Source organism: Cololabis saira, chromosome 16 (genome assembly GCF_033807715.1).
Source record: "Cololabis saira isolate AMF1-May2022 chromosome 16, fColSai1.1, whole genome shotgun sequence".
Classification (NCBI taxonomy): domain Eukaryota; kingdom Metazoa; phylum Chordata; class Actinopteri; order Beloniformes; family Belonidae; genus Cololabis; species Cololabis saira.
In genome coordinates this window covers 17,942,391-18,230,748 of record NC_084602.1, presented here as the reverse complement: position 1 = coordinate 18,230,748, position 288,358 = coordinate 17,942,391, and the positions used below count along the sequence as shown (strand labels likewise).

The 288,358-nt window shown below is 43.0% G+C and overlaps 12 protein-coding genes and 3 non-coding genes across 19 annotated transcripts; 6 read left to right on the top strand and 9 right to left on the bottom strand.

The window, feature by feature from the left end:
• Nucleotides 1–11,995: 11,995 nt before the first annotated feature.
• Nucleotides 11,996–26,780, bottom strand: atg14 (autophagy related 14). Its single transcript, XM_061742958.1, has 11 exons — nt 26,287–26,780; nt 23,813–23,875; nt 23,579–23,621; nt 20,664–20,745; nt 20,341–20,578; nt 17,997–18,226; nt 17,478–17,595; nt 17,304–17,394; nt 15,065–15,150; nt 13,531–13,705; nt 11,996–12,369 (listed from the first exon to the last, which is right to left on the bottom strand). Exons 1-11 carry the CDS (start codon nt 26,562–26,564, stop codon nt 12,247–12,249), a joined length of 1,527 nt encoding a protein of 508 aa, XP_061598942.1. The 5' UTR covers nt 26,565–26,780; the 3' UTR covers nt 11,996–12,246.
• Nucleotides 26,781–28,839: 2,059 nt separating this feature from the next.
• On the bottom strand, nt 28,840–39,253 carry tbpl2 (TATA box binding protein like 2). The gene is made up of 8 exons (XM_061743279.1): nt 39,191–39,253; nt 36,994–37,144; nt 36,565–36,769; nt 35,516–35,603; nt 35,345–35,436; nt 33,585–33,752; nt 32,378–32,472; nt 28,840–28,916 (listed from the first exon to the last, which is right to left on the bottom strand). Exons 1-8 carry the CDS (start codon nt 39,251–39,253, stop codon nt 28,840–28,842), a joined length of 939 nt encoding a protein of 312 aa, XP_061599263.1.
• An 8,393-nt stretch (nt 39,254–47,646) lies between these two features.
• On the top strand, nt 47,647–61,087 carry fbxo34 (F-box protein 34). The gene is made up of 3 exons (XM_061743690.1): nt 47,647–47,836; nt 56,592–56,733; nt 57,763–61,087. The coding sequence occupies exon 3, from the start codon at nt 57,770–57,772 to the stop codon at nt 59,753–59,755; it is 1,986 nt and encodes a 661-aa protein (XP_061599674.1). The 5' UTR covers nt 47,647–47,836; nt 56,592–56,733; nt 57,763–57,769; the 3' UTR covers nt 59,756–61,087.
• A 1,504-nt stretch (nt 61,088–62,591) lies between these two features.
• On the bottom strand, nt 62,592–74,016 carry jmjd7 (jumonji domain containing 7). The gene is made up of 9 exons (XM_061743239.1): nt 73,916–74,016; nt 67,863–68,016; nt 67,517–67,655; nt 67,280–67,394; nt 66,737–66,793; nt 65,684–65,779; nt 63,687–63,763; nt 63,447–63,606; nt 62,592–63,278 (listed from the first exon to the last, which is right to left on the bottom strand). Exons 1-9 carry the CDS (start codon nt 73,962–73,964, stop codon nt 63,190–63,192), a joined length of 936 nt encoding a protein of 311 aa, XP_061599223.1. The 5' UTR covers nt 73,965–74,016; the 3' UTR covers nt 62,592–63,189.
• Nucleotides 74,017–85,181: 11,165 nt separating this feature from the next.
• lgals3b (lectin, galactoside binding soluble 3b) lies at nt 85,182–115,997 on the bottom strand. Its single transcript, XM_061743277.1, has 10 exons — nt 115,895–115,997; nt 103,721–103,779; nt 98,496–98,596; nt 90,413–90,437; nt 89,178–89,268; nt 86,426–86,590; nt 86,088–86,374; nt 85,917–86,005; nt 85,525–85,693; nt 85,182–85,370 (listed from the first exon to the last, which is right to left on the bottom strand). Exons 1-10 carry the CDS (start codon nt 115,995–115,997, stop codon nt 85,212–85,214), a joined length of 1,248 nt encoding a protein of 415 aa, XP_061599261.1. The 3' UTR covers nt 85,182–85,211.
• A 3,751-nt stretch (nt 115,998–119,748) lies between these two features.
• dact1 (dishevelled-binding antagonist of beta-catenin 1) lies at nt 119,749–144,228 on the bottom strand. Of its 3 annotated transcripts, none has more exons than XM_061742960.1 (4): nt 143,805–144,228; nt 131,185–131,314; nt 128,723–128,836; nt 119,749–124,983 (listed from the first exon to the last, which is right to left on the bottom strand). In XM_061742960.1, exons 1-4 carry the CDS (start codon nt 144,069–144,071, stop codon nt 122,960–122,962), a joined length of 2,535 nt encoding a protein of 844 aa, XP_061598944.1. In that variant the 5' UTR covers nt 144,072–144,228; the 3' UTR covers nt 119,749–122,959. The 3 variants fall into 3 exon arrangements, with proteins under 3 accessions (XP_061598944.1, XP_061598945.1, XP_061598946.1); XM_061742961.1 differs by having other exon boundaries at nt 143,826–144,228; XM_061742962.1 differs by lacking the exon at nt 128,723–128,836.
• A 5,179-nt stretch (nt 144,229–149,407) lies between these two features.
• Nucleotides 149,408–195,805, bottom strand: kiaa0586 (KIAA0586 ortholog). The gene is given in 27 exon segments (XM_061743276.1): nt 149,408–149,849; nt 154,315–154,399; nt 154,578–154,685; nt 155,403–155,455; nt 155,658–155,893; nt 156,051–156,186; nt 156,839–156,992; nt 157,072–157,268; nt 158,922–159,046; nt 159,134–159,156; nt 159,158–159,319; nt 160,389–160,464; nt 160,540–160,586; nt 161,971–162,089; nt 163,393–163,560; nt 163,633–163,849; nt 163,930–164,118; nt 165,170–165,242; nt 166,207–166,703; nt 166,915–167,035; nt 186,472–186,601; nt 188,590–188,683; nt 188,769–188,853; nt 189,304–189,374; nt 190,574–190,802; nt 190,927–190,996; nt 195,387–195,805. Coding segments are annotated over 27 exon segments (3,807 nt in total). The 5' UTR covers nt 195,580–195,805; the 3' UTR covers nt 149,408–149,700.
• Nucleotides 172,974–179,285, bottom strand: irf2bpl (interferon regulatory factor 2 binding protein-like). Its single transcript, XM_061742963.1, has 2 exons — nt 178,388–179,285; nt 172,974–176,891 (listed from the first exon to the last, which is right to left on the bottom strand). Exons 1-2 carry the CDS (start codon nt 179,072–179,074, stop codon nt 175,830–175,832), a joined length of 1,749 nt encoding a protein of 582 aa, XP_061598947.1. The 5' UTR covers nt 179,075–179,285; the 3' UTR covers nt 172,974–175,829.
• A 13,400-nt stretch (nt 195,806–209,205) lies between the features above and the next one.
• timm9 (translocase of inner mitochondrial membrane 9 homolog) lies at nt 209,206–212,201 on the top strand. The gene is made up of 4 exons (XM_061742964.1): nt 209,206–209,508; nt 209,584–209,629; nt 211,311–211,406; nt 211,662–212,201. Exons 2-4 carry the CDS (start codon nt 209,591–209,593, stop codon nt 211,794–211,796), a joined length of 270 nt encoding a protein of 89 aa, XP_061598948.1. The 5' UTR covers nt 209,206–209,508; nt 209,584–209,590; the 3' UTR covers nt 211,797–212,201.
• A 4,005-nt stretch (nt 212,202–216,206) lies between these two features.
• On the top strand, nt 216,207–255,792 carry arid4a (AT-rich interactive domain 4A). Of its 2 annotated transcripts, none has more exons than XM_061743177.1 (25): nt 216,207–216,294; nt 219,146–219,195; nt 223,768–223,878; nt 224,912–224,977; nt 229,152–229,242; nt 231,400–231,479; nt 231,585–231,682; nt 233,057–233,189; nt 237,424–237,503; nt 237,758–237,834; nt 237,992–238,164; nt 238,323–238,395; nt 238,519–238,613; nt 238,775–238,872; nt 242,183–242,405; nt 242,559–242,824; nt 243,362–243,523; nt 244,389–244,470; nt 246,002–246,218; nt 246,364–246,426; nt 246,504–248,036; nt 249,412–249,516; nt 249,604–249,756; nt 253,591–253,737; nt 254,819–255,792. In XM_061743177.1, the coding sequence occupies exons 2-25, from the start codon at nt 219,190–219,192 to the stop codon at nt 254,920–254,922; spliced, it is 4,236 nt and encodes a 1,411-aa protein (XP_061599161.1). In that variant the 5' UTR covers nt 216,207–216,294; nt 219,146–219,189; the 3' UTR covers nt 254,923–255,792. The 2 variants fall into 2 exon arrangements, with proteins under 2 accessions (XP_061599161.1, XP_061599160.1); XM_061743176.1 differs by lacking the exon at nt 216,207–216,294 and adding an exon at nt 218,831–218,848.
• Nucleotides 229,585–229,667, top strand: LOC133463004 (small nucleolar RNA SNORD53/SNORD92). The gene has a single exon (XR_009784327.1). It is a non-coding gene; the product is annotated as a small nucleolar RNA SNORD53/SNORD92 (small nucleolar RNA).
• On the top strand, nt 236,071–236,153 carry LOC133463006 (small nucleolar RNA SNORD53/SNORD92). Its single transcript, XR_009784329.1, has one exon. It is a non-coding gene; the product is annotated as a small nucleolar RNA SNORD53/SNORD92 (small nucleolar RNA).
• LOC133463005 (small nucleolar RNA SNORD53/SNORD92) lies at nt 239,054–239,136 on the top strand. Its single transcript, XR_009784328.1, has one exon. It is a non-coding gene; the product is annotated as a small nucleolar RNA SNORD53/SNORD92 (small nucleolar RNA).
• A 2,019-nt stretch (nt 255,793–257,811) lies between the features above and the next one.
• psma3 (proteasome 20S subunit alpha 3) lies at nt 257,812–264,786 on the bottom strand. The gene is made up of 11 exons (XM_061743140.1): nt 264,688–264,786; nt 262,629–262,711; nt 262,393–262,516; nt 261,910–262,011; nt 261,722–261,795; nt 261,510–261,582; nt 261,362–261,427; nt 259,844–259,890; nt 259,695–259,762; nt 259,486–259,550; nt 257,812–257,964 (listed from the first exon to the last, which is right to left on the bottom strand). Exons 1-11 carry the CDS (start codon nt 264,706–264,708, stop codon nt 257,920–257,922), a joined length of 768 nt encoding a protein of 255 aa, XP_061599124.1. The 5' UTR covers nt 264,709–264,786; the 3' UTR covers nt 257,812–257,919.
• Nucleotides 264,787–271,748: 6,962 nt separating this feature from the next.
• Nucleotides 271,749–287,296, bottom strand: snx6 (sorting nexin 6). 2 transcript variants are annotated; one of them, XM_061743652.1, is made up of 14 exons: nt 287,251–287,296; nt 287,060–287,110; nt 282,967–283,071; nt 282,775–282,885; nt 281,936–282,057; nt 281,727–281,850; nt 279,126–279,221; nt 278,939–279,044; nt 276,399–276,474; nt 275,838–275,877; nt 275,665–275,751; nt 275,422–275,581; nt 274,790–274,875; nt 271,749–273,246 (listed from the first exon to the last, which is right to left on the bottom strand). In XM_061743652.1, the coding sequence occupies exons 1-14, from the start codon at nt 287,254–287,256 to the stop codon at nt 273,193–273,195; spliced, it is 1,224 nt and encodes a 407-aa protein (XP_061599636.1). In that variant the 5' UTR covers nt 287,257–287,296; the 3' UTR covers nt 271,749–273,192. The 2 variants fall into 2 exon arrangements, with proteins under 2 accessions (XP_061599636.1, XP_061599637.1); XM_061743653.1 differs by having other exon boundaries at nt 287,060–287,107; nt 287,251–287,264.
• Nucleotides 287,297–288,358: the final 1,062 nt, after the last annotated feature.

Below are 288,358 nucleotides of genomic sequence, written 5' to 3'. Positions count from 1 at the left end.
AGTGAAGGTGAAATACTCTTTTACCAATAATTTCTTACTCATCTGTTGCTGCGCCGCTGCCATGTGATGCTACTCTCTCTGACTTCTCTCCTTATCACAGTTATTGTTTTTAAAAGTTTGATTTTTTTGTTTCTTTTTGTTTTCTGGCAGCAGGAAAATAAATAATTGCAACCTTTAATTTAATTTAGATTATATGACGATACTACTTTTTTCTCCTGCATTCAGGATCTGCTCCTGTAAAGATACAGTTTAAGTCATGTGTTGGATACATTTCAATAGGAAAACTTAATGAAGGCTTTGGATTAAAAAGGTTAAAGGGATTGTGACATGAAAAATAATAATGGTGAAATTCATCAAGATCCTGTTTGTGTGAGGACAGGAGACCTGAACGCTGCAGAAATACTGACATGACTGAAACACCAGCTCTAAGTCCAGCTGTCACACGCTGACAGTCTGATTATGTGAGTAAGATGATGACCTGCATTCTTCCTCCTCAGCAGCTCCACTGTCCTCTCACTTGCTCTCAGTCTGGTCCGCAGGAATGGCAGCTCCTCCGACAGCACTGAGCAAACACACACACATAAAACACACCAACAGGTTAACCACACACACATACATGGGCTACTTTTTTTTAAACTGAATAAATTGTGAAATAAATATGAAAAATACCCTAACTTTATAGCTGAAATAATCATATTTACAGTCTAGTATTTGTTTTTGTTTTTTTAAAGTTGTGATCTTCATAGCTAGGTTTTATATCCATTACAACCTTACTGGAGAATTTGAATCGACATCATCAGATCAAATTGTATCATATCACATATCTGTGTGATTGAGGGTTAGGCAGGTGCAGATATGAAAAAAAAGCACCTTACCCCAAAAAAATTGCAACAAAAGGTTTTTCAACAGTTTTCTGTAGCATTAGGTGTCCTTAATAACATACTAAAAGTCTGCCAAAGTCTGACCACTAGAAAGGTGTCATTTTCAAGATGGCGTCCCAGATGGTCAAAATCACCCTAAAATGTGTATAGCTCCTTTATTATATACCCTAGACAAGTAATTTTGGTGTCTAATCCTATGTTTATGAGGCCTGGGAATCCACTGGTCTTGTCCAAACTGCAGAGATACACTTACATAATTATGAAATCCAATATTTTGTATTTGCCCTATTAAAACCATCTGAAAAGGTCACCCATTTCAGGTGAGGAGTATCTGATAGTTTATACTATATTATACTATACTATACTATATTATATTATACTATACTAAAACTATATACTTATAGTTTTCTGATTATGTCAAAAACAGGACAACTTTCACTTATAGATGTCATGGGCTATGAGCTCAGTCCATTCCCTGCAGCACTGTTCGAAGCCAAAGAAATCTTCCGTAAAGCCGACAAGCCCCAACTGGCACAGGCTGTCGCTGAATTTACAGGCAAGAAGTCAAAGAAAAGTGTCCTGGATTCTATCCCACCAACTGAACAGTATGTCCTTGATGGTGGCTCCCTGATTCATCGCTTGCCATGGAAGAGGGGTGACAGTTATGGTGCCATTGCACAGTCATATGCAGACTTTACGATAAAGCATTATGGTAAAGCAACTGTTGTCTTTGATGGTTATAGTGAAGGTCCTTCTATCAAAGACAATACACATCAGCGGCGCGGGCAACATGCACACCCGGTTATTAGCTTGGATGCAAATACTGAGTTTGTGGGAAGAAAGGATGACTTCCTAACCAGATCCAGTAACAAACAAGGGCTTATTCTTTTTGTCACTGAGGAACTGCAGAAGAAGGGCTGTACTGTCATCAATGCACCAGGGGATGCAGATGTGGACATTGTCAAGGCGATGGCAGTCATGTTTGGTGGCAAGAATACCGATGCACTTGCATCTTTGCGCTACAATCTTCTCAGCAAGAAAATTGTGTCTGCGAAGGCATTTGTTACCCCAGAACATCTCCCTCCTACAGAGTCCTCAACGAAATATCATTGCCAAAGAGTTTATTACCAGATCATGGTGTGGACTGAAATGGATAGTGATATGAATCCTGTTGATTGGGGATGGAAATTGGAGGACAATCGTTTTCTGCCAGTTATGACAAAAAAAAGCTGCTGCCCCAGAGAGCCTCTTGCAGATGGTCCACTGTAATTGCACAACTGCTTGCCGTACACAACGTTGTAGTTGTAGCAGATATGGACTGCCCTGCATGCCTGCCTGTGGATCATGCCAAGTGGAAAATTCTGAGAATCCACATAATCAAGCATTATGGGAGGAAGAGTGTGATGATGACTAATTGTTACTCCGGAGTGGAAAAAAGGAAATGAAAAAATATAAGTAAGACGGTAAAAAAAAATTACAAAAAACACAAAAAAAAACAAAAAAGAAAAAGAAAAACACAAAAAAACTAAAAAAGAAAAAAAAACACAAAAAAACTAAAAAAACTAAATAAAAAAGGGGCTAGCGGTACTGAGCCTTCACGTGGCAGCCCTGTTTAGACTAATTTCACAATACCACGTAGTAATAATTGATTTATTCCTCATTAGTATAAAAATGAATCTCCAGAAATCACCAGAATGTGAATTGAGAGAAACCTCATTTCCCCATGCATTGTGACATCTTTTTTTATGGCATGTGGAAAAAGGAGATTATGTTTGAAATGTTTTTCTTTGTTTTTTTTCATGTCTATGTACTGCATATTTCATTACATATTCGCTTATAGTCAATTGTTTTTATACATAATTGTACTTCGATCACTTCACTATGATTTGTATATGCTTATTTTAATTCTAGATAATCAAATCATGGGGTTAGACACCAAGATTGCTTGTCTAGGATGAATAATGAGGGAATAATGGTATTTTTAGAGACTGGCGGCGGCCATTTTGAAAATCGGACCTTTCTAGTGGTCAGACTTTGGCAGACTTTTGATATGTTATTAAGTACACCTGATACTACAATAAACCATTGAGAAACCTTTTGTTGCAATTTTTTTGGGGTCAAACCATAACTGCACCCGCCTAGGTGTGTTTTTTGAGTGACAGCTTGATGGTAGTTTAATGTGTCAAACATCTCACTGTCATTACTTTGGCTTATTCACACTGTAAGTGAACTTTTGAGCTGTGAAGACCTAACAGACAATAATCATTACCATTTTAAAAATGTAATTAATTGTTTATATTTATCCAGTGATTTGCACTATAAAAAAGGTATTTTCACCAGTTTTGGATTATGTTTTTATTCGAAATTGCTGAATTTTCACGTTTACTGTTCAAATAATGAGAAGAGACATGCAGTGAGGCAGATGCCAGATGAGCCTCACCATGGATTCATTGCGCAATGATTCGGCTAACGTTGCTGACACACTATGCAGTGAAACCATATTCATGTCTCTCTGTATGTCGCTTTTGCTATATGAACTAAATGTTCATACATTAGTTTAATTTACATAGTCTACATTTTTTGTCAACTGTGTGTGTGCAACGTGTTTCTTGTGCTGAGCAATCATAAAACGGCTGCAGAGAGGCGCTAAGTGAGGCACGTAGTTCTCCTACTTCACGGTAGGGGGCAGTCGTAAACCCAGTGATTCTTCTTGCGACTCCTCGGTTGCAGAATAAGCAAGTTACAACCTAGGGTTAATAAATCAGGTGCAGCCATCCGTTTATTTTTTCCTCTTGTCAGACCTCACTTTCAAAATTCACGTTTATAAATCTTATTGCTGCCAATTAAATAGTGAATACGCTTCTCTGTAGGGTTCCTGTTTGTAAATCTGATTGTGATGAAGTCAGGGCCTCACCAGCCAAGAACCTCACTGCACGTCACTGAAAGAAGGTGTCACTTCTGTGGGGATGCTTGTGACTCTGAGACTCACCTGAGTTCTTCTTCTTTAGATCATCCACTGAGCTCTCAGAGTTGTTCATCCTGAACTGAAGCTCCAACATGGCAACCACTCGTTCTGACGGACATAAGAAATCATTTAAACATTACAAACCAGCTCCATGTATCAGTGTCTAGCAGGTAAACCTCAAATCCAACATGCCTTCAAGAAAAGGTGAGGATGTAACATGAACCAGCTACTGCTGAGTCCTTTTCCAGCTCACAGCTGATAATTGTCACGTCTGGGGGAAGGTGTGGACCCAAACGCAGAGAGAGCAGGAGGCGGCAAAAAAAAAGGATTTATTTTAACAAAGGCAAAAAGGGATCAAAAAACTTGAGGAGCAAAACGTGGCAGGAAAACATGGGGAGCAAACAGCACGGTCCGACAGGGAACAAAGGAATGACAAGACCTGATATACACAGGGGATAACAAGACATGACGAGACACAGGTGCAGACACAATCAGGGCAGATGGGACACAGGCGGGGCAAAACAGAAACTGAAAGCTGAGGGGGAATGTCAACCTTGACAATAATCAAGACAAGGTTTATTAACTACAGATTGGCAATTACAGGTCTTCCTCAGCACATGCATTAATGACGAGAGGAACTAATTAGAGATCTGCTGCAGCTATGTTAATGTGGTTCCCTGAACCACTGCTCCAGAAACCACACTACCAGCAGGGTCTGAGTCTGCTTCCACCAAAATGATTTCAACCACAGATCAGATACATGGGCTTCAAAGATGTAGAGTGAATGAGGTCATCTGTCCTGGTGTTTTACCTGACATCAACACCAGAGCAGTGACTCTGGAAATGTTCTGCTGTTCATCACACACGCATCTTTCTATCACCAATTGGACCTGAACCAGACTAACATCTCCAGCATCATCTCCTTAGCCAACACAGGCTCATGGTTCATCTCTTAATATAATCATCTAACCATCCACAGTCCACAACTGCTTCACCAACAAGCTCAAACTTTACCACTCCCGGACATCACTGGACAATGGTTGGGCCTTGTAGAGTGCAGAGGCGTGATCTCCTGTGGAAGTGTCACATTTCCCAACTGATGAAGATTCTATGGAGACTTCGGTTCTTTTATGGCACCGACCGAAATCCGTCTGTACCACCAGGTTTTGAAAGATGTCTGGTCTTTCGGTCCCTATTTTCGGTACCTTAGATGTACAAAGTTCTACCTGTGATTGGCTGTAATGTTACACGTGCATTAGTTGTGTTTATGCCCACAGACAGGATTCATGTGTGTTGTCAGAAAAATTACACATGCCGCCTAGGCGCAAAAGTGTGTCTGCGACCAAGTAGACAGTAGTGGTAAGTAGAAAATCAAAATAGACTCAAATTAAAGTATAATTCCTCTAATAAAGCCTGAATGAGTTATTGTGCCATTTGTACAATTACACAACCACACACACTGCCGGTCTTTCTCCCTCCAGGTCTTCCAGAACATGCTGTCATTTTGGATGTGAAAAACCGGTGCAATAGCCTGTTCCTGATGGTGGAGCGCTACCTGGAACAGTTTCCTGCCATCCAGGAAGCTTCCATGGATGCACGATTGAAAAAGTCAATAGAGAAGGACAGGTATTGTAAATGACAATGGACATTGATATTACCTCTTTGATTTCATTGTCGGTAGGAACTAATATGCTACGAAGGCTGTCTAGCTAATACAAAAATGTGTATCATGTTTAAGACTCGAGAGGCTTTCTGATGAGGATTACAGAAAAGCAGAACAGTTTGTAAAACTATGAGGATCTTCTTTACCTCAACCATCTGCATCTCTTCTGAAAGGAGTCCAACTCTGCTGGAGTTTCCCCATCTTGGGGAAACTCCAGCACCACGTTACAGTAACTAATGAGGATTCCTCCTTTACACAAACCATAAAAGAAAAGATCTGGGATGACTGGACAAACTGATATCAAGTGTGTAGCATAATCCTAACTTCTCAGGTCATTAAGTATACTCAGACATTACTATCATACTGTGCTTTTGTCTTGCAGGATGATTGCCTCAGACAGTTCTTGGAGGAGAGCACAGCATTGGACCCAAGATTTAAGAACAAACCTCTGTCAGTCCAGTAACCTGGTGGTGGAATCTGAGGGACGCTCTGGCAATGTTATCAAACTTGGCAACCAGGTACAGTATCTGTGTGTCCACTGCAGGATCGAGACGCACATTTTGATGTATAACACACCTGGGTGCACGTTACGGTTCGGGCAAAGAAACGGCCGAAGGAATGGCATAAATTTCACCAAAATTACACGATTAATTGAAAATGGCTGACTTCCTGTTCGGTTTCGGCCATGGCGCCAAGAGACTTTTCTTTAAGTTGTGACATGATACAGGTGTGTACCGATCTTCGTGCATGTACGTCAAACCGTATTGTGGGGCTTGAGGCACAAAGTTTTCTAGGGGGGCGCTGTTGAGCCATTAGGCCACGCCCATTAATGCAAACCATTAAATATCACATTTTTCGCCAGGCCTGGCTTGCGTGCAAAATCTGGTGACTTTTGGGGCATGTTTAGGGGGGCAAAAAGGCCCTCATTTCGTCGGAAGAAAAACGAGGATAAAAACAAAAACGAGAAACGAGAAAAAACAATTCCTACAGATACAATAGGGCCTTCGCACTGTCAGTGCTCTGGCCCTAAAAAAGGTACGAGGGGGAGAAATCTGTATGTGCCATGCAAAAACCCTGCTGTTTAAAAGGAATAAAAAAAGGAATAAAATGCCGTGCTTCCCGATTCCCGATTCTGTTTGTGGTTACCATAGCAAGCTAAGTGTAGCTGAGAGTGCATCGCACCGGCGGATGTTCCTTTACACGGTTAGGGGTTCCCAGCTCATACAGTAGTTTGGTGACACAGTTGATTTTATGTAGCTGTAAAGCACTTTGAATTGCCTTGTGCATGAATTGTGCTATACAAATAAACTTGCCTTGCCTTGCCTTGCCTTGCCTTGCCTTGCCTTGCCTTGCCTTGCCTTGCCTTGCCTTGCCTTGCCTTGCCTTGCCTCAGACAGCACCTCCTCTCCTCACACCTTTAACAATGCATAATTTCAGTTCTTCACAGTCATGTATCTAAACGTTCTTACTTAGGTGGCTAAAATGAAGACAGCTCATTTTAGTTCTTCACTAACTGGATTTGGAGGCTGACCTCTCCACTTGGTCGCCCCCTAGTGGCTGCAGGGGTCTATGTCTGTATATAGACAGAAATGTCTGCAGATGTTTCCTGAAACATTCATTTGCATGTGAAAGTGTTAAGAACAGACTGCTGCTTTAGACACAGGATGGTGAAGGTGAAGAATCGTGTTTCTCCTGCAGCCATAGTTCCAACTCAACACTGATAAAACATCCATCCTGACCTTTGTTCTGCTCCCCCAGCTCCTCCAACCGCTTCCTCATCTCCTCCACCTGCCTCTCCAGCGCCTCCTGCCGGCGGTCCAGGCTTTGTCTTTGCTGTTCGGCCTCCCCCTCGCTGTCCCTCAGCCGGCTCTCCACTCTCCGCAGCGCCTGGCGCTGGCCCACCTCCTCAATCTTCAGACTCAGGACCAGCTCTTTCAACCCTTGCAGGTCGTCCCAGAGGACGGGGAGTTCTGGGTATACGTCCTCCCCAGTTCCGGTGCCATCATGGACGGGAACAGAAGCCTGGAACTGGGCCTGGCCAACGGAGCACCAGAATATTAGCAGAAACAAAGCAGCAGACCTCATCCTGAAACCAAACCCTCCAGCTGAGCTTTCCAGGAGTTTCAACCCCCTAATCCTGGAGAAAAACTGTTGTCGGTGGGGGTGGGAGGCTGACCACACATTTCTTCTGTTCAGATCTAAAATGCACAACCAAGAAGAGCAGCTACTGAAAAGTAAAGGTTGTAAAATCGTAACAGGACAGCAGCAAGCAGTCTCAAGCAAAATGTAGTGCGCCTCTTTTTTTGTTTTGATGTATAAAAGCTTAATGAAAATCCTTTGATGGTTGTGCAGTTGCTGTAATACAGACTGGAGCCTGTGAGGGCGCTGTAATCAGGCACTTCCATTCTGGCTTCTTGTTTGCAGCCAACATGGAAGTAACAAAAAACTGCAGTTTCTTTATTAACCACCAGGGTCTGGATCCAGACCTGCAGTTTCCTCTACTGACCACCAGGGTGACCACTAGGGTCCGGATCCAACAGTGCGCTAATCTCTATTGACCTCCATGTTAAAACGTCCAGCAGAATTAAACATGATCACAGTTTGGAACATAAACAAAGTTTTGTTCTCTATAGTTAGTTGTCACATCCATGCCAACTGTGTGTGGGAAATTGTAAAGGAATACTTGTGCAATATTTTGATGTCTTGTTTGTAGTTTACATATCCATTTCTTTAATGGTCCACCCTTTTTAATTTTATTTTTTATTGAACCTTAAGAGTCTGCCAGAATCAAATTCCATGTTTGTTTGTTCAAACCTGGTCAATAAAGTTGATTCTGATTTTGGTTTCGTAATCTCATTAAATAAAATCCGGACTTTGATCTTTGGTCAGAGCGATCAGTTTCTGCAGCGCTGCATACCAAACATATCTGACACGCTAATCCACAGATCACACGCTGAACACAAAGCTGCTCTGGGTGATCAAAGGTCACGCGCACACACAAAAACAAGCATTTTAATATAGAATAAAAAACATATCAAACAAACATGATATATATATATATATATATATATATATATATATATATATATATATATATATATATATATATATATATATATATATATATATCTTGAAATTTCCAGTGGCCCGAACAATTTTCTTGTCAAGTGACCCATGGAGACTGCTCATGCCAATTTTCATGGCTATATCACCAACCAAACAATTACATCACTTAATTGATTGACCAAGGTGGCGGCCATCTTGAAAAATGGCCGCCAACTTGAAATTTCAAGTGGCCCGAACAATTTTCAAGACAGCCCAAGACAGAGAGCACAGCAGGGCAGATAGGGAGGGGGCGGAAAAGATAAGCGTCCACCTTCACTGAGAGCAGGAAGACCTTCATCACCATCAGAACCTCCACCTGGTAACATCTGCTACTAAAGACCTTCATCACCACCATAACTTCCACCCCATAAGATATGGTACCAAAGACCTTCATCACCACAACAGTGTTTTTGTCGTCTGTGTGTCGGTTGCTGAGTTTTGTCATATTTATCATCATTGTGTCAGCTGGCGACTTTGTTGTCTTTGTGTCGGCTGGTGACTATGTACTTTTTGTGTTGGCTATTGTTTTTTTGGTCTTTGCTATCTTCGTTTTGGCTGCTTACTTTGTCGTTGGCTGCCAGCTTTTTTTATCTTTGTCATCTTTCTATTGATTGATGACTTTGTTATAGTATCACCTGCTGACTTTGTTTTCCGTGTGTCAGCTGCTGACTCTGTCATATTTGCAATTTTCATGTTGGCTACATGAACAAATAAGAAACCAGACTGCAGTGTGCTGTTATAAGGTTGTCATCCCATCCTCTTTATTACTGTAGTTTAGGCTCACCCTACAACACTATACACAGACTATTTTGTTCGCCTGCATGAACACATGGGGAAACAGGCAACTTTAATGAGAAAAACCACAAAGGTTAATGAGAGAGCCCTTAAACGCGCTACCATGTTGCTAAACTTGTAACTAAATCGGAAAAGTCCCACACTAATACAGACATTAATACTTCCCGCCTGCAAAGCTACTGTAAATGAGATGCTAGGACGTAAAGCGGTTGAAAAAAAGGCCCTCTCTCAGACGTATTGATGACATGTTTGCAAGGCATTGCCAGAAAAAACAACAGGAGAGGACATTTTGGATGAATGTCTGCACTGATGGAGCTGAAGCCAAGGTCGTGCGCAGCAAAGGCTTTGTAAGCAGAGTGAAGGAAAGAAACCCAGAGGTGATTGCTGTGCACCGCTTTTTACACCGTGAGGCCCTCATTGCCAAGACTTTGCCAGCAGGTTGGATGATGTTGTGCGCATGGTAAACTTTCTAAAGTCACGACCTGTGAAAAGTTGTATATTTGCATCTTTGTGTGAGGAAATTGGAGCGGAGCATAAATCCTTGCCGTTTCATACGGAGGTCCGATGGTTACTACTACTACTACTACTACTACTACTGTCATTTAGCAGACGCTTTTATCCAAAGCGACTCACATCTGAGAGAACACAAGCACAAAATCACATAGGACGGTACATCTGGGTAAGTGCTGGTCAGACTGCTGTGGTTGTTGCGTGGCAAGGTGCTGGCTTGTGTGTATGAGCTGCAAAAGGAACTTTGGTGTGTTTCTGACAAATGAGAGGTCCGATAATGGCAAGCTGCTTGCAAGTGATGAGGGGTGTGCAAGGCTGGCATACCTGGCCGATATGTTCCATCATCTGAATGAACTGAACACAAGGCCGAAATGAAAACCTGCTTACAAGTACAGATAAGATGAATGGATTCCTTCCAAGTGTGCACCGCTGGCAACATGTGGAAAGTGGCATTAAAATGTTCCTAATCACCGCAAAATTGCAAGATGTTAACACTGCTGCTTTGTGTGAGATAATAGTTAAACATTTGAAAATTCAAGATGTCATTTTATTTCTCTTCAACCTTCACTGAATGCCTTACGGGGCCCATTTAGCTCAGCATCCGTTGTTGGAAAGGACATGACTTGCCAGGAGCAGGAGGAACTACCAGAACTGGGAGAAAACCGTGGTGTAAAGCTAAGCTTTGCTGGTCTATCTTAGGACAGTTTTTGGTTGGCCACGGCCAAGGAGTTCCCCATCCTGGCCAACAAAGCTATTTTGACGTTGCTCACATTTTCCATGACCTACTGTATCTGTGTGAGGGGAGCTTCTCATGCCTGACTGCTATAAAACTAAAAGCACAGAGACTGAAAGCTGATGAGGAAGAGCTCTGTGTCTTTCCTCAATTCCCGCCAGGATATCAGCTCTGGCACAGGTACAGGTTTCACTGAGTGAGTGGAAATATGAAAGATTATAAAATACTTTTTTCTTTGTGTTTATTTGATTCCTATTCAAAACACTTGGAAGGGAATGACTTTATATTAATATAAGGTCAGTTTCATTTTTTGAAATTTTTGGTTGATAGTGTGCCTCGTGATTTTTTTTAAAGGAAAAAAAAGATCCTTGGCTCAAGGAAGGAGAAACAGCTCTAGGCTGCCGACGCTGTCACCTTGGGCGGCAGGCAACTTCATTGTCTTCTTGTCGACTGCTGACTGTCAGCGGTTTCAGTTGTTTTCAGACTGTTTTTACCCATTTGAGCATGCCCCGAAACGGAGCTGGAGCTTTAACATGGATAAGGTTTGTTTATAATCAAATATGATCTAATGTGGACGTAATCCTTCACACTCAACTCTCAAATGAGTTTACTGTAAAAAGAAAATCTGACCCTTAATTCACTTGATTGTTATTCACTAAAGAAATTAATCTAAATGGTTTAACAGTAACCAACTGATCATTAGTAGAGTTGCATTGTAACGCTGGATCATGTTTATTCTGCAAACCGCAGGTTTATTGGAGCAAATGACTTCTGAGCAAAGAATAAACTTGTGTTTGTTCAAAGTGACATATTCTTCACTTAAAAAAGGAAATCAAGACATAATGTTTGTGGTTTTTTGTGGTTTTCTTGTGCTGAGGATCTCTGGACAGAGCTCCTGGTGTCCAGATAAAGCCTGTTGTGTTGAGACCAAACAGCCAGGAACCTTCTGATCCTGCTGTGGCCACATGTGCAGCTGATCCTCGTTTCAGAAGAAAACTAATGTTCAGACTGAAAACCATCAGCGTGATCTCCGCTGGTTTCCTGCCATCTTCACGCCTCTTTCTTAAAAACAAACACAAAAGTAAAACTAAAGATTGAAGATGCGGTGTTCTTAACTGATTTAACCCTTTTAACGCTGCTCAGCTCCTACAGGTCTGTTTAAACTGAGGATTTAATGAGTAAAAGCCCAGTTTATCCTCATGGGTTTAGATTGATGATGTGGTCCAGATGCAGCCGTGAGGACACGAAGAGCTGGAGCTTCCCTTCAAACCCTCCAGACGGAGGTCTGAGGAGTCACATGACTGGACTGCTTTCAGCACAGAGTCAGGCCATTCACACCCATCGAACACAGAGACAGTGGTTTTATTCAGAAGGACAGGTCAGCTGGAACATTTACTAGAGTCTGTGAGCTCAGGAACCTTCAGAGGGCCACCATCCTCAACAGGTGATCCTCACACCTGATTTTTAAAACAACATCAGCTGCTCTGGAAACAAAAAACAGTTCAGACAAGCCTGGAGAGTCAGATTCTGATCCGACCAGAGACAACAGCCATGCGGACGTCTGCTGGTGCTGAACCGACGCGTCAGATCCACGTCAGCGCTGACCCGTGTACGCTCTGAACCAGGAGGTGACGGACGCGGCTGCAGACGAGATCATCCCTCCGGTGTTCGCAGAGGGCTGGGACACCTGCAGTGCACTCTGGGAAAGATCCATGGACTGCAGGAGAAAGGAGACAGGAGGAGAGGAAGGAGGATAGGTCATTTCTGTTTCCTGAGTGTTGAAGCTGAAATTTTACAGACAATAAACTCTGTCTGAGATTTTTCATATGAAAATAAAATCATCACCTGATCCTCACCAGCACCTAACGTGACGTGCAGTCATATGACAGGTTATGTGAGATGTTTTCATGTGAAAAACCATCTGATCGTAGTGGGTTTTGGTTATACAACCTCAGATGAACAGTACAGAACTTTTATCTACTCGGCTGGAATTTATTTTAACCAATATAATTCGGACAAAAAATGAAACAAATATAACAAAGTAGCAGTTAGGGGGTTACTGCTTCCATAGTATTTACTAGTAACAGCCAAGTGCTGCTAATCATCAGTACTGATGAACTGATGACCAACACCAATGAACTGGAAAAAGCGTAGCTTTTTCTTGACTTTTATCGAAATTTAAATCACTTTTTTTAAAACTTTGTATTAGTAAAAGGAATAATTAGTGATTAGTAATAAGTAATTGGGAATATACTGCACACAGTGCAGTGAGGGTGCAGTGTATTTTTATCCCCAAACTGGCAGAAATCCAATCCGTACTTCCAAAACAAAGTTGGCTCGGCAGCAGACTACAACCTATAGCTGCGACCGCGAAAGCATTTATTTATCTTAATATGGTTAAGCGGTGTGCTCAGGGCACTGGTAAAAGTGACACCCGCTACCCAGAGAGAATTACAGGAAAACATTTCATCCCAAAACCATCGGTAAATTACGAAAAATGTCTGCTTTGGATAAAGCTATGTGGACTGCCAGACTTGCAGTTCAACCCTTCCACCGTGCTATCAGCTAAACTAATCAAAAGATCTCGTTTTCGCCAAAAACCTCAGTTTTTTAAACTCTTTTTTATTTATATATAGTTGCTGTTGATTGTCTTTGGTACAATAATTAGAAGTAAAGGGATGTAAAACCCTGTTTTTACAATGGAAGTGGAGGGGAGAGATGACAGTTTTGTCCGACCTAGCAACAGGGGCAGGGCTTGACAAAGGGTCAATTCTGCACCTCATAAGATAACAGCCAGATGCCTGAAAGATGGGTGTAAGACTTTAGTTTTAAAGTCAGAGAAAGCAGAATATAGGACGTTTGATAAACACATCAGTACCTGAGAGGGGATGTCGCAGAACCGTGGACTGGGAACTGTCTCCCAGTCTGTGCCCAGGTCCGTCTCCTCGTCTGTTACCACCTCATCTCCGCTCTCCTCTGCTGGTCCTGCCGCCTCAGGCTCCACAAACTCCATGGACTCCTCCAGGTCACCACTCACCTCAAACGGGCCAGTCCTGAGCTCAACAGAGAGAAGCAGTCAGCAGGTGAATGTACAGCTCCTGGTTCAGGATCGTCCTCTAGAGCTCTCTCTGTCCAACGCTATGTTAGCCACTGAGATAGAAGATACCAGCAGCTGTGTCTCCATGAACGTAACCTGGACCCTGTTTGGATCTGATATTAACATCAGCATGATCTGATCACTAGGGGACAGCTCTAAGCGTGTCTGGTCACACCCTGCTCTATGAACAAATAAATAACAAATAAACCATTTATAACAAATAAACCGGTACATGATTTCCACCTGCAAAGACTAAATCCACGGTTGTTTTTACCTGTAGGAGGCAGTGATGCAACTTCAGCTAGTCGATGGGAAAACACATAAGAAAAAGAACACCCCTCTGGTTTGTCAGACCCCCCCTCATTAAAGTTGTTAAATTGTCTGTCAAACCTACAGAACAGCTCACCACTGTCTTACAGCTCTTGTACATATCCTGCAAAACTCTGAAATATCTCATTCAATACCATAGCTCCTCTCTCAGCACTCTACCATATGCTTCTCAAAGTCGAGAAAGACCCAATCCAGCTCCCTCTGACCTTCTCTGCACCGCTTCTGAACATATTAACAACTGAACGCAACTAGTGTAAAACTGAGCGTACCAACAGCCAGCAGTGAACATGAGTGTTGAGTTAAACTGGCAGAATTATGATCAACTCCAACATGTCCACCAGGATCAACAAGTGCAAGAGCACTGATGGACTGTGACAGATGGGCGAGGAGAAGCCCCCACTGCCGGCTTGTGTAAGAACTAAACCAAACTGAAGCTGCTGGGAAAAGGTGCAATAATACCGGTAGTTTAGAGCCTGAAAACACAGATTATCTGATAATTTAATAAATCTTATGAACCAGTTTAGGAATAGACTGTCTAACCATGTAGCTCTTCTCACATCCATCTCCTGACACGTCAAGATAAACCAGAGATGTCTGTACTGACATCCTCTCTGCCTTTAAGATTAAGCTTCAAAAACATATTATTTTAAAAGGAAAATGGTCATCAGAAACTTTCCTTTTTGATAAAGCCGGTAGTTAGTGTCGTCTCAGGTGTCCTGAATCATCTTTTAGTTATGCTGCTGTAGGTCCAGACGGCTGGGGATGTCCCATGATGCAACGGGTCTTTACAAGTGTGTAAATGTCATTATCTTTGTGTCTTTTCTCTGTCTCATAGCAGCTATCCTCTCGTCTGTCTGCTCTGAAGAACGGACAGAACTCAGCCGATGGCATTTAAACACACTTTGGTGTCCAGCCTGAACAAATCAAGGACTCGGACAAACTTCACAAAAAAAAAACATTCCTGTCCAACAAAAACAGATCTCACCTGCCCAGGTTGTCGTTGTCAGGGGCAACCAGAAACATGATGTTCCTGAGGGTGTGGTGAGGGTGGAGTTTATCGCTGTCGACGTGCTGAACGGACAGAAACAGAGTTATAACAATGAGTTCATCATAAACAGCTGTGATGCTCCTCCACTAAAACTCAGTTTGAAGGAAACAACATCAGCAATTCATTATGTATCACGGATCTTTGAGATTCATAACTGGTTGTAAACCCCTTCCACATCACATTGTACTCTCTCTCTGACCTGTCTTCACTTTCCATGCGCAGAACCACCCACTGGTATCCATTTGTCTATACATTCAACATTGGACCACTCCCCTCCTATTTGTCTACATACTTGACACGGAAACAGTCTGATCAACCTCCGGTCCCTGGATTACATCACGTACATCCCCTCAGTCCGTACTGAACTTGGCAAAAAAGCGTTCACCTGTGCTGCGCCTGGAACCTGGATCAGGCTCCAGTCGGGTCTGCACATGTACTGTCTCAACTAGTTCCCTTTTTCCTTAATTCTAATTTTATTATTATTATTAAGATGTTCCTGTTTTGTTTTTGTCTCTTGCACATTCAGTTAAGCTGTAACTTTGTGTTTTGCTGCTGCACCTAAAACAGCTCTCTCTTTTTAATGAGATCCTCGGTCTCAATAAGATTTTACCTGTATAAATAAAGGTTAATAAATAATAAAAAAAAATGTATATTGGTAGCATTATACTATATAAGCATCATTGTTGTTGTCAAACACATACTTTTCTTTCTCAACCAGCCTGTGACGTGTTTTCTGACAGGCTGACTTGGTTCTGGTCACATCCCAGAGATACATAAGCCATGTGTCTACTCTCAGATGGTCAGCAGATAAACTGTCATTAAGCACCAAAACAGCATTAATCAAGGCAGTTTTGAGTAAGAATGAAATGTGTCTGCAGCAAAGTGACAGTTAACGTTAACCCATCGTCTTCCCTCTTCAGACGTTTGTCTCATTTTTGTTCCAAACCCGTCCTCGACCACACAACTGTTGTAAGACATGACTTAATTAGAGATTATTTTCAATCTTTCTTATCCTCATTCAGATGCCCATATCCAGCTGGTAGATGGGTTCAGGGCGTCCTGGTAACAAATCCTGATGCATTATGGGATGTGTATTTATGAACTGCAGTATGTACCTCTGCACGCTCTCTGGACCACATAGTGAGGGGCTCCGGTTTGACACGTGAACTTCATGAGAATTCTTTTATTATAATGTGTATCAGTGAAAAATTCTGGCCTCATAAACTCTCCAATTTGTGAGAATATCTGAAAGGTATTGTATTTTGAGAACCAGGAAGTCACTTCCATCCCTTCCTACTCACTGAAGCATCAGAATCCATCACAGTGCACAAGTCTTTATGTGCACACAAACAAAGAGCTGACATGGTCTAAAACCGGAATGTCAGTTTCTAAAAATCAGAATTGTATCAACCAGTCCCATATTTTCATTTCTAAAAGGCCCAAAACAATGTGATGGAAAGTTTTTATTTCAGTTGCTCTGTTATTCTTTTCCTCCCCGAGTTCACTCAGTTTCTGTTACGAGACAAAGCTGATCATGAGAACTAATTATATATAGTTATCTTGTCTGAAAGCCCCTGGTAAAACTGTACTGTTGCTTTTTCTGTCATTTCGTCATCAACCATCAGAGAAGCATGTTTCACCCTTAGGATTCAAAGATAAGTTAGATTCACTAAAGTCTACCCATTTGTCAAGTCATCAGTATTTTAAAGTTATTATTTCCAGTCTTACTTGGATACTCACCTAGTGGTTCAAATACTTATACAGAGGTATTCGATATTTTCTCCACAACATTGTTTCAATCGACTTAACAAGCAAAAAGAGCGAAATGTTTCTAGCTGTGACTTATTTTCAAACTTTTTTATCCTCATTCAGTGATAAAAGATAAAAAACATGAATAACTGAAGCTCTGATAAGAAAAGTTAAATCAGAAATGGAGTCAAACCACATACGTGTCACATTTAGCGTTAAACTGTAGGCCGAGTCGATCGTGTCAGTTTCAGGATTTATTTTTAGTCCTTGACCGCAGACGGAGTCGATCACGTCAGTTTTATTTTTAGGCTAAAAATAAAACTGACACGATCGACTCCGTCTGCGGTCAAGGGCTAAAAAGTTTATCCCGTGACCGCAAACGGAGTTGATCACGTCAGGTTCAGGGTTTCAGATGTGTGTAACTGACCTGTGAGAAGCAGAGGTGGAGGGTGTTGGTGTTGAGTTTGCTCAGAGATCTGGTGAAGCGATACCGACTGAGGTTCTCTCCACAGAACTCACTGAGGATGACACAGATGAGCGAGCATCAGTCACGTGACTCACATCCCACCTGTCAGAGCGCAGCAGCGGCGCCCCGTCCTACCTGTTGCAGAGCTTCTTGGGCAGGTTGACGTCCAGGATGTGAGACAGGATGGTGGCGAGCTGGGTGGCGTAACAGAGGGCGGCGCTGATGGTGTGAGCCGGGTTGATGTGGTCCAGCTCTGCAGCAACAGACAGCAGGACAACAGTCATCGCTCAGTCATGTGACGCTAGGGGATGCTATGTCCTGAAGCTTCACCTGAACTCAGAGGAGGGCTGTACAACAATTCAATAACGATATGGCTTTTAATGACATTTTCTAGAGAAGGGGCCAGTCCAGAGTCTGGGTTCTCTAATGCTTTTCAAGCCATTTCTTGTCCATGTCCCAACTTCTCTGAGACATATTGCTGCCATTAAATGCACATATTCATGTTCTATTGTGACTAAAATGTTTATGGGTTCTGCAATTATAAAAATAAAGAAAACTTATATTTACACAAGTTTTGCGTATATTTACATTTTGCACAGCATGACAAACTTTTATGATTTGGATTTGTATAAATGAGCCTGACTGACTCCTGACCTGGGCCCTGATTGGTGCTCTTCTCCTCCACCCAGCTGTAGTAGGCGGAGCAGTCTCCGTTGCTGGGCAACGCCACGGCGGATCCCGTGATGCTGATGCTGGTCTCTCCGTTCTGGTCGTCCCAGATCCAGCGGCCCGAGAGGTACGTGGTCCTCCGGGCCTCGGCCAGCTCAGTCACCGTGCTGGAGGTGAGTGCGGGGTCACAGTCCGTCATCACATCCGCGGGGTCTCTGATGGACAAACGCAGGGGCAGAGGAAACACTGAGCTTCTGTAGTACTAGCCTGTAAACTTCATTACGACCTTCCTAATGAGGTCCCTGCTCTGAAATAACACATCTGAAATACAGGTACAAGCCGTATTTGAAGAAGTCTGGTATCAAATAAAATAACATAAGTGAGAATCCAGCAGAAGTGTAACATTAAGCATACACAATGCAGAAATATGATAAAATCTTCCACTTCTAGAACTCATATCAGTTTGGATTCATATAGTTTGACGCTAAACCCTCTAGAAAGCCATTTTAGAACATCTCACAACTTATTGGACGAGGATTGACGTTCCTGTTATGAAACAGAGCTTTCAAAGGTTGCTATATTTAGTCCTAACCGTGTCAGTAAGGTTGTTCTGGTACCAAACTATAAAACAGCTTTTATTTGATATAAATGTCATTAATGTATTGATTATTCAACTTCACTTCCAGTGATGTAAAAATACTTTTTTGTTTGTTTGTTTTAAGGCAGCAGCCAGCTGTCAAATCCACTTTATGCGTACCGCCACACAAACTCGGCCATCGATGGTTCCAACTAGAAAAGTAGTGAAATTCTGTTTTATTCACCAAAATCTTGTAAAATTTCCCGAAGTCAAGGGATTTGAAAGAAAGATTTCTTTTTACATTTTAGCACTTATGATTTACACCTGAACGGTGAAACAAAACCACATGTAACCTAATCATCCCACATATATTATGAATAAAATGATTGTTGCAACCTAAATCCAGAGTGAACTGATTTGGTGTGTTTATGTTACGTGAAGATGTGAACACATATCAGTGATGGTTGTGGGGAACACTGACGTCGATCACGTTTAATGAGATGAACTTTCATTCTCACTGAGAAGAGAACGGTGTTGATGATCATATTGATTAAGATTAAGGCAAAGATTAAGGTTTACACATAGCCGGTTATTTACAAAAACGGATATTTCCCCCTCTACAATTTGAAAAATATCCTCATTTACACGAACCCGGATAAATACGCTGTTAAGGGTGCTATGAGCAGCAAAACCTTTCGTTTGGAGTCCTTCGTTTGGAGTGACAGAGAAGTGGAGTTACTTTTAAGTGTGGCTTTAGAATATAAAACAGGTAAAATACAAGAAAATATTGACGGTGGCCAAACAAATTGTAAACACAGGTCGCACAAATGATGCTGGTGACGCTTCTGTTGCATAATGTGACGTTCTGAAGCCTAAATCTCCGTTTCCCCCTGTTTACAAGCAAACGTGAAAACGGAGTTTTTGAAAATCTCCACTTTGAAATGATCGTTTTTGGTGACTTTGAGCTTTGTTTTCGTGTAAACGAACGGCCAAAACGCATGAAAACGCCACCGTTTTTGCTCCGTGTAAATGGGGCCCAAGTCACGTGAGATTAGTTCTAGAATCAACAAGGTTACATAATTACATGTGTGTTCAATAAATGACTGCATGAAGTCCAGTAATTACACAACAGTGGCAGCTTTGATCCAACTCGAGGACATTGAAGAGTTTGGAGGGAGCGAGTCTTCAGGGACCACGCTGGTCTGCTGGTCCAGGATGACGACTGGATCAACAGCTGATTTAAGTCACCAAGAGGATCCTTCTAGATCTCTGCTGAACTGGACCTAGTTACAGAGGGAGACTGGGAGGAGTGGCTCCATCCCAGTACAAGTCCTCACCATGTTGGTTCCTATAGCAACAGGAATCTTTCGGAGAGAGCTGCTGCTAACAAGTCGGACATCCCTGAACCGACTATGACGGCTGTGTGAGATGACTTGTCCTCATGTGGGGTTAACTCCAGCATCTTGGACCTCCTCATGTGAGGTTAACTCCAGCATGGTGGTCCTCTTTACGTGACTGGAACCACGCTGATGTGCATCAACATTTCCCATAATACTAGTCTGGGTCTGTCTTTTGTCCCCAGTGGAGACCTCTGCTATCAGACATACTTCGTGCGTAGAACTGAAGTGGGTTAATGTTCACATCAGCCAGTTGTGTATGAGAACAGACGTGAGCACTAGGTCAAACTGCAAGCATATGTTTAAACCGCTTGCGTCACATCAGGTTTCCTGTGGTTCTGGTGCCAGTTCTGACCTGCTGCCCTGCTTCTCCTCCTTCATGGGGAAGATGTGGGTGGTCAGCTCCAGAATGTGTTCCCGCCTCAGACCCGCCAGCTGACCCAGTCTGCTCTGGTGATCCCGGGTGCGTCTCTCCAACAGCTCCCCCAGACGCCGATTGTGTCGCTCGATTTTGTCCCTTTTCTCCTGGTGGCGTCCCGCCCGGCGCTGCAGCCGCTGAGCATCCTCCTGCGAGCGCTGGAGCAGCTCCTTATCTGGAGGAGGAGGAAGCACAGCTGAAACTCATGTGACCGAAGCAAAACCCACAGATGACGAATCAAATCCCAGAGACAGACTCACCGCTCTTCACCTCCTCATCGCCCCAGGCAACCGCCTCCTTCAGCTGCTCAATCTTTATCTTACACAACATGATCTTCCATTTCTGAAAGGGAACATCAGCTCATCAGTCTCTAATCTTTACACATGAAAAACACAGCTGTATCTGGCCAAACAGATGTTTAAATTTACTCATGTCATTAAACCTGTTTTTTTGTATAAAAATTATAAAAATCATTGATCATAGTGGGTCTCAGTAAGACAATAATGACAATGGCCGGGTTTCCCAGATCAGTTAAGTAGTTCTTAACAGCGAAAGACTTCTTTCAAACCTTCTTAAGGAGCCTGTGAAAGAAAATCGCGTTTCCCAGAGTCACTCTTACCTTAAGTATCTCTTTCATTAAGAAGGAAATGAAAGATGCTGCTGACCCAGTCTTTACAACCATCTTAGCGAACAAAGACTCACAGATCCAGCCGCGTCAGGCAAATCAATATCACAGCAAGCAATGAGATATTAAAACAATTCACCCCGCACAAATTTTGATCTATTTTATACTTTAGATTTATATTGTTTAGCATTTATTGGTGACAGCAAAGGGAAAAAAAAAAGAAGAAAAATAAGGAATAACAAGTGTGTTCCTGTATATGCTTTATGCGCACAAATAAAACGATCATCATGAATATCATTTATTTGATAATTTGGCTGCTATACAGCATGTTCTCGCTGCAAATCAACCGCGTCACCGTGCGCGAAGCAGAACTGTTTTTATGAACGCATTCGTGCGTCAGCACTTCAGTCCCCTGGACGTTCTGTCGGACCGGCTGTCCAGGCAGCCGAGACACCGATCCTCCTGCCCGAGCCCGAGCCCGAGCGCACCTATGTGATGACAGGGAATCAGCAGCTGAAGAACAGGAGCCTTTGATGAATCGTTCATTACAGTCTCAAATATAATCAATGGTGTCGGTTTATATTAAAGAATCTTTTTGCCCAGAAGAAAAAAGAGCGAAGACAACGACCCATAACTATTTTCTTCTCTTGAAAAAAACCCACCGCGGGGTTTAGGATAAAAAGACACGAGTCGGGATGCAGCGTCTCAGAAGAGGAGGAATACGTGCGAGGCGGTTCTGATCTCCGCAATTACAAAGCCCTCTATAATTGTAAAAAGAATTTCACTTATCACGGGTTCTTTTTGCAACATAACCCCTGCGAAAAACCAGGGATTGCTGTAATTCCACGTTGCGATTTGCGAAACTCGCATTCTCTTGGCTCTTGACCGTCATGTTTTTGAACGCACACACACGCCCACCACGTTTACTCCCGGTCTCCGTGTGTGGGGAAAAAAAGCCTCACTGTAGCCAGAAATAACGGAGTAACGCACCGTTTGGATGAAAAAGGGTAATTGAATTATATTTATCATCTTAATTTTTTATTATAACGCACAGGCAGCAGTGAATTAGTGCGTTAGGTAGCAGTGCTGCGTGTGAAAATGCGCTGATAGTGATCGGTGATCGATTTGCCTGGCATCGATTGATTTGGTTTCAGAACCGGACAGCTGCTCCAAAGAGCTTCTGAAAGAGCGAAACTAAAGAACGGTGTTAAGAAGTCATCTGGGAAACACCCGTATCTTAGGGTTCTCTCTTAAGTGAAACCTTCTTTGAACCTCTCTTAAATCCTTAAGAGAGGTCGGATCTGGGAAACCCGGCCAATGGATGGACAACACAGAACTTTTTTCTACTGTAGCATTATAAATAAATCAAAATTAAGCCCGACAGTAAAAAAAAAAAAGACACAAACTCAGGTGGGCAAAATGAAGTACTCCCAGGTACTTGATTGTTATTTGTTGTTTCCCATCTGACAGACATTCTTCTTTTCAGAGTAGCTTCAGTCCACTGAGATTTCACGTCTACACAGGTCTCTGCAGGACCCACCACAGCATCTCAACCAGTTCAGGTCCGGACTTTGACCAGGTCCTTCCATAACCTGGATTCTTTTATTTTTCATCATTCTGATGTAGATTTGTTGCTGTGTTTGGGACCATTTCCTGTCACATGACCCAGTTACAGTCCATTTTTATCTGTCAGTCAGATGTCCTCACATTTGTCCCCAGAAGACTCTGGTCTACAGAGGAGTTAATGGTCCACTCAATGACTGACAGGTGTCCAGGTCCAGACCATCATCCCTCCACCACCGTGCTTGACAGTGGGTCTGAGGTGTTTCTGCTGGTTTTATCCAAACATGGTTCTGGACATTAACACCAAACATCTCCACATTGGTCTCATCTGTCCTGAGGACATCGTTCCAGAAGACTGCTGATCTGTTCAGATGCAGTTAATATTTAAGATGTTCAGTGAGGCCTGTAAACTCTGAGATGGAGCTGTTGAATGTTTTGGGTAGTAAATGTCCTAGGACGCCACTGGAAGATGGGCAACTGTCTTGATGGTGCTCCTCTTTCCTTTTCACTGTACAACATTGAACTTGAGATAGTTTGGAAATGCTTTTATAATTTTTCCTACACTGATGTGCAGCAGCAGTTGCTTTTTTAAGATCATTGGCAATGTCTTTCCCACTTGGCATTTCTGTTAGAAACCAACTGAATGTTCCAGACCATTAACTGGTAAAACATCTGTTTTTATGGAGATCTGCACACCTGCTGATGGTTCATCAAGGATGATGATTAGCAGCGCCTAGATCCCATTTTTAATTCCTGAGGAAGCATTTTGTTTTTTTGTTGTTTTGCTTAGTTTTGTTAAATAAATAAAGCACTGTGATAAAAAGTCAGACTGTATGTTTCTGTTCATCTGAAGTTGTGTTTGACTAACACCCACTTTCATCAGAGGATTATATTGAATGTTCTAACACAAAAGAAATCCCCATCAGATTAATAGAGGCAGTTCCTCTGCAGCTCCAGGAGATATCACAGTAACAGATAAGGACTCACCATCTCATCAGCCTGCAGTCTCTGACCCATGGCCTGGAGAACACTAAGAACAGAACAATCCACATTTTATCATTCTGTAGTCAGTTTCAGACTCATTAATGTGGTTCATCCAAAGAGGTTCGGGCTTATTTCATCAATAAAATCGTAAAAAAAAAATATGTTTCAAGGTTCAGATTCATGATTTTAAAAATCACACTTTAAAAGTCACATTAATCATCAATTGTATTTTTTTACCTCTCTTGTAACTTCTCCTTCTCTTCCTTAAGCTTCTTCAGCCGTTCCAACTTCTCAGAGTATCTACAGATGAAATCAGCAGTAACAAAAACAGTTAATGGGATAAAAGCTATGCAACCTATGGAATCTCATGGAGGACACACTGGGAAACTACTGCCTGACAAGGAGGTCATGTTTGCAGCAGGACAGCTGTCCACAACAAAACTCTATGAGATCTGCAAACTGACGGATGCAAACTCAGACCATAAAACCACAGAGCAAAGCAAGTGCAGCCGCTTTCAGCTGGAAGCAGTTAAAGGGGACATATTATAAAAAAATATTTTTTTTTTTCAGAGCACATGTTTGAATGTTTGACTGGGTTCACCTCACTATCAAAAATCTCTCATTCAGTGAGTCATTTCGCTCTGCGGGGTCCCATGACATCACAGCCCCAGATCAGAGTGGCGGTCCAGCCTCTACTAGGCAGGGCCTCTACATTGCGGTATTTGACCCCTCTTTCCTGCCCTCCCCCCGAATTAGTATTTTCCCGTAAATTTCCAGTTTTATATAATAATAATAATAATAATAATAATAATAAAAATAATAATAATAATTAAAAAAAACTGCAAACTGAATTGTCACTAGCCTCGCAAGAACTGCGACCTGCTGTAGCCTGGGTGGCAGTTCTCGCGAGGTTAGTGGCAACAACGGGAACAAACTCGGAACAACAAATCAGAGATGGATGGATGTAACGAGAGAGAAGATATTTATGACAAAAAAAGAAGAAGAATTGGTGTTAATATCCCTAAAAACGGTCAAAACCAAATTTACTTTCCTAAAGAGGAGTTACAGAAACATGCGTCTGTGTCATCAGTCAGTGAATGCCAGAGAGCCACATGAGTGAAAATGACAACTTAAAAGAAAATGTAAATGTTTCACTTGAAGACAATTAATGTGTATATTAACTGAAAATATATAAAATAAATAAATGCACTTTAATCCACTTTTATTTTTTTAATTTAGGTTCTATTATAGGAATTGCATACATAGATTTCAGTGTCAACAAAGATAGGCGTATCAGATTCTGAGCACATTACACAGTAGTTTGTAAGTGGTTGACAGTAGTTATTTTAGATTTTCTCCTAAATCTGTCTTAAAATTTAAGATATTGGACCTCGGTTGGTCTGGTGGGACAGCGGCGGGGAAATTTCCCGTATTTTTAAATCCAAAACTTGACAGATACTTTCAATACTTTCAATCTGTGAGCGTTGCATTGTCAACAACAAAAAACGTAGTAAAAACCATTAATGACACTGTGACATGTTCACTTTTTCTGACCAATTTAAACCCATTGCTGCCATCTACATGAGAGGAGCTGGAAATGTGGACATTTTTAAACGTAGACTAAAAACTCATCTCTTTGGTCTGGCTTTTATGTAGCATCAAATTTTATAGTTTTATTCTGTTTAACATTTTTTAAAGGTATTTGTTTTATTTATTTATCTATTTCTTGTAATGTTTTTATTATTATATTTTATTGCTGTGGACAGATTATTTTTTAGCCTTAATCCTTGAACTTTTATCATTTTTTCATTTTAATTAACTATATTGTATGTCAGTGTGCATTGGTCTCCCAGTTTTTATTTTTTTGTTTATTACGCTTATTTTTCAGTCAAAATGTCAAAGCACTTTGTATTTCATGTACCTGGATGAAAGGTGCTATACAGGGGTGCAGATCCGATGTCAGGATTGGGGGGGACACCAACATGATTTTAATTTTTAATTTTTTGCCAATATGCAACTCATACCATGCCATGAATTGGTAAAGGCTCGCCAAAAAATACTGCACAGGGAATCATTTATTGTGCTTACCTTTCTTGTTTATTTGTCCTAAACAGCCAACAGTGTGTGTCACTGTTTACTTAATTGTTATATTCGTAAATCATAATTTTAAGGGTTTTGGGCATGTAGTGTCTACTCATCTCAAATTCTTCTCACCATCTTCCTTTTATCCTATGGGACTACTTTATGCACGATCAATTGATATATGGATGAAATATGGAGCCCTAAACAAGTTGTTTAAACTAACTGATCATGTTTTAACACAGTTATGGTGGTAAACAGTTTTTTTTTTTTTTTTTTAAAAAGACCCATTGCTTTCATTCTGTACACCTCAAAACGCACCGTGGATGTATTATTTTTTTAGAAATATATTTTTAATAAATATTCTACATATTCAACCTTTAAGTCTGAAAATACATTTGTTCAATTTTGAATAGTTTAGTGTATTTTTATTGGGGGGGACAATTCATGTTTTTCAGAAATGATCTGCACCCATGGTGCTATATAAATAAAATGTGATTGATTGACAGCCGCACACCTGTCACCCCTGCACCTGCCGCCTACAGGCTGATTTATGGTTCCGCGTCACACTGACGCAGAGCCCTCGGCGTAGGGTCTGCGTCGCTTCAACGCAGGACCATAATTCCTCTCACCTCTCGGAGTTCCTCCCGTCGAAGTAGACGAAGTCCCCGGCCTGCACGCAGCGGCAGCAGGTCAGCCTGCGGCGGGACGTGGCGCACAGCGGGCACCGCTCCACGGCCACGTACAGCCCCTCCGCGTCGTCCACAGACTCCGCCATGGCGCAGCCCGGGCCGGGCGGGCCCGCGGGGGCCGCCTGGCGGGGCAGCGGCGGCTTGGCGGCCGAGCGGCCCCCGGAGGAGAGGGCTTGGCGGTCGGAGCCGGGCGGAGGTTGTCCCGGGGAGGACGCCATGGAGCTGGGGCTAAGCTGCGGAGAGAACCGCCTCGCAGCTCTGCATGCTGCTCACACCCGGCCCGCGGAGTCTGCCCGGGCTCAGGGGGACCGGGACGCTCGTCTGGGCCGGTCCAGGTGTACGTGGGGCCCGCAGGTGTTTCACACAATTACAGATGTTCCACAGGAGCGCTGTTGTTTTTGTTTTGATCCGAGATCACTTCCTAGCTTCCGGTTTCCTGTCGAGACCGGGGCGGGGCTTGTGACGTGACTGTGACTTAAAAAAAATAGTAAAAATTACATTAAATATATAATAAATATTCTTTCTTTTGTTAATTCTTTCACATCCTTGGAAGACTAATTTAATTTGATTTAATTTAATTATAGGGATGTATGATATTGCTAACCATGTCTATTTTGTTTTATAAGTTTCCTCTTATGTCTGTTTATTTTAATTTTTATTTATTATCTTATTTCATTTTATTTTTTTATTTATCTATTTATTTATTTGTTTTGTTTTTGTTGTTTTTTGTGTCCTGTATTTTATTTTATTACTTTATTTTTCCTATTATTATTGTCTTCAGTCAGAGTTTGATTGGTAATTGGTACTTACTTTGGCACCTGTTTATAATTACGTATTTTGCAGTGTGTGTGTTTTGGGGTGTTTGTTTTGTGTCCTTATTTTTTTGTGTATGTGGTAAAATATAAAACGGGGTATTCTGTCGAATCCTTTAAAAAATGTTTATTGTGTAATATGCATTACATGGACTACCCAATAAAGAATCCTGTTAAAAAAAAAAATTACATTAAATAATCTGCGTTTATTTTGTCTAACTAAATAGTCGTTCACCATTTAGGCTACCTATAACTTTTACCACAGAAGCCAGTGTAAGGAAAGCCAAAAGTACTAAAATCTGTCTCATTTCAAAGAAATGGGGACACAAAAACAGGACATAGATTGCCAAGAGGAATTAGTGAAAGAAGAGGATAAAAAAAGAAGGAAAACAGCAGCAAAGAGAAAACGCTGAAGATGCGTGAATGTCAATATCTGTGAATATCACGACATAAATATAAAAATTATATCAACATTTTGAACAAAGTTTGGAGCTTTTACTGTGATTAATGGAGCTCTCCATTAAAGTGTTAAAGATCTTCCACACCATTTTTGTTAAAGGGGACCTATTATGGCATATATGCGGCTCTTCTCATCTCCGAAAACATCGGGTCAAATTTCTTAACAGGCGTTATTTGGATAAACTGAGCCCAGGTTGGGGATCTTAACGGTTACTTTTACGCCTGAAAAAATATTAAAACTTAATAAAGTGGCATATTAACAGCGCTACAGCTGAAATCAAAACAGCTTTTGGCTCTCAGCTTCCTGACTTTAGGGATGGTGCTGAAAGTAGGGGTAGTGGGAGTATTGGGACAGGGCCCTGGGAAGATTTCAAGTGCCCTAAAATCTGTCCCTTCTTTTTTAGGGGCTAGTGATAGAAAGTAGGGCTAGTGAAAGAAAGTAGGGGGAGTATTGGGATTGGGCCAGTGTGGATCGGAAAACACTCGATCCGTAGGGAAAGATTCATAGCCACTACACTAGTTTTCTTCACTACCCCTAGGTGGAAAGAGGAATTGGGACACCACTACCCTCACAGGGACGCGCAAAATTTAGGGGTAGGGATGAAAACTAGGGGTAGGGGGAGTATTGGGACAGGGCTCTGACAGAGTCTAATGTCTGAAGCAAGTGAGGTTTCTTCAGCTTTCCCAGCTGACATTCCAGCCTCATGGGCATTTCCAGTTAAAACATTCAACTAAGAAACTTCCAAGTACAAGTACAACACGAGTCTGGCTCATTTGACTGACACTGACTTTTATTGGACAGGCATCATACTTTTTTTGAAAAAAAATAGATTACATATATTTTCATAATTGAGTGCGAGTGTACCTGAAATTCAACGGAACTGGAGGAAAGGAAATTTAAACAGTTTTGTTAACCTAATTCTTCTTTAACCATGAAAAAAACAATGTATTGGCTTTATTTGAACTTGAAAATGACAACTCCAGCAATCAAGAAAGATCCAAGGTCGTCAGCTTTGAAGTTATTAGAAAAGTCATTTATCTTCTTCCAGGATGGAGAGGCGGGGCTTAGAAGTCATTTATATTCTTCCAGGATGGAGAAACAGATACAAACTCTCAAACAAATGTTTAATTCTCTTCCCACCCAGAAACATGTCGTCCTGGAAAACTAAAATAGAAGACGTTTATAACCGCATTCACGCATAAACAGGAAGTGCCAGAGTTGTCACTGCTTCCTGAAGCCTTTCAGGATCGGATAAATGTTCTCAAAGGCTTCATAGATCTCACCTCGCTCTTTAGCTCCTGGAATTCAACACATGATTCAGTTATTAACACTTTAGTACAAAAAGTTAATTGCTGCCATGTGACACTTGCAGTATATATTAAAAAAAATTAAGTGTGTTAAAATATTGTGACTTGATCCCAGTTGATAAAGTTACATTAATATTGATCAAAGAAATTGACTAAAAACAACCTATGCCCCAGTGTTGTGTAAAAATAAAGAACAAATATAAGAAATAAAATGTCAGTTTCAATTGTAAGAGACAAAATTATTAGCCCCCCAAAGAATTCTGGAACATTTCCTTAAAATACTTGATTACTTTTGAGGATTTTAATTTTCTTGTACTGAAAATAGAGGACCACATTTATTAAAGCCCTTAGTAGTGCCAATCAATGTCAAAAATGATCACCACAATAAACATATACAATAAAGATCACAAATAATTAAAAACAAAATCACATAAAACCAGAAGAAAGCTTACTGCCTGAATGGTCATTTTGATTCTTATTAACATATAATTGTGTAGGTTTAATTTTAATATCTATTCATAATAAAACCATGTTTCTGAAACAGAATTAAAACATTTGAATTCTTTTTGTGTCTGTCAGGCTGCAGTTGGAGCTGCAACGCAAAAATACTTTTACATCATATGCTCAAGCTTGTTGTGGGGTTATTGGATATTGTGGTTGGGTTTGGAGTTTATAACTTATTATACGAGTTATATACTTTTTGCATGCTTGGTTCTTTAGCTTTGGTGTTCTGTTAGAATGTGGATTCAGTTTAATGTTGGTGTTCTTGGGTCTGGTCTTGTGTCTTGCCGTCTTCTGTTTCTGTGAACTCCAGTTCCTGTTTTACTACCGATGTATTCACTCAGTCTGTCTTGTCTTGTTTTCTTGTCGTTTCCTTGGCCTCATCTCTCTTATTATTTGCATCTGTGTTTCGTCAGCCTCAGTGAGTATACCATGTCCTGTCTTTCCTCTCCTCCCTGCTGGTCCGTACTGTTTGTCTCCCTGGCTGGGAGTTTTCCTGGATGTCTGGTTTTTCCTCTTTCTGAACTTACTTTTGTGGCTTTTCTTTGGCATTTATGATTTATTTTTTGGACTTCTGCTTAGCAGTGTTTTTGGTTTAAATAAAATACTCTTGTTTTGGAACGCCTGTCGCCACATCTCCTGCACTTGGGTTCTGCTCCTATCAACATACAATAGAAGTGTTAAGTTAGGACATGTTACATTTTCCGAAAAGCTCCACCTCCAAGTGGTTTTAGTCTTCAAACCTCATCTGATGAATCAGCTTCTGAACTTTACTGAAACGAAGGATCTGTAGTTTCCAAAAGTTTCGAGTCCAGAACAGCTGGACGATGGATCATTGTACGCAGAGGCAGGGTTTTGTGTAACCTTACTAGTTGAAGCAGGGCATCGAGTGAGCATTGTCAGACATAAAAGCCACCTGAACTCAAAAATCCTTTGAAAAAGTTACATTTTGTTAAAAACAAACCTGAACACAGTTGAAACTGTACATGTTCCCCAAAAAAAAAAAAAAGACGTCTCCAGAGATGATTGTTGCTGAACTGGACACGCCCCTCTGTGATGTCATCCACAGATTAATGAAGAAATATTTTGTACCGCACCATGTTGGCATGAACGGACTCTGCCCATCCTGAGTTAATCCAAAAACAGCTTTAAAGCCAGGTGGAGCATGCCCATCTTGGTTCAGTTAGGCCAAGCTATTTTAGCATGCCAACTAATGTTACTTTACATTCATCCAATCAAAGATGCAACTACAAAAACGACACCCCAAAACAAGTACCGTATTGGCCCGAATATAAGACGACCCTGATTATAAGACAACCCCCTCTTTTTTAAGACTCAAGTTTGAAAAAAATACTTTTTGAACACCAAATTCAATTTTTACACAGAAAATAATTACAGTACATCTGAAACAAATGATTAAAACAATATATTCGAGAGAGAAAAAGCATGTTATTTTGCCTCATTTAAATCATCATCTTGAAGTTTTCATCATAACTTCTCAGCTGCCAGTTTACCTGGCCGATATTCGACCCACTTTTTTCCAGATTGTCGCTACATTTATCCATTTTCTGTTTTCTTTTCTCTTATTTTCTTCTCTTTTCTTTCTTACCGCTGTTTTTTATTTTTGTCCTTCGTGCTACAGCTCTTTTTATTTTTCTTCTTCATGACGGGTTCGCTTTGGCCTGGGGAGTTAAGTTCATTATTGGCTTTATAGATATTTGGCGCCATCTAGCGTTGTGAATGGGTATAATGTCTAGACCCTGAATGTAAGACGACACCCACTTTTTCAGTCTTATTTCAATGCAAAAAACACCGTCTTATATTCGGGACAATACGGTACTACAAGAACTGAAACCAGAACTAGAGGAGCCGAACCCAGGACCAGCAGTGCAGAAACCAGAACTAGAACCTGACACCAGGACTAGCAGAGCTGACACCAGGACTAGCAGCGCTCCACAAAAAGCCACAGCTCCAGTGGACTCCAGTACCTGTGTAGATGACTGAGCGATTGCAGCTCCACCCACTGAGGCAGCGTCGGCGACAGAGCAAAGGGTAGCTAAGCACAGCAGAGTGTGATCAACTAGCACTTGGCTAGTTGGCCAGCTAGGCAACCTGGACGGATCCTGAACTTAGTTCCTGTTCCATTGCCCTGAATGTTTTAGATGTTTCCCTGGTCCAGCAAACACAGCTCAGATTAAGGAGTCACTAACAGACTTGTGCAGACCTTGATGCCAAGTGAAAAGAGGTAATCCATTCATCAGGTGTGTCGGCACAGGGAAACAACTAAAACATGCAGGGCAGTGATACTGGAGGTTCAGACCCGATCCAGAGGCAGTCCAACTAGTGTCTTCTGGTCAGCCCTGGGTATCAGCCTTCAACCAGGGAGAAGATAACAATTTAGATTACATTGCTATTTGCAATGATTGCTATCTTTAAAGACTGATACTCAAAAAATAAATAATCAATTTGTGGTTTTATATCATACAGATCACACAGAATCCCTTTTAGCTGATTATGGGATCATGATTTTTTTTTGATTGTTGAAGTACTTAATAAAAATAAATCAAATCTTCTGCTAGTCCACAAGAGTCACTGCGGAGGAAGCTCCTGGTTGATGTCCATGCCAAGAAACCTTATCTTATTTGGATGAGTTGGAACATTTTTCACTGAAAAATAGACCAAGATTGCTAGACATGAACCAACGCCAGGAACAACCAGAACACACTGATGTCAAATAAAAGTCATGCAGATGGCACTATGGGTTATTTATGGTCAGAGGGCTAAGGATTTTAACCTTTTTTTGGTTTTGTGGAACCAAATAAAAGATGGACACCTTTGATTGTGGTCATTTAACAAGGGGCTGATAATTTTGATCTTAGATGTAGTTTTGTGGAGTTTTCTGCAGCAGTGATGATGAATCGCTGTAGAAGTGGAAATTTGGGTTTCTTTACCGGTCAGAACCACCTTCCCAGAAACGAAGACGAGCAGGACAATTCGAGGTTTCACCATCCGGTAGATGAGGCCTGGAAACAGCTCTGGTTCGTAACTGTGGAGGAAAACAGTTTTACACACAAACGTCAATGAATCAGAAGTCTCTAAACATCCAAACCAGGAAACAGGGGGACTAAATGGAAAACGCAAACTAAAGCTTTGACATTTATTTCGTTGAAGATGGCATGGAAACCAAGATACTCCTTTTTTTCCTCCTCAACAACTTCATTTCATGTGTTAGTACTGATCCATTTGTGTTTTTTTTTTCAGACCAGCATGATGGTCAAAAAAAAAAGCTAAATGTTAGCACTTGTATAGCGCTTTCCAACTGTACTCTTCCAGCCCCAAAGTGCTTCACACTGCAGACACCGGTGTTCTGCGGAGCTACAATAGAACTGGCCTGACAACCGAGAGCAACTGGGGGATCAGAGTCTTGCCCAAGGACACCTTGGTGAACACAGTTGAGTGGCCGTGCCTAAAGCCAGACTGATGTGGATCGTACAGGGAGTTGTCGTGAAGGAACTGCGAGACCTGACTGAAGGCCTGTTTGAAGGCAGAGGGAAAGACACCAGATTTAAGAGAGGACTTGATAATGTGGGTTATTGCAGGTTTGACAGTAAGTAAAATGCTCTGCAGGATGTCGTTAGGAACAGGATTAAGAGGGTGGGTCGTTGGTTTTGAGTCAAATAGAAGTTTAGAGACTTCATCCTCATTTAGAGACCGGAAGGAGCAGAGAGAGGAACCAGTAGCAAGTTGGAGTGGGCATGGTCATGCTCAGAGAATTAGTTACTGATAGTAGCAACCTTTTCAGTAAAGTAGGAGGAAAACTTTTCTGCAGTCAACCCAGTGGGTGGTTGAGCAGGTGGTGGAGAGAGAAGAGAGTTAAATGCCATGAACAGTTGTCAGGAGTTTGGAGCATTTTGGATTTTGTTCTGGTAAAAGGATACCTTGGCAGCCTTCAAGCTGGATGTGAAAAATGCAAGTTTCTGTCTGTACTCAGACAAAATCAGTGTGCATTTTGGATTTGCACCGCTTCCTTTCTGCTGCCCTAAGTTCACTCAGAACCTCCGTCTGAAAGGGCTTACGGTCTGTATAAGACAAACTCTGGCAACTTCTTAGCAGGTCCTCAAAGATTCTGAACTACAGGTGTTTGGTTCGTGTTTGTACCTGCTGAACTGTTGATGGGTCAGGACCAGTCCCTCCAGGCGGATGGGGAAACAGACGTCGCAGCTGGCCACCATGTTCTGGATCTTAAAGTCCATGAAGCGAGCCGGAAAGCCGAGCTTTTGTACCACTCGAGCGTATTTCCTCGCAGCCAGCCTGGACTGCTCCTCGCTGCATATACCCAAACACACAGGAAGGAGATGAAGGGTCAGTGATGACCACTGTGACCATGGATAGGATTAGTGGGCTCTGAGGGATGGATGGATGGATGGATGGATGGATGGATGGATGGATAAAAGAACTGATAACTTACTACCTTGGCAGTCCTCCTGATGGCTTATACGCAGAATGACACTTGAATAAAAGTCATTAAAACTAACTCATGGGAGGCTATTGAACTTTATTTTTTAAACTTTCTGACTCTAGTGGCATTTATTGAAAGTGCTTATTTCCGCTGCTTCCTTCAGGGGTTGCCAAGCAAATCATTCATCTATTCTCTGCGTCATCATTTCTCACACCAACTAACTTCATATCCTCTTTGGTATTCTTCTAGATCAGGGGTAGGCAACCCTGGTCCTAAGGAGTTGCAGTCCTGCATGTTATGACATTTCCCTGCTTTCAGGACACCATGACAGAAGTAGCTGTGTCACTAACAGACTTGTGCAGACCTGCATGACAAGCTGACAATGACCTTTTATTAGAACCAGGTGTGTTGATGCAGGGAAACATCTAAAACATGCAGTGGCTCTTTAGAACCAGGGTTAGACCTCTAGACCTCCTGGCAGTTCTAACTTCATCATCCTCCTAACAATATATTCACTATCTCTGCTCTCTACGTGTCCAAACCATCTCAGTCTGGCCTTTCTGACTCTCTCCAAAACATCAAATGTGTTGTCCTTCTGATGTTCTGATTCCTGATCCCATCCTCATCATCCCCTAAGAGTCTTTATTGAAAATACCTTGACAGGAAATGGGGACAAGCAGCAAAGAGATCCTCTGTCACTCCGCCTGCTGTTAGGGGGTTTGGACCCATCGGCAGGCCACCCTGCAAGCATTGTGGCCTGAATATTTGACGGTCCTGCAGACCTCCTCTTGGAAGGATATGGCAATGATCCACTGTAGGTCCTGGTTCCTTCAGCTAAGCCCCACTAGAGGAGTTGTGGAGCTGCCAGGGAACATTTCCAACAGGACCTCCTGTTTCAAATGTAATTTCGGTGTAGACATCAGAAGTAGCCGATAGTTAACGCCAGCTGTTTGCGCTTAGCTAAGATTTGTCCTTCCTACCTTCCAGACCAACTCACAATCAGTAACATGGTCTGTTGATACATTTTGAGAGCATAACAAAATGTATTCTATTTCAAAATTACTATTCTCTGTTTGGTCTTTTTATATTCACAGCTACAGTGCTAAGCGCCAAGCACCCACAGTGATCAGCTAGTTCATAACTGTGACGACCACCAATCAAAAGACCATACTCTTATTTAGCTAAATGCTCAATCAGCATTCAAACTATTCTGATCCTTTTTCTCTTTATTGGTTGAAGGCTTAGTCAGCATTGTGAGGTTCTATGGAGTCCCCAATGGTCTGCTTTGGATAATAAACTACTCTGTTGATATAAGGATTTGTTTTTCTAGCACCTGAAATATAAAAGCCAAAAAGTAGTTTGGTAGATCATGACTTTTCTGACCCTGACTGAACAGTGGGATCCGTTTTCTGCCCTGATCAGAAACTTACGACCCCAACCTATCAGAACAACGACTGACCTCTTAGCTCCTGTGCAGACCATCTTCCCTGAGCTGAAAATCAGCGCCGTTGTTCGCGGCTCGCGGATTCTCATGATGACCGCTGCAAAGCGCTGAAAGAACATGAGGAGGAGCTGCCAACAAACTGAAGAAAACAAGCCGGACCAATGCAGAACCGTAGGAACTCAGTACCTTTGGGTTGTACTCCGCATTTCTGGCTTGCAGGGCAATGAACTTCAGATCCAGGGGACATCCCAGGTTCACAGTGGAGACGATGTTCCTGCAGACGGGAAAAAGCCTTTTTAATCAAAGCTGAGAATATCGTTGCCTTCTCTGGATATAGTCTGTATGTTTCCAACTTAATACAAATTTTATATTTGAAATGTGTTTTAAAAAATAATCAAAACTCTGTCTTCAGTTTGTAGAGGAGAAAGTTCATGGCCAGAGAGCACATGTCTCACAGAACACCTGATGGCATCTGGACACTTAAAATAGCCAATTTGTTCATTTCCAAGATATTTGTAATGTATCTGGCAGCACAGTGGCTTGAATGTGGTCCAACAGCACCCACGTCTTCATGTACACACCTCCTCCAGACGGATGAAGCACTTTTGCAACTGTAATAGCTGCTGCTGTTGTCAATTTGGTTCTTCACATCCACCCATCCATCCATCCAACAGTCCAAGCAGACATCTCCAGACATCGCTCCCTCCAGCCACCCCCTCCAACTCTGTTGGGGGTACACTGAGGTGTTCCCAGACCAATCTGCATGGTCTCATTTTGGTTAGTGCTGATAAAGAAACTCCAGAATCTCTTTTGTTTCCATGCAAACCTCCATCTTCATGTGAAGAGCATGCAGCCTGCAGGCGATATCATCACTTCTGCATGTGATCTCATTATCCCTCGTAATGGATAAAATCATCTGCTAAATACAATGTCATCACTGCAGTTGTTGCCAGGCAACAAACACTTCAGTGAATTCATGATGATTTTAATCATATCCACTATCCAAAAGTTTCTAACCTCATCTTTATTATAATTCACACTGCAACAGTATATATATAATTTATCTTTGGGGATTAATACAATTTTATTAAATTCAGAAGTGATTTTCTGGGCTTTTCTTCTTCTAGAACATCCAGATTTCCCTCTGAAGGATGAACAAAGCCTGGAGTCCAAACCTAAACTTTAAACATTGGTTTGAGAATATCAAGACTGTTTTTGGAACAAATTATACTTACTGTAATTGGGGGATGATTCCTGATCTCTCTGTCACAGGTGTCATTGGCGTCATGGGGGTCATTGGGGTCATAGGACAGAAGGGTGAGGCCCCGGTCCCCATCCCAGACTTGGATCCAGCCTGTTGGGGATCATCTGTAGTAGTTAAGGAGTCCTGAGTGTTGTAGTCTGAACAGAGGCCGCTGTCCTGGGAAACATCCAGAGCTGCTGCTGCTGGAGTAAAACACAAGGATGGACCAAGAACTTCAAACAGAGGGGTCATGAGGAGAAAGTACAACCGTTTGCAATTCTGAACTTTATATATCAGGACGTACTTACCAGTTACCAGTTCCTTACCAGGTCTTAAAGAGGTCTGTTCAACATGTTTTGTTTAAATATGGTTGCATTGGAAGTAATAAAATAGTTGTCATATTAAGCTAATGTCTCTGAACTGACAGTACCTGTCTCGGATTGGACACCATCGTAACTTGGTTCGTCCTGAGTGCCCAGCTCATCGGGCAGGAAGCTGAGGTCCAGCTCGTCACCCGGCTTTTCGGGGCCAGGTTCATGCTGGGGAGGGTTTTGGATCTCAAAGCTGGAACCCTGCAGAGAACAGACAGACAAACTTTATCAGACAAAATGGTTTAAAATTAAATAAATAGAATCTCACACACACACGCGCACGCGCACACGCGCGCAAACACACACACACACACACACACACAGTATATTAGTATAATGTAAAGCTTTACATTTATTTAAAATATTTTACAAGGTCACCCAATTGTGAACCAAACCCTCATCTGCAATAATGACCTGGCCCAGAGGATACATGAAATAAAAAAGAGATGACATTAAAGATGCACAACTTGACAACACATCTTAAGAAAATATTGTATACAATAAAATAGAATAGCAATATTAAAAGTAAATGACTAAAAGTAAGTGCAAAATCAAAATATTTTGCCATAGATTAGAACCATTTTTTCTGTATTTGACATAAAACCATCAGTAGTTATCTGATGATTTAGCCTTCGAGGTGTTTGGAGAATTTGAGTAAGAGGCTACAGCCGTCTTAGTGGTTTGACAAACCTGGTGGTGAAACCTGCATTCCCTTGACTGACCACTAGGGTCTGGAGGCAGATCCTGCAGTTCCTCTAGTAGTGACCATAAGGGTCTGGATCCGAATCTGTAGTTCCTCTACTGACCACTAGGGTTGACCTGACCACTAGGGTCTTGATCCAGACCTGCAGTTCCTCTACTGACCACTAGGATCCGGATCAAACATTGAATTAATCTCCATTAACCTACAAAATACATGATCAAATGTCCAGCATTACAACAAAAATTAACATATTTACAGTCTGGTACAAGAACTATTTCAGTCTCCATAATTCGATTTTACATCCATGACAACTTGTATGTACCTCATTAGATACAATTATGTGAAGTCCCAAATGTATGTATAATTAGGGATGTGGACTTTCTGATTGGTGGGTGGCACACTCAATGGTTAGCTGTCATTGGTTTAGAAACGTAGCACTGTATTGACTTCTGTAAATAAATACCTAATGATCATAGTCATTCAAATTTTGAAGAGTTCCAACACATTCAGCTATGTTTTTAATTTGACTAACAGACCACTGTGACTGGTTGTGAGTTGGTCTGAAAAGGTCCAAGGATGAAGCTTAGCTAAGAGCTGGACAGCTGGTGCTAACTGAGCGTCAGCTGTCTAGCTCTTAGCTTGATCACAGCTTGGTTTGGGCTCCACAGCTCCTCTGCCTCCTGTGACAAAGCCCCAGGGGACTGTAAGGCTGCCGTGATTTAGCATCAACTTGGGGTTGGTGTTGGTGACACGGGAGGTTTGTCCAGGTTTTTTATACTGTCTGTGGGTTCTACTCAAATCTGAGAAAGGTCATGGCATCCATTATGCCAGTGTTTCCCAACCCTGGCACACTGTCCTGCATGTCTCAGATGTTTCCCTGCTTCAGCGCACCGTGATACAAGTAGCTGTGTCATCAACAGAGATGTACAGACCTTGGTGACCAGCTGGAGACGACCATTTGATTCAGGTGTGTTGATGTAAGGACACATCTAAAACATGCAGGACAGTGTGCCCTGAGGACCAGGGTTGGGAAACATTGCATTATGCAATGGAGATGCTCACTGTGGCTGGGCTTTATACAGCTTTAATAAATAAATAGAAATCTGGGAGGGAAAGAAGAAGAACCAGCGAGCTCTGCTTCATCTATTCTACACCAAGTTCACCTTTGAGCTGCAGTTTCACCTTTTTACAATCAGTTTTCAGAATGTCATCAATATCTAAGCTAAATGCTCACAGGTCAGAGATACAGGTTTAAAACATACCCCTGGTGGGAGTTCAGACCAGATTTGTGACTGGAAGCAGCAAACAGACTGACATCATAAAAGAAGTTTCAAAGAAAACTTGAGATTTTCACACAGAAAGTATGTTTTAATGTCCTAAAATTTACAGAACACTGAGGTCTTTTAAACATGGGAACAGAAGATTTATGAGCGGAAAAATGACACTTGTCCTTTGGGTGTCTGAAGAGAAAATGCTCTTCAAACTTCTGATCTGATCTCCAGACTTTGACTTTGACTTTTTTCTGGAACTGTTCTTCAACAAACATCACATTTCTTACTCACGTTTTCAAAAGAGTCAAAGTAATGATCCAACACTGACTCATCCATGAATCCTTTTTCATCTGACCTGATCTAGCACCTTCCAGACCTGGTTCTGCACACAGAGATGTGAACACCTGCAGCCAATCAGACACTCAGATCTTTTCATGAAAAGGCTGCTGTCACCTGCCTTCACCTATCTTCACCTAGAAGCTTCACCTACCATCTGACCCTAGAGCAGTGGTCTTCAACCCTGGTCCTCAGGACCCCCTGTCCTACATGTTTTAGATGTTTCCCTGCTTAATTCCACCCTGATACAAGTGACTGTGTCATTAACAGATTGTCCAGACCTGGATGACAAGCTGATGACGACCATTAATTAGAGTCAGGTGTGATGATGCAATGCAACATCATAAACAAGCAGGACAGGGGGTCCTGAGGACCAGGGTTGAAGACCACTGCTCCAGAGGTTTAAAAGTATTTGATGTTATTGTTCCGTGCGTTACCAAGCTGATTAATCTCTTGCTTTTGACTGGTGTTTTTCCCAGTTCATTTAACCATGCTCTTTTGGACCCAGAAGATCCCAAGATTTCAGGCCTATTTCAAAACTTCCATTTCTCCAAAATCTTAGAGAAAGGTGGTCTATGAACAACTGGTTACCACCGTACAGGCTCATCCTCTCTCAGTGGATCTTTTTCTTTTTAACTAATCTTCTCTTTAGCTGATTAGTGATTTTTTTTTCTTTTCAGCTGATCTTCCCCTCTTGAGGTCATCTTCTGCTCTACTTCATCCCATCTTCTCTTCAGCCGATATTTGTCTTTTCAATGCATCCTATCATCAACCCATTTTTCTCTTCTTCCATGATTCAAATGTATGACCTATGTTTTACCATTACTTCACATTTTCACCTGGTTTCAGCAACTTTTCAGTCTGTCTACCTTCATATATGTCAATCTGTTCATATCCAGTGACCTGTTTATTCTCATTGAGCTTATCATTTTGTTCAACCAGTCTTCTTCTCTTCACCTTATCTTCACTTCATCTCATCTCCTCCTTCAACTGTTCTTTTCATCTTGGGGTTGTTCTTCAGTTTATTGTCCTATATTTAGCTCTTATTTTACTCTTCAACTAATATTTTACTTTTATTTTCATCTTTTGAGGCCCCTCTTTTTCTATTCAGCTTACCTCCCTCCCTTGGGGTCTATATCTCCTCTTCATTTCAGATGATATTCCTCATTTCAGTGCCTCCTCTGATCTTCAACTTTTTATATACATATACATATATATATATATATATATATATATATATATATATATATATATATATATATTTTTTTTTTTATCCCGGTTTTTCCCCCATTCTATCACCCAGTGCTCCTGCCTAAGTAACAGTCCTGGGCATTGCCATCCTCTACCAACCCTGGGAGGGCCCTGCACTGAGCTCAGGTCTCCTCCTTAACCTGAGGAGTGAGCAGGCCGCATCTTTTCACCAGAGTGATCTTCAACTCTTAACATATTTTGAACGTTTCAAATGTCAGAGCCACATTTTACCATTTTCTTCACATTGTCACCTGACTTTAGTCATTTCTTTGATTTTCAGCAGTCCAGCTTTTTTGTTTAGGACTCAATCAGCACCTTAGTGTTCATCCCTGCATTTTCAAAGGAAATGCAAGCTTTTCTAGTTATTGTACATGTTTCTAGTTTTCTATTGTGATGCTGTTTCTCTTTGGTATTTTTTTTCTTCTTATTGGTTGAATGCTGTGGTTGATCCTTTTTTACCGCAAATCCTGACACTTTCAAGGTCATTAAAGCTTTTCAAGACTTTCCCTAAAAATTGGGGGTGTGCACTGCATACTCTTTGATCATGAGCAGGAGTACTTCATACTGAAGTTGGACTAATAGTTTGGTTGCATTCCCTATCAAACATTTGAATATTAAGATGGTACATGTATTTGATGTGTGTTTTCCTGGAAAACATTTTTATACAGTTTTGGTGTTCCCTTTGGGTCTTTGTGTTTCTAAATTACACTAATTGTGCAGTTGCATAGTGTTGCATTCTGTTCCTTATTGAATATATTTCCCTACAGAGCTATACAGGTCATACAGGTCAATGGGTTAAATATGCATTTCTGGTACCAGTGGTTCCTGTTTTGATTCCAGCCAGTTACTGAGACTTACAAGTGCTCACTGTATGTTTGTACCCATCAGATTAGGCCGTCCTTTTTATAAGTTCAGGACTTGTAAAATGTAGACATTGAGACTTTGTTCCACCATCACCATTGCAATATAATACATTTTATTTATAGAGCCATTTTAAAAGATCTCAAAGACGCTTAAATTACCATTGTGCTGCCTCCTTTGCCTTTTTTGGGGACTTATGTGTCCTGTTGGAGGGCTCTGATAGCTCAATGGTTTAACCACATGTTGTTTAAAGCTGACTTGGGGTCTCGGGTTTAAAATCCAGCCAACAATAGGCTCAGCATACTGTATTGGCCCAAATAAGACGACCCTGATTATAAGACAACCCCTTCTTTTTCAAGACTCAAGTCTGAAAAAAGACTTTTTGAACACCAAATTCAATTTTTAGACAGAAAATAATTACAGTACATCTGAAACAAATGATTATAACAATATATTTGAGATCAAAATCATGTTATTTTACCAAATTACTGCCTGACTTGTTTGTGTTGGATCTAAAACTGTCTTGCTAGTATTTACATGTATGCATTTCTGGAAAATGTATGCATTTCAGGAAATCTTAATTCAAACACTGTACTCAGATTAAAAAGCAAGTCTTGTTTATTCAACACCAGGTCAACTGAGGATTCGTCTAATATAAAATGAAAACAAATGAAATTGAACCTCAAATTATGAATGAAAAAATGAAGAAGAAAACTACATTTTGTCCTCCATCTTCCCAAAAATGTCAATTAACTTAGATAACTGGTCATCCCTCTTCCTCTTCCTGGGTAATTCCCTTTCCCAAAGTGTGCGGGGATGCTGACTTACAGGAAGGGGGCAGTAAGGGCTCAAAATGTCTGCCGGGAGCCCTCGCGCACTTAACGACTTTAGGAATGGGACAGACCTAAACCCTTACGCAAGGTGTGTGAGCGTGCACGTAAATCTGCGAGTCTGTGAGGGTGCGGATTGGGATTGGGGGACAGTCACTTGTATCATGGTGCAATGAAGCAGGGAAACATTTAAAACCTGCAGGGACACCGGCCTTCGAGGACTGGAGTCTGACACCCAGTGTCGGCGCCATGGGCGGGCACCAGGGGGCAGTGCCCGCTTACTTCAGTCACTGTGCCCCCTCACTTTTCTTCTTTGGCGTTAAACAAATTTCCCGAAAGCGAACTATTGCGAAGGAGAGATTGCGAACGATGGCTTGGTGATGGTGTGTATAGGCTACAGTTCCCCCTCGTGCTTTCAAGTGCCTTGCCAAACTCGCACGGCAGAGTGCAAGGACCTTGTGCTGCACAAATTCAGCACCTCGAGCCGCAGACTGCAGCTTTTCTAAGCGCACTTTCAGTGCGACTCAAAATGTAAATATAAATCAATGCATAGTTGTTCTTGTTCTATATGCTATATTGAAAACATGTATGTGACCTCATTGTGTGTTACGAGTAAAACGTTTTCAGTCAAACACAAATGTGCACTTCCTTGCATTATTTACACCTAAGTGATCTGATTTCTCCACGTTTTAGACCAGCCTTTCTCAAAAACCGGGGTGTCGCGGCACCCTGGGGTGTCGTCTGACTGCTTCAGGGGTGTCGTCAAAAAATTACCTATTCTGACATTTCATATATAGCCTAAATACCGTATTTTCGCGACCATACGGGCGCCGTGTGGAAAGGCACCCTCTGTTTTGTGTAATTTCTGTATTTAAAACACACACACACACACACGGCGCACCGACCGTAAAGGCGCCGTCTATACACACACACGCGCGCGCGCCTGCCGCAGAACACACACACAAGCACACAAGTGTGCGTATTTAAAAATAGGGCGGGAGTGAAACTTTGTTTGATTGTACTTTATTTCAGTTTTTACATTAATCAAACCCATCGAAGTCTCATCCTCTGTTTCTGCATTAAAGAGCTCCGCTAAATCAGCTGTGCCAGTCCGAAATTCCTTGCACGTACGGTGCGCTTAGCCGCGTACCTTACGGCGTAGGCTCTGCGTCGATTTAACGCAGAACCATAAATCAGGCTTCACTTTGAACGGCCGGCGTGAAGCCGGCTGGAAAAGTCTCTTTAGGCAGTCTTTCTTTTAAAAATCACCATAGTTTCTGTCCATCAGCGTGGCAACCAAGCACAGACAGCAGTGAACGATGACTTCTACTCTGGTGCAGTTATCGTGTTGAAGTTATTGATACAAAATAAACGGGACTTATGCATTTATAGTCAGAGCGATGCAGTGCGGTTTTTAATTATATTTTACTCTGGGGTGTCGTGAGATTTTATTCACTTTTGAAAGGTGTCATAACTGAAAAAAGGTTGAGAAAGGCTGTTTTAGACAGATTATTAATAGGAAAGCAGTGAGAATGCACTTTTTTCCTTAAAATGCTCTCCTAGACGACTGATTTGGTACCCGCCCTAATAAGCCTCGTGCCCCCTATGAATATTTGCTCTGGCGCCGACCCTGCTGACACCCCTGCAATAGAAGAAGGCAAACTGGTTTAAACTTGAGAGTAGCTGAGATCTGTCATGTCAGAACATTACTCCTCACAAACATCCTCTGCCTCGCTGTGCTCAGTGTCACTGTCCTCACTCCCAACCTCTGGCTCCTCCCATAGCACGTCATCCTCACTGCCGTCCAGGGCATTTGATATGAGACATTTTTTAAACCCCTGGATGATGCTCTTTGAGGAAACTGCATCCCATGCGTGGAGGATCCACTCACAGAGCAAATGCACCGAAGGCTTCTGAAACGTTCCTGTCGGTGTGAGTGCGTTGAGCCACTCTGTGTATTTCTTTTGCAGATTGTCTTTGAATGGTTTGTGGACCACAGCATCCAACACCTGCAGCTGACTTGTCATTCCCCCCGGAATGATCACTAAGTCACCGTACATCGACTTCACTTGTTTTTTGACCGGATCAGATAAGTGTCCACAAAATGCATCCAAAATCAGCATGTTCCTCGTTTTTCCGAGTCCCCCAAGCCGTCTGCCCCACACAACCTTGAGCCAGTCCACTACAAGCTGGGTGTCCATCCAGCCCTGTTCCTGGGCACGTACAATAATGCCAGCTGGCATCGCCTCCTTAGGTTCTGTCTTACGTTTTAAAACCACATACGGAGGGAGTTTGGTTCCGTCTGCAAGGCAGGCTAACATGACGGTAACACGGCTCTTCTCATTTCCAGTGGATTTTAGAATAACAGATTCCTCACCTTTCTCGTGTACAGTAACAGGTGTTGGCATGTCAAAAAACACAGCTGTCTGTTCAGCATTACCAATCTGATCCAGTGGGTAAGAGTGCTTTTCCCTTAAGCTGATCACATGGTGCTGAAAAGACAACAGTGTCTCTCCAAAATCAGAGGGCAGGCGCTGGGCTAGAAGTGTTCTTCCGCGACGCTTCATCATCCTCACACACCAGCCGAGGCTTGCTTTGAAGTCTGATATGTTTAGCTCTTTGGCTATTTCCACGGCCTTGAGCTGAATGTCTGCTTTGCTCATGGGGTTCCCCTCCATTCGTTTCTCCTCCGCGTACGCGTACACCCTCCTGTCGAGCTCTTGGAATCGGCCGCTCTTAGGACCACGGAAAGCTTTTCTCTCACTATGAGCATTTTTTAGGAGATCTTTTTGAGCTCTCCATCTCCGTACATTACACTCTTTAATGCTATATTTATCAGCCGCTGTGTTATTGTTTGAAGACTCTGCCTCTTTTATCACCATCAACTTGAAGGTTGCATCGTAACTTCTCCTCAGCAGCCCGTTAACCTGGCCGATCTTCGGCTTTCTTTTCTCCAGTTTGTCGCTACATTTCTCCATTTTCTGTTATCTCTTCTGTCTCTGCACGCTCTCTGTAACAACAGGAAAATCACAAAATGTCTCCTGTTAGCAACCAGACTCAACAGTACCGTCCAGCATGGCTAGCTACATAGCAGCCTAGCTGCACTCTCAGGCTGCAACAACTTCTCCTCTACTTACAAATGTATGCATGACACGTAATATTTTAGCAGTTCTGCGATATAACAAAATGACTACACCAACATTACAATTATTTTTAAGTAACATCAATTCACTCTTACCACTAAAACAATTAAATTACTGAGAGCAGCAAAAATACGTACCTTACCGGTTAAAGTCGCGGAGCAAAGAGGAAGTGAAACTCTCCGCCACGCGGTAAGTGCAGTTTAGAAAATAAAAGACTTCCGGTTATACTCAGAGACCTATTTCCTGACATAGCCTATATATGTGTTTACCATTATGAACATTAACAAAAACGTGTACACTAATACCCTTTTCTCCCTGCATATTAACAGCTCTCAAAGAAATAAAAGAAAACATGACACCAAAAACATTGCCCTTCAAAATAAAAGCCTGCACTTCGCTGCCTTGTTAATTATATGGTGCAACAAAATCACACCACTACATTTAGACCCCGAATGCAAGACGATCCCCACTTTTTCAGTCTTATTTCAATGCAAAAAACATTATATTCGGGCCAATACAGTACAGACGACCCAGTTTGAATAATCAGATTGGGACGTAACTTTGCAGCAGCAGCTGAGCAGAATCATACTCTCAGCACAGTTATATTACAAACTTGAATAAATGTGAATAAAGTGCATTATGATGCTCCAAGCAGACTGTAACTATTATTTTTTAAAGATAGTTTATGGACATGTACACCACTTCATGTGTATGGTGTTTGTACACGTTCAGTAACACACACAGCCTTCTTTGAAGAAGCTGCTGCAAGTTGAACGTTGCTCATAGATTTCATTTTATGAGCTCTTTGAGATCTGAGATCTCTCTGAGCTCTCCATCTCCGTACATTACACTCTGTGACGCCATATTTCAGTGTTCAGCAGGTGTTCGGCAAGCGTTTCACAGCAGTCAACCCTGTATTGTCTAAGGAAATGCAACAATTTCTAATCATTGTTGTTTGACTCCTGAGTCAGCATTTAACCTATTGTGAAAACCACAACCACTCCATGCATAACCAGAACCACCCTGAACACAGTTCTACATCTCCTCTGTTCATCCCATCTTCTTCATTTCAGATGATATTCCTCATCTCAAGGCCTCCCCCAATCTTCAACTCTTACTCTTTTAACATATTTTGAAGTTTTCAAATGTCTGAGCCTCGTTTTACCATGTCCTTCACATTGTCATTTTACATTAGCCATGTCTTTTTTTCAGCAGTTCAGCAGTTTTTTCAGCAATGTTTAGTATTCAATCAGCTTTCTATCAGCACCTCAGCTTTCAACCCAGCCTTTTCAAAGGAAATGCAGCCTTTTCTAGTTGTAGTAGTAGTAGTAGAACTAGTTTTCAGAACTGCAGTTTATCTTTTTTCCATGCTGGCTTCAGTCCAGAAGTTAGTACAGGGGTGCTTGGTTGAAACAGAATGATCGTGGTAACCTTTTGTTGCTGAAACTGTTTTTATGCAGTGTTTTTACATTTTTCTCCTCTTTGTGCAGTCTCATCTTTCGAGAAACGTGAGACAGTAATTGTTGTTGCTGTTTGAATTTCTGTTGTTTGTGTTTCAGTTTTCCTTCATGCCACAAACATGTCAACATACAGCCAGATTCAACATATAAAGAAATAATGTTCGAAATGTCACTGTTAAACCATGTGAGAAAAACAATACTTTATTTTTCACAGAAATTCTTGATTGTTACATGTAAGCATTCTGTGAGCCACTGCTGGTGCAATTTAATTAGTATAACGTTAGGTAATGAGGTTTTTTCATTTCAATTTCAATTTTTTAAATATTATTTTCGTCTAATAAAGAAAAAGAATAGTAAACAAGGGTCTTAATCTGATTTAGACCTTATTTAAGGCTGCGTCATGACGTAGAGACGCAGGGTGACGTGTTTTATCCCGTTGTGTTCAATTTTAAAATAAAATCTGAATATTCAGGCACCCAGAAGGAAAGTTTTGATGGCTCATTCCTTAACGCGGAGACTCTTGCCATCCCAGCATCAGAACCCTGCACAGCTATGTCGTTCATAAAACGTTGTGACAGATGCGGAAATATTAAGTTTAGTGGGATTTCTGCTAGCATGTTTTAATTATTAGTACAGTCGTGTTAAACGTCTGTCAGAAAATATGTTCCTACGGTATTTGTTTGTATAAAATACACGTTAATGCCTTGTTATCAACTTGTATGGTTAAAAATAACCCATCTGGTCAGTTTTTTAACTTATAACTTGGGTGTGACCCAATATCTCATAGGAGTTTAAGATTTCCGAGGCGTGTGAACGCCTCGCCAGTGTCTTCCAGCGGAGTGTTTTCAGGCTCGACCAGCAGCTGCTTCTCTGACAGCAGCAGGCCCGCGGACCGCAGCACCGCCCGGGACGCGGATCCAGCCTCCGCGGGAGTGTTTATGGTCAGTCTCGGCGGCCGCTCCTCCAGGTCGGTGGAGTCTTGGCCTCTTCTCTCGGCCCTGCTTCAGTTTGAGGAAACTGGTCCTGCCCGGAGCCCAGGTTAGAGCAGACTACTGTGTGTTGATCAGGGGCCTGCAGTAACTCTCCTCAGCTAGCTGTGCTACTCACTCATATGTGTTTAACTTTGCTACCCGTAAACCCACTAGCTGTACGAGATATGTTTTAGCATGTTTAGGTTCTGCTTTGGTTTAATAGGCCCCTGATGGGCGCTGTTGCGGCTGGGAACACAGTTTTAGGGCTTTAATGTCTCTTCAGGGTGATTCTTGTATCCTGATTCTCGCTGCTGCCACCAGGGGGCGGTGCAGACACCCAAACATCCGGGTACTTTGGCCTTGCATAATGGCCCGCCCCTTTTGGGAGGAAACGACCAAAACAATGACTACGTTTACATGCAGTCAAAATTCGGGTCATTGCTAATATTCCGGTAACTGAAACATTCGGAATATTCCGTTTACATGCGTGAGCAAACAGGGTTATCCCTGTTTACATGGTAATTAATCATTAAATATCTGGATCAAACCAGCGACGTGCGGAGAACGTCATGACGCAATTCCCGTCATTTCCGCTTCTTCTTCCTGTATCCAAATTCAAAACAAATGCTGCTTCGCGCAACTTGCCAAAATGTTCATATTCTTCATTACATTTATAAAATGATTAGTCTCCTACTCACTCCAAAAGTGTGGCGTGGTCTTGCGTTTTTCCGTGTTTATAAGAACTTCCTGGACTCAAAAGACAAGGATTCCTTGCGAACAGAGCATGCGCAGAAAACAGATTCATGTTCCGTTTGATGGGGATATTCCGTATGGCGTTTACATGACCGAATATTCGTGTTTTAAAAGGAGTAACCCAGGGGTCATATTCGGGTTTTTAAAAACCCGAATATGAGCAAATTCGGGTTATTCAAAAGGGTCATTGGTGTTTACATGGCCGTGCAAATTCGGGTTATTGCTAATATTCGGGTTTTAAAAGGGTTATTGACTGCATGTAAACGCAGTCAATGACTGCGTTTACATGCAGTCAAAATTCGGGTTATTGCTAATATTCCGGTTACTGAAACATTCGGAATATTCCGTTTACATGCGTGAGCAAACAGGGTTATCCCTGTATACATGGTAATTAATCATTCGGGATATCCCGATCAAACCAGCGACGCACGGAGAACGTGATGACGCAATTACCGTCATTTCTGCTTCTTCTTCCTGTATCTAAATTCAAAACAAATGCTGCTTCGCGCAACTTTTCTCTCAACTTCATGTAAATCTCGCTATCCTGGTACTTTCTACCGTCTACAAATGCAGAAATGTTCAAAAAGGGCTGGATGGATGAAGGGATGATGAGTGGCTGAGGCAGGTGTATGTTTGCGGGGACCCGGTGGTATTTTCCACACATCACCCTCGCTGCTGATCTGTGACTCTATGCGCACCCATCTCACACAGACAGTGTAAAAAAAGAAGTGAAAAATATGAACCCTGTGCTTGCTGTTATATTGGGAGGTCTGACAAAGTAACTCCAACCGCTGGACGTCGGTGTGAACCGGCCGTTCAAAGTGAAGCCTTATGGTTCCGCGTTAAATCGACGCAGATTTACGTAACCTACGGCGTAGGCTCTGCGTCGGTTTAACGCGGGACCATAAATCAGCCTTAAGGCTGCACCGGCGTGGAAGCGATGGATGACTGAGGGGGAACACAGTTTCTCCAGGGGTGGAAGGCAGCGCCAGGCAAGTTATGCCACAGTTTGCAGATAGATTGTTGATCCGTGGGCTAAGGTGTCTGCTGGGACTATTTTGCGAGCTTTTGCAAAAGCATTTCGAGGCGCCGCGCGGCACGGAAAGAGACTCTGACAGCGAGGAATCCGGACTGGCACAGCTGATTTAGCGCAGCTCTTTAATGCAGACACTGAGGATGAGACTTCGATGGGGTTGATTAATGTAAAAACTGAAATAAAGTAAATCAAAATAAGTTTTGCTCCGGCTCTATTTTTAAAAACGCACACTTGCGTGCTTGTGTGTGTGTGTTCCGCGACGCGTGTGTAGACGGCGCGCCGTGTGTGTGTGTGTTTTAAATACACAAATGACACAAAAATGAGGGTATGCCTTTCCACACAGCACACCGAATGGTCGTGAAAATACGGTATTTATATATGAAATGTCAGAATAGGTCATTTTTTGACGACACACCAGGGTGCCGCGACACCCCGGTCGAGAAAGGCTGGTTAGAAGAACTTCCTGGACTCAAAAGACCAGGATTCCTTGCGAACAGAGCATGCGCAGAAAACAAATTCCTGTTCCGTTTGGTCGGGATATTCCGTTTGGCGTTTATATGACTGAATATTCGGGTTTTAAAAGGAGTAACCCAGGGGTAATATTCGGGTTTTTAAAAACCGGAATATGAGCAAATTCGGGTTATTTAAAGTGTTTACATGGCCGTACAAATTCGGGTTATTGCCAATATTCGGGTTTTAAAAGGGTTATTGAGTGCATGTAAACATAGTCATTGTGACTAGCCTTATTACAACCCTAGATGTGTTTTATTATAAGGTGTTTCATAAGACTTTGGTTTGTAGGTAGTTTAATTTCCAAATCAGGAGGTGACACAAGCAAGCAATTATATAATATTGCTTAGCAACGATCGCAGCATTACACAGAAAAACCTACAGATATGAGAAGAACATCTGTTCCCCTTGACTACGTCCAAGTGGATTAAACAGTGGAAATATCTGGTTTTGAAAATTGAATCCAGTGTTGAAGTGAGAAACGTTCAGTTCCCCTACCGACCACTAGGGTATAGATTCAACAGTGAGTTCATCTTCATTGACCTCCATGTTAAATGTCCAACTTTACAGCAGAAATAAACACATTTAAAGTCTGAGAGAATATGTATGACCCTCATCAGGTAAAATAATATTTAAAAAAAATCATGTGCATTCACCCTCTGAGATCATAGTAAATAAAGGCCACAGTAATGTCCTTGAGTGACGGCTACATTACAGTCTCTGGTGTTCAAAAGTTAGCTGTCAACACGTCTGAGCTGTGAATAAAGACCTAACAGACCATAATCAGTCTTATTTTAAAGTGTTGTTTTGGTTTTCAGCTTTTTTCACTCAGTGAAATGTTAGTCATTTCATTTTGGTGAATTGATTGACCAGAAATAATCACAACTTTTTATTTTTTTCACAGCTAAAACAGCATTCTAGCTGCAGCTGTGATGTTAGCTTGACAGTGGTTCCCAAACTCTTTTCTGCTTGGCCACCTTTGTTTATAGAAACCACATTTTTTTCTTCACTACTCTAAAAACCAGGACAGGAAGTTGCGCAGCCTTACCACTTCCTGTTTTGATTGGTTAGCTGGAGAAGCGGTAGGATATGAACTATCTAGCATTTATGTGGCAATATGGCGTTATCTTACTCTGAAAGGTTGCTATTTACATACGCAGGACAAATGTTCCTGAAGCTGTCTGACATAAGGTGTCATCAGGTTGAAGAGCAGGAGGAGTTGATTAAATCAAAGAGGAGGATGGAAGAACAACAGTAGCAAACTTTGGAGTTGGCTTCTTAGAAATGAAACAAATAACAAGCAGAGTTGAAGACTTACTTGTCCTGGATGAACAGCGCCTGGCAGATTTTACCACTGAACTGAACATTTGGAGTCACGATCCAGTTGGCTGGCTTAGAAATGCATCCGAAACTCTTCCTAAACTGTGCGAGGCAGTGATGAACATGTGTTTATCAAGCACTTTATTAGGTCCATCTGGTTTAACTAATAACACAGCTGGTGAGGGTTTGTCATGTTGGTTAAAGAAGTGGAGACAGATTTACAATGACCATGTGGACCTCCGACGTGATGTGTCACTGGTATCGGACGTCACAAACAGCCTGGGTAACGATCAGTATTGGACAGGAGCAAATGGTTTGGGAACATCTGTAAGTGTGATCGTTTCATATCCTTTAAGACTGAAACTGCTCAGATAAATCTCTGGGGTCCACGATGGCTCCGTCTGCTCTATAAGTATGTTTTGTAAATGACAAAAACCTTTTAACTAGAAAAAAATAACACAACCGACCGACCACAATGCATTTTTTGCTGTTCGCAAATGGCCAGCAGCATAAGACGAGACAAGAAAGCCGAATGCAGCAGAAGAACAAAGAAAAGAAACACGAAAACAATAGATACTAGTTGTTTTTTTTTGTTTTTGTTTTTTTACGTACGCCGTGGTCATAGCGATTGAGATGATAAGAAAACCCCCTGTTGGACCTTTTATTTTGGTGTAATATGCCAGCAAGACCTTGTAGCTCCAACTATCGTTCTTTCTTGTAATCTCCAACTTCATCAAATGTACTTGTAGCAAAATGTCTCTGGTCCAAATGCTTAAATGACTTGTGGTCACATGATTTATGTTCATGTCAGAGCGCTGAATGTAATTTACAAATCCCCATTAGCAGAGACCGCCGCCAGAATGTCCCTGTTGGCCAACCTGAGTAACTCTCCCACTACACAGCTGTTTGTTTGTTTGTCTGTTTGTTTTTAAACTATATTAAAGTTCACTGTTGTTGGTTAAGCTGCAGTTTTTATGGTCGTGAAGATGGGAATTTATTCCAGACTGCTGCTGGAGCTATTATTGATCTCAGCTGTTTGATAAACCTCTGTTTACTGTTTGAACTTTGATGTGACGGATCAGCTGGTTATCAGCTCTTTGTTCATCTGCTATCGTCACTATACATGTCGCAGCTCGAGAAACTCAGAAGGGAAGGGGGGGGGGGTGCTCTTGGTTCACATGAACAAATTGATTAGAGGTGAAGATATACCCATTGATCAGCTGGTGATTGAAAACAGATTATTTTTTGCCCGATCAGCCAATTCTGGTATCAGCCAGTCTTGGTTGTTGTGGCGCAGCTGGTAGTGCAGCCGTCTCAAAGCAAGAAGGTCCTGGGTTCAATTCCCGCCGGGGACGCTGTGGGCGCTGAAGTGCGTGTTCCCCCCCAGACTGAGTTCCCCCATGACTTCAGCGCCCACACCCTGGGTGGGGTTGGAGAAAGGGCCTTTCAGTCCTGGGCAGAGGTGGAAAAAGTACTGAAAAATTGTAATTGAGTAAAAGTATCTTTACTTTGCTTAAATCCTACTCAAAGTAAAAGTAAAAGTACTCATCTAAAAATGTACTTGAGTAAAAGTACAAAAGTACTTCATTTAAAATGTAATTTGAGTAAAAGTTACTTTCAGTTATTTAATGCAAAAAAAAGGATGAGTCACGAATCAAATTAATCAACTTCGAGGCATATTAAAGTACAGATCCACACTTGTTTGAGTACATTTTTTTAGATGTTGATGTCTTGAATGCTGAAAGCTCCGTTCTGCCGGGCAGGCACATTTTACACCACATTATAATGTTGTTTCTTTTTGTGCGTTTGAATGCGAATAAGTCTTCCAAGTTTGGCCAAGGGTTTTTGTTGTTGTTGTGGCTGGTTTCTGCCCGCATTTAATTTTTTCACCATAAATTTTGTACTCAGTAACGTGAGGGGGTTCAAATGTAGCGAAGTAAAATACTTCGGTCAAAATGTACTCGAGTAAAAGTAAAAATTACATATTTCAAAAACTACTTAGAAAATTACAAATTACTCATAGAAAGTACTCAATTACAGTAACGTGAGTAAATGTAATTTGTTACTTTCCACCCCTGGTCCTGGGCTACACATGCCCCCTCTGGCCAGCCGGGGCACCAGATGGGGTGCGGAGGATCTGGCCGGAATAACGTGATCCTTCCACGCGCTACGTCCGGCCAGAGAAGCCCCACCCTGTCTGGTGAAAAGATGCGGCCTGCTCACTCAAGTATGGAGGCGATTTAAGCTCAGTGCGGGGCCTCCCGGGGTTGGTAGAGGATCACAATGCCCAGGACTGACTTAGGTAGGAGCACTGGGTGATAAAATGGGTAAAAAATCGGGGATAAAAACATAAAAAAAAAAAAAAAAAAGAACTATGCGGGTTGGCAACATCAACCAGTGTATATCTGTTGTATGTTTACCAGTGCTGGGACTAACGCGTTATTTAGTAACTCGTTACAGTAACGCCGTTAGTTTTGTGGTAACTAACACTCTAACGCATTACTTTTTAAATTCAGTAACGCAGTAACCGTTACCAAACGGTGCGTTACTCCGTTATTTCTGGCTACAGTGAAGCTTTTTTTCCCCGCACGCGGAGACCGGAGGAAACGTAGTGTGTGTGCGTTCACAAACATGACAGTCATAAGACAAGAGAAGGCGAATTTCGCAACGTGGAGATATTGTCATTACAGTAATCCCTCGTTTTTCGCAGGGGTTACGTTCCAAAAAGAACCCGTGATAAGTGAAATTATTTTTACAATTATTATAGAAGGCTTCAAATTGCGGAGATCAGCATCGCCTCATACGTATTCCACTGCTCTTCTGAGCCGCTGCATCCCGACTCTGTAGCATCTTTTTCTCCTAAAGCCGCGGTGCAGGTGTGTTTTTTCGAGAGAAGAAAATAGTTATGGGTCGTTTTGTCGCTCTTTTTTCATTCTGGGCAAAAAGATTCTTATAAACCGACATGCCACCATGGATTATATCTGAGACTGTAATGAACGATTCATCAAAGGGTCCCGTTCCTGAGCTGCTGCTGAAGCTCATTGGCCGTTCTCAGCTTGTTGCTAAGCAACCAACATTATTGACACAGGAAGGCTTGAAATTAACTTTTTGACCTACTAGCCAAGTGGCTAGTAGGTCAAAAAAGTTACTCGCCAAACAGATTTTTTACTCGCCAAAACCAAAAAGTTGCTTCACTAGAGTATTTCGTCATCACTACTTATATAGCAGTCATAGTAGTACCATATAACAGTCATCCCGTTCTTCTCAATCAAATGTGCTGTGTAAAAGGACCTTTCAACTATTCTGGAAGAACAGTATAAATCCCTATGCAGCAGTAAGAAGACGCATGAAGTACATTAGATTCAAATATACAAACTATTTGCCCCCTCCTCCTCCTCCTCCTCCTCCCTCCTCACCTCACACACATTTGTGATAGGCTATATGAATTTATTGAGGTTAAAAATAAATCATATGCAGTAGTACGATATCAATGCAAGTCATGTAATAGTATTTTTATTGAAAAACAGGGTTTTTAAAATAAAATAAGTCCCGTCAATTGACTCGCGAGCGTAACTTCAAAAAATAAATAAATAAATATTGCAGAAGCTTGCGCGTAACCTACGGCGTAAGATACGCGGCGACGCGTACTCTACGCCGTAGGCTCTGCGTCGGTGCGACGCGGAACCATAAATCAACGCACACGTGGATTTCGGCGCCGCAGCTCCGCTTCCTCCCGGCTCCCGGCACCGAGTACTACACTGCGGTAACAGTCCTGGGGCCTCATCTATAAAGCTTGCTTGCGCAGAAAAAGCGCCTGAAAGTTGCGGAAGCCACCATCTACGCAAAGCCTCGGATCTAAAAAGAAAAAACTAACCGATGGCTGCCGCTCCGAACCCACTATTCCACGCCGAAGAGGAAAAAAGAAAGTGTTCTGATTAAAATAAGGAAAGTTGGACTACCAACAAGTATATAACAATTGCGTTCATAAGGATAAAGTTTTTAAAAAAAAAATAAAAATTAAAGAAATTGTCTCTTCTCCCTGTGTGTGTCCGCCTGTCATGCACGGGTACTTGGGCGCATGTTGTTTACTTTTAAGCCGGAATTATGGTTCTGCGTCACACCAACGCAGAGCCTACGCCGTAGGGTTTGGCGTAGGGTGCGCGTCGCCGCGAACCCTACGCCGTAGGCTCTGCGTCGGTGCGACGCGGAACCATCAACGCACACGTGGATGTCGGCGCCGCAGCTCCGGGCTCGGCGTGTCCCTCCGCGGTACTCCCGCGGAGTCCCGCAGGTCCAGTGAGTATTTTCACCGGACATTTTGACCGGAGAGATTATAAAATACCGGACTTCGGCATATTTTACCGGTTATGTTATGTTCCCTCGTTTACTTTTCTTCTTCTGACCCGTTAGCGGCGCTTGGCAACCAACGAAAATGAGCATTACCGCCACCCTCTGGATTGGAGTGGTATAATTTTTCTAGGTCGCCAAGTGGCGAGACAGCCAAAAATATGTCTCGCCACAGCAAAATCTAGGTCGCAAATGGCGAGTGGCGACTGCTAATTTCAAGCCTGACTGTTTAGAATGCAGAACACGATGCACAATGCAAATCCATACAGTACCTGCTGAAATGAAGGTAGAGGGGCATTAATGGGAGCATTTAAAATAATGTTTTTATTTAAAGTAACTCAATAGTTACTTTTCATAGTAACGCATTACTTTTTGGTCTAAGTAACTGAGTTACTAACTGAGTTACTTTTTTAATGAAGTAACTAGTAATGGTAACTAGTTACTATTTTTCAGTAACTAGCACAACACTGATGTTTACAAGGCATCTGTGGAACAAAAAGAAGAAGAAACCGGCATTCATGAGCCGAGCAAGCAAATGCTATGAAGCAACGGGAGCAGTTTAAACACCAGATAACTGTTTGTTATTATTAATCACTGCACTTTTATTTAGGTTATTTTAAATAAAACCATCTTGCAGTATGACTGATTCATTCTGATAAACGTTACAAAAATACCCACTTAAACTAGACTTGTGATCTTGTGTACAGGCCGCGTGTCACTGGATATGAACTGTTTTCAGGTGGATCTGTCAGAATCGAAAGCATGATTCAAGCATGTGTCACACGTTCATCTGTTGTTCATGGAGCTGAAACTGTCATATACGTGGCATTCATGTGTTTAACGGGTTTACCTGCAGGTTTGTTTGTCTTACGCCCGTAAAGACGTTTGTGGAGCTGGAGGAAGGGCCGAAGATTGAACATGTGAAGCTGAGGGATCAGAGGAGCTGTAACTCCAAGCTGGATCACGCCCCCAGCAGCACCACCTGCCAGGTAGCACAGGTAGGTGTGGTTACTATAATCTAGGGGTGTAACGATACACTAATCTCCCGATACGGTACGATACACGATATTGAGGTCACGATAACGATTACGATATTATAGCAGTATTGTTTTAACAACCTTTGAATGAGGAACATATGACTGGAAAAATTGTCTTTTATTTGAAAGACACAAAATACAAAACAATGCTGTGCATTTGCCCTATTGTTAGTTTGTTAGTTTGCTTTATAACTGTTTAAGTTTTAAAGAGAAAGCCAGGCCAACCATTTTCCACAAACTGAACTAAAAGTACAAGTAAAATTAAATAAATAAATAAATACATACAATTTTACATTGTAAGTGTAAAAGGAGATTTCTTTTTGTTAAGAAGTTTATTTTGGTAATTCAGGGTTCATTATTTTATAAATATATTCTTTATATTCTGTTGTAAATCAGGGACTATAATGACACTAGTCAGTTTATCTGTAGTGATTAGTCTGTTTTAGATTGGGCGGAGTGATACGCCACAGTACGGCATTAGGTGCTGTGTTGATGTTCTAAAATCCTACACCGTTGAGTGGACTTTAAGTACACTCGAACTCGGGAGAAGTTGTCCCCGTGTTTATCCTACTAAAAAGGTTTAATTTAATAAGGTAAGGCTTAACTCTACACCAGCCTTACACAAGTAAAAGTTCAGAGCTCAAAACCCCCCCAAGAGTCCCGTGATCGGGACCGCAAAACGGTACTAGTTTCTCCTGAGCGGAGTCAGATTTTGGTCCGCGGGTCGGCACACGCAGTCGGCACGCGTGGTCGGATGCGCGTTACTAGTCAACACAAAAGATTAATATTAATAACCCAATATCGCGATACAGTTTGTAACCTCATCGACACGTATTGTGACGTTTTTGTATTACAAAATTTTGTGGCACGATGTATTGTTACACCCCTACTATAATCTAACACGTTACTGTCCCCACAGCCATTTGTGGGAGCAGGAAGTGTTTGTTCCGTCACCTCAGTTCTAACGGGGCGTCTTTGTCGCCCTCTCAGGTCCATCATGCATCTAAAGTCTCATCCAAAGCTGGTCCGCTCAGAGTTGTGTTTGGATGCAGCTGGAGTTCAGACGTCGCAGCGCAGCAGTCTGTTTGTGAGCCAGCAGGGGACGCTGCTGAAGACATTCAGCAGTAACCATAGCAACGGGAACAGCAGACGTCTCCCCTTCAGTGTCATCTCCACCAAAACGCTCCGTTGCGGCAACCCGGCTGACGGCAGCGGCAACAGAACCACGTTGACATCTGTCCAGCTGAAGGCGCGGGCCCGGTCCACCTTGATGCTCCGCTCCTCACAACCCGGCTGTGAGGACGGTGGCCGTGGACCGCACCTGACCACGATGGAGGACGACGTGATGGATGCCGCTCTCATGTGGACCGTCATCAAACCGGGACATGTGCGCGAGAAGATCGCCCTGTTCGCGTCTGAGCAGAGGCAGGCAGACGGCGGTGAGGGCGGGGAAAGCGGGGAAAGCACCGTGACCAGCAGCTGCAGCGCCGTCATGATGTCACGTGCCACAAAGACGAAAGGCAGCTGGGACGAAAACAGCGCGGCCAAACGGCTGTGCAAGTCTGTAAACCACCAGGACCTCCGGCAGGACCCGGGGATCCCAGATGTGAACGAGTGGCAGAACTCCGCCGTCACTCTAGAGGCGGAGCAGGAGGAGGCGGAGCCAAAGATGTCCGTTGTGGAAATGGTAGCTTTCCTGGAGCAGAGGGCGAACGAGCAGCAGCCGGACTGTAAACCTGTCCTTGCTCTCCAGAGGAGCTCCACCTCCATCATGCTGTCCAGGACCACCGCCCCAGAGGTCGGGGAGGGGCCGGACACCAGGGGGGAGGAGTCTGAGAAGGTCCGGGTGTCGGAGATGGTGGCCAAGCTGGAGCTGGAGTGTGGGAGGAGGAAAGAGGGGTCTCTGTCCAGGACCAACAGCCTGAGGAGGACGGTGGGGCGGGTCCTGCTGGCCACGTCTGACCACTGCTTCACCCCGGCAGCAACGTCAGCAGTGACATCAGCAGTGATGTCGTCCACAGCAACAGTGGAATCAGTGGAATCAATAATGTCATCGGTGACTTCATCAGGTGCAGAGTTATCTTCATCATCACTGGTTGAAGCACCGAGTTGGAGCAGCCAATCGGAGAGAGAGCGAGCAGAGACACTGTCCCTGACTCCGCCCTCCTCTCCAGTGCCCCACGTCAGTGGGTCTCGGGGTGGGAGTGGGGATGCAGCCCCGCCCCCTCGGTCTGAGGAGGCGGAGCCTCCACCGGGCCTGCTGTTTTTAACTCTGCCCCCTGTTGAAACGGCCACACACTCCGATCGCCCTCCCCCCCACTTCAAAACCAGCGTCTACCTGGAGCCCAACCGATCTCCTGCATCAAGTTTAAGCGCTGCTCCCTGTGACTTTGTAAGCCCCGCCCCCTGTGGCTCTGTCGGACATTCAGAGAAGAAAAGCATTGAGGACATCGAGCCCCAGGAGGTTTCTGGTGCATCAACAAACTCTGTGGCGGTGCCTTTGGGCCGGAGCCCGTCGGCATCACGGGACTTCCTGGAGCTGCGTGAGCGGCTGCGCCGGCTGCTGGCCCCGCCCTCGTACCTGCTGGTGCTGCCGCATCACCTGCTGGTGAAGATCCTGGCGCTGCTGCCCACGCGCAGCCTCGCCGCGCTCAAGTGCTCCTGCAGCTACTTCCGTTTAATCATCGACACTTACGCCGTACGGCCCGCGGACTCCCTCTGGGTCTGTGACCCGCGTTACCGCGACGACCCCTGCAAGCAGTGCAAGAAGCGCTACGAGCCGGGCGACGTGTCGTTGTGCCGCTGGCACCACAAGCCGTACTGCCAGGCGCTGCCCTATGGACCCGGGTACTGGATGTGTTGCCACGGCGCCCGCAGGGATGCGCCGGGCTGCAATGTGGGTCTCCATGACAACCGCTGGGTGCCAGCATTCCACAGCATCAACGTGCCAATCTACAGGAGGAGCTGTAACCATGACAACTAAGTGTGTGTGTGTTTGTGTGTGTGCGGGGTGGGGGGGTTAGAGAGAGAGAGAAAGAGAGAGCTGTTGTATTTTGTCTTCAGCAGCATCCAATCAGCTTTGACCAACAAGTGCAGTTTGAGTGACATCCCATCAGGTTGTCGTTGCTGCTCCTGCTTCAGTTCTGTCCTGAATCTGTTCCGACATCATCACCTGCAGCCTTCAGCAACATGACGCAACAGCAGCTCAGATTTTCCTTCAAACCTCTAAAATAAATGGAAAAACGTATCCAATTTATTTGTCAGAATCTGCTGATAGAAAAGACGGACGACTGAAATTGTCATAAATCTTAATCTTTTAAAAAAAAAAGCTGCTCAGAATCTTTAAGCTCGACTCACTGAAAATAAATGAGTTTATTTAAACTAGTGACCTTTAGTTTAATGTGGAACGTCTGAGGGGGTTTGAGCAGCTGCAGTTGTTTTGAGGAAAATCTGGAGTTGTTTCCTGGACATTGGCGCCTCCTGCTGATCAGACTGGCTCCTCACCGTCTGCAGCTTTGATTAATCTCTGATCAGTTCTGACTCGTCTGGTCTGGGGGGGAGGAGAGTCCCAGTCAGGACTCTGCTCCGCCGGCATGTCCAGGACTGAACGTCATCCTCTGCACGGACGCTCAGATCAGCTGACTCGGGTTTTGACTTCAGCTGGTTTTAAACTACTGAAACATCTGTTAATGTCGTCAGAAGAAACGTAAAATATTGAAATATTAACCCTTACATGGCCTTAAAGCAGCTGCTGGCTCGGATAGCAGAACCACTATCTCTTTAAATATCAGCCGTTATGAGTTAAACTTGAAGTTCTGATCTCCAGAAGTCTTGTTTATCCTCCAAGTACATGTCCTCTTAAAATGATCTCACGTGTGAAGAGGGACTTTGATCAATAACAACGTCCCTAAAGATCTGAGAAGATGATAAAAAGCTGCTTTTGACCATTGTTTAAGCTGAAGATGGCAGAACTTCAGAACTCGGTCACATCTGCAGGTAAGGACCCAGAACTCCACCCAGTGTCTTTAAAAGCTGTCCGGTGAAAGGGGGGAGCTGAGCTTCAGAGCCGTCTACGTCTACGTGCACTTATTCATGTGAGACCTTCGGTCTTGTGACTGATAATCATCTTGTTGCACAACGACAAACGTGGCCTTGAGACGATGCAATAAGAGGAAGGAGACTGTAAATGACTAAAGAATTTAAAGGATATATTAAGGATAAAGGATACTTGAATATAAATGAGACTTGTTTGTTTCTGTTTGCTGCATTCTTCTATGAAAGAGATGTTTCCCTTTAATAAAGCGCTTTCTCATGACTGAGAATGTCCGTGTTTCTGTGCCGTGATGACATCTAAATCCTGATTGATTGATTGAATCATTTATGTTTCTACCAAGATCATTTAGTTGATCTGCAACAACTTTCAAGTATTTTGGGAATAAAACGAGGGATGGAAATAATCATCAATTACTGCCATCTTAAAAGCTCCTAGTACGTGACCTGTCATGGGGATGTTTAGGACAAAAACTGAATGATAAACCAGAATCATAACTTGTAGGTCCTCCCCCCCTCCACCTCTACCTGTAAGGATGAGTAGGTGGAGCCAGTTCATTCAGATCCAAATAGTCTTGCTGCAACCTACTTTCTGCAAGAAAAGGTCAAAGTGGTGCTCAACTCTTAAGTCCTTTACAAACACTCTGGAGGACAGAGATCTTTGTACATTGTAGTCAACATTTGTTTCAGATACTTCCAGTCTGCAAAATGTTCTTATATTTCATCTGGACCTGTTGCCAAGTCCTCTTTGGTCAAGTCATGGGGTAATGAGTACAGGACTGTCTCAGAAAATTAGAATATTGTGATAAAGTCCTATTTTCTGTAATGCAAAAATGTCATACATTTTGGATTCATTACAAATCAACTGAAATATTGCAAGCCTTTTATTATTTTAATATTGCTGATCATGGCTTACAGCGTAAGAAAACTCAAATATCCTATCTCAAAAAATTTGAATATTCTGGGAATCTTAATCTTAAAATGTAAGCCATAATCAACAATATTAAAATAATAAAAGGCTTGCAATATTTCAGTTGATTTGCAATGAATCCAGTATGTATGACATTTTTGTTTTTTTTTTAATTGCATAACAGAAAATAAAGAACTTTATCACAATATTCTAATTTTCTGAGACAGTCCTGTATATACAGGAGGGGGGGACTGCCTGAATGTAATACCTGTGTAATTGGTGCCCTCTCAACCCAGAGCTCTCCAGGGTCCAGAATTAATCCTCTATCAGTTACATTACATTATAGACTTCTACCGTTCATTTATAAATTTAAAGTTGTTAATCTCAGAAAACGTCAGGTAAATCCTTGAATGATGATTATAAGGTTTTCCGTTAACAGTCGTTAGAAAATGTGTATTTCAGGTTATTTACACATTCAGGTGATCCTCTATTGTTTCCATGTCCATTGTGGCATTGTTTCTTTTCTTTAGTTTGTGCTTCATTTCTTCATAATTCTCCATCAAAAGATGTTATCTGTTGTAGAATCAGTGAATCTGTGATCGATCTCATGGTCTTCTGAAGAAATCTGTGGACGCTTCACCTGGCTTGACAAAGCCACACCGCCTGAGCCTGGTTTGGTGTTTGTGAGACGGATGAAGCCAGGATGAACTGGAACCCAAGTCTGGATTTATCTCTTATCCTGGATTTCTGAATCCTACTTTTGTGATCGTGGTCGGTCTGTTTGCTTTGGTGCATGTGGACCACTACTGATGGGATGTTTTTAAGGAAAAATGTCATGAAGTCAGTCTGTGAAAGATGCTTTGACCAATGATAAAAAAGTTAAAAGAAGGAAGTGAATATTCTGAAGATTCAAAGCCTTTTATGTTTCTGTGCTTCTGGATCTCAGAGACGCGAAGGACTGGAAACATGCAGTCTGACTGTAACCGACCTTGGAAAGGACCTTATTCCATTTTTGAACGACACCCTCAGACATTCATTTAAAACGTTTACTGTACTCAAACTTTTTTTAAACCTTTTTAAAAACTCCAGGTCCACTCCAGGAAGCGGACCTGCTCTCACCCCTCAAACACACTCACAGACGGCTGCCGTTCCTCTGACAAGGTTTGGTCTGAGGTACAAAATCCTGGAGTTACTTTGCTCTCCATGTTTTCTTATAGAAACAAGCTCATGAAACCAGCTTCAGGACACAATGATGTCAATGTCATGCTCCAGTATCCTTAGTTACAAACATTTAAGTTGTCAGTCACGTCATCACAGCTCAATTATTCAGGTCATAGGATGAGTGAGTCTGTAGACGCTGTGTCCATGCAGCAGGGGGCGCCGAGTGTAGATGCTTTAATGGCTGAACCAAGTTCCTTCAGTCAACAAATCTGCATGCATTTCCAAGTTGATGGCACTCAAACTGTCGCTGTGACATCACACAGCGACTCCAGCAGCTTGAAGTAGTTGTACTTGATGTCATACTCCATGTCGTACCAGAAATTCACTGAAACAGAAACAACAAGAACATAGATTTTCCTCTGAAACAGAGAATCGCAAGTTTATGTAACTGAGGAAGAAAGAGGTTTAATGTCAGCTTAACGTGGTGCGTTTGGGTTCCTGTGCGGCCCTGATGGCTAACGTGGTGTTCAGGTGTGTTCCCTTCAGGGCAGACCTGCGATGCAGCCGTGCGACTGTTGGACATGGTGGAACCACAGGGACGGCAGGTACAGCATCTCCCCGGCCTTCACGCTGCAGCAGAGTGGGTGAGCCTGTCGGTAGTCGGGGTACCGCTCCAGGTCCGGGTCCAGAGGGTCCAGAGGGATCCAGGGGACCTAAGTGGCCGGAGAGGTTAGAGCGCTCTACGATGCTGCAGAGAGAGTGCTGAGATCCGCTCGCCTGCACCTGAACGCACCTTATCTGAGTCCGTCTGATCGACAATCTCAAACTCACCACCGTCCTGCCTTCGGTACACAGCTGGCTGGTAAACACCTGACAAAGATGGTTACCATGGTTACTGCAAGAGACAGGCACTATGGTTACACCACATGAAAGAAACCATTGCTCTGAGAAGGAACCAGAGACCAGCGTTTCCTAGTCCTGGTGCTGCAGATGTTTCCCTGATCCAACACACCTGGCTCAAAGGAAGGGGCTAGAAAAAGGGCATTTGACCATGTCCCTCAGGGTGTCCAGGGAATTCAACAAATGGACCTGCATGAGTTTCCTCTGCAGGGTGGCTGGAGGCAGAGCCAGGACATGCTGGAGGGTTGAACAGGTCCATCAAGGTCCGGACTAGTCTGTCAATGACCCATCAACGTGAGCCAGGTGTGTTGGAGCAGAGAAACACTGAGATGAAGTCATTAAACAGACGAGGAAGGTGGAGGGCGTGGTTTCCGTAGTAGAAGGAGCTCAACTGCTATGGCTACTGAGATGAAAGAAGACCGTTGCTATGGTTATCAAAGAGGATGGAGCCAGTTGCTGTTGCACTTGCATGATGACCCGTGGGTAGGGCTGGGCGATATATCGAGATTTTAATATATATCGATATATTTTCAAACGCGATATGGTACGAGACAATATCGTTTATATCGATTTAAAAAATAAATAAATAAATTTTTTTTCTATGATTTTGATATAGCTTATTTTGTGACAAATTGACTTGAATGTTTTATTTGCGATTTGCACAAATGTTTTGTTATTTGCACAACTGTCAACCTTAGTGGAAAAGTCTGCCTGTTACTGTCTACATTGTATAAATTGCACAGTGCATTTTAATTTAATTGTTATGCAGGAAAGGGATATTTGTTTTATTTTATTCAAGAAGCATTTTATTCTATATATGCAGGCAGTTTATTTTATTTCATTTGTTTTATACATTTTGTTATTGTGCAGACCTCTGTTAATAAAGGAACCTGTGTGACATTTGGCACGAGGCTTTGTATTAAAACTGAAAACTTTTTTAAGGGTTTGCCTCAGAAAAAAATGAAGCTAACAGAGATGCTATGCTATAATGCTTTGGGGGAAACCCCAATTATGGCACAGAAAAAATATCGATATATATCGAGTATCGCCATTCAGCTAGAAAATATCGAGATATGACTTTTTGTCCATATAAAAAACTGTCAGTTTTAATACAAAGCCTCGTGCCAAATGTCACACAGGTACCTTTATTAACAGAGGTCTGCACAATATCAAAATGTATAAAACATTAGACAGTAACAGCGGACTTTTCCACTGAGGTTGACAGTTGTGCAAATAAAACATTTGTGCAAATCTCAAATAAAACATTCAAGTCAATTTGTCACAAAATAAGCTATATCAAAATCATTAAAAAAAAAAAAAAGTTTTTTTAATAATCGATATAAACGATATTGTCTCGTATCATATCGCGTTTGAAAATATATCGATATATATTAAAATCTCGATATATCGCCCAGCCCTACACAGCAGGCACCAATTCATACAAAGACGTTACTGTGGGTAAACAATTCAGAGTGCTTTATACGAGATATAAACCCCGTAGGAGGCCAGGTTCAGTTTAGAAGTAGCAACAAGAGATTAAACATGGTTGCTATGGTTTGAAGGAAGTTGGTTGCTATCGTCACCAAAAAGATTGGCAGGTTGAGGTTAGTAATCGTAATCAATTACGTAGATTCTGAAAATGTTTTCTTTCAGCGCATTAATGTTCTAATCAGTCTCGGGTCTTTCCGGCTCTGTGGTGAATCTGTCATCCAACCACAGGAAGTGCAGGGTGGGGGAGCAGTAACCTCCACTGTCAGGCACAGCGACTGGCGGCACCAGTAGGGCATGATAGAAATGATACCCAGTTATTCAACGGCCAAAATAATGGTTACCTGCTGCCATTGTCGAGGACAGAGAGTGGCTGCTAATGTGATTGGTTGTCGTGGTTACCGTAGGGGATGAAGGGCCGGTCAGTCGGCGGCAGCAGGATGAAGCGTTTCTCTCCAGAAACGACACAATACAGATTCTCGTAGTGATCTTTGTGCACTGAAAGAAAACAGCACAGGTGATCACTTGAAACTGTTTATGTTTGAGCTTTTTTACACTTGAAATGTTTCTCTAGTTTTACAGTCAGATACGAGAAGAGGCCCAGATGTCTGCTTGATGTCTGAGGCATGCTTTTCAACTGATAACACACAAACTCTTGCTCTGCAGGTGTTTCAGACCCCTTCAGCTGTTTAGAAAACTGTCATGATCCTGCCCTCTGCCTCCAAATACCAGTTATCTGCTCATATTTGGATCTCCTGTCTGCCCCGCCACCCTCATCAGTCTCCCCTGTTCTGGTCCCTTGTTATACAAGTCTGCAGTGCTCACTCTGTCCCAGACTGGGTTATTTCTTCCTGCAGTTGCCACACTCCAGCCGTGGACCTGTTGCTACTGTTCTGAAACTGACCTGTGCCTTTTGCCCAGACCTGACTTGTACTTCTGCCTGAGTTTATCTGCCTGCCTCAGTTTTAACCCTGACCCGCTTCTCCTAGGTCTGTCTCATGCCTCACCTGGTCGCTAATGTTTTGACCTTCCTTGGACCTGTTTCTTCCCCTCGCCTGTATGATTTGGATTTTGACCTGGACTGTGTTCTTCTCTCCTCTCTTATCTGGACTACAACTCCCAACCCTGCACTGTCAACATTTTGCCTCTTTGGAAAACATATTCGACTTTGTGTTAGTAAATGTTTCAATGGTCAGCTGCTATTCTGAGCCCAGTCGGTCCAAATCCTTAAACAAAAACAAGTTGAATTTATGGAGTCACATAATGTTTCTTGCCACATGACATCAGTGGATTCCAAAACAATTAAGGAAAATGTTCACGTTAAAAAAAAACAAAGAAAAACTGTAATTGTGTCAACTTTTGGAAAAGTTGTTGTGAAGTGGATGAAGACATTTACTACGATTAAAAGAAAAGCATGCACCATGACTGAGAGTGACGGAGCGGCGGAGGTCTTACTGGACGTGACGGCGCTTTCTTCTCCAAGCCAAAAGTTTACTGCATCTGGTAACTTTCCTAACAGAAGACGAAGATGAATGAAAGCAGATAATCCAAGAACAGAGATGCAGTTGGGTCTTAGCTAACCAAAGTAAACAATATCATGAATCGTACAAAGAAAGGAAGAAAAACTAAGAGTTCTGATTAAACATCACATCATTGTTAATGTGCAGCAACAACCGATGATCATTTCATCAAGGCGGAAATGATTAGTGGCACTTGGCTGAAGACGACCCTCTTAAATCTCTGTAAGGAGATAGTTACTATCAAATCAATCTTTATTTGTATAGCGCTTTTCATACAAATAAAAAAATGCAACACAAAGCGCTTTATATAAAACATAATAATCCCCCCAAACAGACAGATGCAAGCACAGTACAGTTCACACAAGTAAATGGCTGAGCACTGAGGATCCAGGTGAGGAAACAGTATCAAACGGTGGAAACTGAGAACATGGTGGATACATGGGTGTCAGTCTGGGAGCGCTGAGGCCTGTGAACTTACCTAGTGCTGAGCTCATCCAGGGAATGTGAGGCTCCATGTCATCCATGAGCTCCGGCAGCTCCAGCAGCAGGTTGGAACACTGTTTCTGGACGTAGAAGACCCCGGAGTCCTGGACCTGAGACATTCAGACTCACGTCTTCAGAACAGTAGCCGAGGGAAGAGTCACGTGGTGGTAACCTCCTCCTACCACCACCTACCACCTCCAACAGCCTCCTAAAACCTCCTGCAGCATCTCACCTTCCCTTCAATGATGTCGAGGACAGAGGAAAAGCTCATCTGATGTTCGTCGGGCATCACAAAACGATCTCCTGCGACAGCATCGGCGTAGCCATTGGGAGTCACTGCCACGCTAATGACCTTTGAGCCGATCTTCTCCCTGCAGACGGAAACCGATGACGTCTCTGAGCAGAAGAAAGTCCTCCACAGGTTCAGAACTTTCCTATGTCTCTTAAATAGGTGTTGGCAGACTCGTGTCAAGAGTTTCTTGCTCATAATTCAGCTTTAAGTTGTTAAAGTCAGTGGTTTGACATGTTTTCAGTTTAATTGACATGTCAGGTGTCATGAGGATGGGGGACGTCCTCACCTCAGGTAGTCTGGCGTCCACCTGGACAGAGCTGGCCAGTGGCTGAAGGATTTGCGGATGATGCAGGGCTGGTTCGGCCCAACCCAGTCCCTGTAGAACTGCAGTGGCTCGGGGGGTCCATCCAGGTACGGGATTGATCGGTTCAGGTAAAGATCTGAAAGGTCATGCACAATTAATCTCAGAGACACAGCTGATGGTAGCAGCAGAACAGTGACGTTAGTTTCAGGTCGGAAATCTTCCAGATTAGACAGAGACTCCAGGAACTGAGCTGTAGTTCTACACAAAGCACTCTTATTGTTTTATTGCATGTGAAAGATAATGTAGTCTAAATAATTTTCCTTCTGTTAGTGGCGGGCTGAATACCTTCACTGAGGAAGCAGGACCACCTCTGAGGTGATGGAGCTACTTCAGACAACTGGAACAGAATTTTAAGAAAGGTAGTTACAGGGGGCACGGTGGCACAGCTGGTAGTGCAGCCGTCTCACAGCAAGTTAAGTTCCCCCATGACTTCAGCGCCCACACCCTGGGTGGGGTTGGAGAAAGGGCCTTTCTGTGTGGAGTTTGCATGTTCTCCCCGTGTTCCCTTGGGTAGCTAATTTGAGCTACCCTCACAAAAACATGCACAGGTCCTGGGCTACACATGCCCCCTCTGGCCAGCCGGGGCGCCAGATGGGGTCGGGAAGGATCCGGCCGGAATAACGTGATCCTTCCACGCGCTACGTCCGGCCAGAGAAGCCCCACCCTGTCTGGTAAAAAGAAGCTGCTCACTCCTCAGGTTAAGGAGGAGACCTGAGCTCAGTGCAGGGCCCTCCCGGGGTTGGTAGAGGGAGCAATGCCCAGGACTGTCACTTGGGTAGGAGCACTGGGTGATAAAATGGGGAAAAAAATTGGGATAAAAAAAAAAAGAAAGAAAGATAGTTACGATATGACGCCACTGATTTTATTTAGGAAACATTCAAAGTGAAAAGTTAGCTGCTTTGTCCTGATGAACCCTGTGGTTACGTCTTTTAAAGGCAATAAAGTATTTTAAAAAGAAGTCCAGCACCTGATAATACTTGCGTCAGTCTGCTCTGCTCTTGTGCTGAGAGGGGGAGGCAAGTTTATGTGTAGCACATTTCATGTACAAGACAAATGTAAATCAAATTGATTTACATTTTTAAAAAAAAAGAAAAAAACAAGTGCATTAAAACGTTTTAAAGTTTAAAAGCACAACTAAAAATTAAAGAGATGCAAGAAATAAAGGTTGTAGTGCATTGTGGGGGATTACTGGAATGCAGGAGTGCATAAAAAGATTTAAAGCAGCGTAAAGTTTCAGCAGCCCTGATGCATCTAAATGTCAGGTCTGAGTCCAGAACCACTCCCAGACTTCTGGCTTGGTTCTTGGTTTCTGGCATCACTGCTTGAAGCGCCAACTGAGATCTCGGCTCTTCCTCGGCTCCAAGTGTGATTATTTCAGTTCCACCTTCATTTAACTGAAGACATTTCTGTAACATCCACTTCATCCATTTAATCAATGCATTTGATCAGTGTTTGAATTGGATTATAGTCTCATGGTGAGATAGTTATATAGATTTGTGTGTCATCTACGTAGTCATGCTAACACATGTTACTTTTTTAGAATTTGAGCAAGTGGGAGCATGTCGATGTTTTGATGATGAATTGGGGAGATACAGAAATGAGAAAACGTATTTGTTTTTAAGGAGATGATGAAATCAGGCGCTGCATTATGGTCCAGAACGACTAAAGAATTCAGCCAGATCCTAAATATGTTTAAACGTTCCTACTTACTGCTTACCCACCATCCCATTTTCCTGCTCTGCCCAGCTAACCTCCGGCAGAGGAGGGTCCCCCCTTATGATCCAGGTCCTGGTCCAGGTTTCTTCCCTCCTAGAGTTTTTCTTGCCACTGTTTGGCTTGTGGTTTTTCTCACACTAGGGGAGTTTTTACCTGTCATTGTTTATGTAATAATTTCTCGGGGGTCGTGTTCTCGGTCTCTGGAAAGATCCTACAGACAACTTCTGTTGTAATAGACGCTATATAAATAAAATTGAATTGGGTGGTTGTGCCACAGTGGTTAAAGCAGGCGGCCCCTGCAGCGGTCGCAGGTTCGAGTCCCAGCCTGCAGCCCTTTGCTGCACGTCGTCCCCATTCTCTCTCTCTACCTGTCCTGTCTAAACTTTGAATACAGCCCACTAGAGACACAAAATCTTTAAAAAATTTAATTGAAAACCAGAGGTGTCAAGTAACGAAGTACAAATACTTTGTTACCTTACTTAAGTAGAATTTCGGTTATCTATACTTCACTGGAGTAATTCTTTTTCAGACGACTTTTTACTTTTACTCCTTACATTTTCACGCAATTATCTGTACTTTTTACTCCTTACATTTTAAAAACAGCCTCGTTACTCTATTTCATTTCGGCCTTTAAAAAAAACTATCCAGTTAAATTGCTCCATCCGGATAGAGTGAATTTGGTTGTGGTTGTTTCAGATGTTCTTGTCCAGTTTTGTTCTTACATCCGTTCCCTCAGATTCCTGCAACTAAACTTGGATGTACATTCCAATAAAGGTTAGGATAAATGATAACATGCCTCTGAAGTTTGACTTTTTGCACCATTACAATACTTATAGGCAACTAGTCATCATATCTCCTGCTCTCTGAAACACATGTTATTGCTCAATAGTACACATATATGGTTCTTTAATATATTTGCATTATACTAAGATGCATTCATTTTCAATGGCTTTTGTCCTGAATGGCCTTTTCCCCCTTACATTACTTTTACTTTTATACTTTAAGTAGTTTTGAAACCAGTATTTTTATACTTTTACTTGAGTAAAAAACTTGAGTTGATACTTCAACAGGAGCAGAGGTGGACAGAGTACTCGACCCCAGTACTTGAGTAAGAGTACAAATACTACTGGTCAAAATTTACTCCGTTACAAGTAAAAGTAGCTCAGTCAAAATATTACTCGAGTAAGAGTAGAAAAGTACTTGCTTTTAAAGGTACTTAAGTATCCAAAAGTAAATGCTTTTAAATTTACTTTAAGTAAAAGTAAGAGTAAGAGTAAATTTCTTATTTTCCAAATCAGTAAATTACTATATTTTTTCTAAATTAATTGTTGCGGCTCTGTCTTGACTTGTTGCGGCTCTGTCTTGACAAACGCAGGCTACTTTGGCCAATAGTATACGGCTGCAGACCCGGAGGCAGCAGATCTGAGCGCAGCAGATCTGAACCGCAGTTCTAGACGTCACAGAGCCCCCTACTGGATGACTGTAGAACTGCAACTAGTAGAACTGCACTGCAACTAAATCAGCGTTCCACCTTAATAAATATATGAAGATTTAATTGATAATGAGGCATGGAGCTTAAATATGAAGATTTAATTGATAATGAATCTCAATATATGAAGATTTAATTGATAATGAGGATGGAGCTTATAATTAAAGAACTTACTTCCAGGGTAAACGGCAGGGATTCGTAGCTCATTCAGCACTATTTCAGATGTCATTTGTAGAGCATAGGTCTTTGCTGGTAGGCTCTTTTTTTTGTGGCAAGAGATTTAGATCATAGGCAGCACCAGTAGGTGCAGTTAAGACTGTTATCAAATTAAGGTGAAATTTTTAATGATTTCTTTAAATCATGAATGAGGCAATATAAAAAAATTAGTCTTTACTTGTTTTTAGCCTAATGACAATAAATATATATTTAAACACTGAGCAACCATAAACATCATAGATAATGTCGTGATTGAGGCTTGGTATTTTACCATGTCTCTGCAGGACTGTTATATGCACAGAATTATAAAGGTGACAACTTTTACCATATAAACCATTCAGAAAAAGATCGCTAACTAGTGGCCGCGGGGGGTACTGCACCACTGCACCGCGACCAAACGGAGAGACGGAGAACTCTGAACGATTCGTGACGGCACCACGGGTGCGCCGTGTGCTCTGCGTGTGTGTGACGCAGAAGTATACTCAGCCCTTAAAGGTGCGGGTATACTTCTGCGTCACACACACGCAGAGCACACGGCGCACCCGTGACCCCGTCACGAATCGTTCTGACTTCTCCGTCTCTCCATTTGGTCGCGGTGCAGTACCCCCCGCGGCCACTAGTTAGCGATCTTTTTCTGAATGGTTTATCCGACTTTTTCCGGTCACAGTAAATCAAAGAAATAAGGACAACTATTGTGCAAAAAACAAAAACAAAAAAAATCACATATAAACGAAGAAAAAAGCCCTGGAAGTTCACTACTGATTCAAACCGGAAACCGGAAATGCTTCGCTTTCAAACGAACCAATCACAGCCCTCTCGGTCTGCGTGTGGACGGCGTCTCCTCGACGCGTAGTTACAATTTTCGGGAGGTGCACGTCACTGACGGCGCATGTGACGGCGTGTCCTCTGCGTGTCCAAAAACCACACGCCGTAGACACGGCGTCGTTTTGACGCAGAAGTATAATTCAGCCTTCAGATGTGGCGTTTAGTGGGATATATTACCCCCAAAACTTGAACAGCATTGATCAAACCCACTACAACATAGTGTATTTGGGTGTCAAGTCCTCACTTTTGTTGTAGTAATTGTTAAAAAAAGAAATAAAGAAATAAAAACACTTTGATATACTGAAATGGTAAGTATGGTAGTATTAAGTCCAAAATTCCCAAACAGAACAATATAACATTTATTTAACAATATAACTTGGGGTAAACAATTGTCTCATCTTGATGAAATGTACAGTATATAATATATATTCAGTGCAGGTGCAGTCACATCCCACATTAAGGAGATCTGCAGAGAAAAAAAACAGCTGAAAAAACACTCAATACAAATCACAATCAACACTGAAATACTTAAGATTCTGGAGCATAGCAAATTCATTATATTGACATTAACAGCATTACAAGGCCCATACAAACAGCATACAAGGCCCTTCCTTTCTGGATTGTTATGTGTACCTAAAAAAGAGTGTTCAATTAGTCCAAGTTAATATTTTTACACTGTTTTACAGACAAAACTGGGCCAAAACCTAATAACGGACAAATATACATTTTCATCTTATGCACTGGATTAGCTAAATTTCTGTCCACAAAATATCTAAATATAGGCTATATAGTGATATAAATGTGAATAGTTATATAAACACACATAATGTATAATATGAATAAAAAGATAAGTTAAGATATTCCTTCAATTATCCCACAATGGGGAAATCCACAGTCAAATGTCAAATTGAACTTAACAATATAGTTTGTGGATCATGTTAGGCATTTCACTGATTGATTGTATCACTTTTGCAGATCAATTAAGTGCCAATATATCTTGAAAAGAATACACAAAAAATGTGATTCACGGTAATACTCACACTCCGGTCGTCATCCATCTTGAGAAAAGGAGAAAAGAGCACGCTGCCGGAAAAAAACGAGAAGTCTCGATCTGAACTGTTGATTTAGTTGCAGTTATAAAGTAATCCAGTAGGGGGCTCTGTGACGTCTAGAACTGCGGTTCAGATCTGCTGCTCAGATCTGCTGCCTCCGGGTCTGCAGCATGGATGTATTATAGAAACGGTCTGCAGCCATACCCTTCTCACTTTGGCGGTATCGTTTTGAGGAGGCTTGACGTATTTCCGCTTTACGTACATCCCAGTGGAGAGCGTGCACTGTGATAGGTCTCCTCCTTTGACAAAAACAGCTTGTGTCCAATAGGATTTTAGGGAAGAAGAAAAAAGAGCAGACCTGAAAGTAACGAGTACTTTTCAGCCTTCCTAGAAATTTACTCGAGTAAAAGTAAAAATATTTGTCTTGGAAATGTATTCAAGTAAGAGTAATAAGTACCAAAGAAATCTAATACTCAAGTAAAGTACAAATCCTCTGGATATGTACTTAAGTACAGTACTCAAGTAAATTTACTCCGTTACTGTCCACCACTGAACAGGAGTATTTTTAAACTCTAGTATCTATACTTCTACCTGAGTAATGGATGTGAATACTTTTGACACCTCTGTTGAAACCCCTGTACCTGAAATACTTCAGTACTACAGCCAGTAATACTCACCATGAGCCTCCAGGGAAAACGCCTCCAGCTTTTTCTTCACTGGTTCCATCGCAGGAAGCTGATCTTCTGATCATCGAACTGATACAGAACTGCTTGTTTCCTTCTTGTTATCACTGATCAGATTTAAAAGTGATTTGACGTTTGATCCGCTGCCTCCACGTGCCTCCATCACACTTTGTTTACAATATGAGCGCATGCGCAGAGTTGACTTCCTGTGAAAGATGCTGCGTCTATCGCCCTCCGGCTGTTCGGAGGAGGAACTGCAGCCAATAGCTGTCATTGATCTCTTTCTTTCTTGAAGCCAGGAACATGAGCTACAGAAAAAAAGTTGATCTCAAAAGTGGACGATCAGCTAAAGAGGAAAATAAGAGTTGAAGACAGAAAGATAGACTGAAGTGAAAAAGAATAACGTCAAGTCAGGAATATGAGTTGAAGAGAAAATAATCTGAAGAGAGGAAGATCAGTTGAAAAATTCAGCCAAAACTCCGGCAGAATGATCACATTTAGCAGAATTAACAAGTGGCTGGAAGTGATGGCCGAAGTAAGGTTGATCTTTAATAACATTGTTGGAATGGATGAATAAGGTGAAAAACCTTTTCAATTGCTAAAGAAATTGAAGTTTATCCAAATAAAAATTAAGAGAAAGAAGAGGGGGAATAAAGTTAAGGAGGTGATGAAGTAGAATGGAGCAAAGTGGGAGCAAAAAGAGGAAGGGATGGTAGTGTTGGTTCAAATTTTCAAACCAGTAGAGGGCAGTCATCATCAATCATCATCAAATACTATGTCACATGAAAACAAATTAAATTAAAAATAAAAATAAAAACTACTAAATTTAGCAGCTTAATAGCCTAGCTATAAACACAACTCATCATTGTTGTCATTATGTCATGTGAAATAGACATAACATGACATGTTTATACATGTGTTTATACATGAAAATACAAAATCTGAAATGTGTATTATTTTTTTTACTAGTTTCTTGAATTATGGAGACAGTCTTATGGACTTTGGATCCAAAAAATTGTATCATCAGTGGTAAACATTTGGAAAAAGGCAAGAAAAAGGAATTGTGCTGTCTAACAAGCATCTCTTAGCATCACTTATTTGTCTTGTAACATGTCTCTGGTGGCTACTAACTGGCTGGTGTATTCCAGGACCAGAACTCTGCACTGCTCTTCCTACTGATGGCTGTACTGTATCATGTTTTTCCTCCTCCTTCACCCTTTGACTAAAGGATCTTTTAGAAACATAGCTGTTCATGCCATCTTCTTCATACGACCCTAAAACCCTCAGTTTCACTGTAAATTTTGCAAGTGGTGCATCTAATTTTTCTCTTTTAGCCTTTAGCTTAGTTTCCTCAAGATCAAGAGCTTGCCTTAGTTCTAATGCTGATGCTTGTGCTAGGAGAGCTGAATGTTCTGCTGCCTCCTTGATGCACACTGAGCTCCCTTACCCCCTTACCCCTTTTCCACCAAACCGGTTCAGGGCTGGTTCTGGTTCTGGGTCAGAAAGCCCAGTTTGGAACTGGGCTTTCTGTTCCCACTGACAAAAAACTGACTCCGTGCCAGAAAAACCGTTTCCAAGGTAGCACCAACTCTTTTCTGGGCTGGAGGGTACTATTGTTCTGCAAAGTTTGGAGGGGATCGGACAGCTTTTGGAACTTGAATCATAATTCCACCAAACTGACATGTCACCCCATCTTTGTCCGTGCCCCCCCCCGAAGGTAAAAGAGGGCCTAAGTGTGACGATGGCAATACCTTCGACCAAACCCCCCCCACCCCCAATCAGTCAAATGAAGGTCTCGACTTGACAATGGCAATACCTTTGACCGGCGCCTTCCGAAATGTTCTAAATGAGTAGAGGTGCATCATGGGAGGTCTCCCAGCAGTCTAGTCCTATATTAGTATAACTAATGGCACTTTTACACTACAACCTACTCAGCCCGACTCGACTCACCTTGTTTCGGTTTTGTGCTTCTCCACTAGGGCTGGAGGCGGGTGGAGGCGTGTCGAGTTGATACTTTTTCTGTAACTACACTGCCGAGGTTCTAAGCGGCTGAGTCGGCTGCATCTGACGGCATCACAATACAGGCCACCGATTGGTCGGGGGGGCGAGGCCGTCAGACGTTTGAGTCAGGAGGCGGAAATCAGCGAAAGAGCTACAGCAATGACAGCGCAAAAGTCTGTTTGGTGATCCAACTCTGAGGTGCAGATGTTCATAAACCTGGTGGCTGAGGAGAGAATTAAAAAGGGATCTAGACGGGCGATAAGGAACGACCAGATCTACCAGGAGCTCTGTCACTTCTAGCTGCTCACGGCTCCAGCTGACTTTTCAGCAGCGCCGAGACAAACAAACAAAAAAAATAAGCGTTGCCGCTTGAAGCTTCTTTCACTCTCATTTTTTAACTTGATATCGAAAACAAGTCACAGACCCAGCAGCACATCTATCATCTCCTCCAGGTTCTACATCTTTAGTGTTGTTGTCTTCTCCGTTTAGATCACACAATCAAATACGTCACAGCAGCTTCACTCCAACCCGCCTACTTCTGATCTGGGTGTCTAAAATAAACGAGGGCAAGGCGAGTCGAGCTGAGTAGGTACTAGTGTAAAAGTGCTATAAGGGATGTTTCAGGACACCTGAGCCATCCCTAACTATAAACTTGATCAAAAATGAAGATTTTAAGCTTAATAATAAAGGTAAAGAGGGTGTCTGTTTCCTGATTGACTGAAACAACACTTAATAAAGTTAAGCGGGATAAAGTTCTGATACCTAAACTACACATGTCTGTCTGTCTGTCTGTCTGTCTGTCTGTGTGTGTGTGTGTGTGTGTGTGTGTGTGTGTGTGTGTGTGTGTGTGTGTGTGTGTGTGTGTGTGTGTGTGTGTGTGTGTGTGTGTGTGTGTGTGTGTGTGTGTGTGTGTGTGTGTGTGTGTGTGTGTGTGTGTGTCAGTCCGTATGCCAGTCCGTATGCATGTGTGTGTGTGTGTGTGTGTGTGTGTGTGTGTGTGTGTGTGTGTGTGTGTGTGTGTGTGTGTGTGTGTGTGTGTGTGTGTGTGTGTGTGTGTGTGTGTGTGTGTGTGTGTGTGTGTGTGTGTGTGTGTGTGTGTGTCAGTCCGTATGCATGTGTGTGTGTGTTATATGATAGCTGTTCATACACGTGAAAAGAAAGAAAGATGATGGACAGAGTCACGTGGTGACTGAGTCTCGCGTGATTCAAAATGGCAGACGAGATTTCGTCTCATCCAGTGAAAAACAATCTCGGAGGCTTTATGACCAAGATAAGCGTGTGTGTGTGTGCAGGGGTTAGTAGGAGAGAATGAGAGGAATAGAGAAGAAAGTAAAACCCAAGACACTAGAATAATTTCTTACCACCAGAAAAACCAAGCTCTTGTCATCAAGATCCAGCAAAGTGGATGCAGCAATAGACAAACATTCATCATTGTATTGAGTCATTGTAACACTAAGAAATCAAGGCTGGCCTCAGAGTAAGGCCTCAGAGCTAGGCCTCAGAATTGGAATTAAGCCTTCCCATGTTCAACACAGGGCTGTGGCCCAACAATAGCTATACAGTATGTCCCTGAAGTGGTCAGGTTCAAATACAACAACTTCAGTTTTATCTGTATTTAGCTGGAGAAAGTTTTGAGCCATCCAGGTTTTTATGTCTTCAAGACATGCTTGTAGTCTGACCAACTGGTTAGCAGTGTTGTGCATGAACACGTTCATTGAACACGTTCATAACTGTGAGAACATTGAACTGAACGCAACATATTTGCAAATAAAGAACTTGAACTTGTTCATTCTGCAGATCACAAACTGGAATTTGAACTGTTCATATTATGTGAGTTTCAGCTTCCCTGTTTAGGTCCAATTATTACGGAATAATCCTCCTTCTCATTTCACAAGCGGGCGGCGCGCACATTTAAAATACTCGACGAGACTTCACACTACAATACCCACAATGCAGTGCACACACTAGCATAATAACGGGCACCAGCTCCTTGGCAACGGTGGCCCGAGCCCGTTGCAGTCTTTACGATGACCAGTGAAGAAAGAGACGTTGCAGACGCAGATGATGCCTCTGCTTCTCATCATCTGCGGGAATTTTACACATTGTCTCCCAAAGAGTCAGACGGTAAAAATCTAACCTTTCTGTGCAAATGATGTCCATGAAGAAACCAGAGATATACACTACGGTAGATGGCAAAACTATAGTGGAAGATGAATTGCTAAACTTCCTAAGTGTTAAAATGAAGACTGTGAACCAGGATGACATCGTTATTTTGGCTGTGAATCACTTTGGGTCCGAATGGATTGAGGGCTCAAAGAGAGCTCTGTTTGATCTGTGCCCCGGTACACAGCGGAATGTAGACCACAGAGGGCCAAGCAAAGACACAAACAACGTCAAGAGTTGTTTGAAACTACTCAACGAGGTTGGAGAACATGTTCCTCGCTTTGTGTCTCATCATTTGGATGAGTTACCACCGCTGACGTTTAACAGCCTAGATGTATCCTGTCTGGTGAGCAAAATTGAGCGCCTAAGTGCAGACGTATCCGCTATGAAGCAGGCTGTGGGTGTACAGTCGAATACCTGCGAGGATCTCCGTCTAATAACTTTGGACATTAACAAACGCTTGTGTGTGATTGAGCAAACTGTTGCCAACAATGAGAGGAGCGCCGCGCCAGAGGGGGATCCCCTATGGGTCCCGGTGGATAACACCACCTTACCTGCGCGTGCTTCCTCGTCGGAGTTGGCCCTGCATGCCGCCACCGCTAAGGAGGTGAGAGCCCCGAGCACCGCCGGGAAGAGCGGTGCCACCGCCGTGGAGGAGATAGCCTCGAGCACCGTGGAGAGGAGCGCCGCGCCAGAGGGGGACTCACTATGGGTCCCGGTGGATAACACCACCGTACCTGCGCATGCTTCCCTGCGCGCAGCCACCGCTGAGGAGGAGATAGCCTCGAACACCGTGGAGAGGAGCGCCGTACCGTCCGCGGAGTTTGCCCAGCATGCCGCCGCCGCTGTGGAGGAGATAGCCTCGAGCACCGCAGGGAGGAGCGGTGTGGCGGGCTCGCCTGCATGGAGCCGGGTGGTCAAGAACGGGTCCCGCAAACAAGCCAATGGAGGAGCTACAGCACAAGCCAAGCCTCGTCTCATTCTCCCCAGAGAAAGGAAGACATACGGCATCGTTGGAACAAGTGCGGGGGGGAGCATTCACGCTGTCATGACTAAGATGGTGAGTGTGTTCGCTACTAAATTCTCACCTGATTTGGACACAGAGACGCTGTCTAGCTATTTGAAAGACAAGCTGTCAAGAGACGTGACGTGTGTAAAAATAGACACCGAACAAACCCGGTACAGCTCTTTTAAAATAACAGCCGAATGTAAGGATGTAAGCGAGATGTATGAGCCACAGTTATGGCCAGAGGGGACTTATGTACGGCGGTTTTATGAGCCACGGAAGCCAAGGGCTGCTGCTACTGGGGTCGGTGTTAAGGTGCCGCCTGTCACAAGGATGCATGAGCCCGAGGCTACGTCGCGATAAACTTGTGCATGAACTATGAGAGTGGTGTCATATAACTCTCGTGGACTGCGCCTCGGACAGGGTGCAGTGGTCAGAGCACAGCGTGTTGTTATTGACAAGCTCCTAGAGAGTGCAGATATCTTGTGTATACAAGAGACTTTTATATCTATGCAAGACCTTGATAAACTTAATGCTGTTCATAATGATTTCCACGGGGCAGGGGAATCAACAACAGATTTAAGTACTCGGATTGTGCGTGGCAGGATCCCGGGTGGAGTGGCCATTTTATGGCATAAAAAGCTGGACTCACTCGTCAGTGTGGTCAGGCTGGAAGTGGACTGGTGTATTGGCATCAAAGTTGAGCACAATAATAAGGTTTTTATTATTTTAAATGTGTACACACCGTACGAATGCCACAGTAATGAGGACGAATATCTGAATAGGCTAGCATTTATCAGTGCCTATATTAAAGAAAATGAGTATACATGTATATTTGTCATGGGTGACTATAATGCTGACATCTCAGATAGTAGTTCTATGTTTGGTAAACATCTATTGCAATTCTGTAAAGATAACAAGGTTACTCTGTCTAGCAAGGTGCTGCTGCCAGTAGGCAGTTATACATATGTCAGTGATGCGTGGCACACAACATCCTGGCTGGATCACTGTGTATCCACAGCTGATGCTCATGACAGCATTGATAAGTGTGAGATCCTGTATGATTTGGCCACAGCCGATCACATGCCTATAGTCATGACTATTAATGTTAAGGGCCTACCAGAGCTGGACAACCCTGGTGGTCCGATAGACAGTGATAAGATTAACTGGGCATCTCTAACTGTAGAGGAATTAGCACAGTATAGATCACTGACAGATGTTTTCTTAAGTGTAATGGATTTGCCAGTCATTGCAATTGCCTGTGGAAATATTAACTGTAAAGATGTTCGCCACCACAGTGACCTGTGTGAAATGTATGACCACATAGTAAAATGTTTAATTAATGGTTGCAAACCTTTTAAAAGAAAAAAGATAAAGCGTCATAACCTCCGACCGGGTTGGAATGGTCATGTTCACAAGCTTTATGTAGAGGCTAAAGATGCTTTTAAATGTTGGACCCTAGCAGGGAAGCCTAGAAATGGCCCTGAGTGTGACCTGAAGAAACATGCAAATGCCAGGTTTAAATATGCTTTGCGTTATATAAAACGAAATGAGCAGGCCATGAGGGCTAATTCCATGGCAAAAAAGCTACAGAAAAATAATGTGTTTGATTTCTGGAAAGAAGTAAAGGTGGTTAATAACAGTAAAATGCCAATGCCCTCCAGTATAGATGGTACAACTGGGTCTGAAAATATTGCTGAGCTCTGGAGGAGCCACTATGCAAATATTTTTAATTGTGTCACAAGTGATGTTTTTAATATAGGTGAGGTTACTCATAGTGATGGTATGACTATCAGACCTGATGAAGTGAGCAATCTCATAGAGAAACTGTCTGTGAACAAAGCCTGTGGACAGGATCAGATATCATCAGAACATTTGAGGCATGCCAGCCACAGACTCTCAGTGTTACTTGCTATGTGTTTCTCTGGTTTATTGATGCATGGCATACTGCCTGAATCTATGCTTGCTGTTTTGTTAGTACCAGTAGTTAAAAACAAAACTGGTAAACTAACAAGCATTAACAACTATAGACCCATTGCACTAGCAAGTATTATGTCCAAGGTACTGGAAGGTATTCTGATGGAAAGATTGAATGAATATATAACAACTACTGACAACCAATTTGGTTTCAAGAAAAAGCATGGCACTGACCTATGTATATATTCGCTTAAGGAAATTGTCAGTCAGTACAGAAGCCGTAACAGTACCATATTTATGTGTTTCTTGGATGCCTCTCAGGCGTTCGATCGCATTAATCACGGTAAATTGTTTTTAAAGCTACAGGAGCGTGGTGTCCCTTTATATCTTATCAGAATCCTAAAGTTTTGGTATTCACACCAGAATATGCAGGCAAAGTGGGGAACGAGTACGTCCACTCCTTTTTCGGTGACAAATGGCGTGCGCCAGGGAGGAATTTTGTCGCCCCTACTGTTCAATGTATATATGGATGAACTTTCTATACGGTTAAAAGAGTGTAAAACTGGATGTATGGTGGGGGACAACCTTATTAACCATATGATGTATGCAGATGATTTAGTTGTACTGTCTCCTTGTAGTGCTGGCTTACAGCAGCTACTTAGGATCTGTTCAGCATATGGCTTGGAATTTGATATAAAGTTTAACTCTAAAAAGAGTGTAGTAATGATCACAAGAACTAAGGATGATCAGAAGCTCACCTTTCCCTCCTTCTTTTTGGCTGGTGAAGTGTTGCAGGTGGTTAAAAAGTTTAAATATCTGGGTCACATCATCAGTGATGATTTATGTGATGATGATGATGTGCAGCGCCAGTGTGGCAAGTTATACGGACAAGCCAATATGTTATCTAGAAAGTTTCATATGTGTACAAATGATGTAAAGATTGCACTTTTTAAAACATATTGTACTCCATTATATACAGCCCATTTGTGGTGCCGCTATAGCTGTGCTAAAATGAAGAAACTTCAGGTGGCATATAATGATGCCTTCAGAATGTTTATGGGGCTCCCAAGATGGACTAGTGCAAGTGAGGTATTTGTGACTAGTAATGTGCCAACCTTTCATGCTGTTCTGAGGAATTTTATGTATAAATTCATGTGTAGACTCGTGGAGTCTCATAATGAATTAATCAGGGCCTTGACAGACATCACACTAAGCGATACAAGGCTTACATCATGTTTTTGGAAACACTGGAGACAATGCTTATATGTTTTTTATTAATGAAAACAGTCTGGAACTGTACACCTCTGTAATGTCTGTAATGTAATGTGTGTTTTTGTATGTATTTTATGGACCCTTGTGTCTGGAATAAAGTTTATCATCATCATGTCCACCTGCGCTGAGAAAACAAGTCCGAGCGTCTGCCTCGTCAACTTCAAATTTGAAACGTCATGTGGAGGTAAAGCATCCGTCCAGTGTGAGAAAATATCTACAAGTCCATGACAATCAAAAAAAGTCATCAGGAAAGACCAAGAAGACACAACAGCCCCAAATGACCCCAGTCACACTGCCGGCAGCCTTCAGGGGTTTGATTTCCCAGCAACAGGTAGACACATTAATAATGGACTACATTGTTGGAGAATTACAGCCTCTGGGTAAAGTTGAAAAGCCACTAGGACAATACATGATTGTATACAGCAGGGGTCTTCAACCCTGGTCCTCGGGATGGGACCCCCCTGTCCTGTATGTTTTATATTTGCCCTGCATCATCACACCCGATTCTAATTAATGGTCGTCACCAGCTTGTCATCCAGGTCTGCACAAGTCTGTTAATGAAACCGCCATTTTTATCAGGGTGTGCTGAAGCAGGGAAACATCTAAAACATGCAGGACACCAGGGTCCTGAGGACCAGGGTTGAAGACCACTGGTATACAGTGAACCGTGTAGGATAGGGTGGCGTTTCATTCATACCTCTCACCTAAAAATATTGAAATGAACTGAATTTGAACTAGTTCAAAATGAAAATGATGAACGTGAACTGTTCATTTTTAAACTATGTGAACTGAACTTTGAACTAGTTCATGAGAAGTATGAACTTGCACAGCACTGCTGGTTAGTTTCCCCTGGTTGCATGTGCAGATATAGCTGAGTGTCATCAGCATAGCAATGGAAATTCATGACATGCTGTCTAATAATATTACCCAATGGGAGAGAATATAAGTTGAAAAGAATTGGTCCAGGCACTGAACCCTGTGGAACCCCGTGGCTAAGTTTGGTATGTGAGGAAAACCCTTATTTACGTTAACAAATTAAAATCTATCAGATAAATATGACTTAAACGGGTTTGATGCTGTACCTTTACCCCGATAAAACATTCATGTCTCTATAATAAAATGTTGTAATCAGTTGTATCAAATGCAGCACTGGGATCCAATAGGACGATACATATCGGAGGCCAAGATGAGATCACTGGTGACTTTCACCAAAGCAGAACAACAAAAACACTTGTTAAGGGGTGTACGTGAGCAGTTTTATTTATTTATTTTTTATTTAAAGTAAAGCCAATAGCATCTGATGTCATCATCAGCAGATAGAAGTCAGAGTGTCACACTACACTGATGTAAATACACAGACGAAACTTCTAATAAACAGATGATTAATTCTATATTTATTAGATCAAACACAAATATGGGAGAGGAAAAAAAACAGACAATCTGATCTATGGAGCATTACCTATAATAATGTATTAATAATATTCTGTAGAGCAATGACCAATCAAAGGGGGTCAAACTGTTGTGGATCTATCAAAGATGTACCATAAATATGTTGCTTTACAGTGCTATGGAGGATCGCCTAAGAATCCAGTGGAGGACAATGATGATGACCATACCTTCCCACCCTCCAGATCTCTGGTGGATCTCCTCAAGATCACTAATAATCACAAGTAGCTCTTCAGTAAATTATTGATAGATCTCCTGTAAATCTGATGGATTTCCAGAAATGCTACCAAGAAAAGCTACTGTATATCTCCCAAACATCCCTATCAGATTCCAGATAGATCTCCAGTAGATTTAAACTGGATTTGAAGTAGAAGAACTTTTTGGCATCTCTGAAAGATTTCAAATATATCCCTGATCATTCCCTTGGACATTTACAACTTTGTTTACACATTTTCTCTTTGATTAATCTTCATTAGATCTCCAGGTATAATCTGTGGATCCCTTATAGATATCCAGTGGATCTTTAGTGAAATTTCCAGAAGAGCTCTTTTGCATCTTCCAAAGATTCCCAGTAGATCTCCTCATGGATCCTCCGTATAGCTATATTGGATTTCCAGTAGATCTATGATAGATCTTCATTGGGTATATTCTAGCATACCCCCAGTAGATCCCTGATGGATACCCAGTTCATTTTTAGTGAATGTCCTGTCCAGAGGACCTGTTGTGCATCCCTCATAGATTCCCACTAGATATCTGATAAATCCATTGTACATTTAGAATGGATTTCCTGTAGCTCTGTGATAGCTCTTCATTAGCTCTCCTGGTATACTCTCAGTAGATCCCTGATAGAGCTCCAGTGGATCTTTGGTGAATTTCCAGTAGACCTATCAGATGTCTTCATTAGATACATACTGGCACACGCCCAATAGATTCCCAGTGGATCTGTATTGGCTTTCCAGAAGGTTATATGTTAGGACTTCGTTAGAGATATACTTCCATACCCCCAGTAGATCCCTGGAGAATCCCCTTGCTGATCTTTGGTGATTATACAGAATATAGTATCTTGGTCTCCACTATGTCTTTAGCAGATTGTTGATGTAATATCTATGGTGGATCTTAATTAGATCTACTTTTATAATCCCTGGCAGATTCCCAACAGATCTTAAGTGTGGGTTTTGTGGATTTCCAGAAGCGCCATTATGGATCTCTCAAATATCCCCAGTAGATGATTGATGTATTTCTGGTAGATCTCCACTGAATTGCCTGTAGAGTTTTGGTGGATCTTTATTAGATCTACTGTTGTACCCCCTGAAGATGCCTGATGAATCAGCAGGGGGTGGATATCAGACATCTGGTGATGCCCTGTAGGCTCTCTGGTAGGTTCTTAGTAGTTCTTTGTTGGATGTTGCATAAACATAACATTTAATTACAGTGAATGTATTGTTAAGTGATCCCTGTAGATCCCTGGCTGATCAGGCATCAGTATTAGTGGAGGTTCTCCACGTGGACACTGGAAAGGCTGAGGTCTCCGAAGACACTGACTCTGTTGATAGATTTCAGGTTGGTGATCCGGTGTTTGTACTCAAGCAGATGAGACTGATTAACCGCCACCTTAAACTCTGTGTTGGTACACAGGAATGTTATCTGCAGGAGCAAAAACATAAACCATTACTCACTTGTTCACATTTTCATTGATCAGTTCTTCAACACCACTGTACATTCAAAGACCCCTTTACTCTTGAGCACTGTCATTAGAAATCAAATGGCACAATTTTGCTGAATATGAACTGAGTCTGACCTTGAACGGTTGACCCTGGACTAATGGGAAGTGCGTCAGTTCTCTCTCCTCTCTTCCCCACTTCTTTCCGATGCAGCTGTTCCGGACGACCACCTTCTTGCCACTCTCATTGAAGCGAGGGTTGAAGTGAAAGGCCAAATCGTTGGGTGTGGATAAGTTTACAGTGATCCTGATCAACAACATAAACCACCAACAGTCAGTCAATTATTGACTGATTCTGTATTTTAATGCACATTGTACATGTTTTTCACATATGGTGTAGCTGCCAAGACATTTACATACTCTATCAGCATGCATGCCCCATTTAATTGGTCAAATTGTTATCATATATTTAATCACATTTCCTCTCATCTTATTTTGATCTCATGTCTTGTTGTAGTGTTCATACTGACTTGTCAGCATTAGGTTTAATGGTTCCAACGATGTTGATGAGCACCTTGTCATACACTCCGTTTGGTAGTTTTTGGTCATAGGGAACTGCCTGTCAACAAGACAAGAAGAAAACATCTGTTTTTTGTTCCATAATTTTTAATGTGTAACTGTCTCTGTTTCATTTTTCTCACCAGATTCTGTTGGGGGGCAGTGGGGATGATTGGTCCAGGTCCAGGTCCAGGTCCAGGTCCAGGTCCAGGTCCAGGTGAAGGACTTGGCCATCCTCCAGGCCCAGGGGGTTGACTTGGGTTCCCTCCAGGCCAGGTGGGGTTGGCACCCGGTTGACCTCCGGGCCAGGTGGGGTTGGCACCCGGTTGACCTCCGGGCCAGGTGGGGTTGGCACCCGGTTGACCTCCGGGCCAGGTGGGGTTGGCACCTGGTTGACCTCCAGGCCAGGTGGGGTTGGCACCTGGTTGGCCTGGTTGGCCGCCAGGCCAGGTGGGGTTGGCACCTGGTTGGCCTGGTTGACCTCCGGGCCAGGTGGGGTTGGCACCTGGTTGACCTCCGGGCCAGGTGGGGTTGGCACCTGGTTGACCTCCGGGCCAGGTGGGGTTGGCACCCGGTTGACCTCCGGGCCAGGTGGGGTTGGCACCTGGTTGACCTCCGGGCCAGGTGGGGTTAGCACCTGGTTGACCTGAAATTGAATTAAATAAAAAAATTGCTTCACACCATCTTTACAACGAGTTATCCCCAGGTTTGAATTCATGTTGTTTTTAAACATTTTGACAAATTAAGACATCTCAGTCAAACTGTTAAATGTGATAATCAGGTTTATTTGTTGTTTTGACTATATGAAAAAATGTATGTCCCCAAATAAGAAAAGTTTGGAACAATATGAAAAAGAAATCCCATTCAGATGCATCGTAAATTAAGTCAATGGATGTGTATTAAGAATACAGACAACCAACGAACCGCAAGCAACATTAAGAGGAATTTCTGTGTCTCACCTCAAAAATTGAAGAGAATTGTTTTTAGAAAATCAAGGAAAGAGTTAGAGGAGAATTTACTGCAAAAGGGATTATATACTTGTTTGAAGAAAAAACAATTTTTGGTGGATTTTGTTGTGGTTGCAAAGTGGAGGTATGAAGACATGGAAGATTGCAATGAAGCCGAATCTGACCACAAGAAAGGGAGGGTCATGAATGAAGTCAGCAGGAAGATGATACACCTTGATGCAATGGAATGCGCGTTTCACAAAAAGTCTCCTTAAAGGGGACATATTATGGCATTTAATGTATATTTTAAACAGGCTTTGAATGTCTTAAAAACAATCTAAAGCTTGTTTTTTCTACATAAATCAGAAATCCAGCCTGTGGGCCCTGTCACTAGTTTTACTGCTTCTAACCCCTTTTTCTGTGCCTCATTCTAAGGGAAGGGGGGGTATGATAATGAGGCTCTGTGCTGATTGGCTCCCTGAATGACGTGTAGCAGGGGAGGAGAATAAACCTCGCTCCGCCAGAGCAGCCCGAGCCTGTAAATAAATCACAACACTGAATTTTCACAAATGGCAACTTTATTGTTAAAAAAATAAAATATGAGTTGTATATAAATAACATTTATGCACTATTTCAGCCGGATCTGCCCGGCGCATGCTGAACGCTGGCCCGCAACCCCACGCCGGGCGCCCAGCATGGCTCTGCGGCGCATCGCCCGTTACCGGTGATCAAACCGACAGATTTCGCTGAAAATCTCGGAGGGTGAAGCTGATCCAGCCTGGGACGTACCCCAGAAATCCCTGCTCCCAAAGCGGCTGGGAACCTGGACAATTTAGTCGGACAGACCCCGCTTTGGGAACCAGGAAGTAGGCTGGAGCAGCGCGCATCACCGCGGCTTTAACCGGGGAATCTGACCGGTTCCGACCGGCCGGGACCGCAGGAACCCGCCTGGACTGGTAGCAGGGACTCCCGGGGACCGACCAGCGGGATTTCAGCCGGATCTGCCCGGCGGATGCTGTGCGACGGGCGCCCGGCGCACAGATCGGCTCCGGGGCGCATCCTATGCGCATCGCCCGTTACCGGTGATCAAACCGACAGATTTCGCTGAAAATCTCGGAGGGTGAAGCTGATCCGACCTGGGACGGACCCCCGAGGACCCAGCTCCCAAACCACCCGGGAACCTGGATGATTTAACCCGGATCCGCGGCGCCGCGTCCGACTAGCTGAAGGAAGGACCGCTCCAGCCTGCGTAGAGAGCTGGTTGTGGGCGTGGTTTCAGCAGCGGAGGCAGAACCTCTGCGCCTAGGGTGACGTCACCCTAGGTGCAGATTTTAATCGGCTCAAAAAAAATCACGTGACACTGGGGGACTCTGTAAGGCGGGGGTCAAAGACCTTGCAGAAATTCATGTTATTTTGTCTCCCCTGTGCTGGCAGGGTGAGGGGAGACCACTTTATATATGTTAAAACAAGAAAAAACGTGTTTTTCATAATAGGTCACCTTTAAATTCCCCAGATTGACATTCCTGACGTATACGTGTTTCACCATAAAATGTCCTCTAACTCACTCCTTGATTTTCTGAAAGCCATGTTGGTTGGAGAACTTATCTTTAACTCTTTTTATTCTCTTTCATTTTTGAGGTGAGTTGTGGAAACACCCAGGTCTTCTAACCCCATGTGATGCTAAGGAATAATGACGATGATGAGAAAAATTATCATGTCTTGGGTTTATATTTTCTGTAAAGAAATAAAAGTCACTCCCAGCTAGCATTTATATGTAGACCCCATATGAGCTAAAATGGGTTCCATGTGGGTTTGTCTGCAGGATCAATGGTAGTGTGTGGTTGCCCATATGCGCTACGAGGGGGATCTACCTGGGTTTAGGTGGGCCCGAGAAATTAATTTTCTAATGTGAGGCGTGTGTTAGAGAAACTAAATGGGACCCACACAGTTTACCCTTTTTTTGTCAAATATCACTTTTCAAAGCCAATTTTAGCCCATTTAGTTTACATATACTTTAGGGTCCCATGTATTTGCCCCACATAGGCTTCCCATTTGGGCTTTGTAATCCTGAAACAATAAGGTACCCATGCCATTTGACCATTTCAAATCGAATCTCCTCCATACCCACGTAACTCACTTTGAACCCAGATGAACCCTACATAGACATGGATTTACATTTGCCCTATCAATTAAGCTGTGTCTGATATGTTTTCTTTTTATATAAACCACTTTAGATACATGGCATTGATAATACTATAGATAAATACAGATGGCTGACAGTTGTACCTGGCCAAGTAGGATTGGAGGGATTTGTGGGCCAAACACCTCCCGATTGGTTGTTGCCTCCAGGGCGCCCCTCGTCTAGAGCATCTGAGAGCTAGAGGGAGGCAGTGAGGGGGACATACAGAAACTTTAGGACCCACATGAGACCACCATCCTATGGACCCACCATCTGTAGGAGACACTGTAATGCCTCAGTCAGACAGCGAGTGGAATCACCATGATCCATTTGGCAGTGGTTTTGTTCCATCCTCAACACTTCCATTAATTTCATCTGCAGATTGGTCCTCTAAACTAAAGCCTAGGTCAATTCCACCCACACATCTATTCCCACATTGGCATCGTCTGTGCTAATCCGGACCCTGTTTCGATCTTTCTTGGTGAAAAGAGAGAAAAAAGTAAAACTCTCAATTTACCCACCAACCTATGTTCAGCTGCGCCTCACCTGAGGTGGAGAACGGCGGATATTCATAAATCCTTCAGGATTGACTGAGGAGTTCAGAGTGGATCCACTATTCCTCAACATCAAAATGAGCCAGTTGAGGTAGCTTAGATGGATGGATCGATTAACAAAAGGGGTAGAGATCAATTCTTAACAAGACAATACATTGTGAGTTTTAAGCTGCAGCCATCTTGAACATTGAGTTACATGACTCATCGTATTTCAGAAGATCCAAAACCTCGTTTCCAATTGCTTTGGGTCAATGTTTCTCAAAAGTAAGTGGATATCTTTTCAAGTAAAAATGCTATATTAACATTGAATATTGTTATTGCTTCAAACAATAACAAAATTGCATATCTATTCTTGTTTTCTTCTATCCAGACATTAGATTTCAGCTGAGAAAAGTGACACATCACATGACACCATCAAATTACTTTTTTGAGGATGATGGAAGTTCCTTTGAAACATGTCAAAAATATATGTAAAACTTAACATTTGAATAAAATAAAGCAAGAATACATGTATATAAACTGGATACATTATCAGCTTAATGGAACCAATGCTATAATGTTATTAATATTTCTTTATCAAGTGCCATGTGTAAATGAGGCTTGAAATCTTTTTTTTTTCTCAAACTGGAGCGAGAAACCTTATGAAAAGATTTATTACCTGCTGAAATGTCACTACAGTTTCTGGAAACTTGTCAACAATTCTGATTATTTCAGAAAATGTAGTTTAAATGAGATAAAAAGCATTAAGTACAGGGAAAAACAACCAAATAAATCAGATTAAGACTTACATTCATGCTGCTGCTGCTGTGCGACCTGAAACAATCAAACAGGAAGAAATAAAACAATGTTAAACTGAGTCACACAGGAAACCACTATTTCAGATCTCCACGGTCTTTGTCTCGCCCACATGTTTTGTTTTGTATTTTTGTCTTGACTTAACTTTTGCCTAATAGATAATGGCACGGTGAGAAAAAACTATATATGTGCCATTGTTCATCTGAGGCTTTATTTGCCTAAAACTAACTTTTACCTGTGACTGTAATCCAGACTCAAAACAGAGTGCCTGTTGCAGCCAAAAAGGGAAGGAAAACTGGTAGAACATGAGTCATGACCAATAAAGTGAAGCCTTTGTCTTTCTAAAGCTATGGCTGTGTTCACAAAATGAAGAACAAGCTGTCAAAACAGTCTCACTAGTTCATTCTCTGTGACTGTGATATATGCAAATCATCTCAATAGGCTAAACTATTGTAAAAGTCAGTTTATCTAATCTGTAGTTTGTATGGTAATTTGGTGGGGTGGCAGTTTGGTACTGAGCACAAAGAATCATACATAAATCCTACAAACACTGAAAACCCACTGTTACGCATGAAATTACGTCTGGAAGTGTTGCTTTGTGGAACAAACCCTCTACCATCCACACGTTTCTGAGACGCCCTCTCTGATGTCACACACACGTGTCTAAGAGTGTTTTTGAAGCCCAGTTTTAGAACCTACAGATAATACCATCTTGTCAGGAGCTCCACCCATCCCCTGGTTAGCCCCAAAGTCTGCAAACTTAAACTTAAACTTTATTTATTTATATAGCACCAAATCATACAATATAAATGCAACACATGGTGCTTTACATGCAGAATAAAATAACAATAAAAAAAACACAATTTAAAACATCCCATACAACCCCACCCCCCACCCCCCACGCGTACACACACACACTCACTCACACTCATACACATGTGCACACACTCACACGCCCACACACACACACACACACACACACACACACACACACACACACACACACACACACACACACACACAGTAAGTGGACTGGTGACATGGCTTAGCACTAACGATCCAGGTGAGGAAAACACTACCTATGGGTGGCCGTCCACACCGAGAGGCTCCACCGACCATGACCACAAAGAGCATCGCCACAGAGACCCCCCCAACCCGGACAGACCGGGGCAGACCCCACACAGAAGGTGGAGTCCCACCCCCAGCTACCCAGGCCTGAGGGACCCCCATGACGACACCCCCATGGGCGGAGCAGGCACACCTCCCAGTGTGAACGACCCCCCTGAGGAAACACTGGAGCTAAAAACTAAAAGATGAAAAGAAAGTAAGAAATGCCTAAAAGTGTAACATTTTAGAGAAATCTATACAAAACTTAAGATGAATAATAAATAACATAAAATAAAAATAGAATTAAAGTTTTAAAGATAATAAAAAAGCTAAAGAAGTAGACACAATAAATAGCTAAAAAGACTAGGTAAATGAGATCAGATAAAAGCCAAACTAAAAAGGTGTGTCTTGAGCCTCCTTTTAAAAATATCAACATTCTCTGTGGCCCTGAGGTTCTCTGGCAGGCTGTTCCATAAAGAAGGGACATAATGGCTGAATGCAGCCTCACCGTGGGTTTTGGTCCCGGTTCGGGGAATGGTTAAAAGGCCGGTGCCAGAGGACCTCAGGGTCCGTGAGGGTTGATACGGTAAAAGCAGATGAGATAAATAAGATGGCCCAAGACCGTTAAGACACTTAAAAGGGTCAAAGGGTCAGAACAATCAAGCTTAGCTGGTTGGAAACCTCCACCTTAGCTGAGTTACCAAAAACCAGCTACTTTAGCAGAGCTAAAGCTAAGCTAAGATGCTAACTGATGTCAATGAACCTTCATCATGATAAATCTATCCATCAATCCTCACTTCAGGTGTTACTGAAACTACATCTGAAATGAAGAGTGCTTGGAGCTCCAGATAAGCATGGTTGGATCATGGCCATCTGCCATCTCAGGATGTTTGTCCAGTTCCTCTTAAGCAGTTTATAGAATTGACTCAGTTTTGGAGTCCAATCCATATAGCCCTTCTCAAGTCTGCTTCATTTCCTCAGATGTAAGCCTGAATGAAGGTTTTGTTGTTGCAACCAGAGCTCAAATGAAAGAATTCCAACTGTCCTGAGCCCACGTGCTCAGAACGACACATTTCAGATTCCAGTACTGGTTTGTTGTCTTTTAGTGAAGAGTGAAGTGAAACTCAGCAAGAGAGAGTTTCAGATTTCATTTTATGTCCTGGTTTCACCTCAGAGCTACGTAGGCTCAGAGGAGGAGAACGACCTGTTTTAGCTTTTCTGTTAAAAAACTCTCAGCTGCCGGCAGCAAAGTCATATATCAGGAAGAAGAGTAAAGAGACGTACCTGAGCTCCCTGGAGCAGCAAACACTGTGACGTTGTGGGAAACTGAAGTTGCTTTAATAGCCGAGCCTCGCCCAGCTCACGTGCCCAGGCCTGTTTAACTCATGTTACGTAATTCCAGCCTGACACGACCGCTGTTTCTCTAATCTAAAACTTACCCAGACATTTAAAGCATTTTCTTAAAATACTTAATGGAATCAAGACTTTCCCTTGGTGCCTCTAATTAGAGTTATCCTGACAAGATTCTGTGGAAACTGCGCCGGAGTTCCCTGGCTGGGTGTTTGATGGCTTTCACATGTTTTTCCCGCTGCTGTTTTGCTCTCTGTGGGATCCAGAGTGGGTTTTTGGTGAATCATTTTGTTGTGTTTGGTCTGTTATCACGTGTTGCCATATGAACCACAGAGTTAGACCTGCCTTCACAGTCATGAAAAAGGAAATCAGACTCAGAAAGATGAAATCGTAACGTTGGAAAAACTACACTTGGTTGTTTTGGTTTTTTTGTTGTTTATTTGAGCTTCAACCTCGTGAGGGAGTGTTATAAGAAAGATATAGTTGTAGCAGTTGTCTTTAAAACACACAATCAACCAATAGAGAGAAGGCCACTGCGAGGCCCTTCAGCAGTGCAGCAAGGCAACAGCAGAAAGAGGAAGAAATTAAATACAATGTTCCCCTTTTCACAGCTGGACCGAGGAGACGCAGGCCGGGTTGTTCGTGGCGCCAAGATGTGGTGAATAGGGGTTATTCTCCCTCTGTCTGTCTCTTGTTGTTGCGTGTGGAAAAAATGATCATAAGACCGCAAATGCATAAAAAGGTTTATAACAATAAAAGAAGGCATGAATCAGATTCTGCAGAATCTGGGATCGTTCTGAGCCAATTGTGAAAAAATCAACAAACATGCTCACAGCTCAAGCTTTTAAAGGGGACGGATGAAAGAAAGCCTACCCACACCCGTTATCCATCAAACATCATGACATTTTTATCTGATGTGTAAAGAGCAAGACTGATCAAAGGTTAACATTTTACATCTAAAGAAAGTCCAGGGAGTACCTAAATTCCGTAACAGAAAATGTTCATTATTATAAGAAGAGACCAGACACCACAGCATCGAGTTGTGTTGGCTGGGCACATGACTGCCCATCCGTCACTCAAGCTCTGCTGGTGATCTGTCAGGTGGAGTCAAGTGTCTGACTTCTTCATCTTACTGCATGCTGCCATGTCAGTAGGAATTGGTTAATCCAAAACTGGACAAACGGGTGGCACAAGCAGGTCTGGAAGCCAACTGGAACATGCCCACCTTTGGTCAATCACAAGGAGGTTTTAGATTGGATCTTGCTAATATTGCTGGATGATGAACATGTTTAACGAGCAATGGCAATGTAAACGCAAGGTGTGTTATTTGTCACCTCGGTCCTGAAGGCTAATTGAGGGGAGGGAAGCCAGGTCGGGAAGAGTTATCTGCGAAACAAAGCGGTAGAATGACATATTACTCCTACATCAGCAGGATGAAATATGCCATCAGACAGATGTAATTTTCAAAACAAGGATAGATGAACATCAATATGAGTGTCTTTTGGCCGGGTTTTGGTTCTTGCAAAGCCCTGGTTTGTAATTTTTTGTTCACTTGTTCAAATAATGGACCATCCTTTGTGGTTCCGGACATACGCCGGTTTATGGGGTCCTCTATGTTAGCATGGCTGGCTTTTCTTATGCTAACCTACGATGGTAACTAATTTTAACTTACATTCATTCTGATCAAATTTGTCCAAACATCCTCATTTTAAGATGTTGTTACAGAGACATCCAAAACATCACCTGAAATGAAGATTATCAGGGCGTTGCTGGGACCTGATGTTGTATGTTTGCCCAGCAACCAGCCGAGTGGGCCGCTGCTGGGATATCTGTGTGGCCCGAGGGTTGACCAAGCCTAGCTGACTAGGCAGTCATGATTGGCTACCCATTGATAGTGGTCCTGTTTTTCTGCTTTGAAGGATCCTGAAATGATCTGAGGTGAACATCTCCAGCTGCTGTCAGAGGTAGAATGTGAGGATCAGAGACAGTCCAGATGGATGGATAGTTCTGATCATCAGCCTTCAACCAGGATAAGGATCGCTACTTCAAACTGCTTTGCTAATTCATCCATTCATCCTTGTTTCAGGTGACATTGTTGTAGCAACATTTGAAAAAAATGATAGATGGATGGATTTGATCAAAATGAACATAATTAACATTAGTTAGCAACATAGGTTTATATGAACTAAGCTACAATATTTTGGTGTGATGTAGCTGAACACAGCTAAGCATCCTCCTCTCCTTCCTCCAGTCAAACAGACGTCACATCCTCCCATGACCCACAGCTTCCCCATCACAGCTCAACAGTCTTATCTTCCACCTCGGTCATGGATATTCTTGGTGCTGCTCCATTGTTATGTCCAACCACAAGAGATGCTTGTTTACTGCATGGTGTGGAAACAATCATATCATCTTGAATGTGAAGAATACAAAGGAGATGATTTTGGATTTTAGGAGGAGTAGCAATATGTCAAACACGTTCAATCGTAGGAGAAGAAGTGGAGGTGTTGGAAAAGGATAAATACCTCGGTGTTCACCTGGACAACAGACTGGACTGGAGATACATCACTGATGTTGTCTATAAAAAAGGACAGATCAGACTTGTTCAACAAGATTTTGTAAAGTACCTGATAAAGAAGGATAGTTCTGTTCTGGAGCCTCTGGACAGTGTATGTTCTATTCCAAATGTACAAAGATGATTGTACAAAGAGGGATGCTTGATAAAATGTGAAAAACATCATAGACAACCATGATCAGTGTCTTCAGGAACAGACTGTCTTCAGTCAGTGGCTTCTTCATATCTGCTACAACAGACCACTGCAGGAGACCCTTCAGACCATTACAGGAGACCCTTCAGACCATTACAGGAGATCCTTCAGACCTCTACAGGAGATCCTTCAGACCGCTACAGTAGACCCTTCAGACCTCTACAGGAGACCCTTCAGACCTCTATAGGAGACCCTTCAGACCTCTACAGGAGACCCTTCAGACCTCTATAGGAGACCCTTCAGACCTCTACAGGAGACCCTTCAGACCTCTACAGGAGACCCTTCAGACCATTACAGGAGACCCTTCAGACCTCTACAGGAGACCCTTCAGACCATTACAGGAGACCCTTCAGACCGCTACAGGAGACCCTTCAGACCGCTACAGGAGATCCTTCAGACCACTATAGGAGGTCCTTCAGACCTCTACAGGAGACCCTTCAGACCTCTACAGGAGATCCTTCAGACCATTACAGGAGACCCTTCAGACCTCTACAGGAGATCCTTCAGACCATTACAGGAGACCCTTCAGACATCTACAGGAGACCCCCTTCAGACATCTACAGGAGATCCTTCAGACATCTACAGGAGATCCTTCAGACCATTACAGGAGACCCTTCAGACATCTACAGGAGACCCCCTTCAGACCTCTACAGGAGACCCTACAGACATCTACAGGAGACCCCCTTCAGACCTCTACAGGAGACCCTTCAGACCTCTACAGGAGATCCTTCAGACCTCTACAGGAGACCCTTCAGACCTCTACAGGAGATCCTTCAGACCTCTACAGGAGACCCTTCAGACCTCTACAGGAGATCCTTCAGACCTCTACAGGAGACCCTTCAGACCTCTACAGGAGACCCTTCAGACCTCTACAGGAGATCCTTCAGACCATTACAGGAGACCCTTCAGACCTCTACAGGAGATCCTTCAGACCTCTACAGGAGACCCTTCAGACCTCTACAGGAGATCCTTCAGACCTCTACAGGAGACCCTTCAGACCGCTACAGGAGACCCTTCAGACCTCTACAGGAGATCCTTCAGACCGCTACAGGAGATCCTTCAGACCACTACAGGAGGTCCTTCAGACCTCTACAGGAGACCCTTCAGACCTCTACAGGAGACCCTTCAGACCTCTACAGGAGATCCTTCAGACCATTACAGGAGACCCTTCAGACCTCTACAGGAGATCCTTCAGACCATTACAGGAGACCCTTCAGACATCTACAGGAGACCCCCTTCAGACATCTATAGGAGATCCTTCAGACATCTACAGGAGACCCTTCAGACATCTACAGGAGACCCCCTTCAGACATCTACAGGAGATCCTTCAGACATCTACAGGAGACCCTTCAGACATCTACAGGAGACCCCCTTCAGACCTCTACAGGAGACCCTTCAGACCTCTACAGGAGATCCTTCAGACCTCTACAGGAGACCCTTCAGACCTCTACAGGAGATCCTTCAGACCATTACAGGAGACCCTTCAGACCTCTACAGGAGATCCTTCAGACCTCTACAGGAGACCCTTCAGACCTCTACAGGAGCTCCTTCAGACCTCTACAGGAGATCCTTCAGACTTCTACAGGAGACCCTTCAGACCGCTACAGGAGACCTTCAGACCTCTACAGGAGATCCAAAGTTTAGAGCACTACTAGAGATGCTTCAGACTGTTCCAAGATTGAGTCAGTCGTTATTGACCTTCATGTTAAAGGAGCCGTCTGTAAGAAATGGCCAAAACTGGTACTGCAGTCACTTTCAAAATATTGTGGAGCGGCGTATACCCTCCCCCTCCTCCCCCCGACCAGAGGTTGCCAGGTAGGCTGCAGAATGCAGCAGAAACGTAGGCTGCCATGGCTGCCATAATTAGAGCCGAGCTGGCAACCCGGATGCCGAAACATTACTGACTTTGTGATTGGGAGATAGTTGGAGGGTGGAGCTTCAGAAACAATACTGACTTGGTGATTGGGAGATAGGTGGAGGGTGGAGCTTCAGGCCAAAACAAAAAATGACATCATAAACATCAGTTGAGGGCTGCAACTCGTCTTTTTAAACTGGAATATCCTGGCTTGAGTGCTGTTGTCAGTGACATAAGTATTTGAAATGAACATGATTTTTAAATGTCTGTTGACATATCTGGGTCATTTTATGATTTGTTTTATTATTGCTCTTACATACAGCTCCTTTAAAATGTATCTCATCAGGTAAAATTATATACAGCAACAAATCTACGTATAATTATCTTTTGATTGGTAGCTAGTACAAACAATGACTAGCTGGCATCACTTTTGCTACTTAACCCTGTGTTGACTTCTGAGTTGTAAATAAAGACCTAACAGAACATTATCATTCATATTTTAAGGAAAATATGTATTGTGATTTTGTTAACAGACGGGTTGGTCTCACAGGCTCCAAGGATGAAGTTTAGCTAAGAGCAGGCAGTTTGTGCTAACTGTGTGTCGGCTGAATGAGGTGGTCATTTCTCACGTTGCCACTGAAACGGTTGAAACAGGAGCAAGGATCCACAGAGAATCATTTTAGGACATTTTCAAGTGGAAGTCTGCTGGGACCTGCAGACAATCACCCAACCGACACCAGTTGGTTTGTCTGATTACGACGAGTCTGATCCTGTAGGCCGAGCAACCGCACATCCCAGGTCTGCTCGTCCTCCTTTCTGATCTCATTTTGGTAGCAACACTTGAAATAAGGATGTTTGGACAGATTTGATCAGAATGAATGTAAACTATAACATCATAGGTAAGCATAAGCTAAGTCAACCAAGTGAAAGTGCCCCCAGATGTGTTGACCCAGGTATATACGACCTTCATCAGACCAGTGCTGGAATATGCCTCACCTGTCTGGGCCGGCCTCCAAAAGCACTTGACCCAGGAACTGGAATGTCTGCAGAGAAGGTGCTGCCGCATCATAGGGATACCGACTAACTCCTTCCCCACTCTGGAGGTGAGGAGAGAGGAGGCCACCTTAAGGGAATTCCATCGGCTACTGAAAGAAGGGACCAGTCCAATGATCCAGAGCCTGTCTGCAAATACAAGTCGCTACACACTACGCAATGGGAGGACACTAACACAACCTGTAAGTCACACAAAAAGGCACCAGATGTCGATCCTCCCGAGAGCGTACAAGCTTTATCAGAAGTAAAATGAACTTTTTTAGCATTGTCTTACAGTTGCTATTTATTTTTTTCTCAATAGAGCGGTCCTCTTGTGTCAAAATGTAAGAAACATCATTATTCATATTGTTATGCAATGATGTATCTTAAATAAACTTGAACTTGAAAGTAGCTAACTGTGATTGACAGGTGGGTGTGTTCTAATCTAGCCAGATTCCAGGTTTGTTTATACTCCCCACTTACAACAAGGCACTCCTCAGAAACCTGTGGAGGACATCAAAGCTCTGGAGGGAGTGGCCAGATCACCAGGACTGAACTGCCAGCCATCCAAGACCTCAACAGACAAGAGAACACTTCCAGCAGATTCTCTCTGACCTCTGACCTCAGACATCTTGGTCACACACCCTTCACACTCCTCTTGCTGGTTAGGACTACAGGAGCATCCAGACCACACTGGTACTTACCGGTACGTCCTATGATTTTATTTATTTTACATGTATATCAAATGTTAACTTCAGTATTTTATTTTTATTTCTATACTTTAACTTAATATTACCCTTTATGTGCAATGTACAAACAATGAATGTGGGCAATATTTGAGAGGCTTTGAATGTCACATCTGGTAGTGATGTTCATTGTTACTGGTATATGACAATAAAACCCCCCATGGATGACCTGCAGAGCTGATATCTGAAGTATTCTTTCTTTTTCTACATAGTATTGATTTCTGTGGATGGATGGTAAAAAAGGAAGCGTACAGAAAGCAAACGTGTGGTTCTTTCCTGTGGGGGGTTATTGATTACCGATCATGCAGAATTATTGAGAACATGTCTCAGTGGCAGAAACCAGACAGGCTGTTGCGTAAGTGGATCCTGCCTAGTCCAAACTTGCTGTCAGGTTTCTGTAAAAGGCGTTTCCTTACAACAGGGTGTGTTTGTTTGTCTTGGGTTTGGTGGTTTTTATCAGAGAATCTGATGCTAACATGAGTTGGAATCCCCACAAATTCACCTGGAAACCAAACCACTTAAAGACAAAACTGTGAAAACTGTGAAACTGTGAAATCTCTTCCTGTGAATAAATAAAATGAAAACTGTCGAAGGGTAACAGCAGCAGGTAAAACACTATCAGGTAGGAAAACCATGGAGTTAACTCTTGCATGTTCAAGTGTGGTGTGCTGTCTGAACTGGTAAAAGCTGGAGGTCAGCTCCTCCCTCAGGGTTATTCTTCTGCAGGCTTCTTCCCACAAGGTGGACAAATAAACCTTTTCATGTAATTTCTTCTCAACTTTGACAGTCAGAATGCTCCGCCATGGTGCTGGAAATCAAATAAATGCACAAAAAGATGAGTCCTGGTGTGTAGTCTCACAGTTTCATCTTTCCTAGCCTGGTTTCATCTTCCAGACAATTTGAGTTCAGAAGATGGACTTCTCATGTGTCTCTGCATAGTTTTGATCAGTTTTGCACCACAGGTTAGCACAAGCCAACCTAAAGCTAAAACATTTAGCACGTGTCTCCTTTAAGGAGTTTAGAAATCCATTCATTGTTTCAGCTGACAGGTTTTCTCTTTGAGTTCATGTTTCCTGTCACTCAACAGCTGGTTAACTCTGTATGTCAAACCTGAACTGCAGATGCAATTTGTCAATCAATCAATATCAATCAATGAACTTTATTGTCACATCATATTACTCAGTAACATGGGTAAAAAACTTGTTTGTGCAGGCTCATCATCATTTGCAGTTTAAAAGATAGACATACAAACAAAGTGCATAGTGCATGAATAAAAGCATAAAAACAGTATGTGGAATAAGAGGATAGAAAAACAAATAAATATTCTTGGGCTTCTATATATGATATAAAAAATCTTCAGTTCAGTCTTTCACAAGAACTAGGTCTTGTTCAGTAATCTGTTTGCTGACAGATAAAAACTGTTCAGGAATCTGGTGGTGCTGCTTTTTATGCAACGGTACCGTTTGCCCGGCCGTGGGTGCGGCAGTGGCTGGAACAGGCTATGGCTGGGGTGATGGATGTCCCGGATAATGTTGTGGGCCTTAGCAACACAACGTCTCACGTGAAGTTCTTGGAGAGGTGGAAGCTCCCCTCCCACGATGCGCTGTGCTGTTCGCACCATTTGTTTAAGAAATCCAGATGACAAGTTGATAAATTTTATCTGTTTAATCTGGAAAATTTCCATTTACAAACTATTTTATTTTATTTTATTTTATGTCTTAGAGGTATATTGAACAAAGCCCAAATATTCCACTGCTGAATAAAACAGTTTTGTTTCATATGTTTTTTTGTTTTGTTGGTTTTCACAAAGTGAAAAAGCTGCTTAAACATCTTGTTTGGGATCATCTGCAGCCTTTCGGGCTGGACTGTAAAGTTCTGTCCTATTTTGTCAATTTTGTCCATTGTGATGGGGGTTCAAGTCGTTTGAGATGATCCGTGGCGTTATCTCATTTTCTTTCCCCACCAACGCTGGATGTTGGGTTCGGGCGCCCCCTAGTGGCTGCAGGGGCTCTGTGCGCCTGTACAGTTAAGAGACTGCTCCGGCTGCGGTATTTACAAACATCATCAGTCTGAGGTGAAACTGGGTAAACAATCAAACGAGTAAATAAAACCCCACTGTGGCGTTAAACTAACTATTTCAGACCTTTGTAATATGTTATTCTATTTAGAAACAGCTTTCTGTCGACTGTCAACATCCAGGTTTTTCTTGGACCCACACAATATTTATTTATTTTGCATTTATATTTGCTAAATGGATGAGACAGAAACCCACACAGAACCTCAAACACAGTTTAGCTGTCAGCTCCTGGTGATTTAATAAAACCATTAACCAGCTGCAGAGATTATGTTGGAATATTTAGACCAATTTCCCAGAATGTTTGGGACTGTAGACAGATGAAAGAAGAGCTGAAACTAAGATAAAACATGCGATAAAAACATGTGATGAATACCAGCAGTAAGAATCGCAGTGCTGCAGTGTTTAAAAATAAAAATTAGCTTATTGACTTTTAAAGTTAATGGAGGAAGAAAAGGCTGAAGCAAATAAAAAACCTTCATGATTCAGAGCTCCTCTGTGACTGGAAGGGACCTACAATGTTTGGTGTTCCTTTTTGAAGTGAACCAGGAGGTGCAGTTCCTCTCCTGGCCACTAGGGTCTGGATCCAGACCTGCAGATCCTCTGCTGACCTCTAGCATCAGTCTGACAGGCAACTGTCACTTTAGTTTCTTTGTACCTTTGGTGAACTTGACTTCTGAGCCGCGAATAAAGACGTTAACAGAACATACCGGTAATCATTTTTATTTTAGATATATGTCTTGTTCTGTTGACTGCTCTAGGAGCCCACTGTGATTGGTTCTGGGTTGGTCTGGAGGGGCTTGCTCACCAAAGCAGTTATCTCCACCCCGGTTGAAGCCAGGACTAAAGGTGCTGTTTGTCCTCGTTTCGGCTCCATCAGTGCTCATTTCAGATGTTACTTTGGTAGTATCATCAGAACCAAGGATGTTTGGCCAGATTTGTACAGACTGTATGTAAGAAACATTAAGTTAACATGAGTTCAGCCAAGCTAGAATAACTAACTTGTGGTGCCTAAACTGGACGTGTTCCAGCTCGATTATTCAGCTCATTTCAGCCATTTATCTACTTTTGGATAAAGTGTGGGACAGATTAAGCCTTGTCAAACTAAAAAAAGCTAAAAGAAATTAGGTTTCAAAGTAATTCTCCTGAAATCTGGATTCTTGCAGGAAAATTCTAGAAAATAATAAAATTCTAGAGATAACGTTCTATTACCAAACCAAATAATAAAGTATTTCCAAAGTATTCTGAGATACTCTCTTGTGTCACTATGGATGCATCCTTGGTTAAAAAAAAAAAAAAAGAGAGCAGTGTAAAAACGTAATATATCTGACCAGAAGTGGACTTAAGGTTTCACAAGATCAAACATGAAAGCTGACTAAAACACAGCACCAGTTCTGCGCCGCCCACCCCACATTCATTGTAATCACATCCATCAGTGCTATTACTGTTTTGTTAGAAGAAATCAGAACATTGAAAGAACAGATGAGAACATCAGAAGGAGCCATTTTATCCTTAAACTAACAATATGCCCCATTAGGCAGAAATCCGGTTCACTGACTGAGTTAAGCAGCTTAAGTGGTGCAGCCGGCCCCTGGACACCACAGACTGCAGCTCAGCTGTCACTCATACAAGCATGCCTCTAATTATAGCAGTGATAAGTGGTTTATATCATTTTACCTGAGTTACATCGAAATTTCCCTGCATACAATAAAGTTGGATCCAGTCCCTGGTGGTAAGCACAGGAACCGCAGGTTTTGATACTTTGAAGACGGGGTCAAAAAGTAAAACTGGAGGTCAGCAGCTCGCAGACCTGGAGTCCAGTTGATGACATGAGTTTGGAAGTGTGGTTAAGAGCCACTTTGATAAACATTTGAAGGTTGCTGTTAATAAAAAGCATCTGCTGATGAAGAGGCTGGAAAAGGAAACAAAATCCTCTCAGAGTGTTTAGACATCCATCAGTCCACAGTTAGATAAAGTGTCTCCTTTCTCATCATTATATGAGTTTATAATGATTTCACGACCAAAGTCTCTGTAAACTGTCTGTAATTCAAAGGATCATACTGTGATCATCTTCAAAGCTCAGCTCAAAAAGATCATCTGAAGAATATGAAAAATTAGAGGAAATGAAGACGTAGACGTGAAGCTCTGAATCAATAAAACTGCAGCGTTTGATCTTGTTTTGGAGTTCGATGTGATGGATGGATCCGGAAATAACGCCCAGATGTGATAATCAGGAGAAGCATCTACAGCTCTCACTGTCCGGCTGTCTGATGCTAAAGCCTGCCAGACATCAGCTGCAGTCTTCCTCCGCTGAAGATCAACCGCTCAGAGCGCCACAGAAGGATTGATTTCCTGAAAATAGCCCCCACCTCCTGCCGGGGCTTCAGCTCTGTCTTCCTGCAGTCTGCAGGGATGACTCGCGTTAAAGCTGAGAGAGAGGTCAGCAGAAGATCACAGATCAAAGCTGGAAGGGATGTTTTCTGAGCATTCTTTCATCCAAGCTAAAAATATAAGAAAAAAACTAAATCTTAACAGACACAACATCAAACAGAACCAATATCAGGAAGTCCAGCCTCTGCGTGGATTTGTCAGGGCGTGAGGAGATGGGATGAGAGAAAGGACTCCCTCCTGAACTATCATCCATCCATCCATCCATCCATCCATCCATCCATCCATCCATCCATCCATCCATCCATCCATCCATCCATCCATCCATCCATCCATCCATCCATCCACTGTCTGGGCCCAGGTTGTTGGCCCAGCAGCCTGAACAGAGAGGTCCAGAGCTGACTCTCTCATGCACCTCCCTCTGTGCACATGTGGAGGACAAGCTTGAGGACGTCTGGAGGACGAGTTGGGGGACATTTGGAGGACGTAGAGAACGAGCTGGAGCCACTGAGGTTTGGGTTGACCTCATTTCTGCTTCTGTTTGACATTTTGATGGAGGGATGCCCATAAATCCTGGTCTATAGCACACACAAACACACACACACACACACACACACACACACACACAACACACACACACACACACACACACACACACACACACACACACACACACACACACACAAAGCAGCCATTTATCATCACCTTCCGATGTAGTTTTTGTGTGTGTGTGTGTGTGTGTGTGTGTGTGTGTGTGTGTGTGTGTGTGTGTGTGTGTGTGTGTGTGTGTGTGTGTGTGTGTGTGTGTGTGTGTGTGTGTGTGTTTTAGGGTTCTGAAGGATTTTCAGTGTTTCCTGTAAATAACAGCAGTGATTTGTGTGTATGTCTCTTCAGAGCTGACAGCACAACCCTGTTTGTGTGTGTGTGTGTGTGTGTGTGTGTGTGTGTGTGTGTGTGTGTGTGTGTGTGTGTGTGTGTGTGTGTGTGTGTGTGTGTGTGTGTGTGTGCATGCTAGCGTGCGTGTGTGTGTGTGTATTGAAGCCAAACCTGCAGCTGTGGTGGAAAACGGCCAGGGCAGCAGAGTAGAGCTGTTGTGTTCAGGCTCCTCAGTAAAAAACAGAGCGTTCATTGTAGGAGTTCCCTGCAGAGGCTGTGGGTTGTGCACGTCTCTGACCCTGATTTAAATACTCGACCATTTACCAAAACATCATAAAACCTCACATTAATCTGTCTGAAGTGTGTTCTTCATCACACGGAGATAATTCATTCAGCGTTAGATTTGGTGTTTTTCAGGGAGGTGGACGGATAAGCTCAGCTCATCTCAGGACGGACAAAACCATGTTACACCGTTGAAACTGGACCGAACACCTACCTTCCAGAAATGTTGGTTCAGTCATATATTTACCACTCTGTACCCTCTCCTCTTCTCCTTACAACAGTCCTGCTTGTCCCACTTTCAGTTCTTCTTGTCCTGGATTGCTTGGAGTGAGATTACGCGCACGGAGGAATGTGTCCCTCCCAGTGGACCCAGCTTCTTCAGAAAGAACACATTTGACTAGATCCTGTACACTGTTTTATTAATTATATAACAAAGAAAAACACTGTACTGGCCATTGTCTCTTCATAATATTCATGCTATATTAAATAATTTGTCTTAGTGATGTAGAATTATGATAAAAAATAATGACAAAACCAATTGAGCCCCTTGAACTGCAGTGGTAAATAAAGAAAATACACATCTAGTCCCAAACTGGCCCCCTCAACAGTGGTGGTTAGACCCCGTCCACACGTAGCCGGGTATTTTTAAAAACGAATATTTCCCCCCTCCGTTTATAAAAAAATTTGCATCCACACGTAACCGAAGATCTGCGTTTTCGACCACATTCATAAGCATTCTAACCTGTAGATAATCTGCGGCTCCCGGGGAAGCTCCGCGGGCTCCGCCGCTCCGCCGCTCCAGGGCTCGGCGGGGCTCGGCGGAGGTTCAGCCTCCGCGGCTCCGCGGAGCCCTCTGTGTCGGTGTAACGCAGTAAGCGGCCGGTCAAGAGCAGAGACCATTTATTTAATAAATGGCTTGGAGAACAGATGCTGGATCATCTGTATTTCTATACTAAACAAAAGTCGCACGTCAGAGCAGATTTGTTGTTGTTTTGGCGCATAATGTGACGTTCGAAAACGCAAATCTCCGGTTATGTGTGTCCACACGCATCTACATAAACGGAGTTTTCAAAAATCTTCACTTTGCCCGGAGTTTTTTTAAACCTTCGTTTATTTGCGTTTTCGTGTGGATGACAGGTCAAAACGGAGGAAAATATCTCCGGTTTAGCAGATATCCGCAGATATCCGGCTACGTGTGGACGGGGTCTTATTCTGTCCCTGTGCGTGCGTTTGTGCGTGGATGCGTGCGGGGGTTTATGTGTGTTGTAATTTAGGGTACCTCTGCGATGCATTCATGGAACGGTTTAAGCTGAAACTCAGACCTTACCCGGCAACAAAAGATTCTATTTTCTGATTGGCTGATTGGTTGGTAGCTCGAGACAGCCGCTCTCAGCTGACAGCTCCACATACAGTAGTGTAATCTACCTTTGACTCATTTACACACCGCTTGACTTATGCAAAAGATTTTCATAAATTGTCATTTGATTTTGATTTGATTGATTGATTTTGAGTTTTTTATTTTGGCCCATTTGGATACAACATAATACAACATAAAAAAAAGGTCCAATATGTTAAATGGCAACGAAAAGGTATAGGCTGAAGCCAAGGCTTATTATGCCTACCCTTTTATGAACCTCGACTCAGGAGGTTTTATACAAAACAAAACTAATAATTTGGGTTCAAACATTGAAAAAGAAAGTCATCATCAAAGGCTTTATAGACAAGTTTACCGGCCGTTTCCACTCTACTTCCTAAACTCCTCCCCTGTAAGCAGTCCACTTCCGTTTTGGTGTTTTTCCATTGAAAACAGTGGCAACATTGCTCCGAAAAAGAGGGACAAAATGGATATTTCTAAGAAAAAAAGTGGTTCGGGAACGACATGTCTGGGCAGTTGGATGTAAGAACTCTAGGAAGCACCAGAAGGAGTGCTCAGATAGAGACTGCTGCGACCACAAACCAGCTTCAAAGAGACACGTACATGCGCTGCTTTGTTTACTTTTTTTCTGAATCCACGGACCGGGCTGAAGGCATTACATCTAAAAAACCACCGCGCAACATTTTTATTTGTTCATACCACTTTGTTAACAAAAAACCAACAAAGGATAATCCTTTCCCTGAGTTGTGGTTGGTTTATAATCGCTCTCCCCAGCCAGAGAGGAGTTAACTCACCCGGCGGATCCGCTGCCCCCCCCCCCCCCCCCCCCCCCGGAGAAACAACACGGATCTGAGGGTAAGTTCAGCAACTTTAGCTGTGAAGCTGACAGTACTGTAAATTATGAAGACGTTGTCATACACTAACATTGCTACTGGTATTTTTATAAGGCAGTTGATGGTTTTGAGATGCGTGTGTGTGTGTGTGTGTGTGTGTGTGTGTGTGTGTTTGACAATTTTCACCTGTTTCAAGTACATTTTCATTTGAAATAAGTAGAAAAATCTGCCAGTGGAACAAGATTTTTTTGCTTGTAATGAGAAGATAAATCTTGTCCCACTGGCAGATTTTTCTACTTATTTCAAATGAAAATGTACTTGAAACAGGTGAAAATTGTCAAATAAGTTATTTTTTTGGTAAATACTCTTGTTTTAAGTGTAATGAGATTTTCTGCATTAATTTTGCTCCATGTTTTTCTCTTCCCCTTTTTTTAGATGGTCCTGAAACCTGTCACCTGAGGCCGAGCCTGCTACACAAGTGATGTTGTTCATTAAATAAAGATAAACAACAAATACTGTGTGCATTGTATTTTTTAATATTATATATGAATAGTTTTTATAGTGATGTAATTGTGTGGGATGCTTTTGTATTTTACTATGGAGGTAAGGGAACTGTTCATTGAATTTGTGCACATAAATCAAATGTGTGCATATTCTACAGTTGTGCATAAATAAATAGAAATGTAATTCATGTAGTTCAGTGCAATAATGAAATTAAATTAAGTTTCATCAAACTTTATTTTCACAGTACAAACATCTGTTGGTTCCTAAATAAGGCTGCTCATTTTGGTTTTAAAATGCTGACATATTTACTGCAGAACTGTAACCTTCCCTCAACAAAATCATCAATTTTTGGGAGTATGTGTGAAAAGTTGGGTGATGGCGGGAGGCAGAGCTGCAGGAGAATATTCCCAGGGCTGGTCCTCCACTCTTCATGAGTCCTACAGAGTTTCACCTCCTGTGCCGGTTCTGGAGTGGTAGAAGATGCTGTTGGTGACGGCTGGTAAAGATCCTTCCTGTTGTGTGTGTATTGTGATAAAGTTCTTTATTTTCTGTAATGCAATTAAAAAAACAAAAATGTCATACATTCTGGATTCATTACAAATCAACTGAAATATTGCAAGCCTTTTATTATTTTAATATTGCTTATTATGGCTTACAGTTTAAGATTAAGATTCCCAGAATATTCTAATTTTTTGAGATAGGATATTTTAGTTTTCTTAAGCTGTAAGCCATGATCAGCAATATTAAAATAATAAAAAGCTTGCAATATTTCAGTTGATTTGTAATGAATCCAGAATGTATGACATTTTTGTTTTTATAATTGCATTAGAGAAAATCACAATATTCTAATTTTCTGAAACAGTCCTGCACTTCATCTTCTTCTGACCAGCATTTCTTTCAGACCCAACTCTTGTCAGTCAGTGCAGGCAAGCCCGGTTTTCCCGTCTCACAGCATTTTCTACCTAGAGAAAAAAAAGCCAAGTAAACTATGATGTAGTTTGGATACCAAAAATGAAGACATATATGTCAAATAATCTTGTTACCTTCCATAAGATTGCAGCTGAATGGGAACGATCTCCAGGTCCAGCAAAACGCACATGACGCAGGTCTGATTCTCCAGCCTCAGTTACAGCAGCCGAGCTTTAAGCCCCGCATTGTTCAAACACTGGCCAGGCTCGACATTTGCTTTCAAATAAACAAAACGATCATGTTTGTATGACATGACAAAACCGACTTTGTCTCTGTGCAGATATTGATAAACCTCAGAAACTTTCAGTTTGTCCGTTGCGGATTTCAGGAAGTAGGAGCAGATCAGCTGTCAGTTCTGCAGCTGTCATCACGTTATCATCCCGGTTCTGCACTGAATTCGGGTGGGGAGAGTAACGCCATCTCCAGTCAGAGTATAGAACCGTGTTCCCATGACAAAGACATAGTTGTCGACATTAAAAGCTCACGAGCAGCGAGTCTTTGCTTAAGGTTTGTGTCCACGCCGCTGTGTTTACACCGGTAAACGCTGCGCAAATCACTCCCACCGGAAATGACCCGCATCTATGCAGACGAATGGCAGCGCCCATGTTTTGGCGCGTAAACTGGCAAATGGGAGTATGGCACATTTAAATATAGCCTATGCAAAATGTGTTTGTGAGCCATTTTTGGATGTTTGGCGCAAAATTGCGGACTTTCTGAACATTTTAGAGTAGGGTCCCAAGAGACGTTTTTTCTTGTGTATCGATTTCCGTGCATGTAGGTTACACGCAGTCCCAGATCTCGCGTTAGGGGGCGCTATTGAGAAATGTTGCCACGCCCATTCACAAATTTTACCCTCCCCAAAATTTTACCATGGGAAAAACTTGTGACAACAGTGACAATCAGTAACTTTTTCCAATATGTTAAAGGCATCAAAATTGTGATCCTTTCAGCACAAGAAAAATAATAATAAAAATATCCTTCAGTTTCAGTTCATCATAGATTAGCATTAGCTAAGTCATCTAAGGTAAAATGTTAACTGTGATTGACATGAGATGGATGTGTTCCAGTCAGGTTCCTGTTCATTCTGCCCAATTGTAAAATAGCACCATGCGGTATGGGGGAAACAACACAAGCTGCGGCTGACATCACTGGCAGGGTGTTCACTTCTTCTTCTACAGTCTCTGCACTAAACATGATCACAATGACATCAGGTACATTTTTGTTTTTTTCTCCTTAAATGGCACTGCCAGTTTTGTAACAGTGCTGGGGATCATGGAACTGTTTAAAGCACAGTAAAAACAAAGATAAGAAGCTGCACAATCTGGCCGGCCACCTGCATGAGTCGTGGTCGGACCGGTTCACTGCAGTACTGCTGAAGAAACAGGCTTCAGTGTTTCCATCTGAGCATTAACAATATTCATTTCTGCAGAGACGGTAACGTTGGTCAGACTGTGGTGAGCAGAATCAGACTGGTCGGAGTCAGCGCTCCCTGCTCAGGTTTCTCCACAAACGTCCTCAGTGTTTCAGCGTTCAGATGAATGTCTCCAGCGGAGCAGTGCAAGGCTCAGCCGGTCCTGCTCAGAACACACACGTCAGTGTTTTCAGCTCACATGCAAACACACACACACACATCAGTGTTTTCATGGCGACGTGCCAGGAAACAAACTGGACAGCATCAGTGATAGGGACGAAGACGTCGTCCTCCGATACTCTGGTGTGTTTCAATGAAAGAAGATTTAATGTGACATGTTTTATAATATTTTACTGTGACAAATGTATTGACTTCCTCTTCAGATAGTTTAAAGATAACTGGACAAACCGCCTGTGACTTGACCCAAGTTTGGGAAGAACGCTCCGAAGCCTTTTTTCCTCTTTTCTCCATGTCACCAGATCTGACTCCACCCAACCTACCCAGAAATAAACCTTGATCAGGACCGTGACATGACTGTGACCTTGAACGTGACCTTGGTCATACATAGCAGTCTGGTTTCCATCAAGCTTTTCTGTGCACGTTTTAAAAATGTACTATAAACAAGATTGATAAAAACTGAAGAGTGAAGATAAACATCCTTACTGTTTGCAAATAACATTGTTTGACTTTTTTTAAGGCTAATTGCCTTAAAACAAAATAAAAAAAAGAGTTGCAGCAGTAATCCTGGTGAGATGTAAACATCTAGTGGAGGTTGTTCTGGCCACCTGGACATGAATGCTCCGGTCTATTCTTCCTACAACCTCCATGACCTCTGCATCTTCACCTCTCAGCTTTGCATTTGCTCTTTTTATCCTGAGTTTATCTGAATAGAACCATAATAAATAAATCATCTGATTCGAGAGTGTCTTCGTTTCAGACAAATCTATCTTTAGATGAACAATAACCTTATGCACAACAAAAATAGAAATAACATACAGTAGCCAGTATCAACCCTTCACTGCTGCCAGCAGAGGGTCAGTAGCAGCCAGGTGCTGATGATCATTATCATTGATGAACTGATCATTATCATTGATTAACTGATCCACAGCCAGAGGTGTCAAAAGTATTCACATTCATTACTCAGGTAGAAGTATAGATACTAGAGTTTAAAAATACTCCTGTAGAAGTTGAAGTATCAAGTCAAGTTTTTTACTCAAGTAAAAGTATAAAAGTACTGGTTTCAAAACTACTTAAAGTATAAAAGTAAAAGTAATGTAAGGGGGAAAAAAAGGACAAAAGCTATTGAAAATGAATGCATCTTAGTATAATGCAAATATATTAAAGAACCATATATGTGTACTATTGAGCATTAACATGTGTTTCAGAGAGCAGGAGATATTATGACTAGTTGCCTATAAGTATTGTAATGGTGCCAAAAGTCAAACTTCAGAGGCATGTTATCATTTATCCTAACCTTTATTGGAATGTACATCCAAGTTTAGTTGCAGGAATCTGAGGGCAACGGATGTAAGAACAAAACTGGACAAGAACATCTGTGCCACAACCACAACCAAATTCACTCTATGCGGATGGAGCAATTTAACTGGATAGTTTTTTTTAAAGGCCGAAATGAAATAGAGTAGAGAGGCTGTTTTTAAAATGTAAGGAGTAAAAAGTACAGATAATTGCGTGAAAATGTAAGGAGTAAAAGTAAAAAGTCATCTGAAAAATAATTACTCCAGTGAAGTATAGATAACCAAAATTTCTACTTAACTAAGGTAACGAAGTATTTGTACTTCGTTACTTGACACGTCTGTCCACAGCAGCTGTGCAGACCTCTAGAACAGCAGATGTTTTGTCAGTTTCCGTATGTGAAGCTTTCAGGTGTGTGTTAACATAATCCCAAGAGGTAAAGACATCAGCAATGATCTTAGAGAAACAATGAATTATACACATCAACCTGGAAAGGATTGTCAAAACATATCCAAACTACGTTCAACATTTTTAGTCTGAAAGATTATTCACAAGTGGAAAATACTCGATGCAATGGTCAATCTTTCTGGGAGTGGCCGCCCCGACAGTTTACTGCCAATAACCAAACAGCTTCATTTCAGAGTCTGCTGGCCTCATTGATCATGCTAAAAGTGTATGACATCACAGGTAGAAGAGGGAACCAGTATGTTGGTTTGGAAGAGTTTCCAGGAGGAAACCTCTTCTGTCTAATGAGAAAATGATAACACGACTGAGGTTCACCAAACTGCATCAGAACAAACCAGCAGACTTCTGGAACAACGTCCTCTGGACAGATGAGACCGACGTGGAGATGTTTGGTCTTCATGTCCAGAACCATGTTTGGAGAAAACCAGCAGCAGAAACACCTCAGACCCACTGCCAAGCAAGGTCTTTGTTTTTGTATTATTTTGTTGTGTTTGTTTTGTGTGAACTGTACCAATATGTGTATCTGCTGCAGTCATGAAGGACTGGAGGGTCATCGGATTTCCTCTGTCAGTTTCTGAGATACTTTCTGTTTTTGCCTCTTCTCTATCATGTTTTGGCTTCTGTGCTGTCTGTAGCCATGGAAACCCCGTCACAGCCTGTACTTGTGGCAGGCAGGCAGTAAAAATGAGTCTGTTTTTATCATCTCTTCAGCTCTCCATTTCTCAGCCTCGATGCTGTTGCAAAGCTTCCTTATAAGGCGCTTGCCTGAACAAATGAGAAGACAAGTGCTGGGTTTCCAGCCTCTCGTTCATGTTTCCTGACGGCGCTTTGAGAATCCCTTCGAGAACAATAGTCCACCAACAAACAGAACCTGCTATCAGGACTGGATCAATGAGCTGGAACAATGATTCAGCAGCAATGTGGAGCCGGGACACCCGAGGCAGAGGCTTCATCATCACCGTCTGAAAATGGGCACCACACTTAAAAAATGGACTCTGACGACTATCTCGGATAACGCTATGTTGATATACACCACAACTGCAGCAGTCCAAGAAAAGCTCATCTACATAAGGAACTCTTCACCTGTCAGCACTCAGCATGAATAAAGGCGTGGTCTCACTGCAGTGCACGCCTCCGCAATGGGACCCAGCTGCCTGACAGCGGCGTAGCATGCAGGTGAGCAAATGCAAACCAGTTTTATTGAACAACAAAAAGAAAATGAATTGTGACTAGTCGGTACCACACTACATTGACTGTAACTCAAAACATTACAATAAACCCTCACTTGCAGACCACAGCTCTGGCTCAGTTCAGCAACCATTGTTGGTCATACCAGTGATGGGCTGACTGAATGAGCAGGAGAAGAAGCTCTAGCAGCGGTCCTGAGGCTGAGACAACTCCACCAGCAGATCTGAACATCAAGATTCAGTCATAGTCAGGTTCAGACTGGAGTCCTAGACCTGCTGGGGGAACAATGGTCTGGAGAGGAGTGGTCATGGAACATGTCTGCGGTGGATTGATGCAATGAAATACCGTTTAAATTGTACTTAGTGGAATTCTTGTTAGATTTTTAAGTTATGGTGTATTTGGGCTGAGAGCCGAGGGTGGGGTTGGACGCGACTTGAGGAATGATGATGTTATGTTTAGACACCAGGAACTCTTTTTGTTTGACATATTGCCCAGGGACAAGACAGGGCCCATTAAGACGACCGCCCTCATGTCTTCTACACGTGAGTTTCACACATATGTTTTCAACATATTTAACCTTTGGTTTCTTGCTAGTAAGAGTTAGTTGCTTCATTCAGTTGAAGTGAGCAGCAAAACTCAAGACAGGCTGATCAGGCGCTGAATTGTAGCTAAGTGGCATCAAAGAGAGGGAGGCTCAGAGATGCTTCTGTCAAGTTAAACTGTGACATTTTTTAATCTTATTCAATTTGCAGAGTTCACCATAGTAGATCGTCATGTTCTGCATATTGATCTGTTATAGATTTTATGTCAGATGTCACCAGCCTCCACATTTACCCAAGCTTGGGACCGGCACCATGGATGTAGGACCTGCGTCGTGGACGTGGGACCGATCTGGGTTTAGGGTCCTGTCCAGGGATGCTTTAGCATGTTGAGGAGGCTAGAGATTTGAAAGCCTTCTTTTTCACACAACACTAAAATTATTTGGTTTTAGGACTGACTGTCTTCAAATCTGACAGCTAACTTCTAAATGTAAGAAAATACTGAACCTTGTAAGTCGACTACAGGACCATAAATCTCTGCTGCAGCCTTTATAAAACAAACCTAGAAGGCTTGTTTTAGTTGTATCTTTCTTCATTATATCTGCATTAAATTATTTAAAACATTTCCGAAATCATCTTCAAACTTGATGTAAATGATTTAAATGCAGTAAATATTAGTACATCAGTAGTTCACAAATGTACATTGTTTTTTTTTCTCTGGTTTGGTGTTAAACTGACATTTATGCAGGTTTTATGTTGAACATGTGAAGGTTCTGTGTTCAGCACAGACAGATGACCCTGCTGAGTCGGTACGAGCATACGTAGGATTAGACGGGCTTCCAGCCAGACTGACCACACACACACACACACACACACACACACACACACACACACACACACACACACACACACACACACACACACACACACACACACACACACACACACACACACACACACACACACACACACACACACACACACACGTTGGCCTGCTATTTTCCCAACTCCCCCTCTGCTCAGCACAAACCTAACCAATACAACCTAATCCCCAACAATAACCTTTATCCAAACCCTGATTTTTATCCAGTTCCAAACATATCCTCAGCTCAAAAAGTAAACAGTTTTGACCTTTTAATGTCTTTAACTTATGGGATCTCTCATTTCTCATTTTGATCACCACATACCTGTTACACTCTACACTGAACAAATCCTCCATTAACTCTTTCCATCCATCCACCCGTTCATCCCGGTCATCTTGTAACCCTGGACTCTGCTATCTGGTGTTCAACGTTGCCTCAGAGCTTCTGTCCATGTTCCTACTGAGAGTTCAGCCATTACTCCAGGAGCTACAACGTGAAGAGAGTGAAGACGTCTGCAGCTCCTCTACTGACTTCTTGGGGTTGGCTTGAGTTCAGGGGAATGTTTATAACCTCATCAATTAAAATAATATTAAACCACATGTGCATGTAAAATTTGGGGAGTATTATTTTGATTAACAGCTAGCTGCGGTTACTATGTAGCTTCCATCACTTCAGCTACTTGGTGCTGTTTTGACCTCGGATCTGTGAATAAAGAGTTAAGAACATTATCATTCTTGGTTTAAAGATAATCGGTCTTGTGTTTTAACTGCACTAAGAGACCATTGAGACCAGTTCTGGGTTGGTCTGGAAGGGTTCGGGGGCCTGGAACTGGCCCTGTAGTGCACCAGTTATCCATTGTGTCTGTGTCTCTCCTTTCTCTGTTATTCATTCTCTCCGTCTGTTCTCTCTTTTCCTGCTCTGCCCAGCTGGCCTCCGGCAGGAGGGTCCCCCCTTATGATCCAGGTCCCGTTCAAGGTTTCTTCCATCCTAAAAGGGAGTTTTTCTTGCCACTGTTTGGATTAAGGTTTTTCTCCCACTAGGGGAGTTTTTACCTGCCATTGTTTATGTTATGTTTATGTAATTATTACTTGGGGGCCTACAGACAATTTCTGTTGTAATAGACGCTATATAAATTGAATTGAATTGAATTGAATTGAATTGAATTGAATTGAATTGAATTGAATTGAATTGAATTGAATTGAACAGCTATCTTCTAACCTGGTCGATGTCCAGGATTAACTAGAGGATACCAGCTAGGTGGCCTCTGGATCATCAGCTTGTATTGCAGCAACTGGATCCTCCAGTTGAGCAGCTTTTGCTTCTGATCAGCCCCTCAGCCGTCGGTTTAAAGGTTTGATGCCAGTAGCCTTGCCTGACCTGAAGCCGACTGGGACCAGTCCAGTCGAGCCAGTAACAGGTGGAGCGAGTGCAGGTCGGGCAGCACATGTGTCAGATGCTGTTTGGCTGCAACACTTGACATGTTTGGACAGATTTGATCATAATAATTACCAAGTTGTAGAGGCATCATATTGTACATATTTCACAGCCAGCTTTAATGTCATTATGTAGTGTGGAACATTGACCTGTTTGTTGTGTTGTCATGACATTTTGGGTGTCCGTTATTTGGTTAGGTAGAGAGAACACGGCTTTGACTGATGGCCTGTGTTTTTGGTTGAATAAAGGTTTCTCTGTTTGAGTAATTTTACCCACTTTGGCAGTGTCCTCGTCCTCCATCCTCGTGAGTACTCCTCAACACTAGTGAAACAGCGAGAGAGACAGTCAGCCACCCGGTTGACTCTACCCGCAACATGCTAGATATCTGTTGTAAACTTAGAGATGAAAGCAAGTTGATGCTGTTGTCGAGGTGGCCATGCTTCCGATGCCTTGTACATAGCAAAAGTTTGTGGTTTGTTGTCCACAAAAGCGATAAATGATCGGCCCTCCGACAGGAAATGGTAATGATGTACAGCTAAGTAGAAGCCAAGTAGATGGTGTTGTCGGAGCTGTGTTTCTTGACCTCAAGAAGGCATTCGACACTGTTAATCATAGAATTCTCATGTCTAAGTTGTCTAGCTTTAATTTTTCTTCAAATGCACTAGAATGGATTGAATCATATCTGTTGAATCGATCTCAGTATGTCCAAGTACAGAATCATCAATCAGCTGCCCTCCATCTGTCTACAGGTGTCCCACAAGGATCTATCCTGGGCTCATTGCTATTTACATTATATATCAATGATCTTCCAAATGTATGTCCTGACACCAATATCCAAATGTATGCGGATGACACTGTAATTTATGTACATGGAAGAAGCATGACAGAAGGTGCCGATGAACTTACAAACTCCATGGTTCATGTAACAGCATGGTTAAAGCAATGCTGGTTGCAACTAAATGTGTCTAAAACAGTATGTTTTTCACCAAGACAAACAGTTCTACTGTAGAGCCTGATGTCTTTGTTTCAGGGGAGAAGTTACAGGTCGTATCTGAATATAAGTACCTCCGAGTGCTGATTGATTCAAAACTTTCTTTCAAGGCTCAGGTGAAAAAGGTCTGTAACCGGGTCAAGTTCAATCTTTCAAATTTCAGGTTAATTCGAGATTACATGTCAACAGAGGCGGCTAAGATGTATATGCATTCTATGGTCATTTCCCATATCACTTACTGCTTAACAACCTGGTCGCAGGCTAGCACCACTACTCTAAAACCATTACAGTCTTTGTATATACGAACACTCAAAATCCTTGATAAGAAATCAGTACATTTTCATCATTGTCCAATACTAAAAAAATATAACTTGTTGAGTTGGGAAAATATGATTAAATATGTAGATGTTTGTCTTATGCACAATATTATATACGGCCTGAGTTCTCCTCCACTCAGACACTTTGTCAACATTAGAACAACTGCTGATCGGTTCACAAGAGGTTCAGCAAGAGGGGATTGTATTATTCCACTCAGAAAAAGTGCTTTCAGTCAGTCTGCTTTCTCTGTTAAAGCTGCACTAGAATTGAACTCCATCCCTGCAACTATCAGAGAACTGGACACATATAGTTTATAGCTCATTTAAAGAAATGGTTGATTAATACTCAGCTCTGTCAGCAATAAAACTTAATTGCACCTTTCTGTACTTCTGTATTTCTGTACTTTTCTGTACCTTTCTGTACTTTTTCTGTATTCTTACATCTGTCCAGGGACTACAGATGAAAAATAGCCTCTTGGCTAACTCTGGCACATTTGCAGCAATGTTTTATTGATGTGCATTGTCCCAGTCAAATAAACCAATAAATAAATAAAATAAATAAAGTAGCTCCTGGTCGAACGTGCTGTATTTTCTTTCCGCAGGACGCAGCCTTTGCATGTGCTTGAGGATTTCTTACCTAACACTACTTGCCCATGGTCGGCTGCTCAGCAGAAATACTCCCACTTGGAGAAGGCCAAAGCTTTTGTACCTGTGCCGACCTCTCAACACGGTTTTCCAGTGTCCCTGTCAGAATCTGTATTCATAGTCTGGTCATTTCCTGTTTTATTTTGTAGCCTTGGTTCTGTTGTGCTGCTGTTGGATTTATTTCCTAATTTCCCCCTCTTTTTTGATTACTGTCTCCTCCCTAATGTTTTTCACTTGTGTCTCGTTTCCTGTGTATTTAAACCCCGTCTCATTCCCCTTGTCTTTGCCAGATTGTCCAGTCTGCTTAGCTCTCTTGCATTCCTTTTGTCTGCTCCTCGTGTATAACCGGATTGCCTTTTTTTGACTTTGGATTTGTCTGCCTGACCCTGCCTGCCTTTTTGTGTATTACCAATTGCCTCAATCACAGATTAAAATTTCTTGCCTTGCTGGTCTCTGTACCGCATCCTCGCTTCCCCTTTTTGCATCTGGATTCACCTCACCAGCCCTGACAGTCCTATGTCTTCCCAGGTTGGGAGAAGCAGTAAATGTTTTACGGTAGACCATTTCAAGTGCTGGAACCAGGGGACAAGCTGTTTGTCCTCGACATTGGGGGAAAGCTGGGATTCAGTAAACCGGCTCCCCTGGACATTAGCGTTCCAGTGGCAGTTGCGCAGCCCAAATGTAGAGGTCGGTTCAGGCTGGTGGTAGTGGTGTAATGGTGTGGGGGATATTTTCCTGGCACACTTCGAGCCCATTAGTACCAACTGAGCATCTTGTCAACACCACAGCCTACCTGAGTATTGTTGCTGAGTCTGACTATGTCGATCCCTTTATGACCACAGTGTACCATCTTCTGATGGCTACTTCCAGCAGGATAAAGCCTGAATTATGGTTCTGCGTTAAATCGATGCAGAGCCTACGCCATAGGGTACGCGTCGCTGTGTACCCTACGGCGAATGCTACGCCGTAGCCTGACGTGCACCTCTCAAAAAATGTAAGTACGCATCAGCCTTAATGCACCTTGTCATGAAGCATGAATCATGTGCTATCATGTCGATATGGACCAAACTTTCTGAGGAATGTTTCCAGAACCTTGTTGAATTTATGCCACGAAGGATTGAGGCAGTTCTGAAGGCAAAAGGTGGTCCAACCCGGTACTAGCGAGGTGTACCTAATAAAGTGGCCAGTGAGTGTAGTTTGGAATGTTGACATTGTTTGTCGTGTTGTCATGACGTTTTGGTTGTCCGTTATTAGGTTAGGTAGAGAGAACGCTGCTTTGACTGATCGCCTCGTTTTTGGTCGAATGAAAGTTTCTCTGAATAATTTTACTCACTTTGGAAGTGTCCTCCATCCTCATGAGTACCCCTCAACAAAGTATTATTAATTAGTATCATAGTTTAACTAGCCAAGCTAAAATAACTAACTTGCAGTAAGTGATGGTTTCAACAGGCCTCCAGTTCTGTTCGTTCCACTCCTTTAGAATATGGGGCTGTGCAGTACTTGGAAAAAGAGGCTTCAAAATCACCCTCCAGGAACCTGTGTGACATCACAGGGAGCATGTCCAGTTCTCGTTATAAACTGTGGTTAAAATGGTACTTTAGCCTGCTCTTCATCACTTTTAGCCACAATATTTCTGCTGCATTTTTTCCTCTCAATCCTGTTGGAGATGTGTGCTGACGTTTTGTTGGCCAGATGTGCGGCTGGTGTGGCTGATATTCAGACCTCACAGACCCATGAGAGCTTAGAAATGTACAGATGTCATGAAGCGAGGCTCAGCAGCAGTGAGGACGCCTCCAGCCTGTCTGAACTCAGTGGAAACAGAAAAACCACAAATGGGGACAAACTCGAGTTAAAGTCCACTTTTAATGAAGCATAAGGGGACAAGCACTGTTACTGGCAAATGGGTACCTTACATAATCAGACATCAGTAACAAGTTGTTTACAGCCGCCGATTTAAACATTTATAAGATCTGAAATAGAGCTGGGTGGTTAAACCTCAGCAGGAGTCAGGTCGACATACTTAAATACAAGTCATTTTATCATCAGAAAAAACACCAGCGAAAACTTAAAACTGCGCAACAGGAAGGCAGAATGTGACAGCAGTGAGAGCTTTGATGACTTCTAAAACTTTGAGTGAACATTCTATATCTGAAAATGTAAATTCTGGATCTGTGGAGACGAGAAGAGACAATGATCCCCGACTTTAACACAGGGATCATCAGGTGTTGAAATTAAATCTTATTTAAATCTTACATTCATTGAAATCCTCCCGTTTGACCTCTGGAGCTGCTGTGAAGTCGAGGACTCACTGAGCGGACGGCCACCGGAAGGCTGTTACATTACTTCAGCCTTCCTTTCTCTAGTACAAATGTAACCACAGAAAAATCTGGTTACAGAAGTCCTGTGACCCTTCAATGAACTCTCCAGTCCACAAAACCTTCAGAGAAAACAGTCTGGTTCAAAAGAACCCATCTTACATCATTGTATATGATAGCCTTGCACCATCCTCCCATCATGCACAACCTGGATCTTCACTGCTCCTGCAGCAGCTCGGACACTCATATTAGAAGACAAACCTTTACAAAAATGTACAAAACTGCTGACTAACTGTAAGTAAAGTAAGAAGTGATCTCATTCATCACTGACAGTTAGCAAACAGTCAAGTGCAACAGTTGTTTTGCATAAAAATCTAATAAAAACCATCTAGTTGGACTTAGTATTAGGCAAATGTAGCAAATATAAAACTTTTTTCAACATGCTATTATTTACTTAAGAATCAAAAAAGGAAAAGTTTAATAATAATTGCTTCCATAGATTTAAGATCTACAGCCAGCTGCTGCTGATCATCATCATGAATGAATTGTTCAGACTTCTAGAAAGGCAGATGTTTTGGCTCTTTGCTGGTCTGGAGCATTCAGGTGTGTGTTAACATAATACTTAGAGGAAAAGACATCAATGGTCATAGAGTAGCAATTGTTACCAGTCTCAAAAGAGTTGTGAAACGTCCCCTGTTTGATGTTCTACAGTGAGAAAGATTATTTACAAGTGGAAAACATTCAAAACAGTAGTTAATCTTCCCAGGAGTAGACGTCCCAGTAGATTTATTGATTTCCCTTCGAGGATTAATAAAGTAGTTTTAATGTCATTTTGGAATGACCTGGTCCAAGTCCAGATGTGAACCTGGTTGAGATGCTGTGGTTGGACCATCAGAGAGATGTGTAGAAGTGAATGTCCAAAAACCTTATTGAATTGAAGCAAGATTGGAAAGAAGAACGGACCAGAACTCCTCCAGAACCATGAAACACTGATGAAGTCAGACAAGAAACATCTACTGAGGATTCCTGCTGCTGAATCACCTGGTATTGCCCACATGGGTATTTCCTTTTTGGGTTCTTTTTTCTTAAATAAATAACAGCATGCTGAAAAAGGTTACACCTTGTTGTTTATCTGAGGTTGTATTTTTCTATGGCCCACTTTAATCAGATTATTTTCATTATACTGTATTGCATTTTTACACACAAAAAAGGTCTGAGACTAAAAGACAGTAAAGAGAGTAAAAGATAGTTTGATTAAAGCTGAGCTTGTGGTTTTTAAGATATTCATGAGACACTGAAGCGAAGTTTCAGCGTGTTTCAGCAGCTGCAGTCATGCTGTAGCCGTCTATCTCTTGGGGAAATTAAGGAAATGTTTTTATAATTTGAAAGATTCTGATGGAGAAACAGGACTTGTTTCCACCGACCTGTAAGCAGGAGATGAAAATAAACCAATAAATCAGATGTTATCCTGGTCTTCACGTTTAAATCAGCTGTGGCTCTGCTTATGCAATTCTGTGAAAATGTGATGGAAACTACGAGGGGGGTCTTGCAACAGATATATTAGACTATACATTGTTTTTTAACAATTAACTTAGATCAGGAGCATCCAAGACAAGAGTTGGGGTTAGGGAGAAGGGTTATGAAACCATCATGTGATGAGGAACAGAAAACAAAGCTGCTGACCGGGTTTGTGAGGTCATGAAAAGGTCACTGCCATGAGTGACCTTGAGCTTCCTCAACCACAGTGTGTTGGTTTCTTTCTGGAAAAACTTTGTAAAGGCAGGAACTACGGCACCAAAATTAAAGTGTAGGTGATTCTTCTTAAACAGTTCCTGTACTGTTAGCCTGACCGGCCACTATGAATCTCTTCAATACAAGGAACCAGCCTCAATCCTGTGGATTAGGCTTCCGTTTCCAGGGGGCAGTGCCAACAGACACAAAAGAACTGCGTCTGGACACCACTGGATAGACAAACAACCAATCAGAGAAAAGAATCACATGATTTAGGCGGAGCTACAACCAGACTAGTTTCAACAAATTCATCCAGGACTGCAGAACACCGCTGAATGACGTGTTGTCTGTTTTACACATCCACTTTACAAAAAGCACTGGACACACCCCCTGTGATGTCATCCACAGGTTTCCGACGAGTGCTTTTGAAGCCTGGTGTGTCAGCTCAATCCCACCAAAACAACATTTGTAACAGGAGGTCCTATGCAAATGTTCACCAGCAACTGCAGCAGATCAGCTGAAGAAGCCAGGGACCACAAAGACCCATTTCAGGACCTGGGGGGCCCACTGCTAGTGAAACGAGGCTTCAAAACACTCTTCAGAAACCCTTGAGTGACATCATTGTCTTGTTCTTCTGATACCATATACAGTAGTACTGTGTTAACCCTTTTATAGGGCAGTTAATAAAACACAGGACATTTCAAAATGTTCAACTCTAGAAGGTCCATTATTAACATTTTCATCACCATAGAATGTAGGTCTACTGAAGTAACCAAATATGGTCATTTGCCCCGTAAAGCATTAAACTTCAATTAAGTTAGCCACATGCTAACCAACAGTGAAGTTGTGTATTTACAAATGATGTGTTTGACAAATGTGTCTCATGTCAGCTCTGGAGACTGCCTGTTGGCCTGCTTCTGGGGTACATGTCTCTGTCCTGGTTTTGTTCCAGGCACAGCAGAAGTGGGCAGGTAAGGCTCGTGCGTCTGCCTCGGTCCTGTCCAGCAGATCAAACGGTGGTCATGAGTTTGAGCGAACCTGATCTGGACCTGAGGATCTTCTTCTTCAGGTTGTAAGAGGCCTTGACCTTGATGGACGTCTTCGTCTGACCTCGAGTCATTTCCTGCTCCATATTTCTGGTCCCAGCTGCTCTCGACTGCCCCCTCCTTCTGCCCAACCCACCAGCTCCACCTCCCATGCTCTCCTGAGTATCACTGGTGGAGGTACTCTCCTCCACGTACTCCTCGCTCGACTCACAATCGCCAAAGCAGTTTGTAGTGTAGTTGGACTTTTCGTCCTCGCTGGTGTCCACGATGGTGGAGTGAAAGAGGGATACACACTCGGCCGAATACTCCGAGTCACTTCCAGCAACACAAGCGTAGGGGCTGCCCTGCTGACCTCTGGGGGACGGCTTCAGGTCGGCTGCAGAGCTCCTCATCAGCTCCTTCTTCTGGTGCCGCTGCACACGCTTAAGTGCCTTGTCAGGTGGGATTTCCATGGTAACATGTAACCATCTGTAATCATTCCTTTTGTGCTTTGGCTTAGCAACAACCACCACCTGATCATGTCCATGGTTATGGTTTTGATGGTGTCGATGGTGGCGGTTTCCATGATTATGATGCTTGGATGTACATGCTTGCACACTGCTGAGCTTTGATACAGCAGGTTTGTCTTGGACTTGGTCCTCAGGAAGGGATGTCAAGTCCCTTTTTGAGGAAGTACCTCTCCTGGGTACCTTAATTGGGGCGGTGCTCCCATCTTCCAGGGACCTAAACTTTTTGTGGGATGTATCCATTTTTTCTAAAGGTGGCTCATTCAGCTCAGAGGTGCCCTTCATCTTGGTAGACTTCATGTTCTTGCTGCTACCCTTGTGGAGTTTGACACTATGCTGCTTAGTAGGGTAGAACCTGCCATTAACCATCCATCCTCTTTCTCTTCGTCTTCTTCCCTTCAGATTCTGAGAGGAGGACTCCAGACTAGAGGGATCCACCAATGACTTTTTGTCCTTCTCTATTGAGCTGGTTTGGAGACTCTTGGGGCTATTTTTGGAAGAACCAGACCGAGTTTTGACTTCTGGGAGTAATTTATGGAGCAATTCTGGGTCAGTGGGGTAACATGGCTGATCTTGAGTGTAGGGGATATGGGCACGCCTGCCTGGTTCCTTAAAGTCTTTGAGAGGAACTGCAACAGGCACAGAGTGAGGAACAGCCGCTTTGGACCTCCTGCTCATGAGACTGTGGGTGTTTGTATTGATGTCCCTGTTGGTGGCAGGATTGCTGTTTTGTGTGCCACAACTTCTGCTGTAAGTGCCAGAGCCACCAGGAGAGCTGGATTCACTCTTGCTGAAGCCAGTATTGAGACCAGTTTCCATCACTTCAATATCACCAGGGAAATCCTGCTCCTCAAAGTTGCTCTTAGTGAAACACTGTTTCTGAATGGATGGAATAGCAACTTCCTCCGCTAACATTCCTTCACCAGGCCAGGTGGGTCTCACGGCTGACCCTTTACTGGGACCAAAGACCTGCCTCACACTGGGACTGGGCTGCCACATGGTGGTTTTTGAATGTTCCACACTGATGTTGGTCCTGGGTCTGCTAGTCCTGAATGGAAGGGTCCTCCGTTGCAGAAGACTATAGATGTAGGTGTCCATGTGCTTGAGGGAGAGGCTTTTAGGGGAATAAGAAGAGGAGGAGGTACTCCAAGAGGAGCTGTGAGATCCAACAGGTGCCAAAACAGAGGGTTGTGGTGTGAGAGCTTCAACACCAGCCTCTCCTCTGCCAGGACTCCCACAGAAGGTCTTCAGGAAGGCGGGGCTTTGGACCACCAGGGCAGACAGCGGGTTTGGGAAGCCACTTCTGCTCAACAAACTGCAGGGATGTTTACACTGCAAGTCAGAGGAAACCACTGAAGATGCAGCATCTGCTGGTGGTGGATGAGAAGCTGAGAATGAACCCCAAACTGCACCAGAGGAAAAGGAGTCATCACAAAGTCCTCCAACCAGAACATCCCCGTCCAAACAGTTGGCCAGCTCCTCTGGGAACAGAAAGAACATACAATTAAACATTTACAATCAACAACTAGTAAGCGGATTCTCACAGAACAAAAGTGCTCACGCACAGAAGTCAATACCGCCTCTTTAACCCAATGTTTTTGGAGAAAATACATAATTATCACCTGATTGTAGTGTGTCTTAGTATCTGGCAAACTTTTTTTCACTGCACTATTTATCTAACAAAAATGAAGTCAAGGAGAAGAAAATCATGTGAGTTATACTTGTGCTTCAGGTCGTTGAGATTTTTGGACGTTCGCTTCTACATATCTCTCTGAAGTCCACCAGAGCATCTCGGTCAGGTTCAGGTCTGGACTTGGACCAGGTCATTCCAAACCTGGATTATTTTATTTTTCATCATTCTGAAGTAAATCTACTGTTGTGTTTGGGATTATTTCCTGTTATATGACCTATTTTCAGCCAGTCTTCAGCTGTCAGACAAATGTCCTCACAATTGTCTTTAGAAGTATCTGGTCTACAGAGGAGTTCATGGTCCACTCAATGATTGACAGGTGTCTAGGTCCAGACCATCATCCCTCCACCTCTGTGCTTGACAGTGGGTCTCAGGTGTTTTCCAAACATGGTTCTGGACATTAAGACCAAACATCTCCACTTTGGTCTCATCTGTCCAGAGATAATTGTTCCAGAAGTCTGCTGGTTTGTTCAGATGCAGTTTTGTGAACGTCACTCGTGCTCCCATGTTTTTATTAGACATAAGAGGTTTTCTCCCAGAAACTATTTCAAACAAATTGTATTGGTTCAGTCTTTTTCTGATTGTGTTGTCATGGACTTTAACATTAAACATGGTCAGTGAGGCCAGTAACTCTGAGATGGAGCTGTTGGATTTGGGGGGGATACATTTTTATGGTCATCCACTACTGGGAAGATTGACAAATGTCTGGAATGTTTCCCACTTGTGAATAATCTTTGTAGAAGGTTGAACTCCAGACAGTTTGCAAATGGTTTTAGAACCACCTCCAGAGCATTGTTGATGTCTTTCCGTCTTGGCGTTGTGGTAACCATCAACTGAATCCTCAAGACCAGCAAAAAGATAAAACATTATGGTTTTATAGAGGCCTGTACATCTGCTGATGATCAGTTCATTAATGATGACGATTAGCAGCACCTTGATGCAACTTCTCTCTTAAAATTCAAGTTAAAAGTGATGCTCTTTATTCTCAAAGGGAAATTAAGTCTCTTCAGAGTCATTGTAGAGGTGCATTGCTGTGAGCAGAAAGGATCTCCTGTAGCTGCCTCTGTTGCAGCAGATCTGAAAAAGCCTCTGACTGAACACACTCTGTTGGGATGAGGATGCTCAGAGTTGTCAACAATCTTCTTCATTTTATGAGTATCCTCCTTTGTACAGTCATCTCCAGAGGTTCTAGAGATCCCAGAACTGAACTAGCCTTCTTTATCAGTTTGTCCAGTTTCTTTTAGTCACTGGTTCTGATGCTGCTCCCCAACAGATGACTAACTAACAGATGTGACTGAACTCTCCACAACAGACTGGTAGAAGATGTTCAAAATCTTGCTGCAAACACCGAAGGACCTAAACTTCCTCAAAAGTAAAATCTGTTCTGTCCTTTCTTATAAACAGTATCAGCGTTGCAACCCCAGTCCAGTCTGTTGTCCAGGTGAACAACAAGGTAATTATACTCCTCCATCACCTCCACTTATTCTCCCATGATGGAAAAACTATCCGACTTCATCCTGGTTTCCTAAAACCATAAACATCTACTTTGTCTTGTTCACATTCAAGATGAGATGATTGTTCCCACCATGACAGAAACAGTCCACCAGTTCTCTGTCCTCAGTCTCTGGTCCAGAACCATCTGAGTGTTTCTGCAGACGACAGGACTCTGACTTGTACTGGAGGTCTGAGGGGTATAGTGTGAAGAAGAGGGGGGAGAGTACAGTTCCCTGTGGTGCTCCAGTGCTGCTGACCACCTGGTCAGACACACAACCATTCAGTCTTACAAACTGTGGTAGTCAGTAATCCAGGAAGGAAGCAGTATGGGGTACTTGTCCACATGCCTTTTTTTCTTTTTTTCTTTCATTTTTGCAAAGCCAATGAGGGTACAGTGGTGTTCATTATATGCTGTTCATCTGAGGTTGTATTTATATAAGATCTGGTATGATCACATGATTTGCAGTTTTTTCTTTCCTTTGCACTATTTTTTTTATCTTATATTTTTTTTATATATTTTGTATCTTTTTCATCTCCACTGCAATGTATATATTGTCCATATTTTGTAATTATATATATATCTTTTACTTTTTTTACCTTTTTACCCCCTTCCCCGCATGCGTGTGTGTGTGTGTGTGTGTATGTTAAGTGTACTGCTGCTAACACGTGAGTTTCCCCATTGAGGGAGTAATAAAGGATTATCTTATCTTATCTTATATAATTGTTTCTACATAAAAACAGAATTAAAATGAAAGGTTATAACTTTTCCACATGACTATAGACAGTCTAGTTGGATCTGAGGTTTATTTCAGGCTGTTATATTTCCTAATATTAACTACCAGCAGGAAGTTCAATGAGGGTTTCCAGGCAGTGATGGTCTGATGAAATGGTGGACTGTGGAAAGATCACAAATTGGCAAATGGAAAGTTCTCTTAAGTGGAGACCGTGTGCTGTTCAGCTCTCTGTCCCTGGACTGGAAATTAGATTATTAGGAGCTTGTCATAGTTTCGCAGAAAAACCCTGCTTGTGAGTTTGTGCTGCCTGAGACCAAGCGGCTACTTCAGGCTCACTAGCCAGACACAAACTAGGAACGGAAGAAAACTGCAACTCCTCTACTGACCACTAGGGTCTGGATCTAGACCTGCAGTTCCTCTACTGACCAGTAGAGTCTAAATGCAGGTATTAAACCAGGTGTCGCCAACCCTGGTCCTCAAGAGCTACTGTCCTGCATGTTTTAGATGTTTTACTGCATTAACACACCTGATTCTACTTAATGGTCATCGTCAGCTTGTCATCAAGGTCTAAACAACTCACTGTCGGGGGTTGTGTTAATGCAGGGAAACATCTAAAACATGACAGGACAATAGCTCTCGAGGACCAGGACCTAACAGAACATAATCATTCTGAAATTTAAACTTATGCTGTGCTGTTAAAGAGATGAGACTGGTTCTGGATTGGTCTGGAAGGTCCTGGGTTGGTCTAGAAAGGTTCAGGGGTTAAGGACTTAAGGATAACCAGAACTAACCAAAAGTTACCAGCTGGACTGCCTCGAGATCGTCAGGTTCTACCTCTGGCAGCAGCTGGATCTTCTGGTCCAGAGACCTTTACCTCAGATCATTTCGGGACCTCACAAATGGACCAACCAGACCACTAGCCAACATTGCATAGGTTCTGATAAACTGGGAGCACCCACCTGACCTAGCAACTGTGCTCTAACTGCAGTCATTGACCAGCTAGCAACCAAGCAGCCAACTGGAGTCGGCCCATGGTCGCTGCCACTGGGCAGCTGCTAAAATCTGACAGATATGAGCATGTTTGGACAGATTTGATCGGAATGAATGCAAGGTAATAGTTAGCATCAAAGGTTAGCACAAGCTAAGCCAGCCAAGCTAAACTAGCTAATTTGCAGTGACTAAACTGAGGTGGACGTGTTAAAGCCAGCCTCTGGAGTGGAGTCAGTTGCTGCCAATGCAAAGCTGTGCAGTAAGATGAAAGAGAGGCTTCAGAGAGAGAGGTGAGACCATGGTGGGGCATACCTGTGGATGGAAAGTGTCTATCAGCATCAGCCGCTGAGCAGAAACACTCACTGAAGACCGAATGAGACGAGTTTGAAAGTGAGCCAGACGCCCCATCGCTCAGGTCGAAGAAACCTGGAGGAGACAGGAAGTGAAGAGCTGCTAGAATGGATCAGAGGGAGACAGATGGACTCAGCTGTCCACAAAGAGTTTGATCCTGTCACGACCCACTACAGAGACACTGAGCTGACAGTTTTCAGCATTTAAGGTTATCAGATCACTTCCTAAAGGCAGTGGACTGGATCTACGTAACTAGGTTCTGGAGCTAACCTGGACTACCATATATCTCTGGATCTCTTTGGTGACCTAGTATGGCCAGTCAATCCGTTCAGAGAAAATTCTCTGGTGAATTGGGTCTGGTACCCTTCATAGTCTGAGCCATTCCCACCAGCACAGAACGCACTGAACCGGTCACAACAAGGATGTTCTCCAGCCTGCACTCTTTCAGACTGGCTAACTTTGTTCAGACACCACTGGGACCCAGCTCCGAGGAGCACAGAGCACCTGGAGGCAGCTGTCATTACCCGAAGGTCGGCTTAAGGTCCGGCTGGACATCGATCAAAGCTTCCCCAGTCTTTGTTTCAGCTCAGCGGCACTCGTTTCAAAGATAGGTTAGCCAGACTATACTAGTTAACTTATAACTGAGCTGAGGTGCGTGTTTTTCCATGAGCCTCCAGGCCTGCCAGTTCTGCCCATATGCCCACTTTTTAATTAATCAGGGTTGTGTGGTGCTATTCCTGCCAATATGGTGCTGTTCAGAGAGATGAAAACGGCTTCAAGTTCTCTTCAGAAAGCTCTGAGGGACGTCCCAGGGGGTTACTCCAGTTATCCAACATCCAGGAGTGTCTTATGTTGACACTAGTCAGGTTATAGCTCTGCATACATCACATGATTCCTATCTGTGATTGGTTGGATGTCTATCCAGTGGTTTCCAGATGCAGTTTCCTCTGCATCTGTTGATAATGCCTCCTTGAATCCCAAGTCCAGTCCAGAGGAACCAGACTTGTTTTTTGCAAGAGGAACAAAGTTAGGATAGCTGACCGGGTTGCTACTGATCAACCTTCTGGTCTCAAAGAGAAACTACTAGCAGGGGCCAACTGGGACCCGTGGTCGCTCGGCCTGCCAATGTTGATGGTATTGAGCTGAGCCATGGTTAACTGGAGCTCCTGCTTAGGTAGGCATCATCCTCAGACTCTTCTAGACCGACCCAAAGCCAGTCACAGCCGCCAATCAGAAGACCACAGTCCTTGTTCCATATAACTTTATCTGATGAGCCACATTAAAACCCACCCCTTGTTTTTCTGTGTTGGACGTTGATTTCCAGCAGGCGGTACCATCAGACACGGAACGATTTGCCTTTCGATGCCATTGGACAGACATCCAACCATTCAGAGAAAGGCTGCATGTGATGGCAGCTATCTTGGTTGCTGGTTGTCACCAAGCACCAACCATCTAACTTCCGGACTGAGGCTCATGGGGAACTAAGTTTCGTTGTAGATCCTTGTGTGACTGATAGAGGGTGGCTGCAAAAGTGAGTTTACATTGACTTACATGTTCAAATGTCCAACTTTAGAGCAGAAATAAACATATTTACAGTCTGGTTCAAAAAAAGGTTTTGGTCTCAATCGTTTGATTTCACATCCATGACAACCCTGAGGGGGGTGCATTTTTTTTTGTACCAGGTCAGGACAGTTTATGTAAATCAATAAATGTATTTCTAATATGATGGATTGACAGCCGGCTCAGCCAATCGCTAGCAGTTATCACTTACTCATCTGTTACCATCATGCTGCCATGCTTAGCGGAGCAACCAGCGGTTTGTATTAACCCAGCGTGGGCTAAATGTAACAGTCATTTTTATCTCACCACGGAGAACATGTTAAACAATATATCCTGCTGTAAACATCCATCAGTTCTGACGTTTTTTTGGCGGGTTCAGCTGAACGAGCTGATAGCCAGTTAACTTTGATTCACATACAGCGGGCATGTTCCGCCAGCTTCACGGGTAACGTGACTGCGCCCCACACAAAAAGAGGCTTCAAAAACACTCTTAAAAATAAACGTGCCATGTGAGCTCCATTGTTTTTTACATTGTATAAAGCCCCCCCACCCTGTACTGAACTGGATTAACCTGTGATTGGTTCAGTACATTCTGTACAGTTGTGAATGAGTATGTCTGGCCAGGTGCCCCGTTTTTTGTGGAGCATCGTTTGATTTTCATCAGTTTACTTCTTATTTTATATTAAGGCACTTTACAATTTTTGAAAAATGCAATATAAACAAACGTGACAAAAAAGTTCAATAAATTATGATTAAACATGATGATCATCTGGATCATAAAAGGTTACACCAGCATCTTGCTAAACTTCCAGTTTCCCCTTTAAGAGTATTTCTTGTTCGCAGGGAAACAGAAAAAGTCTCACCTGAGCTCGGCCGGCTGTCCGTCTCCAGTGGGTCATGTGACACTTCACTGTCCAATCGCAAGTCATTGATCTGCTGGTCCAGCTCCTGTAGTTGGCCGAGCAGACTGGCATCTTTCCTCCTCAGACAGCTCTGGAAACAAAAAACACTGGTTTACTCCTCTCATCTCTACATGAGGAACCTGAGTCAATGTTGCATTTACATCCTATTTTCTTCACCCTCAAAATTATCAATCTTTCTGAAATTCTATTCATTAAGCCTACCGACATATCTGAGTCAGACCATCGAGACTCCCAACAGGTCTCAGCTGGACTAGTGAGCCTGCAAAGCAGAGATGTATCCAGATGTGCACAACTGGTTCTCAACAGGCCCACTGCAGACTGTACTGAGGGCTCTTTATCACAGCGGTCTTCATCATTGTTTAAGAACTCATTTGATCACACAGCAACTCATCAAAGCCAGACTGGAGGGTGAAGATCTGAAATGTGAGGATGAGTCTGTCCTTTGGTCTGATGAAACCGAGAAGGAGCCGTTTGGAAACGTGGCTGCTGCTTTTGTTCAGTGAAAGGTCTTCAACTAAAACAGAAGATCCATCAGTGAAACATGGTGTTGGGAGCTGTGTCTTCAGAACCTTGTTTTAGGTGACTATGGAATCATGAAGATTATGTTGATATTTTCACAAGAAATCACTGCTGGGTTTTCCAGCAAGACAATAACCCAAAACATGCTTCGAAGTTTAACCAAAACTTTGAAGGACACTAAAATCACAGTCCTGGATCAACCCTTTCAGACCCGAGATCTCAGTCCTGTTAAGAACCTCTGGAAGGAGCATCAGCTTTATGTCCATACTGAGAAACCACCAACTGGAAAAACTGGAACAAGTATCCATGGAAGAATGGACTCAAGGCCCCTAAGACACATGAACCCGACTCTTGTCAGCTGGAGGTCACAAAGGGAACTATTGATCATTTATTATCAGAACGCCAATCCTTTTGGCTTCGGCTTTTTCTTTTCTCATACACATCAGTAAAATATCTTAAATTTAGTTTATTGGTCTTTTAGAGACACACCAACTATCAACACCTTTGGTTGGTTATTTTCATTGAAAACAGTTTTATTTTATTTCATTGACGGGGTTATAATTTTGACTTTAACTGCATATGTAGTTTAGTACAGAATGACGTCGCTCTAGTGGCAGCCTGTCCTTGTACCCTCCCTGCATCTTCTAGCGTTCCTACGCAGCTATCTTCTGATGAAACATATTCATCCAGACTGGTTTGGATCCTGTTCTGCTTATAGGATCTCTGCAGGAGGTTCAAGTACTTTTAAATAGCTGTTAGAACAACTGACGACATTTCTGGCAACAGAAAACTGGATACATGTAGGATGAAGCAGATGGAGAACATGGATTTAAAAAAAATCTGACTTGAAATGTTTGAACTGTAATTGTAATGGAACCATACTGAAATTATTCAGAGATAAAACTGGAATGATCCTGGAAATGTCCTGGAATCATACAGGAATCATCCTGGGATCATAGTGAATCATCCTTGAATAGTGCTAAAATCATGTTGGAATCATACTTGAATAATCTTGGAACTGTCCTGGAATGACCAGCGAGTCTGCTGGACGAGCAGCGATGCTGCTGAAAAGTCAGAGCATGTTTGACTGGAAGCTGATTTTTCAATGTTTCCAAAACTGATGAAATTTAGGGAGAAATGATTGTGCAGTTAATGTATTAATGTTTTTACTTTTTTTTTCATCTGTTAAATAGAGTTACTATTTTGTACTGAATCTTATTTCAGTATGTCAGAATATTTGTCTGAAGTGAAGCATTTCAATATCAGATCAAATTCTCTGGAAGACAAAAACCTGCATGACCAACGTTTTGTAAGTCGTGACTGGATTGTTGTGCAGGGCTCTGAAGGTTACGAGCTGATAAATCCAATAAGTGTGATCAAATCAAATTGATCAGCTCCACATTCTACAGCAAGATTCGTGGTCTGGACCAACCCCTCCCCCAAAGAAATGGAAAACATGTGGGTTATGCAGCGCTGCTGGAAGGTCATGTGCCACATTCCAGCAGCTGAGCTGCAGCGCACGCACGCACACACACACACACACACACACACACACGCACACACCATGGCTGCTGATCACCAACACATGATTGTTAAACTCACACACAGAAACACCACTCTGATACCTTACCTTACATGGAAATGCCACTTCAGGCATGTGTGTGTGTGTGTGCGCGCGTGTGTGTGAGTGTGTGTGTGCCTCTTGTTTTGACAACCCTTCTCGCTTGGACAGACAGTTATAGTCCGGACTGAATGGTATCACTGCCACATGACGACGGCGTTGAGCTCAAAGAGATGAGGGGACACGGGGGTGAATACTCTGACAGTTCAGCCAAGACATAAGAGATTTCATCAAAAGAAGACAAAAAAACAAGTGGAGGGTTGAATTGTTGAATTTACATCTTTTTCCGTTTTATTTTTGTTCGCATCAAAGTAGTTTATCTCTATCCATCATTGCAAGCCTCCACCTTACGTGCCTCCATATGTACGGTCGGGCTGATGAGCAGGTGCTCCGCAGACTCCCTGGTTCTTCCAGTGGAAGGGCAGAGGAAGCATCCTTATAAGGTGTGTTTCCACGTACCACTGTGCTAGTTTGTACGAGTGGCGTTGCTGCAGTACGACGTCATCGGCGGTCGCAGCGACCCGAGCAGATCTGACTACCTGAGAACTGCTAATCGGGATTTCTAAATCACGTTCAGCAATCTCACATGAACATAAATCATGTGACCACAATTCATAAGCATTTGGACCAGAGACATTGTTTTACGCTGCTGGATGTTTGTGAAAAGCAAACAATGCGCATTACAGCCACCTTGTGGCTATTTTCTCATACAAAAGGTTCTTGTGTGGCCCTGCAGCGTAATGGAGACACGCCGGCTGAAGGGGCCGAGGAGACGGTCGGCCCTGTTAGAGGTTCCTGGCTGGCAGGTTCACCCTTAGCTCCAGCTAGTGTAAACACACCTTTGCTAGCTAAGGCACTAGGGCGGGTGCTCTCTGCAATATATTTCCAACAAGCCAGATAAGTGTGGCTTTAAATGAATATGCGAGCAAAGTCATCTGGTCTCATCCACAACTTGCTGCTGTATCACGGGGTGTTCACATTCTTCACTGTCGTCCTCAGTGAATAGGAACAGACTTGGAGCCAAAAGGGTGACAACGCTTTCCAAAAACATAAAAGAGCCTCAGCTGTCTGCTGTCTGCTGTAATAACTACTTCCCAAGTTTCAACTTGGTCAACAAGTTGCACACCTCCTTCAATATCAGGCGCATTGGTACTGTAGAACCAAACCAGACCGGTGGAGCTCCACTGATGCCAGACCAAGACCTGATAAAGATCGGCCGTGGAGCCTGTGATTACAGGTCTGCTGAGGGGTGATTGCAGTAAAATGGTTTGATACTTCCTGTGCCCTTAAAGAGGTCCTAATCCCTGAAGGAAGGTCCATGAGGTGAGACTGAGGTTACATCCACATTAATATGTTTTCATTTTCAAACATAAATCTTTTGTTAGGATTGTACCAGCAGTTCACACAACTCCAGCAGAACTCGGCTTTGATGTACTGTAGTGTGTAAACACAACTGTTAGTGTCTAATGTGGACGGATGTCAAAAATACTTTAGATCAAGCAGCAGAATTCCCACTTCTGGGTTTAAGTCAACGAGGAGCTAAGAAAAGTTGCAGTTCCCCCACTGACCTCCAGGGCTGGCTTTGAACTGGTTGAGGCTACACGCCACTTTTTAGCCCGCCTATAGTGGATAGTAGAGGAACTGCACCTTTTCTTTCTCTGGTTAGCTTCAGCTTGGAAGTTAAAATAGTGCTTGCATAGTACAAGGAAACAGAGGCTTCACGGTACTCTTAAACAGTGTTGGGAATAACGTCGTTAAAAGTAGTGGCGTTACGAAAAATCATCTAACTAATTACTATTTCAAACGTTACAACGCCGTTACCGTTACTGACAGTGAAATGCGGCGCGTTATTATACGCTGACATAATATCTAATTGCTGTTATCTGACCTGACTCAGTCTGAGTGAGTCAGGTTGAGGTGAGTCAAGTGAGTCACGTTTGAAATAGTAATTAGTTAGATTACCCATTACTGGGAAAAAATAATGCCATTAGTAATTCAGGTTAAAAAATGTAATTCTCATTAAATTATGGAATCATTTTTCAAAATGTTTCAAAATATGCCTATTTATGGAAAAATATGTAATATTTGAGTTACATAAAAGCTTGTTATTTGTTTTCTTCCTAATTGTCCTTGTGGTCAAGAACCCCCAACACAAAAATGGTTTAGCCGCTGATCAAAATTTGATGTTATCATTTAATTCAACCATTAGAATGGTCAAAATGTCCGGTCAGCACAAGTCCGGTGCTCAGAAAAGAAGAGAAAAGAGAAGAAGAGAAGAAGAAAATAGAGGCCTCAGAGATTCTCTACACAGATATTTTAAAAAGGGTGAAGCTGGAATTAATAAAGTCAGCGTAGAGCAAGGTAAGAAACAGTGCAGCCAACGTTTACCAACCTTGTAACTTAACCTAACTGGCTAGCTCTAATGTTAACGTCCATTAGCTTGTATAAAAACCTGAAAAGCAGAGGGAGAGGAGAGGAAGAGGGAGAAGGAGAGATCTGGTGCTGCAGCTCTGAAGTGGCTCCTCTGCTTCTTCAAGTCACAATAATGAAATAAAAAACAGCATCACATCATAATCGTTAACGTTGACTCCATCCTTTTTCCCAGGTTATGTCCCAAGTGCAATTTCTTTTCCAAAAGTGCAACATCTTATTTGCATTTATCTGCTTTGCCTGTAGTGTGCTAAGAGTGTTAGTCGTGCGCTGTCCCATCGAGAGGTGATTTACTCAGCAGCGGGTTTTGTCCACTGATTTAAGTGATGACGACTAAAGGCACTGTGTGTCTGATGTAACAGCAGCACTTTCCTGGAAATCGAACACGCAGTTGGGTTTCTAACAGGTGTCTACAGGCTGAGTGTGTCTCTGACATGTCCCTGCTTCCACAGAAGAACACGCCTCCATAAAACCTGCTCATGTGAAGAAACCGTTCACTGCACAGGTCAGAGTTTCCTGATTCTAAACACGGAAACCTTCTGGTCCAGATTTGGACACAATGACATCCATAATCTGAGTGACTGAAGGGGATCTTCAGACATGAATCTTCACTGAACCATAAACCCAATTCAGGATCATAAAACTCTTCTCACTTCGACCGAGGAAACATGCAGCTGCAGTTTCACGACGTTCCTGTCAGACGGTTCAGCCGCGAGCTGTCAGCAGCTGAAAGTGGATCTGCAGCGCTTGGAGAAGCCGCGGCATCTCCATGTGTTTCTGCTCTGAGCGGGCGGTTGCTCGGTGCAGGAGTGGGCGGAGGACTGCAGCTGCAGGGCAGATGTTCGGGAAGCCTCTCCAATCACAAACACAACCAGGAAACAGTTTTGTCCTAAAGATACGGGGAGTGGTAGCCTAGTGGCTACAGAGGTGGGCTCAGGTAGAGAATGGCAACCGAGGTAAAGCACTTTAAGCAAGGCCCTTAACTCTAGCTCAGGGGTCGGCAACCCAAAATGTTGAAAGAGCCATATTGGACCAAAAACACAAAAAACTAATATGTCTAGAGCCGCAAAAAATGAAAAGTGTTGTATAAGCCTTAGAATGAAGACAAATGGCGAAAGGTGAAATGTCGAGAAAAAAGTCGAAATGTCGAGAAAAAAGTCGAAATGTTGAGAAAAAAGTTGAAATGTTGAGAAAAAAGTCGAAATGTCGAGATTAATGTTGAAGTACAATCTCGAAGAAAAAAGTCGAAATGTCGAGAAAAGTCGAAATCTCGAGAAAAAAGTCAAAATGTCAAGATTAAAAAAGGAAAGGAAAAAGGAAGAAAAAAAGAGAAAAAAAGAAGAAGAAAGGAAAAAAAAGAAAAAAAAGGACAAAAAAGAAAAAAAGAAGAAAAGAGAAAAAAGAAAAAAGAAGAAAAAATGGGAAAAAAGGTCAAACATTTTTGAAAAAGCTCCAGGGAGCCACTAGGGCGGCCCTAAAGAGCCGCATGCGGCTCTAGAGCCGCGGGTTGCCGACCCCTGCTCTCCCGGTGCAGCCCTAGTCCAACTAGTGACAGGTTAAGAGCAGAGAACTAATTTCAGTGTTTTTCGTGAGATGTAAACTGACAAATAAAGATCATTATTATTATTATTATTATTATTATTATTATTATTATTATTATTATTATTATTATTATTATTATTATTATTATTATTATTATTATTATTATAATAATAAGCAGATCTGGGAGCAGAGTTCTTTACCAGAACTCAACTGAACCTGACTGCCTGCCAGCTCCAGCAGATGGTTTAACTGAGTCAGATCCATCATGATAGGTGGTGCTGATTCCAGGCTGTGAGGACGGGACTTCCAGCTGATCCCCCCTTCACAACAGATAACTGGGTTTAGCTTTTAAGAACAACGGTGAACTGGAAACACTAAAGCCGTATTAATAGCACTACATATCAACGTGCTCCACACGTTCGGGACCAGCTTCCTGGTTGTCATTAGGTTCATTTACATCAGCCAGGAGTCAGACGGCATAAACCTGCCAGGGAACCTCTAACCGGGCCTTCCTCATCCAGGGTGTCTCCATTACAATGTAGCGCCACACAACAACTGAACAAATAACACAGCTGACTATGTGATGGCAGTAATGTGCATGTTTTGTTGTTAGCAGACAGCCAGCAGGATACAAGGAGACAAAAAAGAATATTACAGCAAAAGAATAAAGAGAAGAAGAAACACGTAAAGAATGGATGCTGGTGTTCTGGTTTTTGTTTTCTTTAAACATGCACCGTGGTTGTAGTTGAGATGTAAAGAAAACAGTGGGACGTCTTGACAACAGATCTGATGTGAGCTGGAGACGATAAATGTGGAGCATCACAGTACCGTAACTTTAACTGACATTACAGAGATCTATATTTTTACTCAGCTTGAATACAACAAGGGAGGAATAGTAGCAAGAAGTACACTGAAGGAAATACCGTGCTACCGAGCAATCACAGTTCTCATCCACGTCAACCGGACATGTAGCTGCACTTCTGAAAAGGTAAGGCTAAATCATTTGTCACAGCTTTGCACACAAACAACTTAGCTTCTCCTTCTTGTCTGTACAAACCAGACCTGCAGTCCCGCTACCGACCACTAGGGTCCAGATCCACCTACATTACCAGATTCTCCGTGTTTATTCCTACAGTTTAGCAGGTTGCCTGTCGTTTTTACATGAACTGACACAGGGTGGGTGTTAAGCTGGCCCTGGCAATAACTCGCCTCCTAGGGGTCACTTCATCATGGATCAGGTCTGATGGGTCCACAAGCTCCTTATCCTCAGAACCGAGGATGTCATAAATCAGAATATTACGGGAACCTCAATATCCAGCTGGCTACTCAAATAACAGAAACGATATTCAGGTCAAGACTCATTAACAAGTTGAAGAACTTGAGAAAGAAGAAGGAAGTAGCAGAGGAAGACTGGACTGGTTTGAAGACCATGACCCAGCTCAAGGATGTAACCCTGTAATGGGAACTATTTCAACAGATTCTAGTTGCAGTATTGTAATTGACCCACACAGGATTCAGTCCATCTTTAAACATGTGTGTACTAAAAGAATCCACTGGCCCTTATGGCATCTCTGTGCTGTTATTAAAGACATGTGCAGATCAACTCACTCCACTTTGGTGCCCCATCGTCCGACGCTCTGTGGATTCCCAGACTGTCCCTGCTCTCTGGAAAACAGCCACAATAGTTGCTGTTGCTAGGAAACGATGTCCAGCTGATAACAATAACTTCAGACCTGCGGCCCTCACTTCAATCGTCATTAAAAGCTTTGATAAGTTCATGTTTTCTATCCTTGAAGCAGAGGTTCATTTGGCAATGACCTGCACCAGTTTGCCTATAGCCAGGGGAGAGGTACTGATGATCCACAGTACCACCCACTTCCCTCTCAAGACATTTTTTTATTGATTTTAGTTCATCTTTTCATTCACTTCAACCCCATCTCCTCATCTCAAAGCTGAGGCAGATGAGTGTCAATCCTTTTTTAATTAAATGGTCATTTTCATTTTTAACCAACAGAAGTCAGCAGGTAAGAATCAACAAAGCCCTCTCACCCTCTCGTCCCGCAGGGTTGTGTCAGTTCTCCCATCCTTTTTACTCTTTACACAAATGAATGCACTAACAGGTACCCCGGGAACCTTTTATTTTTACATTGTCTGACGACACCACCATTTTTAGTCTCCTGCACAGAGACTCAAGCCCTTAAGCTTACTTTTCTGAAGTAGAGCATTTTGTGAAATGCTCTACATCATCACATTCTGAACATCCAAAAAACTAAAAAGATGGTGTTAGATCCAAGATTGAATGCCTCCTGCCTCCTCGTCTATACTCAGCTTCAGGCACCAGGGACGCAATAACACCCCTTACACTTACACTAACGTCATTAAATGCGAGTTCTTCATCCAGGGAGAGTAACAGGGTCTGATCTTAAAATAATTACTGAGTTAAGCTCCAGCCTATTTTCAATCCCCATCTGCTTCTCTCCAGTAGGGTCCAGAGAAGCCCCTGGTCTGGAAGATTCAGGAAATGATGATGGTTGTTCAGCTGGAGCAGCTTTGGAAGCTACATGCACCCTCAGAAGAAAACTGCTAACCAGAAGTGGACAAGCTCCGTCTGTCCCACTGGTCCTCCTAAACCACCTCCACCAGTGTTGACGTAAAGACTTGCTCTGTAACTTCAGATTCAATTCAATTAAAAAGTACTTCATTAATCCCCTGAAGGGAAGTTAATTGGATGAGCTTTATAGACAACCAGTTAAAAGTTTCCTCATTCACTTGAATGGGGAAGTGTGTCTAAACTTAGTAGTATACAGCCATGTGCAATCGTCCCCACCTCTGCTGGTCCTCTGGTTTTTCTGTAAAACCATCATTTAAAAAGAATTAAGGATTAAAGGAGGGGGTTATCATTTCTGTAACAGCCTCAATTGTTTTCATTCTTCATGATGAAGTCATCGGTTGAGTTGCTTTGTCATCTCTAAACCTTTAATCCTTTCATTCCAGTCTTATAAAACCAAAGGTTTATTATTTGGTCTTGTTTTTGTTCCCTGATAAATATGATTTTTGTTTCTGAGGACATCTGGAGACGTCCCGCTCTCCTCCCGAGGTCAGACAGGAGTCATCTGACGATCTGACGATCTGACGATCTGAGGCTCAAGTAGTGGTTTGAACAAACATGTGAGAGATGTGTGTGTTCATCGTCTCTGAGCTTCAGGAACGTCACTGCGTCACACCTCTGAACAAAAACACCCCCAAACATCTGCACACACACTCGTATGTGAGGCGTCAGTCTTCCAGGAGAAACTGAAACCAGCTGTCTGGAATTCAGGACGGACACACACACGCACACACACACACACACTTGTGTGGGTGGATATCTAAAATCTGAGGTCAGTGAACCTCACAGCATCCTCTCGAGTCGGGGGGGGCACCAGATCAGACAGAAAAACTCATAAAAGACCCAACATGAACTTCCTGAACGTTAGCCGAACACAGGACCTTCTGAGAGACAATGAGGACATTATTGTCCTTCTGCAGAGAACTGGATCTGATTAAAAAGAGAAGGTCTCTTCATGAACACACACAACTGTTAAATAATCCCTCCGATCATATACGGCTCATTACAGTTTATGATTCTTCTGAACATTTTCTAAGCTCTTTCCAAAACTTTGACTGTGAGTGTGAAAGATTCTCCATTGATCTGGGGAGACCTGAGTTAACAAAGATGACGGAAGGTCTGAACTGTGAATCTTGTGTCCTAAAACTGACTTAACCTCCTCGCCGAAAGAGGGAGCCTCTGAGCTACAAACTGAAAAATTCCTTTGTGCTGCTTTCAATCAAGTGATTAGCTGGATGCAATCAAGGAGCGACATCCAGACCTGCAGTTCCTCCACTGACCACCAGGGTCTGGATCCAACAGCGAATTAAGGTGCGGGTATGGTTCTGCGTCACACACACGCAGAGCACACGGCGCACCCGTGGTGCCGTCACGAATCGTTCAGAGTTCTCCGTCTCTCCGTTTGGTCGCGGTGCAGTACCCCCCGCGGCCACTAGTTAGCGATCTTTTTCTGAATGGTTTATCCGACTTTTTCCGGTCACAGTAAATCAAAGAAATAAGGACAACTATTGTGCAAAAAACAAAAACAAAAAAAATCACATATAAACGAAGAAAAAAGCCCTGGAAGTTCACTACTGATTCAAACCGGAAACCGGAAATGCTTCGCTTTCAAACGAACCAATCACAGCCCTCTCGGTCTCCGTGTGGACGGCGTCTCCTCGACGCGTAGTTACAATTTTCGGGAGGTGCACGTCACTGACGGCGCATGTGACGGCGTGTCCTCTGCGTGTACAAAAACCACACGCCGTAGACACGGCGTCGTTTTGACGCAGAAGCATAATTCAGCCTTTAATCGCCACTGACAATGTTCAACTTTACAGCAAAAATAAACATATTTACAGTCTGGTACAAAAACGGTTTAAGTCTCTATTGTTAGATTTCACATCCATGACAAGTGTACTGGGGAATGTTTATGTTCCTAGTCAGGTGAAATTATATTAAATTACAAATGCATGTTTTTTTGATTGACAGCTGGAACAGCCAACAGCCAGCTGTCATCAGTTTATCTGGATAGCACTGCCTTGACTTCTGAGCTGTGAATAAGGGGTAAAGGGCTGTTAACCAGGACTCCAGATCATCAGCTTCTACCTCTGGCAGCAGCTGGATCCTCTGGTCCAGAGACCTTCACCTCGGATCACTTCAGGACCTTCCAGGTTGACTAACTGGACCAATCTAAAACAGCCAACTGTGACTGACATAAGGTGGAGGTGTCCCTGAAGCCCAGAACAAGCTGCTACAAACACTTCAACTTCACACATTCATCCCATTATCCCCCTTCAAAAATACACTCCCAACATTCATCTGTGATCATTGCACATGTTTGTAACTCTTCCAGACCAGTGCTACCACTTTTTATTCATATTTTGTATGTGTTGTGTGTTCTTTATATATCCTGTTTGATTATTTGTTTCACTGTGATTGTATGTGCTTGACTCTTTGTGCTGCTTCTTGGTCGTCATTGTAAATGAGAAACTGTTCTCAATTGACTTGGTTAAATAAAGGTTAAATAAATAAATAAAAATGCTACAAGAAAGAAGCTGAAGCCTCTGGTTGACAATATAATGGGACGTGTCCTGTTCCTCTACAGTCGACTGATTAAATCAAACTGTCATAACTGTCTTAAAGTAAAAGGAGACAGGACAGAAATAACTGGGAACAAAGGAAAAGGGAAAGTATCTCGACTCCAGAGGTGTGACGATAAGAACCAAGTGAGACGTGTGAGTTTGAGTCAGAGCCGAGCTTCAGCAGACACATCAAGGCAGGAACTGGATCAGCTTTTGATCAGCTCAACCACATGAGGCTGATTCAGCCCTCATCTCCAGCAGACTGACCTCCAGCTCTCCTGTCTGGCTTCCAGCTGCTGCTCACATGCAATAAACTTCCTGTTGACATTTGGATTTCTCCTCTGTTTCATTGCAGTTTCTGCTGCATCTTTTACTGTCTTTTATTGTTTGTTTTTCCGATTTATTATGTTTTTATTTTCTGTTGTTTTCATGTTGTTCATAGATTTTATTCCTGTTTCAACTATTTCTAATGGCATGTAGCCAGAGGTGTCAAGTAACAAAGTACAAATACTTTGTTACCTTACTTAAGTAGAAATTTTGGTTATCTATACTTCACTGGAGTAATTATTTTTCAGACGACTTTTTACTTTTACTCCTTACATTTTCACGCAATTATCTGTACTTTTTACTCCTTACATTTTAAAAACAGCCTCGTTACTCTATTTCATTTCGGCCTTTAAAAAAAAAACTATCCAGTTAAATTGCGCCATCCAGATAGAGTGAATTAGGTTGTGGTTGTGGCACAGATGTTCTTGTCCAGTTTTGTTCTTACATCAGATTCCTGCAACTAAACTTGGATGTACATTCCAATAAAGGTTAGGATAAATGATAACATGCCTCTGAAGTTTGACTTTTTGCACCATTACAATAGGCAACTAGTCATCATATCTTCTGCTCTCTGAAACACATGTTAATGCTCAATAGTACACATATATGGTTCTTTAATATATTTGCATTATACTAAGATGCATTCATTTCAATGACTTTTGTCCTTAATGGCTTTTTTCCCCCATTACATTACTTTTACTTTTATACTTTAAGTAGTTTTGAAACCAGTACTTTTATACTTTTACTTGAGTAAAAAACTTGAGTTGATACTTCAACTTCTACAGGAGTATTTTTAAACTCTAGTATCTATACTTCTACCTGAGTAATGAATGTGAATACTTTTGACACCTCTGGCAGAAGTAAATCTCATCTCTATTTAAAACGTGCTGAGATGTGAGCCTCCAGCAGATTCCTACGTGCTGAGGTCTGTCCTCCGTGGACCATCTACCTGTGTGCAGGTGAGACCTACCAGCTGTCTCCGCAGCTGCAGCAGCGTCTCCCCCCGCGGCTCCGGCTCCAGCGCCGCCCGCACCAGCGCCTCCTGCCGCCGCCGCAGCTTCTCCAGCTCCTCCAGCCCCGACACGGCGGCGTCCAGCCGCTCCCGGGCGGACCTGGCGGGGTCCGGGTCACCGGCGGGCCGGTCCCCGTCCCGGTCCCGGCCGCAGCCCTCTGCCAGCGGCATCCCCTCCGGCGGACTGTGGGGTCCCGGAGACATCAGGGTCCGGAGCCCAGAACCATGGTGGACAGTCCGGGAGAAAACACCTGCAGCCGACAGCTACCTGCATGAAGCAGAACCCCAACCCAGGAAGAAACTGGACCCGCCTCGGATCCCGACCTCTGGAGCCCCGGGATCAGCTGGTGGTCCCACGGTCCTGCTGGTCAGAGCGGGTCTGCAGTGAGCCGGTCCTGGGTCTGGTCCTGGCCCCGGTCCTGTCAGACAGCTGTACAGGCTCCCAGCATGCCCCGCCACCGCAGGTGAGTTAATCCGTGAGTAGGAGATCCAGACAGGTACCGCTCCTCCCGGAGCCGCGAGCACTCTGACCGCAGTCCGCCTGAGACCACCGGACCCGTCCTGGCGGACACGCCCACCACCGTGACGTCATCGGGACGCTCCGCCTCTGCCGTCGCCTTCAAAATAAAACGGCCTTTGTAGTGGCCACAGCTTCCAGATGAACGAGGGAATAAATAGAAATATGATTAAAATGAAAAAAAAAGTGAGTGAGTGAGTGAGTGAGTGAGTGAGTGAGTGAGTGAGTGAGTGAGTGAGTGAGTGAGTGAGTGAGTGAGTGAGTGAGTGAGTGAGTGAGTGAGTGAGTGAGTGAGTGAGTGAGTGAGTGAGTGAGTGAGTGAGTGAGAGAGATGCAGGCAGTATTCGAGTTGTATAAAAAAATCTGGGGGGATGGTGGATTTTATCATATGGGGACAGATCATTTGTGCTGATTACAAATAATATAATATATTACAAATAATAGCACAGACCAAAACACCTGCAGAAATACTGCAGGAATGACATAGCAGCAGTTAAATGCAGCCTTCTGTAAGCTTTAAATATCCACTGGGCTTACATCAAATACATCAAAACACAACAATAAAAAACAGTTTTCTGAACTTATCAATACGATTCTGTCCTTCACAGGATAAGTAAAATGGATCACTGCAAAAACTCAAAATCTTAACAAGAATAATATCTCTTTTTAGTAAAGAAATCTCATTACACTTAAAACAAGACTCATCACTGGAAAAAACAACAATTTTCACCCGTTTCCAGTAGATTTTCACTTGAAATAAGTAGAGGAATCTGCCAGTGGAACAAGATTTTTTTTGCTTGTAATAAGAAGATAAATCTTGTCCCACTGGCAGATTTTCCTACTTATTTCAAGTGAAAATTTACTTTACAGGTGAAAATTGTCAAATCAGTTATTTTTCTGGTGTTATTTTTCTGGTGATGACTCTAAATGTTGAAATAGCTGTAATACCACATTCATTGATTAAATGACATAAGGGATGGAAACTGCCATCCCCGGCAGTTTTACAGGGGGGATGATTTGGACCGTTTTTATTCAGGGGGGGTGCCATCCCTCCTCATCTCCCCTCAACTCGACTACTGGATGCAGGTCTATAGGGTCTGTAAATACGGTTGAATGTCTGTGTTATACATGCATGATCATACATACAAATATAAACATGCAAGCATGCACTTATACATCTATGGATACAAATACCTACATACACATATGTATACCCACTTGTACAGATACATAAATACACCGAGAGGCAGAGATATACTTGTAAACACACTCTTAATAATAATGAGTAGAACCAGCAGGTCGGGGAACTGACTGGAACATGCCCACTTTAGTTCAGTTACCACAAGTTAGAATTGTAGCTTGGCTGATTTAGCTTTTGCTAACTTCTGATGTTGATTGATACGTGGGTTTGGAAGGAATTAGACCATTTTAGTGTTCCAGACAAATAATGCAGTCAATCATGACAAAAAAAAAGAACCTGGACACTAGTTCTTCTCAGGTTCCTGAGTTGAAGTTGAAGTTGGAGGACAATGACTGATTAATGCATCTGTTTTAAAAGAAAATTTTAAATCTTTGCAGAGTTTTGATTAATTCTAGACACATCAAGCCAGATTGTTCTGTACTTGTCAGACACATTGACTTCTGTTTAATCGTGTTTTATCATCAGTCTTCTACACTCATGTCTGGATCACCGGCAGACAAATGACAATGGTTGTTTACGATCTGTAAATGTTGTAGACCCGTACGCTAGTTCCATACACTAGGACTTTCGTCATCTCAGACATAAGCAGAGACAAACCAGACCTTTCCTGAGTGATCTGTGGGTAGCCTCCTGATCTCACTGGAGTATTTTTGTCCTTAGGCCTAAGATTAGCTGATTATGTGAAGCCTCATTAAAACTGCAGTTTAATCCTGAGAACAATGATCAGCACACGGACACAGCATTCTCAAGAGAGCTGATCAATTAATCTGATCAATACTCATATAGAGACCACAGACTGAATGTCCAACTCTGAAGTTTGATGTCCTCAAAACCCCTCAAAACCCATTTTGTTTAAGAGGTAAAACTTCTGCAACCATATTTTTATTATCAATATTCACTTTTTCTCGACCATAATACTAACTTGATAGGTGAAAGCCTCATCTAGAAAGAGTTTGGTCTGTAAACGATCCACAGTTTCTGCCTGTGACCCATCAAGAGGCGGCTGCTGATCAAACTTGCCTTTGCACGCAGGTTAATGCCACGACCAATCAGAGCAATGAACAAGGTGATGTATTCAGAGAAACGAGTCAATGGGAGAGAATTTTGTATAAGGGTTAATTAAACTTTTGCCATGTTGGCAAAATAGCAAATATATCTGCCTAACAAAGGAATGATTTTAATGCTGTCTTCTGTTTAACTTTCAAAGGAAAAGTTGGAATCTTTAACTGTCAATGCCACAACTGATTCAAACGGCCGTTAATCCTCAGATGCAGCATCCACACTGTTTTCATCCAGACTAAAACGTTGCCATACTCATGTTAAACTCGCCCAGAGACTTTCTACGAAGATATACCGAGAGCCAACCATCCAACTTCCGGGTTAAGTCTTGTGGAACTAAGATTTTCTGCAATTCCTTGACTGGCCACTACATCCTGGCTGCAAAAGCAAGCCTTTGTCTTCCATGTTAAAAATGCCAACTTAATGGAAGTCTAAATAAACATATTTACAGCCTGGTTTAAAAAAAACTGTTTTAGTCTCAACCGTTAGATTTGATATCCATGATAGCTCTGAGGGCGGTGAATTATGTTGTATCACACCAGGAGAATGTATATTAAGCATTAAATGTATTTCTAATATGACTGATTGAGCACCAGGGTGGCTTGGTGGTTAGCACTGTTGCCTCACAGCAAAAAGGTTCCCGGTTCAACTCCGAGGGCCCGGCGGGGGTCTTTCTGTGTGGAGTTTGCATGTTCTCTCCGTGCTTGTGTGGGTTCCCTCCGGGTACTCCAGCTTCCTCCCACAGTCCAAAGACATGCGTAGTATGTTAATTGATGATTCTAAATTGCCCGTAGGTGTGAGTGTGAGTGTGTCTGGTTGTCTGTTTATATGTGGCCCTGCGATGGACTGGTGACCTGTCCAGGGTGTAACTCCTGCCTCTCGCCTGGAAATTAGCTGGGATAGGCTCCAGCAGACCCCCCTGACCCTGCAAAGGATAAAGCAGGTATAGATAATGGATGGATGGATGGAAATGCTATCACTTCCTCGTCCCTTATACTCATGCTACCATGCTTAGCTGAAGCCAGAACCATTCCAGATCAACCTTAAAACTTCCAGATTAACTCAGATTTTACCCAATAAATTAAAAGAAATGAAGAGTCCCCTTACAGTTGTCACAGAATCTAACTAGGCTATGGAGATCAAAAGGGTTTTTTGCTGCAACTGGCAAATATCAGCAACTCATCCAGCTGAGATAAAAATCCACATTTTGTTATACTTACACATGGATTCAACAATAAGAAGTACTTAAAGTGCTTCAGAATGACTTATGATGGAAAATTTAGCCTTGGCCACTTGGATTTAACCAAAACTACTGTGAGAATCAATTTAGCCTTGATCAATCACAGTGTGCAGACGGATACTTTGTCCTTACAAGATTAGCTCTGTTTATCAGAATCGTAAGGATGAATATTTTGTGCTTTAAAATCATTATGCTTCCCTTTGTTCGATGTCATTCTGCATCGTGGTGCCTGGTGTATGTTCTGACCCCCTTGCATGCAACAGCTTGATTAAATCTTCTGAAATCTGTCTCATCTCTCAAGTCTTATTCTTGGTAACTTAGATGCACTCAGTTTTGGTCCAGATAGTCACGTAGTGGGGAAAGATATTGTACAGAGGTGCTAAGTTTTTCCACAACAGATCGCTTAACAGCTAATGAAAAATTTCATTCGCAAATATCTGATGTACATTAAACTTCAGACTAATTGATTATAGCATGGAAAGAATCCGGAAACTAGGAGGCGCTTTAATGAGTGATTCTAAGTTTTAGGCCATATCTTCCTTCCTTCATTCCTTGAATGTTGAGGTGTGACTAGTCAAACCGAGTTACAGGTTAATAAAAAGCTCTGATTCTCCAAGACTCTCTAGTCAAGTTCTTCATTCTTGTGCCCTTTCTTATAAATGTTCATCCATGGGGGATGTGCTGACTCAACTGTGGTTTGCTGCTGCTGTGAATCTGCTTGGACCCTGATGATCATCATTTGTCTTTATTCTAGATTTTTCTTCTCTTTGCTTCTTCTTTTGTGGTTCTCTGAATACGAACCTTCTGGCTATTATTGTGAAAGTCTGTATTTGTCTCCTTTCAGGTGTGAGGATCATCCCCAGACTCCTCATCTCTACAGAGTGTGTGTTGAGCTATGAGCGTGGTTTCTGTCCAGTGTCAGTCTCACCTTTTCTGTTGCTGCTTCTCTTCATCCGTTTCCTGCTTATCATCCTCTTATCCAGAACACACTCTACGTGGGTGTGTGTCAGCGTGTTTACTCAGAGTGTGTGCTGACGTCCACTGAAGGGACTTGAAGACAAGCACCAAGTTTTTTTTAATCAGACCTTCTGTAATGCAAAAATGTCATACATTCTGGATTCATTACAAATCAACTGAAATATTGCAAGCCTTTTATTATTTTAATATTGCTGATCATGGTTTACAGCTCAAGAAAACTCAAATATCCTATCTAAAAAAATTTGAATATTCGTGGAATCTTAATCTTAAACTGTAAGCCATAATCAGCAATATTAAAATAATAAAAGGCTTGCAATATTTCAGTTGATTGACAGATGAATCCAGAATGTATGACTTTTTTTTTTTTTTTTTTTTTTTTTAAATTGCATTACAGAAAATAAAGAACTTTATCACAATATTCTAATTTTCTGAGACAGTCCTGTATATACCGGGTTCTTCATTGTCAGTGCAATGCTCATCATGAGCAACAGTGCAGGCAGACATCCGTCCACATTTATAATCACCAGAACTCCCAGACAGGTTGGTTTATTCATGTCACATTTATTCATGAAACAGGAAATGAGTCAGTTTCTAGTAAGATACTTCCTGACCCATTTACTAATGCAGCAACTAAAACAACACAGTTATAAGCAGATTAGTCTTTTTCTGTGCGAGTAAATCTAGCACACCTGTCCTGAGTGGTTTTGGTCAGTAAAATAGTCCCTTATGTTCAGGTTGTCTTGGCGCTGTACTGCAGACAAAAATCAGCTGATGTCACAGGAAGACGAAGATCATCTGACTGATGAAGTCACGAGAAGAAAACCTCTGTCCTGTTCGATCAAAAGACATCACTGGTGGAAGAGTGCGAGTATGCCGCTTCACTCAGCTCCTCCCCCACCTCCTCCTCCTCCTCCTCCTCCTCCTCCAGGGGTCTGACGGAGGGCAGATGAACATCCATCTTCCTGGTTCCTCCCTCCTGACGTCCAACTGCAGAAACAAACAGGTCAGCTTTTAGTTTCCAGGAGCCTCAATTATAAAAGAGTGCGTAGGATTCATACTAAAAGTGTACGTGCGCTCAAAAGCGGAAAATGGCGTGCGCACAAAAAAAATCCTGATTTATAAAACCGTGTACACACTTGCACGCAATGTTCGCTTTATAAATCACAGTCCACCTGGAAGGTTGCGCACGTGAATTTGCCTCATATTCCGCCCTCTACACGCCCATTTTTTACCATAAATGGGCAATGCAAACTACTTGGTGACTGTATTTGCATATAAATAAGCCTGCTGAGCATGCGCAGCGGCTTCCTGCAGCCTATTTCTGCTGTGCTTCAGGATGAATGAGACATGTGTCAAGCCACCGTGCCACTAAATTTCACGGAGACTGAGATTGAGATGTTGTGGATGAGGTGGAGGCCAGGAAAAGGACATTACTTGGTGGTCACAGTAGTGGTATCACTAACAAATATAAAGCGAGTGAGTTGCCTGCCAGAATCTGATTTCTGGCCACGGGAGCGCGCACAGCAGCCCGTTGAGCGATAATGCTGAAACGTCAGATTTTCAGATTATGAAGCTCAAGAATGAGATCAAATCATATTTAGGAAGAAACAACCTTTCATTAACTGTATTTGGCCTTCAATCAATTTTTGTCAGGTAAAAAGACCTATTTTCAGGGGAGAAATCAGATTCTGGCAGGCAATCACTTTTTGGCACGACACCGGCACGGCGTGTCCTGCACCGTGGACACGCCGTGCAGGTAGGATGATTTGACAGATCAAAATACCCCATCAGATCACGCTTCCACATAGACCACGCTTCCACATAGACATCAACATTTATCTATGTGGAAGCGTGATCTGACGTTTTTTTTTCTTCCGCCGAAGCGTCTTACACATGTGAAGCACATTCTGACTTCCTGCTGTTAAATCGTCTATTTGCATGAAAAAGCCTTTGGAAAAAAAAGAAAGTTCGTTTTTTGTTTTTTTTTAAATCCCAACCTTTGCGTAGAAGGTGGCGTGCGCATCTTTCAAGCCCTGTTTTGTGCGCACGCAAGCTTTATAAATGAGGCCCCAGGACTGTTACTCCACTACCACTTCCTCTTTGTTTATTTGGACTTTTTGACATGAATATATATATATATATATATATATATATATATATATATATATATATATATATATATATATATATATATATTAACCAGAACCTCTAGTCAACTATGATCAAAATTACGTATAAATTGATAAATCTGCCCTAAATGAAGATTTATATTTCCATTTATGACATTGGTATGCCTGTGATGCTGCAGTCCTGCGTCTCACTGATCTACAGATGTATCAATGTCAGTTAATGTGTCTGATCTGCACTCAGACAGCTTCACTGCCACAGCTGCTGTTTAAAATTATAATACTGAAGGCCTGAGATGTCTACTGTCCTCTGAAATGTCTTCATGAATCCCAAATAGCATATTCACATGCAATCTATCCAGTTTCATAGTGGATGTGTGGAGAGAGAGAGAGAGAGAGAGAGAGAGAGAGAGAGAGAGAGAGAGAGAGAGAGAGAGAGAGAGAGAGAGAGAGAGAGAGCGAGAGCGAGAGAGAGAGAGAGAGCGAGAGAGAGAGTCATATCTCTGCACCGTGGTGAGAGAAACCCTCCCAGATGTGAGGACGAGTGGAAATATCTGAAACTGTTGATAAAGAGAGAACAGAAACCAGCGACAGCCTGACCTCCAGCTTCAGTTACAGACTGGAAGTATTCTGGCCTGCAGCTGTGCTCCCTGTGTTTCTATGGTAACGCACCAACAACCCATCCCTCTGATGGCCTGCTGGTGTGCCCCTCCAGTTAAAGAGAAGAAAACAGTAGTGACATCTTCAAAGATGTGAACGTTCACCCTCAGCAACCTGCAACCAAGTCTGATGTTTAATCATGCTGTTAAACATCAGACTTGGGAGATGAAACATGTTCATCTCACTGCACGGAGGCGTTACATGACCTGCACATACCTGTACTAAAACACGCATGAAAGATACCACACGCTCAGGCATGTGTTTCCATGACAACAAGAGAGGCACAAAGACACTGTAGGTGAATCTCAGCGAGATGAAACATCACTGTATTTTCATTTTCTTATTTACTGAGACCCTGATTGAACACTTCGTAATGAATTCTGAGGTTCTTTTTCTAAAATCACATCTATCCTTTGAAATAACTTTATCTCAGCAGCTACAAGGTATGTGAATAAATGTGGTATCAAAATAAAAGGTGACAGCAGTGAAACCTCAGCACACACACAAAGAGTACAATTAAATTAAAAAAACAAACAAATAAAGAAACAGCTGAATTGCTGAAAATCCAAGAAATTGTAGCTGAGACATTTGAAAACTCTATAGATGGTGGAAGAACAGAAACAGCAGTTGAAGACAGGAGGAGACACTGAAAAGAGGAATATTTGCTAAAGAGAAGAAGATGGGCTGAAGAGAAGATGACGTGACGAGTTGGGAATATATTTAGTGTTTGCGTGAGGTACGGAGATTTAAAAATAGATAGAAGGGTCTAAATATCAGATGAAATTTGTGAACTTGCTCACTTGCTTTTGCATGTAAATTTTTTATCACTTCAAGTATTTGCCTTATCACGAGAACAGCATCGAAGGGGAGACAAACAAAGAGCGGTTACATAAATCCACAATGTTTAGGAAGAACTGACTGGTTAGCACCAATCAAGGCTCCAACGAAGGCCGACGGGGTCTCCACAGCTCCTCTCCATCAGGTCAGCCAATCATTTGTCATCACATATCTACATACTTGCACATTTTCAAAACCATCTATTTGGGAGGTTGTCAGCCGAACAGACAAGGTCCTTGTACACGCTTACTTTGAATCCCCAATAATAAAACTTTACTGACAGAAGTTGTTAGTCTTTATTCCTCACTAAGTGTCTTCTTTCTCATTTCAACAAGCATGCAGTAGTAGTAATAGTAGCAGTAATAGTAACAGTAGTAATAGTGGCAGTAGTAATCGTAATAGTAGCAGTAGACTCCATTGGACACAAGTAGTAGGACAGGTGGCTCAGTTGGTAGAGCACTCTCCCATGAACCTGAAGGTCAGTGGTTCAAGTCTTAGTTCCTCCTGTTTCCACCAAAGTGTCCTTGGTCAAGACTCTGATCCCTCGGTTGTCAGGCCAGCACCGCTGCATGGCAGCTCCGCCGGCAACCGGTGTGTGAATGGGTGACTCTCTTCAGTGTGAAGCGCTTTGGGGCTGTAGGAGTACAGCTGGAAAGTACTATACAAGTGTAAGCATTTACCATTTTAGGAGTAGGTAGTAGTTGTTGTACAATTATGGTTGCTAAGCAACAGCTGATGGTGGAACAAAGTTCTAAAGTTTAAATTCCAGTCTGAGTTCCAGAACTTCTAAAAAGGGCCCAAACATACAGCGAGTGCTTGTAAGCTTCAGTGAAGGTCGTACGTGGCTGAGACGAACCAGGAACCCAGGTACCAGACACACATGTTGAACCTATTGCTGTACAGAGCTATGAGGAAATATTTCCAATAGGAAACAGAATGCAACATGACGGTGACTGCACAATTACCTCCGCCTGGTGGTCAATCATGGTAAGATCAAACTACCTGTCTAGTCAACACTGTTGTCAGACAGGCACTAAAAAACTGCGGTTGTGAGGTTACCATGGAAGATAACGAGCACGCAGGATCAGAATGAATGAACAGGATTTCCCCAGAGTTCATTGCCTTCAACTTTTTAATCCTGTGGGAAAACAGTTAATCCTATCACAATCATTTTGAAACTATGAGTTTCCCCAAAGGACAGGGGAACTCTGAAACTTTCGTGTAAATCTGAAGATTTTGTGTAAATCTGAACCTTTCGTGTAAATCTGGGGGGAATAAATTAAGCTGAAATCCAAAAGATTTCTGAAATGGTGAACCTCCACTCTAAGCCTTCTCCATACAGACCCACAATATATTATATTCATTTTAAAAATCATTATCTCAAATGATGAGGATTTGCTGAACTAAGTAATCCCAAGTGAGATCTGACGTAGCAGAATTTGGTGTGATAGCTGAATTAGATAAAAAAATATGTGGAAGTTTTTAGCAATCAAAAGGTGGTGGAAGAAGATATAATAAAGAGAAACAGGATCACAGTAGCTCGAATGCTGTACTACAGCATTTAACCAATTATAGAAATAATAATAAAGAGAAAAAGGATAACTATACGTTGAAGGTTCAAGAAAATTAAAACAACCTGTTTCCTGAGGTTCAACCGTATCTCATGAGTAATCTGATTACTTCTATCAGCAAGCATAGCTGAGCTACAGTTTCTGCTCTGCTGTGGTTAAAGACCACTCCCTCACTAACGGCCCAGACAAATGCCTCACATCCAGATTACCCAATGCAACCCTTTGCAGAGGGAAAAATGCGGCTCTCAGCCATCATACCTGCAGCCTGACGGGTCTGTCGCTGAGAAGAGTTCTGATCCAGTTGGCTGTCGTAGTCTCTGACCTCCCCCAGGCTCAAGTCCTCCTGCAGACAGCAGGTCAGAGGTTACAGAGCCACCTACGTCCAACTCAAGAAAAACCCTCATTTGTCTGTCCTCATACTAAGTTTTAATACTTGACAAGCACGTGACTCCGTCTGACATCATCATTTTTGTCATCTCTGTCTATAAAGTGTGAGGATGAAGCAGAGAGTTCCTCCTCACCTCTGCATGTGTCTGGTTTCCTCTGAGTGAGACGTCTCCATCCATCCTGGTCAGCAGGTCCAACAGGTCATGATCTCTGATCTGCTCTATGGTGGGTGGATCCAGGTCCTGAAGGAGAGACAGATGTGAGCAGAGGTAGTTTTAAAAAAATATTTTACATTTGTCTACTTTCAACTTTTTCCTTTAGGTCCTTTCCTGTTGTGTGTGGAACGTGTAGGTCTGCTGCTGTGTTGGGGTCATTTCCTGTCACATGTTAGCCAGTCTTTATCTCCCAGTCAGATGTCCTGACATTTTTCTCTAGAAGACTCTGGTCTACAGGAGTTCATGATCCAGTCAATGACTGACAGGTGTCCAGGTCCAGACCATCATCCCTCCACCACCGTGCTCGACAGTGAGTCTAAGGTGTTTCTGCTGAAATGCTGTTTAGTTTTCTAGAAACATGTTTCTGGAAATTTAAAACAAACATCTCCACTTTGGTCTTAAACGTTGATAGGAAATTGATTTGTTTTCTTGTTAGTTTTAGTTTTTTAGATCTCTGAACACCAATTGATTAACAGCAGCACCCAGCTTCAAGTTACGCTCTTAAATCCTGTGGATCCTTTGCCTGATACCCTGAGACCCACTACGACCACAATTTATATTGTACTTGTGAACCACAGTTTTTTGTTTTTGTTCTTTTTCCCCATTGGACCTTTGTGTCGTAAATTAACAGAAATGTTTTCTCAGTGCTTTTACTTTCACCCGAATAAAAGATACAGAGAAGAGAATTGTACAAGAATTAACACGAACACGCTCGTGAGTGCGTGCAGAGTAGAAACTGCTCACCATGTCCTGCAGCTCCTGCAGAGAGCTGGAGAAGCTGCAACCGACCTCCTCCTCTGGGAGATGAACGAGACAAAGCACAGGGAGTTTGACAGCAGTCAACATATAGCTGCTAAATCACAAATGCTTTTAGTTTTGGTTGAGTTTGCAAAAAGAAATCTAAAGCTGCAGAAGCAGGTGTCAGAATAAGTGCAAGCATCCATCATGTTATCAGGAGAAGAGGCTGTTGATGAATGTGGTCACTATGATGACTGATACCTGTCAGAGGGACCGTCTGGTTGACGCTGATGAGCAGCTCTCCCTCTGAGATGTGCTTCAATGCTGCTTCAGTCCCTACAGTCACTGTGCAACTTATGCTGGAGCTGCTGGGGGTACTGGTGATACTGGTGGAGGTGGGGTCCTCTGGGGAGCTGCAGGGGGGTGCAGTAGCAGGGGGGAGGGAAGGAGCAGGGAGAGGGGAGCAGGGAGGCGGCTCCTCCTCTGCAACTGATATCCTGGAGGAGGAGAAGCAGGCTGTATTTAATCAATCATGAGGATGGAAACACACCCTGACTTGTGTGTGTGTGTGTGTGTGTGTGTGTGTGTGTGTGTGTGTGTGTGTGTGTGTGTGTGTGTGTGTGTGTGTGTGTGTGTGTGTGTACACACACGTACAGCTGCTGTTCATTTAGAGCCACATCCTCTGGTCTCTCCTTGTCCAGTGGAAGCTCAGGGTTTCCCAAGGTGACAGGAGGCGGAGCTTCGACAGCAGGGAGGGGCTTGGGGCTGCTGGGAGGCGTGGCTATAAGGTCTGAGTCCGTCATGCAGAGGGAGAGAAAAAAAGCAAGAATAGTAAAAGATGGTAGGGAGGTTTTATCTTTGTAATGAGATTACAAACTTACTATATTTGTAAGAGCCATTTGTGTTACTTTGTCAAATGTGTTTATCTTGTGTTTTTGGTCAGCCTTCCATCCACTAGGGGGAGTAGTGATACAGTCAATTGGACACGGTCTACTTAATCAATGTGCAATCACACACACACAGGTGGCTGTGTGGAGGCATAAGTTTTTTGACCGTGTATGCGTGTGTTGAAGAAGTGAATATAGAAATAGCAGGCAGATATTTATGTTTATTTATTTTTGCTTTACAAGTGACAAAGTAGCAATACCTGCATGAACACTGTAAGTAATAAAAAGACATTGGGAACATTGGAAACAGCTCGTATTTGCGTAAATGAATTCTAATCACAGCCAGGTAGTGTTTTTTTTTTTAGGCAAATGGTCACTACAGTATTCAGACGATAACATAAATGTAATGAGCTTTGATCTTAATAGTCAGACTTCCACCAGCCTGTCGTAGGATTACTTGCAGATTACAAGCCGTTTGTAATCATATAACAATGGGCAGTGGTCACACCTTTCATCCAGGGTTGGTGTGGCCAAACCTTTGAAAGTGCTTCTTACCTGGCGCTGTGATTGGCTGAGGAGACTTCTCGCTCAGTGGGCTGGCTGGTTCAGATGGAGCTGGGGTGGTTACTGGTGTGCTCTCCTTACTGGACGGGTCCTCACTGGGCACCGGGGTTGGTACCGGTGTGGGGACCACTGGAACCTGTTTATCCTGGTCCAGAATCAGCAGTTTGAGACACAGACAGAACTAGGACAAGAGGTTGAAACGCTGTGTGGAGATGTGCTCATACCTCCTCCTGAGCTGCTGGTCCTGGTTTTGGTGCATCTTGTCCTGGTTCTGGTTTCGCATCCAGCTCATTCCTCTGGCCCAGCATTTGGCTCAAAGTCTCAGTCAGAACCTCGTGAACAAGCTTCCTGATTAATTCGGAGTCCACAGAGATGTTGGAGTCCACAAACAGCTGCAGGCCTCCACCTCCTGCTGCTTCCACTGCAAAACAGGAAAACACCTGGGTTACAGAGGAGGAGGACAGGTGGATCTGAACACAAGGGAACAAGGACGTAGTGTAGGACACAAGGAAGTCCTGAAGTAAATACAGAAGCAGTTTTCTGTCAACATGAGTTTGGTATCTCATGATGGACCTCAAATGCTTATTTGATCCAGCATTAGCTACGTGGAAGACCACCAGAATTTAAAGGCAGGGTAAGGAATTACTGAATGAGGTCATGTCTGTTGATATTTGAAACAAAACATCATCATCATCTTTCACCCCATGCAGCATTTCTCTGTGGAGGTTTCTTTTTAGCAGTGGTATTAATAATAATAATTATTTTACCAGTGAATTTATCCTCATTAACTGAAGGTGAGCGGAGGAGGCTGAGGAGGAGCAGATATGAATAAACATTTCATTGGTATTTCCGTCTAGGTACCGTTCTCAATGATCTCTGTCTGGAAGCTTCTGTTCACATTAATAAAACTCTCAAAACTCTCAAAGAAGCTAGAAGAAAATCAATGGACTCTCCATCTTCTTACTGGACCAGGAAGTAAAGTCTTATTATCCGCATTACCTGTGTATTGTCACAGTTTTTGTTGTTTTATGTGCCAATGATGCTCTCCACTCTGTAGTTTTGTCTACACCCATTTCATCAGTCAGTGGACTTCTCCCAGACGTGCTGAAGGTCGACTGCAGCTCACGCCTGAACGGACGTGTTCTACTGAAACACATCCGTCACAGGTAACGACTGCTAACAGCTAGCTGGGATCTGCATGAACCTCCTAGAGTCTAATTCCTGGTGGCGAAACACCAAAGTTCAGACTGAATAGAGGGAATGCGCATGACGTCACAGATGCGACTTCCCAGCGGGTTACGCCCACTGAGTGGCAGAAAGACTGAGTGGCAGCGTAAACTTTCAGTTTGAGCAACTGGAAAACATCTAAAATGGAAAGAGCTGTTGTGCGATCGACTGCACTCATAGATTTAGCAAGAAATCGGAGTTATCGTTTTACAGACTGCCGAAAAATAAGCTTAAGAGAGACAAATGGATCACTGCAATTCGCAGAAACAACTGGATTCTAGGCTCCGAAACGTGGATTTGTGGTTCCCATTTTGTATCGGGTAATGTTGGATTTTTGGGTGGCTAACATTAAAACGGTCAAATCATAAAGTTCGGTGTCCTCATCACTTTAATTTCTACAACAAATCCTGCCTTGAAGTAGGACCAAGCGTCAAGACTTTTGTATGCCTTCAAGCTTTGCTTCGTGTATTTCCCCGGCGTAGAAATTAAGCACATATAAATATCAGGAAACTGGATTCGTGGCAAATTATTAATGTCCATGGACCACTGGTTCTTCGGGTAACTGTTTGGGTCACTGTCAAGTCCAACTGCCTTTAATTTAAGCCTTTAATGCCTTTAATTTAAGATAATCGGCTGTTATCCCGTCTTTTCCACAGTTTCCCCTACTAGTTGCAGCCGTTTTTGCCACTCAGTGTGAGTAAGGGGGCGTGGTCCAGTGGGGAAGTGACGTCAATGCATACCCTCTATTCAGTATTGAGCTGCCAAGGAGCTCCTGGGGACATTCTGAGGTACCTCACTCATGTTTCAGGGAACCAGCGTTAGTTTCTGGACCTCAAGTTCCTCCTACCAATGTCTGAGGTGAAGCTCCGCTCCTCGGGCTCAGATTGGTCCGTGTGGTCATTCTGGGCGGGGTCAGACAGAGGTGGGTGGTAGATATCAGCAATCACTCTAGACATGAGCTGCTGCCCGACCCTGAACAAACAAAAAGCAGAACAGAGCTACAACAGGCCATCAACACCAACAGGATCCAGTTCAGTCCACTTTAAACCGGTTTCTTACCATTTTACCAGCCGCTCTTCCAAAGGCGTCCTGTTGCTGGTCTACGTCTAAGACTGGAGTCTGGTTTTGGACGTGGCAGGAAGAGGGGGCTTCTGGAGGGAAGGCTGGACCGTGGTAAAGAACCGGAGCAGGAGACGGACGACCGTCTAAGACCACAGCGTCTTCTCCCACAAGACTCGCCTCCTCCTGAGGGAAGAGGGGGGACCATCAGACATCCTAGGAGTTACAACCCCCTCAGCAGGTGTTTGGGACTGTGTCTCACAGACGCTGGTGAAACAGCCATGAAGAACTCACAGAGTTCTTCATGGCTGAGTCTTTTAGATCAAATTTATATTGATGTTAATTAATAAAATGTATCAAAATAAAATGTCAGACTCTGAACAACTGAACGGAAAAGGGAAACGTATCAACACACTAAAATAGTGCCGGTAAGAGGATCAGAGCAAGGTATGTGGACACAAAGTTCCCATCAGCAGAAACCTAGGAGATCCAGAGAAGAGGAGTGAACGTCTGACTAATTGTCCTCAAATGACAATAAGGGGTTTTTAAATCTCTTTAAAACTGGCAAAGAAGGAAAGTTTGCAGCGTTTAACTAAGCAGCTCCCTCTGGAGGCACCGAGGTGAAGTCACTTTACGACAGTAAAGAGTCCTGCGCAGCTCCACTGGTTCAGTCTGCTGAAGACAAACCAGGGGCTCACTCTCCTCTGACATGTGATCCTCCACTTCATCACTAGAAACAAGGGACATAGTCCCATAAAGTGAAACGCAATTTGTGAGTTTACAAAGCTGGAACTTCTGACTTCATGAAGTTTTTTATTCATCTATTGTTAAACGGCCCTGATGCAGCGTTGTTTAAGAAGATGTCTCGATGCATAGAGGGAACAGTCCAGGGTGGACTTATACATGTACAAATACAGGTTAGAGACATGAAACAGCTAAAGTGTGGAGAGGAGGACCATGGGATGTCTGCACCCCCGAGGCTGCAGGGGCATCAGCACAAGGAGGACTCAGGGTCACGGAGACTGAGCATGGATCAACAGGGCTGCTGATGAATGTGTCCAGCAGGAGGCACTGCAGCCTCGCTGAAACACGTCAGGCAGGGGAGGAGGAGGAAGAAAGGAGGAAAAGGAAGAAAAGAAAGAAGAGGACAAGCAGTAGAAAGAGGAACATGATAAAGAGTGGAACAAAGAGGAGGAAACAGAAGAGGGGGGAAGAAGAAGATGAAGAAACAGAGGATGAGGAGAAGTGTAGTTACCTGAACAGCATTAGCAACAGACAGGTCATTTCCAGGAAGATGTTCTCTTCTTCTTCTTCTTCTTCTTCCTCCTCCTCTTCAACATTTTCTCCTGCCTTCTCAAAGATGTCCACACGTGGAGGCGGAGCTCTATCATGCACAGGTGGGAGGCGGAGCTCTGTCATCCACAGGTGGAGCTTTAGCGTTCATCTGCTGCATCTGGTGACACAAAAATACAGCTCAGATAAACGTAAGTATCGTTGTTTAATATTTTATTGATTTATTTCATTTCTAAACATTTATCTCTGCATAACTGAGTGTCTACTTCTTTACTTGTATTGGATCAACATAAAACTCTTAAATATTTTACAAACTCCACTGATTTACAGAAGCATCTCATTTGAACCAGGTACTGGTGCTAAATAGCAATGGGCGATATTTAACCGTTCACGATAAACCGTCAAAAAAATTCCCCACGGTAAGAATTTGTCATCTCACGATAAAAACAATACATTTCCGTTGATGTTTTTGTGTAAAGCTGGAAAGCTGGAAAGCTGGAAGGAAGGAAGGAAGGAAGGAAGGAAGGAAGGAAGGAAGGAAGGAAGAAGGAAGAAAGAAAGAAAGAAAGAAAGAAAGAAAGAAAGAAAGAAAGAAAGAAAGAAAGAAAGAAAGAAAGAAAGAAAGAAAGAAAGAAAGAAAGAAAGAAAGAAAGAAAGAAAGAAAGAAAGAAAGAAAGAAAGAAAGAAAGAAAGAAAGAAAGAAAGAAAGAAAGAAAGAAAGAAAGAAAGAAAGAAAGAAAGAAAGAAAGAAAGAAAGAAAGAAAGAAAGAAAGAAAGAAAGAAAGAAAGAAAGAAAGAAAGAAAGAAAGAAAGAAAGAAAGAAAGAAAGAAAGAAAGAAAGAAAGAAAGAAAGAAAGAAAGAAGAAAGAAAGAAAGAAAGAAAGAAAGAAAGAAAGAAAGAAAGAAAGAAAGAAAGAAAGAAAGAAAGAAAGAAAGAAAGAAAGAAAGAAAGAAAGAAAGAAAGAAAGAAAGAAAGAAAGAAAGAAAGAAAGAAGAAAGAATCCCGTTGATGAGGTTTTTGTGTAACAAACATGGCGGATCTGAGTCATTCCAGTTTTTCAGTACAGGTGTAACTCATTTAATTGGTTTTTATTAATTCAATTTAATTGGTGTAGTTTAGTAGCATTCAGTATTCTTTTAGAGCAGTGATTTGGGGGCTCCAAAGACTGAATGTGGTGATAGATTTATAGTTACAAAGGTGGATTTGAATTGGTATTTTTATCGTTATCGGGATAAATTCCAGAAATTATCGTGATAAATGTTTTAGTCCATACCGCCCATCCCTAGTGCTAAAACATCTGCAACAACCGTTTCTGAAGTCACCTGACAGGACGCGGTTTCTGACGGGAGAGTTAATTTAGTGGCTCAGAGGAGTGTGATGACTCAGGCACTGAGGGCCTGAGGCGTGGTTACCGTGGTAACGACCTGCCTGCAGACCAGATGGATGTCAGGACTGTTCAGGCTGCTGCTGCAGCTGCTGCTGGATGAACAGCAGGGGGCGCCGGCCCCCTGCACCTTCAACAGAAGGGTGAGATGTAGCTCACCTCTCGTTCAGGTGATCTGTTGTCCACGGCAACCACACTGGCCGAGAGAGGGGCGTGGAGAGCTGAGGTGGCGTTCTGAGCGCGCTCAGACGGGGAGAAGGAGAGCACCTTGGGACGACCTGCAGGAGAAGACGGGTTAATGTTCATTCGTTCTACTGAAGGAGGCTGCAACTCCTCCTCCACCTACTCTGGTGTTTTGGTGTCATTCAGGTCCCACTAACATACAAACACAGGTGCTGCACCCACAGGTGGCACCGTAACACGGTTTGTTCTCATTTGTCACATCCACATTTCACCTACGTACATGAAATTCGTTACATGTCTGTGTCTCACCAAGACGAGGAAAACATGTCTGGGACCCAAACCCTGAACCGACACAAGATCCACCACAGAGTAAAAGAAACTGGTTTCTGTGTTTTTGCATGAAATTATGGAATGAAATTAGACAAGCTCCTCCTAGAAATTAACCTGATCTGTTTCAACTTTAGCCATCTACCGTAAAGACCTTGAAGACAACAAATTCATCAAAAGCTTTTTCAGAAGTGGAACGGTTTGGATGCAGGCAGTGATGCAGCAAACTTGATACAACACCAGAAACAGTATCATGGGTTAGCTAACGTATCATGGATTAGCTAAGATAAAATGAACGGACTTCACCTCCGAACCCTTCCACATCAACCTTCACAGTAGTCTCTTAGTACAGCTGACGCCACAACAGGCCATCCATCCATCAACAATACTTGCTTACTCCTGTTTAGGTCACCAGTTAGGGCATCCATCGCCATGTGGATTTGGACTGTGGGAAGACAGACATTCTTCACTGTTGGATCCAGACCCTAGTGTTCAGTAGAGGAACTGCAGTTATCTGTAATAGGCTGGCGTCAGTTTTGTAAAGTCAAGGTTGGCTCCAGCCCTCAACTCACCTCTCAGAAATTCTGATAAGATAATCTGAGAAACAATCAAGATGATGAGAACTTTCCTTTTGGATTGTCAGAACTGGAGAACTGGGACCAAACTGGCCCAATTATCTTGTAGTGAACGGCTTTACTTTACAAGGGAGCTGGGGCTTAAATGTTTTCTTATAATTGTCCATATCTATAAATTCTCCTCAGGAGCAACATTTAGGTCTCAGGTTCAGGCACATTTTTCAGCATTCAAGTCAAGCTGTTAATATTGTTTTTGTCTGTCTTTTTTAATACTATTTTACACTGTTCTTGCACATAATAGTTTGGGATCTTGATAAATGGAGATCTGTGCACATAGTGTTTCATTCAAACGGAAGTGAAAGTGTGTGCAGACCCAGGTAGCGTAAGTCCAAATGTTGTCTCCTGCACATAGAGAGCAGGTGAATGACTCTCTTTCTCACGGTCTCACGGTCAATAAAGCAAAATTCTAAAACTGTGATTCTGTGTAGTTACTGACCCAGTGGAATCGCCATGGCAACAGGGGAGTTGTCTGCGTTGGTCACAGTAATGTGGGCGGGGTATTGTGATGTGAGGGGGGTGGAGCTGATCACATAAGGTTGTTCTGGTGTCAAACTGAGAGGAGGAGCGAAGCTGGTCTGAGTCTTGCAGGACTTCAGCTTCACACCTGCAAGAACAAACAGACCCATCAGAATCCCAGCTGCACACCTGTGACGGGCCTGTCTAAGGGGACGCTGACCTTTGACGCTCTCCACCAGCCGCGGCCGGGACTTCCTGCTGACCGGTGACACAGGAGACCTGAAGCGAGGGTAGGGGCTTTTCTTCAGGGTCCGTCTCAGACCATCGTACGGGACTTTACCGTACAGATGGGTCAGGTACGACTCCGCGTGATCCTCCACCTGCCGGCTGTCTGCCTGCTGTTCACCTGTGGCTCTGGCAGGCCCCGCGTCCTGCAGCTGCAGACACAAACAGAAGTGACAGAGTGAGCACCTGGATGTGACCGATCAACCAGACCTGTCATTGAATCCAGTCTGACCAGTCTGGGTCCAGCTGCTGACCCTCCGCCTCCTCTTCCCGTCGCCGGCGTCCGTCCTGCTCCTCTGAGCATGTTCACTGGCGCCCCCCTCCCCGTGGTCTTCGGACGTGAGGACGTCACTCCTTTTGCAGATCTGCGGTCGATGACGTCATCTGAGCCAACGTCAGCGTGACGAGGAGCAGGACGAGTCTGAGATTCAGGACAGGAGACACAGCAGTCGTTGACTGACACATTTCAAACTTTCTGTTTACAGTAATCCCTCGTTTTTCACGGGGGTTACGTTCCAAAAAGAACCCGTGATAGGTGAAATCTGTGAAGTAGTAACCTTTTTTTCTTTTTACAATTATTATAGAAAGGCTTCAAATTGCGGAGATCAGCACTGCCCCACCGCGACCCGATTAATTGGATTTGAACGGGAGAATCGGTGTTTTGTCGTTTTGTCGACATTATGGGTTTTGGAGAAAATTTGCAAACTTAAAAGGGACCTATTATGAAAAACACTTTTTTTCTTGCTTTAACATATATAAAGTGGTCTCCCCTCAGCCTGCCAACTCAGAGAAGGAGGAAAGCAACCAAATTCTGCAGTGTGTGTACAGCCGCCCGGATGAGCCATCCAGTGTGATGTGGATCTACGAGCCGTTCAGATTCTGCTCCCGTCGTTACGTAACGACGGAGCGATTTACATAGGTTGGCCTCTGATGCGTGAAACCACGCCCACAACTAACTGGCCGGAACAACAACAACAACTCCGCCAGCCGGAGCTTCCGCCATTTTTTCGTAGCGGTGTATCGCGTCATTCAGGCAGCCAATCAGCACAGTGCCTCATTATCATAGCCCCGCCCACTCAGAATCCCTCATAGATACTGTGGTTAGAGACGGGGATGATAAAGACATGGTTCAGAGGCTGAATTTTCTAATTTATTTAGCAAAAACAATCAAAAGTTTGTTTTTAAGTCATTCAAGGCCTGTTTAAAATTTGGCAAGCTGTTTTACGTACATGTACATGTACATGTACATGTACAGTAAACCGTAACGTTATTGACACACAGGAAGTGAAGAAGTGGGGAAACTGTTTAGCCAAACAGAATGAAGAACACAATGCACAATGCAAATCCGTGATGCAGCGAGACCGTGAAGGTGAACCGTGTTATAGCGAGGGATTACTGTACACACAAAAGAAACTAAAAGCACAGCAGTGAGGAGAGTAATGCTAACAAGGAATCCCCCTGCTGGTACTCACCTGGACATCTCTGGCTGAACAACTGATCCAGGCGTCTACCGTCTTCTTGATCCGAACCTCCTCTGTCCAGTCTCTGCAGAGGACATAAGATCAGTACTCGAGTTGAGGGGGGATGAGGGGGGATGGCATCCCCCCTGAAATAAAAACGGTCCAAATCATCTCCCCTGTAAAACTGCTACCCCTCCTTTCCATCCCTTATGTCATTTCATCAATGAATGTGGTTTTACTGCTATTTCAACATTTAGAGTCATCACCAGAAAAATAACACCAGAAAAATAACTTATTTGACAATTTTCACCCGTTTCAAGTAAATTTTCACTTCAAATAAGTAGGAAAATCTGCCAGTGGGATTTATCTTCTTATTACAAGCAAAAAAACTTGTTCCAGTGGCAGATTTTTTTCAGGTGAAAATTGTGTTTTTTTTCCAGTGATGAGTCTTGTTTTAAGTGTAATGAGATTTTTTTTACTAAAATGAGACATTTTAACTAGAAATAAGACAAATATTCTTGTTAAGATTTTGAGTTTTTGCAGTGATCCATTTTACTTATCCTGTGAAGGACAGAGTCATATTGATAAGTTCAGAAAACTGTTTTTTATTGTGTTTTGATGTATTTGATGTAAGCCCAGTGGATATTTAAAGCTTACAGAAGGCTGCATTTAACTGCTGCTATGTCATTCCTGCAGTATTTCTGCAGGTGTTTTGGTCAGTGCTATTATTTGTAATATATTATATTATTTGTAATCAGCACAAATTATCTGTCCCCATATGATAAAATCCACCATCACCCCTGATTTTTTTTTACAACTCGAGTACTGCATAAGACGTACATGTTTCTCTTCTTCTGTGGTGTTTCTGGGAGAAAACTAAGTCCCATGTTTATCAATTGATGAGGAAAACTAAGAGAAGCAGCAAAGCGGCTCCGTCTACTACACACACCGCTGTGTCTGATTAGCTCCAGCTGTCTGTGTGACATGTGGAGCCAGGGTTCGGGCCTGAGACCCACAGACCCGGCTTCAGTTCATCTAGCATTAGCTACCTGTTAGCAGCCAGGGCGTCCAGCTGGCACTGCAGGATCTCTCCAGTCTTGGCTTTCAGCAGAACCTCCAGGTTCTCATCCAGAACCTTCTTCCGTCTCCGGGCCTGACGGAGAACCCGACCGGCCTCCTCCAGCGTGGACGGACCCCTAGGCCTCCTCTGAGCCAGGCCCGACTGGGACTGGTGGGATTGTTGGCTCTGATTTTCTTGGGACTGGATTGGGTGGAGCGGGCCCTGATGACACGTCAAGTGGGTCTGGTGGGACACCTTTTGATTGGACCGCAGATTTAGGAACTCGGACTGTTTTTGGTGGGACTGCAATTGTTGGGACGTGTTCTGGCGACTCCGTTTTTGTTCCAAATGAGAAGGTCGGGGTTGGAGATAGTTGTTTTGGAAGAGGGTTTGCTGGGTCTGGTTTTGCTGGGACTGAGGGGGGATTTGTGGGACCTGGAGGGGGTCCAGTGCAGGCTCTGTGACTTCTGCTGAGTCTTCTGGTTGCTGAATGATAAAAAGTTGCTCTTAGTTTGGTTAAAAAAAAACAAAACCAACCAACCAAAGAAGTTTCTGCAACGGGCTTCAGATGAGCCTCCCGGTTTGACTTTATTCTTTAACAGTCTGAACCACTGATCCGTTTGAATGACACAAGACCAGGTGGGGACTGGCTCTCCAGCTGTTTCTACATTCTACAACAGTTTTGGTGAGGACTTACTTTCAGCAGCATCTTCATCTCGTCCTTCAGACACCTCATCTCCCGCAGCATCTGATTGGCTCTACTCACTGCCTCCTGGCTTTCATCGGCCAAACCCTGGAGATGGAGGTTGTCCTTCAAACTAAAAAGACCCAGAGAATAAATACTTACTCAATATCTGTTTTTTCGAAGCCAAAAGATGTATAGCCTGTTCATGGAAAAAAGAGAAACCTTGTAACACTTCACAATGGTCGACAGGGATGTCCTTTTACTTTGCTTTAGAAAAGATAAGCTACATCTCAAAGAACAAGCTCGACATATTTTGGAAAATCTGGAAGGTTCTTTGTAATTTCCTTGAGAAAAAGGACATTGAAGCAGATGGTTGGAATGATGAGTCGAACTGAAGACTGATGACTGATTTATCTTTTCATATTTTTCCGATTTATATATATTAAGTGTGTGTATGCACAGGTATCTTCTGACATTCTAGTTTTTTTTTTTTTTTTTTTTTTTTATATTTTTCTATTATTATTAATGCTATTATTATTGTTGTTGTTGTGTCTTCATGTTCTGTGTTGTTCATTGCTTGTAAAATATCAAAATGTGCAATAAACAGATGTTTAAAAAAAAAAAAAGACCCAGAGAGACCAGTTACTGGTGTTGTTCACATGTCCACATGATTTTGTTTATCTACCTGCAAAGGACTTTAATTAAAAGCTCATTAATGGTCATTAAACTGAATTTGGCCCTCATGAGTGTTGGATCTGCAGGTGACTCTTCTGCTCATGCTGCCTGCAGACTTCCCATGCCGCGGGGCTGACAAACCTGGATCAGTTACTCTCAAACCTGGTCTGGCCGAAGCCGTTGCCCCAGGCTACGGCTGGGTCGAATGCCATGCCAACAACTGCGAGGAGCCACAGGTGAGAGCTGAACTCCCAGTGAGGACCAGTGGCACGCAAGAAGCCCTAAAAAAAAAAGGCCATGACTATTTTCCCTTGGCCAAAGAAGCTGCCTCTACCTGAGGAGTCCCATCCAGAGTTAGTGGATGACCAAACAGTCCACTTCTCCTCAGTAGGAGCAGAACACTAGCGGGTCATCCAGGTCTTTATGCCATGAAGACCTGCAGACTTACTGGCCGCGTCAGGTATAGCTGTGGATCAGCAGGACTAGCTCTGGCGGATGAGGAAGCAAACTAAAATCTATCAAATATATCTGATATTACACAAATTTGAACCATTTTCATGCAAGCAGGGTAGTAGTGACATGATCGAGAGGATGGCGTGAAAAGCAGATGTGTCAACGTGGTTCTCTGTTTGGCTTAAGGTTTTTTCTCCCACTAGGGGAGTTTTTACCTGCCACTGTTTATGTTATGTTATGTAAAAATTGCTCGGGGGTCATGATCTGGATATCTGGAAAGATCCTAGAGACCTGAGAGCAGCTGGCCACAAGTTAAAGCTGATCAGATGTCACAGCTGCTTCAAGGCTGCAGGAGAACTGATGAGGCCATTTAGTAAACATAAACCATGCTCAAGGAATTCTAATTAAATAATCCTGAACTTAGACTCCTGAAATGCTGAAAAAAATTATTAAGACAGACGGACACGGACACCGACAGCCAGAAAACAGAAACACGAGCAGCTGAAAGGGCCTCTCTCTCGCTCGCACGTACACAGACACGTACGCTCAGACTGCATAAACAGCCCTGCATCAGCAGCCGTCTGTGGGGGTAAAATGGCTGCCACAACAACATCCTGCTTTGTCATTTAGACACCCAGAAATGATCAAAAATAGCTGCTGCAGGCGGTCCTGCCTCTGCTGTTGCTAGGCAACAGCCCACTGGTTTCCCATGGTGACAGGGAGCAGGGATGCTGACGGAGGGCAGCTGCCTGCACTCATGGAGAGGAAACAGCCTCCCTTTCCTCCCTGGCTTTGTTTGCTCTTTCCCCCTCTGCACCTGACTCTGCAGCAGGTTTACCTGCCGGTCTTCAGGAGGGTCATGTGACACCAGCGAAGCCCTCAGTCTTCTAAAGTACAGAGACAGAGCACATCTGCCGTGTCACATTCATGTCAAGCGTTGACAGAACATAAAACGTGTTCACGTCTCAGATATTCATCTCCAAAGTTGTCTCTCAAACCTCATAAATAAACCAGAACAGGACTGCTGATAATCATCCAACAGAAGCTGGGTTCTCAGAGCCGCTTGTGGTCAACTTTCCTCCAGTTTGTCTCCACATGCAGCCCGTTCCTGGTGGTTCTGTGTCCCCCATCAGGAGGGATGGAGGCGGTGTGATGCGGCGACGATAATAACTACCCTTGTTACCGTTTGTAGTACTACTACCAATTATAATACCAGCAATGATGATACTAGGATTGTTAATATTGTTATTTAAAGCCTCATGGTTGTTGGAGTGTATTTACATGTATGTGTACCTCTCCCTCTCAATGTATGTGTAGATGTACGAGTGCATGCTTATATTTGTATGTATGATCATACCCCTCTCTCTCTCTCTCTCTAGCTCGTTGGCATTTCTGTCTTTTCTTATTGCAACACATTTCACCACTAAAACACATCACACAAACACTAGTTTGAGGAGAAAAGCATGAAATGATAAATATAAACCTTCGTGTGAATATAGTTAGCTAGCTGTCATTTGGAAGGAACTAGTTTAAACATCTGATCTATTTTCAATGTTCTATTATGGAATTTGAGTTTACATTTGGTTTTTATACACGTTTTACACAGCGTTGCATGGAATTGTATAAGCCAGTGTGTAAAATGAAGTACACTAAAGCAGGACGGAGAGTTATTAAGGTACAGAATATGGCAGAATCAAGATGTGTCCTTGACGACGTGTGATGGATGCAGAGAGGACGAGACCTGGAGGGGGCTGGTCTCACAGCTCTAAACATCTACCTGAGAACACCACATTCAAATTAAGGGAGAACACAGTTTTTGTTTGTTCATTTGAGTGAGACGTGTTGGAAGAGCCCTGCGATGGACTGGCCACCTGTCAGTCCGTCCGTCTGTCCATGCATGCATGCATTCATCCATCCATCCATCCATCCCTCCCTCAGATGGATGGTAATGCCTCTGCCTGGTGGGGGTGCTATGGTGCTGGTTTAAAGGTGTGCTGTTTATCTGTCCTGATGTGTGTTTGACATGTTTAAATCAAGGTTTGGAATAAAGGCAGGCCTTGATAGTGACAGTGTGTACGAGGGGACAGGAGAACACCACCAACAGCTCATTTCTTAGGCATGGGGAAGGGCAGCGGGTGAGGGAGCGGGAGGAGAGGGTTGTCAGAAACTGTATTGATGGTTTAAGGATAGAGGGGAGCGGTGAAAACGAAGAGGGGATGCTGGGAGAACCAGTGCAAGTGGGGGGCAGAGGGCCTGAACTCTCAGACTCAAATTTTAATTAATTTACGAGCATCGATTACTGATCAATCACACCACTTCTCTCAGAATAAACAAACAGTCACTTCAGCTCACATTCCACACGTCATGTTTTCTCTGCCCATTCCTGGGTAAATCACATCCTCAGGCAGGAAGGTGTAACCATGGAAACCACATTCTCCACAGTAACAGAGAAAGGGAGAAAACTGACTGTAATGACGTAGAGAGAAAATAAGAGGAAGAAATACAATTTATGTTTAAGAAAAAAAGTGAAACACTCACGTGTGGAAGCACAACATGGGAGCACAACTGAGGTTAGAAATAGGGGTGGGTTAAAAATATCGATATATCGATATTTTATCGATATACATGTGTAGAAACGATTATCGATACATAAATCCAAGTATCGATTTAAAAAAAAAAATCTTTTTTTTTTTTTTAATCCAGATTTTTTTTTTCCCCGTTTTATCACCCAGTGCTCCTTGCTAAGTCAGTCCTGGGAATTGCTCCCTCTACCAACCCCGGGAGGCCCTACACTGAGCTCAAGTCTCCTCCTTAACCTGAGGAGTGAGCAGGTTTCTCTGGCCGGACATAGCGATGGAAGGATCACGTTATTCCATTATTGTAATTAGAATATCGATATCGTATCGGAAATCGTATCGTCTTGGGACCTAGTGTATCGGAATCGTATCGTATTGGGAGGTCAGTGATGATACCCAGCTCTAGTTAGAAACCAACAGACTTCTGTAACAACGTCCTCTGGACAGATGAGACCAACGTGGAGATGTTTGGTCTTCATGTCCAGAACCATGGTTGGAGAAAACCAGCAGAAACACCTCAGACCCACCACGAACTCCTCTGTAGAGTCTTCTAGAGACAAATGTGAGGACATCTGACTGACAGAGATAAAGATCGGCTGAAACTGGGTCATGTGATGGGAAATGATCCTAAACAGCAACAGATCTACATCAGGATGATAAGGGTGAGAGAAGGACCACATCTCTCCTCATCTCTCCAGCTGTCAGCATCAGCACCAGTATTGGTTGTCCTCTTCCATCGCTCAAGGACATCTATGACACATGCTGCCTCAGGAGAGCCCGTGGCATCCCCAGTGATCCATCTCTACCTGGTCACCACCTACTTCAACTGTTGCCCTCAGGGAGGCGTTTTAGGACCAGCAAGTTTTTAACCCAGAGCCGTCATTGCAAGAAATTGCACACTATCCTGAACACTTGAATGCAAAATGCAGTATTGTGAGTACTGCATGTGCAATTTTACTGTGAAATTGTGTGTGTGAGCACACTTTAATATTAATATTTAGGTCTGGATCCAGACGGCAGTGGTCAAAACTGCAAGTTTGTTCAGCGTCAGGTTTGATTCATACTAAGACAGAAGTAGCTTAGGACGGAAAAATACAGGGAACAAGGCATTAGATCACATTGGTTTAGCTGTGGCTAACAGGTCCTGCCCGCCGGAGAATCTGCAGCCAACATACATTTACAGCAGAATATACCATTCAACATGTTCTCAGCAGTGAAAGAAAAAAAATAAAATCACTGCCGCATTTACCCGGTGCTGGGTTAATACAAACAGGTGGTTTCTTCCCCAAGCGCGGTAGCAAGACAATTACAGATGAGGAAGTGGTAACTCCTACCCAGTGGCTGAGCCAACTGTCAATCATATTAGAAATAAATGTATTGCTTGATATAAACCCTCCTGACGTGGGACAAAAAAATGTTACCCCCCTTAGAGATGTCACGGATGTGAAATTATTAGCTTTGCATGAGCCTCAACCCAGAAGTTAGGTGGCTGGTGCTTGGCACAGCGTGAAATCAGGTGGAGGAGAGGATCTATTCAGAGCTGCGAATGTGATGTCACAGAATCTTGAAGATGTGAAAAGCTCAGTGAATGACTCAAGCTGTGTAAACTGAATGACATATTTTTTAAAGTTTTTTATTTGAAAGTCACTACAGCCACTTTAATGTGATCTCAAGCACAAAAAGGTTATGTTTTCATACCACGTCCCATTTTAAATACTGCAAGTACTTTTAAACTGATTTTAATTTGTTCTTGAGCTTCCCCACAGACTGTTCTGACACCAGTATCGGAAATGCTCCCACATGCTACCAAAAATAAACCTGTTTCGGTAAGTATTTACGTCTGTGACACGTCTTTTTTTTTTTTTTTTTAATGTAGAGAATGGAGGTTCTTGTTTTGCGTCGGCCTGAAGCAGCAGCACAAGTTGTTAAACTGAGCTGGCCATCAACCTTTACCATTATATTAACAATAATTGTTTTATTTAAGGCTGAAAACCCCTCGCAAGGCTGTAGTTTCCAGACTGAAACAGAAAACGGAGGGACAAACCCGTAGAACTCTGTCGATGACCAGCCTCTGTTGGCCTTTGAAAATGTTGGATTTCATTGTGTTATTGTACCTCTGGAGCCTCTCAGCTGGGCAATACAACTCCTGCTGCTCTTTGTTTAACAGATATTGTATCCTTCATTTGATGTTACTTAAAAAGAAGAGATTAATTCCTTATTTGTCAGTACTCAGCCCATAACCAAAGCCCAGGTATTGTTTCAAAAAGAAAGAAGTAGTGGGGACATGTCTACCACAGACCTGCATCTGCACCATCGCTGGACTTCAGGTCACAAATAAACATTTCATGGAGAAAGTTCAAACCAGTGGCGTTTATTAGACTCAGCCTCAAGGCACGTTGCAAGACCAAGTGTGTTTTAACACAGGAAAAACTTTTTTACATTTAGGTAAAAACATTCAAAATGACTAAACACTTCCATTTAAAAATTATTTTGAAGAGTATAAAAACACTTTATAGACACCAGTTTGTAATATGATGATGATGCACCAATGTTTTTCTCCAAACCGAAACAAGTTTGGTTCTTTAAAATGAGATAATGATGAAGGAGATACAAAGTACACAAATGTTCACAGCCCGGCCGGTCCATGTAGGTTAAAGTGGGCTACTCAGGTCCAGAGAAAGGCTCAAAGTTTAGTTTCAGTAACATCTGGCTCACATTAGAAGATTAACCAGGTGGGATCCACCTAAAATACAGATCCTCCATATGTATAAACTGCAGACAGACCAGCGTCAGACCCACCCCATCAGACCCACGTCAATCCCCACGTCGGACCCCACGTCAGACCAAAGTCGGACCCGCGTCAGACCCTCTTTGCAGCCCCGTTTAGCTCCTATGTTGACCAAATATAAATGCTGGCTAGGCTCCTTCAGTCTGGAATCTGCTCTGATTTGTCTCCGTCCCTCACAACATCTAGCCTGACCGTCCTGATTGTTCTCCTCCTGGACATGAAGAACCAGTCCTGTCTGGACTGGTTTCCAGGGGCCGGTACCAGTGCAGGAGAAACACTCTCTGCGCGCCAATGTGAGACAGGAACCATGTGAACCATATGATGTAGGCAGAGCTTCAACCCAGCTGGTAACAACACAGGAGACCCGACATGTCTGCAGTGGAGCCAGAACACTGAGTCACAGATCCATTTAGCAGTTTTCCGCCAGACACACAACGCCACCAAACACACTAAAACATTTGATAAATAGACATGCGTTCCTCTCAAAGGAATAGCCCCCATTTAAAACCAGGTGTGCAGATATTTATTCTTTTATGGTAGTGTTTTGGTCTGATGAACGTCTCTTCACTAGCAGAAAAAAAAACTCAGTGTTCTGCATTTCGGTTTCATTTGGGATATATGCTAAAATTATCACTTAAAATGTTCATAAATTACATTTGATCTGAATCTTTTATTCTTTCACAGGACGGTTCCATTTCCATATGAACCCATTCAGAAACAACACTGAGTAAAAATCTGCTATAATTTACCCTTTTCATTCCTCAGCTGTTCAACAGCTGTCTGAACAGCTACTGTGCTAACCAACATGTTCAGAGATTAGAGCAGCGCTCCAGATTCTTCAGACCCTGGAGGAACCACGATCCACCAGACTCACCCTCCCCTTCAACGTAAGGTCTACTGTTTGACACACACAAGTTAGTTCACACATGTAATACATTAAATCTCCACATCACTGTTACGTTTCCACCACACGCTACACACAGCTGTAACAGTGGAGGAGGTCCAGGTCCTTCACGCTAGTAAATGACTAACACTGTAAAAACACAGGATGTCAGGACAGAGAGCCCAATGTCCTTGTTTGAAGAGGAAAACATTAAAAGATGTATTTAGATAACCTACATTTTGGCTTAAAAGCTTCTTTTTCCCCCCCAAAAAACGGATCAAACCTAAAAAATATCTTAAAAGAAAAAAAAAAATCTGAAATTTTCATCAGTCTTTAGAAAAGATTATTTAGAAGCACTTCTGAAAGAAGTGAAATATGAATCCGTACCCAGCCTGATGCTGATATTATATAACGGATCTATATAATCTCAATATCAGGATGGGGCAGATCCATGCGTGCCCCAGCAGCAAGAAAACTATGTGAACCCCTGGGAATTAGCTGATCTTCTGCATTAATTTGCTATAAAATGTGACCTGGTCTTTATCGTACAATAAAAGACTAAAATATTTGTGCTTGAACTGATAACACAAACAATATGAATATCGTCCCTCTGAAGGGAACCATGATACTGCCCCCACCGTCTTTCACAGATGGACTACGGTTCTCTTCTCAGAAAGCTTAACAGTGAAGATCAGCTCACATTTTATGGCAAAACAATGTAGAAAACTAATTTCAAGAAGTTTACACTTTTTCTTCACACTGTATTTTAACCCTTTCAAGGCGCTTAGGCCCGGATCCAACGGGCTAAGCCAGAGTGAAGGCCCCCGGTTCCCTCAGAGGGCTTCCCTAACCGTTAATGCAAGGGTTAATAATAAATACATCAACTTCAGCATGTTTCTATCCACGTTTCACTGAAGCCTTCAGTCTTTTCCACTTGTTGGTGGTACTGGCGTGTAAAGTCTGAGACTAGAACTGGGCCTGAAGAAGCAGGATCAGTGAGTCCCTAATCAAGCTCTACTACATTCCTATACATTTACCTCAGGAATCACAGTTTGGAACTCTGTTGCAGTTACTATTCATAAGTGCGGTTTACGCCGTGTTTATCACACACAAACAGCACAGCTCCCACTGGCAGGAAGTGAGCAGTACTACGTGCAATATGAACAAAAGAAAGCTGAACCATTATAAACAGTAAAAGTAGCCGGGTGGGTATACAGCAGCCGTGCTGATTGGAGTACATGAGGTTCCAGTTGAATTGTCCGTCTAGAAATTCAGAAATTCCCCATTTCTGAGTACAAATCAAACAAGAGTTTATAACTTATAAAAAATAATTACAACTATTGAATTATATCAGAGAGGAAGCTCCATGAAAAACTTCTGAAATACTTAAATATGATTTTCATTGTACAAATGTGAACAAAAATTGATTTCCGGACCAAAAATCTCATTGGAATGACAGAAAAGGTTCGGTTTTGAGGCTCAGTAGCGCAGGGGGGGGGTACGATATAAGTTTTTTTGAGTGGAAGGGAGCGTTAAGAGCGTCCCATCCCACTCAGGGGTCCCTCTCCTTCTTCACCTTCACATCTCCAGCCAGGATGGTGGCTATCTCCCCCTGCATGAATGCCCAGGGCACGTTGGAGCCCAGCAGGGGGCACTTCTCCCCACTGGGGCAGTACACCTCCCCGGACCCCCCCTGGGCCTTGATACTCTCTCTGGAGCAGGGGAAGCAGAACTTGTGGTGGGGGACCGAGGGACACTGGACGAAGTGGGTGTCTTCCAGGCGTTCGTGGCAGATGGTGCAGCACAGAGGCCCACTGTTAGCCAGGGGGGGGTCGGGGACACTCTGGTCCAGATCTCCACTACAGGAGGCCCTGGACACGGATGGGGGGGACATGGGGCTGCTGCTGCTGCTGAGTCTGGAGGACGGGGTGGTGGAGTGGACCAGGTCTCTGTCTTTGCCGGGGGAGTAGGAGTTCCCCAGCGTGTCCGTGACCGTCATGAGCGCTGCCATTGGGGACGGGCCGTTCTGGGGGGGGTCCGGGGGGGCCGCCGGCCCGCTGAAGGAGCCCCCGGCCATGGAGAGCTTGAGGGCCTCGGTCTGGCTGCTGATCCACTGCTGTCTCTGCTGCTCGTCCAGCAGCTTCAGGGCCCCCTCCACGGAGTCCGGCTCTGGGGACGCCTTCCTCTTCCTGCCCCCGGCCCTGGAGCTGCCCGCGGCCCGGCCGGTGCCGGGCAGCACCAGGGAGGAGGGCAGCAGCGGGCAGCTCCCCTCCACGTGGGCCGGGGGCAGCATGTCCTCCCCCGGGACCTCCTTGAAGAAGCGCAGCGGCTCCGGCAGCAGGTCCCCCAGCAGCCGCCAGTCCCCGGAGCCGGGCTTCTTCTCGTACTCCAGGTACTTGAACCCGGAGGACAGCCCCCGGCCCAGGTCCCGGCCCAGCTCCTTCATGCAGTCCTGGTACATCTGCCGCGCCGCCGCCGACGCGCTGGAGAACACGCAGCCGGAGCCGCTCGGGTACTCGATGAACACCCGCAGCTCGTGCTCCGAGCCCGGCTTGGCCGCGGCGTCGAAGGCCACCACGCGGCCCAGCAGGCCGTGGTCCTTCTTGAAGCGGACCTGGAAGTAGGGATGTTAACAATTAATCGATTTTAGATTAATTGCCGTTATGAAATTACCCGATAAAAATTAACGATTACAATTAATCTATTTATTTATTTATTTATTTTTTCGTTTAATTTCACCAGCTGGTATTACGCCCGGACCCTATTTAATGCGACACAACGCGCTGCGCCGCGCACATAAAGTTAGAAGAAAGAGACGTTTGGTTTTAGTAACATGCTCAGGCAATGAGTCTGCAATGGCCCAGACGGGAGACACATGTAGCTCAGTGCTTAACTTTTATTTTTAATCCACTCTATATTAGGCATGGGGAGATATACGATATTATCGTATATCGCGATAAAAAACGGCCGCGATAACGTTATCGTGGGGTACTGTAATTATCGCCAAATTTTTTTTTTTTTTTTTTTTTTGTCACACAAGGCTACCAGCCAGGTAGAAGCCAGTGTTATTTTTTTCATGCATTGTATTAATATTATTTATTATTATTATTTATTTCATATTTTTTCAGAGAGTAGAGTACAGCCAGCCACTGTTAAAGTTTCAGAGAGTAATACAATCAGTGTGCATTTGGCTCTACTTTGTCACTTTATTTCTATTTGTCACTTATTTCTTTCGACTCTCAGGGAAGTATTTTCTTACAAAAAAAGAAAGTTCAAATAAGTACCGGTACCGGTACTATAGTTTACACTTGGTAATGCATAACATTTACAGTACACTATTTGTTCTCTACCTCAAGTGTCACTGTGTTGAGAATGATTTGAGAATAAATGTTCTGAAGGAACCAGTGGATCCACGGTTAGTGTTTTTCCTTGCATTTTAAGAATTTTATAAGCGACGCGCTAATATTGTGATAATATCGTAATCGTGATATTCTTGTCCACTAATATCGTGATATGAAATTTTCATATCGTCCCATGCCATTCTATATTCTTCTGGTTGTTCTCCGATATGCTCCCCTAAAGCCTGAATTATGGTTCCGCCTTAAATCGACGCAGAGCCGCCGCCGTAGCCTACGGCGTAGGCTCTGTGTTGTTGTAACGCGGAACCATAAATCAGCCTTCACCCGGCACATACATAGGTTTCTCTAAACATCTGTCCCCGCTACAGTTTAACTAAAAGAAAATGTGCTCCAATACAGCAGCTCTCATAATTTTATTTTGAACACTGCCAAAACTCTAACTTAAAACGTAACTAGAACTTAAAATTTGCTTGACACAAATGACACTATTATGGCTGCTGCTACTACTAATAGCCTTGAAGTGCACTTTATATTATATTCCTTGTGGTACAAAAATGTCTTTTTGTTACTTTTGTATCAAATAAATATTTGATTAAGGAATACATTAAAATGTCCTTTGTATTTTATATAAGCAAAAAAAAATATGTTTGTATCTCATGGGGGAAAAACGCCGCTTATCAACTAATCGATGATCGATCGATAAGGTTATCAACTGTCAATTAATGAAATAATCGATCATTTGCATCCCTACCTGGAAGGGCGTGCAGGCGGCCAGGGCGAGCAGCAGGTCCCGCACCGGCTTGGGCCGGCCGGCCCAGTCCTCCTGGCGGCCCCGCAGGCTGTCGGCCAGCTCGGCCAGCGCCTCCGCGTTGCGCTGCTTGTCCCGCTCCGGCTCCGAGCTGGACGAGCCGGACCCGGGCCGCTTCTCGGGGGCCTGGGGGGCTCGGTGGGGCAGCAGGTTCGGGGGCAGCTGCCCGCCGTTGCTGCACCTGCTGCGGGAGTTGGGGCTCTGCGGGTTCAGCTCCGGCGGGCCGTCGAACCTGCTGCTGCAGCTCACCCCCGGGTAGTCGAAGCGAGCCCGGCTGTCAGCTGCAAACGAGTACCGGTCCCCGCCGGATTTGCCAGCCCCGTCCGCCGCCGGCGGCTCCTTCCCGGCCAGCAGCGCGGGGCTCTTCCCGGGCTGCTGGTGCTGGTGCTGGGGCTGCGGGGAGCCCCCCGCCGGGGACCGGCCCTCCCTCCTTCCCTCCTGGAAGCCGTGAGCCCGCTTCAGGTGCCGCGCCGTCTCGATCACGAAGTCCACCCGGTCCGCTCCCTCGTAGTTGACGCAGCCGCGGCACACGGGCTCGGTGAAGTCCCAGATCATGGCCCAGGGCATGCGCGGCAGGTCGCACAGGTAGCAGGACTGCCTGCGGGCCGAGGACAGCTGCGGGGGGGACATGCTGCTGCTCCCCCCACGAACAAAGGAGCGGAGAGAGGGGGCTGCACACTGCGGCGGCTCCTCTGCTCGCAGGTTATTGTTCCTGCTGCTGCTGATGCTGCTGCTGCAGAGGTGCTGGGGAGGAGGAGGGGTGGCTCCCCCCCTGAATGCATAACTCCCAGAGAAGCTGAGGAATTTGGTCTGTAACACGCCCCTCTGCAGCCCCCCCCAAACAATGCCACCTGGAAGAGGAACCACTGCTTGAAACCATCACGATGCTGCTGCTGCCCCCCCTTCATCCCCCCACATCTGAATTAAATTAAAGCTGCAGTTTGTCCACACAGCTGGCTTCAAAATGTCCATGTGTAGAAAATTAATCATTTTTATTGTTTAAAAATCATGTTTTTTTTCCTTGCCATCTTTTTTTTCCTTTTTTTCCTTGGCTTAAGGGCTTTCTCCCACTAGGGGAGTTTTTACCTGCCATTGTTTATGTTGTGTTATGTATGTAATAATAACATTATTACATACATACGCTCTGGGGTCATGTTCTAGTCTCTGGAAAGATCCTAGAGACTTCTGAATAGATGCTATATAAATAAAATTGAATCTGATCCAAGTGGGTCTCAGAATTACACAAATAGAACAGGGGTGGGCAATCCTGGTCCTCAAGGGCCGGTGTCCTGCATGTTTTAGATGTTTCCCTTTTTTAAATATTTTTCTCCCTGATTTTTCTCCCCATTTTCATCACCCAGTGCTCTACCTAAGTGACAGTCCTGGGCAGGGTGGGGTTTCTCCGGCGGGACGTAACGCATGGAAGGATCACATTATTCCTGCCAGATCCTCGCCACCCCATCAGGCGCCCCAGCTGGCCAGAGGGGACATGTATAGCCCAGGACTGCTGCATGTTTACTGTTTGTGTGAGGGTAGCTCACATTAGCTACCCAAGGGGAGAACATGCTAACTCAGGCAAACAGGCAAATGGGGTTGAACGGGAATTGAACCCAGGACCTTCTTGCTGTGAGACGGCTGCACTTGCTGCGCCACCGTCGCCATAGATGTTTCCCTGCTTTAACAGACCTGATTCTAATTAATCATCATCATCATCAGCTTGTCATCAAGGTCTGCACAATTCTGTTAATGACACAGTCACTTGTATCATGGTGGAATGAAGCAGGGAAACATCTAAAACCTGTAGGACACCAGACCTCGAGGACCAGGAATGCCCCTTTACACCCTGCCATTATTGGATTAGCAAAAATCAAGCCAAAAATAAAATAAACATGGTACCCCCGTGATTCAACATCGCGCAGATCCACCTGCAGCAGTACCTACAGGCATTTACAAATCTTGGTGCCAACTTCGATCTGGACCAATCAACATTTGAAACACTATGTAAAAATGTATGCCATTTGTATGATCAGCCCACCAAACTTGATGTTAACGAGGCAAGATACAGGGCATTCTGTATTACATCATCGGCTTTGCCAGAAATATCGATTCCACCTACAAATGATGCCCTCCACCAGCACTGCAAAAGGGCAAACTACCAAGCCGACATAATGATGGCATCACTCAAACCACAGATATGTGCTCCATCCCCCGCTGGATTTGGCTGGCACCTGGAGGATGGAAACCTACAAGTCACCTGGATGACAAGGGAAGCGGCCCCTGTGAGCATTTTGAAAGTGATACACTGCAGTTGCAAAGATGTACCTGTCTCTCTGGAGGGCTGGGTTGCACAGACCTGTGTAAGTGCAACAATTGTAAGAACAGAAAAGACAACTGTCCTGACACTGACAGTGAGGATTAAGAGTTGATTCGAGATATAGACTGTGGTATACTGGGATGAACTGGGGTGGGCTATTTTGTACAGTGTTAGCATTATTTTGAATTGCCTTTTGATGAATCCTTTTCATATTTTCTTTACAGCATACATTCCATAGATTAATGTCTCTAATCTATGGGATGTATACAGTTTTTGTTCTTAATTTAATTGTCTTTATATATTTAACATACTAACTGGTGAAAAGACAAAAAAATGCTGAATAATATTTGCTGTTCCAGTTTTATTACATAAAGAATTGGTTTGAATGTTTTTATGGACAGTCTCATTGAATTATTTTAAGTGCAATTACATTTCATATGGTAGAGTCATGATTGTAAGAAGAAAGTTTTGAAATCGTAACTATACAAAACTGTGATAAAACACTCTTATGGTTCTGCATTTCATTGATCTGAATATAAAATATTTAAAAAAAACTCTGCTTTGACTATGTGAAAATATAACTTGAAAGCCGAAACTTTCACATATCATCATTATCAGTTTATTGCTGTCCCTTGAAGAGCAATTTGGTTGCATAAGTTTAACGACATAGAACAAACACACATTAAAAAATGTACAAAATGAGCAGCAAGATGGGGATAAAGTGCACAACAGTAAGTAAACAATGCAAGGCTCCGATAAAAAGCAGCAGCAATAACCAGCAAAAAGCCACATTAACAATAACATTACATAGATAAATACAAGACAATGTAAAGGAATCGTTATCAATTGGACTCGGAGGATCTCCTCCTTCTCTCTGTGGCATTCAGATCTCTAGTGTTTACTAGTAACGCGCATCCTATTGGTGCAGCGTGATCACGTGACGACCGCGCCTCTACCGCAGACGAAAATCTTACTACGCTCAGAAGAAACTAGTACCGTTTTGCGGTCCCGATCACGGGACTCTTGTGGGGTTTTGAGCACCGAACTTTTACTTATAAGGTGAGCATGAATCATTTTTTTTATGATGTAAAGATTGTGTAGTCCACAAAGGTGGGAGCGGGATGAAACGATAACAGGGTCCACCTTACGGCCCCTATATAATGAACAAGGCAGCGAAGTGCAGGCTTTTATTTTGAAGGGCAATGTTTTTGCTGTCACGTTTTCTTTTATTTCTTTGAGAGCTGTTAATATACGGGGAGAAGGGGGTATTAGTGTATATGTTCTTGTTAATGTTCATAATTGTAAACATATATAGGCTATGTCAGGAAATAGGTTTCTGAGTATTACCGGAAGTATTTTATTTTCTAAACTGCACTGACCGGGTCATGGAGGGTTTCACTTCCTCTTTGCTCCGCGACTTTAACCAGCAAGGTACGCATTTTTGCTGCTCTCAGTAATGTAACTGTTTTAGTGGTAAGAGTGAATTCATGTTACTTAAAAAATAATTGCAAGCTTGGTGTAGTCATTTTGCAGAACTGCTAAAATATTACCTGTCATGCATAAAAGTCGAGGAGAAGTTGTTGCAGCCTGAGAGTGCAGCTAGGCTGCTATGTAGTTAGCCATGCTGGACGGTACTGTTGAGTCTGGTTACTAACAGGAGACATTTTGTGATTTTCCTTATGTTGTTACAGAGCACAGAGAGCGTGCATGAGAAAGTTTGTAAACATTCAATGTTCTTCTCCATAATGCAGCAAGGAGAATAAATTGAGCTGAAACAATTCCGGAGTGTGACTGTTCCTACTGCAAAACACAACGCAGAATTAGACCCACTACATAAACATACCCATTCACACCGCTAGATGGTGCCAGATATATTCAAAGCGAATGCTGAACTCCATTGCAGCCCTTCAGAGCTTGACTTCAAAGAAAAAAATAAGAGACGACCTGGTGTAAGAAATACTCATGGTGTTGTGGAGACTACTTAAAATTGGAATTACTGTGCAGTTTTGTTGGGTTCCTGCCCACAAGGGTGTAGATGGCAACGAGAAAGCAGATTATATTGCTAAAAGTGCACTAAACTTGAGTAGCAAGGTAATTCTGGAAATCCCTTTTGGTAAAGGTGAAGCAAAATCAATAATCAAAAAGGGATTCATGGCAGACGGTGTGGGACACTGGTGCAAAAGGGAGACATTTTTATAACATACAGAAGTCAATTAACACAGGTTTTCAAGGGTAAGTGCAGGAGAGAGGAAGTAATCATATCCAGATTGAGATTAGGTCATACACTGATAAAATCTACTTTTTTATTTTTAATGTCAAAGTCTGTGTCTGATAAATGTGAGGGGTGTGATGTCATAGAGAGTGTTGAGCATGTGCTTCTTTAATGTGGCAAGAGGTTGAAAGGAAGGCTTTAAGAGACTGTGTACGAGATGGGACGTGAATTGAGTTTTAGAAGGGTTATTAGGGAGCAGTGAGAAAATGAGGGATTACTACAGGGCACTCCTTGTCTTTTTTAAAGAGACATGGCTACATAATAGGATATAGATGTGATTATATTATTTAATTATTTGCGTATTTATTTACTTATTTTTCTTTTGTTTTCTTTCTTTTCTTCCCCTATTTTCCTTTGAGTTAGACTGTAACCTGATGTTATGCACTCTGGTACAGTAGGTGGCGGCATGCATCTAATAACGTTGGTTGCGATCCACCAATAAACTTACAGAAGAAAAAGAAGAACTCCCCAGGCCAAAGCAAACCCCTGCCACGAAGAAGAAAATTAAAAAAATAGCGGTAAGAAAGAAGAGAGAAGAAAATAACGAGATAACCGAAAATGGAGAAATGTAGAGACAAACTGGAGAAAAGAAAGCCGAAGATCGGCCAGGTTAACGGGACGCTGAGGAAAAGTTATGATGCAACCTTCAAGTTGATGGTGATAAAAGAGGCAGAGTCTTCAGACAATAACACAGCGGCTGATGAATATGGCGTCACAGAGTGTAATGTACGGAGATGGAGAGCTCAAAAAGATCTCCTAAAAAATGCTCACAGTGAGAGAAAAGCTTTCCGTGGTCCTAAGAGCGGCCGATTCAAAGAGCTCGACAGGAGGGTGTACGTGTACGCGGAGGAGAAACGAATGGAAGGGAACCCCATGAGCAAAGCAGACATTCAGCTCAAGGCCGTGGAAATAGCCAAAGAGCTAAACATAGCAGACTTCAAAGCAAGCCTCGGCTGGTTTGCGAGAATGATGCGGCGTACCGGACTAAAGCTGCGAAGCAGAACAAGTATAGCCCAGCAGCTGAGGAGAAGTTATGACGCAAACTTCAAGTTGATGGTGATAAAAGAGGCAGAGTCTTCAGACAATAACACAGCAGCTGAAAAATATGGCACCACAGAGTGTAATGTACGGAGATGGAGAGCTCAAAAAGATTGCCTAAAAAATACTCACGGTCAGAGAAAAGCTTTCCGTGGTCCTCAGAGCGGCCGCTTCCGGGAGCTCGACAGGAGGGTGTGCAAGTACGTGGACGAGAAACGAAAGGACGGGATGCCCATCAGCAGAGCCGCCATTCAGCTCAAGGCCATGGAAATTGCCAAAGAGCTAGGCATAGCAAACTTCAAAGGAAGCCTCGGCTGGTGTAAGAGAATGATGAAGCGTCACGGAGTAACACTACGACAAAATACTCTTCTAGCCCAGCGCTTGATCTCTGACATTGGAGAGAAGCTGTTGTCTTTTCAGCACCATGTGATCAGCTTAAGGGAAAAGCACTCTTACCCACTGGATCAGATTGGCAATGCTGAACAGACAGCTGTGTTTTTTGACATGCCAACACCTGTTACTGTACACGAGAACGGTGAGGAATATGTTATTCTAAAATCCACTGGAAATGAGAAGAGCCGCGTTACCGTCATGTTAGCCTGCCTCGCAGACGGAACCAAACTCCCTCCGTATGTGGTTTTAAAACGTAAGACAGAACCTAAGGAGGCGACGCCAGCTGGCATTATTGTACGTGCCCAGGAACAGGGCTGGATGGACACCCAGCTTGTAGTGGACTGGCTCAAGGTTGTGTGGGGCAGACGGTGTGGGGGACTGGGAAATACGAGGAACATGCTGATTTTGGATGCATTTTGTGGACACTTATCTGATCCGGTCAAAAAACAAGTGAAATCGATGAACGGTGACTTAGTGATCATTCCGGGGGGAATGACAAGTCAGCTGCAGGTGTTGGGGGCTGTAGTCAACAAACCATTCAAAGACAATCTGCGAAAGAAATACACAGAGTGGCTCAACACACTCACAGAGACAGGAACGTTTCAGAAACCTTCGGTGCGTTTGCTCTGTGAGTGGATCCTCCATGCATGGGATGCAGTTTCCTCAAAGAGCATCATCCAGGGGTTTAAAAAATGTCTTGTATCAAATGCCCTGGACGGCAGTGAGGATGACGTGCTCTGGGAGGAGCCAGCAGAGCAAGAGGTTGGGAGTGAGGACAGTGACACTGAGAACAGCGAGGCAGAGGATGTTTGTGAGGAGTAATGTTCTGACATGACAGATCTCAGCTACTCTCAAGTTTAAACCAGTTGGCCTTATTTTATTGCAAAGTTTTTCCTTATTCTACCTCTTTCTTAAGACTACAGTTAGACTTCACTTTTATGGTTAGTACAGTTATTGCAATTTTGTTGTTTTATTACAGTAGATTGGTTTATTTACATTTCAAAAACCAGAAGCCATTTATTTACAAATGTGATTCACTTCAGTTTATATATTTAAATGTTCAGATATTAAGATGTGATAGACAGTTTTTGCATGATTTGAATGAGGCAAAATAAAATGCTTTTGATCTCGAATATATTGTTATAATCATTTGTTTCATATGTACTGTAATTATTTTCTGTATAAAAATTGAATTTGGTGTTCAAAAAGTCTTTTTTCAAACTTGAGTCTTGAAAAAGAGGGGGTCGTCTTATGTACGGTATTTGGTCAAAGTCCTCATACTGACTGTTGCAGTTTACAAACTACAGCCAGAATTATCCCTTTTATTATTTTTAGTATCAGTTTTTAGTGTTTTTATTATCAGCTCAAGACTGATATCACAAATAATTGTTTCATTTTGTATTTGAAAACTATTACCGATTATGGCGTTAAGTGAACAATATTATGATTCAAAATATATCAAATATTTCCACGGCACCAGGATACTCCTCATAACGTATTATATTCACATACCAATAAAACAAACACCTTTCATACGGTCAAAGTCAGGCGGTATTAAAGAGTACCAAACTCAAAACAGGAAGTTGTAAAATAGTATTATTTAGCTTCCTGTTTTGACTTTGAAGGTTCGAGCTCCTTCTGACCTTTAAGACCTCATAGTCCCAGGTCATCCCAGCAGAGCTGCGGTCTGTCAGACTGCAGGTCTACTGGTGGTTCCAGAGTTCTCAAGAGAAAAATGGGAGGCAGAGCCTTCAGTTTCCACATTCCTGGTTCTAATGGACCAACCCCCCAGTTAGTGTTCATTTACAGACTTTCTTTAAGATTGGATTTAAACCTTTTATTCATGGCATGCTGAGGCATCATCACTGCGTGTTTCTGATCGGTGTGGACTCTTACCAGGCAGTGTGACAGATGTTACTAAGGCAACTAAACAAAACCATATTACACTGAATAAAAAGACAAAAGTGTTGATCAAATCCACAAAAACACCATCCTCTACCCGTCTCTCACCTGGTGTTGTCAGGCCAGCGGTCATTGTGGCATGTCTCCAAAGTAACTGGGGCTGTTTCCACGGCAGTGAAGACAGGAGCAGGGCGTCTTGTTCCTGAGGAGCTTGGCTGCTGGTTGCTGACAATGTTTGCTGATGAAGAGAACAAAAAGAACAACACAGTTAAGTTTCAAGCTGAAGAAAGTAAATGTCTCCGTGATTTCTCAAAACATTTCACCATCTATAGAACAGCTAAACTGGTCTGTAACTCTGCAGCTGGTACAGGTACATCATATAAACATGTGGAACTCAGAAATTAAGCTTTCAAGAGCTCAACATGACACACCTATTGGTTACCGTTGGAACTGCCTTCCATCCCAATGCGGGGCAAAACAAGAAAAGTCATTCACAAACATGCGTGTGTTGATCCTGCTTCATCACTCACGGTCAGACAGCATTTTTTCAGCCCTGGTCCTCAGGAACCTCCGTCCTGCACGTTTTAGATGTTGCTCTGCTCCGACACACCTGGCTCAGATTAGTGGACCCTTAAAAGACTTGTGTAGACCTGGATGACAAGCTGATGGTGATCCGCTCATTTGAATCAGGAGTGTGTTGGAGCTGAGCAGCATCTAAAACATGCAGGACAGTGGTTCCTGAGGACCAGGGCTGAAGAACACTGTTGCAAGAGACAGAAATTATTTATTATGATTGATTTAATCTTCTCCTTTCATCATTGGCCGTCACCAGCTCAGTATAGCCTCTGCGGGCCATGTTCAGAGGACCAGCCCAAATGGGATTTTCAGCATATCCAGATTATATCTATATAAACCTGTTGACAGTCTGAACACCCAAAAACCTCAGAGATGGGAATTTTCCCAGTCTGATTCAAACTGCATATGGGGGACATTTTAAAAATGTTCACCTCTAATTTAACAACAAATGTGCTCGCTCAAATAAGATTTCAAATGGCCCCGGGGCTTATTGCAGAGATTACTCGAGCTTTGATAAATTCAGCCTTCCCCAAATGTAAACGATTTGTCTATTTTCAAAGCTCAAGAATTATGGTCAGGAATCCTCTAATTCCCCTTTTCCATTATACAGTTTTCAACTTGTCTCGATCTCAGTCATTTTCCTTTGCAGCACTGCCACCTCGATGTGGGTGGGGTTGCCCTATCGAGTCCCCTCTGGATGTGGCCGTCGGCCATGAGGCTCAGGAACATGTAGACCTCCTCGTTGCACCATATAGTAGGTTTGCCTGCCATTTTTTGCTGAAGCAAAGTTTAGTTGTAAAGTAAATATCATAGTCGCTGCTGCCAGGTTTTTATATATGGCAGGTCTGAAGAAGCTACAAGACTACTCGTTACTCCGACTCATCAGTGGCCTGCAGCCTGGTGACATTGCATTTTCAGCACGACTCAGCTCAGTTTGAACCCTTGGCCAAGTAGATGCAAAAAAAGGAGGTACTAACCGGTACTATCACACAGTGGAAAACCATTAAAACGGAGTAGAGTTGAGCTGAACCGAGCCAAGTAGGTACTAGAGGTAAAACCCCATGAACAGCTTCCAAACTGGTGTCCATAAAGGGATTTTAAAAGTCTGCCCCCCTCTCCCCGGCCATCTATTCTGCCAGAGTAGTATCAAGTCTTTCCCGGGTCAGAGATATAACCAGTCCAGCATGTCTGAGGTCTGCCATAAGCCACTCTGCAAATGAAACTCACCCTCTGTTGCTATAGAAACTAAACAGCCCACAGCAGCCAGTATTCAATACCAGAGGCCTCCCACAGGGGACCCCAAGGAACACCATCCAATTACTCCTCAAAGTCTACAAAGCATACAGATTAGTTGAGCCAACCCTCCTGCCCCCCCAGGACTCTTGTATGGGTACGGAGCTGGTCCAGAAGTGCACAGTTGCAAACCAGTGATGTAACTCTTGTTAGAACAGGTCTTACTGAGTCCATGAGCATCAAAAAGTGGTGTTATTCTCTGATCGCAGCCTTGGTGGATCAAAAACAGAAACCTTTTTTAATTTGGGTGTGATGACATTAGCAATTACACATCCATGTAAAACTGTACCACACACCACCTTTAGACCCGCTGATGACGGCGGCTCTACAGGTGAAGACCCTAAAGTGTGTATTTACCTGCAACGCCCTGATGGTGAGATGCAGCTGTGCGGTCAGATTGTACAGAGGCGTGGCCTGTCACTATCTTGATGGCTGACTCCAGCAGCTGGCTCTGATTGGAGGAGAGGAAAGTCATTAATAGCAGTGGGGCAGCAGGAGGAGGATGCAGCAGGTTCTGCACTGGTGGGCACGTTTACCTGCAGCTGCAGCTGCTGGCTCTGCAGGGTCTCCAGATGTTCCAGTGTCTGCTGACTCAGGCTCCGCCCCCGGCCCGGATCCTCCCTTAACACAGAGCAGACGATGATGTCAAAGTGATATCATAATGATGTACTGTTTTGAAGGATAACTAATTTATTGGCCCTGTGACATGTGAAACAACAGTCAACTACTATGTGACATGAAAACAGGGTCAAAACAAGGGTCCCAATTATGAGCCCTAGAGCCATCCGAAAGAGAATCAACTGGAACCAAGTCCTTTTTCTAAAACATATTTCCCTCTCTCCCTGGCTCCTGTTCCCCACCCTTAATTTAATCTGAAACTCTGAACATGTGTTCAGCAGATGTTACCATGGTGATCTGGCAGGTGAAAACAGCAACAGCTTCTAGACATCCTGGCTTTGGATTCGTCAGAACCTTTCTTATCCATGTTGGTGTTGCAGCCGCCGTAGGAGCACATGTCTACATAGAGGCACCTCAAACACAGGTGGAGAAATGCTGACGCGTGATGATTACCTGTTTGTGTGTAACAGCTTCTGAATGCCATCAGCCAACTGAGATACGCGAGCTTCCATATCTGACTGGGCCTGAAGGCAAAAAAGCAGGGAAATACATCCAGGCTGAAGGTTAAACAGTGGGATCAAACTTCATACAAAATTAAATTCAAAACACCATATTAATCCGGGAAGGGAAATTAATTGTTGCAGTAGTTAATTTCATAATTTCAGTCTCTTCACAATTTTCTTCTGTTGCTTAATCACTGTGTTGTGAAGAGGATGTTCAGAGCTGTCAATGATTTTCATTTTATGATGTATCCTCTCATCTCAGAGAGGATGCGTCATCTCAGCTGCTGACCACCTGGACAGATACACAACCATTCAGTCTCACAAACTGCTGTCTGTTTGGGTGATTGTGGAAGCCTCCATCTGTGTCTTCTGGAGTTTCTTATATAGTAATGGACTGGAGAAATCAAAGAACCTGATCCTCACTGTGCTGCTGCTTTTTCCAGGTGATTGTGGGTTCTTGAAGCAGATGTATGACAGCATCTTCAACTCCAACCCCAGGATGATAAGCTGGGATTGTTTCTGAACTGAACCAGTTGAAGAATGTGTTCAGGTCCTTGGCTCTGTCCAGACCTCCATCTATCTGGTCCTTCTGCTTGGAGCATGGATGTATTATTGGAGCCCGTGATCTTCATCCCTAACCACACATCTGTCAGGTTCTTCTGCTGGAGGTTATAACTTCCTGAGCACTTGAATGTCATCTTATTTAAATACAGTTTTATCGTTACCTCCTTTGTGATTTATTGTGTTACTGTGGCTTGATTGTATTCTTTGTTGTAAGTTGGTTTGGATAAAAGCATCTTCCAAATGTAATGGAGCTTGTTCTGCAGCTTCCTCCTGCACACCTCCTTGTTGTCTCTGATCTTGACTTTCAGTTGTATTAGTAAATCAAGAAAAAACATGCAGCTGGAAGACCATCAACTGAGGTGTGACATCATTCTGAGTTCTGACTTCCAAGGTAAATGGAGCGCGCCTTTACACCCTTGACGGAAGTATTCAAGTAAAAACCTGAAAATGTTGAACCAGCAAGGGCTTTTGCGGATGACTGATCCGGATGACTGTTCTGGAGAACAGAGTGATTACTAACCTGGAGGGCTCATCCAGAGAGGCAAGGCAAGTATTTGTATAGCACAATCCAACACAAGGTAAAGAGCCTGACATCAACATTAATGTTGAGGACAAAAGAAAGCAGTAATCTCTGTCAGTTGCACATGTGTACGTACCCTGATGAGAGGAGCGGCGGCAGCCACAGCTGCAGCAGCAGCTGCAGAAGCAGCAGCAGCAGCCGCTGCAGATGCTGCTGCATCACTGGCATCTCCCAGACAATTGGAGGACGGCTCTGCTCCGCCGTGGTGGGTCACAGCAGAGCCGGCCCTGGGGGTTGTGATTTGGAGCAGCCCCGGATCCAGCAGCTGCACTTGGACCTCTTTTCTGTGGGGGGCACTCTGAGACCTGAGCAGCACCAACACAGGGATAGACAGCAGGTGAAACAGCAGTTCTGGAGTCCAACATCAGGAAGGTCTGGACATAAATTCATGTTTTTACACTTCTGCACAGCTCTGAATGACTTTCTCACCGCTGTCTCAGAGCTCCCAGGACAACTCCTCGCTCTCCGGCTGTGAAACATGACGTCAGCAGCTCTTCACCTGCAAGTGATGATGTCAGCAGAGGCAGAGTCATTGACACAATTCTTGACTGGTGGATTTGTCTCAGTGAGGATCCCAGTTAGGAGAAATGTTCAACTTTAAACATGTGGAGACGGTACACAAGCTCTTAAAGTGGGACTGTTTTTTTTGTGCTTCACAAGTGCCTGGGTGTCTGAAGTGGATATTGAAAGACCACTGCTGTTACAACAGTGTTGATCCTGGTCAGAGGGTTGTGTAAACTGGAAGTGGACAAATTAGCTGCTGAAGCCTAGAAATCTCTCACTCCGTTGCATCACCAGAGAAATTTCATGGAGATGTTTTGTTTGATCTTCAGGTGAGATGTCCAGTTTCAGCAGTGGAGTTTTAACAGTTTAAATTTAGGTCTGACTGCTTCTGGAAACATTTATATCATCACATTTTATTCTACACCAGGAATTACCTTAATATTGTAAAAAGAGTTGTGTTTATAGACGAAGTTCAGGTTAAATCCCTCTAAACCGAAAACTCCTCCCCCTACTGGTGAAAACTGGTACCTGCGATGGAGACTATTGGAGAACATCTGGACTATGTTCTCACAAACAGCTGGTATATTTATATCTACCAACTCTGAAGGTCGTCATGCTGCCTTCAAGACAAAATATCACTGATGGAAGGTTTAATTTATATAAAATATTTTATCTATTATTAATCCATTGATACTGCTTTCATCCAATTTTCTTTTCTTGTTTATGTTCTTATGTCAGCTCAGTTCATGTTTTGGCTGTGTTCATTTTATGTCTTTATGTTTCTGTGCAGAAATGTCCTTTTATCCAAAACAATATAAGGTTAAAAAGTCATTAATTCCTTTTTATTAGAAGTGGGGATAGTAAAAAAAAGAAACCTGGGAAATTATTGGGAAATCGCAAAATATAATCCCTAAAAACAAAGTATATGTGGAGTTACAAAATAGAAATCATCTGAAATTAATAAACTTAGTCATTTAAAATTGTAATTTTTATGATTAAAATTATATATTTTATATCTATTCTATAGATGAGAAGAACTCATCCTGGTACTTTGTTTAATCTTCATCTCTTTTTGGGTAAAAACGTCCTATCAGACTTGGCTGGCTTTAGTTTTCAAACCATATGGTTTGTCAACTATTATTATGAGATGTTCTTCAAGACCTCTGTCAACCAACAATCCAGGAGCAGTTTGATGACCACATGGTTTTTCCAGCTTCATGGAGCATCATGTCAAAAAAGTGATGACAAAGTGACTCAGAGATAACAGACTTTAATTTTTTTGATCCATAGTCAGATAGAAGTAGTCAGAAAGTTCTCTGGATCTTTTTAAAGTTGCTCCAGAATCAAATCAGGAGCCTCAAAGAAATCACTGGAAAACAGAAAACTGGAGGTGATTCCCATTGTCAGAAACTGTTCTGGAATCCTGATCCTTGGCTGCTCTCTATGCCATATGTAGTTTTAGCTGCCCAAACACTTTCAAGGCAGAAAAAAAATGTTTATTCCTTACAAAAACAACAGAGTTCCTACAGCTTTACCAAAACAGTCCAGCCAAAGAACCAATGCCCTTAATGGTGGATGACGTCGACGACATCTAATTTACCTTTGGGGCATAACAAAATATTTAATTGTACTGGACTGAATTGACATGAACACGTGACCTCTGACCCGGCCCACCCGAGCGTTTCGGTGTTGCTATGGTGACACACGTCTGGCTGAACCTGCCGGTGTTGTGCCAAAAAGTGATTGCCTGCCAGAATCTGATTTCTTCTGATTTCTGGCCGCGGGAGCAGGCACAGCAGCCCGTTGAACGTTAGCGCTAAAACGTCAGATTTTCAGATTATGAAGCTCAAGAATGAGATCAAGTCATATTTAGGCAGAAACAACTTTTCATTAACTGTATTTGGCCTTCAATCAATTTTTGGTAGGTGAAAATGCCTATTTTGTGTTGTAATGGTCGTTTAAAAGAGTTAAAAGCAATCCTGTGAGCTTTAGTGTTTATATTATGAAGCTCAACTTACTTTAAACTTTATTTGCAGACACTGGGTCCAGTATACAAAACAAGATACAAAGACACAGACATTAAAAACAAAGAGAAAGAGATTCACTTGTGTCAAATTAGTTAAAAACATACAAACATTTCCTCCAGTGTTTCCAGAAACAGGAGGAGAACCTTGTATCGCTCTGTGTAGTCTCTGTTAAGGCCATAATTAAAACATTCTTTGACTCCTTCAGTCTACACATAAATCTAAACATAAAATTCCTCAGTACAGCATGGAAAGTGGGAACATCACTGGTCAAACATTTCACTTGCACTTGTCCATTTAGGGAGTTTTAGAAAAATTCTAAAAGCATCATTGTATGCCACCTGTAGCTTTTTCATTTTAGCACTGGTATAATGGCACCACAAGTGAGCAGTGTATAGCGGAGTGCAATATGTTTTAAACAGTGCTGTTTTAACATTATCCGTACACATGTGAAACTTACGTGCCAGCATATTGGCTTGGCCATATAGTTTACAGCACTGACGCTCCAAATCATCATGGTCAGTAAAATCATCCCTGATTATGTGGCCCAGGTATTTAAACTTCAAGAATGAGATCAAATCATATTTAGGTAGAAACAACTTTTCATAAACTGTATTTGGCCTTCAATTACACCTCCAAAATACCCTTGTACTTGTCTAAATACTTTCAAAATGTAAAAGATGTTCACCACCATAACACTAGAGGCAGCTCCACAAATCACTTTCAGCCCATGGTTAACTCCAAGAAAGGTTCAAACTCGTTTGCATCCTATACTACCAACATGTGGAATTCCTTACCGACAGCCATAAAAGAGAACAAATCCCTAATCTCCTTCAAGTCTGCCCTAAAAAGCCACCTACAGGAAGCTGCTACTCGTAACTGGGAATAATCAAAGCCTCTACTGCACATCCCGCTGTTCCTTCTGATTATTGTTTCTTGTTCTTGTTTTTTTGTTTTGTTTTCTGCTTTTGTTTTGTATTACCTAGCTTATTCTATTTGTCTCATCACCTTTTTAGTCTCTCTCGGTGCAAAATAACAGTAATTCCCCCCTTTTCTTTTTTCTTTTTTTTTTACAATCTTCCCTACAAAGTACTGCTTCTTACCTGTATGTCATTCAATGTTATACGAGTTAAAAAAGGTCTCCAATGTAAACAAGTGTAATGCTTTCTTGGAATAATGCCTTTTAGTTGGATTTGTATCAGCAAATCTGTACTGTCATGAAACTGTACCTGATCCTATGCAATTCTTCTAATAAATTCTTCAATCAATCAATCAATCAATCAATCCATTTTTGGCAGGTGAAAATGCCTATTTTGTGTTGTAATGGTCCTTTAAAAAGAGTTAAAAGCAATCCTGTGAGGTCTAGTGTTTATATTATGAAGCTCAAGAATGAGATCAAATCATATTTAGGTAGAAACAACCTTTCATTAACTGTATTTGGCCTTCAATCCATTTTTGGCAGGTAAAAAGACCAATTTTCAGGGGAGAAATCAGATTCTGGCACTGGCAGGCAATCACTTTTTGGCACGACACCGGTCTATCACTAACGCAAGCTGAAGTATCCGAGAAGAATTAGCTCCCTGTCACACAACCACCTGCACGCTCTCAGACATCTTTCATTTTATGCTTGATGGCTCCTGAAAGCAGGTTTTATTCTGTAGATTTAAAGTACACTTTCTGTAAGTATTTATTTGCCCCCTCGGCTTCCAGGATACAATCTGTGCTGCAGATGGACTAAGTGTGATTGGCAGGTCTTCAATCAAATGTATCTCAATATCGTAGTATTCGGTACTTAAGCTTTAGTTTTCAGGTTTTCTATGAAAATGTAACTACTAATGTAAGTACCTTCGTTTGAAAAAAGCTTCTTTCAATTCTGTGTTTTGTGTTTCAGTACATCACAAAAATATATAATTTGGTACCCTAGTCTTAAAGTAAAGCGAATAATTAGGCAAATAAATCATACACTGCAAAAACTCAAAATCTTAACAAGAATATTTGTCTTATTTCTAGTTAAAATGTCTCATTTTTAGTCAAAAAAAATCTCATTACACTTAAAACAAGACTCATCACTGGAAAAAAAAACAACAATTTTCACCTGTTTCAAGTAGATTTTCACTTAAAATAAGTAGAAAAATCTGCCAGTGGAACAAGATTTTTTTGCTTGTAATGAGAAGATAAATCTTGTCCCACTGGCAGATTTTTCTACTTATTTCAAGTGAAAAATTACTTGAAACAGCTGAAAATTGTCAAATAACAAGTTCTTTTTCTGTGTAGTCCTGCTGCTGGTCACCTGTAAATGTCAGTGAACCAGCAGGTGAACTGACACCGCCGGAGTTTTCCCCCAACCCTGCTGCGTCTTACCGGGCCGAGACTGCGCCGCTGGCCGCACTGCCGGCCCCGGGTCCGGGTCCGGGCTCGGTCCGGGCTTCTTCCGCCTCCAGTCCGCGTCGGTCCGGTGAGAGTCCTGGAGCTTCTGGACGGTTATCTGGACCGAGCCGCAGGAGCTCTGATCCGGACTGAGCCGGTGCCGGCCGAGGAAGGTCGGAGACAACATAGCGGCATTGGACTCATTTAAACCCGGTGAAACCCGAACTGAGGGCGGTTCTGGAGCAGCTGCTAGTCTCAGACAGACTTCAAACTTCCCGCTCCGACCTCCTGCAGACGGAGCTGGAGCTGGGAGGAACCGTGCTGTTAGCAGCTCAGATACACTCTGGAAACTCTGCAGAATAACCGCAGAACACCTGGACGGGACGCCAGGTAAACTACAGGCTGCCAGCACCGCTAATCTCACCTGGAAAACTCCAACTTCTTCTTCTTCTTCTTTTGTGTTTCCGCCAGTTTCGACGCATCCAGGCGTATTACTGCCCTCCTCTGGTAGTTTGGGGCTGAATTAGCTCAGATGAGATAAAATAAGATATTCCTTTATTAGTCCCACAGCGGGGAAATTCGCAGTGTACAGCAGCAAAGGGGATAGTGCAAAACAAGAGGCATCAATAATAATAATACAGTAATAATATCAGTATGTCACACTATAAACAGTACTGGTATAGAATCAGAATCAGAATCAGAATCAGAAAGGGGGTTTATTGCCAAGTTTGTTAACACACACAAGGAATTTGTTGTGGTGATTGGTGCAATACAGTAAAAATAAAAATAAAAATATAAAAGCAAACAAATATATGGAGATAAAGTAAGAGATAGAATAAAGTAAAATGTGTAAAGGATATGAGGACTAAAAAGTGCCGGATATGAGTCTTTACAGAAAGTGACGTAGGATGACAGATGACAGATAAAATGTATAAACAGAAATGAACAATATAAACAGAGATGTACAATATGGGGTTTTTAAAGTGTCGGATGTGAGTCTGTACAAATGTTACGGGGTTGGAATATTTACGTTAATGTAACGTAGAGTGGGATGGGGGGGGGGGGGCAGTCTAATTATATACAATAATAATAAATATTAAAAATAAATAATAAAAAATACTGGTATATAAAATAACAGACGGATATTTACAGATGGATATTTACATAATTGCACGTTGCAGTGAATGATATTGCACATTATATTCTAGTATGTACATTTATTCTCAGGTTGTATGTGGTCTACTGTGAGCAGTGCTGGTTGTGTAGTCTCACAGCTGCAGGGAGGAAGGACCTTCTGTAGCGCTCCTTCACACATTTAGGGTGAGGAGCCTGTCGCTGAAGGAGCTCTCCAGCGCTCTGATGGTTCCTTCATGTGGTGGGAGTCCTTCTCCATCATGGATGACAGCTTAGCCATCATCCTCCTCTCTCCCACCACCTGCACTGTGTCCAGAGAGCAACCCACGACAGAGCCGGCCCTTTCAGTGATTTTGTCCAGCCTCCTTCTGTCCACCTTCACAAAGGTCACTTATATTCTTGAATAAAGCCCAGTGGCATGCAGAAAACGTATGACTGCCCTTGCTATCAGTTGGTGGTCCTCATGTTGGCCGAGTAATATTCTAACAGAATATACAAAATAAACCTAGATCTAACAGGGTTCTATATAAAATACTCCTTTCTGCAGAATACTTTTTACACTTCATCAGAACATGTTGAACTGTTTCCGGCCTCCCACACTCACACAACCCACTTGGATGTTTCCTACTTTGTTCAGAAGTTTACCATCTTAGATCTGAAATTCAGCTTCTGATCAACATAACAATAACGTTTCATTTATCTCCAAACAAAAAAATAAAACTTCCTTTAATCAATTAATTGCACCTTTGCAACTTCTTACTTTCAATGAATTATTTCTTAACTCTTATTTTAAATTGAAACATCAATGGATACATCACAAGTGAGATATCCTGATTGATATCTAAGTTCTGATATCTAAGAACTAAGGTCACGTTTGTCTGATACTGCTTTTTAATTTTGCCATATTTTACAAAAGGAAGAAAACTTTCACCGTTAATGCAAAATATGTATTTATTTATTTATGGAAAAACCGGAAGTTTGTTATACTCGTTGACTAACTGGTGGATTTTTCATGACAATTTGTAATAAAGTGCTCAGTGTCTTTGCACCTGTTTGAACCACATGAAAACAGGAATATTTATAATCGTACAAATGTACACGGAATATTTCAAGACCTGTGTGACAGGAACCTGTAATATCATGTATTTATTTAAAAGGTTGCGGCGAATCTGCGAGGCTGGTTCGCTGTGCATCCTTCAGGCTGAAAGCTTTCCTGCCCACATGGGTGTTGATGGCAATGAGAAAGCAGACAATATTGCTAAAAGAGCATTGAAATTGAGTAGTGAGGCAATTGTGGAAATTTCTTTTGGTAAAGGTGAAGCAAAATCATTAATTAGAAAGGCAGTGAGGGACTCATGGCAAAAGGTGTGGGACAACGGTGTAAAAGGGAGACATTTTTATAGCATACAGAAGTCAATTAACGTGAAGGTTTACAAAAGAAAGTGTAGGAGAGAGGAAGTAATCATTTCTAGATTAAAGTAAGGTCATACTAGTTTAAAATCAACTCTGTAAATGGCAAAGTCCGTGTCTGATAAATGTGAGGAGTGTGATTTCACAGAGAGTGTAGAGCATGTGCTTCTTAAATGTGGCAAGTATGAGGTAGAAAGGAACGCTTTAAGAGACGGGGTGTACGAGCTGGGAAGGGAATGGAGTTTAGTAGGGTTATTAGGGAGGAGTGAGGTGATGAGGGATTGTTATAGGGCAATCCTTGTCTTTCTCAAAGATGCAGGGATAGATAATAGGATTTAATGTGGTTATCTTATTTTACTTAGGTATTTCCTTTTTTTCTCTTTTCTTTTCTTTCTCCCCCCCCCCCCCCCCTTTATAATATATTAAGTTAGATTGTAACCTGATGTACTAATTATCCTGATGTTACACACTCCGGTACAGCAGGTGGCGGTATGCACCTAATAACGTTGGTTGTGATCCGCCACTAATCCTAGAGAAGAAGAAACTGTTAAATAATAATACATCCATGGCTGCTGCATGCGCTCCGGCAGACACACAAGCGAGATTTAAAGGAAGCAGTATCATTCCTGTAAACAAACTGCTGCAGTGTGATTCGACCCAGAAAACCTTCATCCGGAACCAAAGAGGCCGAGCAGCAGCAGAGTGAACCCGTCCACATTCAACCTGCAGCAGATAATTCAGCCCACGCAGACGGTAATGGTAGAAGTGGGATTGTTGTAATGGAGCCTGGTGTGGGTCAGGGTTCTGACTGGGCTGGTCTCTCCGCAGGTGAGCCATGGCGGTGCAGGTGTCGGAGTCCGACCAGATCAAACCGGTACCTGCTTCTTTACGCATGGAAATGCATGCAAGCATCACAATGCACTTTATTCACATTTATTCAAGTTTGTAATATAACTGTGCTGAGAGGATGATTCTGTTCAGCTGCTTCTGCAAAGTTACGTCCCAATATGATTATTCAAACCGGGTCGTCTGTACTGTATTGGCCCGAACATAAGATGGTGTTTTTTGCATTGAAATAAGACTGAAAAAGGGGGGTTCGTTCGTCTTACATTCGGGGTCTAAAGGCAGCGAAGTGCACGCTTTTATTTTGAAGGGCAGTGTTTTTGGTGTCATGTTAGCGCGTGGCGGAGAGTTTCACTTCCTCTTTGCTCCGCGACTTTAACCGGCAAGGTACGCATTTTCGCTGCTCTCAGTAATTTAATTGTTTTAGTGGTAAGAGTGAATTCATGTTACTTAAAAATAATTGTAATGTTGGTGTAGTCATTTTGTTATATCGCAGAACTGCTAAAATATTACGTGTCATGAATAAATTTGTATGTCGAGGAGAAGTTGTTGCAGCCTGAGAGTGCAGCTAGGCTGCTATGTAGCTAGCCATGCTGGACGGTACTGTTGAGTCTGGTTGCTAACAGGAGACATTTTGTGATTTTCCTTATGTTGTTACAGAGACAGAAGAGAAGGCATAACAGAAAATGGAGAAACGTAGCGACAAACTGGAAAGAAGAAGTTCGAAGATCGGCCAGGTTAACGGGCAGCTGAGTAGAAGTTACGATGCAACCTTCAAGTTGATGGTGATAAATGAGGCAGAGTCTTCAGACAATAACACAGCGGCTGATAAATATGGCGTCACAGATTGTAATGTACAGAGATGGAGAGCTCAAAAAGATCTCCTCCTAAAAAATGCTCACAGTGAGAGAAAAGCTTTCCGTGGTCCTCAGAGCGGCCGATCCCAAGAGCTCGACAGGAGGGTGTACGCGTACGCGGAGGAGAAAGAAAAGGACGGCATGCCCATCAGCAAAGTCGACATTCAGCTCAAGGCCGTGGAAATAGCCAAAGAGCTAAACATAGCTGACTTCAAAGCAAGCCTCGGCTGGTTTGCAAGAATGATGCGGCGTACCGGACTAAAGCTGCGAAGCAGAAAAAGTATAGCCCAGCAGCCGAGGAGAAGTTATGAAGCAAACTTCAAGTTGATGGTGATAAAAGAGGCAGAGTCTTCAAACAATAACACAGCAGCTGAAAAATATGGTGTCACAGAGTGTAATGTACGGAGATGGAGAGCTCAAAAAGATCTCCTAAAAAATGCTCATAGTGAGAGAAAAGCTTTCCGTGGTCCTCAGAGCGGCCGCTTCCGGGAGCTCGACAGGAGGGTGTGCACGTACGTGGACGAGAAACGAAAGGACAGGATGCCCATCAGCAGAGCCGCCATTCGGCTCAAGGCCGTGGAAATAGCCAAAGAGCTAAACATAGCAGACTTCAAAGCAAGTCTCGGCTGGTGTAGGAGAATGATGAAGCGTCACGGAGTAAGGCTGCGAGACAGAACACTTCTAGCCCAGCGCCTGCCCTCTGACTTTGGAGAGAAGCTGTTGTCTTTTCAGCGCCATGTGATCAGCTTAAGGAAAAAGCACTCTTACCTACTCGATCAGATTGGCAATGCTGAACAGACAGCTGTGTTTTTTGACATGCCAACACCTGTCACTGTACACGAGAAAGGTGAGGAATCTGTTATTCTAAAATCCACTGGAAATGAGAAGAGCCGTGTTACTGTCATGTTAGCCTGCCTCGCAGACGGAACCAAACTCCCTCCGTATGTGGTTTTAAAACGTAAGACAGAACCTAAGGAGGCGACGCCAGCTGGCATTATTGTACGTGCCCAGGAACAGGGCTGGATGGACACCCAGCTTGTAGTGGACTGGCTCAAGGTTGTGTGGGGCAGACGGCGTGGGGGACTCAGAAAAACGAGGAACATGTTGATTTTGGATGCATTTTGTGGACACTTGTCTGATCCGGTCAAAAAACAAGTGAAGTCGATGAACGGCGACTTAGTGATCATTCCGGGGGGAATGACAAGTCAGCTGCAGGTGTTGGATGCTGTGGTCCACAAACCATTCAAAGACAATCTGCGAAAGAAATACACAGAGTGGCTCAACGCACTCACACCGACAGGAACTTTTCAGAAACCTTCGGTGCGTTTGCTCTGTGAGTGGATCCTCCACGCATGGGATGCAATTTCCTCAAAGAGCATCATCCAGGGGTTTAAAAAATGTCTCGTATCAAATGCCCTGGACGGCAGTGAGGATGACGTACTCTGGGAGGAGCCAGCAGAGCAAGAGGTTGGGAGTGAGGACAGTGACACTGAGCACAGCGAGGCAGAGGATGTTTGTGAGGAGTAATGTTCTGACATGACGGATCTCAGCTACTCTCAAGTTTAAACCAGTTGGCCTTCTTCTATTGCAATGTTTTTCCTTATTCAGATTTGTTTCAAGACTACAGTTAGTTAGACTTCACGTTTATGGTTAATGCAGTTATTGCAATTTTGTTGTTTTATCACAGTAGATTGTTTTATTTACATTTCAAAAACCAGAAGCCATTCCTTTACAAATGTGATTCACTTTAGTTTATATATTTAAATGTTCAGATATTAACATGTGATTGACAGTTTTTGCAAGATTCCAATGAGGCAAAATAAAATGCTTTTGATCTCGACTATATTGTTATCATTTTTTTTCATATGTACTGTAATTATTTTCTGTATAAAAATTGAATTTGTTGTTCAAAAAGTCTTTTTTTTACAAACTTGAGTCTTGAAAAAGAAGGGGTCGTCTTATATTAGGGCCAATACGGTATTTGGTCAAAGTCCTCATACTGACTGTTGCAGTTTACAAACTACAGCCTGAAACAAATAACTGCAGAATTGTCACTTAAGTTTTTAGTGTTTTTATTATCAACTCAAGACTGATATCACGACTAATTGTTTTATTTTGTATTTGAAAACTATTACCGATTATGGCGCTCAGTGAAAAATATTACGATTCAAAATATATCAAATATTTCCTCGGTACCAGGATACTCAGAACGTATTATATTCACATACCAATAAAACAAACGCCTTTCATACGGTCAAAGTCAGGCAGTATTAACCAAACTCAAAACAGGAAGTTGTAAAATAGTATTATTTAGCTTCCTGCTTTGACTTTTGGAGTTGCAAAGACAAACTGACAGTCTGGTATCACTTGGTGTACAGTTGTAGATACTTGCAGATTCTGATACCCTAATTTTGCCGAAATGTTTTCAATGCTAGTATGAGAATCAGAACCACTCCCCCCTGAAGGTTCGAGCTCCTTCTGACCTTTAAGACCTCATAGTCCCAGGTCATCCCAGCAGAGCTGGATCTGTCAGACTGCAGGTCTACTGGTGGTTCCAGAGTTCTCAACAGAAGAATGGGAGGCAGAGCCTTCAATTTCCAGATTCCTGGTTCTAATGGACCAACCTCCCAGTTAGTGTTCATTTACAGACTCCCTTATTTATTTAAGATTGGATTTAAACCTTTTATTCATGGCATGCTGAGGCATCATCACTGCGTGTTTCTGATCGGTGTGGACTCTTACCAGGCAGTGTGACAGATGTTACTAAGGCAACTAAACAAAACCATATTACACTGAACAAAAAGACAAAAGTGTTGATCAAATCCACAAAAACACCATCCTTTACACATCTCACCTGGTTTTGTCAGGCCAGCGGTCATTGTGGCATGTCTCCAAAGTAACTGGGGCTTTTTCCGCGGCAGTGAAGACAGGAGCAGGGCCTCTTGTTACCGAGGAGCTTGAAAATCACGTTTCAAAAGAAGATTCCAAACAAACAATTTGTGCTACAAGAAAAATATTTCTTGTCCATCACAGACAGATGTTCACATCACAGTCCTGACACCTCCAGCGTGTCCTTCCACCTTAGATCCACCTGAAGGTGCTGTTTCAAAACTCTTTTACTCTCACAATGCCCCCCTTTACTCAGCAACCAAATCAGAATCAGATTTTATTGGCTAAGTTTGAACATTGCCCAACAAGGAATTTGACTCCGGTAATTTTTCTCACTGTACCCAGATTTAAAAAATAGCAAGCAGTAAATAAACAAATGTGGCACTTATTAACATATATACAATTAAAAAACTGAAAGGTGCAGCAGGATAAGGTAGGCTCTAAATAACAATTTTTTAAAAGTGCTGCGCTTGCCAGTGTTGTGCCATTTACTGTTAAAGTAAGAAATTACTTTTTTTCAAAGACAATTCTTAAAAATGCTGTCTGTAATGTCTTAACAGCTGCTCATAAAATGAAATCTATGAGCAACGTTCAACTTGCAGCAGCTTCTTTAAAGAAGGCTGTGTGTGTTACTGAACGTGTACAAACACCATACACATGAAGGTGCTGCTGGTGTACATGTCCATAAAATATCTTTGAAAACTAATAGTTACAGTCTGCTTGGAGCATCACAATGCACTTTATTCACATTTATTCAAGTTTGTCATATAACTGTGCTGAGAGTATGATTCTGTTCAGCTGCTGCTGCAAAGTTACGTCCCAATCTGATTATTCAAACTGGGTCGTCTGTACTGTATTGGCCCGAATATAAGACGGTGTTTTTTGCATTGAAATAAGACTGAAAAAGTGGGGTTCGTTCGTCTTACATTCGGGGTCTAAATGTAGTGGTGTGATTTTGTTGCGCCATATAATTAACAAGGCAGCGAAGTGCACGCTTTTATTTTGAAGGACAATGTTTTTGCTGTCATGTTTTCTTTTATTTCTTTGAGAGCTGTTAATATGCGGGGAGAAAAGGGTATTAGTGTACACGTTCTTGTTAATGTTCATAATGTTAAACACATATAGGCTATGTCAGGAAATAGGTCTCTGAGTATTACCGGAAGTCTTTTATTTTCTAAACTGCACTTACCGCGTGGCGGAGAGTTTCACTTCCTCTTTGCTCCGCGACTTTAACCGGTAAGGTACGCATTTTCGCTGCTCTCAGTAATTAAATTGTTTTAGTGGTAAGAGTGAATTCATGTTAGTTAAAAATAATTGTAATGTTGGTGTAGTCATTTTGTTATATCGCAGAACTGCTAAAATATTACCTATCATGCATACATTTGTAAGTAGAGGAGAAATTGTTGCAGCCTGAGAGTGCAGCTAGGCTGCTATGTAGTTAGCCATGCTGGACGGTACTGTTGAGTCTGGTTGCTAACAGGAGACATTTTGTGATTTTTCTTATGTTACAGAGCACAGAGAGCGTGCAGAGAGAGAAGAGAAGACATAACAGAAAATGGAGAAATGTAGCGACAAACTGGAGAAAAGAAAGCCGAAGATCGGCCAGGTTAATGGGCTGCTGAGGAGAAGTTACGATGCAACCTTCAAGTTGATGGTGATACAAGAGGCAGAGTCTTCAAACAATAGCACAGCGGCTGATAAATATGGCATCACAGAGTGTAATGTACGGAGATGGAGAGCTCAAAAAGATCTCCTAAAAAATGCTCACAGTGAGAGAAAAGCTTTCCGTGGTCCTAAGAGCGGCCGATTCCAAGAGCTCGACAGGAGGGTCTACGCGTACGCGGAGGAGAAACGAATGGAGGGGAACCCCATGAGCAAAGCAGACATTCAGCTCAAGGCCGTGGAAATAGCCAAAGAGCTAAACATAGCTGACTTCAAAGCAAGCCTCGGCTGGTTTGCGAGAATGATGTGGCGTACCGGACTAAAGCTGCGAAGCAGAACAAGTATAGCCCAGCAGCTGAGGAGAAGTTATGATGCAAACTTCAAGTTGATGGTGATAGAAGAGGCAGAGTCTTCAAACAATAACACAGCAGCTGAAAAATATGGCACCACAGAGTGTAATGTACGGAGATGGAGAGGTCAAAAAGATTGCCTAAAAAATACTCACGGTCAGAGAAAAGCTTTCCGTGGTCCTCAGAGCGGCCGCTTCCGGGAGCTCGACAGGAGGGTGTGCAAGTACGTGGACGAGAAACGAAAGGACGGGATGCCCATCAGCAGAGCCGCCATTCAGCTCAAGGCCGTGGAAATAGCCAAAGAGCTAAACATAGCAGACTTCAAAGCAAGTCTCGGCTGGTGTAAGAGAATGATGAAGCGTCACGGAGTAACGCTGCAACACAATACACTTCTAGCCCAGCGCCTGATTTCTGACTTTGGAGAGAAGCTGTTGTCTTTTCAGCACCATGTGATCAGCTTAAGGGAAAAGCACTCTTACCTACTGGATCAGATTGGCAATGCTGAACAGACAGCTGTGTTTTTTGACATGCCAACACCTGTCACTGTACACGAGAAAGGTGAGGAATCTGTTATTCTAAAATCCACTGGAAATGAGAAGAGCCGTGTTACCGTCATGTTAGCCTGCCTCGCAGACGGAACGAAACTCCCTCCGTATGTGGTTTTAAAACGTAAGACAGAACCTAAGGAGGCGATGCCAGCTGGCATTATTGTACGTGCCCAGGAACAGGGCTGGATGGACACCCAGCTTGTAGTCGACTGGCTCAAGGTTGTGTGGGGCAGACGGTGTGGGGGACTCAGAAAAACGAGGAACATGCTGATTTTGGATGCATTTTGTGGACACTTGTCTGATCCGGTCAAAAAACAAGTGGAGTCGATGAACGGCGACTTAGTGATCATTCCGGGGGGAATGACAAGTCAGCTGCAGGTGTTGGATGCTGTGGTCCACAAACCATTCAAAGACAATCTGCGAAAGAAATACACAGAGTGGCTCAACGCACTCACACCGACAGGAACTTTTCAGAAGCCTTCGGTGCGTTTGCTCTGTGAGTGGATCCTCCACGCATGGGATGCAGTTTCCTCAAAGAGCATTATCCAGGGGTTTAAAAAATGTCTCATATCAAATGCCCTGGACGGCAGTGAGGAAGACGTGCTCTGGGAGGAGCCAGAGGTTGGGAGTGAGGACAGTGACACTGAGCACAGCGAGGCAGAGGATGTTTGTGAGGAGTAATGTTCTGACATGACAGATCTCAGCTACTCTCAAGTTTAAACCAGTTGGCCTTCTTCTATTGCAATGTTTTTCCTTATTCAGATTTGTTTCAAGACTACAGTTAGTTAGACTTCACGTTTATGGTTAATGCAGTTATTGCAATTTTGTTGTTTTATCACAGTAGATTGGCTTCTGGTTTTTGAAATGTAAATAAACCATTCATTTACAAATGTGATTCACTTTAGTTTATATATTTAAATGTTCAGATATTAACATGTGATTGACAGTTTTTGCAAGATTCCAATGAGGCAAAATAAAATGCTTTTGATCTCAAATATATTATCATTCTTTTTCATATGTACTGTAATTATGTTCTGTATAAAAGTTTAATTTGGTGTTCAAAAAGTCTTTTTTTCAAACTTGAGTCTTGAAAAAGAAGGGGTCGTCTTATATTCGGGCCTATATGGTATTTCGTCAAGTCCTCAAACTGACTGTTGCAGTTTACAAACTACAGCCTGAAACAAATAGCTTCAGAATTGTCACTTAAGTTTTTAGTGTTTTTATTATCAACTCAAGACTGATATCACGATTAATTGTTTTATTTTGTATTTGAAAACTATTACCGATTATGACGCTCAGTGAAAAATATTATGATTCAAAATATATCAAATATTTCCACGGCACTAGGATACTCCTCAGAACGTATTATATTCACATACCAATAAAACAAACACCTGTCATACGGTCAAAGTCAGGCGGTATTAACCAAACTCAAGACAGGAAGTTGTAAAATAGTTATTATTTAGCTTCCTGTTTTGACTTTTGGAGCTGCAAAGACTAACTGACAGTCTGGTATCACTTGGTGTACAGTTGTAGATACTTGCAGATTCTGATACCCTAATTTTGGCCAAATGTTCTCAATGCTAGTATGAGAATCAACTACTCCCCCCTGAAGGTTCAAGCTCCTTCTGACCTTTAAGACCTCATAGTCCCAGGTAGTGATGCACCGAAATGAAAATTTGTGGCCGAAACCTAAAATAATAAACACTTGGCCCAATACTGAACAATGGTTCTTCGCAGTTTTTCATTTATTTCGCCAATTTTTTCACCATTGTATAAATCAAATAAATGTGCTTTAGGCATGCTTTTCAAAGAAAAAAATCTTTTACAAAATTACAAGGTAGAAAATATTTATCCAACATAAAAAACTGAACATTTTTTAATTTCCCAGCATTTTTTCTATTATGGCATCTAATCCCTATTTTAAACAGGCCTTGGATGTCTTAAAAACAAGCTTTTGATTGTTTTTGCTAAATAAATGAGAAATTCAGCCTCTGAGCCATGTCTTTATCATCCCATTCTCTAACCTCCTCTATGTGGGATTCTGAGTAGGCTATGATAATGAGGCACTGAGCTGATTGGCTGCCTGAATGACGCGATACACCGCTACGAAAAAATGGCGGAAGCTCCGGCCAGCGGAGTTTCACCGTGTCCTAACTGCATGCGATGCGAGCGAGCATCAGTGACAAAATCAACTCCATCCATCCATTTGCTTTATTTTCTATTGGACTGTCCTAACTGGCTGTGAGCATCGCTGCGCGGTGCACTGTTTTAAGCTGAATATTTCTCGGACGCCCTGCTTCTATTTTCTTCCTGTCGCTCGCGTTGAAAGCCGGTTGAAAGCGCTGTAGGAAACAGTCATGGATGAGGAACGGCTGATCCAGTTAGTTGAAATGAAAAGTTATCTCTATGATACCTCCTCATTTCACTACAAAAACCTCAATAAAGTGGCAGCTGGCTGGAGGGAGATGGACAGAGAGCGTCCGATGTCACGCAGTGCGAAGCGATAGACGCTCGCATGCAGTTACATGGTTTTATAGTTGTGGGCGTGGTTTGATTTTGGTTACGTAACGAAAATGCGCAGAATCTGAACGGCTCGTAGAAGCCACATTACACTGGATGGCTCATCCGGGCGGCTGTACACACACTGCAGAATTTGGTTGCTTTCCTCCTTCTCTGAGTTGGCTGAGGGGACTCCACTTTATATATGTTAAAGCAAGAAAAAACTTGTTTTTCATATTAGGTCCCCTTTAAAGGGGACCTATTATGGCATCTAATACCTATTTTAAACAGGCCTTGGATGTCTTAAAAACAAGCTTTTGATTGTTTTTGCTAAATAAATTAGAAATTCAGCCTCTGAGCCATGTCTTTATCTTCCCATTCTCTAACCTCATTATCTACGTGGGATTCTGAGTGGGCTAGGAGGCTATGATAATGAGGCACTGTGCTGATTGGCTGTGCTGAACAAGCTCAGCTTCCTGCAGAGGTCCTGTCCACTCTGGTCCTGCTTGTAGACAGCATCACTGTTGGATCTCCAGTCCAGGTGAACGCAGATGTGTTTGTACTCCTTCACCACATCCAGCTCTTCTCCCAGGCTGGAAAGACCATATGTGTGTTTATATATATAATCTGCGATGGACTGGGTTTACCCCTGCTTCTTGCCTGAAAATTAACTGGGACAGGCTCCAGCAGACTCCCGTGACCCTGCAATGGATAAGCGGGTATAGATAATGGATGGATGGATGGATATATATATATATATATATATATATATATATATATATATATATATATATATATATGTATATGTATATATAGTATATTTTTATATATGTATATGTATATATATATATATATATATATATATATATATATATATATATATATATATATATATATACATATATATGTATATGTATGTATATGTATATATATATATATATATATATATATATATATATATATATATATATATATATATATATATTGATTAATATATATATGTCAAAAAGACCTGGATGGATGGGTATATTTTGATTAATATAATAATGACTAGAATTATTATTATAATTACTACTTTGTTCAGAACTTTACCATCTTAGATCTGAAATGCAGCTTCTGATCTATTCTAATTTATTCAGCGAATATTTCTCCAGACAAAATAAAACTTCCTTTAATCAATTAATTGCACTTTTGCAACTTCTTAATTTGAATTAATTAATTTTTAAATGTTATTTTAAATTGAAACATCAAAGGAAACATCACAAGTGACATATCCTGAATGATGTAACTAAGGTCACGTTTGTCTGTTTTTGCTTTTTAATTTCGCCATATTTTACAAAAAGAAGAAAACTTTCACCGTTAATGCAAAAATATGTATTCATTTATTTATTTATTTATTTATTGAAAAACCGGAAGTTTGTTCTTTGACTAACTGGTGGATTTTAAGCGCCACTTTCGTGACAATGTGTGATAAAGTCTTCAGTGTTTTTGCACCTGTTTGAACCACATAAAATCAGGAATATATATAATCGTACAAATGTACATGGAATATTTCAAGACCGTTGTGACAGGAACCTGTAATATCATGTATTTATTTAAAAGGTTGCGGCGAATCTGCGAGGCTGGTTCGCTGTGCGTCCTTCAGGCTGACAGCTGCTGCACGCGCTCCGGCAGACACACAAGCGAGATTTAAAAGAGGCAGTTTTGAGTTTAAAGGGTAATTCTTGTGTTCTGTTTAGGATTAACGTTTGAGGAGGATCCTGAGTGGTTTATCGTATCATTCCTGTAAAAGAACTGCTGCAGTGTGATTCGACCCAGAAAACCTTCATCCGGAACCAAAGAGGCCGAGCAGCAGCTGAGTGAACCCAGAGAGAACCCGTCCAGATTCAACCTGCAGCAGATAATTCAGCCCACGGAGACGGTAATGGTAGAACTGGGATTGTTGTAATGGAGCCTGGTGTGGGTCAGGGTTCTGACTGGGCTGGTCTCTCCGCAGGTGAGCCATGGCGGTGCAGGTTACGGAGTCCGACCAGATCAAACAGGTAAAAGCCTATTAACGCATGGAAATGCAGTTCGTACAGCCGGTTACGCCTATTTCTTGCAGCCAAAACGTTAACACTATAAACATAGACCGTATATAAATTCGTTACAAGTATTGGACATCTGAAACCAGTTCTGATGGAAACCAGGACCAGCAGAGCTCTGATGGGACCTCCATCACTGGTTCTGCCCACGTGGGTGGGGTGGGGGTCAAAAGGTTCCAGCTGACTTCAGCTTGAAAGCACCTGAGATGCTCCTCTGGCTCCTCTGGCTCCTACAGCTCCTACAGCGGGTCCCCAGCAGAGGGTCTGCAGAGCTACTGCCAGTACTCGAGTTGTTAAAAAAAAATAAATAAATCAGGGGGGATGGTGGATTTTATCATATGGGGACAGATAATTTGTGCTGATTACAAATAATATAATATATTACAAATAATAGCACTGACCAAAACACCTGCAGAAACACTGCAGGAATGACATAGCAGCAGTTAAATGCAGCCTTCTGTAAGCTTTAAATATCCACTGGGCTTACACCAAATACATCAAAACACAACAATAAAAAACAGTTTTCTGAACTTATCAATATGACTCTGTCCTTCACAGGATAAGTAAAATGGATCACTGCAAAAACTCAAAATCTTAACAAGAATATTTGTCTTATTTCTAGTTAAAATGTCTCATTTTAGTAAAAAAATCTCATTACACTTAAAACAAGACTCATCACTGGAAAAAAAACACAATTTTCACCTGTTTCAAGTAGATTTTCACTTGAAATAAGTAGAAAAATCTGCTAGTGGAACAAGTTTTTTTGCTTGTAATAAGAAGATAAATCCCACTGGCAGATTTTCCTACTTATTTGAAGTGAAAATTTACTTGAAACAGATGAAAATTGTCAAATAAGTTATTTTTCTGCTGTTATTTTTCTGGTGCTGACTAAATGTTGAAATAGCAGTAAAACCACATTCATTGATGAAATGACATAAGGGATGGAAAGGAGGGATGGCAGTTTTACAGGGGGGATGATTTGGAACCGTTTTTATTTCAGGGGGGGATGATTTTAACTGTTTTTATTTCAGGAGGAATGCCATCTCCCCTCAACTCGAGTACTGTCTACTGCTCAACATCTGCAACAGGACCTCCCGTTTCAAACGTCATTTCAGTGGTGAACTTGGAAGGGCAGCTGTGTTTAACTGATGCTCTCAGCTAAACTTTGTCCTCGAATCCTTCCAGACCGACCCACAACCAGTCAAGGGGGTCTGTTAATTAACAGCACCACAAAACGTAGTCTCTTTAAAATATTAATTCATTATGTTCTGTTAGGTCTTTATTTACAAATACAGTTCTAAGTGCTAACCAGGTAAAGTGATGCCAGCTGGCCATTGGCTGTCCCGGCCACCAATCAAAGATTACCCCCTTAATTATGCACATTAGAGGATTTTCTTTCTTCTAATTTATTTTTCTTATACTGCATTTGGTTTAATGATGAAACACAGATGTTTCTCTTGTTTAGTACTTTCTTCATCTCTCACGTTGTTTTACAACCGAGTCTCCATGTTTTCCTTCCTGTGTCCAGTTGACACACCAAGCACCTTCCTACGTGTCTGTATGACATTTGTAGTGTCACCTCTGCTCCTCATCTGCTTGATGCTTGTAACAGATGGATGTTTTCTGCTTTAACTCTCAGTTTAAGGAGTTTCTGGGAACGTACAACAGAGTGACGGAGAACTGCTTCATGGACTGTGTCAAAGATTTCACCACAAGAGACGTCAAGCCTGAGGAGGTAAATAAGAAAGGACAAAATCATCATAATCTGGTTGTTCAGCCATGTTATAGTTTTTTTTTTGTTTTTTTTTTACTACAAAACAAACATGATGGTTTCAGACTTGTCTTCCTTCAGTAACTAACAGAACCTATTCTGAACTTCTTAGTTTCATTTTTACATCAGATCAGTTGCAGAGGATTCAGAGATGTCTTTTTACTAGGACAAAGCCACTGTTGCCTGTCGTTGTTGATTATACTGCTGGTTCTTTTCCAGTCCAGCTGCTCCGAGTCCTGCCTGCAGAAGTACCTGAAGATGACGCAGCGGATCTCCATGCGCTTCCAGGAGTATCACATTCAACAGAATGAGGCTCTGGCCGCCAAGGCCGGCCTGCTGGGACAGCCTCGCTGAGTTACTCTGACGAAGAAACCGGACCAGTTCTGGTCCAGCAGGTCCACAACCACCAGAACACATTCAACAGCCGCAGCTCTTCATGCTCCAGTGTACAACTGAGCTGAAGCCCTGCCCTTCCTCACAGAAAGACCCCCCCCCCCTCCTGACCTGAAGCTCCTCCACCATGTGGTTCCTTCCGTTCCTGAGTCTCAGTGGAAGAAAAAACAAAATCACTCTTTCAGATGCTTGTGTCAGAGCACGATGGGGAATGTGCTTTTTAGGTTTTGACATCTGCGCAAAAATGTTTCATGTATCCTTTAATGTGATTTTAGTTGTATGATGAAATAATTTTGTCTTTTTTTTTTAAAGCAAACATTCAATCTGATATTTGTTTGACATTTGGAAATAAATCTAACAACAGTTTTTTTTGTTCTTTTTAATCTTTCACTGACAGGTTAACTTTTACTTGCATTTGTAAGTATGTAAGTATGCATCTGTTTCTACATTTCAGACCAGCAACAGTCAAAACAGTAGAAATCAGTGCTATAAGGAAGATAAGTAAAAACATAATGTTATTTCTAACAAATGATGTCAACAGGTGATTGTAATGATTATTTGGTATAAAATCTGCATCAGTGAAGTGCTGAATCTTTGAGAAGCAATAATGGACATTATTGGATCCTATCTTTATTCACAGCTTAGAGGTCAAGTTTAACAGAAGAGCTATCTTCAGTTCAATAATACTTATTAGGCCCAAAGGGGAAATTAGATTAAGTAGTGGTGAGAGAAAGCTAATTTTAATATATTTCATGGTTTAGGGTTAGGGCTGAAGCAGTTTCAGATACTTTTCACTGCAAGTTTATGCTGCAATGTCAGTGATTCATTCACCAAACCTTGTAGTTCGTTGAACAAAGGTCCCGAGTGATATTCAAAGACTTAAACTACCAAAATTAGGCTTAGCAAGTCCAAGAGCAATCCCATGCAATACTTTAAAATATAAGGATTTTGATGTATTTGTCAAAGCAATGGAATTGCCAAGAAGCAGCTGGATCACAAACATCTGTGTTTCAAGTCAGCTACTACAATATGAAGTCAGAGCTCTGATCAACATCTGAACGATTCAGCGTATTCCAGGTATTTGCTACACTGAAGGCAACATCCCTGCCCATTACTATCATGTCAGCAGCACTGTGTTCTCACAATCCTGCACCTGATGGTATGGAGGTGCATTAGTGTCCGTGGAAAGGGCAGCTGCCATGTCTGGAAGGGAAACATTAACTTTGAAAGGTATATGAAAGTTGAAGAGTAACACATGCGCTCATGCAAACAACATTTTTCAGAGAAGGCTTTACATCTTTTAGCAAGTTAAATAACATACATCCATCAATGTGAGATTCTGCAGCACCTCTTCAACCTCAGTCTGAGCCAGAAGAAGGTTCGAGTCCTGTGGGAGACATCCTGCCTTGCTTGAGTTCCAAAATGATCTCATCCATCTTCTCCTAATGACACAATAATCTGTAGCTCTAACATCCCACATCTTGAAAGTCCTGGAGAAACTTTTACAGGCCCATCTGAATAAGCAAACAAACACCTTCCAGGACCGACTGCAGTTTACTTAATGTCATGGGGTTGGAGTTGAAGATGCCATCATAAACCTGCGTCAACAAACCCAGAGTCATCACGACAAAGTGTTCTTGTTCTTTGATTTCTCCAGTGCATTTAACACCATCCAGCCTGCATTACTGCACAAGAAACTCCAGAAGACACAGGTGGAGGCCTCCACAATCACCTGGATTACTGAATACAGTTTGAGAGTGAATGGTTGTGTGTCTGACCAAGTGGTCAGCAGCACCGGAGCACCACTCCTCTTCACACTGTACACCTCAGACCTCCAGTACAAGTACGAGTCCTGTCGCCTGCAGAAACACTCAGATGGTTCTGCAGTTGTGGGGTGTCTCGGGGATAGACCAGAGACTGAGGACAGAGAACTGGTGGTGGATTTTAGGAGATCCAGAACTGCTGCAACACAGACCTCGGCTAGAGATCCTTCAGACCGCTGTGGGAGAGCCTTCCTACCCGCCGCAATAAACCTTTAAAATGATTCTTTGAAGACACATAAATCATGAAAACTACTGGCGCAATTAATTTCCCTTTGGGGATTGATAAAGTATTTTTGAATGTAATTGAATACAACATACTGGAAATTTGACCAACTCAAACATTTGGTCTATCATTACACAAGAATAGGACTTACTGTTGAAAGGTTCCAGTCCTATATCAGACTGAAAGGGACAACTGTCCTCATGAAGAACTCAATCAACCTGTCTCTCCCTGTAGGACACTGATTAACATCACCCCATTCCTCGCCTTTTTGAGAGGCGTTATCGTGAAATTCAGGACTACCTTAATGTGTACTTAAGATGGTACATTTCCTTAGTTTAAACGTGTGATATTTTTTACATGAAACAAATGTTATCTCTAAAATATATGGAAACATGTCCCCAGCATCCATTTATTGATTCATCAACATAAAAGTCGTATGTGTCTGTTCACAAGCGTGTTCAATGTTTAGATTTTCCTATGAAGTTTGGTAGGTGAGAGGATTTCCAGTAGTACCGAGGCGCGGCTCTCGGCGCTGTTTGGTAACAACTCAGTTGGCCAGAGTGCTGGATACCAGAACCAAGTGGTGCCTACTCAGAACCAATCTGATGCCATACATCCATTTCAGCAAAGTTACCTCCAGAGTTTGGTGTTGTGGTTGCTATATCCTCCAGCTCAAAACAGGAAAGTATAAAGGTCGTATTTCATAACTTCTTGTGCTGACTTTTATAAGAATTGGGATTCTGTTTGTGGAAATGATGTGGTATTGGATGGTACATAGATCTAAACCTTATATTTGGCAGAATTGTTCCATATTTTTAATGCTGGTGTCTGAACAAATCTAGTGTATTTAAATAAGTTTCCACTCATGTGTCCATTGATTGTGGATGGTGGTATGATAACTGCTTACGTTGGTATAACGTGGAAGGAGATCTTTTCCAACAGGACCTTAAGTGTGGATTAGTTTCACCTTTGGTCTCCCCCTTAGTCCATGCTAGTATGAACTTTGACATTTATCTCTAAAATATATGGAAACGTGTCCCCAGCATCCATTTATTGATTCATCAACATAAAAGTCGTATGTGTCTGTTCACAAGCGTGTTCAATTTTTAGATTTTGCTATGAAGTTTGGTGAGAGGAGCACGTACCGAGGCGGGGCTCTCGGCGCTGTTTGGTACAAACAAGGAAGCCCGCTCAGCCAATCACAACCCGCCCCTGCTGGAACCAACCCCAACCAGCCAATAGGCGTCTTCCTCGCCGTCCTTCTCGTTTTCGCCTCAGCTCCATTCTGATTGGTCAATCCGCGAGGCAGTTGCAGTCATTTCCATAGACATAAAAACGTAGACGCCCCATCGAGCGCTGAGCCGCTGAGCACGTACGTCAACGTCGCCGCCATATTGGATGTGGCAAGACTGAAACTAAATACAAGACTGAAACTAATACAAGTAAATCGACTTATTTTCATAAAGCGCCTTTATACAAAGAAATTTACGTTTTACGTCTCATTTATTCATTCACACGCTAATATACTTGGGAAACAGTTTAGGCACCAAATATAATATATTTAATTTTCTCATATGGCAAAAATAAGAACTTTATTAATCCCGCATAGGAGTAATTCTCTCATTTTTTTCATCAACAAAGCATATTTTACATAAAAATATTTCAAAATTTTCAAGTAACAAAATAACATATTTGAACAATTTTTCTGATTTTTTCAGTTATTTTATTGTCTGAAAAAATGGTTCAAATGTTATTTTATTGTCTGAAAAATGGTTCAGATATGTTATTTGAAAAATTTTAAATTAGTTCTGTTGATGAGAAAATATGTTTCTCTATTTTTATTATTATTGTGAGGGGGGATATTGTTTTTTAGCACTACCTTGTTCTCTATAGCTGATATTACATGAATTACTCCTATGTGAGCTCAATAAAGTTCTTATTTTTGCCATCTGAGAAAATTAAATATATTATATTTGGTGCCTAACTGTTTCCCAAGTATATTAGTGCGTGTGTGAATGAATAAAAGAGACGTAAAACGTAAATTTCTTTGTAGAAAGGCGCCTTATGAAAATTTACTTGTATTAGTTCAGAGCGCAGTCTTGCCACGTCCAATATGGCGGCGACGTTGACGTATCGCAGCAGCGGGCAAGAACACTCGATGCGGCGTCTACGTTTATATGTCTATGGTCATTTCCCTCGTGGCGCCGCGTTTGCTTCGACCAATAGCGACAGCGCATGACGTCCGTCTAATGGCAATGCGGGAAACGTCCGACCAATCAGATCTCTCCATTGTGACTACCGCTGTCACCGCAGCCAATCAGAGCGCGGGGAGCGCAGCTCGGGGCTCAACAGCTTGTTGTTCGTGTATCGCTTTGCAGCTCGACCGAGAGAGGAAGCAGCCGAGGAGGTGAATGTAAGTATAAATGTGTGTTTTCTGTGTAGAAAAACACCATTCTGCGGCGGGGGAAAGCGGGAGGCGGGCTGGGGACAGGGGGGCGGCTGGATGTCAGCGCAGAGCCCGGCTGGCTGGGGGCTGCGGTCCGCGGCGGGCTGTGGAGAAATGTGAAGCTCCTGCGCCTTTGTGGAGCCGCTTATTAAATAAATAACTTCTCGCTCGGCGCCTTTCAGCCGCTTATGGCACAAACCGTCGCATCGCCAGCTCGACACTCGCTTCGTTGTTGGATCCGAGCAGGGCTGCGGGCGGTCGTGTCTCGCAGCGGTGCCGTTATCGCCGGACACTTTAGAGCTGATCCCGGCTAGTGGAGTAATGCCGCGTTCCATTTGTCCTCGGAAGTCGGAATTTCCCAGTTCCCAGTCGGAATTTTCAACTGGAACGCCCCTCGAAGTGGGATTTCCTACTGGGAAAGTGGGAGAAGCTTCACCACCCCCGAGTTACCATTCAAAGATGGCTGCCATTCCCAGTTCCCAGTTCCGATTTCCGAGGTAAATGGAACGCGGCATTAGCCGTCCGGCTAGCGTCGATGTGGAGGGGGGGCAGCCCGGGGCTCCTCCGTGGGGGGGTCTGGGCCAGGGGTCGGTGGTGTAGCGGTGGTCCCCCCCAGCACCGTCCCACCAGGAGGTCGGGTCGGGTTGGTCAGGGGGGGCATGGGAAAGTTAAGGCTGATTTATGGTTCTGCGTTACACCGACGCAGAGCTTACGGCGTAGGGTACGCGGCGACGCACACTGTACGGTGTGCGTCGCCGCGTACTCTACGCCGTAGGCTTAACGCAGAGGCATAAATCACGCTTTAGCCGAGCTCAGTGACATGGCGAGGTGTGATGGCGACGTGACTCGGAGCGGGAAGCGGGAGGCTCGGTTCGGGGGAGGCTTCTGTCTCAGGACGACTAACCCGCCCTGAGACCCTCCTGGCCCGGGTGGGGGGCTGGGCTGGTGTCAGCTGCTGGTCAGGTATTAGCTGGGGCTGGGGGGGAGGCTAGTCCGCTAGCTCTGGACCACACTCTGACCCCACACACAACCGAACCCAGATCCGCCTTCGTGTATCCGCCGATCCAGATCTGATACCTTCGATAAGAGGGAGACACTGACGGCACCGGGCCTGATCAGTACTGCCTTCCTGGCTCTGAACAACAAAATGCAGCACATGTTATGTACATCCACATGTAGATGTTAGGATTCTTTTTTTTTTTATTATTTATCATTAATATAAGCAAGAAACAACATTTAAACTCTTTGGAGTCAACAATGTTTCTGAACTAGACTCCCCTAGGCTTCTGAACTAAGCATTTTATTTGTACTTGACAGAGGCTTCCACTGTGTTTGCCCTAAAGTCTGTAATTCAACTGGAGAAGTCGGGAAAACCTCAACTACTCTGACTTTACAGTCCAACACTCAGCTAATGTTACCGTTTACAACTGTTTCTTTTTTTAATTCACAGTAAGTACGACATACACATAGTACTGTTTACGTTTTATCAGGAGATGTGTTTCTACATGTATGTGTTAAGTACCAGGCACATCCGGGGTGATGTCATTCCAGTACTGGTTTCTTAGGTAACGGAAAATGTCAAAGTTCATACTAGCATGGACTAAGGGGGAGACCAAAGGTGAAACTAATCCACACTTAAGGTCCTGTTGGAAAAGATCTCCTTCCACGTTATACCAACGTAAGCAGTTATCATACCACCATCCACAATCAATGGACACATGAGTGGAAACTTATTTAAATACACTGGATTTGTTCAGACACCAGCATTGAAAAATGGAACAATTCCGCCAAATATAAGGTTTAGATCTATGTACCATCCAATACCACATAATTTCTACAAACAGAATCCCAATTCTTCTAAAAGTCAGCACAAGAAGTTATGAAATACTACCTTTTATAATTTCTTGTTTTGAGCTGGAGGATAGAGCAACCACAACACCAAACTCTGGAGGTAACTTTGCTGAAATGGATGTATGGCATCAGATTGGTTCTGAGTAGGCGCCACTTGGTTCTGGTATCCAGAATTGGTATGTAAAAGGAACTGGTGGTATTGAAACATCTCGATTGAAAACTGCTGGGAATAGTTTCTTTTCCCTGCACACTTTTCTATGGAAGTCTTTCTGCCAGCACATACAGTACATGCAGTACATTCAGTACAGCTGATACCAACAACCACAGAGTCAGTTCTGTTTCCATGTTGGTTGTTTACGTCGTCATCAAAGCTTGTTTGTGTGTCATTTTTCAGTGATGATCCTAGTGAAGGCCCTTCACTAGCTACCTGTGGCTGCTCCAGTGAAACACACGTCTTTGTCACTTGCCCACAAGGGGATCTCAGTGTCCACACCTGTCTCTATGAATTCTATCGTAAAAGTTTTACCGCGCTCTTCACAAGAGCTGACTGGCCGTGTCCTCTCCTGCGCACAACAAGGTGTTGAGAATTGTCCTCTTCCAAAAACAGCTTCTGTTGTGAACTGTGCTCCCGTTTTGACTTCCTGAGCTGCACCTGAATGTCGTCTTAGTGGTGCGTGGCTGCACTTATTTAAATATTGTTTTACATGCAGTGGACTTGTGGTCCACTATGTTTGTGTAGTTTGATTGTATTCCGCTGTTGTAAGTCGCTTCAGATAAAATCCTCTGCAAAATGGCATGGATGTTATTTGCGTCTTCGGTGAATTGAGTGCGTTAAAATGTTCCTCTCCAGTTGTAGGTGTGCTTCATTTTCAAACTGAAGCAGTTGGCGAGGGTGATAAATACAAGCCACATAAAGAATAACACTGACTTCATTAATTGTGCCTCTCATTGTGCTTTTGTCTTTCAGTGCTCTGAAATATTGGAGCTGGACTCCCTTTAACAGCCGGAGAGATGAAGGTGAGTGTTTGGCCTTTGACACAACTGGAACATCCTTTTTCCTCTGAGCGCCATGTCTTCCCACAGCAGATAGTGTGGCCCTCCCACAGGCCCTGAACACCTCATACCTGCCTCGTTCAACTTCACAACGTCATCTGAGTCCAGTTGGCCAGTTGACTATGAGACTCAAATTCGTGATCAGATTTCTAACGTGTGTTAGAGTGGTACCATACTGACTTGTGTGGTAAACAGAATGAGAGTCAACATCAGCAGCGAAACCCTGTCACCCAGGGTCACTAAAGAAAAGGAAGTGCAGATGCCTTGTTTTATTACACCAACATTGTTGTTCCTGTTGTTTAACACAGTTTTTGAAAAGGATTGTTAAGACAGAGACAGAGTTTTTCAGGTACCACAAAGTTTTTTTATTTGGGGATATCAATTAGGATTCCATTCTCTGGAAGTTTAATAGAGCCAAGATCCTGGATTTTCAGTTTGGATCTGGACTGTAATTAACAAAGATTTATAGGGATTTTATGAAAAGATAAATAAAAAAGAGAGAGAGACTAGCAGTGCCCAATACTTTTGAACCATACTGTAATTAACTCTCACCTCAGCACTTACTTCCATGGTTTGTGGCAGATTGATTAGAGGTTGTTTCCTTTTTAGAGTTCTCCTGTGCTCGAACAAACAAAGCTGCTTGTTTTAAAGCTTGAGTAGTATCGTATTCGGAAACAGTTTGGTTTTAATACATTCTCTTCACACCCGGATAGAAAATAGTTAAACACTCATGTCCAAATGAAACATTTTAGTCACCCGTGGAAGTGACACTCTTTTAAAAAAAAAAAAAAAAAAAGAAGTCTGGTCATTGTGTGCGACCACAATGAAATCATCGTACTGTTGGCTTGTTTGTCAAACGGGTTTTCTTCAGAGAACATCGTGGTCGTGGTGGTTGATGGAGGCACGGTTTTGTAGACAGGTGTGAAGGAAAGGGCTCCAAACCAAGCGACAATAAAGAAAACTCAACAATGCAACAGACTATCCACGAGGTTTTAAGAAGTATTAAAAGGTGATACATCAAAATTGCCAAATTTAAGGCCATTAAAAGTGTTAAATTTAGTTTTTTAGAGTTATGTTTTGAGAGATGGGTATTATTTTTTTCATACTATGAGGTGTCCTATTCTGATTGACATTCTATCCGCTAAAATTGGTGTTACTTCACTAAAAGCGGGCTTTAGCATATCTGGGCACATAATCAAAGATCCTCATCTCAATCCTGAAATCCCAACTTTGTAGGCTACGTCTGGTACTGACGTCATATTTAGAGGCCATTCGGCATGTCTTTGCGCTCTCAGCTGGCTGTTTTTTTACATGCTTAGGTATATCTTAAGCATCCAGGTAACCGCCATCATCTTTGTCATGGGTAAATGCAAGTTTTCTGACTGCTGGCTGGAAGACCCAGCATCCAAGGACTGGCTCAGGCTTGTAGTAGGCAGTTTTTGTTTTGTAAAAACATCGCTTCGGTCGCACATGCAAATGGAATACGCGGTCGGCGAGGGCAGTTACTTCTGCCACTCAGCTTTCTGTGCTGCTGCACCACCGCCACCAACTAGTGCCGCGGTACAAGCCAATCTTACAGCTCCAGAGATCTGACCTACGGGTGACTGAGCGCCACACCACCACACCAGCGCCACACTGAGACTCTGTCCTGTCTAAACACTGCAGCTCATTAAAAACAGATGAAAGAATTGCAGAGCTATTTAAATAAATGTTTCCCTACTCTGACATTGCAGTCATTCACGTTTGGCAAGGACATATCAGGTACATCATCAGATTTGTATTAGCATCATTTCTCAAAAAACAGTTGTTAGTGGCACCAACAAGGCTGGGCCGTGTAACTAAGGCACTTACCTTAAGATTGTTTTGCTCATGGGTTCATATTAGGCCTATGGCACAGGTTCATGTTAAAATCAAATAACAGCAGCTCCCCGGTCCGTGCAGTGAATGCCAGCCAGTGTGATGGAACTTTCTCTTCATTGCATATTTTATGTAGTTTGTATTATTTTTATTCACCAAGTGAAATAAATGTGTGCAATATGGGATTAACATCAGCAAGTCTATATTTACTCTGTTTGTGTTTTACATGGCAGAATCTGCGTAAACGTTAGGTCGCTGATTAACACTTGAAAAAAGGTATTACATTTAACTTAGTTAGCTGTATATACCCTGTGTAAAATCCAGAAATGTCTCCAGACACCACTGGATGGACATGCAACCAATCAGAGAATCATGTGATGTAGGCAGAGCTACAACCAGACTTGTCAACAAATAACCCAGAATGTCATCTGTAGGGGAGGAACGCTGATCAATGTTACTAGTTTTACAGGGAAACCTCGTTGATCCAAGGTATTATTCACAATTCTGCAGCCGTCTTGTTGTCGTTAATCGAGGCTCTTGAACAACTCTGTATGAGTCAGAGCATAAAGCCCATCCTGTTGTGATTGGTTCAGTTCTGAACCGGTGGGAACCGGTGGGAGGAGTCACAGATCGTTTCACCAGAAAGTTTTGGTTGAGCTAACAAATATGTGCTAGCAAAATAAAAATTCAGTCCATCTGTTTTTTTTTTTTGTTTAACGCAGTCCAAGATACCACCGGATAGCTCCCTGGCTGAAACCCTGGTAATCCAGGTGGTTGTGGAGGCATCCACCTTTGTCTGCTGGAGTTTGTTGCTTAAGAGTAGACTAAATCTTGTTAAACACACCGACCATCAGAGATGATGATCGTCAGGACTTCGGGAGTCTACCTTGTATTGGTAGTATAAGGTGTACAGTGTGAAGAGGAGGGGTGAGGGTACAGTCCCCTGTGGTGCTCCTGCGCTGCTGACCACCAGGTCAGAGACACAACCATTCAGCTTCATAAACTGTGGTCTGTTTGTCAGGGAGTCAGTAATCCAGGTGGTTGCAGGGGTGTCCACATAGGTCCCCTGGAGTTTCTTATCTAGTAATGCAGACTGGATGGTGTGCACTGGAGGAATCAAAGAGCATGGCGCTTTTCCACTAGTATCTACTCAGCCCGACTCGCCTCGTCCCGGCTCCACCCGTTTTGGCCTCATTTGTTTTTCCACAGCCAGGTGAGAAGTGGGCAGGTTGGGGTGAAGCTGCTGTGACGTACTCGATTGTGCAACCCCTTTGTTTGTGTCGGCGCTGATGAGAAATCAGCTGGAGCCGCGAGCGGCTGAGAGTAAAACAGAGCACCTGGTGGATCTGATCGTTCCTTATCGCCCGTCTACATCCCTTTTTTAATTATCTCGTCAGCCACCAGGTTTATGAACATCTGCACCTCAGAGTTGGCTCATCAGACGTTTGTGCTGTATAATAAAATCGCCGCGAGTCGCTCTCGCGCTGATTCCCGCTGATTCAAACGTCTGACGGCCCCGCCCCCCGACCAATCGGTGGCGTGGAGGGTGATGACGTCAGATATAGTGCCCGCTTAGAACCTCGGCAGAATAGATACAGAAAAAGTATCTGTTTGGCACGGCTCCACCCGCCTCGGCCCGTAGTGGAAAAGCGCAAGACGGGGGCGTGGTGAGTAGAAGCGCGCTGAGTAGATACTAGTGGAAAAGGGCCATCAGAGGGCTTCAGCTTTGTCCAGATGACTGTGGGCTTTTTGGGGCAGGTAGATTGTGGCGTCTTCACTCATAGCCTCGTGACAATAAACGGTCTGCAGTGGGTCCTAAAAGGCTCTTGTTTGGTAACTCCGTTGGGCCAATAAAAGTCTCCAGGACATTTGTGATGTTAAAGCAAGTGATCTCTAGCAGTTTTGGGTGGATTGATGAGATTTTTCTGGTACATGAATAAGGCGGGACGTCTTCCATAACACTGGAACCTTCTTGTGAGTCATTCTGGTGATTTGTAACTTAACTGGTCCACGCAGGACACCGACCATAGATTTGAACCTACAGCCTGGTTCCGGTCCAGTCTCTGCTGCTGCCTCTTCATCTGACAGGTGCAAACAAACATGTGGGTGGGCTTAAGGGGTTTCTTTTGTTTTCATGATACGACTGAGGTAGGGAGGAGAGGGTAGGGTAGCTGTGGAGGTGGGAGGTCCGTGGGACATGAAGACAGGAGGTACATGTAGCTTGTGGCAGTGGAGAGCAATGTTGAAGCTAACAGAAGAGTCTGAAGCAGTGCCTGGGATTTCCCTGCAGCATTCACACATGGATCATCAGGTCTTCAGGCGTTTCCTCCAGGTGGCTGTCTGGAAGAAGTCGGCCTGGAGTGAATGTTGTGAATGTCTGCTGCTCTAGTCCACGTCTCCAGAACGTTGAGGCCACAGTAAAGTCTGAAAGTGTCTTTAATTGACATGTACATGCTATTTTGAGCTGCTTTTGCAAGACATCTTTTTGTGAGCTATAATATTTTATCTAACTATTGGTTGGTTGTTTTTTTTTTAAGCATCCCTGTTAACTTGCTGTAATATAACTTCCTAGTTGAAGACAAATCAAAGAACCAGACTAGCTCAGAGGAGTCAGAACGGCGTTACTTCAGACCTGCTGCAGTGCATGCTGATGTGTGTGTTTTGTTGTTGTTCTTTCAGGCAGCAGATGAGCCTCCCTACCTGACTGTGGGGACAGATGTCAGTGCCAAGTACAGAGGAGCTTTCTGTGAAGCCAAAATCAAGACTGTTAAACGCATGGTCAAGGTGAAGGTAAGAACAGCAGGAAGTGGGCGTGTCCACGTACAGACACACACACACTGCACAATGTCAAACGGCTAGTAGAGACCCCCCAGAACAGTTCCTTCAGCCACATTCAGTGTTAAAAAGTTGAACAGCAAAGTGGCTTGATTGGGATGAAGGTACTCTGTACCGCCTCCTGATGAGTAAGAGTAAGATCCTGAGTATGAACGTTTTCATGCCTGTACGTTGGTGGGTGATCCTGTATCTCATCTAGATCATGTGTTGAGTGACACGTAACATGGATGGTCTGGTCCCAAAGAATGTACAGCATGTGTGACTGTCAAATGTTTGATTTTGGGCCGATGTATCAGCAGGTTATTGCTGGTCTTTTTTTTTTGTTTTGGGGGTGTTTATACACATTTATCTCAGTAAACCTTGATCACTCTGACAATGTCTGTCTAATTAAAGATAAATGCTCCTCTCTCAACACTCGCTTCTGCCGCACACATCCTGAATGATACACTCATGAAGGAACACTGAGATCAGCCCACTTGGACCAGAGGTTTAAGGTTATACCAATGTGAACCCAAATCTGTTTTGAGCCACTTAAAAAAAAAAAAACCATACAATTCAATGGATTTGCTTCAACACAATTTTTTTTTATCTTCAGATATCTTAAGAAAAACAGAAAATGGCGTCAGTCCAAATCTGTCCCTCATGGAAAAATTCCCGCTGCTAGTTTGTGTTGATAGTTGCAGGAAGTGTGAAAGCTTAGGTTTGTGTGTCATCAGTCAGCAGAGGTGAGCTGACAGTGTAATGCCACTAGTTCATAATTTCACGCTTCTTTCACTCCTGTCTCTCATATTACATTTAACTCTGTTCATTAATAATTGCACAAAGTCCTGATACAGAGTTGTACAGTAGTTCAACGGTACGAACGTCCAGTGCTTCTGTGTTCCAGGGAGTCTGGATCACTGACTTTCATAGTTCCCTCTCTTTGTGGGAACCATCCAGCTGTGGCAGAGTAAGCATGCTAACGTTTCCTTTATGTCATCCCGTCCAGGTGACTCTGAAAGGGGATAGCACGTCCCAGGTGGTGCAGGATGACCAGGTCAAAGGACATCTGAGGGTAAGATGGACAGTTTCCTGATGCCTTTTCAGTGTTTTCACGACTTAATGTTAACAGGACAACCACCAGTGGTGCAAAGATCCACTGTGAAGGGTACTATTCAGCTCAGTACTCCGTGTATTGTTTTACTGGAGTATTAAAGAGTATTAACTCATGGATTGACTGTAACGTATCAGAATTAAGTCAGAAATAAAGGCTTTACAAACTGAAAAGAGATTGATGTACAACCGTGCTCCACTGCAGTTGTGCTCTAAGCATTTATAACTTGTTTAAATCCTTCATAGTTCTCTTGGTTAAAGTAAGTTGCACATGAACTATTTTAATTTGGTTTTGGTGGAACTTGGGAGAAGTTATGTTTCCCACAACCCCTTTTTTGTCGAAGTCTGATAAATCTTGGAGTAAACTTTGACAACTGGATAATGTGAAGTTAGTGCTTCCATCTTCCTCCTTACAAATCCTTAAAATACAGTTGCTTTCCCGGTGACATCATTTAGTCCCCACCAGACGACTAACTCACCTGCCCCTGCATGTTAATACTGACCCTGCAGAGGTTGCAACTGGTGCAGATTTAAGCAGCTGGACTCCTTAACTAAAAAGAGAGAGAATAATCTCGTTTTAGCTTCAATTCAGCTTTATTTATATAGCGCCAAATCGTGAAGAATCTTATCTCAAGGTATTTCAACAATACAGTTCAACCAGTTCCAAAGTAGTCCAGTTAATGAAACAACAATAATAATGATTCCTTCGCAATTGCTAAGGAAACCAACAACGTCAATCAAATCAAAAATCAAAACGTCCCTTGGATATAATCCCCCGTCCTGACCAAGCACCGGGTGGCGTTGGGAAGAAAAAAACCTCCTCTTTCACAGTAAGAACCGTCTGACAGAACCAGACTCAGGAAGGATGACATCCACCTGGACCTGTTGGAGGTTTAGAGAACAACAACAACAGATCAGGAACACCTGCTAGGAAGAAGGAACACAGGTCGATAACAACAACAGTGTCATCAATAGAGTTGGACTAGAAGAGAACAGAGTGAGGAGAGGTGCATCATGGGAGATCTTCCAGCAGTCCAGGCCTATATCCGAACCACTAAGGGATGTTTCAGGTTACCTTGGCCACACCTAACTATAAAATGTAACAAAAAGGAAGGTTTTAAGCTTAATCAGAAAGGAAGAGGGTGTGTCTGGTTCCAGAGGACCGGAGCCTGATACTTGAAGGTTCTACCTCCCATTCTACTTTTAGAAACTCTAGGAACCACAAGTAACCCTGCTGTCTGAGAGACCAGTGCTCTGCTTGAAAGATATGGATCTATGAACCCTTTAAAAAATGATAGAGCTGGGTCCTTCTGAGTTTTATATGTTCCAAGAATTTTAAATTCCATTCTGGATTTTATAGACGGCCAGTAAAGAGAAGCTGAAACTGGAGAAATCTGGTCTCCCCTGCTGGTCCTCTTGGCTGCCCCGGCTTCAGCATTGTGGAGGAGCTGGAGGGCTTTTTTTAGGACAACCTAATTATAATAGTTCAATCTTGAAGTAACAAAAGCATGGATCTGTTTGCAAAATTAGGAACATCCCGAGACGGGATGTTCCTAATTTTAGCAATATTACAAAGGTGAGAGAAAGCAGTCCTGTTTTAAACGGTTTGAATATGCGAATCATAAACAAATTTACACTTGCTCCAGTGTTAGTTTTTAAATAAAGTAATACTGCAGAAGAATTAGGTTGTTTTTCTTCCTGCTCTTGGGGACAGCTACACTGCTGCGGCCAGTACTTTGGAAAATACAAGTCGTAAATTGAGCCTCTCCATCAGACGGCGGTACATGTTAATCAATTATTCTGAAGCCCAGAATAACGAGAATAAAGTGGAGCTTATGGGACCAACAAAGGTCACTTCATTGGTTGCAACAGAAACAATGTCAACACTATAGCAGCAACAGGTGGGGAAATGTGCAGAAATATTGGTAGCTCAGATGTAGCCTGTCTGCTTGTCCTTTGTGAATGAACACGCACTCTCTGAAAATGTCAAAAGTACAAAAAAAGCGCTGCACACAAATCAATATTGCATCCTAAAACAAGAAAAACTGACCCAGCATCCTTAGCATTTGTCAGGCAGGATGCTTAGGGACTCTCAGCAGCAAGTTAACTGAATCTGCATGGCACGCTGTTGGCTACACACCCCAAAAAAGACTTGTTTCTGAAGAACATCAGTCCATCTTCAGAAGTTTTTACTGTTAGCCATCAACCGTGACGGCAAACAGAGAGGAGCTCACGAACTGAATTTACTTTACAAACCTTCGCACCACATGATAGAAGAGTGGCTCTCACTCAGCAGTTGCACTGTAAAGATGTACTGGAGATCCCCTCTTCATTCCACCTCCACTGTCCAGATGTGCGTTCTCAGAGACCCAGGAAGGTGCAGTATTCCCTCCGACATGTGCCTTCACAATCTGAAGAGTCTCTTTCCTCTGCTTTGGTGTCCAGAGTCAACACATCCCTGACGTCGTCTCTGATCGCTGACTGATTTATTCAGTAAGTGCTGAATAAAACGCTGTGCTTAACAGCACCAATAAAAAGTTCACGCTTCAGTGCTGCTCTCAGTTTCCCCTCTGCTGGCGGAGTTTGCGACGTCACCCCCGCTGTAGGAGGGAGATTCAGCTGGAAGAAGATGCTGGCTGGTTCCTCTGGGTTGCTAAGCAACTATAGCAGGGTTCATTGAGTAGCTTGTGCCCCAAGTTTGAAATACACCAAAGTCTAAGCAGCCTCTGCATCTGTGTCGTGCATAGTTTTCGAATGTGGCACATATGTTACAAACCCCTTATTAGCCCATGCTCATAAGATCCACCTGTATCCCTCGCGGGCCACATATATTTGGCCCACACAGGCTTTTCATTTGTCCATAATACTGAAACCAAAAGAGACTCTTGCCATGTGCCCATTTCAAGGTCAAGCCTAGGTTCAGTAGAACACTTGGACATTAGTCTGAGCACGATGTCGCAGGAAACACACAAAGACACACTACTGAGATGACAACCTGGACACATCAGAACAAGAAACCACAGCAACAGGCAGTTGCTGATAATTAGGGATAGTCTCTTACAGAAAGCCTGGCTTTGTTTAAATGCCTTCAGCGTAAGCCTGTCAGGTAAACTGAGTTTAGTATCAATACATGAACCTTGGTGTTATTTTTATCAGGATTTGTGGTTTAAACTGTATGTGTGTGTGTGTGTGTATATATATATATATATATATATATATATATATATATATATATATATATATATAAATAAAATGGCTTAGCTCTGCGATATTTGCAAGACCTGGTAGTGCCTTATGTTCCTAATAGAGCTCTCCGTTCTCAGAGTGCAGGTTTACTCGTACTTCCTAGAGTATCCAAATGTAGATTTGGAGGACAATCTTCTGCTATCAGGAACCGTTACTATGGAACCAACATCCAATCTGGGTTAAGGAGGCTGACACCACCTCAGCTTTAAAACCAAACTTAAAACTTTTCTGTTTAGTAAACCTCTAGTTAGTGTAAACTCTAGTGTGTTAGGGTCAGTAGTCATAGCTGCAGCTGCAGGACCAGACTAGAGCAGCTGGTCTGAAACAGCTTCATCCTACATATGCTGCTATAGAGCTACGCTGCAGGGGGACAACAACATGATCCACTGAGCAGTGCCCATCACCCTCCTTCTCTTTCCTTTCTCAGTTATTAATTAGAAGTATCTCATCACCATCACTGTTCTCCTTTGTTCTTGTAGTTTGTTGTGCTGGTCTGCCCACTCCTTTTCTCTTCTGTACATGTTTGCAGGCCAGAGCTTCAGGAGCTGCATGCTGACCTGCAGTCCCCCCCTCTGATCATCCCACTGCTTACTTCCACCTGTCTGTATAGATGTCTTAGTGTCTACATTTGTTTATATAGTGGTCGTCTGTTGTAATAGACACTACATAAATAAAATTGAATTGAAACTAGGAAGCTGGAAGGAACAGTCCTTCACTTCACAGCTGGATCAATCTATGGGGTGTTAGTGAGAGTTGTATCAAAACTAAAGTTTGGTTCACAATCCTTCTGAAGGACTTGTTCGATCTCTTCTTTGGCGAAAGATTTAGAGTTTGGTGTTTGTGTTGCTGAAGATGAAGCTGTACTGATGCTGGGTCTCTGTGTGCTTCAGGTGGGCTCCACCGTCGAGGTGAAGACCAACGAGGGTCTCTGCAGCGAGGCAGTCATCGGCAAGCTAACGGACGCCAGCCTCTACACTGTCGGTGAGTCACATGACCTGTCAGAGCCTCCATATCTCTCCAGCTGAGCTGTGACAGTGAAGGAAGTTTGTAGGTGACAATTAGCTAAAATTTTTTTTTTTTTTTTTTTTTTTTTTTAACAAATGGAATGCAAAAAATGTGCTTCTTCAATTAAAAAATAATTTTGCTTGAAATGCCAAAAATAAATCTACATCTGGAAACATTTTCAAAGTACAGAGAACTTTAAAAGTTAAACTTCAAATATGCACGTCTGGCTTTGTCAGGAATCTGTCTGGAAGATCTGCAGCGACGGGGCAGCTGAGGGGGTTTCACAGAACCAGGGACATTATGCAAACGTTTTCAGGGGAGGAGTGATGATGCTGAGAAACGGTTTCGCTCATTGAGCTGATGTCGTGTGATGTCACATCTTCTCTTGGCTGTCTGACCAACCCACTGCTGCTCACTAGAGATGCTTTCACATTTAAATGGTTTTAGGCTCTTAACCAGGTCTGAAAAACCAAACTCGTGGGATCAAAACATCCTCTGAGGGAGGAAGTGAGCAGACACTAAAGCCTTGAGGTTCAGTGAGCGCTCGCGTCAACATTTTATTCTCCAGTTTTCCGTGGACAGCACAAGCAATACAAGTGACCACACGTGTTTACAACACGGGGACACTGGAAGATTTTTGTAGTTTCCTAAAATTGAAATGGATTGATCATTATCGAGAGGAAAACTATAATTTACACTTAAGCTTGGAGGAGAGGATAGGCAGCAAGGGACCATATTCATCTAGAAACGTCATTATTAACCTGGAAAATAAAGTTTTTATTGGTTTGACTTCCTTTAGAAATATAGATAAATTAGTCTGTTAAATATACACGTAAAAGCGGCAAAAGATTGATTAAAAGTTCACAAATATGAATATTTTTGTTATTCTGAAGGAAGTCAAATAAAACAGGTTTCCAGGATAAATTAAAATGTTCCGATTCATTACAACAAATGTTGTGATGTGCTGACCTAAACCCGTTCAGTCCACTGAAGCAATGTCCTCATCTGGACAAGCCAGCCGTGATGCGTTCATGTGCTCGTTATGAATGGCCAGTTTATTCCAGACCTAACTGGCTCCACGGGAAGTAAGAGTGTAAATAGTTGTAGTTGCATGAAACCAGTAAAAGTAGCTGATTTAAAAAGATAAAAATGTAAATCTTAAAAATCCTTAAAATTGGAAGAAATTAAGTTGAAAAAAAAGATGTTCTTCCAGTAGTTATTAAAGTTCCTGTGCGAGTGTGTAAGGAGGCTGAATACAGATCACTCACACAAACATCCTGACTTTACACCCTCTTGGTGAAGCTTTTCCTTATCGCTCACGGTGCTGATGTCACTTCTCTCATAACGTACGTTTCTGCTGTCCTTGAAACGATGTAACGAAGTGTTGATTGAAAGTTTTTAGATTTTTTTTGTGGCTCTGGTGGACTTTTATCATGCTGTAGACAGGAAGGGGGTAGAGAGAGAGAGAATGGGGACGACATGCAGCAAAGGGCCGCAGGCCGGGACTCGAACCTGCGACCGCCGCAGGAGGACTGTAGTCTCAGTACATGGGCCGCTTGCTGAAACCCCTGTGCCACTTAGCGGCCCACATCAGGTGTTTTTTTTGTTTTGTTTTTGTTTTGTTTTACAAAGCAGCATCTCCATTGTTGATGGTTTTTGCATCTACAGTTCACTTGACGTATAACAGACTCGTAGTCGTCCTGATGCTCTGAATCCACTGATCCTCTGAAAACAGCCACCTCCCAGAAGCCCCTCTGACGTGCCAGCTTCACATACAACAAGCTCACCTTGAAACAATTTGGTGCTCAGGTCTGCCTGAATTAAAAATGGATTTAGCTTGATTGGATGTAGAAATAGAAAATGAACCTTGGAAAATGACAGTGGTTCTGGACATCCATCCATCATTCATGGAAGAACACAGTTTTGAGTTTTCATCAACGAGCTTATGTGTCAGTCATTTTGCAGTTGAGCTTTATTGGCACACTGAAATATGACTTAAGCTGTTATGCAAATGCATTTCCTGAGCCCCAAAAAGAAGTTCTTGCAATAAAGTAAGAACTGTTGGAGGAGAAGCTGATCCTGGCTGGTGCTGGTGACTCAGACCGTTCACCTGTTAACTGCTCTGTGTTTCAGTGTTTGATGACGGGGATGAGAAGACTCTTCGCCGTACGTCACTCTGTCTGAAGGGAGAGAGGCATTTTGCAGAGAGCGAGGTAGGTCAGCTGACACGTGGGCTCAACAGATTTGTTCAAACAACCGCCTGAATTCTGAAGTCTAGTGCTGAAATGTTTTTAAAATATTCCCTTCTGCCCTCACAGACGCTGGACCAGCTGCCGCTGACGAACCCAGAGCACTTTGGCACCCCGGTCATTGGCAAGAAGTCCAACCGCGGCGGGCGGCGCTCAACCCAGGCTGTGTGAGGGATTTTTTCTTTAATTCAAGACAATCAGCCGGCTGCTGTTGATGTTTAAAATTAGAAACCACCTGTCCGTTGTTTTTAACTACAAAAAAAGAGGATTTCATACAACGTTTATTATGTCCGTAGCTGGAACAGGTCAAGTAGCTGTTCTTACGGTTTACATCTGGCTAAGTAGGAGATCAACCTCATCAGAAGCACATCTTTGCCACCTCAGTTTAGAAAGCAGCTGGATTCTCCTGAGATTCAGGAGACTGAGATCTCTCCCGGCTCAAAAACATTTGTCGTGCCTGGAACACAAACATTTACATCAATCTGTTGTATATCGTTAGCTACACACTGCTTCCAAGTGAAACAACTCACACCGGCTGTTTGTGATCACTAGCTAGTCTGTGTGGATCAGCTCGGGGTCTCTGGGGGTCAGCTTGGGTCTGCGTGGATCTGCTCGGGGTCTGTGTGGCTCTCTGCTGGTCTGTGTGGCTCTCTGCTGGTCTGTGTGGCTCTCTGCTGGTCTGTGTGGCTCTCTACTGGTCTGTGTGGCTCTCTGTTGGTCTTTGTGGCTCTCTGCTGGTCTGTGTGGCTCTCTACTGGTCTGTGTGGCTCTCTGCTGGTCTGTGTGGCTCTCTGCTGGTCTGTGTGGCTCTCTGCTGGTCTGTGTGGCTCTCTGCTGGTCTTTGTGGCTCTCTGCTGGTCTTTGTGGCTCTCTGCTGGTCTTTGTGGCTCTCTGCTGGTCTGTATGGCTCTCTGCTGGTCTTTGTGTCTCTCTGCTGGTCTTTGTGGCTCTCTGCTGGTCTGTATGGCTCTCTGCTGGTCTTTGTGTCTCTCTGCTGGTCTTTGTGGCTCTCTGCTGGTCTTTGTGGCTCTCTGCTGGTCTGTGTGGGTCTGCTTGGCCCATCTGGTAGGATGACGAACACTCAGGCTTGGACAGATGCTTCAACCAATCAGCTGCTTGGAGTTTAAAAAGCTGCTTCACATTTCAGTTTTCATTCAGGTCTATGAATCAGGTGAGCGTTGATGCTCTCAGAAAAAGAAAGAAAGAAAAACAATTTTGATGGTACACGTTCTCTGACTACCTGACAGTGAAAAGCATGACGCTGCAGGAGGAAGAGAGGTACTGAAAACCCAGTAAGAAGAGCAGACCAGAGGTGCCTGACTCTTGACTTCTCTGACCTTCTTCATCAGACTTACCTGTTAGAAGAAGATTAAATGATTAAATCAGATGTAATCTTGATTATTGTCAGATTAACTTTGAATGAAGGGCCAATCATGTTCTTTGTTTTTAAAGTAGTGTGGTGTATGGATTGTAACGTCTATCAGCAGATTTCAATCAGTCTCGGGCCCTGTTTTTATTGTGTTGTTCTGGCTGCATCTCAGACCCGACGAGGAGAACGAGACGTCATCCAGCGAAGAAGAAGAGGAAGATGGGAAGAGAGTCATCGATGTCCTGATGGGACAAGTCTGCAGCATCGAGAACTTGGAGGAGTTCGGCACCTGGTTCATGGCTCTGGTAAGCAAACGGCATATAATATGGTCCTGGCGCCATGGTAACAGCATCTGCAGATGGCTCTCATGACCAGCATGATGCAGCCCTTCTACTTCATTCAGAACATTTAGGGCTAGAACCCCCCACCATGGAGCACATCACCTCCAGCCCGCAGATGTACCGCCGGCGGTGTAATCCACAGGTCTCATCTGTGACGGCTGATAAGTACCTTTTACCAAAGTAAAACATGACTCAGTTCCTCTTCATCTACAACTGTCAGTGACGCTGTTGTAGTATCTGCAGATATTGGTTTGGTCTTGTGTCCTCTGAACAGCGGAAGGATCACGGATTACAACCAGGGCAGGGGGAATGTGGAAACCAAAAGCTCCACAAAGAGCTTTTCTTCATTCTTTATTGTCAAAGAAAACATCAGCTGTACGCAACAAGCTCCCGATCTGCTGTCAGGAAAATCCTGCTCTTCTTGGTGCTTAACCAACTTCCTAGTTGAGCTGTCAGTCAGAAGGAAGACTCTGATTGGCTGGTCAGCATGGTGAATGAGCTCTTATGTGTTAGAAAGTAATCTCTCTAACATCGTAACTCTCTCTCCACTCTCCTCTGGGTCGACTATACACAATTAGCTTCAATAGCTCATTTATATTTTTGGGGCACTGAATCATAAACAAACGCCAAAGAAACCTCCATATGGTTGCGTTCTTTGTATTCACTGTTGCAGAATAACGCACCAATATATATACACCATTCCAAAGTCCCTGAGTCCAATGCAAGTCCGGAGGGAATGCATAGCTCATAAGGAAAGAAAAGAAAATGTCTCGGTCTCACCGGCTTGATTCGGTGTTGTAGTCCGTTCCACCATCGCTAAATTGTGTAGCGTGTTTCCGGTTCCTGGTTCCCCAGCAAGACGGCTCCATCTCTCTCCATCTGCTGTTGCGTCTTCTCCAGCACGTGGCGTGGTTTTCCAATAAAGTATCGATCGTATGGCCCTCTTATTTTCATGCTTTTAGGTTGTATACGCATGCTATCGTGCTGTAGGGCTGCAACGATTCGTCGACGTTGTCGACGAAAATCGATAATCAAAATTGCCGACAATGAATTCCATTGTCGACAATTGTCGCCAGACTTGTTTTTCCAACGGAGTGAGGCATCTCACTTCAATACGTTCTCTGCCGAGAGTCGCGCATGCGCCCCAGCGTCTCTGCCGAGCGGTAGCGGGTAAACAATAATGACGGCGTCCCGTCCTGTAGAGCAGCTGCAGGTAACAAAACTTCTAAAGTTTTGGAGCCTTTTAGCCTCGATACGGTAAATAAAAAGATGACTTGCAAGGTTTGCAAAGCCGACCTTGCTTATCACGGGAGCACGTTGGTAATGCGAGCATTTGAAGAGAAGCACGTCGGGTCTGGGTGACGAGTTTCAACAAATGATACACCAGTTCAACCCAGAGCACGTATTGCATTCCAGAACCGATTTCACCCACTTGATACAGAAAAAATATGAGACGTTTTATTTTATTTTTTATATAACACATTTGCCTGTCCTTAAAAAATGAAAAATAATGGACAGAGGTTTATTTATTTAGGGATTTATGTCTATACTGACTGATCACTGTGCCTGTCCTTGGTTTTAAATAGGACATTTTATTAACTTTTTGTATGAACAGCGGCAAAGTTGAATAAAATATCTACAGGACTGTCTCAGAAAATTAGAATATTGTGACAAAGTTCTTTATTTTCTGTAATGCAATTAAAACAACAAAAATGTCATACATTCTGGATTCATTACAAATCAACTGAAATATTGCAAGCCTTTTATTATTTTAATATTGCTGATTATGGCTTACAGATTAAGATTCCCAGAATATTCTAATTTTTTGAGATAGGATATTTGATTTTTCTTAAGCTGTAAGCCATGATCAGCAATATTAAAATAATAAAAGGCTTGCAATATTTCAGTTGATTTGTAAGGAATTCAGAATGTATGACATTTTTGCATTACAGAAAATAAAGGACTTTATCACAATATTCTAATTTTCTGAGACAGTCCTGTATTTTTCATTGAAGTACCCATCTTTCTCGTGTTTATTATCATTTGCCACATAATTAAAGCGACATACTAAATTTAAAAAGAAAATTACTAATTATCCGATTAGTCGACTAATCGCTTCAATAATCGGTGACTAGTCGACTATTAAAATAGTCGTTAGTTGCAGCCCTATCGTGCTGTTTGCGATGCTTCACACACCACAATGGTATGCGGTACTGCAGTGTTAGTTTGAAATATCTATCAAAACATGACTGAGTTTCAGCTTTGGGATCACAAAAATTGAATTCAGAGCAGACCGGTCTCTTGGATTTTTCCGTCATTGAATGCTGGTTTGGGCATTTGCTTAGGACACCTCCCTATGGAGGTATCCTGGGAAAGGTCAACCAGACAGAGGCCCAGAAAAACCCAGGACGTGCTTGGGGGATCACGTGACTCGGCTGGCTTGGGAACACCTCGGTGGAAGAGCTGAGGGCGATGATCAGGGAGAGGAACGTCTGGGCCTCCCTGCTTCGAGGGCTGCCAACACCACCTGAGTTTAGATGGGAGGGGGTGGGTGGACGGACGGATGGATGGGCGGACGGATGGGCGGACGGACTGTTGCTCCATCCTGCACTGCAGATGCATGTCCTGTTGTTCAGGTGCTGCGTCCTAGTTGGCAGCTGGATGTCATCTTTGCTGCGTTAAAGTTCTGGCTTATATCGGCCCATTTCACGTTTCTTTGTCTCTGCAGGTCATGTCAAAGAGAGTCTGTGAGTTATTCTAAACTTTATTCAGAGGAATCAGAAATCATCTGCCTGACATGGCTGCTGCTACGATGTAGACGAAAAGTTTGAGGTGACTGACAGAGGAGGAATGATGATGCTGAGAAACGGTTTCGCTTTTTGCGCTGATGTTGCATGATGTCACACCTTCTCTTGGCTGTCTGACCAATCCGATGCCAGATAGTAGGGGTGTGACGATACACTCAGCTCACCAGACGATACGATACACGATATTTAGTTCACGAGAATGAGACGACAATATTTTACAATTACCTTTAAAGAATGTTTCAGAGATAAAAGAAATGTGTAGCTAAACAGTCTTTTATGTGACTGACACACAAAATACTGCAGGTTTATTCTGAGATGTTTTCGAGCAGATGCATGAGCATAAGAATGTACATCTTTCTTACAACTTGAAAATTAACTATTAAGAGTATTTTCAACAGTATTTGAAGTACAACTCTGTAAAGTGCAAACGGTAGCAAGAAAACACATTTCACCACGCTGCATCCACACGGTCCAGCCGAAGCTTTCAAAAATATGAGCCTGTCTACATTCTCTGGAAGAAGTTGTAACTACTGTATGTCTGCAGCAGTTGAAAAGAGGGCAGCTACTGGGTGGAATAGGGGCCTCTTTTCTGTAGCGTTCAGTTTCATTCCTGATCTGTTCTGGTCTGAACTGCTGTGGCTCAGGAGACGAGTCCCCAAGCAGATCCTCAAGGGCCGTCTTCTTGGAAACAGGTTCTGTCAAGTCTTGCTCAGCTCCTAGAGGATCCTCTCCTCCATGTGTGGGAGAGTCGGCTCCACCTGCTGCCTCTTCTCTTTGCTCATGCTCATCTTCTGAAACCGTAAAACAGTAGTAGCTATGGCATTAAGTTGCAAAGCCCTGCATCCACATTGTTATGTTTGTAACACCTTCATAAAACCAATAACATTTTTCTGTTGCTACCAATGACCATAAATTGAGGAGCCAGAAGAAATCTCTTAGGATGAGATCTCGTCACACCCCTACCTGATAGGACAGCTTGTTCTCCAACTGTTCTATGTTTTAGGACAAAATAAGACGCCACCTGGTCCTTACCTGTTCTAAAATTGAGGACAATATAACTTCAGATAAACAGATGACATATAACACAATTATTAACTCAATAAAAGCTAAGAGGAAATGTAAAAGCTGTGCGAGGGCAATACTAAGTACATCTTCAATTCTTCCACAGGATTTAAAAGGATAAGTCACAGCCAGGTGCTGCTGGTCAAATTCTTTGAGGAATTATTTATCAGCAGGTGTGAGGACCTCCGTACAAGTAAAGGCTTTAATAGTTTAGCACAATACCAAGGAAGAATGTTATCGGCTAAGCTGCTGACCGCCTGTGTTTGAGGGGGTACTGCTTGTTTTGTGTGGAGTACGAACACTCACTCAGGTGTGCCGTGGTCCTGCAGGTGGTGTCTTCCAGCTGTAACGATGAGCTGACGGTGAAGAAGGACCAGTGCCTGGCCAGGTCGTTCTCCGATGGAAAGTTGTGAGTTCACTTTCACTTTTTCATTATTGGGCTGTTTCCATGGAGATTAGGGTGACACCAAAACTCGACTTCCATGTAACGTGATTCACTGCAGCTTCTCTTCATGTCTCCTCTGAGGAGGGCGAGTTTGATGGCACTCATCTTAATCTGTGAATCCTCCAAACTCGGATCAGAAGCATCAATGCTGGAAAAATCCGATCTGCTATGTCTAACCCCTCCTCCTCTTCCTCCTCCCCCTCTTCTTGATCTTGCAGTTACATTGTAGCAAGGAGACACGTCCACATCGTCAACTCCATGACGCTCAACAAGCCTGAATTCTTCAGCAGGAGAGGTGAGCTCTTCATCTTTTCCTATTTTGTTCTCTTCTCCTCCCTCTTCTTTTTCCACTTCCCTGCCTCTTCCTCATCTCGTCGTCCTCGTGTCTTCTCCACTTCCTTCTCTCTTGCTCCTCCTTCCTCCAACCTTCTCCTGCTTTTCACCTCCTGTAGGTTTTGAAGAAGCCCAGATGTTCCTGAAGAATGGAGATGTTCCAGATGTGTGGAAGATGGACATGAGTCAGATCCTTGATTCATCCTCCAGCGAAGATGATGGAGATGAAAAGGAAAGTGAGGAAGAGGAGGAAGATGATGAAGAGAAGAAGAAGAAGCACATAAAGGACGAGGTGAGAAGTGAACAGATGTTTTTTTAGGAGCCAACAATCCAGTAAAGCAGATGTTTCTACAGCTGAGTGTAAACTTCTGAACTCCTGGTTGTTTTTACACACGAGTTAAATGTTTTTTTTTTCCCGCTTGTCCGTCCCGCTCCATGTGTCTCCTCCAGCCGGAAGAGGAGGCAGATCCTGAAGAGAGGGACAACTTCCTTCAGCAGCTGTACAAATTCATGGAGGACCGAGGTGAGAGTGCTCGAAACCTGCAGGCAGACAAGTCCAGAAGAACCGGATTAATTTTAAAGGACTAGTTCAAGTAGAAGAATCATAAATCGTGACAGTTTGTCTGTGGCTGCCTTGGTTTCTCAGGAACGCCCATCAACAAGCCTCCAGTTCTGGGCTACAAAGACCTCAACCTCTTCAAGCTCTTCAGGCTGGTTTATCACCTGGGAGGCTGCCACAAGGTGAGGAGGCGTGTGCTGCCGTGTCGCCATGCCGGGTCATGTGATGTTGCTGAAGAAGGTGTTGCCGGCTGGACTGAGTTGGGATGAACTCCGACACGCCTCACGTGGAGGAGTGGAGCAGCAGTCACCCGTCTGAAGCGCTGCTGTGGTTTCTGTTTCAGATCGAGTCTGGGACCGTCTGGAAGCAGGTCTACATGGATCTGGGCATCCCTGTACTCAACTCTGCTGCGTCCTACAACGTCAAGACGGCCTACCGGAAGTAAGAGGACCACCACATGACTGCACTTCTCACCATTCATTTGTTTTAGGAGCTGAACAGATCCTGGATGAATGATGAATAAGATTCTGTTCAACTTTAGCAGCAGCCTGGGATGGCTGCAGCTGTGACGGGGGATGGTTCACTGCATCATCATCTAAAACTCATGTAACTGGCACAGGAGGAGGAGTGATGACGCTGAGAAACGGTTTCGCTCTTTGATCTGATGTCGCGTGATGTCACATCTTCTCTTGGCTGTCTGACCAATCCGTTGCCAGATAGTTTAGCTTCTTCTCTTACGCAATTGTATGTATCAGTTTGATATAAGATATCTGGACCTTACCCGGTCTGATAATGAAGCAGTCAAGTAATGGTTCAGTTTACTTAAAGGTGGAATGTGAGACTTTGGAGAATAACATGTGGTGTGAAAGCGGATAAAAACGTTAACTCAAAGAATCAAATCCTTACACCTCATCACCAGGTTGGTCTTTATACACCCCCACAGTGGGTTTCAGCTTGAATGTTGAAAAATTACAGACATGTTGGCCAACGTACCTAAATTTTTCAGGAGCTTAAATGGATTTGAACAATTGACTAAACAGGAGTTGATTATCCAGGTTTGGTGTATTCTCTCGTTACTTCCAGACGAATGAAGCCGATCAGAGCTCTGGAGTTGATATAAGGTACTTAGTTTGGCAACTTGACTGGAGAGACTAGTATGAGGATCTGAAGTGAAGCGGAGGTCTTTGTTATGCTGGGAAAAGATATTCAGACAAATCATTGGGAATATAACCTTTTTTTTTTTTTTTTTTTTTTTTTATGTTTATACAAAACAAACTTTACCAAACACAAACTTCACACAATGAGAACTAAAACAGGTCTCATGGAAAGTGGGAATTGGACCCATTGTTCTTCTCATTGGTCCTGAGAGTTTTCCGTAGAGTGTACGTCATCTAGTGTCCTTTCACTGATCGTAGCACGGAGGATCACATCTCAACCAGTTTCTTAGGAAGATTATTCTAGGATTCTTGTGGATCTTGAGATCAAATTCTGTCCCAAAGTGGTTGCACTTTTGTCCACGACCAGAAAGCACGAGTGATTGGTATTCATTTTCCCAGCATTGCTGCTGGGCTCCTTATTGCTTATTTTTGATCTGAGGTGTGGTGTAAAAACAAATCAGATTCCTCCATCCAAATTCCCTACAGCCTTGAGAGCAGACTGTTTCTGGTGGGCCCTTTTGGCTTACAGAAAAAATTGACATAACATCTCAAGTGTAGGTTACTATGACACTCAACATCAGCAGGACAAACTGAGCTGCTCTGAGCTACATTCCTTTGTGTATTACCTGCACTACTTACCACTTTCTTACTTACTCACTTACTGCCAGATGGATAGCTTCTCTTCCTGCTCTCATCAGGTTGGTGTACGTGAGGTGCAGCGAGAGTCAGAGAGTGCCCCCCCCTTTAGGGAGTTCTCCGCCGGCTGACCACTGTCATTGCAAATTCTCCTTTAAATCACAACAATTTGCGATTCAGAGTTGGTCGGCCCTCGGGGGCCCCCTTCTGGCTCGGGGCCCCAAGCATTTGTCTGGTTTGCCAGTTGGCAAGCGACACCTCTGATTATGCTAGCAGTGTCCAAGCATTCATTTTTTAATTCATTCATACCGCAGTAATTACGTATTAATGTGGTCTGAATTGCTGTGTTAACGTTGGAATTGGGTGATAGTATTTTCAGCATTGTTTATTTTTGTCTTCTTTGAGGAGAGCTGAAATCACAGCCGTTCTCCACGATGCTGGGATTGCAGCTTTGCTGAGAGTCCCGTTTAGGGACTCCAGCAATATTGGGGCAAAATCATCTTTGAAAGATAATAAATGCCCAGGGAGTGATGACACCCGAGTGAGTGGTACAACATTTTCCAATCTACTTATTGCTGAGTCCAATTGTTTTCTTGTGATGGGCAAAGTTCATTCCCCATTTTGAATTGATCCTGGGAGGGAAGGTCTGACTGAGAGGTATTGATCATTATCGTCTTCATCAATGAGTATAAGGTTTCAAAGTAATCTTTACATTTCCTCCAGCTCATAGGTTGTTTTATTGGTTAAAAAACCCTATAATCTTGTTTATTGATTTCATTATTAGTTGTGTTGTACGGTGCCTAGCAAAGGTTTTTCTTGCTATTGGGGCAGATTCATAAAATGTTTTCCATTTCTTTTATCTAATTCTTCACTAAATCTTTTTAAATAAGCTGTTCTGCAGATCAGTCTCCTCATTATTGCCGTAGCTGTTCCCACACAGTAGTTGGAACTACTCGACCATCATCATCGCCAACGCATCGTTCATTTCTGTTTTTTAATCTCTTATGCTACCTCTTCATTCTTAAAGATGCTGATATTTGGTCTCCATAGAGAATTATGTCTTATAACACACATGCAGTACAGACCAAAAGTTTGGACACACCTTCTCATTCAAACAAATGGGGAAGTGTGTCCAAACTTTTGGTCTGTACTGTACATACGTGGACTTCCAGTTGAGAAGGACACATGTGCTCCTCTTCCACTGTTGGTGGTTGGAGGGTAAAGCCTATCGTAGTCCGTAGTAAAGGATTCTGGATCATCTTTAGTTTTTTTCTTCTTCCAGAAGATGTTGTTGAGGTCAGCAGAGGTCTCTTGCTCTTTAGGAATGAACCAAGCTGTTAATCTCATCGATTTATGTTGGTTTTTTCAGCCTAACGGTGACCTTCACTTCACGTCTTCATACTAGTTGCTCTGGTCAAACAGCTGCAAAACTCGCTACCCATCAACCACAGACCCTTTGATCTGCTTCACTTCTCTGGAAGTAACGAGGGACAAAACTACAGCTGGATGATTAACTTCTGTTCAGTTACCCAAACCCTTCAGCCCGTGGAAATGGAGGCACTTTGCTTAGCGGCTTTTATCCTAAATGGTAAAGGAACTATCATAAATACTTATGGACCTGACTATACCCATTTTGACTCATCATGTTCTTCTCTTTTGGGGAATCTTTAAACCTCTTCCTTCCATTTCCACTTTAACAAAACTATTGTGACACCACCAAGCAGTTAAGCGAACACATGGTAGAAAGAGAATAAAGGCAGAGCCGGTCACCAGAGACCAGCTGCTACCAGCCTGTTTAAACCCTCCACAGATTGTAACTGTGAAGATGACCACTCTGAGCCCTTCCTACAACCCAAACCTGGAAACCAGTACCATTATTTTTGAGTGTTTCTTGAAAGAAAAGAAATCTCAAATCCAGCGTTGCGCTTTAGCCTTTAATTTGCATTTTGTTTTTTTAGGTATCTGTATGGTTTTGAGGAGTACTGCCGTGCCGCCTGCATCACCTTCAGGACCATCCATCACAACAACCCCCTTCCCAGCGCCGGGCTGGCCAATCACAAGAAAGCAAAAGCAGAGTCCTCCACACCGCCGGTGAGGGTGGAGCCTGTTGATGACAAGAGGGAGGAGGCTTATTCAGAGACGGAGAGTGAGGAGATGAAGGACAGACAGTCGTCCCCGAGGGTGAGGACTGTGTTTGCCATCAGCAGAAATGTGACCATCTTGGGATTTTTGTTCAAACCTAATCTGTGTTATGAAGCAGAATATCTATTAATCTTGTGGCTTCATTTTGAAATGGAAGGAGGGAAATGATTTCTCTGCTGTGGCTGACTTCAGGGGAGGAGGAGGTGCGTGGGGAGTCGGGTGAAGCTGTCCTCCAGACCAGAGAGTGCAGGACGAGGAGCGGAGAACAGTGAGGAGCAGCAGAGGGATGCGAGGAGACGCAGCAACAGAAGAATGGATGACTCGGAGAAAGGCTCTGAAGATGAAGACGACGACGATGATGAGGAGGAGGAGGACGACGAAGAAGAAGAAGAGGAGGAAGACGACGAAGATGAGGAAGATGAGGAAGGGGAGGAGGCAGCGGCAAGGAGAGGAGACAGGTGAGACTGTAGACCAGGTTTGCCTAGTTGAGCCACTGTCCTGCATGTTTTAGATGTTTCCCTGCGCTAAGACCTTGATGACATGGTCTTTACTCCCTGACGGTTCTGCACAAGTCACTTAACGACAGTATCTGGACCCCATCAACTGCAGTGGAGCTGTCATTCAAAATAACATGCCCCTAATTATGCATACACTTGTGGCATTACATAACATGACCTGATGGGATGCATAAAGTGCTGTTGTCGTGGATGTGAAATATCACCGTGGAGACCAAAAGTTTTTTTAGTTTTTTTTTTTTTTTTTACCAGACTGTAAATATGTTTATTTCTGCTGTAAAGTTGGACATTTTAACATGGAAGACAATGGAGATGAACTCACTGTTGGATCCAGACCCTAGTGGTCAGGGGAGGAGCTGCAGGTCTGTCTACAGGGATGTGGCTCCAGGTGGTGATCTGTCGATGAGGTTCATTCAGATCCACACGTTTACCTCCAACTCTCGGCAGCATTCTGACAAGTTGATTGTGTGTGTTCTGCAGGAACGAGGAAGAGGAGGATGGAGACTCTGTGGCCGGTACGAAGGTCAGGGTGAAGTATGGCAGAGGAAAGACGCAGAAGATCTACGAGGCTCACATCAAGAAAACGGATGTGGACAACGGGGAGCAGTTCTACCTGGTCCACTACTACGGCTGGAACGTCAGGTCAGCTTTTCTCTGATCAGGGATTTTGGAGAGCTGCTGCTAATCCAGACAGAAACCTCATCCCCTTGGGGGGTTACGCTACATCATCAAGAAAATGCTAAGATTTATGTGAAAGATGAGAGGACATCTTTTAAAGCAGTGGTCCTCAACCTTTTTTCAGTGATGTACCCCCTGTGAAATATTTTTTCAGCCAAGTACCCCCTAACCAGCGCAAAGCACTTTAGGTTGTAAAAAAAAAAGACCTGAAACAGAGCACTGTGCCATCAGTAACTGATTTATTAAACATAAAAATGTTGCTGCTATGCTTCAACCACGACTCCATCGTTGGTCCAAATGATTGACAGGTGAAGCCAGGTGATTGACAGGTTAGGTGGAACCATCCTGGTGTGGGGGATACTCTGCGGTTTAAGGATAATAAGTTGAATACCCTACTCCTGAAGATAAAATACATTTTATGAATTTAGACTTATATTTTCCTCAATTATTTATGAAATATTTATTTTTAAAGGATTTTTGCATGGGTGCTACTTTTTAAATATATGTATATTTTAAAATCTCACGTACCCCCTGGAGTGCCTTCACGTACCCCCAGGGGTACGCGTACCCCCATTTGAGAACCACTGTTTTAAAGGATGTATGAGTGAGGATTTAACAAATGGTTTATGTAAACACACATTTGAGCAAGAAACATAAAAGAATAAGACTTTAAAGTAAAACCTCCCGGTTTGCTGTAACTGACAGATGAACAAACTTGGACAGCCACTGAATTCGATCCCTTCACAGACTTGGTTGATATTGGGCTCAGGACAGACTGAAATCACTGAGGAATGTTATCACCATGGTGACAGGTGTGTCTGATTGACAGGTATGATGAGTGGGTAAAGGCTGACCGCATCATTTGGCCTGCAGAAAAGGGATCAAAGAAGAGGCAGAAGAAGAAGGTGAAGGTGAGACCCAACTCAGAAAATCTGTTGAAAACATGTCAGAGACTTAATCACGTATCCTCAACAAGTTAAAGCTCCCTTGAAGAGCGGGCCTCATTAAAGAGGCCTGCAGCTCCATTATACATCAAGCAGGGGGCTCACAGGAGCACTTAAAACGATCAGGTGATCACATCAGTTCACACCTCCTGACATCACCAGGTGAAAGTAGTTACTCCGCTGAATTATGTGTTGAAAGTCAAATTAGTCTCAAATTAGCATCAAGCACGCTAAACTTCCCACAAGACTGATAATACTAGTAAAACTGGATAAAGAAGTTTCAAACACCTTATGAAAACATGGGAGTACAGTGGGGTAGTGGATGTATCGGAGTTCTGGAATAGACAATCTGGTCCTGCAGTATCGTGATAACAACGATAATCTCAGTCTGATCCTAGTTTAGAATTCAGTAACAGGAAGTCAGCAGTCATCCAGGTCAGTTTGTTGGTGTTATCTGTAGGGGTGGGTATTGGGAAGGACCTCACAATACGATACGCATCATGATACTTGAGCCACGATACGATACAAATTGCCGATCCCGATTATGCGATATCCCGATATATCGCGATATTCTACATAGTTCACCGAAAAAATTTTAAATGCATTACACATCTTAAAATCCAAGTTGTATATACGTACATCAGATGATAGTGATAATGCATTGGACAGACTGAGTCAAAACAATGTAATTCAAACTTTCCATTTTAATTATGCAACATATTTGCATGAAAAAACACACAATGAAAAGTGCAGTGTGTGCATTATTCTTAGATACAAAATACTCAAAATAAAATGCAGTGTCTCACCCACACTGAAATTGAAATCACAAAAATACAGTACAGCTACTTGCCCCTGACTTAAAATGACAAAAATAAAATGCAGTGTCTCACCCACACTGAAATCACAAAATCAAGTGCAACTAGGGGTGGGCAAAAATATTGATACGGCAATATATCGCGATACATACATTGAATATCGATATCGTATCGGGAGACTATGTATCGCGATATATTGCCGTATCAATAATTTTGCCCACCCCTAGTTACCTGGTTTCATTGACATGTACAGCTGAGAATCATCCTCATTGTACCGCTGCCTGATAATCAGGGGTGCACACAAGCCGGGACTCGAGGGCTAGTCTACTGCATGTTTTAGATGTTTCCCTGTCTTCAACACACCTGATTCTAATCACTGGTCGTCATCAACATGTCATCAAGTTTTACACAACTCTGTTGGTGACACAGCCTTGTCTATCAGAGTTGTGTTGAGGCAGGGAAACATCTAAAACGTGCAGTAGACTGGCCCTCGAGTCCCGGCTTGTGTGCACCCCTGCTGATAATAGTTCCTAACAGAAGGATGTGTAGAGTGAAGCGTAATGGCCCCAGTACAGAACCCTGTGGAACACCATGACCACCTCCGGGGGAACCAGGATCTAGTGACGATGCTGTCGGCCGTGTTATTGGACTCAGAACCTCATTCTGACTTTGTCTCCTGACAGAACAAAGACAAGGATGAACCAGACAAGGAGAGAGAGAAGGACGAAGAGAAGCCTGCATCAACGACGCCGGGCAAGTCCCCAGGCATGAAGCGAGGTCGTCCTCAGATCAGGACCACGCCCACCGCCCGCAGCGGCTCCAAGGCCCCCAGTACTGAGTCCCAGTCCAACGGCAGGAACGGCAAAATGGACGCAGTGTCCGGCATAGCAAACGGAGATGGTAAGGGCTCGATTAGGGCTTTTCCACCAGCTCAGAATTTGGGCCGGTGCCAGTTCAGAAAAGGTTCAGTAAAGAACTGGTTTGAGTCACATGTTTGTTGTACAGTAGGTGTTTGTTCTGACCTGATGTCTGGTCCTCCCTGCAGACACTCCTCGCAGGAGAACCAGGAGAACGTCCGGCATGTACGACTCGGACCGAGTGTCCAACGGTGAGAGCAGCGCTGCCTCGGTTCGTTCCTGTTCTTAGTTCCATTTACTGACCAACACATTTCCTCCTTTCCTGCAGGGGATTCTGGGAACTCCTCAGATGACAGCGAATCAGAGGACAGGCCTGACAAAAAGCCATCGCCGTGGCGAGGGAGGCCTGACCCCCACCCGGAGGAGGAGCCAGAAGAGGAGGAGGAGGAGGAGGATGTCGAGGATGAAGAAGAAGAAGAGGAGGAAGAGGAGGAGGAGGAAGAAGAAGAGAAGAGGGCGTTTTCTGACATCAAACCACCTGTTGACAACAGCGTGGTTGCCGCAGCAACACCTGCTCAGCTGCCAGCAGCTGTCATAGCTCTCTGTCCCAGCATGCTTCAGGAGAAAGCTGACAAAGTCCTGAGCCAATCAGAGAGGAAGGAGGTGGGGCTGGGGGCGGAGCCTGTGGGGGAAGCCTCCATGTCGGCGCCTAACTCTGAGAACAAGGTGTGTGCGGTGATGAGGACGCCCCCCGTCCCGGAGAAGAGCAAGACGTCCCCCCTGCAGGAGGTGCAGACCACCCCCCCCAGCAGGGTGATGCTGCCCTCCAGGTTGACCCCCCCCGGCCGGACGCCCCCTCGGCCAGAGCCGCAGACACCGGCATCCTCGTCGGCCTCCACCACCGAGGACGAAGGCTCCGCCTCCCTGTCCTCCCCCAGACTCAAAGCCCGCAGGACCAACCTCAGGGAGGCGGGCTCCGACACCCCCAGCCCCGCCCCCAGCCCCTCGCAGACCGCGCTGCTGCTGACCCCCCCCTGCAGCCTCCTCAAGAGGCAGGAGGAGCCCATGGTGGTCCTCCACTGCCTCCCCACCCAGCACCTGCCCCCCAAGTCTCCGGTCAACAACTCGGACACGGATTCGGCCACGGAGGAGGAGGGCGAGGACGCCCCGGAGGGCGGCAGCGCGCTGCTGAAGCGCAAGGCAGCGGAGCAGAGGGGAGCGGAGAAGAAGCTGTGCCCCGACCGGAGGCTGGAGGGGACCCCCCCCTCGAAAAGCCTCCCCTCACCGCTGCATCCAGACAGACGGAGTGACGGAGCCAAGGTGGAGGAAAGGCCCCGCCCTGTGGAGGAGGAGCAGAAGGAGGAGTCGCGGGAACCAGAAGAGCGTGCTGAAACGCCGCCCCCTCCTCCAGAGCCCCCCACTCCGGACCCCGCCCCCACCGAGGAGCTGGAGCCTCAGATCGGACCCGAGGCGCTGGTCTGCCACGAGGTGGACCTGGACGACCCGGAGGAGAAGGAGAAGCCCCCCTCCTCGTCTGAGCACCTGCCCCTGCTGATCAGAGAGCCGCCGGTGGCTCCGCCCCTGCTGCCCCACCTCGTACACGCCGCCCTCCCCTCCCTCCACCCCGCCCTGCTCCCCCAGCTCCCCCAGCCGCACATCAGGCCCTTCCTCCTGGCCCCGCCCACCCCCAGTCCAGAAGAGCCCCCCCTGGTCAAAGCTGCCCCCCCGGAGGAGCAGGGAGCGGGGCGGGTGGAGCAGGAGGGGAATCAGAGTCCTGCCTTCACCAGCAGCACCTCCTCTTCCTCCTCCTCCTCTTCCTCCTCCACGTCGTTGCTGTCGCTGCAGGAGAACAAGGACAGAGGTGATTTCAGGGCGTCGTTGTTCGCTGTTAACTGAAGGGAGGTCCAGGTGTTGCTGCTCCTCAACACCTGACTGAGATGTTTAATCATAATCTGAGGGGAATCCTAGAAGAATATGGCCGAGCGGTAACTTTAAATGTTGTTAGGTAGCTGGTAGTACATCTGAAGTTATGTCTTCATTAATATAAAGTACAGTAATCCCTCGTTTTTCGCGGGGGTTACGTTCCAAAAAGGACCTGTGATAGGTGAAATCCGTGAAGTAGTAACCTTTATTTTTTTTACAATTATTATAGAAGGCTTCAAATTGCGGAGATCAGCACCACCCCATAGTGACCCGATTAATTGGATTTGAACGGGAGAAAATGAAAAATGATTATGAAAAAAAAAAAAACAATAAGTACAGTCGGACAAATTGTGACTGGCGCGTATTTCCCTGCTCTTCTGAGATTCTTATGAACCGACATGCCACCATCGATTATATCTGAGATCTGTAATGAACGATTCATCAAAGGGTTCTGTTCTTGAGCTGAAGCTCATTGGCCGTTCTCAGCTTGTTGCTAAGCGACCAACGTTATTGACACAGGAAGTGAAGAAGCGAGGAGACTGTTTAGCCAATCAGAATGCAGAACACGATGCACAATGCAAATCCGTGAAGCAGTGAGACATGAAAGGTAAACCGCGTTGCAGAAAGGAATTGCTGTAACTTCAATCTTAATCTTCCCCAGTGGTGGATGATCACTGTTGATCCAGGACGTGTAAGATGAGACTCGTGTAAACCCTCAGCTCAGAGTTAACCTTATTACCAGCCACATCTATCTTTAGTTTTTCTGCATCTCCCTCGCTGATAGATTTAATTCCGGTTGAGTTTTCCTCCTTAGAACGTGGTTCTTTAGGTCCAAAATGAATCTAAACCCTAGGGGGGACGAGGTTTTCACGTCACCGTTAGCTAACGGCCTGCCTCTGTGGATGAAGTTTAGTTTTTAAATCGTCTTGTTTTCAGGGCCAAATTGTCTTGATCGTGGGTCGTTACATCATACTGCAGGTTAGAGAGGAACCATAACAAGTTTGATTGGTGTTAAACTTTGAAACAAGAGATTAAAATTAAAATGATGGGAGAGTTGTTTGGTTTAGGTCCACGTGGTTCTCTGGGTCTTGTTGGTCGTTCTAATATTTACAGATCAGGGGAGGATTCTGGATCTATATGCCAGGTTTGGTGTCTGCTTGATGTTGAAATGTTACACTCTGAAAGGGGGAGGGAACTAAATCTCTACTTTAATACGTCATTTAAGTGCTTGTAAAATCCATTTATCCCTGAAGATTGAGGGACAGATGTCCTGCCTTGGTGTTCACTTCCTGTTGTGATGTGGTGATTGACAGGTCAGAAGAGGGTGAACGACTGCGAGTCCAGTCCGTCCACCAAGAAACACAAGCGGAACCAGAAACGGCAGAGTACACCGGCCAAGGTGGACAAGAACGGAGCAGGTGAGACTTCATGTGACTTCAGAGCCGGGACGGATGTTTCCCCGTCGTCGGGGGGCGATCAGTAACGCCTCCCCCGTCTCCCCCCAGGTCACAGCAGCGACAGCGAGGACCAGTCTCGTCTCTCGTCGTCGTCCAAGCCTCACAAGTCGCGTTGTGCTGCTCTATTGTCTCCGGCTGCCCACAAGGACAAGCAGAGCCTCCCCTCCCCCCAGCGCTCCTACAAGTGGACCCTCCAGCTCGGTAAACTCAGCCATCCCTGCACGGTTGTCATAGCAATGTTTGGCTGGCACTTTGCCCCGAGCAGCTGCTTCCCTGTCTGCTTCTTAGATGCTGTAAACCCCAGAAGAGCTGGGACGCTGTCTACAATGTAAATGCATCACAAACCTCACAAACCCTTATGTGGTTTCTTTTTATTCAACATAGAAAACATATTAGACATTCTACCATATTTTTTTTTTGATCAAAGTCTTTTTATTAGTTTTTTATCACACTACAGTACACTGTACAGTCAAACAGAAAAGAGAAACAAGAACAATAACCCCCAAAAACCAGACAAAAAAAATAAATAAAAAATAACATATTGCCAGATAACCATCAGACACAGGGCCAACACAAATGAAAATGAATGAAGACCCCTACATTATATTATCAGCATCCATACCCTCCACAAAGTTCAGGAAAGGCCAGATCCTATAAAATGTCTCAGTGGATCCCCGAACAGAGTACCTGATCTTTTCCAGTTTGAGATGAGCCATGACTTCCCTTATCCAGTGATTAGATGATGGTGGAGCAGAGTCTTTCCATTTAAACAAAATCAGTCTCCTAGCCAGGAGGGAACCAAAGGCCATCATGTTGGTTTCCCGCTGCATAAATAGAGGAGAGCCCACAGGAGCCAAACAGAGCAATATCTGGTGACGGCACGATCGTTTTCCCACATATTTTAGAAAAAGTCTCAAAAATGTTCTGCCAAAATAAAAAAAGTTTAGGACAAGTCCAAAACGTGTAGAAGAGTAGCAGGGGCCCAGCTGCATCTGTCACATGTGGGATCTATGTCAGCATTGATCCTTGAGAGTTTGACCTTAGACCAGTGTAAACGATGGACAATTTTGAACTGGATGACAGCAAACCGTAGACATATGGGGGATGAAAAAATATTCTTAATTATTTTCTGCCAGGTTCCTTCTGGGATTGCCTCATCAAAGTCAGTCTCCCACTTACTTCTAAGGAGGTTTAAAGCTGTCTGATTGTGGGTGTTGAGGTGATCATAAATCAGACTGATAGCCCGCTTTGTGGTTGATTTCCAAGTAAAGATATTCTACCATTTTATGAAAAATTATTAACTCATGTAGAATTTGATGGAAGCCACACGTCTCAGTCTGAGGTTGGTGACATTCTGTGTTAAAAAATCAGTAATACAGAAACAAGGAAGCTGGAGAGTTGGAGGTTGCAGAACTTGTGCACTAATTTATGAGGAGGTGTGTTAAAAACCAAACTGGGGTCCATGAAGAGCATTCTTACATGGGTGTTAGTTGGAGGGCTGCGTGGCGTCCTCTCCACCCTGGAGGCCGACTGGTGGGTGTCCAGATCTGCAGGGACGGTGTTCCGTATTTGTGCTCGCACCCTCCCAGAGCACTTGGAGGTGTGGCGGCCGGTCGTTGAGGCTGGTGATGGAGGAGTTTCTGGGCAGAGAAACGACGGTCGGGTCTCTGGTTGGGCGGCCCGGCCCGGTCCCTGAACATGATCCAGGAACACGCCGTCTCCTCTGGATATAAGATGAACGGAGACAAAGAGAAACTGTCCTGTGGTCTCATGGATCCACATCCAGAATCCACATCCAGAATATCCAGTATTTAGTACAAGGAAGTCTGACGATTAATCCAGTAATCAGTCATTAGTTTACTCTGAAAGCTGCAACACAAAACAGCTGATGATTTATGCAACAAACAACATTCATTTTTAAGACATATTTTATTGCTGTAACATTGAAAATGCAAAAACACGCCTCTCATAGCTGCTTCTTTCAAAAGACAATGTTGCTTTTCTTACAAATCAAAGTGCACAAGGTGCCATGAGGCAGATCTCCATGTAAAGTAGAAAGTAGTGCATTTAAGATTAAAGTATTTTCATATCCACCCCTGAGCTGCGGCGGTGCAGAGACGGTAACGTTCCTGCACACATAGGAATACGGCTGCGCCCTCCGGCTCCTCCACCAGATCCCACGACCCCGGCGTGAGATTAAGGTCGGGTTGTCCTCTGGGTGGAGCTGCTGGGTCAGCTGATGCAGCGGTCACCTCTGCTCCGTTAGCCGGGGCAGCAGGTGGGACGTGCTGTTGGATCGTGATGCTGCTGCTGTCGGCTCTTCAGCTCGGTGGACACCAGCTCACAGAAGCCTCGTACTTAGAGAGCCTGGTTTTATCCTGTTCAGCCTGGACAAGCTGAGGGTGTCCGGCACACGGCGCTGATGCACCCGTGCTCCTCCGGTCAGCTCTTCAGCGCTGCCACCTAGGCCTGTGTTGAAAAAATCGATTTTCCGATTCTATATCGATTCTCATATTAATTCCTAAAAATCGATTCTTATGTCCAAAGATCGATTTATTTATATTTTTTTTTTCCATCATTACATTTTCGCCCGGGGAACTTTAATCCCAGTAGTCGGACACACAGTTTGTCATGACACTTCTGAAAAATGCCAGGTGCTTCATGGCAATATGTGTGCGTGGTGACAGAATAAATTAGATAAGCTAAAATTATTTGTTTACTGTATGAACTGTTGCAATTTCTGGCCTGTTTGAGTTATTTATTTCTTAGTTATTTCACAATAATTATTGTGAAATTATTATTTTACTAGTTATTTTACAGTCATATAATTCAGCCAACAGCTCAAAAAACATTTTAAATAACACTAAGCCAAATCAATATCGGATCAAATCGTGATAATCGATTCTGAATCTTAAGAATCGGAATTGAATCGATTCTTGACATTTGAATTGATACCCAGCCCTACTGCCACCACATTTGCACCGTTGTCACGAGTAACAGCTTTGACTTCCTGTGGAGGAGTGTCGACCTTTGCAGTAACGTCCTCCAGTCCCCCCAGGTAGACGTCTCCGGGGCAACACATGTCCACATGTCTGCTGTCAGAGCAGTGCTGCCGCTCTCCATCTTTAATAGCCTCATACTTGCTGAGCCCTCTGTACACCCGTCCAAAGTACCACTATGGTTCACTAACGAGGATAAAATTAGATTAGATGTATTTAGATGTAGCTAGTGTACAGCATTTACAAGTATCTAAACAGATTTCTCTGCGACTGACGTCACTGACGTGGGTCACCTTCTAAAAGTGATTGTGCAATCGATCGAAACGACCAAAAACAAAACCTGAAATCCATTAGAACCAAACATGTACCACTACACCCGCCCTCATGGAAGTCCATTAGTGTCTATAGACAGTTGGAACATATGGAAAGCAGACATGAATGATGTTCATCCAGGTTCTGGAGCAGCAGCTTCTCCCGTCCAGACCTCCTGTTTCAGAGAAGGTCGTGTGTCTTTATGCATCACGATGCTGAACCACATCCTGCATCCATGCAACATGGCTTTATAGCAGCAGAGTCTGGGTCTCCGGCTGGTCCTACTGACCCAGGACTGTTGAGCAACTCCGGTCGGATCTGAGACCAGAACGGGACAATATTCCTGTACTGAAACTCCTCAGACCCAGATGTTTATGGGCTGTCCTTAGAAGAGAAGGAGATACGCACCTTTTTTCTTCCTTAATCTGGTACATTTCCTTTGTTTAAACATCTGATGTTTTCTATGTTATACTGTGAATAAAACATAGATTCTCCCTCATTAGATTTGAGAGACTCATCCCGGTTTCTCCTATTTACACATCGTCCAACGTGTTCAGAACGAAGGGTTAATTCATCTCCGTGTTCTCAGCAGAACCTGCAGCGTCAGACCAGGGTTCAGTCTTCAGGCCGTCCTTTAGCTCGTGTCCCTAGAAGAGTTTTCAGACTGGCAGAATGGGCGTCCTTCCTATTCCTCACTCATCCTCCTCCTCTTCTTCCTCTCCAGATGAGCTGGACAGCATGTCAAGCACAGACAGAATCTCCTTCCTCCAGGACAAGCTGCAGGAGATCAGGAAGTACTACATGAGCCTCAAGTCGGAGGTGGCCTCCATCGACAGACGCAGGAAGAGACTAAAGAAGAAGGAGAGAGAAGGTGGGAGCAGCAGAGCATGCTGGGAACCAGCAGTTTCTCCACATCATTCATTTATTAAGAATGAATGAATGGTTTATTTCGGACAGAATACATTGAGACATTTACATGTTCATTTCACAAATAGAATAAAAGGTAAATAGAAATGTCCGAAAAAGGAGTAGGCTGAAGCCAAGGGCTTATTATAGCCTATCCTGTGCAGTGTGTATCATTCACACAATATGGCATCCGGTGGATGATAATACACAAATAAGAAAAGAAATGTATAAAAAGAAAACAAAGAGAGACTGTCATTGCATTATGTTATATAAAAATAGTAATACCAATAATGCAAAAAGGGGTATATAGTGGTGCTATTTTGATGTTAATCTATAATAGGCTATACCAAAATAATTAACAGATTTCTTTATAGCTGTTTATCATTTTATATTTAAACATTTTTTTGAAAACATACATTGAGGTTCACATTCTTAAATCCTTATCACAGCAATTCCACAATTTGACACCTTTCACGGAAACAGTTTTCTTTACTTTTGGTTCTTCCCCATGCCTTCTTAAACATACCTGTGTTCCTTAGTTCATATTTACTCTTGTGGATTTCAAACAGCCTCTGAGAACATCTTGGGAGGAGATTATGAGTTGCTTTATATATAATCAATAAGGTTTGAAGGTTAACTAGATCTCAGAATTTTAATGTATTTAAATTAATAAATAAAGCATTGGTTGGTGCCAGGTACTCTGCTCCCATAATTATGCATACTATTCTTTTTGTAGTAAAAATATGGGCATGAGATTGGTTTTATAGGTGTTTCCCCACACCTACACACAATATGACATGTATGGGACTATAAGGGAACAATATAGCAGGTAATGTGGTATTTTTATTTTTTATTTAAAAGTTCTTTGGATCTATAAACTGTTTTATTAAGTCTGATATTTTTTTAAATGTTGTGACTTCATCAGATTTGCTGCTTTCATTTCTCTTTATTAAGAGTGATTTACCTCCCTGACGGGTTGAGGGAGGTCTGATGTCTGAGCTGGATGAAGGATGAGTGAGTGACTAACTTGTCCATCTGTCCTGCAGTGTCCAACACAACGCCGTCGACCTCGTCGGGCTCCTCCGACACAGGGATGAGTCCGTCCTCGGCCTCGCCGGCCCAGAACAGTGTGGTGGTGGAGTGCAGGTGATGACACGCCCACACGGAGCCCCGGCAGCCCCGCCCCCCCAGACTCCGCCCCCTCCTTCAGCTCCGAGGAACATCAGAGAAGATCTCCGGTACCGACCCGCGCCGGAGCCGACGGGACGAGGAGGCAGCGCCCCTCACCTGTGGACTGACTTCCTGTTTCAGGAAAACGCCCGAGACGAGTCCGGTCGCCCTCTGTCCAGCCGTGCAGAGCCCTCCTGTCCTCCTGTCCTCCTCTCTTTCTGTCCTCCTCCAGCGTCCCTCCAGGGTGTCTGATTTCAGAATAAGAGCGTTCAGGTGTTTCGTTGGTCGGTACGTTTTCTGAACACTGAAACACAGGAAACATCCCAGAAGGAACCCAGAAAAGCCCCCCGACCCCAAAAAAAGAAAAAAAAGATGGGAGAAAGCATCCAGACTTCCTGACGTGTTTTTGGTCGTTGGTTCGTAAAAAGCGTTTATTTCATTTGAGTTGTGACTGAGCGAGAAGCCGACATTTCTTCATGAAATAGGAAATAGTTTTAGTTTTGAATATTTAAAGGGAAGCTTCTGCTGCTCCGGTTCACGAGCAGAGCTGTTCATTCACGATCTGCAGAACAGAAGACAACACGGGCGGGGCGGAGCGAGACACTCGGTCCAGTTAATCCACTCCAGAGATCAGATTTAAAACGAGTGTAAAGGACTTGGACGGAGTAAATGAGGTTACATTTGTTTTTCTTTTATAAACTTCTAATTTTATGGAAGATTATCAAAATCTGACATTTGTAAATGTGAGACAGATTAAATTCTTGACGTTTCATCGATTTAATACGGTTTTGACATAAGTGTGATTCATAAAATTTGGTATTGATTTAATTAAAACTTGTTTAAAACAGGCAGTTAAATTGATATTATAGATTTGGTTTTGTTGTCATTTTACAACCTTAGTTTGAATCTCAACTTTTATTTCAGAATTAATTATATTTTTTTTAAGAATTTATGTGTATTTACGACTTTTATGTTGAGACTTTTAGCTTGGTGGAGGGATTAAAGCCATCCTGTGTAGTAACACCACTGCTGACCACACGAGGCGTCCTGAAATGAGCCCTCATTCCTCTGGAGGTGTCGATGAACTCTGCCCCCGTCAGTCAGAAGTGGTGTTTCTGCAGAGCCGCTTTAAACTGGACGTTTATTTTATCTAAATTTCTGTTTAAATTAGGCTAAAAGTTGAAGCTAAAGTAAAAAAAAATGAAACCTGAATTAATTCAGGCCCAAAATGTTCAAGTCCTTTTTTTTTTTGTTTGTTTTATCAAATGTTGATTGAAAGATCAAACCTTTGTCTGAGAAGTTTTCAGATTCATCTTCTTGTATTCGTCGTCTCGTGGTGAATCTGACCGCATTGATCTTAAACGCTCATCGTCCTGGTTACTGGGACACGTTCTTCCAGCTGCTCGTGTTCCTGGAGGCTGAGGGTTCGGGGGGGGCGTTCCCAGATGTTGGGTTTGGGGTTCAGGAGCGGACCGTTCCCAGATGTTTGTTCGGGGGCGATGGTTCTGGAGGCGCTCTGCTGCTCTTTCTTCCTCTTCTTCTCTGGTTCGGCTGACAGACGGCGGCTCGAGGTTCCTTGACATTTGTTCATTTTGTACATAAAAGCTGAGAAAAGACCACACTTGTATTTGAGAAGTACATTTTACACGCCTACAAAGAATGATTTCTAATATTTTCTAAGAAAAGACTGTTTGTACTGTAGTATTAAGAACTCCTCAGTTGTTTTTTTGCTCCTTATTTGGTGTTTTGCTGGTGATTGGAGAGAAAACTGTAAATACAGAAACACACACTTCCTCAGAACAGAAGCCATGCTGGAGGTGTGTGTGCACAACAAGAAGCGTTCTGTTTCTAATAAAGTTTTTAACCAGGCTTGCAGGGTTTTGAGTTTTCATTTCTGCTTAAAAAAAAAAAGACAATTATTTCAGAACAACAATTCCAAGTAGACACTTTTGGAAAACCCAGATTCTGTTTGTAGAGCTGGAGCGAGAAACTAGCGTGGATGTAAACCTGTTTTTAGGTCGGTGTATTTGATTTGACAGGAGGGAGTTATGTCTGTCTGTTCCGTCTGCAACACACCTGCCGGTGATGTCACAGGGGGCGTCTCCAGTTCTGCAGTCTGGTCTTCGGATTAGTCCATGACTTTATAAAGGACTTTCTCTCATTCTGTCAATTTTTCCACATTATGAAAAAAAGGAAAGTGTGAGGTTTGATTGTCGATCTCTGAAATTTGACTGTTTGCTTAGTAGTGGTGACGCCAGGCCCCGCCCACAACTGGGGCTCTGACAGGTAGGAGTTGTAGCGCCCATAACGATGTGACTTCACAAAAATTTGTATTAAAGTGTCATACTGATTATCAGAACCAGGTTTTATTACATTTGGATCATTATGTCACAATAAAGAGCTTATTGGGGCCACGCCCACAAATTTGATCAGACAATGCAGTTACATGCCAATCAAAATTCTTGTAACTTTATCAGCATTGTTAGATAAAATATACCAAAGTAAATAAACCCGGTTTTAACAGCATCAGGCTTTTTTTAAATTATTTTTAAGTGCAGGAACAGCAGGTGTGATGTGGGAGTTATGGGGGTTGCGGTAAACTGGATGAGTTTCACCCCTGAAGTCGAGGCGATCCCCACTCACGTCGAGCTCTAACTGCCCGCTTGTTTCCGTCGGCATCCTAAAGAATCCAAGTCGGAGGTCTGGTCACCTGACCCGGATGGAGGGCTGACGGCAGCCACCTGACCCGGACCAGTCGCTCCGTCGTCACAGTAAAATGTTGTAATTTTGAGATGTCTGCTGCCACCCGTTAACCAGATCAGCATCACGTCTGAACTTGTAGATTCAACTGATCGACACTGAGAACAGGCAGCCTGTAAACTTTTATTTATTTTAACCAGAAAAATCAAACAGCCCACATGACAGTTCAAGAATATAAAAAAAAGTGTGTCCGAGTTGCCAGGGTGACGGAGTCAGTCTACATGTTGTCTTCATCCGAGTCGTCTTCCTCCTCCAGTGAATCCTGAAACAGAGAGAGGACCGTTACCATGGCGACCTGCAGCCACAACCTCAGGAAGCTCTGAGGGAACCAGCAGCTCCACTGAGGTTCTGCTGTCTGGAGTTTGGTCCAGAACCTCGCATTTATCTTAACGTAACCCGTGTGGGTGGTTAGAACGACGTATTGTCCCCACATCAGCAGGATGAAATACGCCATCAGACAAGTATTTTTTTGGCCGGGTTTTGCTTCTTGCAAATCCCATGTGTCATTTTTGGGTCCACTTGTTCAAATAATGGACCATCCTTTGTGGTTCTGGACATACGCTGGTTTATGGCGTCCTCGTCTCTAAGGCTGAGCAGCTCCCGGATCTCCTTGTCTCCCCAGTTACTCATCTTGCAGATATAGATCCTACCTGTGACGTCCTGCTGCTGCTGTTACTTTCATCAGCTGTTTCCTTATTTTATAAAATAATAAATACCTGGTGGGTTGTACTAAGCTAAGGGTTGTACCTCCCACGACCCACCACCCCAATTCAGTAATGGGAACACAAAACAAGCTTTCGAGAAGGTAAAAACCCTGACTGGATATGAAACACGTTTTTCACCAGCTTTGACAACCAGGACTTCTCATCCGAGTGTCAGGCCTGGCCAAGACTCCGACCACCACCAGACCCTGAAGAACCGGCGCCGGCTGAGCCGATGCAAGACTGGCAAAGGCCCAGGGTCCGATGGCATCCCAGCCAGGGCGCTTGACACCTGTGTCTCCGATACGGCACTCACTCTTCTGCCACAATACCCACACTATGGAAAACAGCTGCCATGATACCAGTACCAAAAAAAACCCAGGCCCTCAGAACCAGTACCGCCCCATAGCCCTAAAATCTGCTGCTGGACATCGTCCTTCTACTGTTATGTTATGTCTTTTTTTTTTGGGGGGGGGGTTGTTAATGAAATGTCAGTGAAGACAAATCTCCCTACGGGACAAATAAGATACATTTAGATTAGTGATGCACCGAAATTAAAATTTGTGGCCGAAACCGAAAATAACACTTGGCCCAATACCGAACATGGTTCTTCGCAGTTTTTCATTTATTTTGCCAATTTTTTCACCATTGCATAAATCAAATAAATGTGATTTAGGCATGCTTTTCAAAGAAAAAAATATTTTACAAAATTACAAGGTAGAAAATATATATTGAACATAAAAAACTGAACATTTTTTAATTTCCCAGCATGTTGTTTTGGTTCCACCTCCTAGTGAATGTTAGGTAAAATTCTTATGTGGTTACTTTTTGGTTGGCCAACGATTTATGTTTGAGGTGCGCAACCGTTACGGGAGCGGCCAGTTTATTTCCTTATATTACAACGCCGTTATTAATTGTTCGTTTTTTTCCCCGCTTATTCCAAGTGTTTTTTTGCCATTTTCGTCCGAACAATTTCGGTTACCGAACAATTTCGGTGCCTCACTAATTTAGATCTAAATCAAAGCTGGAACGACCAACTTCCAGGTGTTTTGTTGGATCCTGCTGTTTGCCTGTGATCTCACCTTAGCGTATTTCTCTGCTTCTTCTCTGACATCTTTGGGAACCAGCTCGTGACGTCCATTCGTGACTGACGGGAGGGAGATAGATTGAGTAAGAAGTGTTGCCATGGCGACCACAGTGCTGGTTCTGCTCTGGACCAGCTGCTTTGGCCTCCCCGCCCTCTGATCAACAGGCGCGAGCAGACCAAGCAGAGCAGCTCTCTGGTTCTTACCTTCTCCGACCCAGCTGAGCTCCAGCTCAAAGGCTTTGTCCTTGACCTCGTCGTGAACGATGTAGATTCTGGAGACAACACAGGTTTTCAGGTTTGACTCTCAAAGACTTCAAAGGAGTTGAGTCGGACCTCGGTTGTGGTCTACTCACATTTTGGCGACCTCTTTGACCAGCTCTCTGCACGTCATGTCCTTCATCTGACGGGAAACACACCGGGTTACATCACAGACACAAAAGCTGAGAGGTAAACAGTCCCAGCTGACGGGGTGAAAGCAGCTCTCTGATTGGACAGTTTGATTGATGTTTGAGTTCCTGTCGTCTAATCAATGCAAGGGTTTAAAATCATCCTCTGATGCCTGTATCTTTTTTATTGGTATAGTTATAACTATAAAAGTTATCAACTAAAGATGAAGTGCAACCTTAACTTTAATACTAAATATGTTCCTAGAACCGATATCATATTGATCACATTGAATAGGCGGATGAATCCAGGGAGCTATCAGTTACGTATCTTTAGTGTGTGTGTGTGTGTGTGTGTGTGTGTGTGTGTGTGTGTGTGTGTGTGATGTGAAACTCGTCTTTCCACCAGATCTTTTAACATTTCCTTTACTTCAGAGGTCTGAACTTTGAGTAGCGTTACATGAAACTTTTATAAAGTTATAAAGTCAGAAAAACCTTTCCAAACACCAAACTAGCCGCTGTTTCTAATAATGATCTATAACAACACTTCAAATGTCGTTAACTAAAATATCTGGTGACAAAACTCCAACAGACCGTCTGTATTATGTAATTCTGATCAATATTCACATTGATGACAACAACAATTGTTTTAGTTTGATGGAGACTAAAACTCTACGTTGGACCCTGATACAGGCGTTCCAGATGAACGTCCAAACATCTGGTACCAAACAGCTGCTTGTTGTCCAAATGGTCAGCCAGGAATTGTAAGGAATCTTCTCTGATTGGAGGGTGAGAACCTCTAAAAACTGTCTCAACAGTCCAGGTACTGTACTTTTTGACGACGCTTCCAAAATATCAAATATTCCTTCAGATGAAATGATAATTTTAGTGCTTCTTCTGTTTGTGCTAGCCTCACGACTCCAACAAGGATTACAGTCATGTTTGAGAACAGAACCAGAACCAGTCCTCAGGAGGTATTTACCAGAACTACAGTTGCACAATTCTGGGAAGATGAGAATCAGGATTATTTTTGCTTAGAACTGAGATTCTCCTCCATGTTTTTTCTTTCAAATTGAAATATTTTTTGTAAAGTCGTGATAATAATAAATAATAATGTCACAATTTCAACCCTGATCCTTAATCTTGACAATAGACCAGTGCAATGTCATTGATCAAATATTGATGTCTATGTAGCTCTTGATCACCAACATCAGGACACACAGCTACATTTTTTAGGTTTGTTTGTAGTTTATGTTACAGGACAATATATTTGTTTTGAGTTTAGCATTTGTTGTACATTATGACAACACTATTCTGAGTGGAGAGCACACATTTAGTTTACACTGTCGTTTCTACATAACTGGTTCATTTTCTTTTGTTTTGAGTCATTTTCAGTGAAAACTAAAGGCCAATGATGACAGAGAATTGATGAAGCTGACATGAAAACTGAATGTTCAGCCTCTGGTTTGTGGATTCGGAGCAACTCACCTGCAGTTTCTCGATCTCTGTCTTGGCCGCCTGTTTTGCTTTCCCGATGGCACATCCCCAGTAACCCTGCACACACACACACAGCTGGGTTACTCCCCTGTTACACACGTGTACAGGTGTGTAGCGATCTGAGAGCAGACGGACTCACGTATGAGATTCCAGACGGATCGACCATGTAGAGCTGAGGACCGTCATCTTTGTCGTACGAGCCCAGGATGAAGCTGGGAGTTGGACACAGAGGGAAGGTCATTACTGGACTGCTTCTTCTTCATCGCTTCCTGTCAGCTTCCTTTTCACACTAAAATGTCCCCGACGGTCACCCCAACCTTTATTCATGAGTCGTGAAGGTTTGAGACTCACCTGCAGCCAAACGGCCTCACAGCGCTGTACAGTGTGTAGGCGTGCACGTACATGGCCACTCTGTCCGACAGGTGCTGCAACAACAAGAAATAATACTGAGTCAGCTACATAAAATCGCGAAGAAGCGTTAAAGTTCTCCGACATGTGATTAGATCAGTTCCGCGATGCAGACGATCAAACACTGTTACCTTCAGAGGAATGTCGTGACCGTAGTTCGATCTGAAGTTGGAGGCTTCTTCTCTGGCGACTTCAGCAAGCGAGCGAGCATCAGCCAACAGACCAGCTACCGCCTGGAGAAAGAGACGCGCAACACTCCACAGTTGGTGTTTGGAAACATCAAGTAACCCGAAACAAGACAAAACATGTCATCTAAAATCTCCCTCAAGGCAACAAAACCACATAAACTTGCTGATCTTTAGTTCAAATACAAGTAATATCCCAAAACTGCTAAGTCATTGTCTAAAATGTAAAAAACAGAATGCAACAGTCTCAGTTTGGAGATGCTGTTTCCATGATAACTACAGTTTAAGAAGTTCAAGCTAAGTTTTATGGACTCTAAAGTCAAGAAGTCACTGCAGGAACTAAATGTGCTCCGTGTTTCCTCTATAACCTTCTATCAAGGATCCATGCTATTGCTTCAGAAAAGAGAAACTGTGCCGTTTGTGTTTTACCATGCCAACATGTCTGTCGACGTTAAAGATGCGTTTATTGGAGCCCTGCTCGTACAGCTTGGACAGGACAAGCTTCTCCACCCCGAACACGACACCGTCCTTGCAGCGGATCCCGATGGCTGTGCTACACACACACACACACACAGATCATTACTATTAACTGTAGAAGGGTCTGAGCTTTCACACGTCCACGCAGTGTTAGCGCCAGACTGGTTTAATGAAGAAGACCTGCTGACCTGCTGTTCTCCACTGCCTTCATGGCGTACTCCACCTGAAACACCCGACCGTCTGGGGAGAAGGTCGACGCCGACAGGTCATACTGAAACACAGGTTTACAGCCTGTCACAATAAAACACTGACAGATTTAACATTTGTACAGGAGTCTAATCAACGGATTAGGTCAAAGCTGTTTTCTCAGAAAATGTATTTGTAAACTGGATTCTGCTAAAAGCAAAATAATGATACTGAAGAACAAACTTAAGGGGACAGGAGAAGCATGTGGGAAATGAGTGTTTTTATGTTTTAATTTGTTGTGAAATGTGATCTGATCTCTTTACCCCAAGTGAATCAAGAACAATCAAGAGTTAACCTTGGTTTCAAAACATGTGTGTCACAACTAATTGGATCTGAACTTCCAGATCTATAATCTTATAAACCATCACAGTGAAGTTAGTTTCAGGTTGGTTATCTGAGACATTATCTTGGGATCAATTACATGCAACAGCTTTCAGACCATGTGACACCAAATAAAAAACAAACTGGACGCCGGCAGATCTACAACAAGAAAACTTTTTTTTTTAATTGCTCAGTGTTGTAGCATTTGGAGAGATCAGTTTCTGATCTAGGAACTAAGACGCAGCTCCAGATGTTCAATCCAACATCCCGTGATGAAGACCTGGACATTTCCAGTCAGTGAGGAAGACCCGAACACTGGGTCAGAGACCAGCACCAATGGCGAGTAAATCACAGAGGTTATCCGCCACACTGGTATTAAACGTTTCTACCATTACGCCTTTTTAGATCATATCCTGCTCTTATCCCTGGATGAATAACACGTGTGTAACGTGCGCTGGGCAATGTAAACGCAGTTTAGTGTCTGTGGCGCATCTTGGAAGAGAGACGCACGGGATTGAGACCTCAGTCGGTCAGCAACATTCACTCCCTCCACAGCAATGTAATGGCCAAGCGATTCATTTGTTAAATTAATTAGTTTTATTCTTAACTTTTTTTTATTTCATGTTATTTATTAGTATTATTTGAGCCACTCAGCCTAAAATAGTCGTTAGTTGCAGCCCTATCCCTCTGCCACTCCTGCTGTTGTTCATTGACCACAAATAACTTCTTTCTGAGGCTCTTCAGTTTGTTAATGTCCAGTTTTTACCTGGAATAATTGCTAGGGGGTCATGTTCTGGTCTCTGGAAAGCACTGAGAGACATCTTCTGTTGTAATAGATGCTATATAAATAAAATTGAACTAATAACACAAGTTTCATGTTGCAGAGTCGCAGTCTGTAATTGTAGCCACCAGCTGCAGATTACGGTTCTGTAATCTCCTGATTTGTGACGTCCAGGGCTCTGAGGATGAGGAGCCACAGATCTTCATCATGTCTCAACAAATCCCCCCAGTGACCACCAGGGGTGCTGTTACACCTGACCCTCAGGGGAGTGTTACAGGGTGATATCAAACCTTTATCAGCCATGTACCAACACCAACAACTTTCACCTCCAATTCCATAACAGTCCTACTCTAAATGAAGTATTGTTGGTGTTAGCTGGAGGCTTTAGTGCTCTGTATTATTATTAAAAAATAAAATTAATCCACTTTCACTTTCCTGCACAACTGTTAACGAAATAAAAGCTGGGTTTATTAGCAGTAAATGGAGCTGGGCGGGTTAAAAGTGAGTGAACCACAGACTATTCCCCGGATCAGAGGTGATATGAATAAAACACGTGTTTGTTTAATTTAGTGAAATAACCAGCTAGCTGTAGCCGCTAGCACCGACCCGGGACGGACAAGAAAACCTGAACTGCGAGGACAAAACGGAATTAAAGTGACTTGTCCTACAATCAGATGGATTTACCTGTAAGTTTCAGTAAAAGGAGAGTAAAATAGACTGAAGGAGTGTGGTTAGTTTCACTTTAGCAGCTAGCGGGCCTCCGTGACTCAGCACAGACTGGCAGCAAACACGAACTTTACCGAGTCATTATCCTGCTAAAACCCGCCCGGACACCAGCACCGGAGGACCGAGCCTCCAGCCCAGCCGTGTGTGTGGCGGTAAGACGCAGAAACACTCACCCCGGTGCCTATGGAGCTCATTTTGTCACAAACTGTGGCCGGTGTGTTGCTCGTCCCGCTGGTCCGGAACTAACCTCTGGTTTCCGCTCGCCTTCAAAATAAAAGCAGCGCTGATTTTTCAACTTAAAAGCGTAATTTTCAAAGCTGTCCACTCTTTGGTTCTCTCCATGGTTCCCACCTAAAGTTCCAACAGTGTCCACACTGAAAAAAATTAATCTGAGCGCATGTAAATATAACAAATTTAAATCTGTGATATTAACAATTAAAAATTAAGTTTGTTGCTTTACATGAATACATCTAGTTTTGAACTTAATCTGCATTTGTTCAAAAAAACAAGACATTGTGCATTTTTTCCTTAACGAGCAGTATTTCTGTAATCCCAGGCAATCTTTTCATTTACACACAAACAACAAGCAATTATCTTGTTGTATTTACCTTTTCCTTTAACAATTTTAATTTATTGGGCAGATTGACCAACGTTTAGATAAAACATGCTTTATTTGTTTAAGTAGAACAACCACAGTAAAAAATATCTTGCTTGATCTACTTTTAAAAATTAAGGCAACTTTTTCGCATGAGTTTTTTATGTTGATCAAGAAAGACTATTCTTTGTATAAACGACTAAATTTTTAGCATTTACAAAATTCATTTGCAAGTAAAGTCAACTTTTTTTTTCCTTTTTCTTTCTCTTTTTTCCTTTTTTTGTTTTTTTTTTTTGTTTTTTTTCCCTTTTTTTCTCCTTTTTTAAATTTTTAAAGTCAACTTAATTTTGATAAATAAACTTAACACAATTAAGTCGACTGTACTTGCAAAATGTATTATTTATATACACAAAATTAAGTAGTTTATACAAAGACTAGTCTTTCTTGATCTACATAATAATCTCATGCAAAAAGTTGCTTTAATTTTTTTAAGTTGATCAAGCACAATATTTGTATCAGTGCACATGGATCTAAGATATATATTTTTTATTCTACTAGAAAAACTAATTTATGAGTTACAACAAAACCTGAGAACTTCCTGGACAGTTGGACACCACTTCACTCCTTCCTCCAAAGACGTTTAACTTCTATGCAACCTTATTATACCCCTATTGGTTTATTCACAAAATACTCTTAGTTCATTAGTTATCCAACTCAAACGTTTCATTACTTACATATCAAGAATTTATCATGAAAAATAGAAATCCAATTCCTATCAACGAATGTTATATTGTTATAAATGCAATTCCTCTAGGTGTAATTACGTTATTTGAAATTACATTAAGACAAAACCCAACTTTAGCGCGCTTTGATACAGGCGAACTTGAAATAGGTCAAATTTGGTTCTCCTCTTCACGCAATAGTAACTGTAATACACGCTCTTTATTTCAAAAAGAAGTCGTGTCAACTCCATATGTAGTATCTTATTGGAATAACCTTATTAATAATATTAACTGGAAATAGACCTGGAATTTACCTGCTAGATATATCATCAATAATAAGGTTAAAGAAGTATCTTTTAAGATAATTCACATAATTTACCCATCTAAAGTTTTTTTTACAACGCAAGACAGACGTAAACTGCATTTTTTGTGAAGGACAACCTGAAGATGTTTCGCATTTATTTTGGCCTTGTCCCTTTTCAACTAAATTTTGGGAAGATATTTGTAACCTAATTTCTTTTCTTTTTTTTATTGAACCTCATTTTTCCCGTTTGACCATATACTGGTTGGGTTCACTGAATTTTCTTTTGCAAAAGAAAAATACAACTTTATCATCAATCTCAGTCAACGTCGTTACATCAATCATAAACCTCTCTTTCTTATATTTGAAAATGAAACCAAACAGTATAATTAAGTATATTAAGTATATTAAGAAATCCATTAACACAAAGCTTTGAATTTAAGTACACTTTACAAGGCTTTTGTGTGAAAGCTGGCCTCTGTGTGTTTGTTGTTACTCCTTGTTGCTTCAATAAAGTTTGAGAGGGAAAAAGTTGTTCTTTTTCTTTTAAGCGGTGGCAGTCAGACGTCTGGGCACATTAGCGCCACCGTGGGGCTGGAGGGGGATTTACAGCACCAGGACTGGGAGCTGGCGTAAATATTGTCTACAGATTTGGGCCCTACTCTCATCAGGGGCTGTTTTCAGATTTACGTTACTAAATCCACCAATGAATGTCTCATTAATGAGAACCTGAGATCTCAGTGACGAAGGAGGAAACATTGCATCAAACATCAAGGGTCAGAGAGATGGAGGGTACGGATGTCAAAGAGTTTTCTTCATGGGCCGCTCCGTCAAGCTGCTGAGGCTACAGTCCTCCTGCAGTGGTCGCAGGTTCCAATCCCGGCCTGCGCACCTTTGCTGCATGTCATCCCCATTCTCTCTCTCTCTACCCCCTCTCTCTCTGCAACTTGAATAAAGGGGCCACTAGAGCCACAAAAAATCTTTAAAAAAAAAGTTGTCTTCAGGATTCTGATGGTGAACAAACCCAGAGAACTCACCGGTCCATTTTTCTGTACAGTGGTTTCCAGTGTAAACCAAATATGGTGGTGCAGATGTGCTGTTCTGGTCTGAGGAGCAGAAGTCCCAGGACATGACAACAGCCCAGTCTCGGGATAAGATGTACTTTATTGATCCCAGGATTGGGAAATTATTGGGCAGCTGCAGATTAACATACAGAAAACAGGACAAGCTCTGCATAAAACTTAATAATATAAAACAAAGTATTATCTAAAAATGTTTAAACAAATTTACATCTTATGCACATATTGATGGAAATGTGCAGCAGAAACTAAAAGTAATGTCAACAGCAGAGCTGTAATAGTCTGCTGGGGAAGGTGCTCTGGTGTCTGTCCAGTGTGGGGGGTCCAGGTTGTCCATGATGGACGGCAGTTTCTTCTGTGTCTTCCTCTTCACCACGGTCTCAAAGATCTCCAGTCTGAGAAATATCCCAGAGCCAGCCCTCCTGATGACCCTGTCAAGTCTGTGGGCGTCTCTGGCTCTGATGCAGAACAGCCGTGAGAAAGACGATGCTGGAGACCCCAGACAAAAGATCTCCAGCATCTTGATTTGGAGGTGCTGTTTCTCATCCCAGCCGCTTCACGAACCCAACAGGACAAAATTATCTGTGTGGATGTGAGCCCGACTATGTCCACCGGTAACTCTCAACCTCCTGCACAAGCTCTGCCCCCTTACAGTTTTTCTTGATTGCCTAAGCATGATTTTCAAAACAGGGCCCGTGGTTTCAAAACACTACACACAATTAGCACAACAACACACCAAATTAGCAAAACACTACAGATCCTTTGCAAAATTAAACACGCTTGTAAAAACTATACACTTCTTTTTAAAAACCACACTTTGTTACCATATGAAACAAACACGTTTCACATTACTATACTCTGTTTGCACGAGTTACACTCTGCTGTGATAAACCTAAAACACTTTTAGCACTTCTACGTCCCTATGATTAGAGTAGGCTACTATCAACAAAGTACAAATATACAGTTTTTCTTGATCGTTTTGGCCCATTTTTCCATTCACAGTTTACTTTTTCAAAACAGCTCACACAAAGCCCTTAACAGAAGCTGAAATAACCAAAACACTTTATGATGTTTGCAGAATGACACAACTTTCTCAAAACTTGTCACACATCCATCAAAACCAAACTTTTCCATCAAAACCTAGAATGTTTTCTGAATTGAACATGTAAGTTTTCTCATTTATTTACTGTAACGATGGATAACAAAATTGAAACCACAGCTATCAATATCAACTTTTGTTCAACACCCTCATAGTATTGACTATTTTACAACTGACAACATACTACAATTTGGGTTTTGTATTGAGCGCTCTAACTTAGTTATATAACTTAGAAATATACTGTCACAGAGTATTTACAGTAAAATCAGAAAATGTGTATACAGTAAAATATTGTAGATCTGTTTTTGTATTGCTGAAGTTCCTGTCAACACCATTGATTTACATTTGTTCTACTGTGTACAAAATGTCAAGATTCTGACAGAAAAATATTTATTGCAGTACTTGTCACATGCACATACTGTAAGCAATCAAAATGACAGGGTTCAATATGCAGTACAACAAAGGTCAATTGTCAAAGAAAGTACTGTAAATGAAACACAATGAAATGAAACCCTGTAAATATGAAAAAAATTAAAATACAGGAAAATTACGCATTGTCGACACGGGCCTGACGATCAGGCCACATGTTCTCATCCACATGTTCTCATCCACATGTTCTCATCCACATGTTCTCATCCACGTCCTCCTGATCCATGCTTGGTGTCAACTTCAAGCTATTGACCTCTTTGATAGGTTGAGGACTACTTGCTTTGTTTTGCAAAGAGAGTTCACACAGGTGCTGATAATTTTTAGAATTGAGAGAGCAGTTCCAATTGGCTGCTACAAAGTGTTTGCAATGTGTTGCCATGGTAAATCAGTTATGTTTTGTGTCTCTTTGTGAGAAGTGTGTTAACTGTTTTGAAAAGTGTATTACAGTAAAAGTCAAAGAAAATTGTGTGAAAGCAATGAGAAATAGTTAACCGATTCGCCAGAGAGGACTCTTGCTGTGCAAAGAAGGTGTGAGCATTAGATAAAGTTGACCCATGATGTGCAAAATGTGTCAAAGCAATCGAGAAAAACTGTAGTCTTTCTCTGACTCTTGTGCTTGGAGACCAATGAGCTCACCTGCTGCTTTCTATAGTGTAGATACACCTGATTGGTGTGTCTACATTTAAGCAAACAAGTGTTTGCACACCTGATGACTGTGTTGAACCAACTGGTTGGACGGTGTGCTTATTTGACAGTCAGTGCTTTGGTATTGCAAAGAAGTGACTTTATGATAGATTTTTGTGTCTAATGTACGTTTAGTGTGTTTAGTGTTTTGAAAATCACTGTGTGTAGAGTTTTGCAACAAGTGTGAGGTTGACAATGTGCTTATAGTTGTGCAAATATGGGCTGATGTTTTGCTTCTTGAGTGTAAGGTTTTGCTAATAGTCTACTACTTTTAATTTTAGTGTGTAAGCAATCGAAAAAAACTGTAAGCATCTTAACCTTTTTCAAAAATGATGCAAAATGGAACTTCCACTAATGTGAAACCTATAGTCGATGAAAAGTAGCAGGACCTTTAATACATTTAGGACTCACATAAGAAAGATCCGAAAGATTTTTACGATAACAAGATTTAGAAAACAGAATTGAATGGGACCTTTGTCCAAAAAGTCTCCTGTAAAGTGACCTTCATCCTGCAATGTTGGGAGCACGATCCCCCAGAACTGTGCTCTCTGTTCATGAATGGGCTCCACCACCCCTCTGTCTGCCGGTCAGCCCTGCTTCTTCTTAGGAAACTTCTCTCTTCTCTCTCTCGCCCTGTCCTCTGTGCTCCTGTCTGCTGAATCCTCTCAGGGCATCCACCTGGGGAGGGACTGTTCTGAGGAAATACCCAGCAACACGTTTGTGGTGAAAGTCTCCGTCCATAACACATATCGACTATAGCCATCTATACAGCCATCAACGTCAATGCCATGAGGTTTTGATTTTATCACAGCCGTCCATGTGCCAGAGTGCATTTGGCCCTCTGCTGTTGCACTGACGTCTCCTCAAGCGTTTTGCTCTTCTTATTTCCACACCTTGGGGGTCAAGCAGCTTAATGATGCGTCTTATGGTTTCTTGTGACACAACAAATCCAAATTGAAAGAAGATGTATCCAATGATAACCCTGACATCTATCCATGTGTCATGATTTCATCCTGGACAAAAGCCAGAACTTCATCCAAATCCGATTCATTTTTACTTCAAAACAAGTGCGGATGCTTATTTATCTGATTGTTTTGGACTTAAATGGCAGGTATTCTAATTGTTACTATAAAAAAGTGTGAAGTAAAGTTTGATTAGTCATCCAACTCTGGCACAGGAGGAATTGTTAAATGGCAACACTGATGTCAGCAGTTAAATTCATTTGAAAAGTCAACTGTGCAGAAGTCAAGGAGGGCGATTCAGTCTCCATGGGGATACAGTTCTCCAGGGTTGCATCATCCATCAGCAGTATGACGCTGCTGTCAACATGCACAAGGACAAAACAAAGACAATGATTTTCAGTAAAGCACATATTTGTTATATAGACTCAAAGTAAAGGATCTGAAATAAACTCTTCACTAAAAAAAGAGAGGCATATGGATATACCGAACACAAATACATCAGGATGTTCCTCCCTGTTTGAGGTGGTGGTTGGCGTGCTGGTGGTGGTCAAGGGCAGCGGTTCTGGCCACTTCAGGTTATGAATAATCGGTACTCGCACACTCTTTCAACGTTTTGCAAGTTCATTCATTCATTCGCCTTATTTACACAAACGAAGCAGTAAATATGTTTCACCCATCTTTGGCTCCTTCTCTTATTTGCACCACCTCACCTGTTTCTATACTTATACTACTTGATTTTTTAAAATTCTTTTATGTCATTTTAAATCGTGGACTGTTTATTTTCATGCTTCTTTGCACCGCAAGCTTGACTTGACCTTAACGACATGTGGTCGTCTGAGAGCCATCTGTCTGGGAGGAAATCATCAGCGTCCAACGTTTTCAGTCCTCCCTGCGGTGACACCAAGTTCCTCGTTAGCAGATTTCTGGGACTGAAGTCAGAATTCTAACTTTTTTTCTCAGAATTGAGTATTTTTTTTCTTCAATAGTCCCAAAACTGTTCTGTAGGGAAGTATGCGAAGACATCCGCCCTTACCTAACCTCACTCAAGCTTCTCCTCTCTCCAACGGTGCCAAAAATACATTTTAATGTATATATATATCTCTCTCTCTCTCTCTCTCTCTCTCACTCACACACACAAAGATACACACAAGACATACAAACACCAGACTACTCCCGTACTAATACACACACACACACACACACACACACACACACACACACACACACACACACACACACACACACACACACACACACACACACACACACACACACACACACACACACACACACACACACACACACACACACACACACACACACACACACACACACACACACACACACACACACACACACACGATTGTAAGAAAAGTGTCCAGAAAGTTTTTATTGAGTCTCAGAATGACAGCATGGATTACAGACCTGCTGAAGTTAAACTAAAATGTTGTGGATTTCACCATCATCATCATCGTTTACTCTTCTTCACGGCTTCATCACATCCATCTCGAGTCAGTCATGGAAGCTTTGGTCACATAAGAGTGAAAAACATTCATATACAGTGCAGTTAAAAACAAAAAGGTAAAGGGACAAAAAAAAAAGGTGATTTTTTTTATTTTTTAAAAACTTCATTTTTTTTGTTATTTTTTTTTACAATAAATCAAACGGAGCAGCGAACTGACGTTAAGGCAAAAAGACTGAAGCTCCACCATTGACTGGAATGACCAAAGGAAAAGATCCTGGAGGAAAACGAAGCGACGTGATGACTAGTGTTCATTAGTTAATAAAAACATGTACAATGCTTTGTTTTTATTTTTTTGTTGAATTTACTTTTTAAAGTTACACTTTAATGATATCTGGCCTGCACATGAAAACGAATCGTACACGTACGAGTGCCATCAAGAACTTGTGAGGAGGAGGACGATGAGGATGGACGGACAACAGATGCAGCAGACACCAAGACAGAGAGCAGTTTTGTTTTGTCCGAATCCTGAAAGTTCCTGAAAGAACCCACTGTTCAGTTTTGATGTGAAACCTCAGGAAGTGATAAAAATGGAAACTTGGCAGCCAGACAAACTCCTGATAGCAGTTTGTGATCACATGACTACGAGCACATCCAACTCTCCTAATTCTGAGAAATCTTAAAAAAAAAAAAAAAAAAAAAGGACAAAAATCTAAAACTCTGATTTTACAGTCTGCACTTTGTTTGGGTTGAGGTTTCCTGACTGAGCCTCGTGTCTCCGCGTTGGACGGTGGAGACGTTGGAGTTACTGGTTCAGGTTGTTGGTGAACAGCAGAAACAACCTGAACCTACTCGTCTTCATGTGGTCGATGCAGCTTCAGGCAGATTTGTGAGGGACATGTAGACGTGTCTTGATGTTGGGGGGGGGGGGGGGGGGGGGGGGGTCCTGCGAAGGCAGCCTGTAGGAACGTCCTGAAACTCTGCATAAACCCAGACGACAGGTGAAAGAGATTCAGACTGAAGAGGACAGACGGGACATTTTATTACTGCTGATAACGGTGAACGCCACCAAGAAGGAAAAGAAAGAAAAGGTAGAATAGTACAGTACGAATGCTGCGTGTCTGATTCTGCACCAGTAAGACCATTGTAACCAGTATGGGTGCTCTTAGAAAGAGTGAGGAAGATGAAGACCATTAGTGATGAAGAAAACAGACTTCCTGTCGTTTTTAACCCCTCTGTTGTTTCTCTCTCTCTCTGGTCTAGAGCTCTCCATGTTGTTCATCCATCCTCACTTTCTCAGCCCCAACAACGAGCACATCCAGCTGGCTGTGGGCGGGTGTGGCGGTTAGGCGTTTCCTTTCAGGACACCCAAGCAGCTCTGCAGAAGCTGGAGGTTTCCCTGCAGGTGAGAGAGGGGGCGGGGTCAGAGAGACAGGGCCGGTTGAGAGGGGGTGGGGCCAAAGCCTCGGTCTGGGTCCGTTTGTTTCACAAACCAGTTTAGACTGGAATCAATGCCAGGTGTGAACTGCTGTATTCAGAGCATGAGAAGTCCAACCCAAATTCGCTCAGTATTAAATGCAGGCTTTCCGCTACATATAAATGATCGTGGTGCATCACCACGCCCAGGTAATATCTAGATCAGGGGTCGGCAACCCGCGGCTCTAGAGCCGCATGCGGCTCTTTAGCGCCGCCCTAGTGGCTCCCTGGAGCTTTTTCAAAAATGTTTGACCTTTTATTTCCTTTTTTTCTTCATTTTTTTTCTTTTTTTTCTTTTTTTCCCTTTCCTTTTTAATCGACATTTCGACTTTTTTCTCGAAATTTTGACTTTTTCCTCAACATTTCAACTTTTTTTCACGAAATTTTGACTATTTCCTCAACATTTCGACTATTTCCTCAACATTTTGACTTTTTTCTCGACATTTTGACTTTTTTCTCGATATTTTGACTTTTTTCCTTGACATTTTGACTTTTTTCTCGATATTTTTACTTTTTTCCTTGACATTTTGACTTTTTTCTCGACATTTTGACTTTTTTCTTGACATTTCGACTTTTTTCTCGAAGTGCAAATGGCTCTTTCAACATTTTGGGTTGCCGACCCCCGATCTAGATAAAGCGTGTATTTGCATCATCCCAATATCTTATCCGAGACCGTGTTGGACATGCACACCGACTTCGCCGGTTCATTACTTAAAGAGGCGCCAGTGGGCCGGCCCATTTTCAGGTGCTTTGAGAGGAAGAAGATCACTGAAGCCATCAACATTATGACAAATACCTTTGACAACATACTGCTCAAACAAATAAAGGGAACACTTAAACAACCCAACACGTAATGCAACGTGTTCCCTTTAACCCTTTATTATCTATAAACACAAATACATCAAACAGAATTGTGTTTGTAAGAGAATCAGTCTTCATCTGCAATAATAATACACTTACTTCAAGGCAGCACATCTGGGGGGGCCACAGGCCCTAAATGATTCAGAACATCTACCTGTGATGGGATCACTCAGGACACGTTAATACCAGGTCTAAACATGGCGGTCCTGACGCCCCACGGACACGCCTCCACTCAGTCAGAGTTAAATGATGGCTGGACTTTAACCTGGTCATGTTAAGTAGATACACGGCAGAAGCTCAGACAGTTCTCTCTCATTCATCGACTCAGGCGCCAAGAACTAAACTATTGCAGCTAAAACCACGGCAGAGACACGGGTGGTCTTTTTAATTAAACTTAAAAGCACTGCATAAATTTACTTTACATTTCCTACAAAAATCACACTCCTGCCTGCACTTATCATTGCCTTCATCAGTTGCCATGGCAACATCAATCGCACACAGACCCACCAATCCTCTTCCATCAGATTCATGATGACGATAGAAGAAACTGGGAGACACATTTTCATTCGAGCCGTGACGGTGGAGTCATCAGGACTGCATCTTACCTTGGCATGTTTGAGCTCCAGCTCCGCCAGCTCCACCAGGTTCTTCCTGAACGCCGCCACTCTTCTTGTCTTGAAGTCTATGAGCTCTAATAAGAAAAGAACGGACATCAGTCCTTCCAGCCAAACCAGGAAGCAGGAAACCACCACAACATGTCCTAGATCTCCAGTCAGTTCAGAGGTACTGGAACAGAGACAGAGCTCCTCTGGTTTTACCTTCATACAACACCACAATGGACTTGAAGTAAAACAACTAAATGTGATAACAGCAGTGAAAAATAAAGGCATTAACCAGGTCGGTGTTGCAGCCATTTGAAACAGAACCTTAATTTTGAGAGGCTCAACTGGATTTGGCCAAAGTGACATAAGTGTAAATATAGCCACCATTGTTTTACACTTGGCTGAAACATGAGCACTGGCTCACAGGGATCTGTGCACCGTTAGCATCTGTGGAGTCTCATCTCTCAGATGATGGCATCTTGTTATAGGAATGCTGCAAATGGCTGCTTGTTCTGTTTTATGTGCTCCGCCACAGTCTTTTAATCATTATGATCTGGGTCTCTGATGTCACACCAGTAGAAACTTTAAGCCCAAATAAAACCAAACGTGTGGTTCAAAGACGCGGAGAGGCTGACCTTGCTTGGCAGACTCTGAGATCTTCTCAAACTTGTGGCAGCAGAGTTGTTGGCTGGTCTCGGCCTGCAGAACATCCCGGTTTTTAGCTCTGGCTTTATCCAGAGCTTTGTTAGCATTTTCGTAGTCCACCAGAGCCCGGCTCCTCCGGTACAGCAGGTCCTGCCAAAAACCACAGAGATACGAGTCATTTCTCCAAGGCCTTCCTGTAACTCCAGCCTCTACCTGTCAGTGAGCTCTCGCACCTTTGCAGCCTGCGACTCTCTCAGATAATATTTAAGCAAGTCGGCCAACTTCAAATCTTCATCCGCTGCAACTCGAGCTTCTATTTTCTTTAAGGCGACAGTAAAGAAACAGAAATGGTGAGCGAATGAGAACAAAAACACAGGCTGCCAGCTGAACATCTGAAGATACCTACCCTGGTCTTCTCGAACAGCTCCGACACCTTCAAGGAAAACCTTAGAAAAAAAAAAAGAGAACGGGAACCGGATCAGTAAAGAGGAACGGCGGCATGTTCAGGTCAGAATCCAGATGGGTTTCACGGGGGACTAAGCACAGATCATTTTCACATTTCAAACAGTGTAAGACATGTTGATTGATGATTATGATGAAAAAAAGCAGTATTTATTTCAAAAAGATGTAACCGTTCGATTCTCTTTCATTTTTCACATTTTAACTGTTACTGAAAGTTTCCGTCAACTCTTTAATGACTTATTAAAGTTTGAAATCCAAATATCATCCATTATAATCAACATTAACATAATATTAAAAGAAAAACACTGTTTCCTTAAACAGAGGAAACACTTCATTATTAGTGGAGACTAAATAAACCAGGAAACAACACTAATCTGGGATGCCTGAAGAGAAAACTGTCGGGTCAGAACTTCCTACCCGGGACCAGACACCAGCCAACCAAAGCCACGACAGAGTATTCAACAGTGCTGCGGTTTTGTGTTTAGTGAAGTGTGTTAGCTCGTACTTGCAGAGGTCTGTGGAGTCCTGCGTTCCTAACGAGTACAGAGACGAGGCGATTCTGTTCATGTCGTCAGCAGCATCTGAACACAAGAGACATCTCGGTCAGGTGGTCAAAGAACAGACTGTCTCTGAACCCATTTCTGCATCAATCAAAAATCATTCAAATAAAGATATTAGACTCAAAAGAAAAAATGCAGGCACTCTGGTGGCTTGAAAAAAGTTAAAAAACCTTTATTTGGACTGGGTTACATTCTAAAAAACACCAACGCGTGTCGGCTTACGCCTTCCTCAGGGTGTATGGAGACAAGAGACAACAATCAAACATAATTATATAGAATTCAGTTCAGCGGGGGCTGTGTCTAAGATATTAGACGTTCACACAGACTTTTAGACTTCATCCCTAATTAAAGACACGAGGCAAGATGTGCAGAATTCCTTTGGATTGTTTCAGTGATTAACCGTTGAAAACAAGTTGATAAAAGGAAAAAAAAAAACAAGGGGGTCCGTTTTTTCTCAAGTTCAAACTTTGCCTGTACAGCTTGGAGTGAGTTCCCAAACTGACCATCCTCTGAACCGCCACCGCGACACCCTTCCCCTGCCAAGTGAGAGGGCCACAAACACCACCCACTGGGGATGTAAACCGGCAACCCTGATCTGGCTACATGGGCCAGTGGTTCTTCACAGAGGTGGGCTCTTGGAACTAAACCTGGAAGGATGAGTCTTTCCTGATCTACCGACGCCACGGTGGTAGCACAGACAACAACCCAATGATACATCACCCAGGTTGAACTCAGCTGTTCCTCCTGCTGAGCATCCAGGTGGAGCTGTGGCTACACACCACCCTGGAGACTGGACACACCCTAGCCCAGGGGTCGGCAACCCACAGGCTCCTTAGCGCCGCCCTAGTGGCTCCTGGAGCTTTTTCAAAAATGTTTGACGTTTTTTTTTCCTTTTTTTCTATTTTTTTCCCTTTTATTCTCTTTTCTTTCTTCTTTTTTTTTCTTCCTTTTTCCTTTCCTTTTTAATCTTGACATTTGAACTTTTTTCTCGAAAATTTTGACTTTTTTCCTCAATATTTCGACTTTTTTCTCAAAATTTTGACTTTTTTCTCGACATTTCAACTTTTTTTCTAGAGATTATACTTCAACATTAATCTCAACATTTCGACTTATTTCTCTGAATTTCGACTTCTCTCTCGACATTTCGACTTTTTTCTCGACATTTTGACTTTTTTCCCAACATTTCGACTTTTTTCTCAAGATTGTACTTCAACATTAATCTTGACATTTCGACTTTTTTCTCGAAATTTTGACTTTTTTCTCAAAGTGCATAATAATTCCCCCAGTTATAACTAATATACAGTAGATACATGCAGCATGTGTTGCCTTTATTCTAAGGCTTATACAAGACTTCATTTTTTGTGGCTCCAGACATATTTGTTTTTTGTGTTTTTGGTCCAATATGGCTATTTCAACATTTTGGGTTGCCGACCCCTGCCCTAGCCCCTCCACATAATCCATGATCCAGCTGCATGCTGGGACTTTAACTGAAAGCCTCTCACCGTCAGACTTGGATGGAGAGCAGGGGGTCAGAACAGACCACACAACATGTTGTCCCAGCAGCTTCTCCACAAACTTGCCTCCCCTTTCCAGGGTTAAGCACCAAAGCCCAGGACTAAACTCACACCTCAGGCTCCGTCCACGCTCTCCTGGCGTGGACAATTCCTAAACAGACGTGGCACGCTCCGTGCTGGTCTTTATCACGGCGCGAGAAGCCGCATCCCAGAAGACAGGGACGGACAGAGGAATTCTGCTACATTTTCTTTAGCTTAGTGCTCTAAATAAAGAAAATCTGACACTAGCTCTCCGAGGGCAGACACGCCAGCTGAGCAGCAGCGACCAACAACAGCAGGTGAACTAGAACTGATTTTCTGTGGGGTTTTGGGAAATCACAGCTAGCTAGCAGCATCTAGCAAGCCTGACTCGGTGTTCCTAGCGGGTCAGGAGAGTAAAAACCAAAGGATGACCGTGATGACAGCCGTATTTAAGTGTGGGCAGGGCCTCCCGCTTGTCATCTGCCTAAAGAAGTGATTATTACAACTTATTTACTGTATTGATAACTGCATTTGGACCACAGGAACCTTCTTTAGGACGCAGGGTCCTTCAGAGGTCTTTTTCTCAGTCCTCTCCATCTCCCTGCAGGAAACGGGAACTAAACTGAGATGTAGAGGAGAAATGTTAAGAGGAAGCACTTCGGAGACTTCCCAGTACCTTTCGGATTGGTAAAGTATTCCCACCTTTTTATTTCCACATTTCTGTCTCAGTCACCTCAGGTTTGATGTTAAATCTTACAGCAGGGATGGTTCTGAGCATCAGTAGACACGCAGGCTCATGCAGAGTCATGAACCCCTGGTGTAACCGCACTCAACTGTTGCTACTTTTCTTGTTTGCAGTTTTTCCACATTTACATGGGGACACAGATTCCCAAGTGGCTTCACATCTTTAAGAATCACACAAGTCCAGGTTTTGAGTGGCTGATTCTTACTTTTGTGTGAGCGGATCATTCTGTCACATTTGGCCGAGGCGTCTTTGACTCTGTTGTGATATTCTAACAGGAATGTCTTCTCGTGCTCGAAGAAATCATCCACATCCTGGAACACAGACAGAAAACAGCCAACGTTAATACAGATAACAGCTAAAGAAAAAAATTAGTCTGGTTTTCATGTCTTCACCTTGACTCCGGCCACCAGGACGCCATCTGCGGACTTCACCACGTTTTTAAAGAAGTCCTCAAGTTTCTCCTTCTTGTTCTTTCCTCGTACACTAAGCTGTCGGACAGAAAAAAACACCTGAGATCAGAGACTGTACAGGCTAAAAATCTAATCATTACTGTACCTAGCCAATCTACTACATAACAGGCTTTCTGCTCAGAACACCTCATGTTCTAGAGACAACTTCTGTTGTAATAGACGCTATATAAATAAAATTGAATTGAACTGTCCAAGGACCTACTAATACCCATCGTTATGACAACAGGACAATCAAAGATACATTTAAATCATTCCACAACAAGACGGACTGGATTCACCAAAGATTACATGCAAGTAGGGAGAGGAATGATCTGAACTGTAACTCTGGGGGACATGTATCCAGTCACTCCCTCACAACGAGGCACTGGGCCCAGGTGGCGCTAGCGCTGAATTTAGTTAGAGGTTTCTTCTGTTTTAGTCAATCCCTTTTCTGAGATGCTTCATCATTCATTTCATGCTGGAGCCCTCCCTCCCCCCTTAATGGAATCTAATATCTCTGGTGATGAAGAAAGGAAAACTTCCAGAAGCTTCACATAGACCCATTTATGTGTTAAACGTAGATTTAAAGCTTCTTGTAAGAGCGCTAGCTTCAACATTAGGAAAACGTCTCACTAATATTATCAGCCCTGATCAGACCGGCTTCATGCATGGGAGATATTCAGTTCACAATGTCAGACATCTGCTTAATGCGACCCAGAACCTCAGTTCAACTCTCAAGCTCCCTGGATGCAGAGGAGCACCTTCATCAAGTGGACACACATTCTGTACACGTCACCTCTCTGCCGTCATCACTAATGGACTAAGACTGATAACTTCAGTACTGAACGAGGGACCAGACAAGACTTGCAGTAGCTATGGAGCCCCTCGCTGCAGCTGTCAGGCAAGAGGCTGGTACCAAAAGAACCTGGCTTAATAATCGCCAGTACAAACTTTCACTGTACGCAGCTGACATTTCACAACCAGATCAGGTGTGAATCTGCCCCCCTCGTGGGATCCCACTGCATAATTCGGGATACATCTCCCCGAGTAGAGCTGCTTTACTGGTGAAGGATTACATGACTTTGTCAAATATGTTAAGGGTTTGGCGTAAAGTCAGAAGGTTAGAGGGATTTCATAGCTCATTTTCCTGGCCAACGCTCATTCATGAAAACCCTGACTTCCCCCAGAACTCTACTCGGGTTTAGTAGACTGGTACCAAAAGGGGATTAAAAGCTTTTTCTTTAGCAAGCCTCTATTCTTACATTCCAGCATATGAAAAACAGACATGGCATCACGATGAAAGAGTTTCTGAAATATTGACAAGCAACTGAAGGGTGTTCTATAGAGGCTTAGCCACTTCACCATGTAAGTGGATAGCTCTCCACCTGAACAGTTTAATAAAACCCTCTCAAGACTTGGATCGGACAGTTCTGTCAAAGTCAAATGTAGGTGGAGATCAGAGGTAGTCACTATTGATCCTGATGGCTGGGATGCTCTTTAAAACCTTCTCAAGTGTTGGCCTCTAATTCGGGCTGGGAGAGACAATTCAAGATTATCCACAGACGTTTTGTTTCTCCTGAAACCAGGCACAAACCCATCATTGTCACAGCAATGTCTTACATGCAGTGCTGTTGGTTCTTTCTGTCACTGCTGATGGAGCGGCCCTCTGATTCAGCAGTTTGGGCTTTAATCATCAAACAGCTGAACGTGACCTTTAAGGGTCAGCTTTATCCCAGTGCAGGGACCTCTCTTTTGGGGCTATAGGATGAAACACCACAAGACTTTCAGAACAAAGAACTGCTGACCATCTTACTACAGTGTGCCCAGAAATGTATCCTCGGTTTATGGATCACTGACAAAGCCCCAACTCTGTCAGTGGCAGCAGACTGTTATGAACACCAACCTTTCTATGCTTTTTTCAGGGCATTAAAGGACAAACCATTTCCATTCTACCGTACCTGGATCCCCTCTTGGACTGTATGGACAGTGCCTCCTCTTTTATTTCATTTCTTTGTATTTTATTTTAATTGATTTAATTGTATTTTATTTTTATATATTTTTTCTTAATTTGCTTTATTTTATGTATTTACTATATTTCTATTTTGTTATTAAGATCATTTCTGCTGGTATTATTATTGGCTACGTTATAAATTCATCTGTTTGTATGTTAAATCTTGGAAACATGTTCAATAAAAATATGTTAAAAAAAAAAAAAAGAATTGTGCAATGAAGTTTGCGTCTGAAGGCCGACTTTGTTGGTAATTCTCAAGTTTTGGTCAAGGATGAAACATGTCAACATCACCCTGATGGGTAATCTACAAAACTCATTCCTATTATTGTGTTCGTCATGTGTTCATCTATGAACACCCTGATTAAAAGTGAAGCCTTTTATCGATCTGAATATCGTATTTCTGCATGTGTGTTACCAGCTTTGTGTCTTTCTACTAAACAAAAATAATAAATAACTAAATAAAAGAATGTGATGCCACCTTCCTTCCCCTCCCCCTGCTGAAGACGTTTAAACAGACCAGATTTGACACTCACATCCTGGTTGTACTCCAGGAAAACGTGGAAGTTGAGGTCTTTCCTAAGGACGGGATGAGCAGCCACGCGGCACAGGAAGACCTCGTGCATGGCAACGGTCTTCTTGAAGATGGCCAGGTACTCTCTGCAGGACAACACAGTGCAGTCAGTGGTGAAGATGATGAAGCAGCTGAGGGAGGACAGACTTAAAGAACTTGTTGGCAACTCACGCCTCCAGTTCCTGCTTCATCTTGGTGAACTCCTCCTTGGTCATGGATCCTTCTCCTTCCCCCAGCTTCTGCAGCTTCTCTCTGGATGCATCAAAGTCAGGTCTGGGAGGGGCTGGAGGGATCTGCACAGATACACCAGCATTGAGGCTGCTGAACAAGGACCTGTAAATCTGCACTATTGATGTTACCGGTTGTTGGTTCATTTTCTGTACACCACTGTAACAACAGTTGGAGAAACTGCTGTGCAGAGAGTACGCAAGCTATAAAACTGTTCACAGACAGAACAGACTTTTGATCGGTCAAGAACCTTATCTGCGTTGTATTTCAGCACTTATACGACTCGGACTGAATTCTTCCAGACAGTTTAATTCATCAGACCCCAAATTCAACTTTAAATGTCTTGACGTGGCACTAAGTCCGAGGAGTGTCTCTACAGCTGAGGCGTTGATATTTAAAAACATTTTAAAAAGTTCAGTGAATCTAAAGAGCAGAATTAGAATACACACACATGGTGTTGTTATGAAAAATCTTCAGCTGTGTTTTAACAAAAGTTGTTGTGAATCTAATATATATGAACTAACAAAAGAGGAAATGCAACAGGAAATGCAACAGTTGCACGTTCCTCTTTACTACCTAATCTGAACCAGATAACACACTCTGGCACCAAAACTACATGAATATGTTTGTTATAAAGCAAGAAAACCATATCAGCTGGATGTCTCTCAGATTGCATCTGTAAAATCAAAATAAGCCAACTTTATAGAGCGTGGTTCAGGTGAGAGGAGAGGAAAATAAGAACATGTTCAAGTGGCTCCTGTCCGAATGTTCGTGCTTCTTACAATGTATCCTGCATAGTCTTCGTTTTCGACGAACGAGTCGTGCAGCCAGATGAACTCTTCATGCTGTCGGACCACGGAGAACTCGTTCTGTTTGAAGTTTGGGAGCGTGCTCTGTGGAGACAGGAAGTGGATCGTCACAGACGTGTCCAGGGGACCGGTCTGAATGCTCTGGCGAGGGGAGGCGAGCCTTACCTTAGTGTGGACGGTGAACTTGACCTTGTCCCTCTCACTCAGGGCGTCAGAGATGTCTACTTGTAGCGTAGCGTCCATCTCCAGATCCACGTTCACCGCCTGTGTCTGCAGAAAGACGTCGGACAGCAGGTATCTCAGAACAGAGCAGCCAAAGAAAAAAGGTTTTACAGTATTCTGTAGTAAACCAACATCATTTAGGATGACACCTCTTCCTCACAAATGACAGCCTATCGGGGACATTTAAGATACAAAAACTTGTGGGGTAAAACGTCTAGAAGAAAAAGTCAGAAAATCTGACTTCATCAAATCAGAATTACTCAACATCTAAGTGCCAAATGTAACTTGTTTTTGATGAGTTTTCCTATCTTCTCTCGTTCGGCAATTCTCTCCTTTTCTCTTCAATCATAAGTCTCTCCGTCTCCTCCAGAGGAGCCAGGAAAGGTGGTTCATGCATCCGCTTAGGATGCCTCTCTAAGGAGGTGTTTCGGGCATGTCCAACTAGGCAGAGTCAGACATCTCAACCAATCAAAAGAAGAAGAAAAACTATAGAAATGGGCCCAAGAAAAAGTAAAAAGGATCAAGTGCTACATTAAGCAGTTAGATATCTAGATTCAGGCCCAGGAATTGATTCTTGCATAGAAGAAAGAACAAAATATACGATAATATTAATATTTTGTCCCAACCCAAACAATTAGTGCACTTTAACTGTGAGAAGTCAAATAACTTTGTAAACACAAACTGTCCTACTGACTGACTTGTCAGAAAGCTCCAGTTGTGTCTCATCTGTCCGAAGGACGTTCTCCCAGAAGCTTTGTGGTTTACCAATAAGTTGTTTCTGATGTTCTTCCAACAGTGGAGTCCTCCTCTGTCCTCCACTTTGGTCCAAACAGTGATGGATGCTGTGATCAAACACTGATGGACCTGGACCTTGGACTTCACCTTGAATCTATTTGGAAGTTGTTTCGTTTCTTTGGTTTCCATTTGTAATATCCGTCTGTTCAAAACTCATCAGTTGTCCTCTTGTGTCCACATCCAGGGAGGTCGTCCTCAGTCCTGAGAGATTCCACCTCTGAATGAAATGTCCAGCTGCTTGGAGACGGTCTTCTAGTCTTCCCCTTTGGTGGTCTGGAATGTTCCTCCTGATGTCTTCAGACAACCGTCTCCTTCACTGTCTCTGGTCCATGTTCAGTGTGGTGGATGCCATGATACCAAACAGCAGAGACACACTTAACCCTTTAAATAGTCAGAATGACTGACTGAAGACACCTGAGATGTGATTTGCAGGACCACTTTCGTTTAATGTCACCATAGAAACATCATCTTTCCTGGAAGTGACAACTCATTTTTCCAAGTGCGTAGAATCATTTCCATTCTCCTGTAAACTGCCACAGATTTAATCTGATTTTGTTCATATTAACCAATCTTAAAAAACTGTTGGTATCAAAGTGTTTCACTTCTGAGTTCCTGTTGACACCAGCATGAAGGTTTAAACCAGGGATCTTCTTCCACAGTGGAATCGACACTCAAGAAGAGTGATATTATTGTGTGCGGAGATAAGTGCATCATCCCAGCCCTAATATGTCAGCACGTCACCCTACTGTGTCACCGATGAGAGAACGGCCTAAGAAACTTACATTTATTGTAAATAGGATATTCTAAATTAAGGGATCTGACTCAATAAAAAATGGATCAAGTCTAACAGTAAGCAAAGCAGGTATGGCTCCATATACAGGTTTTATTTATTTATTTGCTCTATTGCATTTAAGGACATTGACCAATGTTCTTGAACCCTGAATTTTTTTAAGTGTCATATATGATTTATAAATGGGCCAAAAGAGGGGGGTCCACTGCTACGGGCGATCAGATTATTGACAGATCGCACAGCATCTAGAAAAACTGTTTACAACTTTTAATCTCCCTATAAGCACATCCATCCAGTCCTGAGATGAGGCCTTAAAACGAGAACCGGCAGCATCAATCAGTAATCCTGTTAAGCATGTGGATCTGTGTTGTTTATCTCCTTGGTCGACTTTGTGATTTACTGAATCCTCTTCGGCCAGACGTCACCCGTCCTGGACCCACAGCCTTCATCACACTTCTTCAATCTCATCCGAAGAAGTCTGTTCTCTCTTTTCCTGCTATGCCCAGCTGGCCTCCGGCAGGAGGGTCCCCCCCCTATGATCCAGGTCCTGGTCCAGGTCTCTTCCCCCCTAAAGGGGAGTTTTTTTTGCCACTGTTTGGCTTAAAGGGGACCTATTATGAAAAACACGTTTTCTCTTGCTTTAACATATATAAAGTGGTCTCCCCTCAGCCTGCCAACTCAGAGAAGGAGGAAAGCAACCAAATTCTGCAGGGTCTGTACAGCCGCCCGGATGAGCCATCCAGTGTGATGTGGATCTACGAGCCGTTCAGATTTGCGCATTTTCGTTATGTAACCAAAATGCAAACCACACCCACAACTATAAAACCGTGTAACTGCATGCAAGCGTCCAACTATCGCTTCGCACTGCGTGACACCGGACGCTCTCTGTCCATCTCCCTCCAGCAGCTGCCACTTTATTGAGGTTTTTGTAGTGAAATGAGGAGGAATCATAGAGATAACTCCTCATTTCAACTAACTGGATCAGCCGTTCCTCATCCATGACTGTTTCCTACAGCGCTTTCAACCGGCTTTCAACGCGAGCGGCAGGAAACGGCCAGCTCAAAACGGTGTGCCAAGTCGCTGCGGCCAGTTAGGACAGTCCAATAGAAAATAAAGCAATGGAATTGATTTTCTCGTTGACGCTCGCTTGCATCGCATGCAATTATGACATGGTGTTAGGACACGGTAACTCCGCCGGCCGGCGCTTCTGCCATAATTTCGTAGCGGTGTATCGCGTCATTCAGGCAGCCAATCAGCACAGTGCCTCATTATCATAGCCTCCCCGCCCACTCAGAATCCCGCATAAAGAAGGAGGTTAGAAACTGGGATGATAAAGACATGCGGTGCGTCCGAAATGCCATACTAAAAAGTATATACTAAAAAGTATACTTAAATTTGGCACACTTTTGAGTAAATATCAGTAGTGTGCATTAATTCGGACGTACTACTAAGAGCGCACACGTGACCTGCCGTAGGGAGGGGGTTGTTACCATGGTAACGTGTCACAGCAGCAGTAGCAGCGTTCCGCTCTTTCCCGTTTATTCTGGCCCAAACAAGATGACATTATATAATATTATTAAATACAAATATTATAATATTAATATTATACTTATGACATATACGAATCCCTTAGCAGCCAATCAATCCACACTAATACATTACACTAATACTCCAGAATGAGTATGGATAGATCATACTATTGAGTACGTACTAATGTTTCGGATGGACTAAAAATCCCACATACTCATTTTGCATACTCATTAGGATGGAAGTATGTGATTTCGGACGCAGCCATGGTCTAGAGGCTGAAATTCTAATTTATTTAGCAAAAACAATCAAAAGCTTGTTTTTAAGACATTCAAGGCCTGTTTAAAATAGGGATTAGATGCCATAATAGGTCCCCTTTAAGGTGTTTCTCCCACTAGGGGAGATTTTACCTGCCATTGTTGTGGGTCTCTGGAAAGATCCTAGAGACCTCTGTTGTAATAGACGCTATATAAATAAAACTGAATTAATCAAAACACCTCAATCATCTAATTTTTCCACTGAACACACCCTTTATTCACAGCCCTGGAGGAGAGAGGTCCATATGAATGAGAGTTAACTCCAGCTCATTGTGATTGTTATTAATTCAGATGATGTTTACACCAGAACCAGCTCATGTTCCTGTACCGGGCCCGGTACCTGGCCCAGGTACAGACACGGTACCAGAACATTTCTCCCCCTGGAGTCAGATCTGGACCTGGGATTAAGTGTCATCACGTGACAGTAACAGTAACGGCTCGGTAACGGCCTGAACCCGCCGGTACCGGTACCGGCCCGGCCCGGGGGGGTGGGGACTAATACGGCCTGCGGACCGGACCGAACCGGGTCTTGGGTCGAGCCGTTAACCCCCTAAGTAAGCCGAAGCGGGACCGCCGGAGGTCCGTTAGCCCTAGCTACGGGACTCACCCCCCGGTCCTCCTCGGAGAGGAAGTCGGGTCCATCGTCCAGCCCTTCCTGCTGGGAGACACACACACAAACGCGTTAGTTGGTCGGAACCGGGTCCCCCGGACCGGGCCCGGGCCGGGCTGGGACCGGGCCGGGCCGGGAGAGCAGCGGGGAGGAGGACGGAGCGGAGAGAGCAGAGAGAGCAGACCCACCATCATGGCTGCGGCGCTGGGACAGGAAGTACCGTGTTGCCAGGTCCCGTGACAGAAACAAGCGCTGCGGGCCGAACAAAAGCCCGGATTCATCACCGGGGAACCATAGACATAAATACACTGGAGTTGAGGGGGGATGAGGGGGGATGGCAACCCCCTTGAAATAAAAACAGTCAAAATCATCCCCCCCTGAAATAAAAACAGTCAAAAAATCATCCCCCCTGAAATAAAAACAGTCAAAATCACCCCCCCCTGAAATTATCATTATTATTGCTATTATTGCTATTATTACTATTATTACTATTATTATTATTATTATCATCATCATCATCATCATCATCATCATCATCATCATCATCATCATCATTATTATTATTATTATTATTATTATTATTATTATTATTATTACTATTATTATTATTTTGTGTAGACTTATGATACTTCATTTTGTTCTTTTTGTATATTCTATTCAGTTAAAAGGTGGGCAAGATAAGCTTTATGCTTCAAGCCAAGACCTTTTCGGTCAAATAATCACAATGTTGACCAGAGAAAACCTGTGTTACCTTGTTTGTTGATTTTTGTTTGTGATTGACCGAAATAAATATTAACTAACTAACTAACTAACTAACTAACTAACTAACTAACTAACTAACTAACTAACTAACTAACTAAAAACGGTCAAAATCATCCCACCCTGAAATAAAAACAGTCAAAATCATCCCCCCCCTGAAATAAAAACAGTCAAAATCATCCCCCCCTGAAATAAAAACAGTCAAAATCATCCCCCCCCTGAAATAAAAACAGTCAAAATCATCCCCCCCTGAAATAAAAACAGTCAAAATCATCCCACCCTGAAATAAAAACAGTCAAAATCATCCCCCCTGAAGTAAAAACAGCCAAAATCATCCCACCCTGAAATAAAAACAGTCAAAATCATCCCCCCCTGAAATAAAAACAGTCAAAATCATCCCCCCCTGAAATAAAAACAGTCAAAATCATCCCACCCTGAAATAAAAACAGTCAAAATCACCCCCCCCTGAAATAAAAACAGTCAAAATCATCCCCCCCTGAAATAAAATAGTCAAAATCACCCCCCCCCTGAAATAAA

Coding starts and splice junctions, on each gene's coding strand:
- atg14 (XM_061742958.1), bottom strand. CDS start 26,564: ATGGCGTCCTCCCCGGGACAACCTCCGCCCGGCTCCGACCGCCAAGCC. Junction 15,151..17,303: donor TCCACCTCTGCTTCTCACAG/GTCAGTTACACA, acceptor CTGTCCGTTCAG/CACGTCGACAGCGATAAACT. Junction 12,370..13,530: donor TCTGCGACATCCCCTCTCAG/GTACTGATGTGT, acceptor TTTCTCCTGCAG/TCCATGGATCTTTCCCAGAG.
- tbpl2 (XM_061743279.1), bottom strand. CDS start 39,253: ATGGATGAGTCAGTGTTGGATCATTACTTTGACTCTTTTGAAAACGTG. Junction 36,770..36,993: donor ATCCGAGACAGGTACTGTCA/GTTCAGAGACAT, acceptor CTCCAGCAGCAG/CAGCTCTGGATGTTTCCCAG. Junction 35,437..35,515: donor ATGCGGAGTACAACCCAAAG/GTACTGAGTTCC, acceptor ATGTTCTTTCAG/CGCTTTGCAGCGGTCATCAT.
- fbxo34 (XM_061743690.1), top strand. CDS start 57,770: ATGCATCTAAAGTCTCATCCAAAGCTGGTCCGCTCAGAGTTGTGTTTG.
- jmjd7 (XM_061743239.1), bottom strand. CDS start 73,964: ATGGAACCAGTGAAGAAAAAGCTGGAGGCGTTTTCCCTGGAGGCTCAT. Junction 67,656..67,862: donor TGGACGCCAGACTACCTGAG/GTGAGGACGTCC, acceptor TTCCGTCTGCAG/GGAGAAGATCGGCTCAAAGG. Junction 63,764..65,683: donor CCGGCCCTTCATCCCCTACG/GTAACCACGACA, acceptor CATCTTTGTCAG/GTGTTTACCAGCCAGCTGTG.
- lgals3b (XM_061743277.1), bottom strand. CDS start 115,997: ATGTCAAGTGTTGCAGCCAAACAGCATCTGACACATGTGCTGCCCGAC. Junction 89,269..90,412: donor ACAGCAGCAGCAGCATGAAT/GTAAGTCTTAAT, acceptor GCCTCCCTCTAG/CTCTCAGATGCTCTAGACGA. Junction 86,591..89,177: donor CTCCAATCCTACTTGGCCAG/GTACAACTGTCA, acceptor ATTCAATTTCAG/GTCAACCAGGTGCTAACCCC.
- dact1 (XM_061742960.1), bottom strand. CDS start 144,071: ATGTCTCCGGGACCCCACAGTCCGCCGGAGGGGATGCCGCTGGCAGAG. Junction 128,837..131,184: donor GGACAGCCGGCCGAGCTCAG/GTGAGACTTTTT, acceptor TGTCTCCTCCAG/GTTTCTTCGACCTGAGCGAT. Junction 124,984..128,722: donor TAGACACTTTCCATCCACAG/GTATGCCCCACC, acceptor TTCTGTTCCCAG/AGGAGCTGGCCAACTGTTTG.
- irf2bpl (XM_061742963.1), bottom strand. CDS start 179,074: ATGTCCCCCCCGCAGCTGTCCTCGGCCCGCAGGCAGTCCTGCTACCTG. Junction 176,892..178,387: donor CCGCCTGCACGCCCTTCCAG/GTAGGGATGCAA, acceptor CCCTACTTCCAG/GTCCGCTTCAAGAAGGACCA.
- timm9 (XM_061742964.1), top strand. CDS start 209,591: ATGGCGGTGCAGGTTACGGAGTCCGACCAGATCAAACAG. Junction 209,630..211,310: donor AGTCCGACCAGATCAAACAG/GTAAAAGCCTAT, acceptor TTTAACTCTCAG/TTTAAGGAGTTTCTGGGAAC. Junction 211,407..211,661: donor GAGACGTCAAGCCTGAGGAG/GTAAATAAGAAA, acceptor GTTCTTTTCCAG/TCCAGCTGCTCCGAGTCCTG.
- arid4a (XM_061743177.1), top strand. Junction 231,683..233,056: donor CGGCGCTCAACCCAGGCTGT/GTGAGGGATTTT, acceptor GCTGCATCTCAG/ACCCGACGAGGAGAACGAGA. Junction 238,396..238,518: donor CAAATTCATGGAGGACCGAG/GTGAGAGTGCTC, acceptor TTGGTTTCTCAG/GAACGCCCATCAACAAGCCT.
- psma3 (XM_061743140.1), bottom strand. CDS start 264,708: ATGAGCTCCATAGGCACCGGG. Junction 259,891..261,361: donor CAGAGATCGAGAAACTGCAG/GTGAGTTGCTCC, acceptor GTTTCCCGTCAG/ATGAAGGACATGACGTGCAG. Junction 257,965..259,485: donor AAGCAGAGAAATACGCTAAG/GTGAGATCACAG, acceptor TCTCTGTTTCAG/GATTCACTGGAGGAGGAAGA.
- snx6 (XM_061743652.1), bottom strand. Junction 274,876..275,421: donor CTCAGAGTCTGCCAAGCAAG/GTCAGCCTCTCC, acceptor TTTTCTTATTAG/AGCTCATAGACTTCAAGACA. Junction 273,247..274,789: donor TGGAGCTCAAACATGCCAAG/GTAAGATGCAGT, acceptor TCTCACCTGCAG/GGAAACCTCCAGCTTCTGCA.